General features: G+C 45.1%; 12 protein-coding genes across 27 annotated transcripts in view; 7 read left to right on the forward strand and 5 right to left on the reverse strand.

Annotated features, from left to right (window-relative positions):
• The first annotated feature begins 1648 nt into the window (after positions 1 to 1648).
• On the forward strand, positions 1649 to 14060 carry LOC144115119 (putative RNA-binding protein 18). 2 transcript variants are annotated; one of them, XM_077649285.1, is made up of 5 exons: positions 1649 to 1762; positions 2096 to 2187; positions 3043 to 3256; positions 4335 to 4405; positions 9140 to 14060. In XM_077649285.1, exons 1-5 carry the CDS (start codon positions 1760 to 1762, stop codon positions 9321 to 9323), a joined length of 564 nt encoding a protein of 187 aa, XP_077505411.1. In that variant the 5' UTR covers positions 1649 to 1759; the 3' UTR covers positions 9324 to 14060. The 2 variants fall into 2 exon arrangements, with proteins under 2 accessions (XP_077505411.1, XP_077505410.1); XM_077649284.1 differs by lacking the exon at positions 1649 to 1762 and adding an exon at positions 1898 to 1960.
• Positions 14061 to 23423: 9363 nt separating this feature from the next.
• Positions 23424 to 30794, reverse strand: LOC144115120 (uncharacterized). 3 transcript variants are annotated; one of them, XR_013311259.1, is made up of 2 exons: positions 29517 to 30081; positions 23424 to 25714 (listed from the first exon to the last, which is right to left on the reverse strand). XR_013311259.1 is itself a non-coding variant. In XM_077649286.1 (2 exons), exons 1-2 carry the CDS (start codon positions 30593 to 30595, stop codon positions 24667 to 24669), a joined length of 1056 nt encoding a protein of 351 aa, XP_077505412.1. In that variant the 5' UTR covers positions 30596 to 30794; the 3' UTR covers positions 23424 to 24666. The 3 variants fall into 3 exon arrangements, 1 of the variants encoding a protein (XP_077505412.1); XR_013311258.1 differs by having other exon boundaries at positions 29416 to 30081; XM_077649286.1 differs by lacking the exon at positions 29517 to 30081 and adding an exon at positions 30588 to 30794.
• Positions 30795 to 31619: 825 nt separating this feature from the next.
• Positions 31620 to 39670, forward strand: LOC144118085 (uncharacterized). The gene is made up of 3 exons (XM_077651261.1): positions 31620 to 31637; positions 32972 to 33548; positions 39657 to 39670. Exons 1-3 carry the CDS (start codon positions 31620 to 31622, stop codon positions 39668 to 39670), a joined length of 609 nt encoding a protein of 202 aa, XP_077507387.1.
• Positions 39671 to 45555: 5885 nt separating this feature from the next.
• On the forward strand, positions 45556 to 59408 carry LOC144115122 (uncharacterized). Its single transcript, XM_077649288.1, has 3 exons — positions 45556 to 45710; positions 47397 to 47525; positions 54273 to 59408. The coding sequence occupies exons 1-3, from the start codon at positions 45670 to 45672 to the stop codon at positions 54577 to 54579; spliced, it is 477 nt and encodes a 158-aa protein (XP_077505414.1). The 5' UTR covers positions 45556 to 45669; the 3' UTR covers positions 54580 to 59408.
• A 7047-nt stretch (positions 59409 to 66455) lies between these two features.
• On the reverse strand, positions 66456 to 77110 carry LOC144115121 (charged multivesicular body protein 1a-like). The gene is made up of 2 exons (XM_077649287.1): positions 76590 to 77110; positions 66456 to 70717 (listed from the first exon to the last, which is right to left on the reverse strand). The coding sequence occupies exons 1-2, from the start codon at positions 76839 to 76841 to the stop codon at positions 70370 to 70372; spliced, it is 600 nt and encodes a 199-aa protein (XP_077505413.1). The 5' UTR covers positions 76842 to 77110; the 3' UTR covers positions 66456 to 70369.
• Positions 77111 to 79845: 2735 nt separating this feature from the next.
• Positions 79846 to 126015, forward strand: LOC144115123 (leukotriene A-4 hydrolase). The gene is made up of 17 exons (XM_077649289.1): positions 79846 to 80117; positions 80183 to 80337; positions 81537 to 81642; positions 81699 to 81767; positions 81850 to 81951; positions 82030 to 82082; positions 82154 to 82226; positions 82709 to 82849; positions 85015 to 85109; positions 85690 to 85801; positions 88860 to 89004; positions 91144 to 91247; positions 93435 to 93505; positions 103490 to 103637; positions 120445 to 120527; positions 125261 to 125365; positions 125836 to 126015. Exons 1-17 carry the CDS (start codon positions 79950 to 79952, stop codon positions 125951 to 125953), a joined length of 1848 nt encoding a protein of 615 aa, XP_077505415.1. The 5' UTR covers positions 79846 to 79949; the 3' UTR covers positions 125954 to 126015.
• Positions 108121 to 118628, forward strand: LOC144115125 (uncharacterized). Of its 4 annotated transcripts, XM_077649290.1 has the most exons (6): positions 108434 to 108563; positions 108648 to 108735; positions 111606 to 111686; positions 111815 to 111926; positions 112064 to 112303; positions 118304 to 118628. In XM_077649290.1, exons 5-6 carry the CDS (start codon positions 112103 to 112105, stop codon positions 118484 to 118486), a joined length of 384 nt encoding a protein of 127 aa, XP_077505416.1. In that variant the 5' UTR covers positions 108434 to 108563; positions 108648 to 108735; positions 111606 to 111686; positions 111815 to 111926; positions 112064 to 112102; the 3' UTR covers positions 118487 to 118628. The 4 variants fall into 4 exon arrangements, with proteins under 4 accessions (XP_077505417.1, XP_077505416.1, XP_077505418.1 ...); XM_077649291.1 differs by lacking the exon at positions 111815 to 111926 and having other exon boundaries at positions 108121 to 108563; XM_077649292.1 differs by lacking the exons at positions 111606 to 111686; positions 111815 to 111926.
• A 3052-nt stretch (positions 126016 to 129067) lies between the features above and the next one.
• Positions 129068 to 153151, forward strand: LOC144115126 (solute carrier family 25 member 16-like). Of its 2 annotated transcripts, none has more exons than XM_077649294.1 (9): positions 129068 to 129987; positions 133099 to 133191; positions 133289 to 133422; positions 134260 to 134323; positions 134881 to 135002; positions 135915 to 135981; positions 139341 to 139503; positions 142397 to 142465; positions 149420 to 153151. In XM_077649294.1, the coding sequence occupies exons 1-9, from the start codon at positions 129927 to 129929 to the stop codon at positions 149592 to 149594; spliced, it is 948 nt and encodes a 315-aa protein (XP_077505420.1). In that variant the 5' UTR covers positions 129068 to 129926; the 3' UTR covers positions 149595 to 153151. The 2 variants fall into 2 exon arrangements, with proteins under 2 accessions (XP_077505420.1, XP_077505421.1); XM_077649295.1 differs by lacking the exon at positions 129068 to 129987 and adding an exon at positions 130776 to 130892 and having other exon boundaries at positions 149420 to 152927.
• A 4801-nt stretch (positions 153152 to 157952) lies between these two features.
• Positions 157953 to 177302, reverse strand: LOC144115127 (small ribosomal subunit protein RACK1-like). Of its 4 annotated transcripts, none has more exons than XM_077649296.1 (6): positions 177029 to 177302; positions 174182 to 174353; positions 173786 to 173933; positions 165199 to 165402; positions 160796 to 160936; positions 157953 to 158445 (listed from the first exon to the last, which is right to left on the reverse strand). In XM_077649296.1, the coding sequence occupies exons 1-6, from the start codon at positions 177243 to 177245 to the stop codon at positions 158266 to 158268; spliced, it is 1062 nt and encodes a 353-aa protein (XP_077505422.1). In that variant the 5' UTR covers positions 177246 to 177302; the 3' UTR covers positions 157953 to 158265. The 4 variants fall into 4 exon arrangements, with proteins under 4 accessions (XP_077505422.1, XP_077505424.1, XP_077505423.1 ...); XM_077649298.1 differs by lacking the exon at positions 177029 to 177302 and adding an exon at positions 174928 to 175015; XM_077649297.1 differs by lacking the exon at positions 177029 to 177302 and adding an exon at positions 174506 to 174835.
• A 1984-nt stretch (positions 177303 to 179286) lies between these two features.
• Positions 179287 to 183162, reverse strand: RpL7A (ribosomal protein L7A). Its single transcript, XM_077649302.1, has 5 exons — positions 183007 to 183162; positions 182794 to 182911; positions 180736 to 180885; positions 179690 to 180041; positions 179287 to 179501 (listed from the first exon to the last, which is right to left on the reverse strand). Exons 1-5 carry the CDS (start codon positions 183019 to 183021, stop codon positions 179327 to 179329), a joined length of 810 nt encoding a protein of 269 aa, XP_077505428.1. The 5' UTR covers positions 183022 to 183162; the 3' UTR covers positions 179287 to 179326.
• Positions 183163 to 183370: 208 nt separating this feature from the next.
• Cdc7 (Cdc7 kinase) lies at positions 183371 to 208915 on the forward strand. Of its 2 annotated transcripts, none has more exons than XM_077649301.1 (10): positions 183371 to 183459; positions 184039 to 184188; positions 184406 to 184489; positions 184553 to 184685; positions 187076 to 187169; positions 187249 to 187391; positions 193467 to 193620; positions 197986 to 198215; positions 203334 to 203566; positions 208561 to 208915. In XM_077649301.1, the coding sequence occupies exons 2-10, from the start codon at positions 184050 to 184052 to the stop codon at positions 208815 to 208817; spliced, it is 1467 nt and encodes a 488-aa protein (XP_077505427.1). In that variant the 5' UTR covers positions 183371 to 183459; positions 184039 to 184049; the 3' UTR covers positions 208818 to 208915. The 2 variants fall into 2 exon arrangements, with proteins under 2 accessions (XP_077505427.1, XP_077505426.1); XM_077649300.1 differs by having other exon boundaries at positions 183448 to 183780.
• Positions 208916 to 226921: 18006 nt separating this feature from the next.
• LOC144115132 (uncharacterized) overlaps positions 226922 to 287156 on the reverse strand; it is a 61849-nt gene continuing 1614 nt past the window's right edge. The window contains exons 2-8 of one of the 5 annotated variants that reach the window (XM_077649308.1): positions 284101 to 284286; positions 275790 to 276069; positions 271919 to 272104; positions 259737 to 259922; positions 247555 to 247740; positions 235308 to 235493; positions 226923 to 227277 (exon numbers count right to left, since the gene is read on the reverse strand). In XM_077649308.1, the coding sequence (XP_077505434.1) occupies positions 227261 to 227277; positions 235308 to 235493; positions 247555 to 247740; positions 259737 to 259922; positions 271919 to 272063 (720 nt within the window). In that variant the 5' untranslated portion in view covers positions 272064 to 272104; positions 275790 to 276069; positions 284101 to 284286 and the 3' untranslated portion in view covers positions 226923 to 227260. Of the gene's footprint in view, positions 227278 to 235307; positions 235494 to 239244; positions 239525 to 247554; positions 247741 to 259736; positions 259923 to 271918; positions 272105 to 275789; positions 276070 to 276521; positions 276613 to 284100; positions 284287 to 287156 lie in introns of those variants that run through there. The other 4 variants (XM_077649307.1, XM_077649309.1, XM_077649305.1 and 1 more) reach the window with 4 other exon arrangements.

A 287156-nucleotide genomic window follows, 5' to 3' on the forward strand; every position in this document is an offset into this window, starting at 1 on the left:
TAACTGCGTCGCACAACTGCAGGGTCAGAAAGGCACCACACCTCTCCTTGGCCTTGTTGCCCACCAAGATCGGGGCGGGCTCTTCTACCCGAGCCAGGAGCTCGTAAAACTGCTGATTGGTCTTCGGAAGCTTGTGGACTACGTGCTTCCCCATAGAAAGTATTTCACCAAACCTTTGGAGGTTTGCGTTGAAAGAACTGTGGCAGCGCTCATGGAACTCAATGTTCTCAGCTGAGGAAACACAGACAGCGACCATCACAAGGTTCTCCTGGAACTCATTGCACACAAGTTCATGAAGCCGCTGTTCACCAACTATGCCGCCAGCGCTACCGACAGGAATGCTGTTGTCAAGTTTCTTGACCGCAAGCCTAGTTCCCGCAAAGTGCTCAAATTGTAGGTGACTTAATAAGCATACGCCAAGCTCAAATGATTTGCTTTTATGTTGTCGTTGAACCTGCCCCGAGTTTACCACTAAGCAAAACTACGTGCGACTCGCATCATGCTGCGTAAGCGACATTCCAGGACGAGGCGAATCTGTCAAAATAAAATATTTCCTGAGGGCGCCTTGTTACGTTACTCGTGAACGCTAACTACATTGACTGCAACAACTGTGATACGTGCAAAAAAACAAATTTCATTGCAAGTGGCCACAACACGACGACTTCACTCAAATACAATTGAACAGGCGGGTCGCGCCGCGCTTGTCGATGGATGGATGGATGGGTGGATGGATGGAAGGTAGGAGCGTCCCCTTTGAAACGGGGCAGTGGTTGTTGCCACCGTGCTCAGTTTTTTTCCTTTATTTTTGTTTACTCTGCTGTAAGTTGTAAGTTGTCGAGCAGCTAGAGCAGCGCCGCCTATGCCCGCTACTGGCTGCTACCGCCGCGGCACCTCACCACCACGGCCGCTAAACGGAGCTAAACGGAGGTTTGAGCGGCCGTGTCACCACCCTGACCAGCCTCCCGGTGCAGATAGGGAAGTAGCTAACGCCATCTCTTAACAACCGTCCGCAACTTAGGGCACGGCGACTACAATGGGTGAGCGAGCGACGCCGCAGGCATCTTTCTAGAGGAGGAAATGTTTGAATCAAATCGGCCTCAAAGTTTTTTTTTCTGACGTGTGGTGGCGCTAGGTACATACCAAAACGTGGTTGAACCTGTGTGTTTGCCCACTGGTGGTGGTGGTAGTGGTTTATTTAAATACCATAAAAGGAAGGTAAAAGATTTTGCTAGCCCCGGCATCTGCCATCACGTGCGGCGGCACCTGAGCTGGGGCAGCGGAAAGAAGGATAGCAGGCAGGTGGGAGAAATGAAATAAAAGAGGTGAGGGGACAGAAGAAAGACATGGGGGGAGGTAAATAGTACACTACATAAAATAGATATACACTGCATAAAAACGTTAAAAGTGAACACTACGCCCACTGAGCGCCTGTAGCGGAACGGTCCGCAAACGCTCCTCTAAAAGCGTCGTTCGCGCTTTGAATTTAGAATGCGCAACAGTCTTGCGTGTTACGTATGCAATAATCGCAAACGCTATACTAAACTGTCTAATGTCACACTTCGTTGAAAGCATTAAGTTGGATTTGCAATCCTATTTGACGAGTTCATAAAGTAGTGTATTGGCAACACTGGAACACTAGTTCGCGCCAGTTCCGTTTCCGTCTGTACGACGCTGTTATTTTAGTTCCCACGAGTAGTCGCACTCGATTGCTCGTGATGTTGCGTTACGCATTTATTAGGGCTTAAAACATTTAATTGACATGGTAAGTTTGAAAGCATATCATCATTGCTCCTACCCTTATCGCTGGTCAGCCTGAGCTCGCTGCAGCTTTTCTTGTATTTCGGTTTGCACTTCGTTTCTGTATCAATGGTGTCTTGCGTTTCCGTTTGACATATGATACCAGATTGCTCGTGATGTTGCGTTACGCATTTATTAGGGCTTAAAACATTTAATTGACATGGTAAGTTTGAAAGCATATCATCATTGCTCCTACCCTTATCGCTGGTCAGCCTGAGCTCGCTGCAGCTTTTCTTGTATTTCGGTTTGCACTTCGTTTCTGTATCAATGGTATGTCTTGCGTTTCCGTTTGACATAGGATACCAGGATACCTTTGCCTGTAGAACCACTGCCTCACGAAACAGAAGACAAACGTATATGGATTGGAAACCTTGACAGCCGCCTGACTGAGTGAGTTCGAGTTAATTTTACGTCATTGCTATGTATTTTAGCTTTTGCTTGCCACAATCTTGGCTGCTGCTCGCGAATCCAGTTTACTAACCATCATTGTGGCAGCCGTAGCGTAAGCAGCTAATATTCTTGGTTTTAGGTAAGTGAATGACTGTGGCAACCTTTCACTTTCGTTTGTGTAGCCTAGCTAGCTGCTGCTTCTGTCATGTAGAAGTTTCGCAGTGGATTATAGTTTTGCGCTTAGTTTGCGTCGTGTAGATTGACAGTGCGTACCTATGCTTTTCCTGTGTAAAATGTCCAGATTTGATGTTTGTTACTGCAAAAAGTGATGAGACGCCGTGCATTATTGCGTAATGTGCTCTGGCGTCGTATGTGCTGAGGATCCCAGCGCGTCTCCTAATATCGTCACGTCAGTACCTCTTGCGCCCCCCGAACTGGGAAAGCAAGAGCATTAAGCGTGCTATTCACTCAAGTAGGCTATAACACGCATGCTGTGTACAGTGCAGAAACCAACGATCTCATTAAATGAGCTTAAGTTTTCATCGACCTTGTGAAAGTAAGGGGCAGTGAAAATTTGAAGAAACGCAGTACTTGGTGTGCATTTATAGCCATTTTATGAGGCATTTCTAAGTAGCACAATTATGTGCAACTCTGCTGCTTAAAAATTCATTAACACTTGTTTGATGCTGAGAATTTGACTTTTCATAAATAACTACAATGTGAGTGTGTTAATTGAATTACTGAAGTGTTGTAAATTCATTGTGGAGTCATTGTAAGCATGGCATTATTGTGCACTGCAGCTGAATAAAAATTCAAAGCTGATACTTCAACCCCTGCCCCTTTTTTCTCTTTCAGGTTTCAGCTTATAAAAGTACTAAAGAAGTATGGCAGTGTTAAAAAATTTGACTTCCTCTTCCACAAGGCTGGTCCCTTGAAGGGCCACCCGAGGGGCTACTGCTTTGTCACCTACGAGACCAAAGGTCAAGCTGAGCATGCTCTAAGCTGCTTGCATGGAAAACTAGTGTTCTCAAAGACACTTGTTGCAAAGTGGGCCAACAATGTCCCGAATGTAAGTGTGCATACACTTAGGAAAAAAGCATATTTTATGATGCCACAAGTCCGAACTGCTGAGTTCTTCTTAAATGGGTCCCAGAGGGAATAACTTTGTTGCAGTTACCAGAGAGTTATAGGAAACCTTCTTGCATGTGGCATGCTTGACATCAATTTTCTGTCAGTGGTATTAACCAAGGGCTCCTTACTCACCACTGTGACCACTGTTGGTGGTCCATGCAGCATTTTGTGTCCCAGAATTTCATCCTGATTGAGCCTAAACTTGGGGTGTAGGCTCAGCCTAAAACTTCTCTAACTTGTGCTGCCTTATCAGCTTAGTTGCTTAAAGGGCTGCTCCGGGGTATGTTCAAGGTTACCATATTCTAATGAAACTTACACTGTAGATTTTTTTCTTATTTGTCATTACTTCCACCAAGTTTCGCAGCCATACGACATTTTATTCCAGCACAAATTTATTTTAAAAGTTGTTTGGTCTCGGTTCAGGTGATTTCTATGGTGAGTGACACTGCAGTATTGATTCACAGACATTCCCCGCACATTCCATTCCCTGCTTCACTAACAATCTTTTTAGGGTTGTATTAGGTCATCTCAGGCATTTTATTTAAGGAGTCATCATTTTCAGTAGCTACTTTGGCCATTCAGCATGCACACGAGTGTTCCTTGTTTTTTGTAACGTTATTGATGTCATCGCTGTGTCACGTGAAGCATTGTCCCTGGCCACGAACTGAGTTCCTGTTTCATTTTGCTGCTGTCACTCTATTAAAATGGTTCCACATGGTATTTTGAAAAATGGTTTGTTGTGATGGAGAGAGGCGACTCTAGGGAACTTGCATGACTATCAACACAATGTTTGAAAAACCCCAGGAGTTACCCTTTAAAGGCTATAGAAAGGTCATTTATACCTTTACGATAGTCTCATAGAACAGTGTGACATTTTTTAGGAGGCATTCAGAAAGTGAGTCAAAAATAAATTGGATAGTTTTTTGGTTAAGGCAGGAAATTGTTTTTAGCCCATTATGCATGTGAAATGATAATGCATTGTTAGCCTCTTTATTCAGTGAGTTTTCACTCTCCAGGATGACTTGTCGGTGCGCAGGCAAGGATCGGGTTTTGGCATCATAAAGAAGGAGCAAAAGCCAGTTCTCAGGTTGGCATTTTGGCATGTTGATATTTTATTTTTTCTGTTGCTCAGTGAGACTGTTATATCCTAGCTTCTTGTCACACCTGCTAAAGCCTTTCAGATTGAAGTTGAAATAATTGGTACTGCTGCTGAAATAGGCACCAAAAATGAAACTGTTTAACCCCTTCGTGTCTATTGTCACACTTATTTGTGTGTTGTACTGTACAGCATTTCCTGCACTGCATATCTCCCTTTGACATCCTGTAAGTTTCAGTAATGTGTATCACAGTAGTAATAATAAACCTTTTGCTGTGCTTACGCTTCCTGGTGGAAACAAATGCTTTCTGCCTTACGGCCATTTTGGATTAATGTACTCCTTTCAAGATTTTTTGCGATATATTTATGTTGCCTTTTCTTCCATTCTTCCCATCACTGTTCTTGCTGTGTGGCAGGTCGAAATTGAAATCATGATTCTGTTGTTATCACTTTGAGCAGAACTCTATGTCATGAGTTCAGGAACTTTTGTTTATTATGTTGTGGTATCTCTATAACATTGTGTTGTTAGTAGTAGTCAGGCCAAATAGTCTGTAGCGTTATTGTGCACACTGCAGTTGACAGCTGCAAACATTGGGACTGTCTTCTAAGCAACAGATCTATGGTATAACTGGGCCTAACAAGTCAAAGCAGTGCCCCCAATGTATGTAATACTTGCCCAACTGCCACTTGCCAACATGGCCCCTGCATGTAGGAATTGCTAGGAGTACCCGATGTGCGTAGTTTGTTTGCTTGTCACATATTTTTTTTTGTGCATTACTAGGAAATGTAGCCGCATCACTGTTATGCCAAAAAACCTAGTTCTATTTCTTCATTATGGCTCTTGCTGCTCTGTGTTGAGTATGGACACGTGGTGCACGAACAAGCGCATGAAGGCCTGTTTGCACATTGCGGAAGTTTTCACTGTGCCCATCTGTGACCTCTGCACCATGTGCGAATGTGATTTTGTTAAAAAAATGGCAGGGTTGTCTTTCTTCTTAAACTCTGAGCAGCACCGTGGACTGCAAAAGATGGTACAATGCTGTTTCAAGAAAAGGTGTGCACCGCTGCAATGTGTACTAGATGTGCACTCTCTCCTCTTCTGAAGAACGTTGCGAGGCTGTGAAATTTGGTTCGTGTTGCACCTTTGAGGAAACCCTGAAAACAGTTACTTTCATCATAAAAGGATCGGCACTTTTGGTGCTGGAAGATTAACCCTTTGAGGGTTTTTGCCATATATATATGGTGGCGATTTTCCATCCCGCAAGCTCTTTGCCGTACGGAAACGGTTTCAACCTTCTTTTTGAAATTTCGCTCCATAATGACGGTGCATGCTCACTGGGAGGTGCTGCAACCTCCTAGGACTTACAAGAAACCTTTGAAATTTGTGCTGCCTTCTTGCGGAAATTAGCAGGACTGATATCTAGCTTCAGCCTGTCGCGCAGTCTGCTGCAACGCCGCTTCGTGGTTTCGGTTTCACCGGGTGATCGCAAAGGAGGCGCGCGCGAAACTTGATTTTTATCTTTATTGGACCTCCCTTGCAGCGGCCCACTGGGGAAGTTGATTTCCATCTTTATCGGTGCTGCTCTTAGCTTGTTTATCACTGATGCTCATGCGATATTCTCGCTCGCCTTGTTTACCAAGTTTCCTTCGTGTTCAGATGCACGGCAAAGCGGTGATATGGCCGAATGCACTGCCCGTTCTCTTGACACCGACAGTGATGACTCTTCAGCGTTTTATATGTGCAGACTGCGGTAAAGCACTGTGCTTAGACCCATTTTTCAAGGAATACCACACTCTGAAATACTATTGCACTTTTTGCAGTTCTGAGTGATGCTGACACTAAAATACTGTTTCTGATCTTTTTTTTTTTTTTTACAATTTCTTCCCGACTTTACACATTTTGTAGATTAAAAATTCGCAATGAAGTAATTTCACCATCAGGGAAATTTTTCTTGAAAAAATTTTCCCCTCAAAGGGTTAAGCATTGAGTGCTATAGACAACATTATTCACTTTTAATTTTTCACCATAGCTTGCTCTTAGGAGAAAATGCATTTGTAGATTTCTTGCAAGCCATTACATTCCTTGAATAGACAATGTTTCTCTGTTGGTAAACTCTTGGTAAACTGCTGCTCTCGCAGAGACATTTCTAACCCTTTGTGTGGTGCATGATACTGTTTGTCGCTTGTGCGCTATAAAACTAAGCGCGTCATTTTTGTATTCACGGCAGGAAATTTAAGTTCATAAAGAATCGTTTGAGTCTGTGCTGGTGGCTTAGCATTCTGCCTAACAACGTTGTTCCCCATGTATTACGCTCTATTTCCTTTCATTTTTGGAAGCCTTGCTGGGCAGCTTCCTCAAGAGTTTTTCTAATATTGTAGTGTGATGGGAGACTGTCCATCCATTAAATTTATTTTTCTGCACCTAAGGTTCTGATACTATGTGAGCTGCCCCCTCCCCTCATAGAAATTAAATAACTGTGCCTTTTCCCGAGGACACTATTCCTGGCATCACTTCCAGGCTTAGAGCTGCTGCGGTGGCTCAGTGGTTATTGCGCTTGGCTGCTGACCCGAAAGACACGGGTTCGATCCCGGCCACGGTGGTCGCATTTCGCTGGAAGTGAAATTCTAGAGGCCTATGTACTGTGCAATGTCAGTGCAAGAACCCCAGGTGGTCAAAATTTCTGGAGCCCTTCACTAGGGTGTCCCTTATAGCCTGAGTCACTTTGGGACGTTAAATTCCCATAAACCAACTTCCGAGCTTAGAGCTTTGTAATGCACCAGCCTATGCTGCCTCTAAAAGGTGGTGTCAGGCAAACGCAAGGGTAGTGATCGGATTTGCATTTGTAACACAGGAGGCTATCATTCTAAGCTGTTTTCCTGGAAATGCTGGAGGCTCCCTAAGTGCTGGTCTGGCACTTCAGTTCTTGCTTCATTTGCCAGTGGGTAAAGATTTTCGAAAGCCACTGGGCTGAAGTACTTTATTATATTGCATTAGTACTATTGAACTACATGCTACATCAGTTTGTTGCGTATGTTGGGTGTGCTCATGCATAGCTCTCAACCTTGCCACTGGTAGAGATTTACTGCTTGAATTTTGCAAACTTGCACATTTTCTTTCTTTTGCTGTGTGACAGAGAATGCATCAGATACCCAGTTGCTTGAAGCATAGTACTATTGCATACTGATTGGTATCAGTAAAGTTTACGATCTTCTTCGCCACCTCACTTCTTCAAGGCGCTCATTTATTGGCGTTGGATGTGAAGCACACTGCCAGACGGTGGACGGACGATGACACATGGATCAACAAAGGAACTGGACTATTATAAAATCACAAAACAGGACAGAAACACACACTGAAGAAACAGGAGCGTCGCACTCGGCTACCAAAGCTGACATAATGAGTAACGCTTGAGCTCAATGCTCGCTCTTCACGGCTTTCCGAAAGCCGTGGCCTGTCTACTTCTTTCGACGAAGCCTAAGAACCACATAACAGCATGCAGCACACTCTTATATAAACAACTCCGAAACTTCTAGAAGCGGACGGCGGTACTGAGAAACGGATGGGGCGCCGCAGCACGCATTAAGTTCGTATCTCCCCCCCTGTTTTCTCGAAAGGGCTCGAATCCTCTCGAAAGTCTGTCCGCGCCCACCCTGCTTCGCCAAGGTCGCGGGGTTACGGGAACATTAAAGAAACTGCTCAGCATTAGGTATAGTGGCCTTACAGTATCCTTCAAAATTAATTCCATGGTGATTCCAAAAAGTTGCTGCAGAGCTTTTGTTGTGTTCAAGCTGTTATTGAATAGCTCACATATGTCAGTTTAGAAAGGCCTTCTACGATGAAGCAAGCATACAGTGATTGTGGCATAAGACTCTGAGCTCTCCTTTTCGCCAACATGTTACCAGAACCCTTGTAAATGAAGGCAGTGCATTCAGCAGTCTCCTGTATAAAAGTACTAATCAGTGGGTGATCTGTTGTTACACCCTGCATTCTTAGGCAAAGAATCTGCAACCACATGCAGCACAGTGTGCTAGTCATGGCTCCACAAGGTGGTGCAGTACAAGAAAGTGCCATTGGGATCCTTTGAGTTTACCTCCAGTTATCACCAATAATCTTGTTTGGTAAATTGAATAATTTGCTTCATTGGAGTCATAGGTGTATTTGTCTTCGCAGTTTTGGTGAAAGCCCTGAATACCGATCTCCATATCCTCTTAAATGAAGTTTCCATCCTCTTTGTTCCTTTGCCTAATTACACTTTGTTACTTCTAAGATATCTTGGCAGTTGAATTTCGATGGAGACAAAATTCTAGAGGCTCGTGTATTGTGCGATGTCAGTGCGCGTTAAACAACTCCAGGTGGTCAAAATTTCCGGAGCCGTTCACTACGGCGTCCTTCATACCCAGAGTTGCTTTGGGACATTAAACTCCTATAAACTAAACTAAAATATCTGTAGCTTCGTATCTGCATACTGGCAATGTTCATGCTTCATGTATGCTTTGGCAGGGCTTTGGCTTTTGCATTCTGCTGCCTTTTAAGGCATTTATGACAAGACACATGGTATGTGCAATTACGCACTGATATGTTCATGCCTGTTAATGGATATCCCACTGTGGTGCAAATTTTTACTCTTGGTAAAACTCCCTCCTACAGGTTTGTTTTTTGTTGCTGCCTTGTGACATTAAATCCTGCATTGCTGAATTTACATGTGGGATCACATTCCGATGCAGTGTGAACAGCCAGATTCATGCCATTGAGGCCAAGCTGCGTGCCATGGAGAGAGACAAAGAAAGGGACCTGGGCCATTGCTTGCTCGCCACTCCTGCTGCTCCATCACGAGTTGTTGCAGTGAAGCCAACGGTGGCTCAGCATCAGGCTAAACCCTACAGGCAAACCCAGAGGATGTCTAGATGACATTATCTCACTATGCCACTCACATAGCATCACAGAACTGTACCAAGTCTCTCCCAGTTCTTACTTCACTTGGCACTTTTTCATTCCATTGCCAAAATTTATTTGTACACTAAGCCTTTGTATCCTTTTACAGTGTGGCCTGTCATAAACTCGCCCTGAACATGTGCTCATCTGCCCTAGTGCTCACTTTGCCTCTTGCTCTGAAATTATGACATGTTGAAGATGATACTGTAGAAGCTTGGGCAAGTTGGTGTGACATGGTTTTTCAGCAGTGCAGGGGACAAAGGACGTGACAAGTGCACAGACACGGCGCTGAACTTACAACTGGTTTATTGAGGTGATTATCACTGCTTAAATACAGTGGCAACCAATCTCAAATGACAAGACAGATATACGAAACAGATTGACGAAAATGATAATTCCTGAGCACAGGTCTACAGTGGCACAAGACCAGCTGCGCACGTGGCACAAAACGTGTGCAGCTGGTCTTGTGCCACTGTAGACTTGTGCTCAGGAATTGTCATTTTCGTCAATCTGTTTTGTGTATCTGTCTTTTCATTTGAGATTGGTTGCCACTGTGTTTAAGTAGTGAAAACCACCTCAATAAACCAGTTGTAAGTTCAGCGCCGTGTCTGTGCACTTGTCACGTCCTTTGTCCCCTGCGCTGCTGAAAAACCATGTTGAAGATGCATTGAAAGCAAGTGACTGAATATGAAAAGAAAGCTTTTGCATATGTCATCAGTGCAGATAACTCAAGCTGCAACCTGCCAAGTCTTATACCGGTTTCTCAATTCCTGAAAGCAGCTGTCTCTCACACACTCTTCTGTGATGAATCTGAAAAATGCAGGTATTTATTGCAACTGTCTACTAGGCAGGCTCATCTGGTGTGATGTTACTGAGAACAGAGTATGGCACGACAAGAACAAGGGCACAACAGACATACAGAAACATAAGGCTAGCACCAAATTGCAACTGGTTTATTCTTCGTACAAACACACTTGTACATGTGCACAGGCATGGCCATAATAATGTGGAGCATGTTTCGGCGATCAGACTGTTCTCGCATCTCATATACCAAAAATTAGGTGGTGCTTAATACATGTTCTTGCAAATACCACTGGTCCTGTCACAAATAAGTGGAAGAAACCTTTCTGCCTTCACTATGTAACACTCAAAAAGAGTTCGAGCACCAAAACATGCTCCATTTTATTGTGGACATCCCAGCCATATCAGAAGCATGAAACAGCAAAGTGCAAAACAGTCTGCCTTGTCACCTAGGGTAGGTGCCAGCATGAAATGCTTTGTGGGACCGGCATAGAACATTTTAGGGTAGCTCACAGATACTGCTAGCCACACTATCTGTATCAGTCTCGACCAGTTTAAGGCGACGTTTTCTGTTTTCTTCAGCCTCTTCCTGAGCCACTTGCTGCTGCCATCTGTTTGCATGCAGCCACATTATCCTGCTGTTGCCAATCGGTCAAGCGCCTGTCTGCTTCAGCATCAAAATCATAGCATTCAAAGTTTTGAATATGCTTGCTGGATGTGAAATTATTGAGTGTCATCAACCAGCTGTAGCACTGCTGCCACAGAGCACTCGGACACGCAAAACGATCGTGGAACATGTAGAATATGGAACGGGAGGAAGGATGGCCCACGATGGTGATAATGACTTATCTCCTCCCCATTGTGCTATTGCAGTAGGTCCCGTTACCCTTTCATTCATGCAGTCGCGTCCAGTGGCATTAAAACAAGCACCTGTCTTTAACGTGGCCAATCATCTCGCTAGTGCTGTTCATATTTAGACGTACTGGTTAAATCCACTGTCGTACCAAGTTGTGATGGACAAGTGGGCTAAAATGTCTCAGCCATGCTACTAGCTCCACACCAGTTTGGGATCAAATCAAGCTCGGAACAAAACTTGTTAAGGCATTGTCTCTTAGCTTGTTCCTAGGTCTCGCACCGGCAGCAGCAGCATCTGCAGCAGACATTGTAAGTTAAACAATAAAGACGTGCCAGCCGCGCTTTGTTGTCACTGATCGCCTGTACACGAGTCTCCTGCTTGAGCGGTCCACACCCATTGGTGGTTTCTGCCCAATCTGCCTTAGCTGCTCCATGTGCTTGTGGTCTCCATCATCAAAAAATCGACTATTCATATAGAATGTTGTCAATGCCTTAGCTCTTCTTAGATCACTCCTCAGATGTAGCGCTGTCACCATCGGCGCTGTCTGCAGCAAAGACCCTGTTATTGCGCCAAGGTAGTACGCACCAATAACCGCGTGGCATGTTTACATTTTGACGGGAGCTGCAGCAGTGGTGGCTCGCTCGGCGAACTTGGCAGTGTGCCAGGATGCTGCTGTGGTCCGCTGCAGCTCTGAATGTATAAGAAGCCCGGCGAGATTGCAGAAGGGGCATAGTGCACAAGACAACCGATGCATGTTGTAGTACACGCACTCGAGCATTGGAGGGAGCCTAGTAGTTCAGGCCAGAACACAATAAATATTCTTTGCTTTCACACCACAGCTAACGTTAAAACATTCATGTTACACACTTGTAATAGTCCTGTGAGATTTTTTTTTTCTTTCATATATAAAAGCTCTTCAGACAGAAATTCACATTGGTTCTGGTTCAAGTTCCAGCATCAACTTCACCTTGGTTTCAGGGCGATGTTCAACTGAGATTGCTAAGAATGGGAGCTAGAACCATTACGTGCTCAAGATAGGATGCGAGATGTCATGAAAAAGGAGCACTTTTTAAATTTTAAGCACTTGTGATAACGTGTTTCACTAGCTTTCGAATATTATTAGACATGTTGAGAATTGTCTCGCGCATAATGTTTTTTAAATTCTTTCTTTCACACCGTGCAGCAGACCAGTGGGCTTGGCCCAACGTGATCATACCAAGCTTTTGCGAATTTTCCTCTTTTTTTTGCTGAAAATTCTGTTGTTTCAAAACAAGATGTTCGAATATTGATTTTGTGATTGCTCATTTGAGCTCATACCTTTGCAAGATGTTGGATGTCTCCCTGTAGGTTTTGCTTACTGCCAGACACAAAATACCAGTGACGTACTGAACCAAGCGGTTTAGTATAGGCGCCAAAAAAAATTTTTGAAAGCGTGAAGACAATTCAGACATCTGGGATGTTGCCAATGTATGCATTAATGATCGTAATGCAGGAAGGATCTGATCGCTCAAGGGATTAGTGGTCACCCCTGGACCTCTCTGCACCATTTCCTTAATGCCTACCGTAAAATTCCGAGCAAGTGCCCCACCCCGCAAGTCGAAATTACTGGCAAAGTAGGAGGGGTCGCTATCCCGTAATGGCACCGAAATTCAAGATGGCGGCGACATTTTCCCGCCAGAAAAAAAAAACGTAGTGCACATGGATTTAAAACGTCCTGCCGTTCTTTCCCGCTCGAAGTAATAGAAGAACGCATCATCCACGCATTCATTAAACACCGGCACGCCATTACTCAACTTTCTTCGAAGTTCTGCTGTAGCCACTTCTCGAAATTCTTGTCCCATTCCTGTATCCGTTTCCGGTCAAACTTGAAATCTCGAGACGTTTGGCAAACGTTCCTTTTGTTTTTCCAATGCCATTGTATGACCTCAAGTTTCTTCGCCACTGTGTATGAATGCATTGCCGACTTGACAATGCCAAAACAAGACAAATGGCGCGTGACGAATGGGCATGTGAATGGCTTGAAAAGCAGGATTGGATTGGATTCTTGGAGTGGGTGGGGCAGGCCAGTGTTGCCTGGGAACATTCTAGCTCACTGTATCCTGGGCGCGGTGCCAGATAAGGGCGCTGAGAGGTGTGTGTGTGTAGGGGGGGGGGGGGGGGGGGGGGGCCTTTCCCGGAATAGTGCGGAAGTGTGAAATTAACAGTGAAGTTAGGGGGGGGGGGCCCCTGCATGGGTGGGGGTGCTTGTTCGGAATTTTACAATATATACGCATGATGGAATCTAATATGACTAAAACTTGTAGATTGAGCGAAACTAGCACATAAAATGCATGAAGAACAGAGTTAGAGACTATGTTTCAGCAGAAAATAAGAAGGAATAATCTTGGAATATTCTGCTGTGGTATTCACCTTCCAAAAACTTCAGACATTTCTTATCTTTTTTTTTTTCAAATTGTGCTTTTTTATGTGTTTGCTTGTACGATTGTCTCGAGAAGTATGTGCCCTTTTTCACTCAATATTTTTTTTTTGGCTGCTGGACTGATGCAGGATTGTAACTGTAGTGAATAGTTTATATAATTTTGTTTTTGTTTATTGCAAAATAAATTGTTTAAACTTGAGGATTTGACTCAATAAACACATTAAAAACTAAAGTATGTATTTGCTACTACATGCTCGTAATTCTACTTGGAAATGTTTAAGGCCAGTGTAAGTTCCTGTACTCCAAATTTTTCAGATTTGCCACCGCAGTGCCTCAGTGGTTACGGTGCTTGGCTGCTGGCCCAAAAGACTCGGGTTCGATCCTGGCCGCGGCGGTCTCTTTGCAAAAGAGGCGAAATGCTATAGGTCCGTGTACTGTGCAATGTCAGTGCACATTAAAGAACCTCGGGTGGTGGAAATTATCTGGAGCCCTCCACTACACCGTCCCTTATAGCCCGAGCCTCTTTGGGACGTTAAACCCAATTAAAATAAAATCAGATTTTTTTCAAGACGCTGTTTTTAGGAGGAGAGATGTGATTGTAAAACATTTTTCAAATAAATTTTTGAACACTCGCAAATTTTGCACATTTTTGTTGCTGTTCCCAGGCAGCATTTGCACGAACTTTCATTAGCATTGCATTGATTACACAATTGCTGCAGCATACTTTATTGCTACCACCTCCAAAGTCCCTCCCCATATTCAGAACCTGCTCAAGCTGTGAACTATCCAGGGAGCTATCAGTGCTGTAAAATCATTCAGGCATCTCAAGCACTGGTTTCAATGCACTGGTGCAAAGGTGAATAAATTTCATACCAAGCAGTGAAAACATGCTGAGGCTCTTGGCCATCCATGTTATGAAAAAATTAAATTTGTTTCAGGAAATTCAACAAGGTGCCCACTGTAGTGGCTTAGTAGTTATGGTGTTCAACTACCAAGCTTGAGGAGAGTAGTCCTAGCTGCGGCAGCCACATTTCAATGGAGGGGAAATACAAAAACACGTGGCTGTATGATGTAAGTGCATCTTTTAAAAAATCCTAGGTCATACTAATACAGAGTGCTCCAATACAACATCTCTCATAGCCCGTGTGCAGCTTTGGGACGTTAAACCCATTGGACCATAGCATACCAAACTCCACTAGACATTGTGCTTTCCCTCTTGTCCTGTATAAAATCAGCCGTGCAACTAAAGAAACGAACAAAACAGTGAATAAATCGAGCCGTCTAAATGTTAACAGTTGGAAAATGACCAAGCGAAACTTGGTGGTGGTGGCAAAACTTTGTTGGATGCACTGGGGCGGGTTTTAGAAGAGAGTGGAGGTTTTCACCGCTCTCTTGCCTGGGTGGTAGTCCTCATTCCGGGACACCATTGGCGGTAGCCGCTGCCCGCGCTCTTTGGACCAGAGCCCTCTGGGACTCCAGGTCTAAGCAGCTGGACAAGGTCGCCTCCCAGCCCTCTCTCGTTGGCTGATTTATTCTCTTTATTTGCGGATTTTTGTGGCAGGCCCATACCATATGATACGCATCTGCCCACTTCTCACAAAATTTACAGTGCCCCGAAAAAGTTGGGTCTATGTGCTTTAGAATCGCAGGGCTTAAAAACGACCCCATTTGCAGCCTTCTGAGGTGTCGTTCTTTAGTTCTATCCAGGCCCTTGGCGGGCTCTGGGAACGTCTGCCTACTGAGGCGCAGATATGTTGTAATGCCTGCATATGTGGTAAGCAGATTTGGTACAGGAGTCCCGACAGAGTCTAGGAATTCAGTGGAACTCCGGGGGAGAGACGCTCGGGCGGCTGTGTGAGCAGCCTCGTTCCCTTCTATTCCCTGGTGTCCAGGCACCTGTAGCAGTTGTTTTGTTCCCTGCATTGAGCTATGTTGCGCGTTTGCTAAAATTCTGCTGGCAATCGACGCTATTCTTCCTTTTATATAATTTCGACAGGCGTGTTGAGAATCAGAAATTATGTGCGTGTCGTCTGAGTGAGTGGCTGCCAGCGCTATCGCCACTTCCTCGGCTAACGCAACTTTACTATATAGTAGTTTTCACCGAGGGTCCATCCACCTGCTTTCCCTTGTGTATGACCGCGACGATGCAGATGCCCTCTTGCGTAGGGCCCACCGCGTCTACATAATACGTGCCATTTTTGCTGCCGTAATACTTCTCTATCGCTCTAGCTCTGGCTCCTCTCCTACCTTGATTGTGCTTGGGATGCATGTTTTTTGGTATTGATTTAACTAGTTTATCTCTCCAGTCCTTGGGAATGTTCCCTCTGTCTTCTGTTGTTGGTGGCAGCGCTATGTGCAGATCCTCAAGGACTCGTCTACCAGCTTTGGTCGTTGATAACTGCATTATTTGGCTTGTTTGGTGAGCTTCAAGCAGCTGTTCCAGCGTGTTATGCATTCCTAGGTGGAGAAGGCGATCAGTGGACGACTTGGAGGGGAGTCCAAGCGCCTTCTTGATGACCGCTCTGAATATTATGTCCAACTTGTCGCTCTGCCGCAGTTTGAGATAAGGCACAGCATATGTTATTCGGCTAATGACGAAAGCCTGCACCAGACGTAACATCTCCTTTTCCATGAGTCCACTGTGCTTGCCATATACCCTGCCAATCATCCTACTGATTTGCTCGCACGTGGACTTTAGTTAGTTAATCACTATGGCATTATTACCTTTGTTGATTTGTAACCCTAACACGCAAATGTTTTCTACCTCCGAGATCTGAGTTCCATCTATGTATACTTGAATTTTGCTTGCCAATTTTTTATCCCCTGTGATATGAAGGAGCTCCGATTTCGTGGCTGCACACCTAAGGCCACACTCTTCGGCATACTTATGTACCGCTGACGCTGCCTCCTGCAAGGCATCCTCTATCTGTCCAACGCTGCCACCCGACCACCACAGAGTGATGTCGTCTGCGTAGATGGCGTGTCTCACGCCATCTATCACATTGAGCTTCCCGGGGAGGCCCATCATGGCTATGTTGAAGAGCAGAGGCGACATTACTGCCCCTTGAGGCGTGCCTCGTGTTCCCATCTCTATGGGTCTGAATTTACTGTTGTCTATCCTGATGTAGGCCTTCCTGTCCATGAGAAAGTCCATGACGTACTGGTAAGTACGATTTCCGCAGTTTGTGGTGTTGAGATTCTCTAGTATCTTACTGTGTTTAACGTTGTCAAAGACCCCCTTCAAATCCAAAGCTAGGATAGCTCTGTCCCGTTAATTGCCGTAAAGGGGGCCTATGACTTCCCTATTAAGTTGTAAAAGCACGTCTTGTGCTGACAAGCATGCCTGGAAGCCGAACATAGTTGTAGAGAAAAGCTCCTGGTCCTCTATGTACTCAGATAATCTCTTCCTGACCGTCGTTTCCATAAGCTTGCTTGCGCACGACGTAAGGGAAATGGGTCTTAAATTGTCCGTGTTGATTTTTTTACCCCATTTGGGTATGAAAGTCACTATTGATGTTTTTCACTCTTCCGGTACTTGTTCCTCTTCCCATATCTTATTAATGAAGTCTGTCAGGTCCTCGATAGCTTTGTCGTTGAGGTTTTCCAGCAAACTGACTGTTATGCGGTCATCTCCTGGTGCCGTGCCTCTCTTCATACTGGCTAGCGCCGCTTTGACCTCCCATGTAGTGAATTTCGCATCCAGCTCCTCATTTTCTTTCCCGGTGTATATCAGTGCGTCTGCATGTTGGTCTACCGTGGTGCATATGTACTCGTCTTTTACCTCTCTAGCGAGTTGTTCATTTTTACCTTGACATTCGTGTAATACTGGTCTTAAGTTTCTACTGTTCTCCCCCCTCATTTGTCTCGATTTAATGAGGCACCTCAGTAAGCCCCAAGTGCTCTTCGAGCCAAGAGTGCCGCTCATGGAGTTACACTTGGCCATCCAATTGCTTTTTGCGAGAGACGTTATGTATGCCTCAGCCTGCTTGCTGAGATCCGTTATTGTAAGTTTCAATATCCGATTATGTTTTTGTCTATGCCATCTCTTAGTGAGAGCCCTCCTGGCCTCCAACAGATGCATGCGGTGGCTGTCCACCGCCGGTGTGTCCTCATTTGTTTGTACTGCGGTCGTGTATTGTTCTCTACTGTCTATGAGTGCCTCAGCCCAATGTCGATACCCCCCTTCCTGACTAAGCTCTGGAATTGCCGAGTCCCTGAATTTGGTCCACTCAGTGAGCCACGCTTGACCCCTCTTTTTCCTGAGTTTTTTCGCCTCACTTGCTACCTTTAGGAGACAATGATCACTCCCTAGCTTCTCGTCAGTGTTTACCCATTCGTATCTTTTTGCATTTCGCACTAGGGCATGTGTCACAAGTCACGCTGTTTTCTATTCTTGTCGATGAAGGGGATCTGTGAGAATGGTGAAACCTATGTCAGTAATAGCCTCTGTTAATTTCCTGCCTTTAAGGCTTCTTTGTGGTACCCCCATTGATAGCTGCAGGCATTAAAGTCTCCCATCACTAGTAGCGGTGCCCTACCAGCTATTCGAATGCCCCTGTGAAAGATCTCCGAGAAAATGTCCTTACGTCTTTGCGGGCTACTATATATGTTTAAAACAAAGGCTCCTCTTGCTGGAAACGCTTGTTCGGAAGGATTTGCACGAATGTGTGCTCGATTTCTTGTTCTAATTGTAAACATACACTGTTGGCCGTACATTCTTTATGTACGAGGATGCAGGTGGATGGATCTACTTGGTGGGTGTTATACGATCTAATTTTGACTTCTGTGCCAGCGTTTTGTATTGCAATGACTTCCGGCATCCTTTTTAAGGTTTCCAGATATTGATATAGTGTATCTTTTTTCTTTTTAAAACCCCTGCAATTCGATTGTATAATTTGTAGCCTGTACCTATTTCTCTGCGATTTAGTCGCCATTTCTGTTAATTTTCCTCTAGCTTGGTATTTCGCTAGCGTACCGTATACTGTACCGGTCTGTCGCTATTCTCCCCCAGCTTCCTGTTAATTTTGACCTCCCAGGCACTGAGCTGGGCCTGTATCGGCTCTATCAGAGCGTTCATCATACTTTCAATTATGTTTTGAAGAGTATTTCCTACTTTCTGAAGCAGCGTTGCTTCTAGCTCTTTCATTTCTTCTCGCACTACCTCCCTTACGTCCTGCTCCGTTAGGCGTTGATGCGCTCTGTATTGATTGCGACTCGCCTCGTTCGATGCAGACATGGGCTCCTCACCACTAATGCCACCTTCCTCGTGCAAAGAAGATTCCGACAAACTGCACAGAGTTCTTATGCCTTTAATTTCTTCCCTTAGTTGCTCAATTTCTTGTTTAAGTTTGATATTCTCTGCCTTTAGCGATTGTACAGCCAACAAAGGAGGGCGGGAACTAGCGACCTTTGCCCAACTGCTCACCTTGGGAAACTTGGGAAAAAAATGTGCTAGCATACAAAGTTAAAAACCGAAAGAACTCCCTTACATAAAATGGTGTCTGTCTCACTGAGTGTTATGAATGGTCCATTGATGCAGTTTTCTCCAGCTTTCTTGATATAATATTCCAGTACTATTTCGCACTTGGCTCTCTGTCTTGACTGTTCTTTAGGAGCCTTCAAGTTTGGCTGATTTCCACATCCTCCAAATTGGGCATTTGATGCTATTTAACTCTCAATTTTGTATTTTTCATTCACTAAAAATCTTATTCCACTGAAATCCACCTAGTATCTGCACTTTTGCAGTGCTCATTCATTCATTCATTCATTGAGAACTACGTGACAGATCCTGTGGCCAATGCATCTTACTCACCTGCAAGCATTGGCACCTGTGGCCACTTTTGTCTCAGATGTTCTCGCCTTAAGCTACTAGTACGTATGCTGTGGTCTTTTTTGTTTGTTTCCTGTTTTGTTTTTCTTTAACTTTCATCTGTCGTCACCATTTTTAGTAATTGGTACTATGTACTGTTGTTGGGTGCAATAAAGATTCAAAAAAAGAGTATTGCCCAAGGCGTGTTACGCAACAGGGAAAGTTAGCAAACCATTGCTAAATAGTGCCATATTCTTAAATTCTGCATCCATGCATTCTTATTGCTTATTTTTCCCGAGCCGTGCTGCCAGAGGCATCAGTGGAGATGCGTATTCTCAAATGATGCCAAGATATCACAAAATATAGGCTTGTTTTGAATTGAATAGTGTTAAAGGTGCACTAAAAAGGAATCTGAACTCGTCTTTTTACTGCGGGAACTCTATCTACACGTTTCGGGCATTCTTAGAAACTTGGTGTTATTGTCCTGTGCGGCCGATTGCCCTAATTAAATCGGATTAAACGTCCCGGCTCCCGCCCTCTTTTTGAACTCAACGCAGTAGGTAGGAGGAGTCAACCAACGCGTCAGCCAGTACCATAGCAGCTTGCCGCTCTGCCATCGGCAGAGTGATACGTAAATCAGAGTCCGCGTGTATTTTTATTTCCGTGGACCTAATTTGCGGCTATATTGTCTATGACTGAAAATGTTTGTTCACAGAAATGGGGGCCCATATCAAATGTTGGAGTCAAGTATAGACTGCTGTGGAATTATAACCACATAGTTATGCAGATGAAGCTCACAGTAGCCGGAGGAGCCATTCCTGGGTGCCCCTAAACCCTCTCACATCAATGCTGCATTTCTTTTTGTACTTTGTTTCCTTTCAGCTCTGCTACCATGCTGGAAGTTACAGGCCCACACTGACTGGAGCACATTTAATGCTCCTGCCGCTTGGTCGGTCATACATGATGTCATGGAGCATGTTCTGTTTTCTGGTGCAAGGAAGGCAACCAACCATGGCATGTTAACGTGTCAGTGCTGTGCTAATGACATGAAGGATGGTGAGGGCTGAAAGGGCTGACAAGGATGGTTTAGGGACTCTCGAATAGCAGCTGTCAGTAATACATGCTATCTTGTAAGTCTCTGCAATGCTTATTTGGGTGTTTCATCTGTTCCTGTTAAAAACGGCATCTCATATCACGTATAATACATCAGCTGTCCATGACCCGACAGAAAAACCAGTGGCACAAAGTTCTGTTTGGTGGATGTGTGTACGTTGGTGATTTAGCTGACTGGTTTGAAACCACCTCGACATGGCAACTGTGCCTTGAGCTAACTCTTGGCTTCTGTTTGACTTTAAATAAAGGCGGGCATTAGCTGAACATCAGACACAACAGACACTTCTCCGATTTGGGAGAAACTGGCATTAAGCCTCTATTAATAATTTGCCACTTTTAAACTGGGTTGAGCAGTGTCGTAAATACACGCAAATTTCAGGGGGGGTACACGGATCTCCAGCACCCCCACCCCCGTCCTAACATGTCCCAGATGCGGGTATAGCCCGAAGTACCGACAGAGTCGCCGCCATCAGCAGCAGGAGCAGAACTGACCTGAGGCGATACAGGGGAGCAAATAGAAGAGTCGACGAGAAAAGACTCCAAAAAATCCCCTAGCGAAAGGCCCTTACCGTCCAGCTACAAACCCTGTATAGTGCCCCATACGCAGTTAAATGTGGCACAGTGTGCCGCATTGTTTAACGGTGATGCTTTCTACTTGAGTAGAATGGTATCTTCCCCTGCGTTCCTGACCGACGAAAAGCTGACTAATTGAAAACACTTTGTATTCTCGGACAACCTTTGCATAACCCATGTGGATGTGGTCCTTCAGGGTGCGAATCCCTCTCTTGGGATCTAGAGAGTGTTTGGCCTTTTTAAAGCTACCAGCCATGCTCAAAGGGGAGCTCTCTTCTTATTTGAAAACGATGTGATTCCATATTTCTCACTGCTGTATGAAGTCCCTCGCTATATAAGTAAATTTATAGGTCTATAACGATGCGCTCGTAGTACGCTAAAATGCTAAGCGTCCTCGTGCACTTACGATGAAACGGGTCACGCTTGCACTAAAGCCAATCATTTTTAGAAATTTCCCTCTTAAACTGTTGCCTCACCAGCCACTGAAAAGGATGGAATGCAGTGCTCTTTTTATAACCCAATTTTTTCCTTTGTGCCCAGCTTGAACAAGCACTTGTCGTGGTACGAACCCAATGTTACGCTTCTTGCTTTCTGAAACTTTTTCAGCTGCTACATAGATATTTTTTACTGCTGTTGTATTGCCTTTTGTTTTTAAGAGCGAAATTTCTTCATGAAAAGCAGGCCTGCATGGGCACAACTGAATGAGCACCAGGCCTGGTTGGGCATTAAAAATTGATAGCGGGCCGCGGTCGGGTTCGGAGTCGAGGCCGAAGTAGCAGCGCTTAAGGCCGACCCCAGTCTGGATACCGGCCTGTACAGACCTCTAGCGCTGAGTGTAAAGTTATGTTTCATAGCTTTCCTTGAATCTAAAGCCTGCATTATGCCGTTTAAGCATTCGAATTCAGCGGTTGTGCTATTGCTGGAGAATTTGATCAGCATCGCTTTCTCTCTTCATAATCACAGCCTCCATGCTCCTTTATTTTTGACTCATATGAGGTGTGGGCCCGATATGGTGTAAGGAACATTCGCAAATTTTTAATTGGACCGGCACTTTTAAAAGAACTGAAAGTGGCGGCGGTAGACATTGCTCCGCGTTTTACTTATTACCTTTCATTAAAATAAAGATGGCCAGCTGATATGAAGCAGTTTTAAGCATGCCACCAAGGCACAGTTAAAACGTTTGCCAGGTTCGAAGACACAAAAGAAAGCTTCGAGGGTGTGCACGGTGCCGACCCTCGAACGCACAGGACTACCTTTTAACATCTGTCTCAATCACAGATTTACTCAATGCCAGAAAAGCACAGGCTTGAAGTAAAAGTAAAAGCAATCACACATAGTCATGGCATATCCTTTGACTGTTGGCAAATTGTAATTATGACAGCACTGTTTTTTGAACATCTGATTCTGCTGAGCCATTCTCCGGAAAGGAAGAGGCCTCCTCACTCCCATTGCTTCCCATGTTTCATGTGCTGTTCATATCATTCGATGCCAACCGAGTAGTCCCGGGATGAATCTGATGGGGGGGTGCAGCTCACATGCTGTGCCCCCACCCGAAGCGAAGGGGCCTCGTGATTTACACCACTGGGGTTGAGTGCGTAAACAGAGCTGCATCAACGCTGCCTTGAAACTAGTTTCGTACGGATGGATGGGCTTCAGTGCAAAATTAATTTAGCAGCATCATTGGGCAAAGCCACAAGTGTGTGCTGAAAAAGACATCCAGATTGCTGATATAATTATAATTTAGTTTTTAAGGACTTCATTGTGCTTTGCGTGCAAGCAAACTAAAAGCCTTACTACACTTGGTATCGGCCGCCGCAGTGGCCCAGTGGTTATAGTGTTCGGCTGCTGACCCAAAAGACGCAGGTTCAATCCCGGCCACGGCAGTAGTATTTCGATGGAGGTGAAATTCTAGATACCCGTGTACTGTGCAATGTCAGTGCACGTTAAAGAAGTGGTCGAAATTTCCGGAGCCCTTCACTGTGGAGTCCCTCATAGCCTGAGCCGCTTTGGGATGTCGTGAGCCACAGTCGCGAGCGTTTAGGAAAAGAAAGATTCGCGAGCAAGGTTGCTAGGCCGCAAAACTTTGCCCCTAGGTCAGAAAACTGTGCAATGACGTAACAAATACCTGGTGTTTTCTTCTCTGTCCCTACGTCACATTGATTCGCTAGCAATGGGTCGGACTTCCAAGAGCTAGCATTTTCACAAACTTTAAAATGAGATTAAAATACATTCTAGACCTCCCTTGAGTTTAATACTTGGCTCCTATGATGCTCACATCCCAAGGAAACGTACGACAGTCTTTGTACAACCTTAGAATTTGGTGTCTCTGCCCCTTTAAAGAATGCCGTATCAAGAATAACCTACAGTAGGAATTTTGTAGCGAATTTTGTATACATGCAAAATTTTGTATGCATGCAATATAAAAATTACAATGGCAAGCTCCAAAGGAAGTGCCATAGTCAAATTAAAAAGCCAACCTAAAAGCGATGTAAATACACTCGTGGATGCATTTTGTTTATTTATTTATAACATACAGGAGTGAATTTTTATGACAAGCAGGAGTGGAGTACAGAAAAAAAAGCAAAAATATCAAAATGCAAACAACACGAGCAACGGGAAATCACATGGAAAGCCAGAAAAGTAACAAAACAAGCAGGAAAAAACTAACAAAAAACAAAAACTAACAATATGATGAACCTTTATACAAAACCTGGCCATGCTGAAGCGTGCATGCGCCTTTCTGCGCTGCGCACTTCAGCACGCAGCATGCTTTGCTGCACTTTAGATGAACGCAAACGTCGCCATTTCCAGTGGGAACTGGACACTTCTCGCAGCTCCCACAACGGGTCCTCACCATGGGCAAAAATACCAAAATGCAAATGAGCAACGGGAAATCACATGGAAAGCCAGAAAACAACAAAACAAGCAGGAAAAAAACTAACAAAAAACAAAAACTAACAATATAATGAACCTTTATACAAAACCTGGCCATGCTGAAGCGTGCATGCGCCTTTCTGCGCTGCGCACTTCAGCACGCAGCATGCTTTGCTGCACTTTAGATGAACGCAAACGTCGCCATTTCCAGTGGGAACTGGACACTTCTCGCAGCTCCCACAATGGGTCCTCACCATGGGCAAAAAGACCAAAATGCAAATGAGCAACGGGAAATCACATGGAAAGCCAGAAAACAACAAAACAAGCAGGAAAAAAACTAACAAAAAACAAAAACTAACAATATAATGAACCTTTATACAAAACCTGGCCATGCTGAAGCGTGCATGCGCCTTTCTGCGCTGCGCACTTCAGCACGCAGCATGCTTTGCTGCACTTTAGATGAACGCAAATGTCGCCATTTCCAGTGGGAACTGGACACTTCTCGCAGCTCCCACAATGGGTCCTCACCATGGGCAATCTTTGCCTTAACAGTTTCCATGATATCTGGAAGGTAGCGATACCGCCGGAGGTTTCAAAACTTGTCACTCAACTGGACGCTCGTCCTGTCGATGAAGCCACCTTCAGCCAAGATTCAGGCCCAGCTGCCCTTTCCATATTTTATGATGCCACTGACCAGTGCCGTTTCCAGTGGCATAAAAGGCACCCACTTCTGTTTTTCTTTGCGCTCTACCTGCGCAGGAACATTCCCAGAGCTGACTGTCTCGGAATCGGAGCTCCATTTTTTTCCCCATGAGCAAGTTCTTTTGAGCAGGGTGGTTGGTTGGAGACTTCCAGTGGCTTATCCGGCTCTTCTCTAGCGGCCTGTCGGGGCTGCGATGCCATCATCGTCAGAAAGGGAGACATCCCCTTCACTAGGTTCAATTCGCTGCTGCCTCTGCCTCGAAATGGCACGCAGCTCCTTCAACGGGTTCACGCCGGCAGCTATTTTTGCGTTCACTCGCTGCTCAACACGAGGGAGGTGGTTATACTTCTCCAGGTTCCTGTATTTGTCGCGGAGCCCTGTCGGCCCGCGTCCATTGAAGAGGCTGTCGTCACGTATCTTTTTCCAGCATCCACGACCATATTTCATCACACCATAAACGATGGCATCTTCTTCCAGTGCCGTGAACCGCACCCGAGGCCGCTTCACTGACGATGCAGCTGGTTGGGACGGCTTCATCCACATCCGTGTACTTTCCGATGTGCCCTGAGAGACGACTCGCGATGTGGTCGCTTGCCCGGATGAGGAAAAACTCTGGAGGGCAGGCAAAGGCCGTGGGTGAACTTCTGGTGAAGTTGAATGCTGCGAACTCTCACAAGCTGCCACTAATTTGTCCAAGACAGCGTGGATAACTCCTTCTGGAATTTGTAGCAAGCCTGTCCGAATGAGAACTTCGCCAATGGCGGTAACTGTATGACCATCAATGCAGCTACGCTTATTTTTTGACCTGGAGACCAACTGGGCTAGAGTCGGGTTCTTGCACAGTTGTTCCATGAATGCCTGAGGTGAACCCATGCCAGCGGTGCCCTGAGAGACGACTCGCGATGTGGTCGCTTGCCCGGATGAGGAAAAACTCTGGAGGGCAGGCAAAGGCCGTGGGTGAACTTCTGGTGAAGTTGAATGCTGCGAACTCTCACAAGCTGCCACTAATTTGTCCAAGACAGCGTGGATAACTCCTTCTGGAATTTGTAGCAAGCCTGTCCGAATGAGAACTTCGCCAATGGCGGTAACTGTATGACCATCAATGCAGCTACGCTTATTTTTTGACCTGGAGACCAACTGGGCTAGAGTCGGGTTCTTGCACAGTTGTTCCATGAATGCCTGAGGTGAACCCATGCCAGCGGTGCCGGGCTGGCTTTTCCTGCAAAGCATGCAACAAGAGAAATCAGAGACAGATAGAGTGTATGCCCTGTTGCCGGAATGCTTAGTAGATGATCCCCCAAAACTTTCTTTAAGAGCGACCATTTTAATTTCGTTAGTGCGTTCCCCTCCATACCCCACGTATAGTCTACAACCAGTCAGAAAATGAAAGCTTAAATAAAACGAACACCAGGAGCAGGTGCCAATATACAGAAAAAAATTCACCATTATGGGTGGCTGCACTGAACTGTAATTGCATTCTTTATGTGATACCTTGAGGCGCAAGCACATGAACACAAATGGAAGACAGACAGAAATTACCCCCCAAGCCATCCGCGTCACGCATGAAGTTCTAGCGGGAGTGGCATGCAAGCAGGAAGTGCCGACAGACAAAGCTAGCCACCATGGAATGGCCACAGCCTCAGAATGCTGAAGTTATGCACTGATGCACTGAAGGACACATGGTTGTGTACTCTCATAAAATCATGCAACTGCACATTCTTTGTCCCACTCAAAAAATGTGCTGTCCAGCTGATACCAACAAGTGAATACTAAAAAAAAAAAAATTGGGGGGACACTTAAGCTAAGGGTGTGAGGTGGTAGCGTAGTGCGTTAATTCTGATATATGCAGAAAGTCATTCTCTACTTCGAATTCGTAGATCCCTGGGAGTCCTCGTACCCCTTCTGGCGCAGTGGTGCAGCGGATAAGCAATGCACCACTGCCACTCAATGGCAGGTGCTCCCAACGGTGGGCCTCGTGCGACCCAGGTTGCTCTTAATTCCCAAGCAACCAATCATTAACTTAACTGCCACGGTGCGTAGTTTCCTCACTGTTCGGTGGGGATGTTGTGATGACAACGCAAGGTCATGTGACCTAGGTGGCCCACCTGCCTCCTAGGCTGCAATCTGGGGACCACCTGCCAGAGCCATGCTCGTGATTTTTCACTCACAATGCCAAGATCAGATTACCTTGAGAATGGGGCCTTTAACGCTGCCTTATTAAAATTGTCGGGCAATCATGTGAATTTATGCGGTGAAGCTGCAAGAGCAGTCGCCTGAGTCACCCAACAGAAAACCAGTAAGCACCTTGCTGGAACCAGTACAACGAGCAGTAAACCAGTAAGCACCTTGCTGGAACCAGTAAGCACCCTGCAGGAACCAGTACAGAACCAGTAAAAACCAGTAGGTTCCCATCAACAAATTTTCACTTGGGGTGTTAATAGCAGGGCTAGAAGGTTAATTTCACCAGATAAGGTGAAGGACAAAAAAATTAATTCAGTGAAATTGTGTACAAATACACAGCTGCTGCCAAAATATAGCAGAAGAAAACAAAACCAAATCTTGCATATATATACTTTGAAGAGCATGCTTGTTTGTGTTCTTTTTTTTATTATTGAACTGTTACACATGGTGCCACTGAAATAGAACTTGTTGCTCTGTGCCGTGTATCATGTTTCATTCTTTTTTTTATGCTGTGTGCCTTGGATCACGCTGTGCATTGCATAATACTTCTGAAACAACTATCCCACCTTAATGCAATGTAAATTACTGCCTTTAAATTTAATAGAACTTGCTACTTTGTGCCGTGTATCATCTTTCATTCTTTTTTTTATGCTGTGTGCCTTGGATTGCGCAGTGTATTTCATGATACTTCTGAATCAACTATCTCACTTTAATGCAATGTAAAGTACTGCCTTTAAATTTAAGCTTCCTAAAAAGATTTAGTACATGGCTACCCTGGAAGCTTTCCATGTCCAGCTTGCTGGCACGAGGCTTATATTTAAATGGCCCTCTGCAACGCTTTGTACATGAGAGCATCATTATTTTCGATTCGACAGCTGTCAAACGTGTTCATGAGGTTGTAAAAAAATCTTTCTTTGCTGGAATGAATTTAGAGCTTCATGCCCGAGATCCCTGAGCAAGGTTTTTGATGTCGGGTTGTTTGCATGCTGTGCTCGCATAAAAGTGGTCCATATGCTGGCCACACTTCAATCACACACTCTGGTGGATAGCACAACCCTCTCAGATTTACGCTGAATAAGTGTGCGCGTGCCTGCTTTTGGCTACGTCATGAACAATGCTTCCAAGCATGGTCACACCGCAGCTTAGTGTTCAACCTGCCTTTGAATGCTGGTCTTGTTGATGAATATTGCAGTCTCTATATTGCATATGTTTGGGCAGCTGCCTTTGTCAACAATGCCTTCTGCTGCAGCAGTGAGGACAAAAAGAATCCTGCTGTATTTTGTTTTTGGTCTTGAATACTGTATTTATCTTCATAACAAGTTTTCGTGTGGCTGGCCATGCCAGGAATGCTTCCTCATACAGCAGCGAGGATGGGCAAATATACTAAGAAGTCTGAGTTCTTGACCTTGAATGCAAAACTTAGCATCATAACATATTCATAATGATGACTGTGCCAACAAGGACGTTTGATCCACAACTTCAAGAGCCACTCATAGACGTGACAGAAACAGAGAGGGCCGACAGTGCCTATAGTAGCAGGGCAGGGGAGGATTTATGGGGGGGATGTCATCCCTGTCCCAAAGCCTGAAATTTTACATAGGAAAACCGTGCCAAACCCCTATTTCTCAACAGCCGCCGCGGTAGCCGAGTGGTTATGGCGCTCAGCTGCCGGCCCGAAAGACGCGGGTTCGACCCCGGCCGCGGCGGTCGAATTTCGATGGGGGTTAAATTCTTGAGGCCCGTGTGCTGTGCGATGTCAGTGCACGCAAAAGAACCCCAGGTGGTCGAAATTTCCAGAGCCCTTCACTACGGCGTCCCTCATAGCCTGAGTCGCTTTGGGACGTTAAACCCCCATAAACCAAACCAAACCTATTTCTCAACAAAAAAAAATCCAAGAAATACATGTTTCAAATGAGACAGCCCCCCTCCTCCACTCTTTAAGAATGATCCATAAATCAACCCTTTTAGCATTGCCACATGGCAGGCTTTACACCCACAGGTCTATTTTAGCGCATGATAACTAATATATATGACCGTACCTTTTCAGACTGCTTCTAGAAGTTTAGGAGTACCCAGTGGCTTCAGTATAGGTTTCACAGTGTTGTGCATCATTTCAATGCTGTGTTTCATGTTTAACGTGCAGAGCTGCAGCTGTACACACAAATTTTCTCTAGTTGTTGAAATACTAGCTTGTAATGTCACTGCAGAGTAGCACACTTTACTTGTGATCCACCATACAGACAGTGAAAGTCAATGTATTGAACACATCAAATTATTTTTCTTCAGCATAACCACAGGCATCATTGAAATTGAATGCACATGTGCATTCTCATTTCACTGAGTAGTTTTTACCACAAATGACACTATCATAGGACATGGGCAAAATAAACACATGTGAGAAAAGGCGTCCAAATTCAGTTCGAGCTTCATTACACAGTGAAAGCTCAGAGCAGTAACGTTCATACTATTAATACGCGAAGGGTGGCAAACGAAATCATATGGGGAGTTGAAACATTTTCGCTGTCATGAAGTGCGAAAATGCTGCGCCTTTTCGCACTTGCCCACGAACTCGGCAAAGCAATTGCTGAACCTGCTACAGGAAACGGATCTAAAAACAGCGCGCGACCAGAAATACAGACTTGATCTCGATATGAACGAATACACATGAGCCCGGCACATCCCAAAGGCAAATAGCTCGCACGACACTTCAAACGGGCATGCAACAAAGTTTCTACATACTAAGAACAAAGCGAGAGCAGCTGGTTCTTTTACAATATCGCTCTCCGCCCATGTCATGAACCCCGCCGCTCACACAAGCGCAATCGTCGAAAAACAAATACCAGTTGTATTACAACCAACACCAGTTGCAATCGCTGGAGCGTTGCAAGAACACGCATAACTAGCAACGAGGTTTCACTGCTGATCGAAACGGGAACGCGAATAGCACACGGCACGCACAAGACACAAACGTTCGCACAATACGCCGACGACCGCTCTGTAGTGCACGAGCGCTTGACTTGCGAAGACTGGCCGCTTGGCGTCGCGTTCACTCCTCGCGCTTCCTCCTTGGTCGCCAACTTGTCAGTTGGCCGTTCAACTGGGATCCCCGATCTCAGTCGAAGTCAACTGTCGTTGAGATTTCGACTGCCTCCTTTAATATCTTGTCGAGCTGTAGTGACGGAGGCCGAATAGCACATATCTACACACCTACAACCGCGCGGTTCTGCCGCCGTCATGCGAGAACGGCTGTGGCCTATGTAGTCCGGCCGGGAAATTGGTGCTCCTCAAGCTCCACAACCTACTTAAGCAAATTTCCAAACTTCCACAACGCTCTGAAACGTTTACCGCCAACAAAATGTATGCAAGCAATCCGCAAGAAAGACCCGGAAGTCCAAATTCACGTGACAAAGCTCAGCCGTGACGCAATGTCTGATGTATTTTTGACGCCACCTATTGTAGGCCTCGGAAATAAGCCTTGAGGTCTCCTTTATATCTGGCGATGATAGCGGTCGGATAAAAAACCGCCTGACAATTTTCGCACGGCGGAATCTTGGTATACCACACTGGCATCAACGATAGAACGTAAGCACGCCAAAAATAGATGTCGGGTAGAAACTATCCGCGCGGAAAGCGAAAATTGTGAAGCGGTTTTTGCATCGGACAGCTATCATGGCCAGATATAAACACGAGACCTATTGGCTTATTTCCGAGGCCAAATACATATAGGCTTAGCGCGTCTGGTTCCCTTTGTCCCGTCTTAAGCGCTGTTATGTCATCTCAGTCAGTGTACCGACCTGCCCGCTCCAGCTCTCTTCTGCAATATAAATCACTCGTCCCGCTAGTTATGCTCGAGGTGCAAAGGTTCACAGGAACATTAAACATGAGTGAACAAAAATAGCAAATGTCATTACCGATGCATATATGGCGATCGGCCGTAGGGCGGCGGCGCTCCACTCCGTCCACGTCGTGACGGCGAGTCAGATTCGCTGATCGTCCGGAACCCGCACGCCGCGGAGTGAACGTAGGTCTAAAAATGTTCTTAACGGCTCACAACCAAAATGCAGCGTCTTGCGACGATCAAACGACGTCTGGTTTAAGTAGGTCGTCTACGGTGCTGAGCACGGCAAATTGATGTCGGAGCGATAGAAAGCGTAGAGGGCGCTGGCTGCAAGAAGAGTGAATTTGATTGGCTGTTGGGGAAAGGAAATGGCGCAATATCTCTCACGCTACGGTGGACACCTCAATCGCGCCGTAAGGGACGGGATAAGGGAGAGTGTGAAAGAAAGGAAGAGGTGCCCTTGTGGAGGGCTCCGGAATAATTTCGACCGCCTGGGGATCTTTAACGTGCACTGACATCGTACAGCACACGGGCGCCTTTGCATTTCACCTCCTGTCACAAAATTCGGCGCATATTCGAAAAAAAAAAACGGCGCTGCGCGTAAGCAATCGCGCCCGCGCGCGGTAAAATAAAACAAAAAAACAGCGGGGAAGGACTCCCGGAGAGCGCGTAAACCTTGCGTGGGCTTTCCACTCAGCTCGCCGGCGCGGAGCCGAAGTAACAGCCACGCGCGGCGTCGATTTCACTAGAATGTCTGAGCAGTTTCTACTCATCATCGACGGAGCTAGAGGGCATGACCTTGACCGCGCTAAAGTGATACCCTCTCCCCTTCGCACTCGCGCCGGCGTCTTCGCATGCGAGAAGGAACCAGAAATTTCTCGAATGTGGTCTCCGCGCTCGACCAATGGGGTCGCGCGCCCTTCGCGAGAAGGAGTTTGTGCAGTTGAAGCTGCGTGTATGTGCGCGCCTGCCTTGGCGCGAAGAAGAAACAGACGCGGTCTGCGCCTATAAATGAGGGGCTTCAACCGCTGTCGGTTAGCCCGAGCCTCCGTTTAAGCTTCCGAGAAGCGCGCCCGCTTGACTCCTACCGGTAACTCGCCCAGCCATGTACCAGCGAGGCAACGTGTGCCCGTCGGCGGATCGGCCCCGTCGTGCTCCTCAGGTCGTCAGACTGTCGCAGTGCGCGGTGAACAAATTGTTTTATTTGTGTCTCTCTCTGTGTTAGTGCACTTTTTTTGCACTTTAGGTGCAAAGATTCTGTTGAATTGTAATCTCTCTCGATTGTTACTTTGCACGAGTTGCATTGTATTTGTAAATCACTCTGTGCTCGTACGAGTGTAGTGAAGCTTTTCGCTTCAGCACAGCCGCCGCGGTCGGAAGAGTGCTGCCGCATCGCTTGCGGCACGCTGAGAACATGCGCGGCGTCTGCTTCTGCACGTCGTTTCGTGCGTTGTTTTAAGGCGAAAGCCTTTACAGGCTCATTTTCCCGCCGTCTGAGGAGGACGCTTTTTTCGGAGCTCCAGCGACTACGTCCGAAGCTAAGTGCTTTTTTTTTTGGTATTTGCGCTTGTACATGCTGTCGGGCGGTAGTTTTAAACCGAGTCAAGGGTAGGAAGGCTAGCGGACGTGTGTGTGCCTAAGGTTTTTGTGTAGGAATTTTGGCAGGCTTTTACGTTGCGTAGTGCCGAAGGTTTTGTGTAGGAATTTTGGCGGGCTTTCACGTTGCATAGTGCCGAAGGTTTTTTTCTGTAGGAATCTTGGTGGGCTTTTACGTTGCGTAGTGCCGAAGGTTTTTGTTAGGAATTTTGGTGGGGGGCTTTTACATTGCGTAGCGCCGAAGGTTTGTGTAGGAATTTTGGCGGGATTTTACTTGCATAGTCAGCCGGACGATGGGTCAGCAAGCTAGGAAAGTCAAGGTGGACGGGAAGCTAGTGCAGTGCCAGGAGTGCGACCGTTGGTGCTATTTAGACGAGACCAAGTTCAGGAGCTTAGCCGAGGCAGATGGGGCTAGCTTCGCTTGCAAGATATGTAAGCGTTTTGAGGAGGCCGTTCAGACGTTGAAAGGGGAAGGGGCAGCAATTAAGGAACTCAAAGGGGACCTGAAGGTGGAACGAGGGGAACGGATTAAGCTAGAAACTCAGGTCGCCGAGTCGCTTAAGAGGGAGGAGGCTATAATGCCGACCTGTTGGAGCGAATTGTGGGCGAGCTGAAGGAGGAGCGGGAAAAGCGGGCCCAGCTAGAAGAGCAGGTAGAAGCGCTCAGGTCGCGGCCGGCAGGGTACCTCGGTTAGGAGCAGTGTCAGGTGGTGGACGAGGCTCGTCGATCCTACAGTGCTGTAGCGCAGCAGGCTTTGAGTGGGGAAGAGAGAGAGGTAAAAAAGGGGGCACAGAGGCTCGCGACAGTAGCGTACGGCGGCGGGAGAGGTAGCTAGTGCGATCCGGAGGGCAACAGTCGCAGTTAGGAAGCGAACGGTTAGAGCGCAGGATGGTTCTGGTAGTCGGTGACTCGAACGTAGCGAGGGTTGAGGGAGTCGTTTTGGCGACAGTGAAGGCGGACAGGCGGGTGCAGGTGGAGGCCCAGTCAGGGAAGTGCATGGTAGATGCAATGGCCAAAGCCCAGGAGGTGGTGGGGGGCAACATGGGTGGCGAACACCTTGTCGTTATCCATGCTGGTCTCAACGATGTGTTGAAGGGGAGGAGCCAGAACCTCGAGAAGCAGTTAAAAGTGGGGATGCATAGGCTTAGAGAGGACTCTGAGAGAATGCATGTGACCATATGCACAATCCCAGAGGTCCAGAGGCAGGCTAGCGAAACAGAAAGGAGGGTCGTTGAGGCTAACCGTGTAATTAGGTTAATGAGTCGACGACTAAGATACGGGGCAACGGAAGTTAACAGGGAAGTGTACGAGGTCAGGCCCCACCCCTTAGCACAGGATGGCATTCACTACGGTGGTGCCACTGGCAAGAGGCTGGGTAGTAGGATAGGTCGCCAGGCAACAGCTTTTTTTTTGGGATCCAGAGCTCTGAGGGACCAGTGTAGAGAAGGAAGAACCAAGATCAAAGGGACGATGGAACCATAGCAGAAGAAATAGACACAAGCGCCAGGGCTAAGTTAATTCAGATATAGGTTTCATCAACATGTAAGGTGGCAGGAATAGACTGAAATGGGAGGAAATAGAAGAACAGAAAAGGCAGGAAGAATTAATGGTATATGGTTTAGTGATAACGCATCTTAGAAACATGGAGCAACCACCCTGTAACCCAGACTACGCATGGGAATATTGCAATAGAACAGAGGGCAGCAGAAATGGGGATGGAATTGGGGAATTCATTCATAAAAGTGAGAATTTTCAAAGGGTTAAACTGGGATGCAAGGAACATTTATGGCTAAAAGGAAAAGTGGCAGGGGAGCAAACACTCCTTGGCTTTGTATACCTGTGGACAGGAGCTAAAGCCAAAGAGGAAAACAGGAAAATGTTAGAATGTATTACAAGCGACATTGATGAGCTAGGAGGGCAGGGCGAGATAATTATATTAGGCGACATGAACGCACATATAGAATACCTGGATGGGTACACGGATTCGACAGGAAGCATGCTGCAGGACATGGGTGACAGGCATGATTTAGTTGTATGCAACAGCACCGAGAAGTGTGAAGGGCTCATAACATGGGAGGCAGGGAGTCTGCACTCGACGATAGATTATGCACTAATGTCACAGAGGATGTAGGTGGTGGTAGTGGTTTTATTAAAAATAATAGTAAAAAGGAAGGAAAAGATTTTTGCTAGCCCCGGCATCTGCCATCGATACTGAAGCACCTGAGCTGGGGCAGCGGAAATAAAGGACAGCAGGCAGAATGGAGAAATGAAATGAGAGAGGTGAGGGGACAGGAATAGAGGACAGGGGGAGAAGTAATATGTACAAACTATTTACACAATAAGTAATGTGTCCAGGTTGTGCGCGTGATTAGTTCATTTTAGAGGAATTAAATCACACACGCGCACAGCACTGTGTAGGTTAGAACTGGAGTGGGGCGTCCAGTTATTAATCGTTCAAGGTAGCACAGAGGATGTATAATAGATTAGGGGTAATGAGCATAGGTGAACATGGTTCCAGAAGTCTAGGTAGTGACCACAAGCGTATCAAGTTGTTTCAGAAGAGAAACCAATGTAGGACTGAAGCGCGATGAACAATCAGAGGGCAATTTTTACTCAGAAAAGCAATTGGAAGCAGCAGCCAAACAAATTGAAAAAGTAATTTTTGAGGATAGTGAAACAGAATGGACTTATACCAAATTAACTCGATTACTGGAGCTATAGCTAGCTTAGGTACAAGTAAAGCTAAAAGGGAGAAGGCGCAAACCCAAGAGTTGGTGGGATGAGGAGGTCAAGAGGGCGATAGAGAAACTTCATGAAGCGTCCAGGGAACACAGATATTCCAAGAAGAGAGGGGAACCAGAAGTTGAAGTAGACAGAAAATGGGATACCATCATAAAGTAGCCGCCGCGGTGGCTGAGTGGTTAGGGTGCTCGGCTGCTGGCCCGAAAGACGCAGGTTCGATCCTGGCCGCGGCGGTGGAATTTCGATGAAGGCGAAATTCTAGAGGCTCGTGTACTGTGCGATGTCAGTGCACGTTAAAGAACCTCAGGTGGTCGAAATTTCCGGAGTCCTTCACTACGGCGTCTCTCATAGCCCGAGTCGCTTTGGGACGTTAAACCCATATAAACTAAACTAAACCTTCATAAAGTGTAGAAGAGAAGCATCCTATTTGATTAATGAGAAAATTAGAAGAAAGGGTGCCCAATGGATGTCAAAAGTAAACAAAAGGATAGAAAAGCAGCACAAAAATTTTGGAAAAATCTAAATGCAATGAGTAATAAGACCAGGCTAGAGCAAATGTTTATTGTTGCAGATCAGGGTATTCGACTAGAAGGGGATTAAGCGATAAAAGACATAGGAACAAGGATGACAGAAAAATTAAAAGAAAGAAATGTTGCACATAATTCATCGAAGGAGGATAGACCGGTTACTGCAATAGCTTCACTTGAGCAAAGAGAGTGGGAAAGGGCAGAGAAGAAGGTTCCTAGCGGCACATCAACAGGACCAGATGGTATCCCGATTATGTTGATAAAGAAGCTAGGACCAAAATCCAAGCAAACATTAATACAGGTAGTGAATAAAATGATAGTGGATGGGAAAGTCCCCGATGAATGGCGATTAAGTAGAATGAACATGATATATAAGGGAAAGGGGGGCAAAGCTGACGTAAATAGCTACCATCTCATGACAGTGACATCTGTGGTTTACAGGGTGGTGATGCAGATTATAAAGGACAGACTGCAGGCTTGGGTGGAGAACGAGGGAGTGCTAGGGGAGCTACAAAATGTGTTCCGGAAACAGAGGAGGTTGGAGGACAATCTGTTTTCATTGACGCAGTGTATAGAAATTGCTGAAAAGGAACACAGGCCCCTATGGCTAGCATTTCTGGATATTAGAGGAGCCTACGACAACGTTATTCAAGAGTATCTGTATGACATACTGGGCACATTGGATGTGGAAGATGGAGTAATTAATATTTTAAAAGATATATATAAAGGTACCAGAGTGCTTATAAAATGGGAAAAAAATGTATCGGAGCCTGTAGAGATACAGCGGGGGCTTAGGAAAGGATGTCCTCTGTCTCCCTTGTTGTTCATGTTGTACCTGCAAGGGTTGGAGACCAAGCTAGAGAGGAGCGGACTAGGCTTCAACCTTTCTTTTTTCAAGCAAGGAGAATGGATTAAACTGTCATTACCGGGACTAATATACGCTGATGATATAGTGCTAATGGCTGACAACAAGGAAGATATACAGAAGTTGATAGACATGTGTGGTACAGAGGGAGATGGATTAGGTTTCAAGTTTAGTAAGGAAGAATCTGCAGTCAGGATATTTAATGATGAGGTCGGCAAGCATACAATACAGGAGTTCACACAAGAAGTAGTGGATGAGTACAAGTATCTTGGGGTGTGGATATGTAATGAATAAAGCTAGTAGGAATGCAGCTGTCGTGAAAAATGGGGCACTGTGGAATTACAATAGGTATAAAGTGTTAAGAGGGATCTGGATAGGGGTGATGGTTCCTAGCCTGACTTTCGGTAATGCAGTCCTGTGCATGAGACCAGATGTTCAAGCAAGGTTAGAAATTAAACAACGTGGCGTAGGGAGGCTAGCTTTGGGAGCACATGACAATACACCAAATCAGGGGGTACAGGGTGATATGGGATGGGTGTCGTTCGAGAGCAGAGAAGCTAGCAGTAAGATAGCATTTGAGGAGCGATTGAGAAAAATGGGGGAAAAGCAGTGGGCTAGGAAAGTTTTCAGATACCTGTATGTAAGGAATGTTGACACGAAATGGAGAAAGCGAACTAGAAAATTGACAAACAAATATCTGGACAGCAGTAGGGGGGCAAATCAGCAATTATCAGTTAAAAAAAGGTTAAAGAAACAGAGAGAGCTCTGTGGAAATCAGGGATGCTGACGAAATCAGCACTGGGAACATACAGGATTTTAAAGCAGGAAATTGCCAAAAAAAAATATCTATGATAGTTGTAGGGGAAGCTCTTTGTTGTTTGAGGCCAGGACGGGAGTTTTGCGGTCTAAGACATATAGAGTCAGGTACCGCGAGATAGACACGTTGTGCGTTGCGTGCGAAGAGGCGGAGGAAACGGCTGAACTTTTGATACTTTTCTGTAAAGGGCTACACCCTACAGTGGAGAGCAGCGGGGCTGATTTATCCAAGGAATTGGGGTTTAAGGACAGTGAAGGGAAAGTAGATTTTAAGCGGGTAGAAGTAATCAAGCGAAGGTTATCTGATTGGTGGCTAAAATTTAGAAAAGAGTAAAATTTAATAAGTCATGGCTAGCTGGCTTGAGCCACCGCCCGATTTAAAGGGTTCAGCCGTATCCACCATCCATCAGTCCATCCAATTTCGGTTTCAATGGCTGGGAGACTGTGATGCGCGGCGCCAGATCATGCTGTTTCATCCTTTTTCTGGGATTTGAGCAACAACTTTTCTTCTGTTAATGATAAAAAACATGTTTTTGAATGTCTCAGAGTGCAGCAAATGCTTAAGAAGTCTGAGCTTACTTCCACATGATACTGAAAGAGGATCATCAGTTTCGATTTAGAAATCTAAAAGCGTGATGTGCACGCCGTTCTATAATGCCATTAGGACCTTTTGTCTGCTGAATAACCAGAAACTTTTGAACGGTTTACAACAAAAGAAACGTGTTCGAAACATCCATACTGCAACAAGTGGCTAGAAATGCCGCAAAATAAGTATTTACACTACATGATGCATGGTTGTATTGTACTGTTGCCAATGGCAAGAAATAAACTACTTCGGACAAGCAAAAAGGGAAAATAATCCATGAGATAGAATAAGGACAGGAGGAAGTCCGGAATAACCTGAGCTCTCTACTGTAGCCAGGTGACCCGTGGGAAAGGAGGACTGCATGGCGCTCAATGGATGGAAGCCGGAGACGTCGCGGTGACCTGCCTGAGGAGTCGCTGGCCTGATGGGGCACATCCCTCATACCTAATGTTCTTAGAACTTTGCGAAGCGCGCTTTTGTTACAATATTGCTGCGGAGCATTGCGAGAGATGTTTCGATCGGGTGAAGGCGATCTTGGAGGGCCCAGCCTGCGCTGTTTCTGGTCATTTTTCCGACGAGCCTTCGCCGAATGGTACCTCCTTGAATAACGCTGACAAATTTCAGATAAACCCATGCTCCTCTTCTCTATTCTTTCCGCAAGAAACACAGCTCACTAGGTTCCTGTGTGATGCACACGCGCACAGCGACTTTGGGAGTAACACAGCAGGCCTGACTGACCGAATTTCTCCAAATGACAAGCACGTGTGTTGATGAAATGGCAACTGGAATAAGGGGAGTATCAGGCATAGCGAGCGACGTGTGAATATTAAAAGAACTGCGCTTGAAGGCACATACACGTGCGTACTTACAAGGAAAAATGGCATGCGTTGGTGCGATGAAGGCGGTGGAAATCGTTTCTTACTGCAGTTTCAAGAATTTTCGGGAAATAGGTTTCTTGTTGTACATCTTCACAACTGCGCTCTTGTCTTTTATGTCAAGTGCATGGTTTGTTAGCACCGGTTTGATGAACTTCTTGCAGATAATATGCAGTAGTGCTTCCCTGTGGGCGCTATCCTTGTTCTCACAGGTCAGGATAGGCAAACCTGCGATTTTATTCTCACTAGTTGTAGAGCAAGCATGTGTCTAGTGGCTTTTGAAGATGCGTTCGGTCTTTAAGCATGATATCGACAAACTTCTTGAGGCCATGTAACACTCTTCGGAGCGCTGACACTGGGTGAAAGAGTCCACCCCTGTCATAGTGGGCAGTCAAACTGTCTACAGTATATAGCATTTCCTTGGCTGGAAATGCAGGCTACAAACTGCAGAGTAATTTGATGCTGTGTTTGGCTGCCAGTTTTTTCTTCGAATTACTTTGAGCCGTCTTTCCAGGAGTTCGGCAGGAATCTCAGTCGGCAGCAATTTCATGGAACGAAAAGCCAGGCTTCTTATTGTTTCGCTGACTGGACATGCAAAACGGAACGCAACAGCAGCGCATTTTCGCTCGCTACTTCCTCCAGCAACTGCAGTCATCGACGCGTCACTTGTCAAACGATAACACTAAAGACACCACACAAATAATATAAGAAACAGCGCACCAGAAGGCATACTTTTTGCTGCAATGGCAGTCACAAGAAAATCCTGTGCTGCCTGCGTGTCGTCTGCTAGAGGGACATCTGACAGTGCCGCCATACGGCGGACGCGCACTCTACGGCGGCCAGAAAAACCCCTGACGCTTCAGGTACAGTGCTCTAGCACTGTACTTTAGGCATGTTCTTCAGGAGGCATTGCTACTGCCATGCCTCCAGCTAAAAAAAAAAGGAGGATGCAAGCTGTCTGACCTAAAACTGTCAGCAGTTTTTAAAAATAAGCTTTTTGAGTTAAAAGAGTGCTTTTTTTGGCACAGAATAGGTGGTGTACAAAGTACATCGGACATAGCGTCACGGCTGAGCCGCTGAGCTTTGTCACGTGAATTTGGACTTTTTGGTCTTTCCTGCGGTTCCGTTTGTGTAGGCTTTGCTTGCTGACGCGCGGTTTCGGCATTTCTTTCCCTAATACTAACGCTCACATCGCTGAAAAAAGGGTGTTGTGCGCTCCCTCAAACTTCAGCAACTTCAAAGCAATGGAATGCAACATGTTCCGAATGTCGTCAAGTAGTGAACCGCGAAAACAGTACGCCGTTGCGATCTGTTGGCAGACTGCCAGCTACAGAACTACAGACCTGCCCATTTGGCGGGGTCCTATGGGACTGCGTGCGCCAACTTTCGTTAACGTTTTGGCCGTTGAGCGCGCTCGGTTGACATGTTCGTAGGTCATCATCATTATCATCATCATCATCATCGTCTGCTTGCGACAAATGATTTTTCTCCTTTTACTGCCTCCCTGTGCATTTGTCCCGTCTTATTATTTTGAAACGTAGTAATGAACGATGCAAATATGACATTTCTTTAAATCCTAGCGGTGAATATTCTGTTTGCGGGCATGCATGCGTGAGACTTTCCGGCATCTTTGCTAAGGCAATGGATAAATGATAAATACTCAAAACGTAGACAAATGACAAAACTATTACATCCTTGAACTAAAACAACCGACGCCATCTTCTTCAACAGGTTAATTGTAGCGCCACGCCGCCCGTAGCTGCCATTCCCTGGCGGCAAAAAGCATGGCGTAGAAGGTGCGCGCTGGAGCAGTGCCAAATGTGCAGGTTTATAGTTCAGTAGGTCTTGGTTTTCTCTCCTTGAGGAGCACCAGTTTCTCGCTCGGACACAGCCGTTCTCGCATACTGCGGTAGCACCGCGTGGTCGTAGGTGTGAAGATATGTGCTGTTCGGCCTCCGTCACTACAGCTCGGCAAGATGTTAACGGACAGAACGATTTATTGCTCAGGAATTTGTGCTGCATGCGAGTTGCTCGAATCCAGAGCTAACACTTTAGGCCTATGCGATCGCAACAGTCAGCTGCCGAAACGGTGACCCCGGCCACGGCGGGGTCCCGTCGCCTGACATAGCTGGTCGCAGTATATGTTTACGAGCACTTTTAGGATTTATGAATTGTTTTATGAGAACATATTTCCCAACTTCATGCTTAAAGTGAAACACATGTTTTCGCCAGCAGAAAAGTCGATCGACATGAGCACACACCAAGTGTGGAGAAGCGAGCTGTTAAGTTAGTTACCCGTTTGTGTGGACCCGCATGTTCCAGTTATGTTTCTCCATTTCCTGTGTGCGGAGAGGGAGGGTGACAGACAAACTGACCACATTACAAAGTGATAAGAATTATTCACCACTACTCTTTTCATACTCTGAGGAGTAAGTTATGAGAAGCTTCACTTCAGGATAACCGAACTTAAAAAAAATACAGCAGTCAACACAGTTCAGCTGTTTTTCACCTTTCATTGTACAGCACGTGGGAGAGTTGACATATGAGACAAATGTTATAATACTGAGCTGTCGCTGTGCAGCAAAGCATCATTTGAAAATTGTCTGGGTGCTGAACATGCATGTGAAGTAGATAAATATTTGCGTCTCTAGCTTACATGTGATGAATTGCATGATTGCATATAGGAATACAGCACTGAATGGTTGACTTATTGATGGGGACGTTGGTGATTTCAAGAAGTCCGAAATGCTGCAAGGACGGCAGAGGCCAAACTGGTGGTCATTGGGTCAATTATCCGTAAGGATAAAGAGTAATGAACATGCTATAAAATTTATTTATTTATTTTATTGCTCTTTCATTACATATAATGAAGGAGATAAGGCAAAAAGCTGCGTACGCAGCTTGACTAAGGCCTTATCCCCTCAAAGGCAAAACAGTAGTGAACACAGACCGAACACCGATCAGAAACTAGTAACAAAGAATAATGAAGACAATAGTTACAAATGTACAATAGATTCAAGTATCTGCACAAAAGAAAAACAAATTTCGGTTAGGAGCAAACACAAAATGCAGTGATAGGCCAAGTCGACAATGTACACAAGAAATTATGGGTACGGAAGGAGCATGAGTAGCACAGCATATTATGACGTGAAGCAATGAAGGCACATAAAAATGTCTAGCACATCATTTGACATAGGAAAACAAAGGAAAAAACGGTTAGGTTCTTACTCGCTGAGCATTAAAAATAGCGATAAGGACACAAAAGTATGGTACAGCTGCACATTGCTTAACATATAAAACTAATAAGGACATTACAAAAATAGTGTCGTGAATTATCATGAAGGAAAAAAAAGTTGTTTTAAATGTTTGAGGTGAATGTTAAGAATGTCTATAGTTTCTTGGAGAAAATTGTTGAGAAGAGTTGGTATCAGATATTTTAGAGATTGTGTTGCATAATTAGTTCGATAATGCTATACTTTCCAGTATAAGGGATTTCGCGTATTATAACCCGATGGCTCTTTGATTTCCAACTCACCAAGGTTAATAAGATAATTATTGTGCTGTAGTTTGCCACGAATCAGACATTTACAAAGCTGGTATCTACGTATATCATTAACGCTTAGCAAATTCAGGTTATGGAGCAAGGATGCAATCGGATGATCATAGGCAGACCGGGTCATAACACGGATTGCCTTATTTTGGAGCTGGGACAGTTTTAACTTGTTGCTTAGTGTGGTAGTACCCCATACAAGAATGCAATAATTTATGTGCGACATGAACAGAGAATTGTATAGGATTAATGCTATTTTCTGAGGAAGGTAGTCTCTATGGTGATGAAAAATACCTACCATGTTTCCTAACTTGGAAGCTATGTGGTCCACATGGGCGTCCCAAGACAAGGTTTCTGTAAATAATACGCCTAGCGTTTTAAAACTAGGTACTATCTCTACTGTGCAATTATTGAGGGTAAATGTTGTGTTTTGCGGAACAGATCGAGACTTTGCGCGATAAATGATGGCTTTAGTTTTTGTTTCATTAATTACTAGACCCGCAGTCGAAAAACCCGCGCACCCGCCCTCGGGAAGAATGTGGGGACCTAAAACGCAACAGGAAAGGCGAGACATTTTCGACAAAATGGCACAGTTTACCTAATGGTGCCGTCAAAAACGAATGCCTTGAAAAGCGACACCTGTGCTCCTGGTGGACGGCACCGCAAACTTTCGCGATAACGTGCTTCTGTGCACGCGTCGATGAACGGCAGCGACCGGCGACTGTCTGTTGTCATCGGCACGTCGAGCAAACTGTGACAATTTGAGAGGTATGTTACGCTTTCGTACGCTACAGGCCGAACACAAAGGCCTGCATGATGCGTCACTTTTTGTTGTTATTCGAGGCGTGCAATTAACCATGCAGGCACAATATAGTTACATGGCCGATGCGCGATTTTCTCGTCGAGTGGCTTGTGGCGTTCAACCATGACATTAGCGAAAGGAACAGGAGCTCCTGCTCGTGCTTGGCAACTTTGCGAGGCACCACGTGTTGCCTTCTCTCATTGTGGTGGCAATGCTCTTCTCCCCACCGAATGGGAAGTGCGAGATTCAGCCACCGGACAAGGGCGTCATTCACGAGCCTAAAGATGATCGGCGCGGTACATATGCTGACAGCAGTTGACACACCAGGCGGCGACATTAATTCCAGCCCAGGCATCTTTGTTCGAAGCTTGTGGAAATGGTGAAGGCCGTGTGGATGGGACTGACGGTGGAGTACATCGGAAATTGCTTCCGTAAATCGTGGTTTATGGGCCAAGAGACGGCTGAGGATGGTGTTGAACATGCGCGTGATTAGACACTTGTGGATTCGTAACAACCCGTTGTTGATGCATATGAACAGACACGATTTCGCCTCGGATGACTTCGTGAGGTGCGGATCATGACGACGGCACTGCAAAGAGATACACTGACGAAGCCATTGTACAGGAAGTATGAACGCTCCCCCGACTGCCGAATATCTGATAACGTGTTTAACCTGCCACCTGTTGGCGTGAACACTAAGCGCGATTGGCTAAATTTTGCTTCGGCGAGACACATACGTATGACCGCCCTGCGGAGCTTGGAAAACGCCGTAATACGGTCTCCTTCGAAGATGCCGACGCGCATGACGAACTTTTCTAAGAAACAAAGGTGTTTCATCGGACTTGTTGTTTCTGGCTGTAAAATTATATGTCCACTTATTACGAACCTCGGACACAGGGAACGCAATCCGCGCGACCGTCAAGTTTGTTACAAGTGAGCTCGACTGTAGAACTTTGCAAATGCGCGCGTCATGTGTGTAGTGCTACTTTATCAGGCGTCGAGGTGGCACCGAAGCGAATTTTGTGAAACGTCGCTCGGGAGCGGAGCACTAACTGAAGTGTTATGAAGCGCCCACACCGCGGCGGAAATGTTGCGGCGTTCATGGCACGTTCACTCTACGGCGTTCGGCGTGAACACCGAGCAGTCAACTGGCGAGAGCCAAAATATTGAGGGGATGCAGACGGCCGAGGAGGTCAGCGACCGGTTTCTCTGCCGGCAGAAATCGCGCTCACGCGGTGCTTTCTGCGGGAAAGTTAACTGCGTCGGCGGATTTCGCTTGCTTCTGATGCTGAATGCCCAATTGTAAACGTACCACCCATAAATGAACAAGATGGTGTCCGCGTCACTGATCTGGCTTTGCAAACTATAAAATAATCTACTAAGGGCACAGTAAAAATAGCAGATTTATAGCCATGGTCGCCGAATCATCAGTACCTGGAGATCCAGCTTCGAAGGCTGTTGCATGCCAGCTGGTTCGCAGCACTTCCATTTTACAGAGGCGCGCTAAATCCGATATAGGTGAGAACTTCTTTTGTGCGCAACTGTTCGCAGTACTTTCATTTTGCAGGCGTGCTAAATTGGATACAGTCAGCAAACGCTTCTGTGTAAGGGTGTCTTCAAAAGTAGCCCTCGCTATAGTCTACTCAATTTGCGTGTTTATTATTTCAAGAAAGGCAGCAAGCACCTCACGAAAAGCACGTGACGACACACCATCCATGGCGAGAGCGCGAAGATCTCTACCGCGTGTTTCAAGACCGCGCCGCGACTTCGGTACCGTGGAGGCCTCATTTCGATGGACACAAAACGGAAAAACGCTTGTGAGCTGATATTTCGGCGGACGTTAAAGAATTCCCTGTAATGAAAATTAATCCGGAGCTCTAGCGCTACGAACTCTATAGAGCTATACCTCATAGCGAGGTTGAAATTTGGCGCGTAAAAATCCACAAAGGAAACAAAAAAAAAAGCGCTGACACCCCACATGAATGGCGCGGCGGAAGAAATTAACTAAAAAGGAAAAACGGCCACCGATCGATCGTATACGCGCCACAGAGAGGGACTCAGCTAGGTGTGTATGTTAGTTATCAGTTCCGGATTCTCTAATAGCTAGCAGTAGAGGAAGTTGCTACGAGTTGCGACGGTGGACGCCTATAGTTTCGGACAGCCCTCGCGGAGCCCCACTTCCCACGAGCGGCATAAGTTCGCTCGCAGGTTTCACAGGGTTTTACGAAATCAAGCGCCATCTGTTGTCGTGCCAAATTAAATACGACGATGCAAACCTGTCGCAGAAATAAGTAGTGTAAAACGGAATAAATGAAACGAACAGTTTTCTTTGTTATCGTGTAGACATTTTGCAGTCCGCATAATACAGGAAATAAGCATCGCTTCTTAGAACGTCGCTAGCGAGACTGCAGATTTATTTTTTATGTGCTTTATACGCTATTAATCAAGTAAGGGAAGAAAATGAAAAATTGATGCTTCAAAATGAGAGCTCCTGCTGGGACAAGTCAATTTAGGTGAGGCAGCAAGCGCGCAGATCCGCCACATTTCGATCCGCGAAAAGAAAACCGGCCTTGCCACCGCGGTCTCCGCGTTTGGACTCCAACACGGGCGACAGGGGTCGCTGTGGGAAGTTTCGGGAGCGCGCTGCCCGACGACGAATCCCTCCAGGGGAGAGGCTGCCGCGATCCCTCCTCAAGATGGCCGCTGCACGGTTGCCATGGCAGTCGCGGTGTGCCGCCGCTGCGCAGTCATTAGTTGTCGCGACAACGTAAACAGGGAGACGACTTCAGCGGTGGCATGATGTCATCGAGCGAGTACTCAGAAGGCGACAGCCTCAGGTACGACCTCACGAGGGAGGGGCCGCAAATAATATCGGGAGCACGGGCGAAAGGGTTCGGTGCGCTGGGGCTCGGGCGCGCCGCCCCCCCCCCCCCCCCCCCCTTTCGTCTTCTTTCTGGTCGCTCATAGCACGCCCCACAGATGAGCAGTCGCGCGGCTGGGATGGTGGCCGCGACGGGAAAGAGCACGCCCCTGCCGGGTGCTGACACGTCGCCAATTAGCGGAATATGTCGCTTTGCTTCGGCGGGCGCGGTGGTTGCCGCATTGGAGCAGCACGCAGGGCACCCGAAGGAAACGGGGCGGTCGCCGTTCCCGCGTCCGTCGCACGTTGTAACCCATCCGTCCCGCCTGACATCCTCTGTGACACCAACGAGCATGCAGCCTACAGCTTGGCGCGGTTGTATATATAGCGAGAATTCCTGACCTCCAACAAGACCGATGGTTCGTTCTGGCTGTTTATGTCAAAAGCGTTCCGTTCCTCAAACCTGCGCAGTGCTAAAGCTGCAGGTACGAGACACGAACGCGAGCACGAAATTCGGTGAACGTGTCTTGATTGCCTGCACTTTTGAGCAGTGGTGGACACGACATTTCGATTTGAACTGACTGTCTTCGACACTGCGCACTTGACTAAAGGTAAATGAACGACGTAAATCATATTCATTTCGTTTAGCGCAAAGGACAGGACAACAGAAAGAACATGAACACGTGCGCTACACACGGGATCTCTTGTTTTCTTTCTGTTGTCCTGTCCTTTGCGCTAAACGAAATGAATGTGACGTCATACCACCAACTAGCCCAACAGCTAACTTTTTTGAACGATAGAAAGTGCCCGCGTAAGGAGACAGCGAGAGGCGCCCTTTCACGTGAAACCATGTCACTGTTAGCGGCGGGGATTTCAAAGCATTGTTTAGTTATATTTATACACATAAGTAAGCAGCCGCCGCGGTGACTCAGTGGCTGTGGTGCACGGCTGCTGGCCCGAAAGACGCAGGTTCGATCCCGGCCACGGCCGTCGCATTTCGATGGCAGCGAAATGCTAGAGGCCCGTGTACTGTGCGATGTCAGTGCACGTTAAAGAACCTCAGGTGGTAGAAATTATCCGGAGCCCTCCACTACGGCGTCCCTCATAGCCCGAGTCGCTTTGGGACGTTAATCTCCATAAACCAAACATTTAAGTCAGCTGTTAAATGAACCCATCTCATTGTTATATGTAGACATGACGCGCAGGGTTAGCACCATTCTTTTCAGGCAGAACGCGTTCATACAGGTGTGACCACGCGACAAATTAAGCTTGCTTCAGTTTAACGGCATGCTAGCTTTTCGTCCGCATGAAACTTGCACGATGAGTTTTTCAAATTCCTGAAAATGAACAGAAGCTTCGCTAAGCATCAATAGTGAAGTTTAAACACTGAACTGGCCTTCACACTATCGCAACTGCGCGCCTGTCGTCGCATTTTCGTGGCGGTTTAACAACGAGAACAGAAGACAAAAGCACACGTGACATGTTTCATAACTTCTTTAAAGTTTCGGGGTTCTTGTGCTTGTGGCTGGATCTAGTCAGGCGCTCGGAATAACGCTCATTAACTGCGGCACCACAGTTTCCACAGCCAGTTCGCGGCTCTGGATGCAGGACCGCACTGCCGCGAGCAGGTTTTTCAAAACAACTTTCTCGGTGTCCCTTGCAGCCGCAGCGACGAGTCACTATCAACTGAAGAGGATGGCGAAGACATCATGTACCAGCTGTCCGTGTTTTGGCCCTACCCAAAGGGACCCGACGCGTCGCTGAGAAAAGGCCCCAGCCTCGCAAACCTCTCGTGAGTGTGTATATTGCTTAATACTCCGTTTGTTGCAATAACACGGCTTTCCTTGTTAAATTAGGTCAGGTGGCGCGGAAGTCCGTTAGAAAGAGGCAGTGGTAATATTTTTTGCTTCTCCGTCTCGGTTTTCGCAGCGTGGTCATCTGAGTTCAACTCCTTGTTTACTTTTTTTTTTTAGACAGGACAGGAAACTATTCGCGCTGAAAATCCTGAAAAGTTAAGGGACGAAGCTCAGAAGAAAACACAAGTCGAACGGTTGCAGGAACGCGGGTTATCCTTGTTGCTGCAATTTAGAGCGTCTCCAAGAGCCTGCTTGAAAAGGTTAAGGACACGCCGAATAACAATAAGCCAACTAACAAGACCGCGACTAGCTTCCTCTTTGCTGGACTTCCGTTCCAACTAGTCCAAACCTGAACACTGATACATATACGCTGTTACGTTGCAAGAATGCTGCCTCATCCAGGATATCCATAGATAGGTTCACCAGTTAGTTTTCGACGTAATTAAATTAGTTAGTAACTAGCTGCAATTTTACCCAAGTGTTAAAGCCACAACCTCGTTGTAAAGTAATAATCCATTATCATTACAGAACATTATGACGTCAGACATAAATGCATTAATAGGAAGAAAAAAATCGATGTCATTCCTTTGGCGCACAGGACGACCCACTGCTCCAAAAAACGAACGCGCGAGGCAAGGTGTGAATGACCTACACGTAATTTTACCGTGTCATAGGAAGCCAAGTAGTACCTCCTGTCTTGTGAGCACAGGGTACGTGCACGTCTAAATCTAAGCACGTGTACGAGTTTTCTAAAGATTTCATGCTTAATTTATAACCGATTCGTCCCAGTAATGAACCGTTACTTCAGAGTATGTGGAGCGCATTGCTGCAAATAGCCGGAGGTGAGGGCGTGCTTGCTTTATTTTCCTTCTTTTCTTTTTGCACAAAATTGTACCACTTTATGCTTATCCCTTCTGTGCGCACTGCTTTCGCACTCACTGCCCCGTCGTGTGCGCCATATTTTTGTTTCCTTTTCTATTTCGACGTGCTTGAAGTGTGGTGGCCAAGGCAGCGCGTCGATGATGGACTTTCGATGTCACGTCCACGAATAACTATAGAGTCTCTCAAAAAGAAAAAGCCAAGTAGCGACAGTCTTTGCGGCGCCGCCGGCGCCCTCCCCGTTCATCATGAGGCGATTTGCCGGCGCTAGTATGCGCCTAGGGAAGGCCTTATTTACATGCGTCTGGCTAGATAGAGAGGCGAACCTGACGTGGGAGAGTGCCGACGCACGGATGTTACTGGCATGGCTATAAGCACGTCCGTTGAACGGAGCAGCTTAGAAAAACTCTTTGTGCGCGATGGGATTCGAACCACCATCTTTCCGTTCCGCAGCTGAGCGTGCTAACGACTACGCTACTTCCTGCCAGCGCATATGTAGTTCCCCTTGTCTAGGACGCTGGAGAGTGTTTGCAGAAAGGCGTCAAATGAGATGGATGCCTCCCAAATGCCCTCCAGTGTCTCCAGCATTTAAGATTCACAAACAATTGTGCACTTAATTTACGTCTTAACAGCACATCAGTGACACAACCAGCAACATCGCGCTAAAGGGTTTCGCCTCACCGCACTTTAGGTCAACAAAGTACCCCCCTGAATTTTGGCGACAAGTCTTTATACGTAGCTGCGCTGTTGAGTTTAACCGTTTAGTTTTTGGAGCGTGTTCGTTGCGTAAACTGAATGCATGTTGCTGGAAAAAGAGTTCAAATCCAAGAGACAGTGGCGTAATTTAGGAATTATTTATGAATGCAGCATTTATTAAGCTGCTTTCACAGACGAGACTAAATATACCTTTATCATTCGCGTCGCGTTGCTCAAGCACTAAATTATAAAAATAAAATCAATTCATCGATGCCTATAATTAAAACCGGCTGGTACCAGTTTACATCCTTTCGTTTCGCTTCCCTTTCAATTTCACGGTGGCTTCTCCTCATCAGCGTTCATCATGCGGGAAAGTATGCTTGCGGTAAATTACGAGCGCGACCTGTGTTGTCCACTGCCGTATCATGTGTCTGCTGCAAAGACATCACCGCGCCCTTAGTAACCCATTCTTGCTCCTTCCTTATTGTCCGCTGCACAGGCGCAGCATGGGACTCGCTGAAGTGCCGCTTTTTCGCTGTAGTCATTCAGGGCTCGTCGCCATTTCTCACTGTATTGTCCCTATTTATGAGGAGATGGTCGAGCTTGTCACTGCATGTGCATATGGAAAGGCCTCAAAACTGTCAGAGATGAAACGTGCCCGATAATAAATGGTACCTAAGTTCGTCGTATTCGTTTGACCGGGTAGTTTTCATGTGGACACATTACAGCAATGACTCCTAGGTTTTTCGAAGGCGGTAGGAAACGCCATGTCCCGATATACTACCAAAGGACGAATGCCAGGATTTTCGTTACAAAAGAGCAGATTTTTTTTTCTTCTGCGTAATGACTTCACATGGTCATAATTCCGACGATGAAAGTAAAGACAGTGCGCAATCTTTGCATCCGCGCCCGAAGGCATGCCGTACTTGGCGCAGCGCATAAAGATGTGCCATCGCGAGCTTATGCTAGCTGGCGTCCCAGGATTTGCATATTGTTAACAACATGCGCTCCGACTACGTGGTAATGAACCTGTAGCGTGGGCATTCTTTGACACCAACACTGTGAAAGCACGATGCCCACCGCGATGCATACATCGATCGTCATGTGGGCAGAAAACTTTAATAAGAGAATAAATTCTAGCCGGTCTGGCACTACGTTTCAAGAACGACTTTGAAGGCTGGTTGTCAGTAGTAAAAAGGTGTAGGCGTTGGAACGAGATGTTCACTACCTCTCCCTCCTCCCCCTCTGTCCACGTGTAAATCAAGTAGCACAGGGTATCTTACTAAAGAGCTGTTAATTTAGCAGCATTTTAAAATACGTTTTTTCTTTGTTTAGTTAAAAGGGCGTTTCTCTCGGCACAGTATTCCTACCGGTGGCAGCAATCATAAAACAGCCAAGACGTGTCAACAGAGGGCTGGTTTAGCTAAAATCTAATAGTTCACTTTTTAACTCGAGATGAAAAATTGTTTCTTCAGTTCAAAACGAACAAAAATAATCTTGCATCGAAACTCAAGACGGCTCGAGATGCCTACTTTACAAATGTGCTTTGGAGCCCCACTGAACAGCGATCGGATGTTATCTGCCGAAATTTTAATTCCTTACTGCAACCAAATGTCCCTAATACCCTTGACAACTTTCAGCTTAAGGGAGAACATGTTTTCGGCACTCGCTTAGATGACAATTTTAACAACTTTTTGCTCAACAGGCTTATCAGAGTCAGGTAAACAGTAGCCAAAATTATACTGAATTCTTGCAGGGAAGCAGCAATTCATCACCACTCTCCTTTGCTCCCGCCAGCTGTGCAGAAGTTTTCTCGTGCATGAACACTATCAAAAATACCAAGCCAGTAAATGCATTTGGTCTTCAAATAGCGCATATTAAACATCTTCTTCACTCAATATGCTCGGCTACTACCCACATTTATAATTTGATAAAAATCCGTATTTCAGGAGGCATTGTTTTTGCTCGATTGATACCGGTTTTTAAAAGTGGAGACAAAAATTTTATTAATAACTACCGTCCAATCTCTACATTACTGGTATTCTCTAAAGGGTATAGAGGAATTATTGCATGGTACGCTACTATCAGTTTTTACAAACTTAGCCTTTGATTTGCTTTTTGATTTCCAGTGCGGTTTCCGAAAGAATTCATCCACATAAACAGCACTACTGACTCAAAATGAAAAAATGATCGACAATTTTCAATATAAGGAGATAGTAGCAGGCATATACATAGATTTAACAAAAGCTTTTAGTGTAATAAACCACATTATTGTGCTATGTAAACTGAAAAACTATGATGTCCGCAGAAACGTTCACGACCATGTGAAATGCTGTCTCTTACTCAGAACACAATACGTAGATTTAGAAAAAAAAATCATTATCTTCAATACAAAACCTGAGTGCTGAATTCCTCCAAGGAAGCATTTTGGGGGCATTTTTGTTTTTAATTTATTTAAATGATATTTTGCATAGTGTAGTTGGCAGTAAATTTGTATCCTATGCTGATGACACTTCATTGTTTCTATCCGGGAAATTAGAAGGTGACATCGAAGAAAAAGCAACCATGAAACTAGATGCCTGAATACTTGGGCGTACGCAAATTGTCTGAAGATTAATTCTAGAATGATTAAATATACTTCCAAAACGAAAGATAATATCTAGGCCAATCAATGTATTTTAAGACAGGATCCTGTAGAAATAGTAGATTCTATCAAAATCCTTAGTGTCATATTTTCAAAGCACTTGACTTAGAATTGAGCATGCTGATTAAATTAGATCAAAAATATCTACAGCTGTAAATGTCATGCCTGCGCGGTATACTTCAGTTATGATTACGCTCTTGATTTACAACTCTCTATCTCTTACAAAATTTCAGTAGCGTTAAGGGGCACTGCGAGTGTTACAAATTTCTCCAAGTTGCACCTTCTTCCAGAAATAGCTGCAAGATGCATCGCTGGTGAGACTTATTGTTCCACCCACATGTGACCCCTTTTTAAAGCACAAAATCCTGCCAGTGTCTGCTTTTAAAATTAGAGACTTTTAATGATCATTTAAACCTTCCTCTATTTTTTTTTTTTTGCGCTGCACCAACTAGCCCAACAACAAGCTTTATTACAGCTCTCTATAACACTCTGCCTGCTTGACTAATTAAGTTAAATAAGGAAATCTTTGATAATTTTCAGCATTCAATTGCAAATTATGTTATAGCCATTTACCTAACCAAGTTGACATATACTGCACACATTTTACAATTTTTTTTCCTCATAACGCGGCTGGTTTCTTTTGCATGATTAGCACTGTTTTTGCCTAGTGTTCCTATTTTCTTGTTTTTCAATTTTCTATTTGTGAGAAACAAATTATATTTGTTTGCCACTTACCTCCTGTACTGCCGAATTGAAAAGAGGAACAGGATGTCTAGCTGTCAAGCTTGCGAACTTTTAGTAGTTCTCCTCTATATCAGAGAAAATGAATTTTTATTTATTTATTTATTTATTTATTTATTTATTTATTTATTTATTTATTTATTTATTTATTTATTTATTTATTTATTAACTGAACTGTTGAACTATTACATTGAAGCCGCTGTGGTGGCTGAGTGGTTACGGCGCTCGGCTGCTGGCCCGAAAGACGCGGGTTCGATCCCGGCCGCGGCGGTCGCATTTCGATGGAGGCGAAATTCTGGAGGCCCGTGTACTGTGCCATGTCAGTGCACGTTAAAGAACCCCAGGTGGTCGAAATTTCCGGAGCCCTTCACTACGAAGTCCCTCATGGCCTGAGTCGCTTTGGGACGTTAAACCCCCATAAACCAAACCGAACTATTATATTAAGGCGCCTCATTGTAATAGGAGCTTTGTAGTGCGCCATTTGCAATTTTTATCAGTGCTGCAGCGCAAGGAGTTCCGGCCTTTTACGCACGCCAAACCGAAAACGTGGGGCTGAGAAACGCACGCAGCTACGCCTAAAAGCGCGTGCCACCGCGGCAGTCACCATAGTGAGCGTGCTGTAGCGCAACTCCACCAACGTTTTGAAAGCATGCAGCTCTTTGAAAATGTTGTCCTGCTGCAATATCCTCACATGGCAGTGATGTTCATAAGACAGCCAATGCCACCGTCGTGCATGCGCGTTGGCGCAGGCTAAACTGCATTATTTTCGCTTCCATGTGCGAAGCATGAAAGAAAAAAATTGGCAGTGGTTTAGCTCAGCTATTCCAGGATATACGTAGCGAGAGCTGTAGTTCCCCGCTGGTTACGCATATTGTCGAGTTTGTTGCACATTGTTTATTTATCCAATTGTTTTGACAGAGATAAACACTGCCCGATGATCGGTAAAGTAACACGCAGTTGTCTCAATGCTGCCTACACAGTATTTAGACTGGTTGCGTCCTCTCTGATACACAAGGTCAACCCTTCCGGTCCAGGATCCGGAGTACCCAGGTTCGAACACGACCGCGGCGGCAGCGTTTCGATGGAGGCGAAACGCTTAGGCGCCCGTGCACTGTCAGTGCACGTTAAAGATCCCCAGGTGGTCGAAATTATTCCGGAGCCTTCCACTACGGCACCTCTTCCTTTCTTCTCTCAGTCCCTCCTTTATCCCTTCCCTTACGGCGCGGTTCAGGTGTCCGCCGATACAGTGAGACAGATACTGCGCCATTTCCTTTCCCCAAAAATAAAATTTGAATATAACGCTGGTGCACTTTGATGCGTTCAGCGGAACGGTAGGTGTGATCCTATGCGACGCCTGCCGTGCAGAGCGACACCGCGGACTGCGGCCGTAAGGTTAAATTGATTTTTGGGGAAAGGAAATGGCGCAGTATCTGTCTCACATATCGGCGGGTACCTGAACCGCGCCATAAGGGAAGGGATAAAGGAGACACTCCGGTAGAAAGAGCGGCGACGAAGCGCGCGGCGCACCCACTCCTCCTCCCCGGTTGCCATGGTAACGGCGCATGTGCACAACTGGCCTCTCGCGTGTACCGCGAAATGTTCGACTGGTAGCCTAGTGTAGCTCCCGCTACAAAAAAAAAAAAAAACTGGCTGCGCACCCAGTGTCCTCTTCAAACCAAGAACAGGGCGTATATCTAACGTGTTCTGCCTTGGGCGCCCGCAGCAAGCGACCGGTGCTGTGCAAGGGCCCCAACCCGCAGAACCGGCGCGGGCCGGATCCCTCGCTGCGCAACGGACCGGACCCCAAAAATCACAGCGGCATCAAGTGGCGCGCCGACTGCACGGGCTGGAAGGGCCCCAAGGCGGACGCCATGCTGGTGCTCGCCAAGCCCAAAAAGCGCCGCCGGAGGGGCGCCAAGCACGCGGCCTCGTCTTGCACGCAAGAGCGCACCGAGGACGACGAATCCGACGGCGGCCGCGCCGACCACCAGTCGGCGGTCAGGATACACCGCAAGGAGTCCGAGGTGTGACTCACGCTCCCCACGGAGTGCCGCTGCTGCTTATGCTTTCGCAACTCGCACGCTTCATCCGTGCATGGTGGCACACCGAAGCGCTTGCTATTCATAGAGCATGCTTACACTAACGCGAGCTCGGACTGATGACGGCCGGGCGTGCAATAAAGCCAAGGGAGGGCTGGAAGCGTCAGTAACAACAAAGCTTGCACTGGAATTGCCACATCGCCATTCTAATCATTCTTTTAAAGAAATTGTGAAGGCATACTCATTTATACAGTAATTCAGCAAACACTTTTCAAGAATGTTCAATGAATCGGGTGGTCGTAAAAAAGTCTTTTCAGCAACCAACTGCTAAGTTACAGCAGACGCCATTAATTAAAAAAAACGTGCTAATTAGGTACACCTAATTCACCAACTTTCACAAAACAACTTTTAACCACCGCGGTGGCTCAGTGGCTGCTGAGCCTGAGGACGCGGGATCAAATCCCGGCTGGAGAGGCCGCGTTTCAATGGAGCTGAAACGAAAGACGCCTGTATTGCTGTGCGGTGTCAGTGCACGTTCAAGAACTCCAGGGGTGGGTCGAAATTAATCCAGAGCCCTCCACTATGGTCCCCTTTTCTGTCCCTGCTTGCTTTCACTCTCTTCATCCCTTCCCTCATGTAAAGCATGGTTCAGGTACTTACCGAGAGTGAAACTGGTTATTGCAACTTCCCTTCCTCATAATCAGTTATTATTTCTTAAACTTTTTAATTGGCACAGTCTGGTGGAGTGGTGAGTCCGTGGATCGCGTACAAGACAATGACATCGGTTTTTGAAATGAAGAAAAAAATATTTGCTAAACGATCGAGAACCGTTATTGGTAACAGTACCTCTTGCTGGGGTAATTGGTGTAACATTGTGTAACAAAAGTAAAAACAGCGCAAATTTTTACACAAACCACACAGAAAGAACAGACAGGACAGGCACTGCCTGTCTTTCTGTGTGGTTTGTGTAAAAATTAGCGCTGTTTTTACTTTTGTAACTGTCACTGGTTCGCAAACCTTACACGGCGGCGGCTGCTCTGCGCTGACGCTTCCTATGTCCAGTTCACGTAAACACGGCTAGAGATTAATTACATGAAAGGGTTAAGTCCTCGTCGCCATCGTCAGTTGGCCTTCAGCTTTTCGAGAGTTAGGTTGTGGCGCTATGGAGTCTTTATCATCCAAGTTGAATTTCTCACGTCTACACCATCAGGCCAATCCTCAGGCCAAGCAAAGCGTGGCCGGATAAAGTATGCGACCATCGCAACACAGCGGAACATACGAAGCGAGCTGCTGCAGCGAAACAGTGTTCACTCCCGAAGCCCCCAACAACAACCCAGCCACAAGCAGTGCTCTCGCATTTACACATAATAAGGATTGCTTAGGTGCACCCGTAATTTTTTTCTCTCTCTCCTTTCCATTTCTCCCCCCCAAGATGGTATCCCTGTTTTCTCCCCCTTCTTCTACTCTTTTCTTTTTCTCTCTTGGCTGGAATCGGTATCAAAAACTGCAGCTGGCTTCAGCCATGAGACTGCTCAGGGTGTGCTCCCAATAATGGCGCTCGCCGTAAGAGTCATTCTCTGAAGACCTGCAGCACGAGGAGAGCTGGTACTTTTTTCCACACAAATCCGAAACACAGCATGATGTGCGCAGTAAGTTCGATGCAAATGCAACATCCGCAGCTTACGTGTTGCAATGTATTCAGCGCCCAATTCAAATTGTCTGCGCTACAGAACCGTGGAACAGACAATTTGAATTGGGCGCCGTACGCATCGCACGACGTCAACCGTGGATTTTTTTGCACTGAACTTCCTGCGCACCTCATGCCGCATTTCAGTTTCGTGCGAAAAAAAGTACCAGATTTCTTCACGCTGGAAGGTGTCAGAGAATGAATTTTTCTTCGTATCAGAAACTGATGTGACATCGTCCTGTTTCCACGCCTACAAACTTGCCATTGGCCCTAGTCACCCGACTGTACTAATTAATAAATTAATTTAGTTGATTATCTTGATAATAAGCATGGTTTTCAATAATACCGACAGCCGCCACTGCTGACAGTCTTTTCCTGAAAAGATTTTCATTCTATATTGATCATCCTGTTCTAGCAATTTTTGGGTGTTCGCTGAAATGCCTGGTATAATAAGTATAATGTTCCAGGAGAGCTCGTGAACTGCTTCAGTGAATCACACCTTGTTCGCTTGGTGGGAACGTGAGGCTTAGCAAACTCCTGACTGCACCGACATTCGACAACAGGTGATCGGTATGAAGTGGTCCTGCGCACCTTGGTTAGCAACACACTGACTCAACCTGCTCCTGTCGTGTTCATGTAAACGAGCTTGGGGATGCTACTAGAGGCCATGCATGCATTCACTCCAGCCCAGTGTTCCGTCCGTGGAGAAGCTGAACAGATTTCGGTGCAACGAGCATTTGGCTAGCTTTCATACAAGTGAGTGATGGCTTTGCACTCGCACCAGTTTCCACGAAATATTTTCCTCACTTGTCTCTATTATAACCCAAATTGGTGCATCAACTGCTGTAAGCTTTGTGTGGTACGTTTGGAAAACATGGTTGGTGCACTGCAAGTAACTATATGTCAGTGCAGAATCGACCGAAATAGGAAGGACAGTATGAGTGTGATAGCCAAACATTTATAACAAAGACTTCACACATGTGCATGCATGGCTATCAAAACACGCCAGCAAAATGAAAAATCCTTCATTTGTGTCTGTGGCACCTACATTTGTTCCTGCAATGGAGGATGTTTTTGATTGGCTATCATGATACGGCAATGAAAAAAAGTGATAATTGGATAAAACTGTGCCATATTCTAAACTGCATGTGATACAAACTCAGCCGAGGCCAAATCAGGAAGAATGAAGTGTGTTTTGGGAATCCAAACAATATTAAGCTGCATTTTTTCCTGAAGATGAGGTGTGCATTAATGTGGCCTATATTTCACTATACTTGTGCTACCCTTTCCTTCTTATATTTCTTGGGTCTCTTTTTCACTGTTAAGTACACTTTCCATGTTTTTGAAAAAAACTGCAGTCCACTTGGGCACTTCTGAAATTATTGGGCATGGTGCACTGCAGGATTTTTTTCGGAGTCATAGAACATGCACTGCAGTATCAAGGGTGGAAGTCCGCAATGGTACCCAGTTACTTTGTGCAGTACGCTGCATGCTCGTTGTGCCACATGTAACAAGTAATTTTATCATCATTTTCAGAGAAGGGCCACTAGCAGTGCCCGTCTAAGAATCAGAATGCAGTACTTAGAAGGAAAGAGAGGAGAGGAGGGGACACAGTGCAAGAGATATAGAGACACATTCAAGTAAAAGTAGCCATGCAATATCAACTTCACACTAAAATTTATTTGTGACCCTAATGAGTGAACATGGCTCGATAAGACAAACACAAAAGAAAAGGTAGATACCAAGATTCATACTGCAGTCCTCCTAATAAAAATTCTCTTTCTTTCATCTGCAAACCAATCAATGGGACACTGACATAGCAACTACCAATGCAGGCCATATGGGCAGCTTCTACTATCTTGCAAACCAATTGGTCATGGCCTCTGAACATAACTATACCTCAAGGAAACTCAAGAGTACAGCTCCAGTCTGTGCAGTGAATCCCAAGATGTCCCTGGGAAGTCCAGCTCAAATTGTAGTTATGCTCATCAGTCTGCAATTTATGCAACAGCCCTTCTGTCCAGTATATGATCTACCACAGCAGTGTGGGATTCTGCACACAAAACCTTCAAAACAGGGCACATGTCATATTTATATGATATGGTCGTGAATAGATCTTAGTTGCAAGTCAGTGCTTTGTGATTTTTTTCTTTACTGTGACTGCATCTCTTCTGCATTGCGTCCTGCTCCTTTTCAAGCACGTGTTACCAACTAGCCCCCCAAGCTGGTCTTCAGCTTGACAGTGACAAGATTTGTGAATCACTTCATTACAAAATGCACAGCATCCTATAATTGGAACACAAAGCCAGTCTGAAGTATAGCTCTATGAGTGCATTTTGATCAGTAGATGTGGTGCATTAATTTGCTGTATTGAGCAACTGAACCAGCCAGCTTGCTTAGTCATGCAGTTACCAGTTCTTTCTAGAACTGCCCAAAGATATACATCTAAGATACAAACAAGCCTTGGAATGTATTCTGTCTCACAGTAACTGAACTGTAGCAGGAATGTTTTTTACTTGCAAGCTGTATAAAAGCCACACTGATGTCTCAGATAAAAAGGTACATTAACGATTTTCTGTCAGTGAGGACAATTGCCACTGTTGCAGGGCACTTCAGCAGACTGACATTAGCGACTCGTTTTGATAATACAAGCAAAAAAATATACGAGCTCCATTGTCCACAGTGTAGAAAGGTGAACAAGGCAGATGACGCTATGACAAGTGCTTTGCAGTGGTGCTCTACCCACCCCTCTTCTACCAAGTGGCTGCTGCAAAGCCAAACAGCACATATTTGCTTTGGCACTTGGATATTTTGCCACTTTGCCCACTATTCCCCCATCTTTAATTTCGCAGCTGCCGCTGTATCGTGCACTTGTGGGCTGCGACGAAGGATATACTGCAATGATCAATATTCGCATTGCTAACAAGCAGCAACGTGAGACAAGATGGAAGAGAAATAAATTGTGGACAAGTCTTTAATATGCCTGGTTAAAAGCTGCATATAGAAAGAGCACACAGTTAATACACAGCTGACTGCCTGAATCAGCCCTCCTGTATATCTTGTGCAGCAGAACTAATATTCGTTTGTGTAGTTCTTGTAGTAATTAATAAATGTAGATATGTGCAAAAATGCTAATTTTTCTCAAGCACTTGCATTCTTTTCCACACTAAATTTTTTATGAGCCTAAATTAGCTAAATTTCACTTTTCTTTTATTGTGTTACTAACAGGTAGCCAAGCCACTTGCATACAAATTACCATAAAATTGTATATGTCTTGTTATGTGTTTTCAAGACCTCAGCTGTAGTGGTGGTGCGAGTCTTTTTTTCTTCATGTGCTTGGCTTTTGCACTGAAATGATGTGTGGCTTGTGAAGTTAAACATATGTGCCAATACCATCAAGGACAGAAAAATGTGGTTAGAACTCTAGCACCTTGCTGCTCTGGCTTATTTGTTGCCGTGGAAATCTGTCTTGTGAAAGTTAAAGATCACATGGTGCACATGGCTCAATTCCCAGAATTTGCCTTGTTCAAATTTGTAACCCATCATTGCAAGCAGTTACAATGCTCTTGACGTTCCTACATAAATATACATTCAGCATATGACAGCAGCAATGTGCTCAGAAGGTTGATTTATCCTCAAGTCGAATTGAGAGCACATGGTAGAATGCTGCCTAAATAATGGCTGCTTGCCGCAGAGATTTTTCTGAGCCATTTTATTAGCTCACTCGTCAGTGGCCACTGAAATGCAAAAAGCACTATACTCTGTCCCATTAATTTCATGCAGTGTTAAAGATACTACAGGGTGTACCAAAATACCAAAAAGTGTGCAGAAAAGTGCGGATCTGTGCTTCCAACACCACTATTATTGCAGATATAATGCTTTTAAGCACTTGAGCTAGCTACACATGTTTAGACAAAATGGCCACGTATTATGTCCCACATTTATGCGAGCAAAACTCTGCATATTTTGGTGTGCTTCAGAGAATAATTTTGAATTTGTACATTTGGTTCTGTGATTAACCAGTTGATGGGAAACATTGCTTTGGATACACTGCATGAACATTTGAGACAAAGCATAGAGTAGCTTTATTCATGCTGTAAGCTTGCCCTGTAAGCAGTGCTGAGTCCAGCATGATCTCTACTACAAAAGTTATGTTCATCAGTACACATGATTGTTAAGTAACAGGTGAACAACTCTAACTGAAAGTCTACTGCTATTGGGCTCACAAACAGGCAGCTGCTGTGGCCAAATAATTTTCATGATGTGGTTCTCACTTCGAGTAAAGCATTAAATTCTGTCTTTTGGGCACAATGCTGTACTGAAACTCGAGACTCCCCTTCTTATTCATTAGTTCACGCACTAGAAATTCATCACAGAAATGCGCAATGCCACTATGACCCCCGTCTTCATGCTTGCTGGAGCATGAAGTCAATTGATGTATTAAAATGACCTGTTGGCAGTTTAAGTATGCAAAATTTAAATGAAACTGCAGTCTTTTTACTGTGTCTAAAAATGTCACCTAGTCTGTTAGTATTAAAGTAACCAGGGGTCTAACCCTGTATAGAAGTGTATAGATAAGATGAGTATGCCTGTTATATATTTCTTTTTGCTAGTTATGTCACAGTACATTTGTAAGCATATTGTTCTGGGATCTTTCAATTGTTACATCCTTTGCACTGAGGTTGTTATCAGTCCTTGTTAAAAATGTAAAGGTATTTGCAATGCCGTACGTAGATATGCGAGCATAGGATTAAGTGTAAGCAGTATATTTCTTACCGTTAACTGCATTTTTTTTTTCACCTCTGTCAAATAGACATGTGACAGACAGACATGAGGTAGCCTTAAAAAAACAGACCGTAGTAGCAAGACGTTCACTGACTGCCAAAACTGGGTGTCATATACTGTTAGTATGGTTTAACATTACCACAGTGAATATTGCAACAGCTCTGTCGTATGCAACGCACTCTTCAAGAACATAGACAAGATACTGTGCTTCAGTCAATTCCCTTGCCTCAACTGCTATGTGAAGTTGTGCATATTTGTTGTAGCTTACAAGTTTCATGTACCCTAACCCTAACCATGCAGGTTTGATTGTGCACAGCTCTTTGTAACAAAAAAATCTCATCAGGATATGGCACTAGACTAATTTAACAGCTTGTTAATTCGAATTGTGCACAATTCAGTGGAGTTTTCTTTTTTTCATGAACATGTTCTTGTTCCCCAAGGCACCTTTCATACTATCACTCAAATTTACCAACAGAAAATGCTTCATTACCATTTTGAACAGCCCCAATGCACTGGTATACTTTTCAAGTCTGCTTGTATTGCTGTCCATGACTTTCTTGAACCATGAAATTCCATCTTTACACTTGAAATTGACTAGCCACAGATATATCTTAGGTGCGCACAGATAGCCAAGGCCAATCATCTTTGCTGCTGGCACAAGCAGTTGACTACACTGCAACATTCATAGTCTCATAAAATGACCTTGCTGATCACAACGTACTAGTGTCTAACATAATACATTGTGGTAAAATGGGGAAAGTTGCCAAAAAGCAATTTACCTATGTCACTGCAAGAAATTTTTGTGCAAAAACTTAGGCAAGAATTCTTCAAATATGCTGTACTTCAATACAAGCAGGTTTACAAATGCAAAATCAGTTTGAATTATTCAAAGTTGAAATTCAAGATTAAGTTCTAAGGCTGTAACAAATTTAAAAGGGTAGCTCTAGAGGTTTTTCAATGTTACCATAATCTAATGAAACTTATACTATAGGTTTTTATCTAACTTATGATTACTTCCAACAAGTTTGGCAGCCATGCAACATTTCATTCTGGTGGGAAAAGATTTTAAAGCCTGCTGTTTCTGTGGCACCAGTTTAGATGATTTCTAAGGGCAGCAGTGCATTTTTGATGTCAATAACGTTCCCAGCACATTAATACCTGCTCCCTACCTTACTAACAAAATACTGAGACTTGTAATAGGTTGTCTCACGCATTTTACGAAAAGACTCATTGGTTTCAGTTGCTAGTTCAACTATTCAACACACATGTGAGTGTTTTTCTAGTAAACGTTTGTGACGTCGCATCTGAGTCGCTTGCATTCCCTTTTTGACACATGTAACGCCGACATCATCACGCTGACCGAAACATGGCTTCATTATAATATTCACGACAACGAAGTAATAAGTGATTTATCACACATTTCCGTTTTCCGTTGCGACTGCTCGCTATTTCTGAAACCATTAGGTCATATCCGATCCACGTTGATGCCAACCTTGAAACCATCTGGGCATGCGTTGAAATCCACCACCATAAAATAATCCTTGGCCTATGTTATTGCCTCCCGAATTTCTCATCTAACTTCTGCGAACAGTTGCATGATGCTATTAAGAGCACCTACTTCCGACATCCTAATGGTGATATTTTCTTTTTCGGTGACTTTAACTTCCCGAACATTTCCTGGTCTTCCAATTTTGCCTACTCTAAATCCATTCTCTTCTGTTACTAATGATTTTTAAAATCTTCGTTCAGTTTTTTCGTTCTCTCAGATAGTCACACAACCTACTAGGTTAACGGAAGGTACCGCTAACACCTTGGATTTAATAATAACAGGTGCCTACAAGGCAGCTAATAACGCATATGCAACCGCACTCAAGAACGCCAAAAGTAATTTTCTCAACAACACTTTACCCTCCATGCTTACTAATGATCCCTGAAAATTCTGGTGCACAGTTAACCCAAGGAAAGTCGACTCAATTCCCTTAACAGATCCCAACGGACTACCTATACCGGATGCAGAGTGCCTCGAGGTCTTAAACAAAACTTTCAGTAATAACTCTGTTCTTTGTCCTATCACATTTCCACCCTCGTAGTCATATGGGTACCCAATAATGGACCCCGTCTGCATTGATCCTAGCGGCATCATGAAATTGACAACCTTAAAACGTCATCTAGCCCCGGTACTGACCTAATTAACAGTAAATTTTTGAAAAGCACCTGAACCTACCCATCACTTATGCTTTCCAAGATTGTTCACCAATCCATCGACACCTGCACTCTTTCTGGTGACTGGAAAGTGAGGAGAGTGGTTCCGGTCCACAAATCAGGTAGCAAAAGTTCACCTCTCAACTACCGCCCTTAACCGGTATTCCCTGCAAACTACTAGAACACATCCTGTACTCCCATATGGCAAACTTTTTGGAAACTAACTCATTCTTCAACAATGCCCAGCACGGTTTCCGAAAATCTCTTTCATGTGAAACACAATTAGCATCATTCACTCACAATCTTCATATTATCACCGATAAAGGCTTAATAGCTGACTGCATATTTCTTGATTTCAAGAAAGCTTTTGAAAAAGTTTGTCATCGACTCCTCCTCTTCAAACTAGCCAAACTAAACCTTGATCTTAACATCCTACTTTGGCTTGAACAATTTCTTTTAAACCGTTCCCAGTTTGTATCATCTAACAATCGCAACTCCTCATTATGTTCCGCTAGCTCTGGTGTGCCTCAGGGCTCTGTGTTAGGTCCTTTATTGTTCCTAATATACATTAACGACCTACCTGACTGTGTATCTTTTAACATCCATTTATTCGCTGATAATTGTGTTGCCTTTCATAAAATTAACAGTTCAGATGATACTAATGCATTGCAACATGATATGGACGCTATTACTAATTGGTGTGATTTTTGGAAAATGGACCTTAATACATCTAAATGCAAAGCCTTACGTGTCTGCAGAAATTCGTCCAGTCCTAGCCTCTATTACCTAAATAACAGTGCTCTCAAATCTGTCACTTCCTATCGTTATCTCGACATCAAAATCTCTTCTGATCTTAGGCCCCTTCACATTAACACCATAACTAACAATGCTAATCGCATGCTTGGTTATCTTCGCCTTAATTTTTCTTCAGCCCCCAGCTCACTTAAAGTCCTCCTGTACAAGACACTCGTCCGTAGCAAACTAGAATATGCTGCATCCATTTGGGACCCCAGTTGTGCTAACCTAACCTATGCCCTGGAGATTGTCCAGAATAACTGCGTTCGTTTCATTTTGCATAACTACCATCGTACTGCTAGCATATCATCAATGAAATGCATGTTAAACTACCTTCATTAGCTTCTCATCGGAAATTTTCTCGCATTTGCTTATTCCATAAAATTCTTCATATTTGTCCCAAGATTTGTAATGCACTCATCCCTTCGCCTTCATACATCTCATCTCGTCTGGACCACGCACAAAAGGTTGGAATTGCTCCATTCAGGACAAAAACATGCAAAGACTCCTTCATTTCTCGAACATCCAAAGACTGGAACCACCTTCTCGGATTGATTGCCAGCATTGAATACATCCCTCATTTTAGAACCGCATTAACCAGCATTTTCTATGTAGATCATTGACTTCTCTGCTTCGCTTTTTTTTATTGTATTAATTTCAGTCATCCACTCCTTTCTGTAATGCCCCAGGCCTTGAGGGTAAAATAAATAAATAAATAAATAAAACATTGTCCCTGACCGCGGACTCAGCTTCAGCCTTAGTTTGCCGTTTTCAAAATGATTCCACTTGGCATTTTGAGTAAAAGTTTGTAGCAGCGGAGAAGGGGGACCTTAGAATGTGGTGTTAATATGAACTCAAAACGTTTGAAAAACCCTTGGAGTTGCCCTTTAACATTTACTTCGAGTATATTGCAATAGTAGCCTGTATTCATGGCCAGAAGTGGCCTATTTTAAGCTTGAATTAAGGAGCTTTTACCACCATAAAAAAGCACGGGCAGTTGTCAAAACTTTTGAGCATGGCCAAATCAAAGGAAAAGTCAAACGAACCAATGCCAAATTAAAAGCAGTCAATTGTATGATGTGTTTTTGCTTTGAGAAAAAGCACAATTCAGCAGGCACTTTCAATTCAAAAAAATGCGCCTAGCCATACTGAGAAGGCAACTGCATCTGCCTTAATTACCCCAAGAGCGCAACCATGTAGCTGAATTTTTCTTTACTGAGGATGTGAGCAGAAAACACAAGGAATTTCATATGCAGCTACATCCTTGGCTTACCAGCTGACTTGAGCACAGATGTGTGTTGCTAGTTAAGCCATGCATGTATCATTTTACTTTTGTATGATAAGACAGGGCAGTCAAAAATGAAATAGGAGGTGGCCACATTATAAAATATGCAATTACTGCAACTGAATGATGGGGCTAGTAATTCCTAATAAGAGTTATGCGAGTTAGCTTAATCCTTGGTCTATAAGCTAGGTTTGCCCACCATGGGATACCATCATGTGCTATGATGTTTTCCTGTGCCATTCATGTTCAAGTACAGCATGGCTTCTCACAGTTCAGGTTTGTTTATGATGCTACTTGAGCATGGTATTAGTGTTATGTAGTCCTTTGTGAACTGCACACCATGCTTTAAGTAGCCAGCTTGAGCAATGCTGAGCAAAGGTAGCAAACTGGCCTGTGCATCGTGCACACTTGCTAAATTCATGTTGAGAGCCTTTTCTTTCTAATCTCACCTTGTGTACACCATGGCCTCTCCAGAGCATTATTGTTGTTTAAAATACCACTGCAATCGGCTACAGCTGTGATTTGCACAGCACTGCAAGTGCAGCTGCAATTACAATGCGAAACTGGATTGTAGAAGACGCTGTTAGCTAGCCGGTGACAATTCTGGCACTGCTAAGACAAGGAAACTGGATATAGCATTAATGAGGTAGTGCTCCTGGTGATGCTACTAGCCAATCAATGAAAGCTCTTTTATACTGCATTAGTATTCGTGATGCCACTTGTTATGTCAATATAACGCATGCTATTGTAAGTCTTCTACTGGTTTGTGCTGTGGCTCTTATTATATCAATATTTTAGTGCTTTCATTGTTTTACTTGTATTTGAAGACTTCTGATGCCATTTGACAAGCACATCCTGTACTGCTATAACTGCTAGAATTTTTTTCCGCTGGAATCTGTGGCAAAATTTATTATGTCAACGACCACTCATGCTATATTAAGCAATGTATGATGTTGGTACAGAAAAATATTTGCAATATTGAAAAAAGGGAAAAAAAAGGGAACCTTGTGAGAAGCTTGAAACAATTTTTATGCAGTTATCCCATCACATAAATATAGGAGCCAAAAATCAAAGCTATGTAAGAAAGTGAATGGGCAAAACTGGCTGCAGCCACACTGAATGCTTGAAAAGGTTGGCTAGCATATTTTTATGAGTGCAGGTGGGCCCGCTGAAATAATTTTGCTAATAAAATGCGCAAAAACTGCCCAAGAAGCAGCGAGGCCGTCCATTTAGCATATGCATGCAGTAAAAAGTATAGCACTAACACAAGTCAGAGAGTAAAGGCAAGAGGTGCATTTTTTTTTTAAACAGTGCTAGTCTAGATGGTCAATTAAAAATTTTCAGTGAACCCATCTCTGCTTCTAATTGACATGAAAAGTGCTATGCACTATGCCATGTCAACAGATTACAACTAGCAAGTAGGCCAGCTACAGTTCAACGCCCATAGAGAAAAACCCAGAGAACAAACATCAGCTGCCAATTGCCACTTTTAGCATGAAACAACAGCCAAGAGATGGGCAACCTGTTTACTATTTCAGTGGCCATGTCTTGACATGATGGAACTATAAAAAATTTGTAACCTCTGCCAGAAATAATTTTTTTAATTACACTTTGTACACTACAAACATCAGTAAAAGCTTTGATAAAGACAAATTGAACAGGCACTTCAAACCTGCATGCAAAAAAAACACAACAAATGTTGTCACACTCTTAAAACTCAGTGCAAGTACTGGCCATGCTGCATTTCACTCGGACTCAACAAATGTTCTATGGTATCAGCACTTGACAGCATAGCCTCAATTTGGGTAAATATTTATCAACAAGCCTGGCATATGCTTCGAATTGTATCTGTCACTTCAATCATACATGCATGCATCTTTGCACTGACTGCTAAAGTGATCTATGTTGATTTACCTACTGTACAAAGTTGCTGCCACATGTGACTGTGCAATGAAGACCTTGCTCAAATAAACCCATATGTGGACAGAAATGTTGCCACAGCCCCTTTATGAGAACATAACTAGCACAAGTTTCCATTCCCAACATTACCGACAGACCTAGACAGAGAAAGAAGAAAACAGACTTGCAATGCCAGCTAACAGGTACTATTGAGGCAATGATATTACATAATGTTGCAGCATATTCATCAAACCACCCCGCAATTTCATTGGTATGCTGTAAAAAATGTGCAAAAGTTCCCTTTCCATCTAAGCATGCATAAGAACTGCAGGAAGAGAATATCTCATGTTCCATTTTAGCAATCAACACTATAATATACACGACATGAAAGACTTTCGTAACGTAATTTGCCATATCACACACAAAGGCATTTGCATGGTATTACTGCTCCATTTACTTTCAAATACATATCACGCTTTCAAGTCTCTATACTGAATCAAAACCTACGTTCAAAATAAGCGTCAGAGCTTCCTCACTCATCAAGCACTAGCGAAACATTGCACACCGTTCTTTTCAGGGAGCATATGCAATTGCTGCATATTTCAACTACAAGGCATGCAGCAGGAAAAGAAAAACCTTACCCTTAAGTAATGGTTCTCCAGACTTCTAGTTCAGAGAGTAACCAGCTTGTGGCTGTCAAATGCAACTGAACAATTTGCCAGCTACACAGTTTTAAGAGGACTTTATCACTGTCTTCAACTAGCTCCTATTTCTTGTTTACTGATATACCTTTTCAAGAAACAACAAAAATGTGAAGGTTAAATTGGTTAAAGGAATACATTTCATGAGAATAGGTGAGAGTGCTTATATAATCTATGCAAAGTGATGTTAATGACTAAAACACACTATGCCCCTAGATTGCATGCACCAGTGCAACACTATGGGCGCACCATGTTTTAGTCATCAGCATCATTTTGCAAACCACTAAATAACAGTACGGAAAAAACCTGCCCAGCTGAAAAAATTCACCTTCAGCTATCTCTGGTTCCAAAGTGCAGTATAGAAAAGAGGACTAGAAAAAAAGAGCTTTCAAGCAAGTGCATGCAGCTAGGAAGCAAGCTCAAAGGTAGACACCTCAGGTGACCCTGCCATCTATATTACTGCTAGGGGACAATTTATCACTGAGCCAGAGCTCATTTTGTGAAGACAGGCCATATGTCATTTAGAAGCTCGTGCTACTGTTGAATATTTTACTGGCGTTAACAGTTTGTGTATTACTTTTGCAAGGTTATCAATTTTTCTCTTCACCAGTTTTCTGTAGACCTGTTCAGCAGGTAATAAAATTAAGGCTTATGAACAGAATATCAGGAACTTGAATCTTGCACACACTTAATTTTTCAAAATACAGTCATGCCTCATTAATATGGGCACCTCAAGTTATGGACAATTTTTCTGGAGACCAAACTTTTTGAATATCTTTATCACGTGTTAACATGGAACCTCGCTGCTGAAAAGTGAATTCAGGAACATGCATTTTGCTGTGCTAATATGGACAGCGATGAGAACAAAATTGTGACTGCCTCAACCACACATTTCCTTTCCTGTCTGTGCTTTGAGTGCAGGACAACAGCTTAGAGCAGTGCAAAAGTGGAAATGCTTCTATGAAAGCCTTGCTTTTTGTTTTGGGGTTTCATGCTTTACCGTGGCAAGGTCAATGCAGCTTTCCATTAGCCGTACTACATGAATGGCTGTGAAGGAAGTTCTCCCTACAACTTCTGCTGCGTTGAAAGCCACATTCATCAGCTGTCAGCTGACTGGGTATGGATGTGCACTAGAGGTTTGAGGAATGTGAACAGTCACGGTAGATGTCATCATACCATCAAACACCATCACATGTTTCTTGGATTGCTAGGTGCTTCAAACTGCACTGCATTTATTTTAGGAAAATGGCAACCAAGATAAAGCACTCAGAGCTCCAAAGATTTTGTCTAACTTCCATTTCACACCACTACGCATCGAAGCAGATTATAATCACACAGCACTTTTGCTGAATAACCTTTTTTGTACACAGTTCATTATTACAGATGACTCGCTTTGTGGTCAGCTTTGCTTAGTAACCAAAATGTCCACATTAATGATGCTTGACTGTACATGAATATATGACAATGGGAGGAATACACTTGATGAGCATTTCTGGATATACAGTAGCTGAAATAACAACGACCAGTTTGCTAAAAAAAAAAGAATCTTGGCAGTCCAAAGTCTGAACTAATTGATTACTCAGAAAGTCCTCATTCCAAACCCAACTTTATTTCACAAAGCCATGAGGCAGATGTGATTTATGTGCTCCTCGAGCAATCATTACTTTAACCATGAAAGTTAAACCATGAAAACTGAACAAAACCTTGCAACCTTTGCCGGTACTACTGTCTACTGTATCTGAGCCCACACGACTGATTATTTTTGCCTGATTCATGACTGTGAGTTGCATCTCCCACTTTATAGCCAGCCTGTGCAAGCTTAAAAAGCTGTACTCCCTGCCTTAGCTGAGCAGCTGACCCTAGTTTCGCACAGAAACAAATAACAGTCATGAATATAGACTGCATGCAGTAAGTGTTATAAACACAATGGAAGGAACTTGAGCCACATCATGCCACATCGATGAGACCTAACAGCACTATTCACTTACTTAAAGCCGCAAGAGGTTGCTTGAAAAAACTCAAAATGTCAACTTTCTGACATTAGCAACTTTTCAATTTAGTACACACAAAGAGTCTTGAAAATCATGCATAGAATAAGGGGGTTGGCTGTCTAGTAAAGAATACAGAAGAAGTGCCTTTGCAGTGTACGCTTGACACTGCAAGATGGGAACCCAACAAATTAACAAGCAGGTTGGAGACAACAGAATCTGTGAATGTGCTACTATGCACATTTGCCTTTACATGCACGAAGCTAAGCTGCTATGGGTACTTCCCTGAGTGCCACCTATGCTCACACCAGATACAGTGCATCGCACCTGTAGCAGTAAACATCGCATATAGTCCAGAGAAGTGGCACAATATGAATATTTCTTCTTGGCCCACTGAGAGAGGCCGAGGTGACCATAGCAGCAATAGCAATGATGGCTATTATTCACGGAGAGCAGCAAGGCGCTTGGTGAGTGCATCCTCAACGGCCTGCGAGCGGCCTGTGGAAGCAGCAATGGTATCAGCTGGTGCAAGGCCTGCCTGGTTGAGCTGGTCAATCATCTCAAGACCACTCTCTTCAGCGACCTGTTGGATTAGCTGGTCCACTTGAGCTGCAGGTGCAGTTGTAGTTGTGGCTGTGCCCATGGCATCTTCCAACACTGAACTCCGCACATCCAGGTCCTCAAACTGCTGCTCAAACTTCTCCATGACAGCTGACACCTTCTGCAAGTCCATTGAATTGATGGCCTTGTCCAGTGCCTTCACCACGCCACTCATATTTTTTGTGACCTGCACAGTCACAAGATCAGAGATTGAGCATTGTTTAGCACATGTAGTGATAATATTTTTTGTAACATAGTAATCAGTACTTCTGTTCACATTAACTGCATTAACATTAATTGCATTAACACATTAACTGTTCACCTGTAACTGCACACTGTGCATAATATTCCCACTCTATACTCGGCAACAACTTTTTTCTACAACGAAGAAAAAGCTACAGGGGCATGTCTGTAACTATGTCACTCAGCCTACTGTCCGACCACAGAACCACCACCTGGCATGTTGCTTCGCTCCATCACTGGTATAGCAAGATGTGCCTAGACAATTCATTCTAATCAAAGAAACTGTTTCTGGCACGACTCTCAACATTTAAAGTGACCTGCTGCATTAGAAATATGTCTTAAATAACAAGTATTACTAATGTAGTACAGTGATGTTCAAGAAGAAACTATTAAATGCAGCTGGAGACTGTATTCCACTGCATAGAAGGAGAGGGCACGTTTTGGCTCTATAGCTTTGGCTGCAGTGTACTTTGGCAGCTTTGCCAAGAAAAGTTGTCGTGGAGTACAGTGCGCGCAAGCATGCATAAGCGAATAAATGCATGAGCAAGGAAATGAATGAATGAATCAAGAAAACATGTAAACAAGTAGTGCTTACTAACACAACTGTTATCAAAAAATGCCAAGCAAGCATGTATTATATGCACATCTCAAAATATTGAAGCCTAGACAGTTATTTAAATTTGCAGTACAGTGCATGTAAAAATTGCCAATGCATGATAAACTAAAAAATTCTTGATATCTTTAACCCTTTCAGACACACATTATGTACTACAGTCAAGAATTAAAAATTTATGAGTGTATATTTAGAACTCCCGATTTCACAAAAACAACATAAATGGCTAAAAAACCTTAGGAATTCATGCATGTCACACACTTCCATGCTTGTAGATTTGCAGCCATATCTTTCTATCAAACATATTTATGGCCAAGTAATAATTTTCCTTATCATATGAAGCTGCTTCCACAACAAAAACTCAGGTACAGTGTCCTATAGTAAAACGTTCCACTGCGTCAAAGAAAGAAGTGACAACACCAGACAAAACTTCCTAGGCACACCATAAAACTTTGCGACATCCATCCTTATTTCTTGGTTTGGAAAAGTAATTCTTTTTTCTTTATACGAAATGGCCCTGCCAGCCCGTCCAGCAGAAATTTCAAATGCAGCCGGCATCACTGACTTCATGAAAACAATGCTAGAAGCTTTGAGAAAAATTTTTGAAAAGTTCTGTGCACTAACAGACATAGCGAGTTGCTCAGAAAGTTTAAAGCTACTCTAAAATCTTTCAGTCAAGCAAAGTGAAGTACCAATAATATGTGCAAAATACAAAGTGCAAGACAAAGAAGCAACAAATATATCTATTTGACCGGGGCACAGGTGAGAACCCACCAAGTTTGAGGTAACAAAAGTAAGCTAGGCTAATTTGCTCGTTTTGCCAGGCAGCATTTATGGCTTATAAATAATCTACATTTTTTTATAATGAAAACAGAGGAAATTAAAGATAAGTGCAGTGCTGATCAAGTCAAACAGAAAATACAGAGGACTTGGATTAATTCAATCACACTTAATTTTGACTTCCTGTTTGAACTGAAGCTTTGACCCCATCAATATCATGTGTATCAGAAAGAGGTCCCTTAACTCAACTCCATATAATTCGAACAAATTTTCAGTCTTCTTTGAGTTATAATTCCCAAGAGCCATCTTGCTACTAACAAGCTATGTGGATATGCACACACTACTAGTTGACTTGCTTTTCTTCTTACTTCTCTGCACATTAAAATCTTCACCTACATAGGCACTACACAGGTAGCTGTCAACAAATTGACATCAGCTGAGCAGCCATAAAAGTTCACAACTTTTATCTCTCGCTTTTTAAGGCAGTATGCTTACCTTACCTAGTTAGTGAATTAGTCGCTGAAAGAAAGGCTGAGGTTCTGGGTTATGAAATTACTCAATCACAGCATAGTTGGTACATGTTACTTATCCTAAATGAACTACAAAGTTCAGTTCTTGAGGTCAATACTTTTTTGTTTACCTGCTTCTTTGGGCATTATACAATATACAGGCAATATCAACGAACCCTGTCTTATCTCGCTAAAAAAGTTAGAGAGCTTGCTTACGTCAGCCTTTTTGAAACAGCCCTAGAATATGTCAATGCAGTGCAGTTTCTGCATGTTAAAAGCAACATGGAAGAGTGCAATGAAAACACTGCATGGTTTAACTACAATCATTACAAGTATACTGATTAACCAACTGAACTTTGTCATGCTGGCCTCATGACTCTGGACAGAGAGAAGGTTCATAGCCTGAAGTTTTCATACTCACTTCTGCACAATACATTCTGGCTGAATCCTGCCACTTTCATCAACTACAAATGCAGTAGGCTGACACAACATAAGCATGACTTTATGCTCGATTTTTTTTTTGTAATACGTTGTTTCTCATTTCCTCTGTGAGCTGTTCAAGGATGGAACTGTTTAAAGCCATCCATTACTGGCTCTGCCTACAACAAAAAAAATTCATTAAGTATTAAGAACAATTAACAACCCAACTTAGCCCATGCCTCCAATGTATCTTTCTGAATTTCTGTGTTCTTTATGATGCAAATGCTTCAGTTGGCTGCATAGTTAACCTTTTACTTTCATTTTTTGTCCACTACATCAATAATCCCACCAGGTATGTTGAAAACATACTGAACTAAAATAGTAAATAAATAAAATATGATACGAACTATTTGTAAACTTATCGAGCGCATGCTTTACACGAGCATTTCATATTATCTCAAAACAGTTTGGCAGGGTTATCTTCCAGCTCTTACAGGCTTTTGCCCTAACCTGGACACTTATGATTGTCTCTGGCTCATGCAGAGCATCACCAGTAGCACAGTGCACATGGCCCTGCCAGACTACTTGCTGGCCGTTGATATGCGCAAAGCATTCGGTAACATTCGCCATGATGTTACCTTTGAAGAGCTTACGAATTGCTACCCTAGCCAGCCTCGATGAACCTCAAGCACCTATTACTTGGATATGGGAGTTCCCTTGGGTTCCATCTTGGGGCCCATGCTGTTTTTGGCCTTTTAATCTGGCCTTGTGCAGAGTTGCAGGGAACCACCAACGTGACATGGCGGCTTGATTTGCAATCTATGCTGATGACGTCAGCATCTGGACTGAATAGACAGACTACACTGATAAAGAAAGCATGCAGGTCGAATTACAGGCAGCTCCCCACAGTCTCGATCGAGACCACCCTTACCGAAATAGGCCTGAGACTTTTCACTCAGAAAACGGAACTTATGAGCAAGGATGGTAAGCATCGGACCAATTTCAATATGCACATCTTGCTCCATACTGGGCCACACACCATATAATCCTAGAATGGACTGATCAGAGTACTCGGTTTACCTATTGCCAGCTGTAACAGCCCCAGAAAGTGGTTGCACAATTACAACAGGCATGGCCAGCCATGCTACACACTATACATTGCCTCTCTAACAAGCTTGAGGGAGCAAGTCATGCTTGTCACACCCTAGCTATGACTTGAAAGATGTTATATGGCGCTCCCATATATGTATTCTCTCTGGCCGACATCATATATCTACTCAACGAACCATCACTGGGCTCCCTAAGCACACCAAGGTAACTGCACTTGAACGCTCTGCTGCCATGCCACCACTACACGACATCATCTGCAAGGCCAACATCTGATATCACATTCACTTGAAGAATACCCTACAAAGCCAGTGCTTTCTGGCTTGGGACTTCCAGCAACATGACAATGCTCCCCCACTCACTCAGTCTCTACCCTCATGGATGCTCCAATTGCTTCTCGACGATTTTGTTGCCCCATAGTTCATGACAACGTTCTCCACCGCAAGCTCCTTGCACTGAGTCGGCTTGTGAATGTGCACTCAGATACCCTCGACATCTACACTGATGCCGCTTTCTCTGGCAACCAAGCTCAAATAGCGTGGGTTTGCATGCAGACTTCCGTCTACTCGGGGGTCTACACGTGCCACATACCTTCCAGTACACCCCCCCCTACCCCCTCTGAAGAGTCTGAAGAGTCATTGCCGCCCTCCCACATGCTGGTATCAAAACAGTCAGAGTCTTCACTGATTCACACATGCCTTACTCAGAAATTCTTCGCCCTGCCTCAGAGGATGCCATGGCCATCCAACACATCCTCCACAGACATACACAAATAGGTAATCAGATTGAAATCATCTGGACAATGGGGCATACGGGTGTGCCCAGCGGCAGCATGGTGGCACATGCCGCTGCTGTTACCGCAAGTGGGGCGGTCAATTTTTCATTGTCCCCACCTCTGTACGGGCTTCTGAACTACACAACCTCCTCAGTAGCTACCATGAACTACGTCCATGCATCTCTCCATACTTCAAGTCGTTCCCGCATCAAAGAACTTACCCCGCCGGTCCTCTTTTCGTACAAGACCCGCCTTACATGTTCCCAAGAGGTCTTCATCAATAACATATATGCTGACTCTGCATATAGCCCATATACTTTGGTGAAATGGCGACGGGCCGACATCACCACGGTAATGTGCTCACATTGCGGGCTCCACTGTCACGCAGACCTTACCCATTTACTCTGGCTAAGTGCTGCTTTTCAAACCACGAGAATGGCCATACAGTCCCGCTAGCATACAGATTATCATACCACACTACTCACGGATACCTGCTGCTCATATGGGAGCCAAAGCGGCCTGATCAGGGTGGTGTAGGGGTGCTGATTAAAGCCCTTCCGATCGGGTCCAGCCACAGCAGAATGGACAGTATACTGAAGCAGATCTCAACATGTGACTAACGTTCTATCCCCATTTCCCTCCACAGCGGCCTTGTGCCTTCCTCTTCAAAATAAAGGACTTTCAATTAATCAACATAAGTTAGAACTAAAACCACATTTTTTAAAGCTTCCAGTGCATTTAGCTCTAGTGATAGGCTGCAATTTTTGAAAATTAATGTCAGCACCAGAAAACAAGTGTGATTGCATTGTTATACTTAAAGCAGCTGTCTATGTCTCCCATAGTTCCTACTTTTGTAGCCATGTGAACCAACACTTCTTTGCTAGCATGACAAAAAAACACTAGACCATCACAATGTCCAATGTTTGATATCTCTATCCAAGACCATAATGAAAAATGCAATGTTTAAATAAGAAGAATGCATCTGAGCACCTTTTTCAAAACTATAACAAAGAAAGGCTGAAGCTCTTAGAAGTGAACCCAAAACTTTAATTAGTTGTAAGCTGCTGGCAACAAACAAAATAACATAACCTTTCCATTAGAAATGAGAATAGAATGGCTGTGTGCAAATGTATAGGGTCTACTAGCAATTAATGCTATAACTGCCCATATTTATTAACACAAAACAAAAGCAAAAAAAACATCTACATTAAGTTTCGTCTTTCACATCCCAGGCATATCTTATCTTTACTGAATAGTGTTGCAGGGCACGTTTCAGTATCCCTTTGGTTTTATTTTCGCAGCACCTCAAAAGAGGGCTACGTAAGTGATGATGCAGCGGTAATGATCACAATTAGCTTGCACAGGATTACACTCAACAAGCTGCGATTGAAAACGTTAATATCAAAACAGCTGCACATGCACACAGTTTCAGCCGACACTGCTTTGCTGCGGCCCAATTTAAAGCCAGTGAAGGAAAACCTAATTCCGATTAACAGTGGTCAGTTGCAGCCGAGGAAAGAGGATATGTGCTCTCCCTTCGTTACATCAGACCACCGGAAAATTTTCCCAACTTCGCGGGTGAAAAGGCGGCCACTATTTTTTCACTCATTACCTGCTTCATAGCCATGGCACTTTTGATCTTGGAGCTGACAGCGTCCACCTTGGAAGCCATGCGCAAGTAGTTGAGGCTTTCGTTCTTCTTCCGGATAGCATTCTCGGCATATATGCGCGCACCTTCAACGTTGCCCTGCTGCAAGGCTTTTTTGATCTTGGCTTTCTGTAGCCGCTCGTCCTTCTCGGCCTTTTTGGAGAGTCGTTCAAGCTGCTTGCAGCTGAATCGCAATTGGAATAGCATGTCATCCATAATGATGCGCTACAGAGGGCGTGCCGCGAATGCGTCGCTATCACACAATTGTCACCTCCGTCGATTGGAGCTCGGCACGACGTGTCAGCGCTACAAAATGCTGCAACGATCCGCGGTGTACTGTTTTCCGCAGCTTAGCCACCGGCTTTCTGATTTCTCCAACGACTGGCGTTATTTCGACCCAAAGCCGCAGAATACTATATATATTCTAGGCCCTATAACGCTTCGCCAGAGCGATAGCAGTCGTTTTTCGCTTATGGATTGGCTTGGCTTCCTCTGACTAGTGTGGCGCGTTCCCGTGATCAACCCATGCTCGCTTCGTGCGGCCGTGTGGTTCTTCGGGTTTTCTTTCCTTCGTTGCCTTCGTCGTACTTACATGTCACGGCGCAAGAACAATCGCACCGTGTGTGTGGTTCGGCTGTCTAGCCTTTTGTGAGGTTGATTGCGCTGCTTTATGTGGAGAAAGGACGTCCGTGTACTCGCGTGCTTTGCGACGCTGATATCGTTTGCGTGGCGTCCGCGATTCGAACCAAATGAACCAAAGGGTGCGAAGGAGCGGCGTTCCTTGCAAAAGTGTCGCCTGTCAGGCAAGAAGTGCGGTGCGCAGGGACAAACGGTGCAAATATGAAATGCAAATAGCGCGCCGGTGTCTTTTTGCCGATTTTCGCCATGCGCCTGGTTCACTAACATATGGTGGCCAGTATGCGTCGTAACCTCGTAACCACTTTAACGTCAGCGCAAGCTAAGAAGGCTTTCACAAAAAATAATCTCCTTAATGCAAGCAAGCGAAGGAAGCGAAGAGGGTGCCTTGTAGCTACTGAAATGTACGGAGCCTACGTTGCGCTACACGTTGCTCCGTTGTTGTTGTTAGCCTGTCAAAAGATGGCACATACCCACACTGGGGGTCGGCCAAGAATCGGGTGGCTATTCACCTGAACGCAGTTAATAAAAAGGAAAAGCACGTGGGAGCGCAACACCGGTGAATTCTTCGTCATGAACAGAAAAGGGATGAGAGTTTTGATTTCAAAATTATAAGAATAATAATAAAGAGAGGGATTAAATAATAATGATTAAGTCAAAATGTAATAATTGATAGAAAAGTTTGGAACACTTAGCAAGGCAGTCGGTGAGATTCTGGCAGGAAATTTAGAACAGCGGTACAAACAGATCTGTGGCTGAACCCAAATGTGGTGACGCCAAATGATAGCAAGAGAGTATCTGACAGAGCATGAAAAATATGTAATGAATAAAGCTAGTAGGAATGCAGCTGTCATGAAAAATAGGGCACTGTGGAATTACAATAGGTATGAGGTGGTAACAGGTGGTAAGAGGGATCTGGAAAGGGGTGATGGTCCCTAGCCTGACCTTCGGTAATGCGGTCCTGTGTATGAGGCCAGATGTTCAAGCAAGACTGGAAATTAAGCAACGGGGAGTAGGGAGGTTAGCTTTGGGAGCACATGGCAATACACCAAATCAGGGGGTACAGGGTGATATATGGGATGGGCGTCTTTCGAGAGCAGAGAGGCTAGCAGTAAGATAGCATTTGAGGAACGATTGAGAAAGATGGAGGAAAAGCAGTGGGCTAGGAAAGTTTTCAGATACTTGTATATAAAGAATGTTGACACGAAATGGAGAAAGCGAACTAGAAAATTGACAAGCAAATATCTGGAAAGCAGTAAGGGGGCAAATCAGCAATTATCGGTTAAGAAAAAGGTTAAAGAAACAGAGGGAGCTCTGCGGAAAACAGGGATGCTGACGAAATCGGCACTGGAAACATACCGGACCTTTAAACAGGAAATTGTCAAAGAAAATATCTATGATAATTGTAGGGGAAGCTCTTTGTTGTTTGAGGCCAGGACTGGAGTTTTGCGGACTAATAAGACGTATAGAGTCAGGTACCAGGAGATAGGCATGTGCACTTTGTGCATTGCGTGCGGAGAGGAGGAGGAAACGGCTATCACTTGATACTTTTCTGTAAAGGGCTTCACCCTACAGTGGAAAGCAGCGGGGCTGACTTACCCAAGGCATTGGGGTTTAGGGATAGTGATTGGGAAAGTGGATTTTAAGAGGTTAGAAGTAACCAAGCGAAGGTTATCTGATTGGCGGCTAAAAGCAAGACAGGAGTAAAATTTCACAAGACATGGCTAGGTGGCTTGAGCCACCGCCCGATGTAAAGGGTTCAGCCGTATCCATCCATCCATCCATCCATCCATCAAGCGGGCTGCTCAAACTAAAAGGCCAAGATGTTGCAAGGGCTCCTCCAGCAACCTTTTTCTCAGAGAGTTGAATCGGCGACTATGCAGCCAAAAATGTTCTATAGATTCAGGCTCACGGCAAAATGCACAAAGGGGAGAGAGCGCCAAACCCGACTTGTGTAAACAGAAATTTAGAGGGGGGATGCGGCAGCGCAGCCTCGTCAGTGATACTTCAAGCTGCCGAGAGCAACAAACCTACCTGTTCCAATGATATTTAAGGTGCTCATAATCCGCCGATGTTAAAAGTTTTCTTTCTTGCGTGCTTAAAAACGCACGTCGCCGAAATCTAGATGCTGTAATATAGGCTGTAGCCGGGATGATTGCAACACGAGGCCGCTGAGGGAAGCCTTTGCGAGATTGTCAGCAATCTCATTTACTGTCCTACTGCTGTGACCGGGAACCCATTGGCAGCCGTAGTTTGTTTTGATCTAACAGTATACAATCACAGTATATAATATTATATAGTATATAATATATAATCCATGAAGGAAGGAACTCTTTACAACCTTCCTCCAACCTCACCCCTCCCGCTAGCACAAGGAATGATGATGATAGGCGCTCACAAGTAAACGTCATTTTGTTCAAAAAATATTTTTTTTCATGCTTCAGAATTGCAGGAATACTCAATTTTGTGTAATTACAAAATTAATAGACGGCAAACATGTCAGTAAATACCGAGATTGACCATATGACATGAAGCGGAGTTAAGTCGTTTCAGTGGTTTTGAGCGACTGACTGGCCAAGCCGACTGGTTGTCGTGGCTGAGCCAGTTGCTGCCGTTGCGTTGTAGTTGCGTTTAGCTCGCGCGCGAGGTTCTACGTGTGCAAGTGTTATTCTAGTTTCTTAGTACGAAATGGGTGGTCCGCGACTAACTGAAAATGACCCACACTCGTACGCAAGACCGGACAATTGCTTAGTCACTGGCATTCACCTCGATGTCCAAGTCGATTTCCAGCGCAAAATAATTGCCGGTTTTGCAGAAATAACGTGCAAAAAGCTGTCAGAGCGATGCAGCTGCCTGGTGAGTAAGCGGGTTGCGCGAATCGCTGTGTTACACGGACGTAATTGCACCCGGTCTCTACGCAGGTTTTGGACACGCAAGACCTTACAATTAAAGGCGTCACGCAAAGCCAAGGGGGCCCAAAACTTGATTTTTCCCTGGCTGAGCCTGACCCTATCTTTGGCTCCAAGCTGGAAGTGCAACTGAGGCCCAAGCACTTTGCCGGTGGCAACTGCACGAAGTGAGTCGCTCGAGTGAAGCAAAGTGTGTTGTTGGAATGACACCTGTAGTAAGCTCATTGCACATGCAGTGAAATCCTGTGCTTGGGTCTAGCAGCTAAACGCTTGACTTAAATCTGGTGTTGTTCTGTGTTAATGTAACGACTTTTTTGTTAAGGTGGGAACTGTGGCACCAACCAAGTTGCTCCAACCAGATCTTAAGCTTAACTGGTCCTACAAATGAACTATCCATAATGGCTACTTGGTGTATAGGAGAAGCAAATATAAGGGCAGTGTAGCAACTAAATGCTTGGTTCAAATTTGGTGCCATTTTGTGCTCAAGTAACTACCTTTTAGCGAAACTAGGAATAGAATTTGGTGTAACCAAACGGCTTCAACCAGCTCCACATAAGCTTCAATGGTGCAGCAGGTGAACTCTCTCAAATGACAGGTGTATTTAAAAGTATAGAAATAAAACGAAGGGTAAAGGGCATGATAGTTGATAAAATGCAGAAAATAGAGAATCACTGTCTGAATCTCAAGGGGCTATAGCTTGAGGCAACAAATGGTTCGCACATGCTAAGCCAGAAGTTTTTGAGAGGGCAGTCTACCATTACATGCCCTTTTGGCAGTAGAGTTGCAGAGTAGGGTATTTTTGCTACCCGAGAGCTGAAGGGAGTTGTTCATATTTCTTTTGTTTTAGTGTAGTATGTTTCATACCTTAAGAGGTCTTCAACATGCGTTCTGGTGGCAGTACTAATGCAGCCTTATAGTGAGACTCCTTGGTTTTTACACGAGCATTGCGTTTACCTCCTTTGCACATAATATTTCTGACTAGTTTCGTCCTGCCAGTGAGAATGCTCTTCTGAAATTTTCATATCTGGTTGCTATAGTCTGATACAACTCGAGAACAAAGTGGCAAATACCCCTCAAAGGAGGCCTTTCAGCCAATGACATAAAACCCTTCTCACGATGTGGTAGTTTATCCCCTTGAACCTGGTGGCCTGACATCACAGGGGACTGACAGGAGGAAGAGGATTAACCACGGTGTCATGAAAATCGGTCAACACTGTTGGCCGGAGGGCCTCCTTTGAGGTGCATCTTCTGCTTCATTCTTGAGTTGTATCCAACTGTGCTTGGTTTCGCAAACTTTCTGTCTGACAGCAGTGCCAAGTACTGATGCCTTCTTTTCGTGCTTTGATGCTCTGGGCTATATTTGTAGAGTTTGCGTGGAGTACGAGACATCACCTTCCTCTAGTGCTCTACAGTGGCTCAGACCTGAACAGACTGCTGGCAAACTGCACCCGTACCTGTACAGTCACTGTGAGGTATGCCGTTGGCGGTGCCATTCTGGAGTGGCGTTCACATTCCTTTCTCTTTGTAGCCCATTCACTGTAGAGCAATGCTGCCATGCCAAGACACTCCAAGTGTGAAGATGCCTTACACTGCTTCAGTGAGTGCAGAGAAAATAGCAAAGCGTGAAACATTCCACATTGCTGCTGCTGCCTCCTGACGTCGCAGCATTTCATTTTCAGGTCCGAGCACCAAAAGAATTGACTGTCCTGATGAGTGCAATTCGTGAAGGGTGTGAGGAATGTGGTGATGGTGCAACAAGGGTGACCAAGTTCATTCAGAAGGTACATTTATGCTTTGTTCAGGGTCAGCTGAACATGGATGGTAGCTAACCAGTGATGATCTAACTTGCTTGTGAGCAGGTTCCTGTGCCTGCCTATCTGATAGCCATTGCAGTTGGTGAGGTTGAAAGCAGGTGGGTGGGAATGAAATGCGCATTGTTGAGAGATTGAGCTGACAGGAATGCTGTTGTACTGCCTCTTGCAGAAAGCTGGGCCCTCGATGCACAGTCTGGGCCGAGAAGAAACAAGTGGACTTGGCAGTGATTGACTTTGAAGATGTAAGAATTACTCAACTGTTATTGCTCAATTGTTACTACTGGTTGAATTACTCCTTAGTAACTCCTCAGTGTTTTTCAGCTGTCAGTGCTTCTATTTACATAATTATTTCGTAGGCATAAGCCTCGGAGTGAAGGGACGAGATAGCTGACTCGTTTATCAGGCGGGTCAAACTGCCAGCCGTAGGTTCACGTGCCACAGCCAGGCGCCGTCTTTATTTTTTTCCTCGTGCGGGCGCGCGTTGACCGTGCTTTAGGTGCAGCCAAAGGAGGGTGCTGCTACTTAGTGCTTATCAGGCGTTAGTGTTTCCCAGAAGCGGTACAGAGCAGTGGCTGGTGTAAGCTTTGTCCAAGCGTTGTGTTGCAGCCAAGGTTTTGGATGCTCCTCTACAGGTGCCAATGCTTTCCGTGACTGAAACCATTTTCATGCGAGGTGAACAATGAAAGAACTTGAAGCTATGCCTCATGGTTTCCGCTTGTTACAGACGGAACAGATGCTCTGCTCAGCTGAGTCCCTGGTAGGCCCCTACCTGTGGGACATCTACGGCCTCCTGGTGTTGCCACCCTCATTCCCCTATGGCGGGATGGAGAACCCCTGCCTCACCTTTGCCACACCCTCACTGCTGGTTAGCATTAGTTTCCATTCATACTAATGAAGAGCTTCACAAGGTGGTGTTATAGTTAATCAGCTTATTGAAGGGTACATATGCATACCGCATCAAAATTGTGGTGGTGAAACTTGGAACCAGTTATTTAATAGTTGCTTGTGTATTTGTTCTGTAACTGCAAATTTTACCTCATACACTGCTGTTTCTTTTATACGCTCAAATCTGACATGAAGATTTTTTTCGTTATACCATATCACTCGCATCATGAACACAATGTCCCAAAAATATTTTAAAATTTGGGGGGTGAGTTCATTACGCACAATATTAGAAGCAATTTATAATTTGGCCACAAAAATAGCAGGCAAGTTGATTATGCTTTCATTATTCAAGTAAATACAGTATTTTGTACTGTAGTCATGGGGTCATTTTATTTCATAGATTTCACTTGATTACAGTATTGCTCGAACATGCAGTCCACTCGGCCAGCTGTAGCTATCGCATCACTCCAGGGTTAACCAGAGCTAAACCACCGCCAGTTTTTTTTTATGACAGCTGTCTTCCTGGATATGGAACAAGAACCAGGACTAGGCTGTACAGTAATGTATTTGTCAGCAGTGCTTGTCTGCGTTATGTACAAGAAATGGATAATGGCCATGGAACCCTGCTTTGATTAAAACAACTACAACCTGCTTAGCTGCTGTGTTGTCATTTGCCAGGAAGGGACCGAAAGATCAAAAGGAGGGTTGTCTTTTTCACCTTCCTTGTAGATGTCAACAGCACTTCAATTTGCTGGCTGAACTGCCACTGTGTATGGCCAGCTAACAGGCAGTGATGGTTTTCTATTTCTTTTGCACAAGCCTGGCAAGTGCTAATGCCAGATGCACTACTGTTCCAACTAAAAGCAATCTGTTGCAAAATTCGGACACCAATAAAACAGGGTTGCACGTAAGAATTACAAACAACCCTGGTTATTTTTACTTTTATTAAAGACATATGAACATTAAGTAAGTCTTACCTTATGTTTTATGTATACAACGACAGCATTGAGTTGAGTCGGGTGTGTCAATGAGATTATAAAGGTTACAGGGGTTGGTACAGCTGACCAAGGAGCGGGTTATATGGAGGGATATGGGAGAAGCCTTTGTCCGGCATTGGACAGTAATTTGGCTGATGGTGATGATGATGCGAATTACTTAAATCTGTTAAGTACATAGATAGCTTAATGTTTGTTATACTACATTGTGTAGCTGAGATACATGTGCTTTAATCAGGGTATGCACATTTGAAATTGAATAGTGTATGGTAGTGGTTCTCTATGATTACTGTGGGAGGCTTAGCATATGTGATCCACCACCACCTCTTCCAATGCAGTTTTCAGCGGTCAGTTTATTTCATTTTCGTTAAGTGAGCCTCCAGAATCAGTTCCTTGCTTTCATTAGTCAGATCACTCCTAACATCACGGAACAGCCATGTAGTAAGCAATGTTCACACTTGACCTCTAAACCGCTGGCTCTTTCTTTTTGTTGGCCACATGGCACCGCCCATCAAACGGTCTTTCAAAACTAATTTTCTCCATTACGTGTTTTTTTTTGTTCCTAGAAGGAAGTGAAAACTTTGCTGGTAACCTTTTCTGCTGTGGTTGTTTTTCATGTGCAGATTTTATGGAATTTGCTTTAGTGCTAAGTACAAATATGTTGCCTTCTATTTATGTACAGATACATTGCCGTTGTGTTAGTGCAGAAAGTTTATCTTATGACCACAGTGAAGCTAATAGTGTAGGGAGTGTAATGTTGTTTTACTGCAAACCATATAGCGAGCTTCCCTGCCCCCACCTGAAGGAATACTTTGAGTGCAAGCATCGACTCTTTTGACAGATCACTTGCTACAGTACTTTAGCAGTGTACCAATTGCCCTTAAATGCAGTTATTGTGCAAAATACCTGTTCAACAAACATCAGCTAGTGAGGTTACCCTTGGGTTACTCTTCACTATCTAGTGCACACTACCTTTAATACTAGAGCTGTATTATAGGGGCTGGGAGTAGTGAATTGCTCCTTTTGGCACCTACAGACATCCTCCTCCTTTTGCTTATTCAAATTGTCAAAAAGGTGCTGTGCAGTGAACGCTGGAGCATCAAGCACTTGACCTGGTGCAAATAAGGATGTTTTCTTGCTCTCAATACAGGCTGGAGACAAGTCCCTTGCTGACGTGGTTGCCCATGAGATAGCCCACAGTTGGACAGGCAACTTAGTCACAAACAAAACCTTTGAGCATTTCTGGTGGGTTCCCGCTGCTGTTTCTGCTCTTTATATGCTGTCAAGAAGCCTGTACAGTGCACGGCAGTTTTATGCACATAGTACCCGCAAGCTGATGGTAAAAATTCTAACTGGGCAATGGTTCAATTGAATGAGCGTGTTACTGTCCACCTGGCTTGTAAGCCTATGTGGCCATGCTTTTGCACATGAGTTGCTTTGCTATGTGATCAGGCGTTGCTTTGCTGCTGAGTGCCCTGCTGAATACAAGATTTGAGTGCTCTTTACATCATATGGTTACCTGGTTATGCATCAATGCTAGCTGCTACTGTATTGTTATAGGCAGAAAGCGCGAAAAGTGAGCAGAAGCACCTGCGGCTTACCTAGCATGCCTTGGCATGTGTGGGTGCCTTCTGCACAGTTTTGCAGCCAAAAGCAAGCATGTTTGCTCTGTCATAAAATTGGCCATTTGAATGTTGTGTCTTTTTAACTGTGACCAGCGGTATAGGAAACCCTTTCGTAATCTACTTGTAGCTTTTTTTTTTTTTTTCAATGTATCTGTCATACAGCATGCTGTTCTAATTGTCTGTTTGGTACTTTTTCTCAGGTTGAATGAAGGCTTCACCATGTTCTTGGAACGAAAGATCATTGGTCGCTTGTTTGGAAATGAGATGAGGGAGTTCCAAGCATTGCGTGGCATTGAAGATCTGGAATATGCTGTAAGAATTATTGTATCATTACATTCTGTGAATGTAAATAATGGCTGGCATCTTGGTTGCAATACTGGTAAGTTTAGGACACTCGGTGTAGGAGCACCGCATCAGAACCCTCCAAAGTTCAGGTTCACAATGCGGACCAGATAAGTATTGGCGAGGTTTATGCCTTTCGTTTTGAATTAATTTCAATGCTTTTATTTTCTAAACTTAAAAAACAGATTTCGATCTACTAAATACTCAGTACTACACTTGTAGTCCATGTTAAACAGTTATATCCTTCATGTAATGCATTGGAGGTATCTCCACGAACAATTAATTAAAAAGCACTTCAACTCTCTTTACCTTTACTATTGAGCATGGTTCACCGATGACCTATAGATACCGTGCTGCACTTCCTGATTTCTTAGGCTATTAGTTATATAGTATTTTGAAGTCAGCTTTATGTTTTGAAGTGATTTGTAACTTGCTGGTTTAATTAGTAACTTATTGGAGTAGTTCGTAAATTATTGACTATATGGAGCAATGTTTCTGGGCTGCTTTTTTTCTGGGCAATACAATTTCAGTCAATGCAGATAAGTTTCTGGACTCTTGTCATTAGCAAGAAACCTTAAGCTAAAGCCTCAATCACCGATAAAAAAAGTTATGAATGATTTAGTGTCGTTACGCCAAATGTGAATTAGGTGTGTTAGCACTTCGGATTTCACTGTGCTTTCGGTGTTCAGATCCATTGTACACGGATTGACGTTGATGAAGATGATGGTATCCAAACCACAGTATGAGAGGCTGGCAGTTCAGGACACGGTATGTTTGGCTGCATGATGGTGTAGTGGTCTAATGCAGTGGCCTGCAAAACTGATCTGTTCACACCACCCCAGGTTCGAAACTCACTCGCTCCTTCCCATATTAATGCCCGCGAGGCGTTTTACTGCTCTTTTGTGCATGTTGGATGTCTGTATGTGTCTTTCAAAATTAACTATCCGTTTTTGCCCACAGTGGCACGTGAGCCTTGGTCAGTGAAGGTTTCCTTTTGTAGCTCAAAACATTATCAGTTTAAATGCATAACATTTGGGCACTTTAATTTGAAATGTTTTGAGTGCCTAATAAAATTTAGGCAATTTTTTTTTATATTTGGTAATCTTTTGAAATTTGGTTTTATTTTCACTGTTCTTTTTTACAATTTTTTCATTTGTATTACACTTCCACATTTACTCTTTATATGTCTATGATTGAGGAGCACATTTATGTTAGTTGGCATGTTTGTACTCTCTAGCAGTTTTCAATGAAAATATTTGCAGAAAAAAAAAGTTCTTTCTACTACCTCCAGGAAATAGCTTTTTTTCCATGATAACAGGAAATTTTTTTTGTAGCTAAAAGTATTGGTAAATCAGAACACTGGAACTTCCAGGTTCTTTATGCAATAAAACAAACAACTTTTAATATATTTTGGAATTTTCAAAATATTTCTTCTTTTTTAATCAAAGTTTATATTGGACAAATGAAATTTCACATTAATGCCGAATGAAACGAAAGTGATAAGCAGACACAACAATCAGCTAAGTTGCAAAATTCTTGAAGCTACAAAAATTGCAAGGGTAAGGGAAGCAGCCCCTCTGTGGCAATCACAGAAAATGAACTGAGGTTTTTTGCAGCAACTAAATGATGCCGCTGTTGTTGCCATCAACAACTGTAGTATGAATCATCTGTTGTGATTGTTGATATGTTTTCTTTTGCTGGTTGAGCCCCTCATATATTTCCGCGGGCCAAGCAATAAACTTCAGCTGTAAGTCGGCACTCGTCCTCGTCTGTTATGCTTCGTCCCCGTTTCATATCTCGCTGTATTACTCAATGGATTACTATCTCGCCCAAGCTTAAGTTCTAGCTCATGTGTCAGACCATAGAGCACTCATTGTAACCCTTCCATAACTTACTAAGCAATTTTGTTGCACCGTTATACGTGGCATCATCGCTGCGTTAATAATATTTTCAACCAGTTAGCGCTCATCACTCATCGTACCCTTGGGACAAATGCTTGGTAACTTTTTGCTCATTTTTTTGTTTATAGCACCATTTCTGCACATCAGGGGCAGTGACCTGGCAGTACGTGCATTTGTGCAAGCTAAATAACTTTGTAACTTTGTATCTGCATGGTAGAGACAGAGTGCTGTGGTGTTTTCGTATGATGGTATGGTGTAACGTGTATATATAGGGTTTAATGTATCAAAGTTGCACATGAGTTATGAGAGACACCGTAGTGAAGTGCTCCAAATTAATCTGGACTGCCTGAGGTTCTTTAATGTGTACTGACATTGCACAGCACATAGGGACTTTTGCATTTTGCCTTAATTCAAATGCGGCTGATGGCGGTGAAATGAAAACACGTGTGTGCTGCATGATGTCAGTGTGGATTAAAGACTTGTTTCTTTTTAAAGGTATTCTGTTTAAAGCTTGAAAGGCGTGTTTATGGTTTTGTATAAGTTTTCTTCTTTTTATAACATATGTTCCACTAGTAGTTGCCTTTGGTCCCAAGCGAAAACATCTGAGGTATAGGATTTCTGTTGCCTACTTCTTATACAGCATTATCTTAGTTTTCGTTCTTTAACCTCATCACATACCTAGACTTGTATGTGATGAGGTTATGAGCATATGTCTCAAGAAGAAAAGATGTTTGCTTTAAAAGACACTGCAGCGTGTTTTACACAATGTCTTTGAGCAGAGGGAATTGTGCAAAATTTGGCATTCCAGCTTGCCAGGGGTGGCAGAATGACTAAGGCACTCATTGAGCTACAGAATCTTGACCTTGTGAAGTGTTTGCACTTTATTAGTGGTGATACTGTGTTCTAAAGTTTATGTGCACACTGAACAACCCAGGCTGGTATGAATTAATATGGAACCATGTTTTATGACATCTGTCACCAGCATTAATGCCCACACCACATGGGTTGCCTCTTGGTTTCTGCCCAGGGGTACTGCTCTTAGCAAGCTCCTTCATGACCGGCTATTTGTGAAGGTAGCCTATCTGCCTGTACAATGTATTTCTGTTCTGTGTCATGCACTTGAGCAGGTTGAGACGATGGGTGCAGACAACCCCCTGACATGCCTGGTTCCGTGCCTTTCTGGTGTTCACCCTGATGAAGCCTTCTCCAGTGTTCCCTATGAGAAAGGACACACTTTCTTGTACTACCTGGAAACGCTGCTTGGAGGGCCAGGTTGGAAGAGCTTTCCTCTCTGAAGTATTGTTGAGAACAAGTGGCAGTCTGGTATTGGGGCACATGGCTTTCAGTTCACTAAAAATTGTTGTAGATAAATTTTTCTGCATTTTATTCTTGTTTTTATTCATACAGTTCTGGTGTTTTTTGCTAAAAACTGAGAAGTGGTCTGGAAGGTTAGTTTTTCCAATTGAGGTGGTAAACTTTTTTTTGTAATGTCCGAAATATATTACTTGAACTGCTGTGTGCTCGCTAAGTGACGGTGTGCTTCTTACCTCCGCTTTGTGTATATCGTGTTTGCTGTATCACTGCAGCACTGCACCTTGCCACCACTTGGTCATGGTGGAAATCTAATTCTCTAAAAACTTTTGGCTTGAGCCGATTTGACTTCTATGAGCAAATCCACTTGTGAAGTCAAAAGTTCCTAATTTTTGGAGGCATTAAAGGGCTGCTCTGGTTGGCTCCTCTTGTAATGTGACTGTGGAATTTTCACATCTGTCAGTATTGCACTCAACAGGATAGATAAGCGGGCGAGTTGGTGATACATAATGCAAAAAAACAGCGCGAACAACTGTTCCTGTGTATTCTTCGTCTAGTCCCCGTTTGTTCACGCTGTTTTTTTGCATTAAGTATTGCACTGCTTGATGATTTAAATGCCACTGTTTAACATTAACAAACTAAGTAAGAAAACAACTTGCAGTCTTGTCTTTGTAATGCTGGACTGCAGTTCAGTGGTCTCTTATTAATTCAAACAAGCTTAGCTGCCAGTTCATTCATATTGGTGTTCTGGTCCCGTCAACACCTAATGTATTAATCAGTGTTTTCTTCATTCAAACTCAATGCAATGAAAGAAAATTTTTGGTCCTTTTCAATTTCGAATCATCGAGAGTTGAGAATACTGTAGGAATGCATTTATTGTTATGAGATGCTCGCTACGTTGACAGTCGGTGGCAGCAACAATGTGTGCATGTTTTTGACCTATGTGCAGACATAGGGGCTCTGTATTGTAGGTGAGCTTGGGTCTGCTATTAATGTTGTGCTTGGACAAAAACTGCTGATGCTGAAAACTGTGATTGTCGACATAAAATGCACTCCTGCTTTAAAGAGAAAAAGGCACTAATTGTCCTCAACCAGGGTCTGAGCTACAGGTTGCAACAATTTTTCCTTCAACTAATAGAGGGGCTGAGAGAGAAGAAAGGAAATCCAGGGAGCTTAGCTAGGCAATGCTGTGTTGGCTACTGTGCTCATGGGGTGGGAATAAAGGGAACAAAAGAGAAAAAAAGAGGGAAAGTTTAGTTCAATTTGCTTTGTGAATGGAACGTCAATGTAGTTCTTTGTGGTCTGTAAAAACAGAATGTTCACATTTAGCCTGTCAAATGGTGCTAAAGCTTGCGGCTCATATTTAAACAGCAGATCAATGACATTCTTAGGTGAAGAACATTCAGATCACGGTTCCAGCATTTTGGCTTCTGTTAGAGGACCTGAATTATAACAGTAAAGTGCTACGTCGAGAGACGCTTGTCTATTTGAAATTGGGGCAGTGGCAAAGTAGGTGCGTAGTCGTTTTCTCGCACATACAGTAATGACACTCTAGATATTTGGCCATTCCAATTAAATAGTAATAAGCATTGGTAAACACCATTCCCAACCACAGACTGCACAGCAAGGTTTGGTGGTTATCTGAGCTGCAGTAAAGGGTCAAGGTTGTACAGGTGGTGTCCCAAGTTTCTCGGAGCATTCCATGAAGCCACAGTCATATTGTGGAGAAGCACATCAAGCTCTATTGCATCACTGGCTCTTGCCAGAAAAATAGACATTTTGCATGCTCCCATGGGCCAATCTAGCAGCTGTGTTAACATTGTCATTGTTTCATCTGTAAAGATTCCAGAAAGCTGTATGGCCTTCCCTTGTAGTAGTAACAGTGTGCTCAAGTGGATGCTATTTTTTTTCTTTGTGTTTTGCTTTTTTTTTTGCTTTCTTCAAGATTGCTGCTTCATACTTTTTTATCTTTGGAAATGTTCAGCATAGGCACTGGAACCAGTGCACTGATTTTCTACATTCGGTCGGGTTGGCCAGTGTCACATAATTTCGTTCACATTGTGACTCGTTTTCAGCCAGTTTTTATGTTTTGCATCACAGATGTGTTTGACAAGTTCCTCCTGTCCTATATTGAGAAGTACAAGTTCCAGTCCGTGGACACATGGCAGTGGAAGACGTACTTGTACGACTACTTCAAGGACAAGGTGCCCTTAGCCACAGATTTCTGATGTGCCCCGATTTAAGGGAGGACACGGGTTTCGGTGGTGAAACTTTTTGTTTCTTGGCGTAGTGTGATGAAATTTGGCACACTTATTGGGAAGTTCACTGAATGACTAAAAACTAATTTCTACTCATATACATTCTGTACTTTTGACATTATAAATTTTGTGTGCTTCATTGATGAACCAAACTTGCAGAAAGCCTGGCGTGACAAAAAAAAAACATGGAGCCTAGAGTCGCTTTCAAGTTTTAGCCAAAAAATGGTTCATGCAGTGACATTCTCCAGACATTCTCCAGTCGCATAGCACGCTCATTACTATCATGTCAAATTAGTGACATACTGAAAAAATGATAAACTAATTCATCACTGCAAAAACAAAGGAACATAACTGCAAAAAGAATTTATCAAGGAACACAATCCAACAAACTGCATAAAAATTAATGAAGTCATTGTCATGCTATGCTTTCTGCAAGTAGGACTGTTGGGTCAAAAAACACTTTTGAGAAAACTGGCATTTTCATAGCCAGTTTTTTGCTACCTACGGTCATAAAAAAACATTCTTTAAAGCCACTTCTGGCCTGCTTTCAGGGAAAGTCTTTCAGGATATAATTATAAACATCTTATAGATGTGAAATCTGTGTTTGCTAAAATGAATGTTTTTTTTTTAGATTTTTCATGATTTGAAAGCCGTGTCCCCCCTTAACAGATTGATCCTTTTCCATGCTTAGAGTATGATCATTTATGCTGTCTTTGATCCTCGCGAGGATTGTTGCTTGGCAGCATTCTCTCATTGCCTGGTTTAGCTGAAGTGTTTGTGGCAGTTTGGTCATGCAAGAAGGTGTCAGTGTACCGACTCTCCATAGAGCAATGTGTGCATTGCTGCCAAGGCATACTGAGCACAGTGATGTATTGTTTGCCATTGGACCTCTGTGACAGGCTTCAATACTAGCTTCACAGTCTATTAAAAATCATTTGCACTTTTTGACTCATTCGGCAGCAGATGTATATGAGTTAAGGCAATAAGCAGAAGACGCAAGATAGATTGCTTGTTTTTAATGCTTCGCTTTATGTTTGCGGGGCCAACCCTTTCCACCTTCCCGATATATGTTTGATGCAGCCTGAGAAGTATGCTTACAGGAAGTGCCTGTATCTTGCGTTTTAGTAAATGTACCTTTACAACCAGTGTACCATATTTGGCATTTAATACAACTCTGTATATTATTATACCAAGTGGCATTGCATTATGTACAATTGTTTCATAACTAACTGTTTCAAAATGTAAGGAAAAGCCACAATTGCTGATGCCTGGGGTTCTAAGGGGGCAGTGTGCTCGCAAAAACCAGCCATTGCTCTCACTTTAGTGCACATCTCTTTAAAAGAAGTATACTGTGTTCGTCTTCCGAGATAGCTGCGCACCCGAGCCAAGTGTCATGTCTCTGTTATTACAAACTTTACAGTGCAGTTGTAAAGATGGTTGGGCATTCTGGTTTGCTCTTCACTTTCAGCAGTGGCCGCAGTGGTGGCAATAAATAGACGCAAAGGAGGCAGATAAACATTGCAGGCGCCATTGCATTAGATAGTGCTAGTGTGACGAAGCGCATACAAAGCAGAGGCCATTGAGGAAGGGAAGTGAGCTTCATGCAAGGGTGCGTCGGACGGCTTGTGCGCTGTTGCTTTATGGCTGCATCATTTCAGGTTGTGGCCTCTTGCACAGCATATGCTCAGCAGCAAGGAGCAGCAAGTTTGAAATAGCTGTGCCTCCTGGAGCCTATAAATGCTAAGCATTTAGAATGTCTTTGGAACATGCCAATGAGATGGCCAGTTTCTTGCATGTAATCATTTTCTTAGACAGATTTCCTGAGCCTAATGCAGTGCTTTGTGTCCGCAGTTTGAGAAATGGTGATCTGCACAAATGACGCACACTGTGACTTCCTACTACCTGGGCAATCAAGCACAGACATTGTGCCTGCCCTGCCTATGTTTGTTCAGATTGAACTGCCCCACTTCCATTGCCCTAGTTAATCAGTGAATGCTGTTTTAAAGCGCTTTCTTGAGGAATGGCATCTTCTTGAGGGATGATGATGGGCCTCTGCATGGCACCCTTCATGTGACATGTTAACGTCTGGAACACTGGTGGTAGTAATGATGTACTCTTTTTTTCCCTCTGTAGACGGACATTCTCAACAAGGTAGACTGGAACGCATGGTTCCACTCTCCTGGGATGCCACCAGTGCTGCCAAGGTGAGCAGGCTTCTGCATTCAGCATGTAGGACAATAGTAGGGCTGCTAGACTAAAGGGCTTTATTACCAAGCAGTTGTATTAAAATTTAAAATTCCTGCTAATTACACCGAATAATTTTTCAGTTCCCTCGTGCTGAGGTTTCGTCATTGGGTACATTTGATCAAATTCCAGCAAGGCCCCTACTTCACTAAAGAAACCTCTCCGTAAAACTTTTGTGAAGCTAGGTTACGGTGCATCTGTTTGTGGCCTCATGTGATTGTCCTATTAAGACTTCTGAACTGGCCCAGAATAATACTACTCACTTCAATCTTTCTAGTTATTATATTCTGTACCCACTATAATGCCCCTGTCACACGGGCACTTTCGATCCTCATTGAGTCAATGTTCATCGAACTCAGTGCAGATCGAAGGTTGTCGCAAGGCTACTTCTAAGCGTAATCGAGCTCGATCCTGCTTGACTCAATGCCGACTCCTGAATAGTGCTTGAGGTTCCAAGCACAATCGAAAGCACTCTCGCTCTCACTAAGCTATAAAAATAAACACTGGTTAACAAAACAGAACCGCAAGTGCTATTGTTGTAATTGAATAAAATGCAAGACAACATTTTTAGGCACTATGCCTGCTTATGTGAAAACTTATTTATAAATAATCTCAAGACCATGCTCCAAGCTTCGCCGTCAGTGTAAACAAAAATGGTGTCGTCCTGCTTGTCTACGCGCAAACTGTGGAGCGAGCGTGAGACAGCCACTCTCATCAACTGCTGGCAAGAGTGCCTAGATGATTTGCGGTGCCAGAAAAGAAACGCTGCAGTGTATGCGGAAATCGCGGAGGAATTGCAGACGGATTTGGCTGCCACTGCCCCGACTGCAGAGTGTTGCTGGACATCGCCATGTTATGGCTGTCGGCGGAACATTTGGCGCCACCTGACATACATGAGGGGAACTTCTCAATGAGCATTGAAAATTCCCGTGTAGCACCGGATGCTTCGAGTGTGCTCGAAATTCTCGATGCAGATAGAGTTCAATGAGGATCGAATGTGCCCGTGTGGCAGGGGTATAACATCAGTGGTATCCAGCCTGTCATTGCCACATCCAAGCATGTGTTGAAGGGTTTTTCATTATTGTCATTTTAAGGTGGAGGACCACTCCGGCTGAACGAATGCTCCATTTTAGGCTACATTCGCGTGAACATTCTGCGCATGTTTCTTGTTCAAAGTACAATGTAGCCATCATTCGAAAGCTTAATGCACGGTCGGGGACAAAAGTCTTTGGACCACGCCTTCTGTAAACGAAGCCCATCGCTTGGTTATTGAACAGCCGGCCAGAGAGCACACTTGTAGAGGCGAAAGAACAAAATTTTGACTTTCACCTCCACAAGCGTGGTCTCCAGCCGCTGGCTAATTAGAGGTATTGGCTTCGTTTGTTAAACACATGTTCCAGAGACTTTTGTTTCTGACTGTACACTCGGTCAATCGATGCGCACCACTATAGTGTCGCTGCATTATCACCTGCACAAGAGGTAGTATTGCAAATGATGAAGTCGGTAGTTTCATCGATATGACCTACTTCAGAGAACAATTCTCAAGAAACTACTTCATTTAGGACAATTTGGTTTGGCCTACATATATTTCTCTAGTACAGTTAAACCTCGATGTAACGAACTTCAGTGTAACGAAATCCTCGATGTAACGAAGTATTTCAGTTTCTATAACTTCGCTTCCATAGAACACAATGTATTTTCAACCTCTGTATAACGAAGTAGTTGTGGCGCACTTTCAACGTAACGAAATTTTGTTGCTGGCTCGAGATGAACCAAAATAATTTAATAAAAGTATACTGCGAAGTTTAGTGGTTGAAAAGTGTGCGCGCACTAACCTGCGCCCCTAAAAACGGCCGCGGCGCAGCTGTACATGGCTGGCAATCGTGATGATGATGACAAGGTGCCGTTTGCCGCGCCATCTGGGGTAGCACGGGTGACACTGCCGAACGTTGTGTCGAGTAAGTCCGCTAGAGGACACTAGCATCGACACATTCAGTCGCGCTGTTTTCTCGCCCACGCAGTCTAGGCCTTGCCACCGAAGCGTGCACGGCAAGTTTTCTGACGGTTTTGTGCTGCTGAAGTGTACGCGTCGATGTGTCTCGCGCTGTGTTTTTGTGCGCGCGCCTGACATCTCGGAAAGAATGAGTGGGAAACGCAAAGTCCTAGCTCTTGAAGAAAAGGCGAATGTGCTCAAAGCCGTGGAAAATGGTGAAAAGAAGAAGGATGTCGCCGTCCGGTTCGGCATACCGCAGAGCACCCTTTCGACGATTTTGAAAGCGAAAGACTCTATCCTCGAATCCCTGAAGAACGGAACAAACGCTCAACGAAAAAGGTTGAAGGTTCCCACTTTCGAAGATGTGGATAAGGCGGTCTTTGCATGGTTTGTGTCGGTTAGGGAACAGAACATTCCCATATGCGGCGCATTACTGCAAGAAAAGGCGAGGAATTTTGCCTGTCTGTTCGGCCACGACGATTTTCAGGCCAGCAGCGGGTGGCTGCACCGCTTCAAAGCCCGTCATGCTATCGTGGGCAAAATCTTAAGTGGTGAATCAACATCAGCTGACACGACAGGATCGGCTTCTTGGGTCGACACAGAAGTGCCGAAGATCTTGGCGCACTATGATCCAGCCGACGTCTACAACGCCGACGAAACGGCGTTGTTCTATCAGATGCTGCCGTGTCGTACGTTGGCATTAAAAGGTGAAAAGTGTCACGGTGGGAAACATAGCAAACTGCGCATCTCGGTCTTGCTTTGTGCCAACATGGATGGCAGCGATAAGCGTGTGCCGCTCGTGATAGGGCGCAGCAAGAAGCCGCGGTGCTTCAGCAATTCGCGCCAGCTGGAAATACAGTACGCATCCAACCAAAAAGCATGGATGACGCGTGATATTTTTCGTGGCTGGCTGCAAGCCTTCGACGCGGACATGAAAACCGCTGGACGCAAAGTGTGCGTCATCTTGGATAACTGCTCCGCACACCACATTGAAGATTTAGAACTGTCGCAAGTTGAGGTGAAGTTTCTGCCGCCGAACTGCACGTCACTAATTCAGCCCCTGGACCAGGGCATAATAAACAGCGTAAAGTGTGCATATCGCCGGCGGCTAATTGACAAGCTGCTGCTTGACCTCCGACTAGAACGCCCCACTAAAGTGGACTTGTTTCAGGCCCTTGAGATGTTGTCCGCGTCCTGGAACTCCACCTCAAAGGAGATTTTTGAGAATTGCTTCCGCAAAGCGGGCTTCAAGACAGCTGAAGCAGCTAGTTCTGAAGCGGACTTGCCCGCGCTGGAAGAAGAGGCGCTTGATGAGAGGTGGCAGCGTCTTCGCAGCGACGGTGCCATCCCGGAAGGAGTCGAGCTGGATGACTATCTTTTTGGAGACTCCTGTGTCCTCGCGACGGAGGAGGTGACGGTGGAAACGATCGTGAACGACGTGTTGGGAAACTCTCAAGACGACAGCGAAGGCGAAGCCGACGATGAGTGCGACATCCCAACCACTCGCGAAGTGGCCGACGCGATCGACGTGCTCAGGCGGTTTGCTAGCGCAGAAGAAGACCAAGATGCCATCCAGTCACTCTGGGCCTACGAACGACGTGTGACGCCTTTGTTGATGAAGAAAAAAGCGCAGAAAAAGATAACAGACTTTTTTCACCTTTAATAAAGCGTTTTGCCGTGCGTGCACCGCACTCACAACACGTTTTGGAAGTTCCTTTGCATGCTGGGAGGCGAATTTCGGCGTAACGAAATTTCAATTTAACGAAGTAAAGTGCCGATTTTTCCGACTTCGTTATATCGAGGTTTAACTGTATCATATGGTGTCAGAATGTCTGTTTGTTGAATTGTATTTGATCGGCAGCCTTAAATATAGCAAAATTTATATGTTTTAGGCATGAATATCTTCTTTGTATCGGGGTGCTTGTGGCGGCCAGTATACTAGTGCAGTGTGGGAAGTTTAATCAACTTATCTTCGTTAGTTATTTTTTAATTGCCTTTTCAATTTGAAGATTTCCATAATACTGCCTCGCATTCTTCAAACTAGATAGAAAATTAAAAACGAACTAATGCAGATAAGTTGGTTAAACTTCGCACACTGCACTAGTTATTGTCCACCGCAAGTGACAAAAATGTCAATCCTGTGCACCCCATACACAGCGCATACATATTCATGCCCAAGATAGCCAAATTTTGCTATATTTAAAAGGCTGCCGATCAAATACAATTCAACGAACACATATCCTAAGACCATATGATACTAGATAAACATCTATTCTATATGCAGGCCCAATGAAACTGCCCTAAATGAAGTAGTTTCTTCAGAATTCTTCTGTGAAGTAGGTCATATCAATGAAACTACTGACTTCGTCATCTGCGATACCACCCCTTGTGCAGTTGATAATGCAGCTACACTATAGTGGTATGCATCAATTGACAGAGTGTACATTAAGCCTTCAAATTATGCCTACAGTGTGTTATTTGAACAAGAGAAACATGCAGAATGCTCATGCAAATGTAGTCTAAATTGGAGCATTCGCCCAGCGGGAGTTGGACCCCTGCCTCAAAAAGGGTACCTTTATCCTTCCTCACACAGTGAAGTTATTTCAGAGCCTGTGTATTATTGTTGACGAGTTGGTCGTCAGAACAAAGTTGGGTATATATTATGCTGCACAGACATGTTCTTGTGTGTCACGAGGCCAGACCACCTTTTTGCTAATATTACTTGCACAAAAGGTGACCACTTTTTTTATCAGTCTTCGTTTATGTCTTGTCCTGTGGTTTTTCCACGTGATTACATCACTCTTCCTTAAGACGCTTGTCTTATTGCAATCTTTTGTGGTTATTTCTGTTGTATGATGTGTTATGTGTGTTTTGTAACCTTTGTAACCTCGTCAACGCTCTTCAGCAGGAGATAGCGCAGCTGTGCACAGAAATTTAGTCCCTAAAGTCCCAGTCAACCAGGCAAAGTGATCGATCGCTCTCATCGTTACGGAGCTCTGTCACAAGACCGAGCCGCTCTAGAAGCATGCATAGAAACATCAACCAAAAAAACGCGGCATGCAAGGTACCATTGGATACTGCGACTCAGCTCTCACAAACAGCAGTGCAAATCAAATACGTGGCCACACGTGCGGTTCAGAAAGAAATCAAGGTCCTCCAACAAGACTTCAAGCCTCAGTTTGCCACACTCGAGCAAACCATGAAGTTTTTGGCATCACACGTTGAAATTCTCTTCAATAAGGAGCAGTGTGAAACTCCACGCAAAAAGAAGGCCCAATCTCACCGACCGGCCCAAGCTCAACAACCCTCTTCATAATGGGGCTTGGGGAGAATACTGCTCTACAGTAGAATTGCCAGAGCTTTTGCCAAAACGGCCCTATCCTAAAATCTAGGATTAAAATGTGCAAGCCGTTAGCCATCCTGCTTCAAGAAACTCGAGGACCATGTACCCTTCCAGGATACAGGGTTTTCACAATCCTGCTATAGAACATAAGGCAAAGGACACGAGTGAAGTTATAGGAACAAGTCAGACTGCAGTCCTCATGTGCACAGATTGCGAGGCGACGCAGATCCGTCTTTCTGGAGCCAGTAACGAATATCGAGAGGTCGTCATTGTGAAGATGAGGTCTCCGGGCCGTAAACTCATAACTTTGGTGTCTGTTTACTACAGGCCTCTTACCACACAGCTCAGGGTGGACAAATATGAATGGCTTCAACAACTGATTGCAACCGATCACCACAGTCCAGTTACTGTCGGCGGTGACTTCAGTGCAAAAAAGTTCTTCGGGGTTACTCCACGACCGACTGTAGGGGGCGTCATCTTGAAGAAGCCATGGAGTTTTCTAACTTGCGCCTTGCAACGAGTCACGTGCCCACGCGTGTCGGCCTCCACGCTAGGCAAACTGACACTACACCGGACCTTACTCTTGCAACCCCTGGCACAGTAAAACACTGGAAAATTTTAGATACTACTTGGAACAGTGATCACTTCCCCATTGTCATCCGTGCCAACAACAAACAGCTTCGAGCCAGGAAGACGTTGCCCTCACTTGACTGGGAGCGCCTTCGTGAATTGTCGCAACATTTTAAATCCATAGCTTCCAACAATTTGTTCATGAGGTTACCACAGCTAAAGGGATGGCGACAGAAGAAATAGATTGTAATGACGCAACCACTCATCTCGACAACCGCTTAGTCAACCTGTGTAAACGTGCCTCTGTCCTCACGAACCACTACCGTACACGCGGCAAGCGCCACAAGGATCTTCTAAAACTTCGTTGCCACTACAATACCATACGCGACTACACACTTCGCCTAGACGGAGAAAACTAGCACCACGTCTGCGCTGAGATGGGGCAAGGAAAAGGGCTCCGTAAGCTATGGGCCCTTTACAGAAGCATGGCTGGAAAAAGGAAAAAGCGGACTGCCATTTTCGCAGAGCTCTCCTTACAACAACTGATGTCCTCGGTAGAAGAGCAACTTATCTGGACCTTCTTTCCGCATGCTGCAGACCAACCTCCTGATAATCTTCTTCCCGTTACTATGTCTGTGCTAGATCCCGAACTTGAAAAGCCGTTCACAATAGGAGAACCGTCGGTAGCGCTCGCTCAAGGAAAGAGCCACTCGGCCCCTTGGCACGACGGCGTCACCTGGCAGATGCTTAGAAATCTTAGTGATGCCACCAAAGCGCAGCTCCTAGAAACAGTAAATAGCTCATGAGAGACAGGGAAAGTGCCAGAGCAGCTCAAGCTAACACTGGTTAACCCCAAAGCAAAGCCTGGAAAATATCCTATCATTTCCAGCCTCAGACCAATTGCTCTCACTTCCACCATCTGCAAATTGATTGAGCGACTAATCAACAATAGGATTCAATATTGCCTGGAATACGGCACAACTTGGTACCACCCTGCGCAAACCGGCTTTCGCCCCAATTTGAGTACACAAGGTTGCTTATGGCTGCTTCGGCGAGTCATTAATCGAACTTCCCGACACCTCGTGCCTGATTACGTCCTCGCGCTCGACATGAGAAAAGCTTTTGACAAAGTCAGATCAAAACATCATTCTTGTGGAGCCTGCGCAGGCCTACCCCAGTCAACAGGCACTGAACTGGATACGGAACTTTCTCCAGAGCAGACCCATACGCCTCAACTGTGGTACCCAAGAATGGACCCCTCGCGCATACTACCTCGACAGAGGATTTCTTCAGGGCTCAATCCTCGGCCCTTTACTGTTTAACTTGGCGATTGCGAAGGCATCAAGACGCCTAGAACAAGACAGTGCAGCAAGATTCACGATCTACGCGCACAACGTAACAGCGTGGGTCGAGGCCAGTGATTTTTAGTCCGTCGATCACACGCAAGCCGAGCTGCAGGCAGCGGTGCATAGCCTGGAGACCTCACTAACAGAGCTGGGCCTTGAACTGGCACCTGACAAGACTGAATTTCTCAGCATTGATGGCAGGACTCGTACTAACCCGTCCCAACAGCTGCATCTTCTCATGGCAGGCCAGGTGCTCACATCTCATAACGGATCACTCAAGCTTCTCGGTGTGCCCGTCAGCAGCTGTAACACTCCTCGTACTTGGATCAAACGCCTCAAGAGCACTTGGAAGAGTGCCCTACATCTCATTGCTAGTATGTCAAACAAGTACGGTGGTGCAAGGCAGGCGGCTTGTCGGACGCTGGCTCGAGCGGTAGCAGTTGGCAAGATTCTCTATGGCGCCCCCTCGTACGAACTGACCATGAAAATCCACGAAGACCTAGTTCGTCTGCACAGGACCACGTTACGTATCATAACAGGTCTACCATGACATACACGCATCACGGCTCTAGAGGAAGCGGTGGCCCTTCCTCCTATACACAAAATCATTGAGGAAGCTGTAACTCGGCACGAAACACGCAGCACTTGCACGAAACAGGGACGCGCTTTGGAACGCTGGGACCGCCAACTCTCAGCACCGGTCGATTATGAAGGCCGGCCGGCTCCGCACTGGCTTCGTCCCCACCTTTGCCGCTACAGACGTACGGCTCCACCCAGAGTACATACGACGGCACGGCTCCACCTAGCTCGACACACGGCCGCTGATAGAGAACAAGATGAGGAGGACATATACGTAGATGCATCCCTGAAAGACGGAGCCGTATCAATGGCATGGCGCAGCCGCGAGAATCTCGATTTCAACGGCTGCCGTACTATTCGTGCGCCCGATGGGTGCATAAAGGAAGGGGAGCTGCTTGCTTTACACGGCGCTCTACTGCAGGTGGAAAACGTTTTGGTCAGCAATCATTTGCTACAAACTGACATGACCCGCCAAATCTGATACTATCTGATTCAAATGAAGCTGTGCGCGAGCTCCACAAACCATTATCGACCCACCAAATTGCACAGCAGATTACTTCTATAATCAGAACCCTCTCAACACGCAACGTGCGCATCCGCCTCGTGAGGATCCCTGGACACACGGGCGATGACGACGGGAACCAGTCCGCTCACAACGCGGCTCTGGAGATTGTCTCGTTCCTTCCTCCGCTGGGATACCGCGCCGTTACCTACGACCCTGCTGATATATCCAACAACTTGGCTGTCCTAACGTGCAGACTAGAGCATGCCAAACAGAGGAGCCGTGCACAACCTATGGCCGTTACACCACCGGGCTACCTTGGTACCGCAGGTGCTCTCACATCACACGGCATGAGCAGATCTTCATTAATAAGATCATCGCCGATGCCGCCTACACGCCAAACATCATCTGTAAAGGGCTTACCGGCACTCGCTGGCATCAAGGGGGCAATATTGACGTTATAGAGTGCCCGTACTGTGGCTGTTGGTGTCGTGCTGACCTGTACCACCTAGTTTGGCATTGTTCAGAGGTCCACAAGGGACACAACGATCTCGTCGCCAAGCATGGTTTTCCCACCGATGGCCAAGACTTTCGTGCATTTACCAGAGCCGGAGCGAACGAACGGCATCTGGGAAGATATGGGCAAATATGCTAAGATAAGTGGCCTCTACAAAGCAGTGTAGGGCGTGGCTAGACCACCCATGCTGTCCCTTCATGTATCAATAGACCCCTACTTTTCGTGGTGCTTGGCTTTACCACTTAACTATCTTTATTCATTTGTTTACGATTTCAAATGTGCCCCTTCACAGTGGCTTGTAAATTTGAGGTTTTTGAAACTCATACGCAGTAGCATTGGAAAAAAGTGCAGTTTCATGTGGTTCTAGTAAACTTTTCTATTCCTCAGCTACAAATTATGCTGCTGGCTGTAGAAGAGCATATCAGTATGTTGTTAAAGGACCTCGCCTTTTAATGTATAAATTGAAAAGAAGGTGCCCAATAAATACAGAAGAAAAAATTCTCATATGTGAAATTAAGTGCAGTCATCACAATATAGGGTAATTCTAAAAATAGTCACCATATCACCATAATGGTCAGTAATGACTATGAGACGTTTGCAATATACTACCTCGATGGAAAGAAATGCGAACAACTTGGCGGCAACACGCTCCGCTGTTCCAATTTCTTTTCACCGCGCTTTTACTTCGGTGATAGCAAAAAGACCCTAGACTCGTCCATGATACATTCTAGGACGACTCTAACGTCTTTTTCGTGCCACCCAGGCAAAAGCGCGATGAAAATAAATTCTAACAGCGGGGCGTGTTGGCGCCGAGTTGTTCACGTTTCTTTCCATCGAGGTAGTACATTTCGTAGCTCACTGGCCTAGAAAATATATTAGTAGCTGCCTAATCCTGCAACTGCTTTCTTTTTGCATGAGCCAGTTTTGTTTTTCCGCTACAGTTTGCAGCTGCTAGTATTGCAGCTTGCAGCAAAATCCCAAGCTGTCACATAAATAGTAAGGAGTGCTTACACGTCTACTTTTTGTGCTGTGATTTACAGTGTTTTTTCAGCACACTGACTGGGAATGCCACTTTGGGCTTTGTCTGCTTGCAGCTACAGCAGAGCGCTAGTTGTGCCGTGCGAGCAGCTGTGTGCCAAGTGGGCCAACCCAGCGACTGCTCCAGAGCACTTCTCATCCAATGACTTGGCCTCATTTAAGCCCAGCCAAATCTGCCTGTTGCTGTCGCTGCTGCTAAAGGAGGTTTGCACAGTACAGCTTTGAAATTTTCAGCATGCTTGAAAATGGACTCTCTTTATAATTATTACGCCTGTTTCTTGATGTTGCATGCTTAACGAACTGCAAAACAGGAAATTTTTAAAGCAGAATATTATAGTTGTAGCCCGTGTGTTTTATGGAGTGAAGCATGCCAAGGTGGCTTTCATGACAGCACCACATGCACCTGTCAAGCACTAGCATGCTTGTTCAGCTCTTTACCCTTGTCTTACCAGTGGAAGTCACAGTGAATAACCACTTTTTGTTCGGCACATTATGGCTAGGGGTTGGACTTGTCATTTTTATTTTTGAAAATTCCGTGGACTTTTTCGGTGTTTATTTCAGAGTGCAGTTTTTTGTTTCAATGAATATTATTGCTCATGGAAGAATTACCAGTTTTTTTTTTTTTTTGATAAATCTGGTGCCCCTGTGCGCTCAAAATTCATGTACAATTTATATTGGCTTATCAAGTTAAGGACAACATAGCGAGCCATGGAAAGGAAAATGATAGATGTAATGTTAAGAGGCTGGAAGCGGGCAGAGTGGGTGAGGGAACAAACACATGTTAATGACATCCTAGTTGAAATCAAGAGGAAGAAATGGGCTTGGGAGGGTGTAATGCAAAGGCAAGATTACCGCTGGTCCTTAAGGGTGATGGATTCCAAGAGAAGGCAAGCATAGCAGGGGGTGGCAGAAGGTTCGGTGGGCGGATCAGATTAGGAAGTTTGCAGGCGTAGGGTGGGCGCAGCTGGCAAAGGACAGGGTTAATTAGAGAGACATGGGAGAGGCCTTTGCCCTGCAGTGGGTGTAGTTAGGCTGATGATGATGATGATGATTTGTTAGCAAGAGCAGTTTATGTACCATTAATTGTGCATATATGGTCACGTTTCAAGCAGTGGTTGCAACGTAAAATGGTATATTTGTTAAAAAAGCTTCAGTGTTGAAGTTAAATAATCAGGCCATAAATCAAAAACGTAAATAGAAATTTAAATTCTATAAATTAGGTTAGGCAAAAACCAAACTAATAAACAAGCAAAAGCAGAACACAGACGAGGAACACATATATACACTTGCTTACTTATGCAAGTAGAAACAGACTTTTTTATCTAATTGCCTTCATTTCGGAATAACTTTTTCTGCGTGTGATAAGTGCCAGCGTATTTGTTGCTTGCGCCACACTGCTGATTCCTTTATTCACGGACGGAACTGTGAAAGCAGCAAACACTTCTTAGAAACAAATTTTCAGATTGGAAATAAGAAAAAAGTGACTGCAGCAGGAGTCCAGAAGGAGGCAGAGGGCCTCCATTCAAATAATCTGCATGATGACATACATTTGCCCCGTGAACCAGCCAACCAGCCAGTTGGTCGAAACCACTTGGTTTGACATGAATGTAAGGTGCAGCGCAGCTGAGACAGGGAGGGGCAGGAGACAACAGATGCACTGACTTCCAACTCCAATGCAGGAAAAGACATTTCCAAGCACCTTTTATTCACCAAAACTTGTTCCTGGGCGAGGTGGTGACACATACTTGAAAAAAGATGTAGCGAAAAACAGACGCGCACGGGAGGGAGGCGCGACAAAGACGAACGCTTCGTTTTTGTCGTGTCTCCCTCCTGTGCTCGTCTCTTTTGCACTACGTCTTTTTTCAAGTACTTTTATTCACCGTTGAGCACAGTCGTGACGCCAAAGCACTTCCGCAGTAAAGGCCTTGTGGTAAACTTCAGTGCTCCCAAGGGCAGCAAAATCACCAATGACATGAGCAAAGAAGGCATTCTTCTGCAAGAACAATGCATAATAGTGTAATAAAATAAAAAAGGAAACAAAATACATTAGTAAATATATCAAAAAATATTAAAATTATGGTTATATTTGTTTCTTTTGTTAAATTCTTTTATATTTCACCTACTTCGTTGTGTACTTCAGTCTCTGCCTTACACATGGGGCATGGTGTAGGTCAAATGTTTAGAGGAAACCCCCAAGGTGGAGTAGATTTCTAATAAGAGAGTAATTACTCAATGACATCCACCCAAGCGGAGCCATACGGCTACAGAGGAAAGCAATACAGATTTCTCGGAAACTTCGTAGTTAAATAAAAATTCGTCCTTGTCCGAGGTTCGAACCCGGGACAACCGCTTCACCGGAGCAGTCACTCTACCAACTGAGCTAACCGGGATGGCAAGCTTATGGTAGGGCGAGAGCGAATTGATCAATAACTCGAAGTGCAGGGGTTCTTTGGGTTCTGTGGTCTGCTTTTGTGAGGTTGGCTAGCACCCACACTGGCCCGATCCCCTCTTTTTTTCTGGTACACTTCTTGTGGGTTCATCGGACTAGGTACAGTATTTGGTTTGCTAAAACTCATTTCAGAACCTAAGAGATTAATTTCACGTCATTAGCATTGGCACCATTTGCAGCACTGACTTTAGCAGTGCGCCAGGATGCTGCGCACCAACAGTGGTAAGGCGTGTTTAATATTTTGATGGGAGCACTTAACAGCGTGCCAGGACGCTGCTACGCCAGTGTACGCATGTTTAGAACTCTGGTGAGACAGTGTTGAAGAGGCATGGTGCACAAGGTGACACATTTTGGAGCACATGCACTTGAGCATCACACGCGGCAGCTAATGCTCTAATATTCATGTTACACACTCGTAACTGCTCTCTCTTCTTTTTTTTTTACTGTTCCTCTACCTTGAAACTCAATTATCTCGTATACTGTGCCAGCAGGGTAGGGCCAAGTGTCGGCAGTGGGCGCGTTACACCTGACGTCGTTTCGCAATCAAGCGTACACGCGAGTGGCTACTGGAGGCATAGGTCATAAAGTCGAGCTAGCTGAGCCAGTTAAATAACAAAAAAAAAGTTTGTGCATCTCAAGGGGTGTTCTTTCAGGTGATTCAACAGCTGGGGAGAAATTTTTCCGCCAGCTATCCCATCTGTGCCAAAAAGCCAGTATCTGCTGAAAGACAAAGAAAATGCCGACACTGCGCTGCTGCCCTAGAGGGGAGCGGCAGATAGCCACTGAAAGTCGGGCAAGCCGTGATGTGAATCTGTGTGCAGCCCAGTCGGCCATGCGTGCAAATGCAATGGAACGTTTGTCTTGTGACTGCTGAAAGCAAGAAAACCAACTGATGCTTACAAAAGTAAATGAAGCAGTAAAAAAAAGACAAGCATTTCCTCACAAGCAACACCGACAGATTGTGAAGACCAACCAAATGATGTGGGGGGCAGGGGAGAGGGGAGTTCCGTAGCACAGATTAAAGGCGATTAGGGTTCCTTGAGGCAAAAAAGTTTGAGAACCCCTCGTGTAGTGAACAGTCGGCTCAGCATTTACTGTGGCTTTTTTTGCCAAATGTACTGAGTATATTTCAGAAACTGAATACTAAAGATTTAGTTCGTGAATTTCTTTTTTATGCACTTCAGTATGGGCACACCTCTAGTAACAACTAATTTTATATGCAGATATCATACAGATGGTGGAGTCAAGAATAATTGTTTCATCCCTTTTGTTCTTGCTCTAGCAAAAGGCAAGACCAGCGGCTTGAATTGGATGGGGATGTTCTTAGGGTTAGGGTGACTTTTTGAATCTTGATGAATACATCTCTGTCTTCTTCTCCTCCAACCATAACATAAAAGGAATGTCTGGCTGTGTCTCTGGTATTTGCAAGTAGCTTTGCAGTGCTGCTCAAAATGTAGTATGTAGAACAGATTCTGGTTCTGCTTTTTTTACAGGTTCACAGAATGCTATATGCATGTTATATTTGAAACAAATTGTGCTTGCTGTGAAAATGTTCTCTGTGTGCCATGCAATGTTGGTAAATGCCTTATCATTCTTTTTATTATCACAGCGTTTCAAAAAGCCCTGGCTGAGACTTTTAAATAAATATGCGAGGAAAGGAAAGGTGCGATAAATATGCTGACATGTATTGACATCACACCACAAATGCCTGTGCATTGTATGTTGTCGGTGCATGTTAAAGAATCAAAAGTGGTCAAAATTAATCCGAAGCCCTCCTGCACAGTGACCCTTTTTGTCCCTCATTTCGCCCCCTCCATGACCCCTTCCATCTCTGCACATTTCAGGCGAAAATCATAAATGAGACAGTTATTGTACCTTTCCTTTCCTTTCCTCGTAACTATATTATTATTATTTATTTAAAGGGGTAGAGACACCAAATTCCAAGGTTGTACAAAGACTGTTATATGTTTCCTTGGTATGTGAGCACCATAGGAGCCAAGTATTAAGCTCAAAGGAAGTCTAGAATATATTTTAATCTCATTTTAAAGTTTGTGAAAATGCTCACTCTTGGAAGTCCGACCCATCGCTAGTGCATCAACGTGACGTTGGGACTGAGAAGAAAACAGGGCTTCTGTTTGTTACGTCATTGCACAGTTTTCTGACGTAGGGCACAGTTTTGCGGTTTTGCGGCCTAGCAACCTTGCTCGCGAATCTTTTCCTAAACGCACACGACTGCAGCTCACGACCAACGAGTCAACGCATGCTGTTGTAGCGAGCCCGCCAGTCACACAGTCCTGCTTGTTTACGCGCACAGTGAGCTTCTAGGCACACCAATCGCCATGCCTCCGGTTTCGTGCGTTGTTGACTTTTGCGTCAGCAAGTCCGGCACCGAAGCGGCGTTGCATAAATTTCCTCGGGATGCCGCGCAGAAACAAGCCTGGATAGATTTTGTGCGTGCAGCTGGGCGCCACTATTGGACTCCGAGCAAGTGTTATATGCTCGCTACACTTTGGCAACAGCAGCTGCGAGTGCAACCCGGCATACCTCGCTGGCTTCGGCATTCGAGCAAAACGTTTCCCGAGCCCTGGCGCCATGCCAACGTTGTATACTACCTCGCAGCAGCGAAGTGTCTTCTCGCTGCGGAGAGCTGACAGAGCGGACCAACAGTGCTAAAGCGTCAGGTGTGTATCGCATGCTTTCTCAATGATGTCTGTTGGCGTGCATGTTCGTGCTGCAGTGTCAGCTTGTGCAAAATTTTTGTGCAGTGCGTCATCGATGGTGTCAGCGGGCTTCCTGACTCCTCTGACTATGTGGGCATAGACGAGACTCCAGACTTCTCGTCTTCGAGCACAGGTTGGCATTTTTCGATGATCTGGTTTGCTTGGGTTTTCTCATGGTGCCGGAGATTGATGTTTTGGTTGGCTGCTTATCTAAAGATCACAGTAGCCCTGAAAAAGTTCAAAAAGGACGCGAAATAAATAGTACTGAAACCTGGTGTGAACGCCGCGACTTTACTAGAGCTTCGTATGAAGATGGCCTCGCTGTTTCTACCTCTGTCCAACCACCGGCTTCCACTATTGTGCTGTGCGCGAAACGCCGCTGCAAGCACTGCGGTTAAATAAAATGGACCACCCTCGAGCCCAAAAATCAAAATTTTGCCTCTCTCCCTCTATCTCCCAAGCGTATTTTGGTAATGTAGGTAGGAGGTGATAATAAGGAGCTTAGCACTGCAGTGCATTCATGCAGCAGAAATTGCGCCTGACATTGTAACCATTTTTACCGAGCTACTGTATGGTTAGTCTCCAGCACTTCTGAGTGGGTGCAATAGGCATGCACGACTGAGAGGAATTTTGATAGAAAGAGTGGTGCCAGAGCTTAGTTTTGAAAGTGCAGTGCCTAAGGGCAAAAGAAATAAGCCAGAAACTCGGGCTGCCTCTTCCTTCTCAGTCTCGCACAGCACAACACAGGGACGCCTTGGAGCATTGCTGGGAGTGGCTTGGCGTACTAGGAAGCCTGTTAGTCGTGTAGCGCTACTTTCATTTTGTGCACTTCATAGACTAATTCTTCGCTACCAAAGTGCAGAGTTGGACATTATGTCTGTGCGATGCACTCCAGTACGGAGCTAGGAGGTTTGTTCTCATTGTATTTGAAGCACACCAATTGCCGTGCCTGCAGCTTCCTTCCTCGTTGACTTCTAACTTAGCAAGACAGGCATTTAAGCAGCTTTGTACAAGTTTCCAGAAATGAACCACAGTATTGTTGGAATACCAGCATTAGGTGCTCAGTGTGAAACTTAAAATGATGCTGTACAAGACGAGAAATGCAGAGTAAAATTTGGTATGAGGAATGGTGTTAGAAATCGGGTGAAAACATTATGTCACTTAAGGCATTCAGGTATCAATAAAAACAGCCTTGACTCAAAATGGAAGGAAAGGAATACAGAACTAGTTTGGGGTCAGCTGAAACAAAAGTAAAGAACTTTAAACAGAGGCAAAAAGGAAGGCTATGGGCTTGCGTAGGAAATAGAAAAAGGAAGATTGGGAAAGAATCATTTCATGATAATTCAGGATGCTGAGCCCTACTGTTTCAAATGGCAATCGCGGCTACAGAAAGATAACTAATTAAGGAAATTGAGGGTAATTTAAGGAAACAAATGGTCTATCTTCCTAGGATGTGGCAGTAGTCATCCAGAATTGATACATGTACAGGCTTCAGAAGTAATGAAAGTAATGTGAAGCGTCCATCATTGACATTATCCAGAGACAGTTGCAAGATTGTCGGCTTAAAAGCAGTGCAGTGACCTAGTGTAGTGATACAAGATCAGGATTCAGATTTGGGATAGCTTAAACAATAGCGAGATTTCTACTTGAAATAAAAGTTCCACAGATTGATTGGCTAAGAATAAAAAAAATACAAAGCATAGTGGCATCCACTACCACCCTGTTTCAGTGAAGGTCCTCGGAAACCATTGATTCATCCACTGTTTCCTTGTACATATCAAATCTTGTGATACACGGGTTTTGGGGGCAAGCACTTGACAAACAGCCTGTATGATTGTCTAGCATAAGTTTGTCATGGCCTATCTGTATAAATGCCCATTTATATACTCTGAAGCCTTGCCATTAGTTTCCATGCACAATTTTGTTCATTTAATTTCGATTTTAGCACTTACCCATAGCGAAGCAGCACCGCTTCTCACAGTGCCAGAAAAACCTGCTCCTACTAAGTCTGACGCACAGGTTCAGTGCACAGCCCCAGTGGCATGGAAATCTACACAGGTGGCATTCATGCCTAAAACAAAAAGTGTTGGTGTGCAAACAGGGCATGCAATGCAGGAAGCTGGTATGTGTGCAAAGGAGTACTTGTCTCCTTTTTCAAAAATAAACATATTGTAATGCATGCATTGCAATTTTGAGAGTAGTTGGTACTGTGAATCTCTGTAACAGCAGCAATAATTATACATTATTGTGCCGTGCCACTACATGTGATTTTCTAATGTAGCATTCTTTGTGTTCTTGGAAAGAGTACTAATCATACAATCATTAGTACCCTAATGATATAGTCATTAGCTTGGCTACTGACCCGAAGTACGCAGGTTTGATCCGGGTCTCAGCAGTCGCATTTCGATGTAGGCGAAATGCTAGAGGCTCATGTACTGTGCACATTAAACAACCCCAGATGGTCGAAATTTTCTGGAGTCCTCCACTACGCCGTCCCTTTTAGCCTGAGTCGTTTTGGGACATTAAACTCCATAAACCAAACCAGCAAGCACACAAGCGTGAGCTTTTCTTTGGAATCCTTTAATAATTATGTGAATTGTTTGTTGAGCAGCGCTCTTCTCTGACAGAAGCGTCAAGGTGGTTTACTGTTGGCAAGCCAGACATAAGTTTCTTTTAAAGTAGCTGTAAACGAGCTAGTTATTCAGTTGATCATTACCAAGGAGCAGCTTCAGCAATAAAAGCTCAATTTTTTGCCCAGCAGTTGGAAACCATTGTACTATTCCTCAAGAAAGAGAAATCATATGCTTCTGTGGTGTAAACCTACAAGTGTGCACACAATAGGCTGGTTTCTTTGCACTGAACAGTCGAGGTACACCAATGTAATGCATCTCTGATACTAGACATACGCACTGCTCATCCACAGTACAGCTCTGCCTTTTGTGGCCGATTACTTTCACAATGTTTGCAACTGCACATTGCTCTTAATTCTCCTCCCAATTGCAGAATCTCAGACAAACTACACAGTTGCCGATATTATGCTGCAAGAGGACACAGCTTTGAGGTGTTCGTGTTCATCGCCAAACTGTGCGTAACATCAGCATGCAAATATTTTTGTAGTAGCACCTGATGGTGGTCGTTCTTTAGTGTTTATAGTAGTTGTACATTGAGCATATTGTTTCATTATTTACGTGACAATACTAAACTGCCTGCAGGTCTTCCTCGGAACGATCACCACCTCGGAGGTTCATTGTTTATGAGGACTGCTTGCTGCAACTTGCCAATCTCTGCAGGAAGTGCCATTACCCAGCACAATCTTCACTGAAGGTGTAACTTAGTCTCACTTATCCATTACAGCGGTTGCAGTAATCTTTTCTCAGTTGATCACAATAATATGCTAAATATGCTGTTTTATATCTTCTGCCATCATTAATTGTTTAATCTTGCCCTGTGTGTTTTTCCAGTTCATCGGCTCTCTTGTTGTGGTGACAACATGTCCAAATATGCACAGCACAAAGTGGTATAGCCAGCCAACAAAGAGGCGGATTGGACATGGCAACGTGCTTCTGGCCGCTGCCATTTTGTTCACAGGATGCAGCCCAACGCAGTCCCTGCGACTTGTGGAGAATGCCGGCATCTGCTCCTTTTCAAAGCGCACATACGACAGAATCCCAAAGGACATCTTGTTCCCAGCTGTGTATCAGGTGTGCATGTTTAATTGATAAATGCCTGGATCTCTGCTATTGTAAATGTGGACATTATATATTCTTTCTTTAAATAGGTTTTCAAGCACTGTGTGCTGAAAACTTAGTATGTCTGTGTGACCTTTTTTTTTTATTCTGCTAATTTTCTTGCTGCTATGAATGTATTATTCACACCGCTGTACCATTCTTTTTGTTTTGGAGTTAAGTGTTTTAGCTTGAGTAGTGTAATGTGTACAGTCAATGACCACAGCATGCTTTGATGATTTAACTCTTATTACTACGTAAAAATTGTATGGCACCTAATAGATATGCATGAGGATGCCTTTTGGCCTACGAAATGCAGCGCAAACTTTCCAGTATTTCATTGACGTCATTCTTCGAGGTTTTCCGTTCATATTCATACACATCGATGATGTCCTTGTCGTTAGTTCCTCTCCCGCTGAGCGTCTCCGTCATCTGCGCCTCGTCTTTGAATTTTTTGCCGACCGCGGACTCAGTCTTAACACTGACAAATGTGTGTTTGGCATTTCATCCTTGGCATTCCTCAGACATCTCGTCGACGCCCACAGTGTCCAACCTCGTCCTGACAAAGGCAGTCGCCGACTTCCCCCATCCGGACTCACTATGTCACCTCCAGCGTTTCCTTGGCCTCGTCAGCTACTACAGATGTTTCATTCCTGGATGTGCTGCCATTCTGCAACCACTCAAAAGTTTACTTTAAAAGTTTACTTTAGTTAGCCAACCCAAAGGCGCCCGCTTTCACCTGGATCGAGGCTGCCAATGCTGCTTTCATTGCTGTCAAGGAGCATCTCGCCTTTACCACCCTTCTAGTTCACCTGCCGCACAACGCACCCACGAGCATCACAGTCAGTTTCAGGTTCCACTCTTGGCGGTGTCCCGCAGCAATTTCTTAACAGTGAGTGGTGTCCTCTCGGTTTTTTCTCGAAGAAGCTCTCATCTTCAGAGTAGCAGTACAGTGCTCTCGGCCGTGAGCTGCTCGTGGCATACATCACCGCAAAACACTTCAGTTTCTTCGTGTAAAGCCGAAATTTTGTGATCTTCACGGACCACAGACCACACACAAGCACTTTTTCTTCATCCGAGACCACCTACTCACCCATGGAAACTCGACATTTGCCCTTCCTGTTGGAATTTTCACCGACATCCGGCACATCAGGGGTGCCCATAACATTTCCGCCGATACCCTCAGCCATGTATCTTTCTTGCAAACACCTTCTTTTACCCCGCAAGTCCTGCCCCATTATCAACAGTAGGATGAAGACCTTCAAGCAGTTTGTTCGTCATCCTTTGCACCTGCGCCCTGTACATTGTACTGATCCTGGAGTCGACATTATTTATGACATGAACCCTGTCTCTGGACACACATGCCCTTGTATAGGTACCTGTGCCTCTACGCCGCACCCTTTTCAGCGATGTTCACCGCCTTTCTCATCTTGGTATCTGTGCCTCTCAGCGTCTTGTTGCGGAGCATTTCGTCTCACCTGGCCTTAACGCCGACGTTCGCATCTGGGCTCTGGCGTGCCTTGTTGCCTGTCGGCAGTGCAAAATTTATCATTACACTATGACCCCTCTAGGAAGTGTCTAGCCTCCGGACTCCCGTTCTGCAGTTGTTCACATCTACCTGGTCAGGCCGTTACCATCATCACACGGTTACCGTTGTATACTCACCATAATTCACTGTTTTACGCGCTGGCTGGAAGCCAGCCTTATACCGGACATCACTGTGGAAACGGAGGCAACGCTCATTTCCACGTGGATTGCCCGTTTCGGCGGGCCAGTGGAGGTCATCACCGACCAAGGCCGCCATTTCGAGTCCGCACTTATCGGCAGTTTGACCCAGCTTCTCGGCATCACCCTCCTCAAAACTACAGGTTACCGTCCGCAAGCCAACAGTTTGGTCAAGAGGTTACATGCAGCCGAAGGCCCGCCACTTCCTTGCCAACTGTAGTTGTCCTTTTAGATATTAGTACGGCCATCAAGGGAGATCTCGGATGTGCCCCTTCTCATCTCATCTATGGCGCATCGTTGCGTCTACCAGCTGATTTCGTGTGCCCGCCTGCCCAAAGCGTTGTCTGTCCTGGCATACTTTATGTTGAACGTCTAACCACTCTCCTGTCCCGTATCTCCACCCGTCCGACACGTGCTCACCAGTGCAAGCTGACCTTTATTCACCGTGATTTGAGAGACAGCGCCTATGTTTTCTTGTGCATGGATTGTGCTCGCCGTCTGCTTCAGGCACCTATACTGGACCCCATCTCGTCGTCGCACGGGGCGACAAAATGCCGTGTGTCATCAGTTGTGACACAGTCATCTCCCTCAACCACACAAAGCTTGCCCACGTCGACAACACCGTGCTTCCTTCATCAGCTGCCCTCTCACTTCTCTTTCCACTTTTTCTCAACAAGGCATCTCCCTGCCCTCTTTCACCTAGCCGGAAGACTTCGCTGGGACGACTCTGTCTCCTGAGAGAGAGGCGTACGCTGTGAGGTGTCGTACGCTGTGAGGTGAAGAAGTAAAAGAAGAGACGCGCAGCGGCTGGAATAAACCAGTTTGGCTGCAGCTGTTGTGGAAGCAATATCTTCTAGTGTAGCATAGCAGCCAGCCACGCTGGATCAGTGCTGTGAAGAAAACAACTGTGAAGTACAAGGGACGCTTGCAGACCTCACATTTGGCTTGCTTGAACTGTTGTTGGACGTTGCGGACTATGTAGTTTGAACTTGGCCGGAACTCCCTCTTACTCATTGAGTGTAAGACAGCAGAATGTTGTGCTATGCTTTTGCACATTCTATAGAGGCAGTAAAACTGCTCAGTGAGGCATGTATGTAACTTGATCCTTTAGCTGTTAGCTGCTCAGCCTCAGCACTCGGAAGGATGAGGTGTGAATATTTGCACAGGATGGTAGATGCAGGGCCCAAGTACATGCAAGCACAAGTACAGCACAAATACTTTCTGCAGCTGAAGCTTCAGAAACATTTTCTAAAAATCAAAGACCTAAGAGACAAGAAAAATTGTAGCAGTAAAAAGTAGGAGGTCCACAGAAAATAGCTTGCGCACATCATAAAGTAGGTCCAAGTAGTGCCAACAGAAGACTGGACGTGTTGGGGTCAGGATGAAGTAGCATTTATAAACCATAATTTGTCCAAGCTGCATGATAGCTGCCCTCTACATAAAAGCTGTCTTTTGCTTTCTTCTCATTGTAAACTTGATTCCACAGTCGCGGGCTTAGTGACATTTTGCCCTGTTTTCTTTGTGCAAATTGTTCTGTCCAATCAGTATTCCCGAAGTCTGTCATCCTTTTGGTGTGTGTTCATGTCCTTGCTTGGTATAGCCTCTGAAAGTCCCACAGGTGTATGCTTTCCAAAGTAATGTCCTGCATGTGTGCTCATTGTACTACTGCATCAGCAGGTTCTTTTAGATCTTAGGGTGTTGGGTAAAAAGTATGTTTTTTTAACCGTTTGTAATGCAGCTCAGCCCTCCAAGTACGGGCCTGCTTCCTGTGTTATGTTTTTTGTATTGTGACACGTTGAATAAGTGGTACGCATCTGCTAGCCAAGGCATTTTTTACACAGACGCAAAGGTGACTGGTGCTATGGAGCACGTGTCTTTCTGTGAAAGTTGTTTATATTTGTGCAGTGCAGAAAGTTGATGACAAAAGACGAGAGGTAACACAAGTAGTTTCAGGTGTAAATGTTTAGGAAAAAGCAGTAAATCGTGGAAAAATATTAAATGAAGTAAATGGCCAAAATAAGAATAAAATGAGACAAAAAAGGACAACTAAAACCAGGTGTGGAACTCTAGGCTGCAGTGTTTGCAAATGGTTAGGGAAGCCTATCTTTTTTCATCTCTCCATGCAAGGTCGGCGAACACTTAGATCTTATTTTTTATTTATATGGTCAGTTTGCCCCTAAAGGCTCTCAAGGGTATCACGTTGAGGGGAAGGGGGGGGGGGGGGGGGGGGTAGTGTAGTGGAGTGTACAGGGCGTATAAGGATCAAGAAAAGCAACAAAAAATTGTTTACCTTCTGAAACGCTTCTGCTCTGCAAGTGTGATGATCAGTTTGCATTATGAAAGTCAAATCGATAGCGCCACAAGAGCAGCAATGGAGAAATTAATGAGAGTTTGGCACACCTTTAAAAAATTGAAACGTTCTTCCAAATATCACACAGTGCCCTTCATGTCTGGCAGTTAGGTATATATTCTTGCACAAGGAGGCAGGAACTCTGCAGACAACACCCATGCAGCACTTAGTAAAATGGGCTATGCATTTGACCTGACATATTGTCATATGGCCCCAACTGCTCGCAGCTGATTTTTGTTTTATCTAGGCTAGGCGATATAGGCTGGGCTATCTTAAACAGGTATAGACAGCGCAGTGCTTGGTTTTCTAGTAGCTTGAAGGTTGGCTTTTTTTTACTCATACAGTGCTGGCCAGTGGTTGAATATCTCTGATCATGCCCCAGTGCATAATCGTGCACTTGTTGTAGCGAGCCTGCAATGGGATACAGCCCTGCAAAAGTCTTAACACTTACCTGCTGCTCACTTTTATTGCTGGAAGGCCTGGTACTGCCACAAGAGGAAGCCCCAGAATGGATGCTTAGCGTTATTTGAAATTAGTAACACTTTTTGTTACTCAGTATTGTTTTCATAACTCGCCTCTTACTGTGAAACAGTATGAATGGGTTGCTACCACACCTACCGCACTTGATGTGCTAGCTTGCTTGAGCAGATATCTGGCCATGTGCAGGTTCTTATTTACCAGGGTAGAGCTTTTGCGAGAGTTCAGATTAAATTGACAGCATTCCTATCGATTTGCCGTGCTCACTGATGTGCATAACACCTGCATAAAGGAAATGTAGCTGCCTGCTCAGAATTCTCCGTATAAAGCTCAAATTTGAAACCTTTCACGGAACTACGAGAAACTGGGGCTCCTAGTGATACTACACCCTGGCTTTCTCGAGTTTGGAAGTTCCTTTCGCTGTGAAAGGTCCTTGATACACACAAACAGTTTCTGCTTAATTGTTCATAATTGCTGCCAACTATTACCAGTCCTTTTTCATTTTGTTCCTCCATCTGCATAATTTAATTTAGCTGTAATTTGTTGCTTCTTCCAGATTACCTTCATTCGATTAGCACAAGTGTCACCTTTTTTCTGTCCTTGTCCTTCAAAAATGAGCCCACTGCAGCTTGTCCAACTCTCAAGTCTTCATTACATGCACGTATTTGCTTTGTGTGAAGTGCACTCAGGTTGTTGTGCTGTATTGCTTGTACAAAACTTCATTAGTGTACTGCTGATCAGGGTAACATTTGTTTGCTTTTTCTTTCAAACAGAGGTGAGCAAATGGGAGAAAAAAAAGATAATGGGAGAGGGTTTGATTCGATGAAACTGGTCGTCTGGATAACATGGATATTGAGGAAATTCTGACATAATAATAATCAGTGCTTTGCAGAAGGCAAGGCGTGCACCGTGACGCAGTATGTGGGCTTCGTGCACTTCTCAGGAATTTGCAAAAAGTGCATACAACTGAGGAAGTCCATTGTATACCGATGTCTGTCATTGTACCCACATATGCTTGGCACAAACTGGCTCGGCCGGGGTCACTCTTTATGCATGGGAGCTAATGCAGATATAGCTGTTCTGCCATTTTACTTCATTCATAGCGATTACAGAGCAATTGATATTTTATCACAGGTACAAACCATGTTATGTGGTGTGAATTTCAGCAGTTGTATGTTGAAGGCAGCATTTCATGCATATGTTGTATGTGTAGCTAGGCCAGCCCAAAGTATGTATATATGTATATCTATACAAAGTACACATTTGTCCGAAATATCACTTATAATAATTCAGACTAATGTGCACTTTCTTTTTTGTTTTACCTGGAGTTCATTTTCTGCTTTGCATTTTGATGTGAAATAAATAAATGTACACCTTGTTACCTTCAGTGGGCACAGTTCATTTCTGACACTTATTTATTCCAGGTGGCGAAACCCACGGTATCTCTCTGCTGGGAAAGCATTTCTCATTTCTCCCACGACACAGCTTGGCAGAACTCTGCGATTCCTCCTTCCAAGGCAACGCCAAATCCAGCGCACAAACTGTTGGTACGCCGTGTACCTGTAACGACTGCAAAAAATAGTCGCTGCGTTATGATGGTGATGTGAAAAACACAAAAAAACTGTTAGTTACAGAACCCTGAATCAGTTTTTCCATTACTTCAATATCAGTGGAAAGTGCCAGCAACTGAGGTGCCAGGCTAGATGTATAGACAGAATGAGAGAGTATGTAGCGATATTATGTAGGAAGCTATATTTTCACTGCTTTCAGCTTTGCTGTCAGGATTGCCAAAATTTCAACCACTGTGCTGAAACTTTAAAACTTAGTTCATACGAAGGTGGCTGCATTCAAACTGTATAGCTGCAAGCGAAATGGTGGCGAAGCTAGGTTTGAAGATCAAGACAAATGTGGAGTTTAATGCAAGAGACACAAATGTCATCATTGAAACTGATACAGAAGTTGAGAATGACAATATCGCAAGTGCCTCTCATATATGATTGAACATGCAACATCCAGTTACCTGTGGATCTCTGGTGCATTGACGAGGGCCGGTCTGTCTTCCAGTAGTGCCAAATATGCAAGTTGTAGGGCGTAGATATTAAGGCACCCCTGTACAAACGAGTTGTTGCTGGTGATGCACTGCGCACACTCGGGAATGTGAGCAGCTACTTCAGTGATTTCACGGCAGCACACAGACTCGAGCACAGTGTCCATAGCGCGGCAACGGCCGCATTCACACCCAGGATAAACGTCGTCGTTATTATTATTATTACTACTACTAATATTCCAGCATAGAAAACTGCACTTGCAAGCCGTCACGCCCGCAGCCAAAGGCAATTTCGGAAAGACTGCTTTGTGCATGCATCGGGCATGTTTTTGCGAGTTCTCGAATTAGCACACGCTTGCCACAAAGCATGCGACAAGTGCAAGATCGTGTGTTTCATGGAGCACAAACAAAAAAAAATAAAAAACAAATAGAGGTGTGTGAATGGCTTGCAGGAGCGGCAAAACTATGCCCCTTAATCACTCAGTCTACGGCACTATACATGTACATGGGAGAACACATGCAAACAGTTCAGGGAGAAATTGCATCCAAACGGCGTAATGGGTGTTCACGACAAAATATATACGCATTGTTTACGCAAGCAGCAAAGACCAAGCTACAACATGCGAGGTTGCACGTGTTAGTGGCCTCGTTTTTTTTGTCCGCGATATGTTTGGCAGTGACTGACATAATGGCAAAGAGGTCGGGCACTGCAGTTGGGACGAAAACAAACAAAAATCTCTTAGACGAGCAGCAAAATAACATGACAACAAGACTGCTTACCAGTTGACATTGCTTATACGCTCGGCGTCCGCTGGCTGGCACAACCTGAACTGCGTCGGGCCTGACGCCTGCCTCCTCTTCGGTATCGCTGGCCAGCGGGTCAAAAATAAAGTTGTTGTTGTTGCCTCAAATACGATGGCACATACCCACGGTGGGGGATTGGCCAGGGTGTGGTGCGGATCCAAACAGGAAAAAACTCCAGGTTTTTCTCAAGCAGTGTAAAAATAAAGTGGTTGTCCGTGTTCGCAAACGCAGCGTCGTCTTCATCGTCTGTGTCGTCCCCCGATGCCTTATAATCAGTGTCGTTGCCAAAATAAAATTGTTCGCCTTCTGACTCGGAGCTATTCGCCATTAATTTGCGACTTGCCCTGCTCCCGTATCTCCGTCGTGTATGTGTTTACGCCCGTGCGTGTCAAGCAGACAACGTGCCCCCTCGACGTCACGGTTTTCCGGGACCACGTGACAGCGCATTGTCTGGTTTTTGACGTCGTGTAGAAACTGGCAACTACGAACCGAAACTGGAACTGGTGGGCACAAATAGTATGATTATTAATTATATAATACGAGTTCGTGGTTCTAACATCGTGTACCATGCTTACAGAATCGCTACGCATTATTTGCAACCGAGAGGTGCAACACAAAAATGTAGTGTCTCTACCCCTTTAAAGTCTTGCAAGGGCTTCACAACCTTGATTATGGTGTCACAGTGTCCAAATTTGGCTTACACCACTCTTGCAGAAGCCTCTTCCTGCCGACCGGCTTCTATTGCTGACATCCTTGTACAAGATGGAGGAAGTTGGCAATGCAGAGATCAAGTTCAGGTAATAACCTGCCAAAAACTACCACGTTAATAGATAACTGTTTTCTGACTGCAAGTTTCTTTGCTAGGGAAGAGCAAATGGCAATTTCTTGCGAGTTGCCTGGCAGTCTGTAAGTGCACCTGCATTGACACTTGCAGCAAGTATGGCATTGCTGTCACCAATGTGAGCCATTTGAAATGTCGAAACTTTTTCTGTACTGGCAAAAAAACAGATCGAATAAAAAAATAAAAAGTGAGAAAAAGCCCATGCCATCCCAGCTATGACCAAAGATGTTCAAAGAGAATGTAGTAGCAAAAAATTGCAAAGTTCTGAGGATAGTAATACTCATGACTGTTCACATTTAATCTATCAAATGCCCCAAGTTCAAGGGCATGAGAGGCAGGCATCAGTATTAAGGTTTCGAGTCGCTTCTTGGAAATGAACAGCTCAGGTGCGGTGCATGGCTTCAAAATGCAAATCATTGCATTCATTGAATGTACTGGAGGGGGAAGGCAGTGAAGGGAATGCATGTGAAGAAGGCAGAGGGGAGGTATACTGATGGGCTCAGGTTGGTACACAACTGCAGAGGGGCCAAGGAGCAGGGCACATGATGGTGGGATGGTAATTATGGCAGGATAGTGACGAGATTACAGCTGACTGCAGATGACAGAAAAAAAAAAAACAAATGTTTCATCAAGAGATCTTATTTGCATATGATGTGCAGAATTACATGGAAAATACTTGAAACTCAACAGCAGCATAATGAACTACAGAAAAATTTCTGGTGCTTGGTAGAGAAAGGTTGCTTTGCAGGCAGCTCTGTGACGTGCCAAAAAAAGGAAGCTTTGAATGTGCAAAAAAAAAGTTTTGCATATGTTTTTTTGGCATGACAGCAGGAGGGCAGAAATGTGTTGGACTCATAATTTGCTGGTAATGTGTGCTTTCAAAGCTTTGTTGCAGCAGAGTAGCCAAAAATTGAAGGTTGCTTTTGAGTGCTTGAGATTTTTTAATATTCACTGCCTTAGATGATGCAACTATTGCTCCTCCCCGAGCTGCGTCCTAGCTGTGCCAACATTAGGCTTTGAAATTAGGCAGAGTACTCAACTGCCTGGATATTCTTGTGAAATGAATGGCCTGATGATAACTGCAGACAGTCAGGTAGATGCATGAAAAGAAGGCATACTGCCTTAACCCCTTCGCTTCTGTGGTCTGCCAGCCAGCGCACAGCATGACCTGGGCTGCTAGAGAGAATTCGCAATAACTCATGCTAAAAAAGTTGCATGCGAGACATTTTGATTTTGTTTGGCTCTAAAGATAATTTCAAATCTAGAGCAAGTAACATTTTTCTTGTTTGTGAAAAATCTTGAAGCAGTCTGGTGTGTAACTGCTCAGTGGCATTTGTCGCACTGCCTACAGCTTTCGCTCTTTTTTCTTGGGCTTTGTACACTAAACATTTCCATTATGCTTTCTGCTATACCACGCGATTCGGAGATATTTGGCAATCAGAATGGTTCCATTGACAAAGGGGGTGTGCCCCCCCCCCCCCCCCCCCCCCCAAATCATCTAAGGGGGTCGCCAAGTCTGCCCCATATCTTTTACTTTGCCGGACCTGTCCCGTCATTGTTGACAGTTCAGCGTTATTGCCATGCAGGTTTTTTTACAATACTGGTTGCCAATACTAGTCGCCGAAGGCCCATGATGTTGCATTCCAAGAACTGTTTACTTGCCGGGTCACTTTGAGGCAGTCTTGTCAGGTTCTTTTTTGCAGTTAACAAAAGACAGATGTGTCATATTTTCTGTGGTTTAGAGAGAATGTAAATTCCTTCGTAAGTGCATTGTTACATTGATGCCTCAGTGGCGCAGGGACTCAGAGACTGCCTTCCTCTGCTGACGTTGCAGAGGAAGGCAGTCTTTGAAGGGGGCGCTGCAGTGAAAATTTGCTCCCCCTAATGGAGAACCCTACACGCACCTATGGCCATTCACAAGCCTTTACACCCATTCTGGATGGAACTACAGCTGGTTTGCAGCGCTTTTGTATCAGGGCAACACAGCCACGTGAAACAATCTTTTTGACAAGATAAACTTTCCTCTTGGTATATACCACATTCTTTTTTATTCACATTTTGGTAGAATATGTAGGTGATGTACACAGCTAAATAGATCACATTGACGAATGTTTCCTCGCAAGCTGTCAGATTTCCAAGCTGGGGCTCAAGCTATGTCTGAAGTGCCAGGCTCTGAGTCCGAGCCTTAATCCTCACCTTGTGGATCAAGTCACACTCACTGCTTTTAATATCATCTAAAGTTTTTGCTATTTGCAGTCTGTGTACCCTTCACTGACAAAAGCAGCATATTGGAGCCCCTGAAACTTCAGTCTACCTGCGACACCATGGTCGTATTCAAAAGAAGCAGCGAGAAAATAATTTTTTTCCTGCAATCTATTTTGAAACTACTGAGCAGCTAGTGTCATGGGGCGTGAAAGCTACTATATTCAAAAATTAGCACTTTGTTAATTTTTTGCTTTGTAAATTGTGCTATGTAAATGCGTATTCAAAGTGAGGACGGCGAATCACCGTCTTTGGAAGCGAATCGGTTGAGAGCAGGGTTTGTAGTTGGGATACCAAATTTCATGCATGTAAAGCACTTGTGAGTTCTCTAGCTTCTATGCGCCCGTGTGCTGTGCGATGTCAGTGCACATTGAAGCACCCCAGGGGGTTGAAATTTCCAGAGCCCTTCACTGCGGCGTCCCTCATAGCCTGAGGCGCTTTAGGACGTTAAACCCCAATAAATCAATAAATTAATCTAGCTCCTATGCAGTGCAAGTCATTTGCTGCCTTGCTGTTGCTACCTGCAAGTAACCCATAGTGAAATCTTGTTGAGGCTGTGTGCATGTGGGCATTGTTTTTTGTTTTCAGTCATTTGCTGCTCAGTCTGATGATGAATTTTAATGGCACAAAGGCAGCTTTACCAAGGTGTTTTCGTTTACAGAAGGTGGGGTCAAAGACCTATTTTCCAAGAATTCCACCCAAGTGGAACTGAGCATGAGGCCATAAAGAAACCTAGTGCCCATTGGAAAACCACTCTCAGTGTCCCAGAAAATAGTTGAAAGGCATGTTCTTAAAAAGAATGGCCCGATATTTGAGTACTTTCTCAGTTTTCTTTCCTTGTGGCATTACTCATTAGGATGACATTCAGTTCTAAGACAATTTGAGGCAGACAAAAAATAATACTGTTTTACTCCATTTGTGTGTTTTGTGTTGACTGAATTGTGTTAAATGTATGCTGACTTCTACATCTCTGCTTCTTTTTCCTGGAAAGAATTCTTTTTTAGCAAGTTTTAACATTGCTTGCTGATTTCGTTGTTTCTATATTGCACTTGTTTCATTTGCCTTCATGTCTTGTCCCAGGTCTGTAGCATGTATACACACTCTTGAGCAAAAGTGAGAGGCTCAATCCTAACTCACAACATTCTGTTTTTAATTGCATTTGCAGCTGCCATATGGTGACACTATATACAATGGGCTCTCTTTTAGACAAGCTGTAAATCTAAATTCCCTAATAAGCCGAACAATGCAGGGACCTTTGGTTAGTTCTATGTGAGCACAGAGCAAAAAGAATCTTATTAACAAAAACTCTAGCAGTGCCACGCTGACGAGTAGTTCTCAGCAGCAAGTGACCAGTAGGCTTCTATGACTGTGTTGCACTGTGTAAGCAAAGAGAATGCAACAGAGGAAACAACACTAACGGAAAGCTAAGAGTAGCTTTGTATATGCAAGCATTCTAGTCTGGGAAAAACAATGTTGATTTGCACCTAGCCTTACAGGCGCTTTGCAGCTAACGCACTCATCTCTTAAACCCCAAAGAAACAATTTTCGGGAGCATGACAAGTGTATAGCAGGATAAAACTTGGAAAAACAGCAGTTGAGAACAAGGGGTCATGGTCCGCAACGTCCAGTATTACTCCGCTGACCAGTCGCAGCAGTAACCAAAATCAGCTTTTTATTTTTAGGCTATATCAAACATGACAGAGACATCAGAATTCTTGAGCTTGTAATTTCATCTTGTGGTTAGCTTCTTTTTCAGCTAACAAAAAAACCGTTAACAGTGAACTACTTTTTTGTCACGGAAGAATTCTGTCTAGCAGTCCTGAATGTAAGCGGAGCTTCACTGCAGAGTTAAGTTGCATCCAACTATAGGCACCATTAGCAAACATTGAGCAGATGTTCTCCTGCACGATAAAATAGCAGCTGTTGTAGAAAGGGCTAAAACCAACAGGAATTTGATTGAGGGTGTTGTGTTCAACGTTTCAGAAAATAATCTCGCGAATGCTTAATAAGTGTTTTGTTATAAACTCATTCCCATCAGTGCATGTTTCACTACTAGTTTACTCTTGCCACCTATTTATCATTTCAAAACAAAGCATTTCTACTACATATTTTTTTCATGCTGGACAGATTTTCATGCTGGACAGATTTACAAGCAACATTAAAAAAAGCTTGTCACTCGTTCAAATGTTAAGTTGGAAGCATGCAGCGAACAGTATTAACAGCATTGTTAGCCATGATGCAGAAGTAAATATGGTTTTACACTCTTAAGCCTCAACAAATGCTGCTCTTAAGTGATTGTTAAAAGTGTATTATTATACATAAGACACATTAGGTTCATATGCCATAGCCTTCTCTTTGTTTAGGCTATTGTTTTAAGTTTGTCACGGTAACTAGATTTGGAAATGACCACCACCATTTCTTGCACAGGTGGCTGCGCCTGGGACTGCGGGCCAAGTGGGAGCCAATTGTGCCTCACGTGTGCCGCTTCCTGCAGACCTATGGGCGGATGAAGTTTGTCTGTCCACTCTTCAGGTATCCCTTCTACTCCTTTTTGTAAATTGCAGGTGAAATCTCTGTGTAGCCATCGAGAACTGTACCTGTCAGTTCCTCTCCTGTAACCTCTCCTCACACCCAGTGAAAGGCATTGGCACACTAAGAAAAATGTTGAAGGCAAAAAGCAGCTGGCACAGGACAGAACTGCAAGCTCTTTAGGGGCATAGGAAGTCCATTACATGCTCCTGGACTTGAGGCCAGCTTGTGCATGCCTGCATTGTTTGAAGCATGCAGCGAAAAAAAAAAAATGGCTTTGGTTTAGCTTTGGTTAAACCTGGAGTGACGAGATAGCTACAGCTGTCCGAGTAAACTTGGTCACGTGATCAACCACGTGGCAGCGCAGCCACGGCGTGGCGGCGCCGCCACAGCCATGGCACCGCCACACTGAAGGCTCGAAATGCTGCCGTAATCGCTTCAAAACAATACCCCGCTTACTTTTTTTGTTGCAGGGACCTGCATGCTTGGGAGGAGAAGCGGCAGCTGACTCAAGAGCTTTTTGATGAGCTGAAGCCTCAAATGATGCACGTTGTCACTCTCAAGTTGAGCAAAGACCTGGGCTTGTCTTGAGCAAACTTTGCGCAGCGTAGTCGTGTTTGAGAAACTGAATAAAGTTGGGTGACTTTCGATGACCTGTGATTGGTCTTGCACTCACTGCTGGTAATTAAATGTGACACTGAAGTATCGGCCCCAGGTTTTAACAGGCTTCAAGCAGTGAATGGATTCCGCTTCACTGTTACATCAAACTAAATTGCCCTTATCTCATTGTGGTGCCTGTGCAGATATTTTTTACCTGCACATGACCCTGTTGTGTATTCAGCACGATGACGTTTTCTTGCCACTGTCCTTCCTTGCACTGCGTAGGTACCCAGCTGGAAAGGAATATTTCTCCTGCAGTTGTCAAAATAGCCCCCATGAAGACCAGATTTTTTTTTTTTGGTTCCCTGTCAAGAAATGTCACCCAGCTGGTTTGAACTAATTGATTGGTATATTTAGTGCGCTGTTGCCGTACTTCCCTTGTTTTTAAGATGGTAGTTGCTTTGAGGAAGATTATGTACTTGGGATTTCTCCAAGGTAGGATGGCTAACATATCTGGGTATGGCAGAATCAAGTAGAGTAATGATGACCTTAGCACGGACAGGGCGTCAGTGGCCGGTGGAGGGGATAAATCCCACCGGAGATTACCAAACGAACACTTTGTCCTTGCAGTACTGGACCCAATTCTAGTGTATGTCTAAATGAAGTATGCACTACTCTGCTTCTGTGCATCCATTTTATTTTGTTTTGACATGCACGAACCAAAGTCGTTGAACTTGGCAGAAATTTGTGAAAATTGTCTGTGCTTGTTAAAACAGTGAAGGCATCTTCAAATAAGCTGATCATGGCCCCCCCCTCAAACCTCTCGCGCACTCGTATCGCAGCTTTAAAGATAAAACACCGCTCCTCACATAGGCACCAGGTGGTGCCACCAGTATCAATTACAACATCTAAATTCTGGAAATATCTAAATGCAATGAGTAATAAGACTAGGCTAGAACAAAGGTTTATTGTTACAGGTCAGGGTATTCGACTAGAAGGGGATGAAGCGATAAAACACATAGGAACAAGGATGACGGAAAAATTTACAGCAAAGCACGTGGTACATAATTTATCGAAGGAGGATAGACCAGTTACAGCAATAGCTTCACTTGAGCAAGGAGATTGGGAAAGGGCAGAGAAGAAGGTTCCTAGTGGCACATCAACAGGACCAGATGGTATCCCGATTATGTTGATAAAGAAGTTAGGACCAAAATCCAAGCAAACATTAATACAGGTAGTGAACAAAATGATAGTGGATGAGAAAGTCCCCGATGAATGGCGATTAAGTAGAATGAACATGATATATAAGGGAAAGGGGGACAAAGGAGACGTAAGAAACTATCGTTCCATAACAGTGACATCTGTGGTTTACAGGGTGGTGATGCAGATTATAAAGGATAGACTGCAGGCTTGGGTGGAGAACGAGGGAGTGTTAGGGGAACTACAGAATGGGTTCCGGAAACAAAGGAGGTTGGAGGACAATCTATTTTCATTGACACAGTGTATAGAAATTGCGGAAAAGGAACACAGGCCCTTATGGCTAGCATTTCTGGATATTAGGGGAGCCTATGACAACGTTACTCAGGAGCATTTGTGGGACATACTGGGCACAATGGATGTAGAAAATGGAGTAATTAATCTTTTAAAAGATATATATAGAGGTAACAGAGTGCTCATAAAATGGCAAAAAAATGTATCAGGGCCTGTAGAGATACAGCGGGGGCTTAGGCAAGGATGTCCTCTGTCCCCTTTGTTGTTCATGTTGTACCTGCAAGGGTTGGATACCAAGCTAGAGAGGAGCGGACTAGGCTTCAACCTTTCTTTTTTCAAGCAAGGAGAATGGATTAAACTGTCATTACCGGGACTAATATATGCCGATGATATAGTGCTAATGGCTGACAACAAGGAAGATATACAGAAGTTGATAGACATGTGTGGTACAGAGGGAGATGGATTAGGTTTCAAGTTTAGTAAGGAAGAATCTGCAGTCAGGATATTTAATGATGAGGTCGGCAAGCATACAATACAGGAGTTCACACAAGAAGTAGTGGATGAGTACAAGTATCTTGGGGTGTGGATATGTAATGAATAAAGCTAGTAGGAATGCAGCTGTCGTGAAAAATGGGGCACTGTGGAATTACAATAGGTATAAAGTGTTAAGAGGGATCTGGATAGGGGTGATGGTTCCTAGCCTGACTTTCGGTAATGCAGTCCTGTGCATGAGACCAGATGTTCAAGCAAGGTTAGAAATTAAACAACGTGGCGTAGGGAGGCTAGCTTTGGGAGCACATGACAATACACCAAATCAGGGGGTACAGGGTGATATCGGATGGGTGTCGTTCGAGAGCAGAGAAGCTAGCAGTAAGATAGCATTTGAGGAGCGATTGAGAAAATGGGGAAAAAGCAGTGGGCTAGGAAAGTTTTCAGATACCTGTATGTAAGGAATGTTGACACAAAATGGAGAAAGCGAACTAGAAAATTGACAAATATCTGGACAGCAGTAGGGGGGCAAATCAGCAATTATCAGTTAAGAAAAAGGTTAAAGAAACAGAGAGAGGTCTGTGGAAATCAGCACTGGGAACATACAGGATTTTAAAGCAGGAAATTGCCAAAGAAAATATCTATGACAGTTGTAGGGGAAGCTCTTTGTTGTTTGAAGCCAGGACGCGAGTTTTGCGAACTAAGACATATAGAGTCAGGCACCACGAGATAAACACGTTGTGCGTTGCGTGCGGAGAGGAGGAGGAAACAGTTGAACACTTGATACTTCTCTGTAAAGGGCTTCACCCTACAGTGGAAAGCAGCGGGGCTGATTTATCCAAGGCATTAGGGTTTAAGGACAGTGAAGGGAAAGTAGATTTTAAGCGGGTAGAAGTAACCAAGCGAAGGTTATCTGATTGGTGGCTAAAATCAAGAGAAGAGTAAGTCATGGCTAGGTGGCTTGAGCCACCGCCCGATTTAAAGGGTTCAGCCGTATCCATCCATCCATACAAAGAGTACGGTCTCAAGTATCTATCTATGCGAAAGCTCCTTGTTTTGTATCGTCGATGCTGCAGACGACGCTGATTTCTAATTAGTCGAGTAAGATTATTGATTGCCTTTCGCGGAACCTTTTTAACTTCCTTCCCTTAACGCCTGCCGTGTGACACGGCGCATCTCCCTGTACCTGGCTCATCTACATTCGGGATCATAGAGTTTCTTAATATCGCAGAGTTTCTAAATGTTATATTAAGGAACTCTATGCTTAAAATAAGTATGTTCGGGACTGACGAACAGAATTCCCCCGTGACAAGAAGTAGACCGTTGTTAAAGCTCTTCTTGTTACCTGAACAAGAAGATAATCGCTAGACGAAATTATAAGCTCAAAAATTTTAATGCCTCTGGCTTGTTGAATACAGTCAAACATTGAAAACCTGGGTTTATTCACTGTTGTGATTGGTCAGCGAAAGAACACTGGACGCCGGCATAGGGCTTGGGACGCCGCAGACTGACCGTGCCGCGTTATTACCAACTGCTGTTTTCTTTCTTTAGGCTGTATGGTTACATTTCAACGCGCACGCATTTCATTTGTCCGGACTGAGCGTAAAAATAACACTTACGCACTTGCGCTATTTTGCTAAGTCTCAGCACAAAAACAAAAGTACTGCGGCACCACAGTGCGGCACTGCGTGAATTTTAGAAGTTAAATTTACTTTTATCTAAAATCAAAGCAAAAAATATCTTACACTTTCTGGTTTTTGTTTAGCACATTGTATTTTTTAGTACATTCATCAAAATATTTTGCGTTTGAACACAAGAGAGTTGCTATAGATGGCGCACGAGCAGCTAGAGGAAGTAGCAGACGCACCGAGTGGCCTGGCCTACAGCACTTAACAGCCTCTCTCATTCGGTCAAAGATGCATTTTATCCTTCTTTCCTGAGTATTTGCTTTGTGTATCACTTCAGGTTCACAACTCAGCCAGAGATGTCGGACAAAACGGAGCTTCGTTCTCCAAACTTTTTGCTCAAGTCCTTCTTTGCTGGTGGTGAGTAGCAGATTTAGTTTCGTAAAGTCCACCCATTGTACTACTTGCTGGACGTTTCATAGCAACCGACAGCGGCCTTTGGAGTCAAGTTCATGGCCTTACCCAAAGAGAAACATTGACCCCGTTCGGTCAGCCGAAATTCCTGCCGGCGCTCAGTGGGCCGGGCAGGTAGAATGCAAGAATGCGTGCCGGTGCCTCTTGGGGGGAAATGCAGACGACCCCACGAGCTCGATTACTAGCTGCTCTGCCGTGCGTCGCTGCGCGAAGTTGTACGAACTAGACGTGAAGCGTTACTGTTGGCTTGCCGGCAGGCTGCCATGCCTCAATGAATTTTTTGGCGGCACTACGGAAATCGAAATGATGCGTCAAACGTGTGCGCATGCATACACCATTGTGTGCGTGCCCTGTATCGGCTGCTTACCACAAACATCCATTTTCCCGTCTGACACGAATAAATAGAACATGTCGTTGACCTCCCCAATTTCTGTGGACTCTCGATGCTTTGGTCATATGGGCGTACTACCTTATAGCTGTAGTAGCTATTTTCGCCGTAGTTCGCGCTGTTTTTCATGGGGAGGCGGTTACCCGCACACGACGTTTGCGCTAGCTCAAAATGCTTCGCGGAGTGCTTGCGAAGTCAGTGAATACAATTTCTGCGATTGCAGGAAACAACGCACATAAATAAGAGGCGTTTAGGCCGTGTATGCTGTATAAGTTAATTTGTGTTGCCATGTGAAACACATAGCGTGTGCTTCCGATATGAACATGTACGCGTCTGTCAACCGCATCGCTGTTTTGTGACTGCATAATGCTCGTGCCATGCAGGCTATGCTCGCGCACGGCAGTAACAAATTGCCTGTCTCGGGGACAACACGGGTGGCGCGTTCATCCTTGTCTGTAGCACTGTATGTAATTAATCAATTGAGCATACTGCATGGTCAAATATGCGTACGTCTATCTGCTGACATCTCGTGCCATCCATCATTCATAAATGTGATTGATGGTTGTAACTTTATATTTTCATGAAGATTAAAATACGTAATCTAAACAACATATGTATACAAGGTGAAGTTTTGAATTCTGTTTTTGCAAATTGCATATAATGCCGTACGTTTTACGCACCTGACGTAACCTGCATGCAGTCATACAATGCCGGACGTACTACGCCTGATCTCAAGCTGAATTTGTTAATGTTGTCCTGCAGCTATGTATAATCAGTTGAATATGTAATGAATTTCTGAATGTTGTTTCCTCGTGGTAGTGGATCATATTTGCCGTGATTTCACTTGCCGCTTAAACACGAAGGATAGGCGAAAATCCTAATTAAACTGGCGCGCTTATGTAACAGTTGCCAGTTGGTTCTGGAAGCTGCCGTTCTGACAGTTGTCATAAACCATTTTGCCCAGTTAGGAATTTTCGTCAGGGACACATATTTTCAAAATCTTCACATATGGCTTTCAATCAGCATTATGCAGTATACTATAGACAGTAGGTTGAAATGATCTTTTTGTTCCAATCTCCAGCGAGCACAGAGCCATAGTTTGCACAGCTGAACCAGACATCAGTATACAGCCATTTTAAATGTTAATGCACTCAGAAGGAAGATGCATGAAGTGCAAGGCTGGCTTGCATCTACCTGGGAGTTCGCAAGACCTCTGTCACTAAGCAATTGCACGCAAAACTTTTCATTGAGTATAATTATGATCTGTGTTTTCTAGCATTTGCACATACTTCCATGCTGTACAAAGGCAGACAGACCTGCCATACAGATACTCGCATGCAAATGCTGAAAAAAAAATTGCTGGAATTACTTGTAGTTTTGACAGTCAGCTAAGTTATCTAGTGTTCGCATGCAGGTGTATTTCTGCCCAGTCAACAAACTTTACACATATTCAAGGGCATTTTTTATGTCTTCGCTATGAATGGCACATTATAGCATAATTGTATTTTATATAATAATTAAACACCAGCGGGTTCTTCTAAAGAAACATTATTATTGAAGTTTGTGTTTTAACTATAAGATTCAGCAATAAGGTGCTCCAGTTGGTGAAGGGGCCGCAACTAGCTTCTTTCATTAGTAGTAACCGTCCCCACCGCCATTTGCACTACCAATGTCTACAAAGGTGCTAGCTAGTAACCAAACACAAGCTGGTGCCAGCAGAGCTGAGAGTTTTACTGCAAATGAGCTTAGCTGGGCCCCACTCAAAATCAACAGTATGTTTACATCTGGGGTGCCCAGCTGTCGCTTTGGCTTGGTACCAAGCATTTGGCTTCTGAATACAAGTCCGTGGGTTTAGCTAGGCTGGAGTAGCCACACAGTGGTGTAGGCAAAATGAGTTAAGAAACACTTGTGTACTGAATTTCTTGTGCATATGTCAAGGAACCCCAAGTGTTCAAACATATTCTAGTGCCCACCACTCTTATAACCCTCAGTTTTGGTTTGGCATGTAAAAACCCTTACCCAATTAACCATGCAAATTGGCCTGCTTCTTTTGTCCACTACAGACATTTTTAAATGTGTAGTGTACCAAATAGCAGGGTATAGGAACGGCATGCACTGTTCTACGTACTAGTTGTTTATTAAGCCATTTAAGGTTGGAAAGTCCTTCACAAAAACAACTCATTTTTTGAAGCAGCTGCTTACAAAGCGTACTGAATGCACCTGGGCTCTTCTGCTAATCTTGGTCAGTCTCTTCCTCATGGCAATCGTGAACAACAGATAGGATACTAGAGTTCATTTCATGCAAGCTATACATATGTTGGCTGCAGTGGGGAAGAACAATTGTGCCATATCGCAAGCATCCTTTTGAAAGGCATGTGTACAGAGGTTTGCGATGAGCATCAACTGCTCATGCCGAAAAGTTGTACATCACCTATGAATACGTAAAATGGCCCAATCATGCAGTATTGATACATTGTTGGAGCTTCTATTTCATTTTGTTTGAAAGGCTCTATGCAAAGTTAGTGCTCATCCTGCCCTCTCACTTCGTGTATGTCCTTAATTTGTGCTTCTCTATTCTCCTCAAGCATGAACCAACAAGCCCAACAACAAGTAGTGCTCTGTGCAATGTACTTCATTTCTTTTACTTCTTATTTTATGCAATGTTTCAGGTGTGGCTGGCATGTGTGCCAAGACAACAGTGGCTCCCCTGGATAGAATCAAGATACTCCTTCAGGGCCATCACTGCCACTACAAACATTATGGTACCTCTTTTTGGTGCATTCAGTCACAAGGCATACTGTAAAAAAAAAAAAAAAATTTGACTTGCTTACTTTCTTTTTCCTTATTATGCAACTCTAGGTGTGTTCTCAGGATTGAGGGGGATAGTGCAAAAAGAGCAGTTCCTTGGGTTGTACAAGGGAAATGGAGCACAGATGGTCCGTATTTTCCCCTATGCTGCAGTACAGTTTCTTTCATTTGAAGCCTACAAACGTGTAAGTTGCTATGTAATTTTTTTTTTCTTTTGTATTGTGAGTGCCTCAACTTTTAGTGCGAAAGCATTATTTCACGGAGTCAAACCCAACCAAGAATCTTGTTGCGTCCCTGACCTTGAGAGTGCAGAAATAAAATAAATATTACTCCGACTGAGTTTCGAGCCCGTGGTGGCGCGAACAGATCAGCCTGACCGCGATCAGAGCCTAGCCTGAGTCTAATATCGTTGCCAGACGTGCCGACAACCCAGCAAAGCGAAACCATAAGGCAACCAGGCTAAACACATGCTTTCGCACGTCTTCTTGGTTTAACTACGTTAAAACCCTATCACTTTTTTCTAAATTTTGCCGTCCTGGTGACCTTATATATGTGTGCGTGAAGATACTTCCTTGTCGCATTTTTCCCATGACAAACTTCTCTTGTAAAGTGCTCAGGTCCCTTTTTGCCATGATGCTAAGAACTACAGAATATATACTGATTATGCCCTAAGCAAGATGCCTTTTATCAGCACAAGACCAACACAAGTATATTTTTTAATATGCCGCCTCTTTTTTTTAACTTTAAAAGCAGTAACATTTTTGTTAACTTGGAAAGGCTTTTTTTTTTTAACTGGCCGTGCTGTCACATATCTGAGCAATATATGAAAAAAATGTGTTGTACAGAATCTATTGCATTTCTTCTTCTGTATGACTGCAGTACTAAGGCTGTATCATATTGCTGCAGTAGCAACGATACAAAACTGTGTGGTGAACAAATATATTTTGGAGCACACATCTTCTTCAGGCAAATAATTGTTACGTCCACATGATCATACCTTAACATGCCTTTTTTGTTGACAGGTTATACGTAACACCTTTGAAAATACTTCCCATGCAAGCAAGTTTGTGGCAGGTTCATGTGCAGGTATGTTTTGTGTTAATCAAAAAGAGTAAGTGTGGTATATAATTTTAACCTTATTGCGCTTTGTGCAGCCTATTCTAGTTGTGTGCAGCATGTGGTGCCCTTTAAAAAATATAGGTGCCAGGTAGACGCTGCCTCCTGCAGTCCTGATGGAGCATATAATGGAACTCTCAAGGTTATTGCATAAGGAGTGGGGCTCAATCATTTCCACAGCAGGGTGCAGCATCATTGCACAAGGACGAATGCAATCTTGCATTTCTACAAGAGCTTTGCTTGTCTTGTCAGCTTGTCACAAGGTGTTGGCACAGTGCCAATTCAGGTGCCAATTGAAACAGACCAACAGCTACAAGTTATTTGTCAAAGTTTTTACTGCCTGGCTCTTATTGCAGTTGAAATTGCTGCTCTAGCCTTTTGAAGGAAAAAGGTGTCCTGGTGTATTATGATGGGTTACACCAAAACCACAGCTTTCCAGCCATGGTTTTGTACTTACTTGTGACTTGTTCTTGTGTGAGTTTGTACTTGTACAATTGTCATTGAGGAACTGTTAATTACATATGCAGGAGTAACAGCTGCAGTGACTACTTACCCACTGGATATGGTCAGGGCAAGACTGGCATTTCAGGTCAATGGCCACCATATCTACACTGGGATTGTTCATGTTGTGACCTCCATTGTTAAGACGGTAGGACCTTATTCTAGTTCTTTTATTCTTTCGTTGTGCCATTTTCTAACATAGAGTTAGATCTTTATTCTCTGAACATTGCTACAACTAAATTAATGCACCTAGTATTAAAGAATTTAGTCAGTTCTTTGTCTTTAGTTGTGCAGATAATAGTTTCTTTCCTTTCCACGTGTTATGTGATGATATGCCTTTAGTAATTTGTTTCATAAGCTATGAGGGTCAAGTGAAAAATTTTTTTGTGGCTTAACCATTTTAATTTGCCCCTTACTCTGGTACCCTCTTTGCTTGCCATCTGTTACAACATTGAAAGCATTTATATAATTCTTTATGTAGTTGGATCATGTTTTCTAACATTTTTGTGTGCGTATTTGTGAACAAATAATTTTCCAAAATATTTATACTGCCAAAAAACTTGCTCTCTGCTATGTTATAAGAATAATCAGAGAATTATCCAGATGATCTGGCAGAAAAGAACGAGTTCTAAAGAAAGTTACTGTTCATGCATTAAGAGGCACTATATTGCAGCATGGATCTAATAGTGAGGGTTATATTATTGGCGTACATGAAAGCACTGTAAGGCCAGAAATCAAACCTGGAGCACTGCCAGATATTTGAAAAACCTTGCAACATTTTTGTTGTGGCAAAGCAAGTGAGAATGAAGTTTCATGTGTTAAAAAGTTGTAAATTATATTTATTTATTTATTAGCCCTACCCAATTTATCATTAAATATAAACAATAAATTGGTACAGCTGGCACAGGACAGGGTTAATTTGAGAGATATGGGAGAGGCTTTTGGCCCGCAGTGGACATAATTAGGCTGATGATGATCTTTAAAGAAAATTAATTGACAGCCAAGCGACTCTGCCTGTTGCATAACGTCTAGGCTTGTAAAACGCAATCAACTTTTGCAGGAAGGCGGCATCAGAGGCCTGTACAAGGGTCTTTCCCCAACAGTTCTTGGAATGGTGCCTTATGCAGGCAAGTATGCTACTAACCATGGCTTTTGTTCTGTACCCGCTACTCAAGGCAAAGCAGACAAATAAGTTGTCTACATCGCAGCGTTCTACTGTGGAACTCATTGGCAGGATGGCATATATGCCACGAAATACCAAACAATGTTCATAATTTAAACACACAATTAAAGCAAGAAGACTGTGATATACTATTACCAACTTAGGTGTGTGCCAGACTTGAACAGTCGCAGAGTGATGCACAAGCAGTGTACGCCCAGTTCATTGCATATTTTGAAAACCAGGAAGAGTGAACATAGATTATATGGGTTGCGTATATTTTGCACTGATTAAAGTAATCATTGTGCTACTGAGACTTACTTGTCATGGAGTTAGTTATTGTAGCTCTTGGTAAGCTCAGGTCTTATTGAGTTTGCATCTGTCTCGCAGGGAGCTGGTGATGAGATAGGCTCGTCATTTTGTTTCTCATTGTACCTGTCAAATCTCGATATATCAAACATTGATATTACAGATTATCGGCAGTATCGAACTGTTCCTACACATTTTTAGCAAATGTGTGCAGTTCTTCCCAGTCAAAAAAAAAATAAAAAACACTGGAACCAATTCCAACTGGTTTCAATTGGATCTTCCAATTGGTTCCAGTTGTGTTTTTAGCCACGTGACCAATTGGACCCAACTGGACCAAGAAATTGGACCCATTAAGCCAGACATTTACTGCACCCAAGTAATATTCACAAAATATAACTCACAATTAAGTTTCGCAAGATACGCAGTGTGAGAAATATTTTTACAATTTAACATATTATTAATATGCAAAAGGAAAACTGATTTGTGAAGACTGCAGGGAGACAATGTGTCTGGTGCCAATCAACATTTTTACTGCAGAATTTAAATTAGCATACTTTTATGGAAATCAAGGCCAACAGACACGCATACATCACACACAAAAAACACTACAAATTCAGACTCTAGTAGCATATATTGGCTCAATATGTACATCCAGAGAACACACTTCTGCTCCAACTTATGTACCCCATTCATGAGGCTATCATGCTGGGGCCAGTGGTGCTTGCCCACTGAGCGCAGTTATTTAATTTAATTTTGACCACAGTGGTGGCGGAGATGATGAATGCAGTTTAGTAGGTTAAGCTGCTGATAGCTCTACCAGATTAGTTCTGCAATTGTATATCAAATATGCAAACATTCATTTAGATACAGTGGGTGGAGCTGGGCAGACCTATTGAATGCAATGGGTAAGACCAATTGGGCTCACCAACTGGAATCCCATTTGGTCAAATTGGTTAGTCCATTTGGACTGTCCAATTGGAACCAATCGGAAACTGAACTGGCCCAGTTGGAACCAATTTGAAACTGAACTGGCCAATGGGAACCAGTTGGAAATCCAATTTGTTCCAATTATGTTTTTTTTTTTTTACTAGGTTACTTTATATCGAACGTGGTTTCCCGATAAAACTGCTATATCGATCTGCCGGGCGTCAAGTTGTGCCCGCTCAAATGGCAGGCAGCAGGCTTTGCCTCACCGCGCAGGTGACTGGTGGTGATGTTGCAAGCGCTCGCCTCGCGGTTCACGCTTTATCTCGCCCTTCCAACTGGTAGCCAGCAGGCAGCAAGGCACCCGTTTGCGCCGCTCGAACCAGTCAGTAATGCCCTGCAGCCAGCAGCGTGGTCGAATTTGTAGCCAGTAGCCCACTCGTGCTCACGTCGACTGTCACGGAGATGGTAAAAACGCAGCTAGCTTTCGTACTGGCGTCCCATTTTCCACTCGACATCGCTGTAATGCGGAAAAGCCATCCTAGCTGGCCTTTGGCCTGTCGCCATCGCGTGCTGGTGGTGCTGTGCGGCTTGCTGTTTCCTTGGGGTGCACCATGACCCTTCAGCAATTCATCCCCTCCCTATGCCTTCTCAAGGTGCTGAGAGTTAGTGCCAAGAGGCTTGCGCTTACGCTTTGCATGCGATGTTCAAAGCTTGCTGAACAACCCTAACGCCATGCCAGATGATCCTCCCATGACCGACGTTTCTTTGGTTTCCAATTAAGTAATACAGGTCTTTATTCTTTAGAGATACTGCTTATGGATGTCAGTAGTGCTAGCCACGATCCCTTTAAGGAGGGATGCAGGGTGAAAAAGTGATTTTGGTAAAAAAAAAAATACTAATTTCTAGATCTTGGTTAAAAAATCTTCATAAAACAATAAGCAACATATTTTCTAAGTTTGTTTATGATCAGTGCTGTATAAATGTGGAAAATGAAGTTTTGCCCATGAAGGTGGTGCCCGAGTTGTCGTAGGCAGAGCGCGAAAATATTATTTTCAATGCACAGCACAGCGGCAAGAAGGCATATGCAGTTTATTTTGCTCCTTCTGGCTTGTCGAGGCATTCTGTCAAGACTGCAGCTGAAGCACAATAAAAATGCAAGCACAAGCAGTGTAATCCTAGCCTTGCGAGCTGTAACTGGCAGGAAAAACGGAACTAGGGCTGTAATTAGCAGAAACACATCATGTGACCATTGAAGACTAAATTGTAGCCTTTATTCTTCACAAGACATTGGTTCTCTTGCAGTCTACGCCACTTATCTTTACTGTTTAGCTTATTTCTGAGAACTTTTGAGCATGGACAAAGCCACTTCACAGTACAAAAGCAAAAAAAAAAATAAAGACAAAAAGTGCAAATAATTGTCACTGAGCAGCACTAGGAACTCCTACCTACACAGCAACAGCTTTTATGGAAAATAAAAGGCCTATGAATTAAAATTACCACTCTTTAAGCCTTTGAATTCGTTTTGCTCAACGTGCATTTCGGGGCCAGAATGCACATTTAGGAAAGCGATCATTGTCATACAGAACAGCCCAAAATTAATTTACTTTGAAAGTGCTTTCTGGACCAAATTTTGTGGAGAACAAGATAATGTACATATCATACTTGTTTGGTAGATTTTCATGGCAAAAAAAAAAAAAAATCAACTTTTAAACAGCAGTGACAGCAAGAAAAGGGCCATTGCTTCTAAGTGGAGTGCTTTTTGGAAAAAGTTGTCATAAAATGGCAATCTTTTCTCTGTATGATGGGCTTACCTCCAGTCACCTGTGCCAAAAAAAAAAAAATTCTTTTCCTTCAAGAGTGACCCACAAAATCTGCCCCTGGTTGTTCATCAGTTCACAAATGGTGTTTATGTGATGCTTAAATCATTTGATCAAGCCTCATTTGAATAGTAGCTCATGTAGGTGCCTTTTGAATGGCATATTTCACGAAAATTTGCAGATAACCAATCTTCAAGGCTTATGAGTTGCTGACAAAGCTTGCATTGCACTGGCTATGTCTTTGACTCATGCATGCCTTTTGATACCCATGCAGGGCTGTCCTTCTATGTGTTTGAGCGCCTGAAGGCTTTCTGCCTGGAAGTATTTCCCAATACCTGTGGCCGTCCCTACCCTGGAAACACTGGCGGCATTGTGCTTGTGATTCCTGCCAAGCTCCTATGCGGGGGATTTGCTGGTGCTATTGCACAGACTTTCTCGTGAGTTTTCTGCTGAGCACTTCTCTTTACACTTTGTACTGCCTTTTCAAATGTTTTTGAATTATTTATGCACTGTGTTTGAATACTCCCTCTCATAAGGACACTTTCACATCTTTTCTTGACTCTTATGTGTTAAATTGGAGGCTTATTTAACAGTAAGAAGTATTTTCTACTTTGCCATCTTTGTTACTTGCTACCTTGCTCCTCCTTGCTGTTTGTGCATTATGTACCTTGAACTGATGCAATTATTCTGCCTTGACTTTGGCACTATACTTTTTTTTTTTGCCTTGCGTTTTATGTTCTTTTTGTATTTATTTCTTCTGTAATACTATTATTATTTCTGACCCCATGGTTAGTAACATTTAGAACCTGTACAATAGTATGAATTAATAAATGAATAGGCAATAAAAATTTGTGATGTTAGAAAGTACATATTGCATAGCCAAGCAAAGGCATATCCTTCAGCTTGCCTAACAATGATTGCACTGATCCAGGCGCACTTGTCTCTATTATCATGCAGGTGTTTGTCTCGTCATTGATTCAAGTTCTCAATAGCTGCTTGGTACCACTGGTACCATGCAGCTTGTCATTTTAGCTTGTCCATGACTGTACATGCATCAGCAATGATCATTGCCACTGCTGCTAAGCTGCAGAACTTATTTGCATAATTTCTTTCCTTTTACATCTAAACACTGCCACTTTTCAGAATCTCTGTGTCCAATCTGATTTAATATATGGGAACTACATGATGAGACAGATGTATTGGGCAGAAATTTTGTATAGCTAGTTGTGAAATTGCCTGTTCTCAGAACTCAGACATGGGTAAAAACTTTGAATGAATCAGCATTCTGCTGTATTCAGAACTGTGCATCTGTACATGCAGTATAATTTACCAGTTGTTCTAGGTTTCTCATAATTGCTGCAATTTCCATGCTGATGCATCAGTGAGATATCACTGCTCAGCACCCGCAGTGTACTGTGACTGTGCAGTGTTGGCAGTGTGTGGGCTACATGCCACTGCTTATTGGAACTTGTTGTGCGTACTGCGCGAGGTAATTGGTGGCATTTGTAATACAGTAGACTCCCTTTAAGACGAACAGTGTGAGACCATTTGGTTGGTTTGCCATGGACTCAATGTGAAAACATAAATAACTAAATAAATAAATAATTAAATAAATAAAGAAAAATAAGGAAAGAAAGAAATAAAACATGCGCTTACGATGAACTGTTTCTCATGTGCTTCAGTTAAGGCCAACTTTTGCATTGACTGCGAACCACGGCAACTCAGCGCAACAGTACGCGTGGGGCGTCCTCGTGTCTCTGTCGAGGAAAGAAAACTATAAAACTCTTCCACGCAAGAAAGCGCACCCTCATTAGATGGCTTCCACGCACCTTCGCGTCAGTGTGGGAGCACACCTTCTTGGGGGGAAAGCTTTCCTGCTGATGCGGAAAGGGCAGTGCACCTTCGCGCCGGCTCTGGTAAGATCTTGGCCTCGGCACCTCGCGCACGTCACGTGCCGCACATTGCCTCCAGTAGACTAAAAGGCGCCTATGAGCTTAGTGCATCCACTCGTTAACTTGAGGCTTCAAGACTCCGAGATAGCATTTTGAACTGACGCAGCATTGCAACACGCGCTGTCGCTGCACTTCGCGTCGCGTGCGTCGCCTGCGGCGGACGGAAAGGCACATGGTATGCCTGCTCGTGGAGTTGGATAACTACTATGCTGCAAAAGGAGCGAGATGAGAGAGAGAGAGACATGGCTACATGGCTACCCTACTGGGCACCATTGGAGCACAGCCAGCTGGAGAGCAAAAATAATTTTAAAAAACACAAATAGCAGCCACTGTGGGATACAGTGAGAAAAAAGACTGAAAAAAAGTAATATGGATTAGCCCAGCTAATCCAGGAGATACAAAGCGAAAAGCGAGATTGAGGTTTCCACTGACCCACGGAGCCGGTTTTGCGCCTTTCATTTCGTGAAAATGAACGGAGTTTGCAAGGTTGTCAACGCCAATGAACTCTATGAACGCCGCCGGCTCACTTGTTTTGTTTGGTTTTTGATCCTTTTGCCGCTGTTTAGCAAGGCGTGCCTATCCTGATTCGGGCGTTTCAGCCGCTTGTCTGGCCTTGCACTTTTCATATCTTCGCTGCTTTTGAGCCAACTGCCACACTACCACTTCTGGGTCTTCTTCTCCTCCTTCCATGGCGAAAGGTCAGACGACGGAGGCAGCGCGCAGCGGTGACGATGGCTGCGGTAGCAGCGGCCACCTGCGTTCCGCGTGACGTCACTCGGTTTCACGGTCAGACGACGGAGTCGGCGCGCGGTGACTACGACGGCTGCGGCAGCAGCGACCACCTGCGCTCCGCGTGACGTCACTCGGTTTCGCGCATGCGCAGCTGTGGCAAATCTGTAGTGTGGCTCACGCGAAGCCCGGTGTTGACGAGTCTAGTGAAGCTTTTCGCTTCAAAACAAAACTTGACAAATGTCATTTTCAAGTAGATGACATGAGCTTGTTTCGAGCAAGCTGTGCTTTCAGCTCGCATCATGCAGAGTACAAATAAATGTTCTATTTGCCATTGTCCTCACTGCAAGGCCATCGTAAGTATTTTTTTAATGTAATATATATTTAGACACATCAGCATGCTCACATACTTTTGGCGGTGGGAGAGAGGGGGCATTTTTGTTTAGATGAACTTCTGAAAAAACGAAATTTTCTGGTCCTTCAAGTTCGTCTCGAAGGGAGTCTGCTGTATAGGAATCCTCTTATTTAGGTATGCTGTTGCTACTGAAGACACAGTAAAGTTTGAACAGGTTATATTTTTAATGTACCATTGTCTGGCATCTCGGTGCATGTAAAGTTAAATATTTGCATGCTTTTCTTCTATTTACAGCTACCCTTTGGATGTTGCCCGTCGACAAATGCAGCTCAGTATGATGCATCCAGAAATGAACAAGTACAGGTAAACGCCTTATCAATTTATTCAACTAACAAGGCTTACATTTTAGTTGCTGACTATGTTTTTCTTTATGCAACGACTGTTATTTCGTTTTTAAAGCATTTGTAATCTATATTGTTAAGCTAAACTAGACCCCAGTCACTCATCTGTGGGATGCTTAGTTAGTCACACAGAATGAATTTGGAGCAGGAGAAACCAGAAATAATTTCATAGTATCAGCTTCATCGCATTGTTTGCGGTAACTTTAAGATGGGTTGAACCTGAGCCAGTTTGGTGTGGGTCTTGCATGGTGTTGGCTCGAGAGTAACACGAAAATACATGCAAGTAAGTAAGCTATACTGATACTAACAACCGCTCTATCGATCAGGTTAACATTTTTGGAGGCAGCGGTAAAAAAAAGCCTAAAAAGGCTGATGAAGCCCAGCTGCTACATTTGTACTCTCTGCAAGGAATATTTATTCTTGTCTATAAAGTTCAAGGAAGGGGCACTGATGCATGCCTGCCCACAATCCTCGATCGCCAGTGCTTAAATCTCCCGCACCGGTTTGTTGGTGCTTTTTTTCTACAGTAATTGCTTTAACTTGTGCTTTACATCTGTGGTTCCTATGATGGAGAGCAAGATTGCTAGTTAGCTTTCCTTTTGAGCAATGCAGCGTGTGCCCAGGGTCTATCACTTATACAGCGGCCGATGTAACATCTGCCATACGAAAACAGAATTCTGTAGATCACACTTTGTTGACACACAGTGAATAATTTCTGGTGATTCTTCGAACATGTACAACGGCTATTGCTTTCAATCACTTAGCAGCATATCGAGTAACCCCGTCAAGGGCGGAGCACAGGTCGACTCCAGCTCTTGAGCCTATCTTCCAAGTAATAATGTGATGCTGTGGACGTACAGCACCACTGCGTAACATCTCCTTTGGTTCATGTTGCTCGCATCAGTTAGCATGTTCTCGCACTTGTGCGGACTCAATCTTTTGTAGGACCATTTTGCTCATGGCTGTTATCAAGATGGTTGAGTAGCCAGCATCTTTGGTTTACTTGTTTGCTGTAACTCAGTGATACCTTGTGCATGCTCTTCCAGACGAAGAGAGATTTATTACATAGGACATAGGTGCAGCAGTTGTGCTTCCTCAGTCTTTTTTTTTTTTTGTCACATTGCCCATATATCTATTGTTGATCTGGTCAGTAGAGCGGTCGACAGTGTCAGCAATGTCCTGTTTCATTTACAAGTGTCTCTGTGTCACTCTCGAGCTAACATCAAGCAGGGTGCTAACTTTCATTTCATTTCTAGTCTTAACTGAGTTATAAAGTTTAACAGATATTGTCGGTTTCAAGATTGGTCTTCAGCTTTGAACATGCTAAGCCTAGTGACACTACATGAGCCAGTTCTGACGTCTTGCTACCAGCATGTTAGCAGTTCTGCTTTTAATCTTTTCTGTCCACTGTTTTATTTAAGTATATTTGACACACTCAGAATGGGCACTTTGCTGTGTGACTAAAATTGTAAATGGAAAACCAGGGTTTCCAATACAGACTGTTCAACAAGTTTACCAATCCCTAGTTTTGGGCCTTCTATGTGGTAGGTGCCTGAATGCAGCATATTTTCCCACCACAAAGCATTCACTTCTGTGTCTGGAATTTGTCCCAACATTTGCACTCACCTGCACCAGACTACTGACAAGTGCACAGGCAACAAGGTGCAGCCTGTGCCCACAGAACCGACACTCCTGTTCAGATTGATGGCTTCGTATGTTGAAGAGTTCAGATTTAAGGGGTTTTCACCCGTTCAGATTCACACAACACTGACAGGATGTGTGTTGTGTCCATCTGAGATTAGTTTGAATTATCAAGATTCCACTGCAGTAATGTTGCGTTCAACGTGCACAGAAGATAAAAAGAATTCTCTAGGGGCTGTTTCTCATGCTGTATCAATGTCGAACCCAACATTAATTTTAGAAAAGGTATTTTACGAGGCTCTTTATCAAGCAAGTTGCATTTCCACCTGGTGTACCTTTTGTTTTTACTGCAATTTGACAAGTGTGCAAAGCTATGTGCAAGTGCTGCAGGTAGAATGAATTGCAAGAGCCTTGTAACCTTGTAGAAGGCCATGATCTGTGAACTTGAGCTTCAACACTAATCATTAAGTGGTTGATTACTGCTCAATAATCATAAATGTACATGGAGCCAACATGCCCATGGAGAACATAGATGCAGCTGCAAGTTCTGCGAGTGCATAGACTTGGGCATGTGCACAAGTATGTGAAAGTTGACACACAGAAAATGTACAAGGAAGAGATAATGCTGCATTCTTTCTCTCTGGAAATGACAAGTATGCTGTGGTTCTTCTTTATCCCCTGTACCACTAAATATGCTGTGGTTCTTCTTTATCCCCTGTACCACTAAATATGCTTGGAACCTTATGTGAATATGTTCTCTTGTCTTGGCCGACCTGGATCAGTGCACTAGTGTACGGAAATACGACTGCCCTTCAAGAAGGGCAGCCGATGTCGCCTTTGAGAGTGCCGATAACTGAAAAATTGCACTATGGCGTTCAGCAAAAACTGAAATATAAATGGCATCATGGCTATTGCAATTCCACATTTTTGTCAGCCATGCAACTCTGCTTATACTTCCCTACATGAATGCTTTGAGCATTTTGAAGATTACAGCTGCACATAGCCAGGAAGGATACATAGTAAGGTCCACAACCCATTACAAGGATGCAAGCCATATGCTGAACAGACCAATTTAATGCTGGTGCTTCTAAGCAGACGACACGAGACAAGAGCTAAAAGTTCTCGGGAATGTAGTGTCTTGCCTCAGTAAGCCATGGTATACTGTAGCACTTCTAGGTGGTGCCTTCAGTGTCTAGCCTACAGGGTACGGTCACTGTTGAAGGCTGTATTTTTTCGCATTTTGTGTTTTAGTGAAGTTGTTTGGTTTATTGTTTATGGGGGTTTAACGTCCCAAAGCGACTCAGGCTATGAGGGACTACGTAGTGAAGGGCTCCGGAAATTTCGACCACCTGGGGTTCTTTAACGTGCACTGAAATCGCACAGCACACAAGCCTCTAGAATTTCGCCTCCATCGAAGTTCGACCGCCGTAGCCGGGATTGAACTTGCATCTTTCGGGTCAGCAGCCGAGCGCCATAACCACTGAGCCACCGCGGCGGCTAGTGAAGTTGTGCTTAAGCTGTCTTAGTCAGCATTATGGCTAGTTGAAGTGCAAATGAATCAGTTTGAAATTTTAATGTAGTGGAAGCTCATGGAAAAAAATATTGCCTAAATTCCTGTCTAATAGTTAGCTTTCATGCGGCCCTTGGGTTGCAGTTCTGAACTTTTTATTTTTTCTTTATCCAGTGAACTGGAAATGCACCAGATATCAGTGAAATACTGACTTTCTCCTGATGAGATCAGGTGTGCATGGCACTCTAACAGTGATGAGGATCGATTGACAATTTTTATGGAGCTGATCCACTGATGTAGGAAAAGTACAGTGATTATTGCAAATCATGAAATCGACAAGAACAACAGCATGTTGAACCTAGGACAATATGAATGAAATATTCATCTTCCCTTTCTGACATCGAGTATAACCACAAGGAGTTAGTTACATGGCAGAAAGCACTAAAATGGTTCTAATGAATGCATGATTTAGACAGGTTCAGCAGAAATATCATGAGTTGTGGAATAAATCTTGGATGCTGCATCATGACACAGCGCGCCAGCAGGAGTAGGGTGCTTCTTAGCAAAATATGGCACAGAAAGTAGGATTGTTCACATTGTTCAGCAATCTGGGTTCTACAGTCAAGAGAATCAACCATGAGCAGTTGTTTTGTGGAAGGATACGGGACAATTTATTCGTACAACCAAGGTGCAAAAACTAAATCTCACGAGCAAAACATTCATCAGCTCACATTTGTCCGTTTTTTTTTTTTTTAGCTTGCAACTTTTCTCCACCTCCATTGCAATTTGAATTCGTAGCATTTCATGCCCACATAGTATGGGCACATTCTATAAGCTAGCCAAGACATGCATGAGCTATGAAATATCCTTTCAGTGTCACAGCTGCCATCTATTATGCCAACAGCTTAAGAGCATCATTGGCGATATTAATTGAATGAACTTGTGTTCTTGCAGTTCCCTTTTAACACAAGCAGTGTTCAATTTCATCCTCGAGTAACAAGGAAAAGTGTTTGCTTAAGGAGGGTAGCAATGGTTAATTCACCATTAAACTGCATAGACCTTTCTCATGTGTGTTTGGGCAGCAGCTGCTTTCCGTACAATGCTTTGGTTTATCTGTTTGGTGAGTACAATTCATTTTTGAAAGAGCCCGCCGCGGTGGCTCAGTGGTTACGGCGCTCGGCTACTGACCCGAAAGACGCAGGTTCAGTCCCGGCCGCGGCGGTTGAATTTCGATGGAGGCGAAATTCTAGAGGCTCGTGTGCTGTGCGATGTCAGTGCATGTTAAAGAACCCCAGGTGGTCGAAATTTCCGGAGCCCTTCACTACGGCGTCTCTCATAGCCTGAGTCGCTTTGGGACGTTAAACCCCCATAAACCAAAACCAACCATTTTTGAAAGGCAGTTTTAGACATCGTAAATGGAATACAACGGCGCAAGAAAACGGGGACAGGAGCACTCAAAACACAGGACAGGCGCCAACTACCAACTGATTTTATTATCTAGAAAGAGCCGCTTATAACCACACAAAAATATACAAAACACAGACGGCATGGGATGATTTTTTTGCGGTGATTTTTTTAACTCTTCTAGAATTCTATCTTTCTTCGACTGCCATTTTGTATGACCGCTGCTTTTACGTTCAACGTGAAGGCATCTGCGTTGGATCATCCTTAGCCCCCTTTTTGAGTGACAATTTTTTGCCGTATGTTGACAAACGTGTCAGTGATCGGCTTCTGACCTCTTACGTGATTAGGGTATTTCGCTACATGGACAATTACCTAATTGTACTGACTGATCACCTAGGTGTGGTATTGTTGATGTCATAATCACCGTTTTCACCAATACATCCAGCGGGCTTTGTTTCACCTGGGAAGGGCCTAGCGAAGATAGCCTCCAGTTCCTAGATTTAAGACTGGTTTTCAAAGAGATTGACCATATTTGCTGGATTTACAATCCCCACACGTCCAAAGAGCTGCTTACGTTTGATAGTGCCCATTCTAAACTTGTCAAACGTGGAATAATTTTTACCTCCCTAACTGCAGCTCTGAATAAAACATGTGAGCATGAACTAGTGCGCAGTTTCAACGCGCAGATGAAAAGATTGCAAAGAGCGGGTAACCCGGGTCATTTAGCCACGAATGTCTGTGAGAAACTTTTGAAAAAGCTCAAACCTGCTTCAAAGAATATTCAGACTGAAAAGAACAAAGAAAAGAGACCAGTCGTCGTAATTCCGTATATCCATTCTCTATCACGTAATATGAAGAGGATGGCCAACCGCTGCAAGGACAATGTAGTTCTGTCTGCACCCTGTAAGTTATCACGGTGCCGCAAAAAACATGAAACTATGTTCACAGAGTGCCCTGCTGATGTCATTTATGTCATCCCTCTTAGCTGTGGCCTGGAATATATAGGACAAACTGGGCAATGCTTCAATGATAGGGTGAGACAGCACAGAACGCAGGTGAAGGCTGGATATGGGAGCCACACGGTGATACACTGCAGTATGTGCAAATGTTATCCTGCTTTCATTAGAACCAGATTTATCGCTCAGTCGAAAGATAGGGTGAAAAGAGAAATAATAGAGGCATACCTGATTAAGCAGTGGGGCCCGGTGTGCGAGAGTAAGCCATCTCATCTGTGTCCTTAACAGACGAAGAGATTGCCTTCTTGCGTGGTTCTATGCCAGTTTTTTTATCCGCTTCTCCTTTCTCACGCCGTCTGTGTTTTGCACCTCTCCTGTGGTTATAAGCGGCTCTTTCTGGACAGTAAAATCAGCTGGTAGTTGGCACCTGTCCTGTGTTTTGTGTGTTCCTGTCCCAGTTTTCTTGCACCGTTGTATTCCATTTACGATGTCTATTCACCAACTAGCTCAAACTGAAGTCTTGCTGCAGTTTTAGAGTACAGATCAGACTATCCCAATTCTAGTAAATCTGATTCGTCAGGTTCAATCTGAAAATGAGGGACCATAGATGTGGTGAAGGAAACTGAAGATGACTTCAGGTCTAGCTGCATAGGAACTGGTGCATTCATGGAACAGGAGACTTCAGGAGCACTGAAGACCATGAACTCCTGGCTTGCGCCTTACACTTCAGAAAATACTAAGATGCCCCCAAATTTCGAATGAACTCCACTTTAAAGGTAATGGAGAAGAAGGGATGAAAGAAATTTGATGTCGCATTTAACAACTGTAGTTTGCTTTTTGTCGTTGCTCGTGCATTAGTTTTACATCTGTAAAGCTTTTAAGAGAAGCCTGTCAATGATGGCTACAGGAATCTCGCAAATGAGCACCGGAAGTAGAGGGAGCAAATGTCAGCTGTAGTAACACTGCAATATGTTCCAAAATTTCCGACAAAGCTGGTATAACTTCAGGTACAGAACTACCTATACCAGGCATTTGCAATCTTCAGTCCAACATGCAAAGACTATGTGCCTACTGAGGAAAATAAATATGAATACAGAACTTCATGTTTCATTCAACCTTTTTGTTCCATGTGTCACAGGATGTCGCCTTCTCAGCACACTTCTCTCCCCTTAACGTTTAGTAGCGGTGAACATATGCATTCATCTGTACGGCAATCATTCTTCAGTTCTGCAACACTGTCGTGATGTTTAAAAGTACACAATCAGCCAGTGGCACTCATTCCCTCACCATTTGCCAGTGTGGCTAATTTAACATCCAACTGAATACAGCTTCCTTGTTTCATGTGTTTTGTTATGCATCACTCATTTTGGAGGGAATAATTAACATGGTGCACCTATTTCTGCAGCAAGAGCCTGTTCAGCACATTGACACTGACCTTCCGTGAGCATGGCATCTCCAGGGGCCTCTACCGCGGCATGAGCGTCAACTACCTACGTGCAATTCCCATGGTGGCCGTGTCCTTCTCCACGTATGAGGTTGCTAAACAGCTGCTGGGTCTAGACACTGGTCTCGACTCCTGATCATGCTGCTTGCCCGTTTAAGAGCGGTGCACTTCATTGTAGCAACCAGTCATAAGCATCAAAGTTAAGTCAGCATGCCCGTACCATTGCAGTAACCAACTCCCACTGCTCATTACAAGAAAATGCAAATGCCAAGGAGTTTTCAAATTGGCCTTTTTAGCTAAAGACTGTTAGTGCAAAGAGCTGGGAGTACTGGTACGTTTGCTTTTATGCGAGAATACTTTGCATGGCTACAAAAACAAGAAAAGTGCAAGTAAGCTTGACACATTAATTGCAGTCGCAGAATTTGATATGCCGTAACGTAGGGAAATTGATGGCTACAAACCTTCTTCTAATTCCATTTGGAGCAGTGTAGGTATTTGGTGCTGTGATTTTATACGCACAAAGTGGGAGCCAGTTTACTTGAGCTCCAAAAACACTGCACATTAACTCACATGCCTATATATCTATCAAATACTCCCTACTGCTTTGGCTTAATGCACTTGAAGGAATTTAGGCATTGTAAACTAGGCACTGTGTAAAACAGTAGTTTTACTTTATCAATCAGAATTTTTGGATCAGTGTAGTACAAGGCAACTCTGCCAATGACAAGCAGAATATTTGCATGAGAAAACAAATAATAGTACTTGCTCTAATGCTACTTTACTACAGCTCAACATGCAGAACCATAACTAGAACTAACCTAGCAGCATGGTTTTTAATCTGCAATGCTTCATTTGCAGAAGTCTTGCTTGTAAACTGTTCTTAACAATTTTAAAGCGAAAGGTTTACTACTCCCCTCCGTAGCTTCTTCGCCGTGTGCGCACGTTTGACCTTGAACCAACCTTGAGCCACGCGACAGCTATGACGTATGACGTCACTCAGCAGCCTCCACCGCCGCCCCCAAAACCAAGCGCTCGCCTCTGTTTCTATAGGTGGTCGGCGTTCATTGTGCTCACTGGCGTTGTTATTGACAATGTTCTAGACCGCAATAATTTTGAGAAAAGGAAGGGCACATAACCAGCTCCCTTGGGTAAGTGGTGGGGGTGGTGAGAGAGATGTGGGGGAAAAAATTCTTGAGGAAAGGAAATGGCCCAGTAACTGTCATGCACCGCGTATTCGGCACACAAGCTATATGTGCTGGAGAATAATTGAGAATCAAACGCAGGAAGGGATAAAGTGAAAGAAGAAAAAGGTGGCCATAGTGGAGGGCTCCAGATTAATTTCGACCTCCTGGAGATCTTTAATGTGCAGCGACATCACACAGCACACGGGCGCCTTTTGCGTTTCGCCTCCATTGAAACGCAGCCACAGTTGGGTTCGAACCAGGGTACTCCAACTCAGTAGATGAGCGCCTTAACCACTGAGCCACCGCGGCGGGTAGATGTGGGCTGCATACATTAGCACTGACAACATTGTGGCAGACACGTGGCACTGCAGCAATAGGCCGCAGCGTTCATTGGGTGACCAACTTCTCGCAGTCAACCATTAATTTAACTGCCAGGGTGGCAGGGTGAGCGCGCTGCCTATCCAGCGTGCGGAACGCACTCAATATTAAGACACCAAGCCGTGTCTACTTGCCCGATGCACCACAGCTTTCACTCTCTAACCAGGTGCAGCAGTTGTTAAACCGCATCTAATTTTTATTTGCTTCCTTATGTTGCTCTGCCCAAACCCAAGCTTTAATTTAACTGTGACGTGCAAAGTGCCACGCATGTGGTGTAAAGCAGAGAGAATAAGTGTATGCCAACTGCGTGCCCATGTAAGCAATATAACTCATAATGCAAATCCCAAACTTTTCTGTGCAAGGCTGCCTCCACCATCAGCTCATGCTATGCAGCACTCATGCATGTGGTTTGTGCACAACAACCAAACAGCATATCCAAGAATTGTGCTCTTCAGTCTTAGTATTGTTGGACCTTTGTGTGAAATGTTTCTAGCCAGCAAATACACAGAGTGTGTGGACTCTACAAACATGGTCAGAACACTTTCTCCACAAGGAGGAATTGTCTACGATTTCTATGACAGCTGAGAAGTAAAAAAAATGCAATATTGGTCTTGGAACTTCAGAAGTGGCAGAATTTTTTTTCCCTTGGTGCACGTATAGCAGACATTGTTTCTTAATAGTTCTCAGGGCACCTTGCAAGTGACTGGGATACTTAAGCCAAGCGAAAGAGCTCCTGCTATACTCATGGTACATACTCGAGAAGCTGCAGACTGCGAGGACTGTTGTCCTCACTGGCTAAGACATCCAGAACAGCAGGCAAATAAGGTGGCCTGGGAACCTTTGAAAAGTTCTAAACAAGCAGCAGTCTTTCAGAGACGTGAACCATGAAATGAAAATTTTCTGTGGTGATGTTTTTCCACTAAGTGTGTTCTCGGGCAGCATGTAGCGATTAACACTGTGACAAGAAACAAACTAGGGTTATGTTGTGCTTGAAGGGCAACTGAAGAAGTTTTAGAATAATGTGTGAAACTTGGAGGTAAACCATGCGAAGTCTTGTTGTGCGAGCATTAGAAATGGTAACTTAATCGCCTAGTAAAGCTGCGACGGCAATCACAACTGCGCCAGATAGAAGAAGTAGCATAGTCAACGGTGGCGGTACATTTCCAGCACAGAAACATTTGTTCAAACGAAGCAAACTAACATCACAAAAGGTAAAGCTCGCGAAGCATTGTTTAATGGCATCGGACAATGCATGGCAGAATGTGGACCAAGGCACCGGAAATACGAAATCTCTGCAATAATGCCGTCACCGCCAAGCTTGTCCGCATTTCTCCAATGCAGTGAAGAGAAGCCTGAAGATCGTCGCAGCTTTAAGTGGTGATTACGACACAATTTTAAATGCTAACACAAAAAACTTTGCATGCTTTACCCTCAAGTGTCATAAATTTGAATCCTTGGAGCTCGACGATTCTTGAAAAATGTTTCATCTTCCCTTTACAACACAACCTAGCAGACATCTGCTTTCTGTTCGCACCCACGCTGCAGATTCTCTATGGAATACTCAGTTAAAAAATGATTTGTGCAAGAATGGTGTTATAAACATTTTACTGCTACCTTCCATTAAGAGTGCATGCAATTCTGACGTTTTGATCTGCTTCCATACCATTTGGGAGAAAGCTTCCAGTAAGGTTCTGTTTGAAAGTGTGTTTTAACATGCCAAAAGTAAGTGGCGCCAGGTTACATGGACAATGATAGCCTGTGCATGACTTATACAGTTGAACTTTTTTCCTACTGTATTGAGTAATAAAGACTCTGTACATGTATGTATGTATAGTTTGTTCTGTGCTTTACTTTTCTGACTCGACTTGCTGGTCCTTGTAAATTCATTAAAAAAATCTTGGGTTTTCTTTCTCTGTGAACTGGAAACTATAATTACGTGGCAGACTTAGACTTTGAAAAATATAAATATACACTCCCATGAAGAACAAGCCTGCACATTTCTGCTGGTAATTTGATAGTGCCCCACTATGCACTACCTGCCTGAGAATCTAGGAGTTGCACTGCTGCTCAGTGGCAATAAAGATGCAAGAGCATGTGGTACACATGGCAAAAAAATCATTTTCTGCAAATGAAACTTGTGCTTCTTCTAAATGCTCCTTTTCACACAATGACCATCACAACCATTCTTTGCAATTGCACCATACAGAAAAGCAGGGCTCACTAGCGAGAACAACACTGTACGGTACACACTTGTCTCAAGGCGTCACAACGTGCAATGTACTATTGGGGACCAAGTCTCCAGGACACGCGAAAAGTGATTTTTTAGCACAGCTGTCGCATTTTTTTCAGCAATCTCCTGATTTCACTATTGCATACTAAAGCTCGCTGGTCCTACTTACCCATTGTGCCAGACAGCGGTGCGGACAGGGCACTTCTTTTTCTCGCCCTTTCTATTATACGTCATCCCTACAAATATGATCCAGCTCTACTGATTAATAACAAAGTTATAGGCTTCGGTTGATGCTCTTGAGTCGTGGAGAATTCTGGAGAATGGTGATGCCACAAGCGACACCATGCATCAGGATGGCACAAATCTTAAAGCCGCGAACTACTTTTTTTGGGGTGACCCAGGGCAAATTTAGAGGTCGCCATCGTGTTGGGCATGGTCAATTATGGTTGGACATCGACTTTGGTTCAAATCAGCCAAGGTCAAATTTCGGGGGAGACCTGGGCCAAATTTTGGCAATGGCCCAGGCCAAATTTGGAGGTCGCCGTCGTGTCAGGCACGCTCAACTACTGAACAAACGTGAATGGAAAAGAGGGGCTTGTTATGAAACGTGACTGAAGCCAAAAGTTACCCAAACCAAGGTGCACAGGGGATGTGTTATTAATGCGAATGCATTAATAGGCTATGTTGGCAGCTGACATATCCGCAAAATGTGGAAGCAAAATCTGGCACACGATACAAGGTCATAAGCTAGTGTGTAGTAGTCATGACTGAACGTGTATGACAATTGGTATACAAATAGTCAGATCATTGTCATGTGAGTCACTTTAATTCAGTCATGAGTCCGAAGTCATGAATGATCACCAGAATCGTGATCAATGTGGTCATGACCAGAGTTGTTGTCTGAGGAAGGAATTGAATTGTGGTCATCAAAGTCATGGACACAAAATGGATCACAAAAAGTGCTGAGTCATTGGTCACAAAAGTTTAAGGCGGGGTTGAGGTGTCCACAGAGATGTCAAGATCTGAGAGCCGCTGTGCCGTTTTCTTTCCTCAAAAATGTTTCCTTTCCTCAAAACCCATGCTTTTGCATTCCTCCAAGTGCCCTCAGAATTTTTTTTTAATTTGAGATGTTCATCAGCGGGACATTAATAGGGTGATTATTTTTAAAGATAACTGATTAGAAAGCAGAAGAAAAAGCAACCACATTCCACCGGATGGGGCCAAACTGGTAGAATTCGGTGATCGTGGGTTTGGATCCCACCGGTGGCATGTGGTTGTTTTTCTTCTGCTTTCTGACCATCTTTAAATATAATAACCCTATTAATCTCACATTGATTTTCACCACAAATTAAAAAGAAAACATATGCTCTTTGGTTTCGGTGACTGTTGGCTTCCATCATGTATACTTAATTATGGTTGGGCATCGATTTTGGGCCAAATCGTACAAGGTCAAATTTCGGGGGTGGCCCAGGCCAAATTCTTGCCAAGCGTCACAGTTGCTATGGCAACGAGTGATGCACAAGCAAGCTTCTTCTCTTCTGACGAACGTATGAGTGCTTGTGCACTAATAGTACAATGGACGCTAATCAAACAGCTGAACTCGTTTGCATTTAAGCAGCATTTGCTTGTTCATCGGTGTGCTCACTGTCACTCTCAGAGTTGATGTACAAGCTTTACTGTTGGCTACAAGAGAAGCCAGCACCAAATACAAAATTTCTGTGCGTGCACCACTTCAGAGTTCCTCTTTCCCTACCATGTCCATTCAGCATGGGCCACTGGTGACCCATAGAAATTGCAGGCTATATCAAAGCTCCCAACACATTTTTAAGAATTGTTACAGTTTTACAGTCAAGAGGTCCCAAAGCAACTCTGGCTATGAGGGACACCGTTGTGGAGGGCTCCGGATAATTTTGTCTACCTGGGATTTTTTAACATGCACCGACACTGCACAATATACGGGCCTATAGCATTTTGCCTCCATCGAAATGCGACTGCCGCGGCCAGGATTGAACCCGCGTCCTTCAGGTCAGCAGCTGAGCGCCATAACCACTGAGCCACTGCGGCGGCAGTTTATAAGAATTGTTAGGAGCTAAACTTGGTCAATGGAGAAAACAAGGTACAGAAGCCAGGGTTGTGGCAAGACGTTGGCACTGTTTGATTAGCACAGTTATGCACTAGACGCATTGTCTGTTACAATACACTCCTCTGCAGACCAGCAGGCTCCACCTCTTTGCCGCCTGTAAATAAAGCGCTTTTTTACTCATTACAGACTTGGAACAATACGTTGAGTATGTTTCTACACCACACGCAAGGACACTGATGCGAAACTATCACTAGTGTTGCGAAAAAAGGTCATGTTCCAGCTACCGTAACGGTTCAGCAACAGTTCTGTTGCTCACATAAAATGCAGACCATGCCCTCTACCGTTAGACTAGATGTAAACTTACACATAATAAGTGCATTATGCAATTGTAGATAAAACATCGTGTAGAAAAAATTCAGGGTACTAAAAATATTTGGAGAACTTTATTGCATCAACTATTTATTCCTTTGGGTAAAACTGAAGTGTGACCAGGGAGCCTGGAACAGGGGGGTAGGGGGTCGGTCGACCCCCCCAACATTTTTCCAGAGGGGGCAGCCCTCTCCCCGAGTTTCCAACTGCTTGCACTTGGACCAGATTTCAGACAATTGCAACACTTCAGTTCTAGGACTCTTTTAATGCAAATCACAATGGGGCTGAGCTACTTGGCTTCGTAGCCGGATGTAAAGTATTTCATATATGAGTAACCTAAACCAGTCATGTCCCAACAGAAGTTGACTGTCTGACCTGTGTACATGATCATGATTAGCAGAATTTAAAAAACTGCACAAACTTTTTTATGCAATTGACCACTCCTTGTGCGTAAAGCTTCCCATCTATAAAGCTTCCCATTTCAATTCGTTGCCATGAACATTTGCACCGTTTGTTCGTTCGCACTCAAAACCGCCGGCACAAGGCAGCACATTTTGTTTTGTAATGCAAGATGCGACCAGACCTATCTCTAATAATCGTGGCCACGTGCAAATGCTTGCACATTTTTCCAGATTGCTGTAGTTGCTTTTGGTTCTTTACCTAGAAGGCTCCTTGCCAGCTTTAAATTGAGCGCGGCCAAGAACTGCAGGCATTCATTTCAATGACCTCCGAGCACGCTTGTGGCTATCGCCGCCGCCGAGTCATTCAGTTCTTATTGGGCGCGAGTCAGCCCCTTAAACAGTTTCTTTTGGAAGCCTTTTTGTTGTCTTCCCGACTGCTGGGGTGTCATCACCACAACGTGACAGTTTGCATCAATCTTTGAACATTGAAAAATAAAAGCAAACAAAAAATAAAATTTATTGCGTAAATAAGCATTAAATAAATAATAAAATAAGCTCTAGGTCACCACCCCCCCCCCCCACTCAGAAAGAAGTTCCAGAGTCCCTGAGTGTGACTGCAGACTCCTACCATGTTCGGTATAGCAATATAGATGGCAAGTCTGGTATAGCAATGAAGAAAATAAAAATCTATGTAAAAACTACTTAGATATTGCAGTGAAATTTTTGTATTTAAGCATTCAGTGGACATCCCAATAAGTACGCCGAATTTCATTCCTCAATGCCGAAAAAAAAATTTAGCTCTGGTTCAACCCGGCTGAACCCAGTAAGACGAGCGAAGGTCTTTTAAGCATGGCTATATAATCTGACGCCTTTCCATATCGTAAAGATCATCAGATTCCGCTTGACGGCGACAATAAATCCTCGAAGCACTAGTTCCGGCACGTTGCTCTTCCATGGCTTTGTGTGAAGGTAAGCACACACCTCAGGATTTTATATGCCGAACGGCGCATCGCACAATTTCCGGCAATAGCGAAAGTGCCGTCGGATCCGCATAGGCAGCTGCAGCGAGTCGTGTGGCATGGCATCAGAGCCAAGCCTCCACTCCTCCTGGTTTAGAGGTCGAATTTCATAGCCACATGACCTTCAGCTTTGTACGGGAGGAGTAGAGCTTTCGCTCTAATAAAAAAATTTAATCTTTTATCCCCACACTTTTCACTACCATGCCCTCACCAAGCCAGTTTCTCGCAGGCTAGCCAGCTAGTTTTCACAAGCAAAAATTTCCTCTCTCCTCGACTTTTAGGGGAAGGCACACAGTACGTTGGAAGCCATCATAGCCGCCCCCTCACCAGTTATTTCTCTTGCCTTCCGCAACCTGGGGTATTTCAGGAGGTGCTTCCCTGAGCTCGTCAGTTTGTACGTGCATCTAGAGGCAGCCCATCGTAGTGCCTTGTGCTACGCATCAAACATTATTATGAAAACTGCGGGGCAGAGGAACATGGCCACATATGAGCAGTGTAGCACTCTCAATGTTGCTACACTCAGGTGGGACATAGCTTGTCTACCAAGCTATAAAAATTGATTTAAGCACAGGATTACAGAAAGCACTGTTTTTATTTTAGAGTTGCCCGAAAAAGTGCACCCTTTGAAAATTATTACTAATGTCACACTTGCTTCAGCAAACTGCTTTTGTTTCAATAAACAACTTGTTTCTGATGAGAAGCTGGCACTATGTTCATAAAACAGCCCTTTTTTTTTGCACACACAAAAAAAAACAGCTACTACACTGCACTCAAAACCACTGCACTTTCATAAACTGCAGAATTCCCAAAGAATGAAACGCTCACAAAAATGAAGTTATGCAGATTTATTTGAAACACTGCATACTAATATACCAAACAGGAATTTTGAAAAATCAGGGCACACTAACACACAGAAAGAGTCAAGTGTAAGGAGCAGAATGGCACATCAGAATTTAAATCTACTAGGATTCAGTCAGCTAAACCATTTGCCTTCAATAAAAACAGGCTGCAGAAGATAAATAGCATAAAATTTTTTTCAGACTTATCTTTGTCACAACGAGAATCAAGAATTTGTTCATAGCCAGTCTTCTCAAATCAAAGTCCTTCTGAATTCACAGAACACACAATACAGCAAGCAAATGCTCAATGAGCAACACCTATCGAGACTTGCCAGACTCTTATGAGACTGTCAGTATAGCCAGCAAAGAGCGTTTGACCATCAGCTGACCATGCTAACGAGATGCACTGTGGCAGTTCTGTCTTGGCATTTGGTGTCATCACTTCAGGACATAGTTCATCCACCTGGCTGTTGTCTTCCAAGTTCTATAGGGGAGACACCAAGTATGCCATAGTTACTTAACCACAGTTTCAAATGGAGTACAAACAGAAGTCCCCTACACTTACATGATTATCCTCTCTTAAAAGGGATCACTTCCAAGCTTAATTATCAATTAAACATTCTCCCTATCTTTGCCTCAGCAGCCATGCCCAAGTTGGCATATATCTCAAAAAGTGGCGCAAGTCACAAAAAAGACACTTGCATCGAACTCGTATTGCTTTCTGTCAAATGCACAACGCTGGGCCTAAGAAAAGGAAAGTGGTAACTCGGGCCTTATTCCTAGCAGACATTACGCTTCAATAAATTAGCAAAAACACCACACCTATCACGTGGCAGACATAAGACCTCCCTATTGCATACCATATCTGCACTTATATAATGGAAGCTTTTTCCTCAAACCATCTTGAGAACAGAGCTCATGTTATATCTGGGACCAAGATATGAATGTAGTGGATTTTTTGTTGCACTCCAAGAATGCTGCAGCAACCTCAACCACATGACTGGTGAGCTTGAAAAGAAGCCAACTTCAACGGAAGGGGGGGGGGGGGGGGGGGTCAATGAAGATGGAAAGGAAAGAGGTAAGAGTGAAACACGCTGTAGAATGTGGCACACGGGATGTTGAGAAAGGGAAGGCAATGCCAGAGCTGCACGGGGTCATAATCATCATCATCAGCCTGACTATGCCCACTGCAGGGCAAAGGCTTCTCCCATGTCTCTCCAATTAACCCTGTCCTTTGCCAGCTGTGCCCACCATATGGCGCAAACTTCTTAATCTCATCCGCCCACCTAACTTTCTGCCGCCTCCTGCTACGCTTGCCTTCTATTGGAATGCACTCTGTTACCCTTAAGGACCAGCGGTTATCTTGCCTTCGCATTACATGCCCTGCCCAAGCCCATCGCTTCCTCTCAATTTCGACTAGGATATCGTTAACCCGCATTTGTTCCCTCACCCACTCTGCCCACTTCCGGTGTCTTAACATTACACCTATCATTTTTCTTTCCATAGCTCGTAGCATTGTCCTTAACTTAAGCTGAACCCTTTTCATTAGCCTCCACGTTTCTGCCCCTTAGGCGAGTACCGGTAAGATACAGCTGTTGTATACTTTTCTCTTGATGGACATTGGTAAACTGCCATTCATGATCTGAAAGAGCCTGCCATATTCGCTCCACCCCATTGTTATTCTTCCTAGTTAATTCCCTCTCATGATCCGGATCAGTGGTCACTACCTGCCCTAAGTATTCCTTTAACACTTCCAGCACCTCACTAGCAATTGTGAACTGCTGTTCCCATGCTAGACTGCTGAACATTACTTTGGTTTTCTGCATGTTAATTTTTAAACCGAGCACTCTGCTCTGTCCGTCTAACTCATTGATCATGATTTGCAGTTCATCTCCTGAGTGACTCAGCAAGGCAATTTCATCAGCAAATCGCAGATTATTTAGGTATTCTTCATTAACTCTTATCCCCAGCTGTTCCCTATTCAGGCCTCGGAATACCTCCTGTAAACAGGCGGTAAATAGCATTGGCAAGATCATGTCTCCCTGCCTGACACCCTTCCTTATTGGAATTTTATTGCTGACTTTATGGAGGACTAAGGTAGCTGTGCAGTTGCTATAGATATCTTGGGTAAGGCAGCAAAAAAAAAGAGAGAGGCAAACTGATACAGGACTAGGTACGAAAACACGAAGCAGTGGTGGTACTGGCAGTAGTGACATGGCAGCCTGAGCATGCATTAACGTGTGGGAGGTTTTGCCATGTGCAATTCTGTTACATGCTTTCTCTCGTTGATCCAAACGACTCCAGATTGATGCAAATCAAAAGTATGACCATCATTCTGCTCTTGGTCTTTGTGTGCCCTACTCATAGTCCTGTGCAGGCTTCCTCTGCAGTGCAGTACAGAGTGATAAAGTCAATATTCCAGATAGTGCACAAAAACGCCACCAACTCTGTTACCGCCAACAAGTACATCACACATATGCTTGCTTTCATAGCACGTCAGTACAAGTCAGTACAGAACATCTACAAATACAGTTTCTTTTGAAAGAAGCATCATGTGCAACTAAAGTACTCACTGATGCATGTACAAAACAGCAAAAAAAAGGCGTGGCCGGGGGGGGGGGCAAGCAGTTTAATGTTACTGCAGTGCTGCTATGCATATGAGGCCCAATGTATCCACAATGATTTTAACCAGGGTTGTTTACAACAGGCAACACAAAAAATTCAAAGCTAAACTTTGTCTCATTAACTGATGATGGCAAAGTAACAGGCTCCACAGTTTGATCTCTTAGAGCACGTCTTGTGATTGATCCTGCACAAGCAAACAGAATGCTTACCCAAATCTTTATGGCAGGCCCCGTGGCTACACAAAGCCAATATCTGCTTGGACTATAGCACAATGCATTAATTATGTCCTGGTTGTCACGAACACACTTGAGCTCACTCTTCTCCAAGTCCCACAGGTTGGCTTTGCAGTCCTGGACAGTCATGGGTGAGCAAGTGATTTTTCATACTCCAGGCAAACTTACAACAAACCAAGCTGACAATGAGCACTCAGCATTGCAGGACACATTGGTCAGTCGACATAAAATGCTCCGTTACATGCTGTCATCACTGGGCAGGCCTCTTTAAGCAAGTAATAGCAATATCACCTGTCAATAACAAGGCTGAAACTTTTTACTTTCCTTATGATACTGTTCCCTCCATCTCAAACCTGGTGACATAATATAGCTACTTTCAAATGTGAATTTAAAAGTTCCCCCCACCTCCAAACGAAAAATGTTCCTTGAAAAAACCACACTGACCCCCCACACACACATCTCAAGGAAGAGAATTCAAGGAATACATGGGGCAAGTTGCACTCCTCCAACCGGGTTCCAAGAAATGATCCCCTTTAAGATTTGCCTGTAAATCCACCCCTGCTATCTTCAATAAAAAAAAATGCAACTGCAATTAGGCATAATTGAAGCAACAAGTGACAAATAAAATGTATCAGTGTGCTAAGCGAAGCTGCACAAAAGAAAATTTAATTCGGCGTCGCCATGAAACCCTATCGCCTGAAGTGCCTGTAAGCATGAGGGGAAGTATATGCCTCATTCACCGGTCATCACCTGCTGCTACAGAACTGGTTGCTCTGCAAGCAGCTTTTGCCTGTATTCCAAAGAGACGATGTACAACGTGAGTTACCTTCCCTAATTCTCAAACTGCACTGCAGTAAGTGAAGTCATCATGCACCTGTGTGCATGATGACTTCACTTACTGTTGACATTAACAGACTACACACTGATGCCTGTGGACTACACCACAGCGTTGTGCTACACTGGTTGCCTGCAGATCCCTAAGAAGAACCCTGTCCTTTTCTCTCGAAGTGATTGAGTGAGAGTTGTGCAGCACTCACAACGCACTCTGTGGTGAGACCCGGACTGTCAATACGGTCCCCTTCAGTGCACTGACCCAAGCAGCAACTTCAACATAGGCACGTAATCTGGATAGGCATGACCACACTCGCCTCCACCAGGTTTACCTTGATGTAGCATACATTAAATACTTCCTGTACAAAATCTAACGTTCCAGCAACCCACTGTGCTAAGCATATGAGAAAACTTTGTGAACACTTAATCTGCAGCTTCAGCTGTTTTACCAAGTCACGCATAATGAAATCTAAAGTATGGCAAAATCTCTTCTGGTCAGGGAATGAGTTCATTTTGCACAGTGAAAGGTTAACACCGACCAAAGGTTTCGGTCAGTAGATGACTACGTTTCAGCTTCCATACGAAAGCCTTGTTCACTGTGTAATAAGCTTAAGAAGCGCAGTTTAAAGGGACACTGAGGAGAAATTGAAGTTGGCTTGTATCGATAGAATACCAGCTCCTGATCACAAAAACGCCGCTCTTACTAAAAACAAAGCTCTTGTAAGGTAGAAAATAAACCAAAATACAGGTATCGCCACCACAGGCCAATCTCGCAAGTGGTGACGTCATAGGACAAGAGACGCCACCTTGGAGGAATTTTCCTTCCTACATGGGGATGCGAATCTCTGAGGCTGACAAAGGAAGGTTGCGCGGTTCAATAATGAAGTAAGTTTTGTTTTAAAACCGATAGTGCACTTTTATCAGACAAAGAAGGCAGACAAAAGACAACGTGAATTTCGGAAGCAAAGAAAACCATTGCTTGGCGGCACCACAGGCGGCCAGGAGAGTTTCGATTTACTATGGCACTTCACGTCTATGAGCTTTGCGTGCCCCATGGTTTTGTTTTTGACGCGCCTCGATTTACAAGCGTCAAACAGCAGAGGAACTCCAAGTGCCCCTTCAAGTGCTGGTTAACCTTTGAAGGAGCCTGTTAAGGCTTGTCAGGTGATCGCCACGGTCGACGAAAAACTATGATGGCACGATGGTCGGTGATCGTACAAGGCAGTTCGCAGTATAAAGAGCACTTGTGTCTTCGCACGCTCGCCCGGCGAAACATTCCCGGCTGTGCCAGTCAACTTCAAACTACTTAACGGAAATTGTTTATTAGGGACGGGAGACAAGGTACATGGCAGTTAAGAAAAATTGCTGATGGCCTAGCTCTGTTAGGTGAAGATATACGTAGCGAAAGCGCGGAGGTTTCTGCATCGGAGGAGTGCATTCACTAGATGCGCCTTTATTGATGGTAATACCTTGAGCCGTTGTGGCGGGGTGTAGCGTCTCCGCCTCAAATGCCAAAGGTCCTGGTTCGATTCCGAGCCTCGGCACAGGATTTTTTTTTTTATTCAGTGAGTGGGCGGGGTTTCAGTGGCTCCCATTGATGCCACCACCGAATACGTTAGTTAGCGGTTAAGCGCAGGCTCTGTTAAGGCGCGTTTATGCTCCGGCGTAACGCGCGGGCGCGCGCTGCTTGGCGACGTCACGTCAGCCAAAGCGAGGCCCTCTATACTCCACCTGCGCTTGACCGTCGACGCGTTCGGCGGCTTCGGCGCACTCTGACCGCACTGACGGAAACTTGGAGCATGTCTCTACTTCGCTCCGAGTGCGCCAGCCGCCGCTGGCCCGGCCAGACTGATTCGGCTCCGCGGCGAGGTGCGCATTGTGACGTAATTCAATAGCTTCGGCAGTTGGGCGGAGCCGTTCTTTTCGAGCTCTCGCTAATTTAATCCATTCACAGTAAACATCTGACGGTACATGCAAGTGGGCGAGAGAGCCCAATCCAGTGGACCCCGTACCTCCGGAAACGCGCGGAAGCCATTAAAGCGTTGTGCGTCGACTTTACTTTCAAGCCGCCAACTTTAAACGCGAGCGCCCTTGAGCACCCATCCGTTTTTCGTGGCAAAAAAACAAATAAATCACCTGGCCCTTGCAACCGTGAGAGACCTCAACGCCGCCTGCTGCACTGTGCAACCGCGCCGTTCAAGGAATCACAATCCGTTGGCCCCAAAGCCCCGGCCAGCCTCCGATGGGTGCGACGTGTCAACCTTGTCCTGGCCCCTCACGACTCCCCGCACTGGGGTTATGATATTTAGCTTGCAACGGCTGCTCACAGCGGAAGGGGGAAACGACTCGCCGGCGCCTAACCTAACCGTGCTCCCTCAAAAGCATCGCATTCTTTGTGGGGCTGAGGTCGCTGAAATGCAGGCCGGAGTTTTTGCTAGAACTACGTCGTAGGGTTCGGGATCCATCGTAACGCTGGCAAGACACCGGTGCAAATGTAAACGAAGCGACAGTAGCGACCCCCGATAGATGCCTTCAACGTGCGGCGGCGGTAGCCTTCATTTCGGCAGCTGCTAGACTGCACCACTAGCCACCAGAAATCACGGAGTCTGCGTTTATGTCGCGTTTCACGTCACCCCGTCCTATGATGTCATAGGAGTTCTCCGTGACGTCATAACAGTTCTCGAGTTTGAATCGGAGCGACGGGAAAAACTTTTTCAACTTCAAATCCAAATTTCCTTGAAATAAATGCATCTTTCGCTCTCGGACAAGCGGCAACAAAGCCATGAAATGCTGAACTATCAGATTTTGCTAACAAAAAAAATCTGATAGAGTTCTCCTCAGTGTCCCTTTAAATATGTTTCAATAGTCATTCAAGACATCTTGCATACGTTGATGGTAGATTACATCCATTGCAATTAAGTGCTTTCTTTGTATACCAAATCACCAGTGACTTAAGGTATTGCCATGAAAGGCCACTTCTTGGCGATGACGAAAGCCTCTTCCCAGCAGATTTGATGTTCTGCCGATACGGCATGCTCAGCAAGCATGCTAGAAACAACTTTGTTTTTCAGATCCTTCACGTGCTCTTTTAATTGCCTTTCAAAATTCCTGCTCTCGTCTAAGTAAAAAAAAATCGCACCCAGCGCGGGATATCTTGTGCACGACACCTGGAAATCTTTCTTTTCTTAGTTTGTCTTTGACTTTCACTAGTTCGCGCCGCAACTTGTTGCGGGCGGGAATGTGGGCAACGTGCACATCGTATGCACTCAGGACATGTCCCACCGCTTAACTTATGCCAGGTACATAAGGTATAGTGGCACATGATCACCATCCGGCTTCACCGGCTGCAACGAGCAGCGCTCCATGGAATCCACCAAATTCTAGGGGTAGCCACTACTACTTAATTTTGTGGATTCCGTGGAGCGCCGCTCGGGTCACGGCTCCTGTGCACACATGAACACTGCACACAGACCACAACGTTCTATACTAAATAAACTGCTCATGGCTTGACAGTAAACTTACACAAGGCAGCAGCTACAGGCACTCACCTTGCCACCTGAAGCGCAAAGTGTACCATCAGGAGACACAGTGACAGTATTGAGGTAGCCACAATGGCTGTACTCAGCACGCATCCTGCAGTTTGCTAGATTCCACACCTTCACTTTCCAGTCCCAGCCACAGGAGACAACCGTGGGGTCCCCAGGTGTAGGTGAGAAGCGTACACAAGACACCCAATCTTCATGCTGACTATCCTGAAAAAACACACACACAACTCTGTGTAGGCTAGCTACAACTGGCTATACATCTTATTAAAGGCATGCTGTGTGAGGCTTTTCAAAAGCTACACTAGGGTACTGGCCAAGTATGAAGCAAGTTATTACGAACTGAAACAGGCATAACAAAGGAACACAGCCACACATAACTGGCTACTATCATCTTTCACCAATTTTCTCAGCAAGCATTATCAGGAACCCATGAAAGAAAGGAATGTTTTTCAAGTGAAGGCTGGCATACAGCAACCACATTCATTTATTGGTACGGTAATCACTCTCATGAAAATCAACAGATATCTTAACACTCGTACCAGCACCAAAAAAAGGCAAGCACCCGGGAAGAGCTTGGTTGCTTTTTCACTTTCTTTGGCACCATTTTTAATAAAACATTAAAAAGAAAATAACTAGTTAAATTATTTATAAAGTATATATTGCTATCATGCCAACCATATAACATATAATCGTATATACACGTTAAGGTCGTTGAAATGCAAGCATAACTTAACCTTAACCCAACTTAACTGCAACGTTTAATGCGCATTTCTTCTCCACGATTATTAGATAACAATAAAGGCTTCTTGTAACTGTCGTTTCAAAAATGCCAGATTGCCTCAGTAATGCAATTCTACACATCTCTCATGGTTAGTTCTAACTGGTCATGTAGGACTGCATCTTGCTACTTTTGTGCTTTGCGTTTCTGTTCCCTGTTAGTCTGCCCTAGCAGTCAACTGTACTGTTGGCAGTTCACAATAAATAAAATAATGGTGTTGTATGTGGGGTTTAACATCCCAAAGCTGCATGTGGAATTCGAGAGACACCGTAGTGAAGGGCTGCAGATAAAAATCAATCAACTAGAGGTTCCTTAAGATGCATTGACACTGCATGGCACACGGTCATTTATGCATTTTGCTTCGATCAAAATGTGGCCACGGTGGCTGGGATATGATTTGCTGACCTTGGGATCAGCAACCAAGTACCACAGCCACTGAGCCAACATGAATAAAATAAGTACTGCATACTATTCATATAATATGCTATAAAAGGTGTAAAAGGTGCTCTGTACTTGTTCTCAAAAGGTACAGTCGGGGACAAAAGTCTCTAGACCACATGATACACAAATGAAGCCGATAGCTCTAATATTAGCCACAGGTTGGAGACCACACTTGCAGAGGTAAAAGACAAGTCTTTTCTTTCACCTTCACAAGTATGAACTCCAGCTGGAGGCTAATAGTAGAGCTACCTGTTTCATTTACAGATCAAGCAGTCTAGACTTTTGCCCCTGACTCTACTTTTTCCCCCGGCTATATACGTGTGAACAGAATAAAAAAAAATTAACTCAAATGTTACCCCGTACTCTATTAGAGCCCAAAAATGCTGTTCTTCAACAACTACAGAAATAAAAAAAGGTATTCCTTTACAAGAAAGGTTTCTAAGCTTTGGTTGTGCAAGTTACTTTTGTATTGTCCACACTATTACTGTTAGTGTTAAAGAAGTCTACTCTCAATGCACTACAGTAAAATGGCAGGATGGTGGTCCTCACAACATTAAACAGGCAGGGCATATGCATAACAGAAAAAAATGAAATATTAATTGTGGGATTAACATCCTGAAGCAACACTTAGGCTATTAGAGATGCGTAGTGGAGGGGTTCAGATTAATTTAGATCATCTGGGGTTTTTTAGACACCACCTGCTGGCATCGCACAGCATGCAGGCATTTTTGTATTTTGCTTCCATCGAAATATGGTTGCCACAGCCGGGATCGAACTTGTGACCTTGGGATCAGCAGCCGAATGCCAAAACCACTCTGCCACCACGGCGAGTAAAAGGAATGAAAAATTTAACACATGGCTTCCTACTAATAAATTGTGACATATGAAAGCTTTTTTGCTGTAGTGAACGCCTCTTTTCTGTGAGCTTCATAAGGCTTTAATTCATTACCAAGTTAATCCCAAAAAGGTAACATAAAACACATACAAATGTATTCACTACAGCAAAAAGGGCACAGAGAACAAGTAGAACTAGAGAAGAAACTTCCTCACATGCACTAACGGAGTATAAGCACCAGAAAGAAAGAAAGAAAGCATCAACAAAGCCTAAACAGAAATGCTTAAAAGCCTCTGAGCTCACTCATAATTTGCTACATATCAGGTCACCATTACTAGAGACGCATAGATATCCATTAAGATTTCCAAATTACGAATGAAATAGCAGCCTATTAATATTAAATACACTGTAATCACAGGACGGCTTAAATATTCTTCAGTAGAGTTAGTTCTTGGGCTAGTTGGTATTGTTGATTGAAGTTCATAGTTCTTCAGCGCAACGGCACGTTTTTAGCCAAGGAAAAGAAGACAGAAGACAGAAAAGAAGAAGGACGAACAAGGACGAACACAGCGCTGACTTACAACTGTTTATTCAGAGTCACACACACAGCTTAAATACTTCAGCCCCTCGGAAGCTAGGCCAGTTGGCCCGACGCATCACAGGTGATGACAAGAAACCTGGGTGTAAAAAGAGGCACGGGAACCGCTTTGCGGAATGCGCCACAGGCGTTGTGTACGAAATTCCCTTGACGTGTGGCAAGTCCTACATAGGGCAAACGGGGCGCTGCGTCAACGACCGTCTCAGGGAACATGAAAGAGATTTAAGGAATAGGGAAGGTGCTAACCTTGTTGAGCACTGCGCAACTTGCAAAGATTGCACACCGATGTTTTCGGCAGTGAGGATTCTAAGCAGAAGCAAATTAAAAACAACCCGTGAAACGATAGAGGCATACTATATTAAAAAAGCTGGGTCAGAGTGTGTCAGCGATACCTCAGTCATTCTGTATAATACAGAAAAGGCGTTCCTGTCAAAGTTTCTGCGATAAAGATATGATGAGATTGTTTTTCCTATTTTTCCCCTTTTTTGGTTCTTTTACGGTGTGCGCCTGCGCTGGTCTGAGAGTATTTAAGCTGTGTGTGTGACTCTGAATAAACAGTTGTAAGTCAGCGCTGTGTTCGTCCTTGTTCGTCCTTCTTCTTTTCTGTCTTCTGTCTTCTTTTCCTTGGCTAAAAACGTGCCGTTGCGCTGAAGAACTATGAACTTCAATCTTCAAACAGCCAAAATGGCACAGGTGGGGCATATGCCTTTATTGGTGTTTAAATGTCCCAGAAAAGTGCTTTTGCTGGTTATAAGAAATGCCTTATGAGCAAAGCACCGTAAATGTGCCAATTCCAAAAGAATATTACTTGAGCGCAGAACAAAAGCAGAAAAATTATGAGTGCCATATTCAGCCTTTGCCATTTCTTTTGAATCGAATAATCTCTTTTCCCTTCGCCCTCAAAAGAATGCAAGCTGCATTTCCACTTTGTGCAACAAACCATAAAAGCTAAAGTGCAGTAGAAGCACAGAAATTCCCTGCTTGTTGTGTTTGGTTGGCTCATAAATATTTTTAAGGGGTCCTGAAATTAACTTGACATTCATATTATAATGCATGTGATCAGTAAAGGAGGTTGTGGTGAGCATTCAAATCAAGTTTAACTCTTTCCTTACTATGAGAAAAATGGAAGTCTTCCGAAGGTTCTTTTTAGTATCATTTTTTGTTGAAAATAATACGAAGTTACAATAACATCCAACATAAAAAATGAGGCTATATAACTACCTATTCCTATAATATGCACTTGATATGAAAACATTACACTGTAATTTACAATTTTGTAAAAAACAAAACTTGATGAAAATAAAGTAAATCGTTATGCTGATAATTGGAAAATAAATTAACCTTAAAATTACCAAATATTTAAAATGTGTGTTTTTGTATATTCTGATCTACCAGAGAGTTTCAATCTTTCTGTTCATAGCAGTCATAGGACTACTATGCAGACTCTTCACCAAGGCGGTGCTGATGCCCGTGCGCACATTGTCTCTCATCCGCATGCGCTGCTTTCGCTAGAGTGCTGGCTATATCTGGTCACACGTTTTTAAAGCAAAAACCTTATATGGCTCATTAGCAATGGAACCTGTCGTCATTGTCAGCATCCAGGAAAAAGAGGTCCACAAAAACCCCAATGACGTCATCAGCAAAAAAAAAAAAAAAGTTTCTACCAAAGGTGCGGAGAATTGAAACAAGGACCTGCAGGTTGCAAAGCGAGCACAGAACCCATGGGCCACAAAACCACAAACCAAGTTGCTTCTTTGCGAATAAAGGTGAATTTAGTGTATACATTTCCTATGCTAATGAGTAGGTGCGTCATTCGAAAAGACGGAAAAAGTATAAATTAAAAAATGAATGTAAAAATGAATGTTTTTGCCTTCAAAGCATGGAAGCGATCTTAAGTGCTTTCCGTAATTTATTCTTGCTTTGTAGACGCGAGGCGAAAGCATGGCAAATACAAGGAGCACAGACTCATTAGTCATGAAAAGTAAATTCACTAGTAATTAATTACTGCTCCAAAGTAATTTTATTACATTACTAAATTACGAGCCAAGAAAAGCAATGAATTAGGTTAAAATTACCGAGAAAAGTAATTTTGTCACATTAAATTACTGCCACATCTGGTCCTCATACCCGTTCTGGTGCAGTGGTGCAGCAGTTAAGCGATGTGCCACTGCCCTGCTATGGCAGGTGCTCCCAGTGGTGGGCCTTGTGCAACCCAGGTTTTTCTTCCCGAGCGACCATTAATTAATTTAACTGCTACCTGCCACGGTGGGCAGTTTGCTCACTATTCCATGGGCAGGTTGTGATGACGACGCAAGGTCATGCGACCTAGGTGGCCCACCTGTCTCGTAGGTTGCTCTCTGAGGACCACCTGCAAGAGCCACGCCCGTGATTTTTCGCTCACAACGCCGACGCCGATGCTAACAACGGATTTTGTGGTAACGGGGCCTTTAAACTACTGGGGTAAAATCACAAAACTGCTTATAACTCAAACTCTAATTGTGCCACTCAGACTAACTGCATATTTGGACTCTCCATAAAAAAACACCCTTAGAGTGATTTTATTAAGAATCCTACTTCAAATAAAAAATTGTTCTGAGACCCGCATCCCCACTTAAGCGACATCATTTCATTTTGCCTTCACTATGAACAAGGCTCCTCCGTCGAAACTGAAACGTCAGCTCTTTTTACCTTTCTGTCAGCATTGTTTTGATTTCTTTAAATAAGCTTCACTTGTGCCTCCTTGGCATCACTAACAGCCTGTCCTATTCACTATCAGACAAGGACAACATCACATCCCTCTCATCTGGGAAGCCACCATCTTACTGAAGTAGAGGTACCTAGAGTCTAGCCTGGCCTCAGCCACTGTGGGGAAATGTTCACTCATGGACATAACTGTCTGCTGTGTTTGGATAGTTGTCACTTAGATAGTTCAATGGTTTGACAGTCTGGTATTGTATCGACAAAACATTTATTAAATATGGCCATTTTAGCCAATAATAGGCCCTATATGGTGATGCTGTTTCCAGCATGGATGCAATACTACAATTGTCATAGGGTGAAGTATTACGTGTTACCATATTTTCCAGAGTATAAGTCGTGTTTTTTTTCTGAATTTTTCGTTGGTGCGTCTTACACAACAGTGCACCTTCTACAACGATGTGGTATATGGCAAAAAAATGACACGCCACAGTGCACCATCTTTTGCCATGCCCAGTAACTATGTTTGAAAAGAAAATCAATGCGTAAAAGAGAAAAAAAGAGGTCGATACGTAGCATAATCCGTGTTCTGCTACCATGATCCACTTCCTGGAGACGCAGCTGCACCTTCGCAATGGCAGGTGTGCGCTCCTCGAGGCCAACTGTGCATACACAGCTAGCGCCCCGCCAAAGCGGGTCAACGTATGCAACACGGGTTACAGTAGCACAACATGGGTCACAGTAGCAGAATATCTCTTTTTTTTTTTTGATGTTACCCGATGGGTAAAACCACATAATCTCATCCCAATCGGACTGGATGTGGCAGTGGCACATGCTTACAGAGGGCTGCTTAACAAAATTCATATTTGCACACGGGAAAATGGGAAATGCAAATACAATTCAGTACACACTTCCTCACTCTCAGATTTTCTTCCACATGATGCATGTCATGTCCGTAAAACATGTTCTGCATTCTTACCACGGCTCCCAAGTGAAATTTTAGTCTACTACTAGTCAATTAGTCATACTCTGTTAGCTTGCAGAGTGGTTAAGTGCTTTCAGCATCATTTTTATTGAATATAACATAATAACTCAAGTGGCAGGTAAACCATTCTCTTCAGTTGGCTTGCAGAGTGATTAAGTGCTTTCTGCACAACTTTTATCGACTAACCATCGCAACTCAAGTGGTAGATAAATCATTCTCTTTGGAGTAATTACGTATTATCTACATCAAAGTCCGGGCAAGGAGCTAAAAGGAAAGCTATATAGCTTGCATAAAGCTCCACAGTGAAGAGTCACTGACCAATTTAACCTTACAGAACTGCTAGCCATCGTGGCAGCTTAATTATTACAGTGACTACGACAGAGAAGCAATGGTCACGAATGCAGCCTCTTTTTTTTTTCACTTTTCTTTTACTTTTTTTTTAGCAACAAAGATATAAGAAATACTAGAGCTTTGCTCTATATCAACATAATCATGCTTGAGTGAACTTTAATGAGACATTACTCCCTTGATTGAAATCTACTCTCCCTTCTGGAATTTCCTCACCATATCAGACTTATATAGTTGCCACTTTGAACTGTTGATCCATTCAGCAACACCCTGCCAAATGCTATTTGTTCTGATTAACTTGGTCAGTAGAATGACTCTCTTGAAGGGGCAGCGGTTTCAAGTTCAAGAGGATTCACATTTTTTTTTCAAATCAGAGGATATGAGATAGTTTTACATATTTCCTCTGTAGCTGTATAACTGCGCTCTGGTGAACGTTAACCGTTCTCTTTAATTGAAAGCTACTTCATACTAGGGAACTCCCCTAGGATTATTAAACTAAAATGGTTCTCTGCTGGTGAATGGTTAAATAAAATTTAAAAGCATAGTGTTTATCTCTCATGCTTCCATTCACCACATTTGTGCCAGGAATTTACTGCCTTTAAACAAAATCAACTACTGCTGGACTAACACATGTTCTGACTAGAAGTGCTATGACAACTGCCCAACAGTTACACTGTACACTGGACACAGAGGAACAAAGCCTAATGTTTATCCAGGCTTGGTATGGGCATTTATGACGACATCGCCTGAAGAAAATAACTGCAGCACGCTTATACATGCAGGTTGCAGGTTATGGAAATATGAACCGAGCAGCAAATCAGAAACCTGAAAGGCAGCTACTTCATTAGATTTTTTTTTCTTTGGAGGGGGGGGGGGGGGGGGGTCTTAGTGAGTGGCATACAAATGCAGTACAGCTCAAGGCTCATGTGTGGTCATAGAATCAACCTCAATTAGAAGATGATGAAAGCACAAACTTTAGTTGATTTCTGACTCCAGCATAGGATGAGCAGAGCCCACTGCTCTTCTTTCACACACACCAGCAACAAAACAATGGTGACATGCCAGCCTTTTCACCCACACTGCGACCACTTCCCTCCCTACTAAAGCAGTTTATACACACAGCTTGCGCGGACGTCACAGCAACTGCCATGGTGAACCAGGAGAACTGCAAGAAGGTGCTCATTTCCACTCATCGAAACCGTTATCCACTCAACGAAACCTGCTCTGACCTGCCCTGTCGAAGTTCTGCGTGGTTCACCATCATGGTGCCTATGACATCAGGTGCAAGCTATCTATTCTATAGACACAATACAGCTTTTCAGCTAGGGCTCTCTGATCCTTTTGGAGAAATGCTAAAACCAGCAGGCATGTTCACATCAAGGAACTTCATGCATCATAGCATTAGAGGGAATGCAAGTGCACTCACTTGTTAAAGTGTATTGCAGGGGAAGGCACAACAGCAATAGGATGCAGCAGCCAGGTCATTAGAAAACCAGATGGGGAAGCAACTGTGAAACAGGATGTAGTAACAAATTCATGCCAGGAAGGGCACTGCAGCAACTTTTTATGAAACAGGCTAACATGATATCGTCACTAAAAATACCTGCTCTCCAAAACGCCACAATTCACAAAGCATACATGCAACCAGCTGAGCTACAAACACAAGTGATGGTCAAAACCTGACAAATTTATGCAGATAAGAATGCCGATGTATAGTCCTTCATAATATTTGAGCATCCTCATGTATTAATAAGGATTATACATCTGGTTATACATAACACTACAACGGAATGTGCTTCACCATGCAACTAAATGCAATGCAAATAAATAAAGAATTTAGCTGTAATCCTCAGCGTGAATCTGCTGCTAATGCAATGAATAAGGCAGAATGGTGGCACTCAATTTTACCTTGATGGTATACTTGCACTCTGCCAAGGTGTTCCAAAGTTTGATTGTTTTGTCCCTTGATCCTGACACAATCTGTCGATTGTCTGCTGAAAACGCTGTGCTGAGGACATCTTTTTCGTGACCTTCGAAGCGACGGGTAGCAGACCCCCTGCAAGAGCATACGCAGGCGTTCACGGTGGCTAGTGGATTAATGATTTAGTAAAAAGTTATAGAGCACAGACAACTGCAGGGAGTCGGCACACAAACACGAGCGCTTCTGTATTGTGTGCGTCTTCATGTGGTTGTCTACGTTTGCGCTATAACTTTTTACTAAATCTTTATGCACCAACTCGCCCAAAAAGAAGTTTTAGCAGGCAAAGAATGCGATAGAAAACATTAGTCACGTGGCTCACTTACACGGCGAGATCCCAAAGGCGCAGAGTTTTATCCCACGAGCTGGAGAGTGCGTACTGACCATCACAGGACATTACAACGTCGGTGACAAAATGGCCGTGCCCTTTCAACCGCTTTCTTGGGATACCGTAATTGATATCGTCACGGGTAAGTTTCCAGAGGATCAATGTTTTATCTGCAAACAGCAATAAAACTGTAGCAGCTACCTACACGCATCAAGTACTTCCATGAGGTCCACACATGCCGATAAAACTGCTGAAGACCTCCATCGTATCAGGACTATCTGTGTTAATTAGATCACATTCCAAAGCAAATAAGTTACCACACCTCGAGATGATGAAAGGAGCGTATCGGGGAACTTTGGATTGGAAGCGATTTGCGTCACCCATCCATTATGGCCCCGCAGGGTGCCTCGTAAATGTAGTTGCTCAGTCATAACGTTAGACAAGACCGAGATTCAAAGGGATGTGCAGGCTGAACTATAGGCGCGAAAGCCGCACCAGCACTTTCTAAACTATTCCGCAGCTCTCGGCCGCCGAGACTACCGCCATGTTAAGACATATGACGCAGGTGACGACGGTGGAGGAAGATGGTTGCCAGGTGGGCGGTTGGGCCAGTTGTACGAGTAGTGCGAACAGCATGGGCCAGTGGTTCGCCACCGCCATGGCCTAGGCATATGGTTGATATGGCCTAGAATAATGTGTTCCTATATATGATCCCGCATAATACAAGAACACTAGAGCGCCTACCTAGCCTGCGGTGCTAGCGGCCGCACCAAACTCCGCGGGAAATTTTGATTTGCTAGTAGTGGTCGGAGGAATGTTACCCAAGATACGATTTTCTACATCAAGCGTGCGTATCTCTTCTCGCATAGATCAACTGCAGTGATCGCTGCCACTGCACTGATCTGAAGACAGCTGTCGATAAAGTTCCGAATTAAATGATTTTTCAAGAACCCAACAATAATTGACCTAGCTGCTTTGACCCCCACAACCAGAGAGCTCAGAAATCCCTTCTGAAGGAAATTTATACTGCCCGTCCAAGGGAGTTTTGCTCATCGGGATGTGGTCACGTACTCAGGACGTCTATGCGTTGTGTTTCAGTGTACCTCTTATTGTTCACTGTACTTGTGCGGTGAGGGGACTACTCTCGCGGTGGTTGCGGAGAGCGTCCGATTAATTAGGAGGTTAATTTCGGAAAGGGCGTCTCTACATAATGTAGAGCTGCCGTGTTTCGATGGAAAACGCAAAGGCGCTCCCGTGTGCTGTGCGATGTCAGCGCGCGTTAAATATCCCCAGGCGATCGAAATTATTCCGGAACCCTTCACTATTCGGCGCCTCATGTTAGCACAATATATGGCACAAAATTTGTGCCCTTTGTGAATCCGTCATTTTTTACTTTTGCACGTCACCCTAACCATCTGCGGCTACCCTCTCATGTTTCCCTTCCCTTGGTAACAGTGGCGTAGCCAGAAATATTTTTCAAGGGGTGTTATACGTCGCCGGTAAAGAAAAAAAAGAAAGGGCATGCGCTCAAACAATATCTTTGCATTGGCGTTTTGCGGGAATTTGCAGTTACAGTCGCACTTTTAGTCTAGCGCATGCAAACGGAAGCGCAACGATAACTTCACCTTAATGGTTTTTAGAACAGGACCCATTTTCTTCAACAAACCGACATTTATTTTCGGTTCTAATATATCGATGCGGTGTGTAAATAGCATGGGCGAAAAAGAGGCCGAAAGGAGGGGCCATGCAGAGTTCAAAAAATTTGTGTGTGTGTGGGGGGGGGGGGTCTATAGCTACGCCCCTGCTTGATAATCACAAAATCAAAGCAATGCGTGGCCGTTAATTAAAATATACCGCGTGTTCTGCACGTATTCATCAGTACGGGTTGAAAAAATTCTCCTGCGCGGCTCAATTACAATTGTAGCTTATGATAGTCTGTGTTTTTCGATAACTAATTTAACTATCGTTACTACGCCATTTGCATCGGAACCATCGGATTCGAAACGCGATTTCAGTGCTAAAAGGGCCCCCGATCGGTGCTGCGGTTGTTTAGGCAGTCCACTTTAGTTTCTTGCGTAGTTTGTGTTTTTTTACCATACGACAACAATTTTTGAAACGCGCTTGAAGTCGAGGTTCAGGCTCGCGGGGCGCCGTCAGCCGCAGGGACGGCACGCGCTCGGAAAAATCCCGCTTCGCCACATTCGATCTGCTACATCTGCAGCAGATTTTTTCGATGCATCAAGCAGCAGCGGCTCTGACGATTGGTTTGGCTTTATGGGGTTTAACGCGCCGTAGTGGAAGGCTCCAGATAATTTCGTCCAGCTGGGGCTCTTTATCACGCACTTACATCGGACAGCAGGGCCTCTAGCATTTCGCCGCCATTGAAATACGACCGCCATGGCAGGGATCGAATCCACGTCTTTCGGGCCAGCAGCCGAGCACTGAGCCACCGCAGCGGCTTCCTTTGACGATAATATTGCGTCGTCGGATTTTGATTCCGACGAAGAAACTACACAATATAAGCATATATGTACGAACGTGGGCACCTGTCCGCCCGTATAGCTTCATTTTGCGCTTCTTGACGTCTTCTTGTTCGTTCCTGCAGCCGGTTTACGCATTGCACCGATGTCATGAACGATATTTCTGGTTTCTGTAGTGTCTTGATCAATACGTGGGCTCCCTCAATGGTCGCGCAGCGGTGGCGCGAAAGGACGAACGCGTTATATCCACCGTGCAGCGAGGAACACGAATGCCAAATGAACAGCAGTGACGCGGATAAAGGTTCGCGCGAAGAACGCTGCAGGACGAGTACCGGATGACGATGGGAGGTCCACAGGCTACTTACGCATAGCGGTGGCCCGAAGGGCGAGCGCAGGAAGGCACAAGCCGCCCCGCAGCGGAGAAGCCGGAGAAGCGACGTACAGAGTCGACCACACTTGTCTAGAGCGCTCGAGAGGTGCCGTCCGGGGGGAATAAAGCGACATTCTAAAGCAGGTATTGACTTTCTCTGAAAATGCTTGCGCTGGAGAGCAGCCGAATAGACACGTGAACCGCACAGGCATCAGCACCTTAACGCTAGCAAACAGCAGTTGCGAAAAGATTTCACTTCATTTGCTCCGCAGCACACCGCCCGAGCGCTCTATACAAGTGTGATCAACTCTGTACGTGGGATCCCCTGGTGAAACGCGGCAGAGTTGCGGTAAGGGTTTCGTGCGAACACAGATGCCCCCAAAGTTAGCATCATGATGAGGAACCTTCACATCATATAAATCAGGCTTGGTGCAGGAATTCTGAAGAGGACAGGCGTACACCGTGGAGGTCGCAAAGATGGCGGGGCCGCCGCCGCCTGCCAGCGTCGAGACAAGCAGCTGCATGCCCACTGAGAAAAACACAGAGCCGAAACAGTCCGCCAGAATTTGATGCGCCTTTCTGCAGAAACTCTGTCGTCTATTATCTGTCTTAAAGAGGGCAGTTATAGAACCCGTCTTCAACCCCGTACACCACAAGCCCGAAAAGCCCACCAAAATGGAGTGCTTTGCCATCAAAACTTCTGTAGTCTAGAGCGTGTTCCGCAATTAAACGCGCGCCGTAGAATGAACCTCAGAGCTAAACCGGCGAATTGTTCTAGTTCAAATTTCGCACAGAAATATCATAATTTCTTTGCCGCATTTGTTCAGGGTATTTGTAATCAATAAGATAAAGTCGGGTATTTGCAACGTCTGCGGCGACGACGAAACGAATCGGTTCGTTCTCAGCGACTGCACCAGTGGCGCCCATCTCCTTTGTCGGCCGTGGGGATTCGGCAAAGAAGGCGGGGGAGTTTTGCCGGAGGAAAAACTTTATTAGACCGAAGGGTGTTTAGGGAGGTTTGATGATGCTGTACCATGAAAGCCTTCAAACTTAGTGCAGTTTTGGCCGAAGTAAGCTTTCGAATCCCGGCGGTAAAAGATCTCTTGAGAGCGTTTATTCCGGTATGAAATCCCTTTTATCTCTAAAATAAACGTTTTGAAGATCTTGCGTGCTACCTGGGTAGTGGCGTAGTCTAATGTTCAGCAGCCGTGCAGTGGAGCACGCCAGGCCTCCCGAGAAAATGGTGAGAAATAAGTACAGTAGAACCTCACTGTTCCGTTGTTTATCAGGTCTGCGGAAAGAAAAAAAAAATGGTTGCAGTTTAGCTCAGCTAAGCGTGGTTATGCAAGCGAAAGGCTGTTATGCTTGATTGTGCTGTGGCTTAAGCCAGGTTAGGCTCATAAAGACGAACACGTTTCGTATTATTCCCGATTGTTTAGCCTAACAGACGCCGCATCGCAAGTGGGTTCTGCATAGAACGCAGGTGCAGTGTGATGCGTTCAACGGAACCCTGGTTGTGTTTTAGATGCAACGCCCGCCGTGAAGAGCTCCGGCAGATGCGCGCTCCGTCGAGACACTGCGGAGTAAAGGAGGCAGTGCTGCCTACTACTTCCGTGATGTCACACACCGTGACCGATTGGAGCTGGAAATTACAGCGTCTGCCGACGTCGCAGGACGATGAAATTAGGCTGTGGATTTGCTCAGCTAATCCAGGATATACGAAGCGGAACATGACGTTCATTGTGGTCAAAATTAATGCAAAGGTATTGTCTTGTCACCGAATTTTGTCCGCACGATTTTCGTTCTGTGGAGAGCAATGTGCAAGTGTTAGGAAGTGCGTGAGTAGATCTTGAAATGGAGAGGTTTGAACTGCAATTAGGCAATTTAGTGAAAAATTGCTTGAAGCAGGTTTTGTGCAACTGATCAGTGAAAACCGACTCACTAGTAATCGAAAAGTTACGGATCTGTAATCATGTCTGTGCCTTCGATAAGTGGCAGCACTGCATTCATCTTTTAAATCCCCATTCATCTGTGTTCAATCCACTCCCTCAATTTCAGACCATGGTGTGAAAAGGCTTTAGTGTTAAATGGTCAACTTCTTGCCAACAACCTTGCAGTATTCAACAAACCCATTCAGCACCTGCACAAAACACATGGTGCTTGCATAAGACACTGGACCATGGGTATGCCATACAGCATGTACTGCCTGAAGGAACTGCCCCCAGTCAAGTGAACAGAAAATGAAAGCGGAAACACTGGCAAGGTGGTTTTATTTGACGCAGCAAGATGGTCTTTAAGCCACCTTCTGGGCCAACTCCTTAGCACGTGCCCTCTCAAGCTTGGCAACACGAGCAGCAGACTTGTTGCCCATGATGCCTCCGCCCCAGTGTTTGCGGATCTCCTCGTAGCGCTCATTGAAGTTTGTTCTGATGGCTTCAACAAGCTTGGAGAGATTAGAACGGTCTTCCCTGCAAAGCCAAATGCATACAAGAGTAAATAAAATGAAAGCAGTCCACAATGTCAGTTCCATCTGTAACTGAAGTGATGGCTCAGAGTTAAAAAGCTCGTAAATGAAATACCCTCATTAGTTATCAGGTATTGTAAGAACTCATCATAGCAGGCACTGAGAGGACAAACACCACTCAAGGACACTCACGGATTGGTCTGAGCCAAAGCCAGGCAACTGCAAGTCTTGCGTCGCACAACCCGTCCCAACCGAGACTTGTTTTTCACGATGCAGTAGGGCACACCCATTTTGCGGCAGAGAGCTGGCAGGAACAACACCAGCTCAACTGGATCAACATCATTGGCAATGACCACAAGTTGGGCTTTCTTCTGCTCCACTAGTGAGGTGACAGTGTTGGCACCCTGGCGAACGACAGGGAAACGCTTGGTGGGAACATCCTCTCGGGTCCTCGCTTTTTGCTCAGCACGCTGGAGCAGCCGCTGCTTCTTGGCTGCCTTGGATTCGGGCTTGTACTTGTCCAAAAGCTTGAACAAGTTTGTTGCTGTAATAAAGGTACAATGAGCATACTCAACTTATGCAAGAATTGCAATTAAGGATGCCTGGTATAGAATAATCCCAGTTACACTCAGTTAAAAGCTCCTGAACTGAAAAGTGGTCATATGTTTATACAACAGTTCTCACAAAACCTTTAAATACCCTTTCTTAACCCACTGCACTGAATTACGACATATGACTGTACAGATAACTGAACACCTTGTTGCACATTTACATGCATTTGTTTAGTAGAAGTCATGTCTGTACTGGCTACGACAGACACTAGTCATGCAACTGGAGAACAGAAGGCAACAGGAAAGATTGCAAAGTCATGTTAAGGCTAGTTTGCTGCTTTAACAAAGACCACTGGTTCCAGTTCCTACTGCTACGCAATGGGAATAAATGGCTTTCACCAACATCACAGTGGTGGCCATGCTGGTGGACCATAGTTGCTATGAAAAGTCTGCATGCATATTAATTTGCTTATAGCCACCTACTCGGACGCATGAAAACTTTGTTGGTCCACCATCATGGCACCAGTGACACCACATGCAGGCCACTTCTAAGCTATGTGGAGTTGTGCTAGCTCAGAGCAAGGATGATTTTTCCACACAAATAATTCAGGTGAAGAAATTCAAAAGGGCATCATTGCCAAGCACAAACTTCCACAGAAATAGCTGCACAAAAATGAAGCCACAAACCTGTTTGCCTGTCCAGGCACTGAGTGAACTGGTTGATTGGAGGGGGCACCTTGATACGCTGGTACAAAATTGCCCTTTGACGCTGGATACGCACATACTTTGGCCATTTCACGAAGCGGCTGAGATCACGCTTTGGTTGGATATCCTGACCTGCAATAAGAAAGTGACGTGAGCAAAACCAAATCCTATATAAAGGGCAGGTTTGTACAGTCGGGGTCAAATGTCTCTGGACCACGGGTTTTTCAAACAAAGCAGATAGCTCTGCTATTAGCCTCATGCTGGAGGACGCCATACTTGTTCAGGTGAAATTCAAAATTTTGTTCTTCCATCTCAACAAATCTGCTTCGTTGGAGTAACACGCGGTCCAGACTTTTGACGACTGTAAAGTGTCAACAACCACAGGCAAACCGGACACTACCACACACGCAATTTGGCCACAGCAGCAGTGCCACCGAGAACCACCTTTAATGCCCGTTGTGCTTAGACAAGCATACAATATTTCACAAGCAGCATGGAACTGTTTACTAATGACTAGCAAAGCACGATCATACAGTCCAAATAAAATTATACGCACGATGAGACAGCATTGCCAATTACTGCATCAATACTACAGTGCATTATGCATTTAACACTTGGAGAAGGCCGGTTCAAACCCTGTGTGGCATGAAGTTTTTGCTTTCAAATTAAGTTTACAAAAATCTTTCTAGGGTATAACTACATTCCAGGTATTGTAAGCATGAGCACCAGTTGCAAAGACAGCCAGCTGCAGTTAGCCAGTGCCTCCCATGTTAGACTGCTCTTAAACGCTGAAGTAACTAGGTGTGCCATACCCTGCCTGTCTCGCTATTTTTGGTTAGCAACAGGATCAAATGCTGTAGTAAAAGTTGCCTGGCTTTCAAGCACGATTCTGGGCTGCACTGACAGAAATGAAAAATGGCTGCTATTCACTGACTAGCAGCAACTGCATTTTCGATACAAATTGATAACAGCACCATGGATGGTGCCAATGGTACGATTAAATAGAATTTCACGACACTAGTTCAGCAAAATATGGGGCAGAATTCTAGCTAGCATGTAGCCAAATGGCAGTGCATTATACTGCAGCTGGTGGAACCAATGGGAACACCTACATTTTATTTTCGTTTACTCGCGACATTCTACCAGCTGGTGTACTAGAACTATCCAGGCACTGTTCATTTAACTGCAGGTGGGATAATACAGTAACCAAGCGACCGCCAATGACAGCAATTCAGTTTTGTGAGATCTCACCGCTTGTAGATCAACAGCCCAAGGCAGAAACAAAGCAGTCATTTGTACCAAGCGCAACACAAAGTTGCGCTCCATAGTGGTTTACAGGCCCGTCCATTGTTTCCCCATCCTAGTTTTATCCTTGGTAGCTCAATTTGACGGGTAGTCTCAGGGGATTGCATTGCATGGCGAATTATTTTAGTCTTACAAAATGTAAAGCTGGGTGTCAGCGGGAAAAAGATCCCCTCGATATGCCCCCGATTGCAGCCACTTGGACCCGAGAGGATTTCTAACGTTGCGACGCAACACGAAACGGCCGGAGCGCTTTTTCTGCAAGGCCGTCAGAACACCAAAAATGTAAGCATCGCTACGGCAACACGTCGTGTAGCAACATCCGATGCAAGCTGCGGGAAAATTGCAGCCAGGTGGATCAACCTCTCCGGCCCCGATCGCCGAAACATGGACACTCGTCTACACGTTTGTGACAATCGGGCCGGAGAGAACGTTCACGCCGACCACTTTACCACTCCCAACTAAAATGCAAGAACTTGAAAGCGGGCCCCAAAGGTTGGGCTTAACTTCCACACGTGGCAAACAACGAACACAATTCCGTACCTCCGTTTACAAAAAACAGTTTCAAAAAACAAAGAATGAGCACCTTTTCGTTAAAATTTCCTTTCTCCAGATAACGCAGCAATTTAAAGCGTACAAGGCTGAAGATGCGTCCATACCTGATACGTCGGCTAGGGCCTAGCCTCTCCACGAGGCATCATAGGCCGTATGCCACAGGCATTCTAGCATGTCACTCACCAATGCTAAAATTTCTAGGCCGCTTTTCGAAAAGTGGATTCGTCACTTTCTTCTGTTCAGTCTTCCTCACAGACAGCGGAGCTGCTGCGATCTTCTTCTTCCCCTTCTTCCCTTTGATCTGGAAGCAATAGGCTGCATTAAGCTTCATTGCCCTCCATTGCGCGCAGCTAAGATCTGAAAACACAACAGGCGTAAAAATTTGAACGGATTTACCTTCCTTTGCACCATGTTGAGCTAGCCGAAGTGAACCGCACACAGAAAACGAATTAACTGTTACGATGAATGCAGATTGCCGCACACACGAACCGTGCCGTGCGAGTGAAAGGCCGATTTCCACCCAAACGTCGTTTATAAAGAGTTCTTGTTGCCAGACGTATGTGATCTTCGGCTATAAAAACATTCTTAAGGATTTATAAGTGCTTTATATAAATTTGTAAGTGTGCAACACCATTATTCTACAATTACGTTTCATACAATTACTTACTTGTATGGAAAAATGTTTTTTTCTGCTACAGTGCCTAGAATATACTGGGCACTGTATTTCTGCTGTCTGCTGCCCTGGCCAACGTGGCCAACGGTCTTGGTGGTCTTGGTCTTGGCTGGTCTTGGCTCCACGGCTGCGGCAGTGACTGGCGTCGGCGGCGGCGGCATCGCGTCTTTGGCAAGGTATTGGCGGCATCACGTATCGTCGCCGGTGTTGCATTGCAAAAGTGCGCAACTAGAATAGGGACTGTATTGTCCGGTGGTGCTTTTACTGCTTTGGGATGCGGCAGTTCGTATGGAAATTTAGCAGGGTATAGCAATAGTAGGATTTAGTGGTAAACGGGACATTCAAGGCGAGGTTTAAAGACTTCACCCGTGTGCCGGTGAACGGCAACTGAAGGGGTTTGGCGGGACGTTTATTGGCCTTGGAATGTGGCAGTTCTGAACGGAAGTTTGTGAAGTGTACCTGTAGCCGTAGTGATTGACAGCCAGGGATTACTCGAGGTACGTACGTGCATATTACGTTGATTTGTGTGCTCCTGTTATGGACTACTTGTGTTGGAATTCTTGTGAGCCGGAGTATTGTCAGCCATGAAAACAGTTTTGTGAAAGCTGACCGTTCTGTTGGGAATCTTGTAGTTCCGAAATAATTGTCGATTTTCTCACAAATTTTTAGTGAATTTTGGACGTTCAGCGTTGCTGACTAGACCGCGCGGACTGAACAATTGTTGCATAATTGTTCCTCCCACTTTTCGGTACCAGGCTGAAAAGATATGGCTGTGCAAGTGCTCAAACCTTTCGACAAATTCTCTACTGGACAGGAAACCTGTAGACCACTAGGAGATCTGGTGAAGGCACAGCAGTCGTCGAAAGCATCTTCGAGCAGCGTTAAGCGCAAATCTAGCGCTTCAAGTAAGCCCTTTACGGAATTCGGTGACTTTCACGAACCCCTCTCTTAGCTTAAGTTTTGTGTGGTCATGATGAAGTTTTACAGGGGCCATTTTGTGTCCAACTAATGCAGTGAACTGGTACTGCGAAGTACTGACAAGCTACAGGAAATTAGATTCGCTATTCACTGAGGTGAGATTCTGGGTGCTCATGGAAGCTAAACCTACCATTATTTCTGCAGGTCTCAGTGATGATAATCTCCATTTGTACACCTATATTCCACAAATTGAAAAGTCTTTCATTCTGGATGGCAAAATTGGTGAAGGTATGTATAGTGTCTGCATTTTTGGTGCAACATAACAATTGAGATGCTTACCATTATTTGCAGGTACATTCAGCCATGTCTACAAAGCCAGGCTGAAGTCGGATCCAATGCAAACAGAGTTTGCTATCAAGTTCTTAATCCCCACAAGTCACCCTTCACGGATTGCGAATGAGTTGAGGTGCCTTAGAGACATGGGGTAAGAAAGAAAAGTTCCAGCAACATCTGACTAAGCATTTTTAAAAAGCCATCAGCCACTTATATGATAAGTAATGTAGGTAATTTAGGGTTGTCTTCTTGTTTTGTTGTGTGTGTTTGGGTTTGGAATGAGCAGTCTTGCATATTCAAACTGGGTACGTACTGCAGTGGGCCACATTCTGTCAGCTCTAATCTCATACGCAATGCTTCCATTGTATTCAGGCTTGTTCGTAGTTCATGCTGAATTGTTTTTGCTGTTAATTATGTAATAAATATGACATGTGCTTAAATTGGGGGAAGGTGAACAGGTTATTGAGTAAAAGGAGCCAGTGATCATTGCAAGTAAGGAAAACATAGGGATATGTCACTGCGTGACTAGTGCTCCCATGAAAGTTCAACATTTGGTTTAACGTCTCAAAGTGGCTCAGTCTATTAGTGACGCTGTAATGGAGGGCTCTGGATAATGTCAACCACCTGGGGTTCTTTAACATGTATTGACATCACACAGTATGCAGGCCTCTAGCATTTTGCCTGCACCGAAGTGCCACTGCCATGGCCAGGATCGAACCTGCATGGCGCCAATTTAACATTTGTATTCAACAGAACAATCCATGGAAGCAGATGCAGACTGAGAGAAAAGCGGTATTACAGTTGTGCAATTACTGTTGTGTAGTCATGCCTTCTCAGTGAGCACACTACTCTATGTGACATGCGGTCATTACTGTGAGCCATTCAAAGGCAGTTTTTCCAGAAGTTTTGTGTCGACCTTCTTCATGTTAGTAAACAAGTGTGTGTTTGATGTCAGCGAAAGCAAAAGCTGGCAAGCCAAATACATATTTGGGCATTGCGCTTCACACTCATTCAATGTACCGGTTGCGTTTGCTCTGCTTTCAGTATTGTCGAAAACTGCACGGATGTGCTGATTAGTAGGCTGCATCACCACCACCACGTTTTTGTGACGTCGGGGTGTCAAGGAGGTCTAGACTTTATGGTTACACTGTTGAGCTCTATTGGAACAGTTTGTCCTGCTTTGGCACTATATCGAAAATAACATTGTGAATTTAGCGAATTTGGAATTTATAGCAAATTATTATTTGCACTTTCAAGCAGCTTTGAAGAGAATGTTATGTTTTAATAGGTACTAAGGTCTCAATGTAATCAGGTCGTGAAAGAATGTTTCAAGCTAAATATCATTCTTTTTGGGGAAGTCTCATTTGTGACTTTGCTCATGTGTTTGTCTGCCATGGACTAACTCGATTTTTAAGACAGTGCTGTACATTGTTTCGTGCCATTTTTTATTACAGCTAAGTGCTGCTCATGTCAAATTTTAATGCCGCTTGTGTCGGATGTGATAATGCGCTATACTCACAAGGTTACATAGCAACGCATAGAAGTTAGCATTGTGTTCTTGCATAGCATGCTTGAATATTCAGATATGCTAAGGGTAATCCTGGAAGGTTCAAGGAGGCTTCTACACATTCACCTGTGTGCAGACAGTGTCTGCAGGCATGGCATGCGACGCGGAAGCGGCGGCATGCAATGCCTGTTATGTGCATTATGGTGACATAGCATGCCTAGCTCGTTAGCCTTTCGCTTGCCAACAGAAACAGCTCCTGTGGCAGTAAATTGGGGACAAGATGCTGGTCCTCTGCTTATTTGGGGTGGAATGTTTGTGAAATGGGTCTTTGACCCCACCTTGTGTACACGAAAATACCTTGTGCCATGACGTACTTTGGCCAAAGCTGCCCTTGCGCCATAAAAAATCATAATCAGTAAACTGAGCATACAGCAAAAGGCAGCTGCTCGGATGCAAAACTTATAACACAGCGCACACCATGCATGCTCTGAGGTGAGCTACCAGGGAACCCAGAAGCCAACGATGGGTGTTGCTGCTGCATCGCGGAGCACATTGCTCGAGCACTCTTTGACAACTGTGTGGATGTCTGTGCTTGCATTGCCTTCTGCTATGATTTTCCACTGTGCACATAGTCTTTTCTGTCTGTCAGCTCATGATGAGGTAGCATACACTGCCCCTCGCATACATTTTCTCTGAACTTGCCAAGGTCAGCCATCGGATTAGCAACATATCTGGAAACGCTTGCCCCGGCTCTCCCATTTTTGTTACTTGTTGCTGAAGTTTTCATCTGCAAGAGGCAGTCAATTTTTTTTATTGTGAAGATGTTGAGCCAACCACTTAACATAGATCACCTTGCTAGATTTTCATACTTCTCTTGGCTGAGTAACGTTGTTTTTGATCAAAACTAAAATAAAATAAATTTGTGATCCTTTTCTTTCTTCTTTTTACTTTAACTGAAAGCACGGATACCTGACTTTGTATCAAACAGCCATGTAGCATCTCAAAAGGTGCACCTTTTGTTTTCTCCTGTTCAGAGGCAGCGGCAATGTCATGGATGTCAAAATGTGCTTTTTGCACAAAGGCCATGTGGCCATAGTCATGCCATATTTTCCTCATGAGAAGTTTCCTGTAAGTACCATCACACATCAGTTTCTAGCCACGATTCGTGTGACTTGTGTTGTGTTTACTGTTGCCATGTTTTCTGCAGGACTTTGTGTGCAAACTGAGTGTTGCTGAAGTCCAAGAGTACATGAGACAGCTATGCATTGCCCTAAAAAGGGTTCATTCTTTCAACATCATTCACAGGGATATCAAACCAAGCAACTTCCTGTATAGCCGCGAATGTAAAAGGTGAGTGCATCTTGCCGCTTGCTTTCTGGTATTGTGTTAGAGGCTTGCTTATTGTGAAACCTTTAAAGGAAAGCTGAAATGGTTTTTTGAGAACTTGTGGTGGCTTAAGGATTCAAATGCATGAAGTTTCTAGGTGAAGCATGCCAATTAGCTTTGCGCTATCATTTAAAATGGTGACATAATCACTGATTAAAACAGTGATGATACTCAGGCTTCTATCACTGCGTCACAAAAGTGCTGCAAAACTCGTGATGTCATTTTTGCCGAAATTTCAAATTTCTGCTGCCTTCACCCACATGCCAATGCAGATTAGAGTGGTAGGTAGCATAGCTTGCATAGAAACCCCTACTTTAAAAACATGATGGCTAATGGAGCCAGTGTCTTCTTCGAAATGAGTGGACAACTAAACAGTGACGTCATAATTAAAACAAAAACTTGACGTCGTAGCCACATGTTGTTTGGCGGGAAAAATAAATCCTCGAACGTCGCGAAGTTCAGCACAGCACACGAGACGAGCACGATGAGTACTTGCTACCAAAGCTATTTTTAGATAGTCAGTGCTCGTCTCTTCCTTTGTCCTCACCTCGCGTGTCTTGCTCATTTTTAAGATGTCAATGTACCAACAGGCCCAGTTATTCCTCTTAATGCCCGAGAGGTACAGTTACAGGTATAGTTATAGCTCCTTGTTTAGGAGTTGTTTCTGAGCATCCAAGTTTGTGAGCAACAGGTTGTGACAGAATTGTTGCTCTAGTTTTGCTCACGTAAAAAGAGACAGTAGCACAGATTTTTTTAGTAAAGTTCGTAATTTATTATGAGCTTTCCTCGTTCATGCAGTGCTTCCGCTCCTGGGCCAACTGCGCTATTCAGATAAAAATGACAAAAACTTTCCCAAAGTGCACCAAAATGACTGTCTTGGATAGTGATAATTCCAGTAGTCCGGTTAGGGCAATTTCAGCATCTGGATGACGTGTTCATGCATTCAAATGTGAAGCGGTTGTAGTGAATCGAGCGCAAATTTATTTGAGCCTTGGCACATGAAAAAATGGTACATTGTTGCTTGCTCTTTTTTGTTTTGTTTCCTGCAAGAACAGCAATGCTTCTTTAGAATTTGCAAGACTTCTCGCGATCATTCTGCATGCGCAGAAGGTCCTGTAGTGGCTCTCCATCTGCCGTAACAGCTGTCGGTAGAAGGGAGACTACGGCAAGGAGGGAATACACAGGGAGCAGGGGAAGCTGCAGCACGCGTATGCTCTTGACTGTTATTGCAGTGGCCACTTAAATTGTTCTTGTCTATTAGAATCCATTAACTCTTCCTCTACTGTGGGAAAAATAGCTGTATTTATTTTTTGGGTTTTGTTAAATTTTCTTGGTCTAAAGTTCAGAACTTAATGCAATACATCAAAATAAAGCTTTAATTATGAATGCTTTTTAACAATATCAGCTTTGCTAAAGTGTTTCTTGTCTCATTACCAAATTTATTTGGAAGTCAACTGTCGGGCGTGCGGCCTTATCGCATCCAAACGTAGCCAGAAGAAATGGCCTGCACATTGTGTTTCTATGTGTGTGCTTGCCGCTCAGCGGCGACGGACGAGAGACGCCTCCCCAGTAGAATTTCAAAGGTCGCCTGTTTCTTCGAAGAAGGTTTACGAACCCTTCCTCTAGTGTCGTTCGGCTTGGAAGATGGACAGGAGGCGAGCTTGTAGATGATGACAGCAGAGCATATATTTACAGCATACATATACAGAGAGTTAAACTGGAAAAAGCAGAACTGAATTTACAAAAGAACAAACTTTGCGCTACTTTACTCATCGACCGGACAGGTTAGAGCCTAAGTAGCATCACGTTACATGCTAAGCATGGAGCCCCGAGCCTAAGTAGCATCACGTTACATGCTAAGCATGGAGCCCCAGCTCAGAGTGGACTGGACTGCAGCCGTTCACAAGCGCTTTTAAGCGCTTAATTAACAAAGGACTAAGGGCGGTCATTTTCAGTGGCCCGCCCTAAGCATCAATTCTCCAATCAAAAATAACATGAGAGATGGGGACAACCCATTGGGTTGGGCTTAGCCTCGAACCCAGGGTCTTGTTAACAACACAAACTAAATCAAAAACAAATACGCCACCACTCTCTCTCAAGTGAGAGTGAGGCATACCGCCACCCATCATCGGTCCGCGTCGCTCGTCAGCAACAGAGGAGGGGCCGAAAGGGCCCACGATGCTGCCGCGCTACCAACGGCGGGACACAGCTAATAAGCATGAAGGGGTTTGTCTGCCGCTCCGGGAAATCACATTAAGGATCGCCCCTGTCTTCCCACATTCTTGGTGGGTACTGCCTGTCCGCCATGACAGGTGTCCGTCACGGCCCTCCTGGGAATACGGTTTTGTTCACGAGGCACGGCGGGACGCTTCGGGTGCCTCCCCGACGATAGCCCACGTCGTTAGGGGGGGGGGGTCCGTGCGTCAAACGACCATTTTCGTTCCCCGTATGTACTCGGGCGCTCTCGCTTATACTGGGGAGCGGTTTCCGTGTGTGCCGGCGTCCTGCTTCCTGCAAAGGTACGCAGCTGGAAAAGATCAGCGGCCTTACACCCCCCGAACAGCAGTTACGGGGGCATTATCCGATAAGACCAAGGTCTGCGCCTGGGAGAGGCGGCGCCTCTGTAACGGCCGTCGGACTCCGGGAACCAGACAAGATGCCTTCACAAGGAGCAGACCGAAGGGAACGACGGGGAAGCAAGGACCAGAGAGCAAGCTGGAAAGGAGGACCGGGAAGAGAGAGAGAAGAATGGACAGACGGGTGGTGGATGCCGAGGCGAGAGGCCGCATCTTGACGGCAGCAAAGTTGGCTCAAATGTGTAAATAATGTAAATGAATTCTCCTGTATTTTTCATTTCGTGGTGGTCCGGCTTCGTTGGGAGGAGCGTGGAAGGGTTAGCATGAACCTGTCTGACTTCAACGTTTTTAAATAAAATGTGAATAAAACTTGCAAGATGTGCTTGTATTAGAAAGGAAAGACTACGAAAATTTAAACTACTGCTTGTGAATTAGTTCTGATTTTTTTTTTCTTTGTGACGTACCTAAAAAAGAAAACCTGTCCCCATTCCTGCAACAGCCTCGAAAGAGGCTAGCAGCATGCTCCAAATAAATTTAAAAAAAATACAGCTAGAAAACAATTGCTGTAGGCAGGCTGTGAAGCTGGGCCCACCATTAGGCGAAACAGTCAGGTGAACCCTTCACATTGCAGACAGTATCAGATCCTGCCGAAGTGATGTGGAAATCCTACAAATGAGACAAACATCGGTGTACCCTTTTCAAAATGTCCACTGAGTTAGTGAAACGGGCCGGAATAAGAAACTAACTGAAGCGCTGCCACGGATGTTCTGGGCTAGTTGATTTGGTTTTCTTTGCCCTGTGAACTAAAGTCGTATGATGAGAGTGCATCCTCCCTAGATTCTCAAGAAAACCAGCCGTGGACACAGCTGAATCATGAGATTTGCCGCATTTAAGGGTGCATGCCACGCTGACGATGGAGGGGTCCATGCTGAACATCTACGCTCCGCTGTTTTCACAGGAGATTTTGCAGCATGTTCAAAAATGGTGCGGAAGCGTTTGAAATTTGCATTTGCATCCATTTTTAGTGGGCGAACGATGGTCAGTGGGTGCAGTAGGGAATGTTGGAAGCCATAGGGGACAAGAAAAAAGCAAGCTAACAAAAGCCCTGGAGACAGCCTGCTAACTGCACATTGCTCAGCGCTGCCTGTGCATGCTCTATCTCGTGGCGTAGTTTCGCTTTCGAGCTTTCGTTTGCGTGCACTTGTCTTACTGCAGTTGTGGAACTACGTCATCAACAGCTGCAATGAAATTCGCGCCACCCGCAAGCGCCAGATGTGTTGCCATAGTCAGAGTGCAGTGGAAGCTGCTGAACATGGTGGTAGTCATGCGATGGTGGGCATTTGCAGTGTCCTGCTATGGCCAGCATGCAGTCCTGCTCTTATGATCACTTTGTGATAATTGTTTATATCATGGTCCCACGTTTTCGATTTCGTTTGTCTTGTGGAAGTGTTGAATTTACATGAATGCAACGTGGCTACGAATATAGCGCGGGTTTGATTCTATATCCAAATCAAAGCTTTGCGTGAACACGGCAAGGTTTTAGACAGCCTCGTTGGCATCTATAAGGCAATAGTTAAGAAACGCACTCGACACAGTCAAGCGTGGCAAAACCACCCAAGCATTGTCACTGCGCCTACGCTTCTTGACGCCGCTGCCTCATATTTCGCATTGTAAATCTAAAGGCTGGTTCACATGCAAGCTAGTCGGAAAATTGAGCGAACAGCAGCGCGGCACTGCGAAGCATTTCGCTAGCTTTCGTTTCACATGCATCACCGCTGCGCATTTTCCGCCGCTGCAAAAACCAATGTTGCTGCAAAAGATGTGCGCTTGCAAACGGTTTTAGTCGTCTGCAAACACCAAAATGCCTAATACAAAAGCATTATTTTGGAATTTGTTCTCATATTTTATTTAAATAAGTATAAATCTTGCGTTTTGAGCATTCAGCACCACTTATAATTTTTATAAAACAAATGTTTTTATTAAACAAAGGCCTGCGGCGCTCTGATACTACTGGTCACATTGCAACGCTGGGCCGTCATTGGTTCAGTAGCGTTGTTACCGCGCTGCTGCTGTGCTGCCGCCACGCTACTCCGCCGCCGCTCAGATAGGGTTTATGCGCCGGGGCGGCAGGATTCGCGAGTGTTTTGCTTGCATGTGAACCAGCCTTGACACCGCTGTAACTATGTAACGTGCTAGCTCCTGCTAGTGTAGGTTGTGGGCTTCTCAGTGGGTACAGGCCACCAACCACCGCTTCGCCCGAGCCATGGGCCCCGATCAGCCCTCACCACACGCACCCTGGGGTACTGCTGTGGCGCACTTATCCTCCGCAGAGAGGAGAGTCATTTGCCGCGAAGAAACAGGCCTCCAAGTTCACAAAGGAACAAGGCTCCACTGTGTGCACGAAGCGACTAGAGTAATGCGCGCCGCTAGCACGCTGCTGCAGGAGAATGTCCCTCGTGGCAGTGCTGTGATCTCTCTCTCGTGTCAACCGTTGGGCCGTTTGCGAGAGAGAGTGCGCAGTCAATGCAAGGTACGCCTGTCGGAGGTCGCTGGACCCCACTGGACAGGCTCGAGCCGCTGTAGGTCAGAAGACCCGTGCTGGCGAGCTCAAGTATGCACTGGTCCGAATGGCAAAGGCCAACGCAGACAAACAGTAGCGTATACACCTTACGCTGTCTCTGAGCAGTCTCCCCCTGGGCTCCGCTCGAACAGTCGCTCGGACAGTCGCGCGGCGCGCGGCCACCCAAGCGGGTCCCTAATTCCGCCCAAAAGGCACCAATGGCACAGGCCACTGGGAAGTCGGGGTGGAGCTGTGGCTGAATGACAGTGATTAGTCACCCAGTCACCTCTCCGTCCCCAGAGGTGGGAGAAAGGGAAAGTGAAGAATGCGGGACGCCGGCAACAGCTGCACAAAGGCAGTGGCGGGAAGCCCGGATTCTCACAAGGTTTAAGAGGCTCTACACTTTTCCTCTGCAAGTGTTGCGTCATGTGCATTCAGAAGTAGACTCAAGTCTTCTCTGGTGCAGTGAGCAGATTTGACCACATCAACTACATTTGAATTCTGCAAGAAAAGCAATAAAGGTTTGCACACTGTTATGAGAAAATCACTATGCATGATGAGAAATTTGACAAAGAGTTGTGGTCGAATGTTTCAAGCTTTAACACATGCTTTAGGCAGTGCATTTGCCTAGTTTCCTACATTGGAGGATGGTTCAAAAGTCGGTGTTAAAATATTTCCATCAATGAATTGATTACTCAGAATTCTCATGATATAGAGATTTTATAAAAAATATTTAATTTTTTTAATTTCCTGAGGTATGGGTTAAAACATACAGCCATCATTTAAAGTATGTCTATGTGCTTTGTTAGCTGTTCACAAAGGTTTTAAAATGTCGATGTGCTTATATGTGCAGAAATGTTGCTGTTGTTTATGCGCTGTCTGTGCTGCGGACATTGTTCACAGATTCTCTCTGGTTGACTTTGGCCTTGCCCAAAGGCTAAGTGACGAATCCAGTGGTTTGACATCCAAGACTCCTGGACCACCTTCGAATTCTTTGCCACCACCACAAACAGCTCCAACTAGAAAGAGAACCAGGACACCTGACCAGGAAAATCAGGTAACCAAGGTGTTTCTTTTCTATTTGTCGCAGTGATAGTTTGGTTTGCTTTTGATCTGTTCACTCCTTGTAAATTGTGCTTGCTACAAAACACGGTAGTAGTTTAGTATTTTGTTTGCAGGAAATACCCAGCTGTCAGTGTGTTTTGAAATTTACTGAAAAACAAATATTACAGGGAAGAGATACAGGTTATTTCTATTTACCGAAAAATATTCTGGGAAAGGGTGTGGAGAAAGGTGCACAGAGCTGCGTGATGTGCCCAGGGTTCGCACTGACCATTGAAATCCTTGAACACCCTTAATTTTGGAAAAATTGTTGTTTCAGGGGAACTTGAAACTCTTCAATTTTTAATGCACTCCTCAAATTCCCTGAAAAATTCAGATTGATCTGGTTTTACTCTAAAAAACAAGACTACATGCAGCTACGAGTACCCCTCAGAGGGAACAATGGAAGACGTGGAGAGGAGTAACAATGTGGTACCTGGCTAGACTACGGTTACAAGTGGCCCCCTTTCTCTGTGTCTCTAACAAGCCATAAAGCCTTCAGGCCACGCTTCCTTCCCCACTTTCCTCTTTTTCCTGAATGTGTTTTCTTGTTTCCATAGTCTGTCCTCTCCTTGTACAAACTGTTGTGAATGAATCGTTCACAAAGCGGAACCCATCGAGAGCGCATTAAATATTATTATTATTTATTTATTTTTTTTTTCAGAATATTTCAGGTGGGGGAGGGGGGTGCTTGTTTTTTTGGTCCTCTCCCTGTCTTCCGCTGTTCCCTCTGAGCAGCGCTCACCTATTTGCAACACCAGTGGCGCTCCCCTGTAGTCATTGAAAACGGTTGCCGTCACGACACCATTTCGCCTTTGTGCTGTTTGGTCGAAATTAGAACGCCCTGCCAGGTAGAAAATGCAGGTTTCAGTCTGCCTGGCTTGAACATGTGGATTACAGTGGGTGGGTGAGAGCGGGCATGAACGATCTTCATAGAGCTAAGTGCATGTTGTGCCAGAAGATGATTGATATGGCAGCTGTGGGTGAATCAGCGCTGAAAAGTCTCTTGAAAGACTTGAAGCATATCTTCAGGTCAGTGGCATGCAGAAGCCGCTATTCTATTGGAAATTTCATGCACGCTGACAAATTGCCCGGAATGCCTGCACGCCATTGGGGGATGCCGCAGAAAGTCAGCACGCAAGTCAAAAAAAGGAGGAGCTGGAGCTTAAGAACTTGTCAGAAAAAAGACAGAAGTGCAAAAAATGCTCAAATTTTTGTGGGAGTCGGCAGGTAGTCTCTCCAGGGGTGCCAAGATTAAGAATGGCATAACTGTCCTAGTCAAGGCTTAAGTTCCCGCTGAAAGGCCTGGGAAAAAAAAGCAAAGATTGCTGCCGTGGAGAGGGAAGTCGGTGCTAAGCAAGATACAAGGGATTCCTAATCTTTATGATCCAGACAAGATTTCTTGCCCATGGTTATTGCCCCTTTGTATCCTTGAAATCCTGGAATTCACCCGGAATTTCAGGTCAAATATTCTGTATGAACCCCTGGATGTACCCAACACCCCCAATTGCACGTGGCAGCATTGGCAATTATACATGGATGCATTGCGGGGGCAGAATAATAAAAAAAATTGGGGCCCAATTAATGGTTAATGCAGCAATAATACGACAAACACTACACAGGTACCGCACCATTAAACACACGTCTAGACTTGGTAAGGAATGAACCTCGTCCATGAGTACAGAGCATGTAACAAGTTCAGACTTGCTGAGGAGCGACCACTGCCAACGACTAGGGAGCGCTCAACACACGTCCGGACTCGTTGCGGAATGAGGTGCATCTGTGGGCACTGCTGCCCACCAAGAGGAGGCTCTGGCCCCACTCCTCTGTGATTGGCTGAGCCCCAGGCGCGCTACGTACTGCATCACACATCACGTCATGCTCTTCTCCAGTTCCGCAGTCCTCCTCTTCACTCACCCTCTTTGCTTGCCTTCCACACTGCATGAAATCACACCCTTCTCTCCTCCTCTTCTGCTAAAGTTACCCTCTTCATGCTCTGTGTGGCAAACACCGGGTGCCGCTGAGTTTTCGTTGACATAGCTGTTTTAATGCTGTTGCAATAATAAGATTTGTTCTTTAAAGGCTGAAATTTTCGTTGTATATTTCGTGGTATATTTCTGGCTACTTGCTTCGTCTGGTATTAAGAGGCCAACATTTTTTGAAGAACTTTTACTTTGCTGAAGGTTACTTTTTCCGAAAGTGCATGTGCTCTTCTGTTTGCAGTTTTTTCTTCTTGATCACATAATGAAACCATGTACAGCTACATTATCTGCAATCATGTGCTGCAGCTTAGTCAGTGTACACTTTGAGCATACCCATATGTTTCTGACAGAGGAGTAAATGCATCATAATCTTTCTTGCTTCATAGATACTCTCTGCTGGTTCTGTGGGTAGCGTTTGAACTTTATTTTTAGAGCGAAAACAATAGAGAGTTTTAGCATAGCATACACAGACATACGCAAAGGCATGGCGTACGCTATAAAATAGCGTGCTTCGTACTGCGCATGCGCCAAACGCTATTCCAAACCAAGGTTTACCGTACGTGCTCATTACGTACGCTATTTCTCGAATTTAGCGTGCGTGCTCTTGCGTACGCTAGGAAAAATAGCGTTGTCAAGATGGCGGCGCCCACGTCACTCGCTTCGGAAAGAATTTGTCAATGTTATTGGGTTTTTAGGCATATTCATTGCCTTTAAATGGCCCACGTGATATTCGCTTTGCCTTCCCTCGCCGACAGCAGAAAGAATGACAGATAAACTTGCCTTATTTTATATTCTGTGTGACAAGACGCCGCCGACTGTAGATTGGCTTGATTTGGATTTTTACGACAAGGTAGTCATAGCCTTGCCAAACGCGATCGTTTCGGTGGTAGGCAGAAGGGTCTGAAAAACCTCAACATGACGTTTTTAAAAGCTTGCTTGGTTCAGTTACCTAAAAGAAATTAGGCCCTGACTCGACTGAACTAGTGATGAACTGGCTATCTACGCGCTACGACTTGGATAACCTTGGCTAAGTGCAAAAAATGCATCACAAAATATTTTCACATTTTAACACGAGATGGTGCCACTGCGACCAGCGCTGTTATCGCGTTCGGTTTGGCATACGATGAACTAAAAGTGCTCATGCGATTTCCAGTGTAACCTCCCGCTAAATGCTTGCTTATAGCGTACGTAAGCGCTCCTACGCTATACTAAAAGTCTACTATTTTTAGAGCGAAAGCACGGATAGAGTGAGTGCAAGAGCGAGGAGGGGTGCATGGGTTGCAGTGATAGCATAAACATTGTGTGATGGATGGAGTGAAGCATGAGGGTGAGGGGGTAATGTATATTCTCTTGGTGCCGTGTTCATGTTGTGAAGTCTTTGCTGGAGGGGGTGAGAGGGTGTTGATAGCATATGTGCTAGTGCTGTGTACCAATGAGTGTGCAAACAGGGCTTAACATGATGCTGATGTCAGTCCCTTTAGGGGGGAGCCTGGTCTTGAAAAAAAAAATTATTAAAGAAGTCACAGTTAAGAAATCTTCAGGGAACATGTATTTTTGTGTGCAGATTCTAAATATGTCATTTAATTTCATGTAAAACAATTCCTTGTGCACTTGTGTAATTTTTATGCATGTATATTGTGAAGAGCTTTGAAAAATTTGCTTGCTGGAAACTTGCTGATATGTATGCCATTGGGTTCTCTTGGTACCAAGGAATGCAATAAGGGTAAAATTGTCTTCCTGCCTATCATAGAACTTAAGTTATAGGGTTTTGAAGTTGTCGCTTAAGAAATGCGAACAAAAGTGTGTATTCCTGTTTCTGAAGTGACAGCTTCAATACCCTATAACTCAAAATCTATGATAGCCAGGATGATAATTTTACTCTTACTGCATTCCTTGGTATCAAGAGAACCCAATAGCAAACATTCCAGCGAGCTTCCCACAGCAAATTTTCTTCAAAGCTTTTCGCAAAATACTTGCATAAAAGTTACATAAGTGCTCAAGAAATTGAATGACATATTTAGAATCAGCGTGCAAAAATACCTGTTCCCTGAAGATTTCGTAATTATTACTGCATTAATAAAATTTTCATTTCAAGACCAGGCTCCCCCCTTAAATGGAATGTGTGAACAAGGTTCCATAAGTGCACGTACAGGCACCAGTGTACGCTGCATGGACCAAATGGTGTAGATATGACAGAGTAGTGATGTCACGATGTGGATATAAGGAATGGTGTGAGGCATCGTAGACACCCGGGGACACTGGATGCTAGCATTTGTTGAGTTTAGTGATTTGCTCAGCATAGCATAAAAATGCATAATTTTTCTTTGTCAACCTTTCAGACAGCTCAAGTAAAGCGCCAGTGCCTGCTCACACACATGGGGCCGCCACTCCACACACTCAACATGCACAATGTTACTGAAGCAGATGCTGCAACAAAAAAACCGCAGTCAGTTGCAGCAGCTTCAGCCAAACCTGTACCCAAAGGGACAGCTGCTCCGGCACGTCGTGGAAGGCAAAAGCTCTGTGGTTGCTTTGGAAAGAATGAAGTCTGCAGTATCTGTCTAAGCAGGTACACCTTTTTTTGCAAAAAATGTTTGCCATAAGCAAGGATTGGGTGCAAATTACAATGGCAGTCAAATTATTTCTGCACCAATATGCTCTTAGAGGCTAACCTTGCAAGGTGCTTCTGCAATTTATTAAGGTGGGTGTATTCTTAACCAAAAATAATAGTGGTCATTCATTTAATCATTCAGAGAGAATGCATTGTACAATTGGCTTCTGTTAACTGTGCTGTATCGGGACATGCAGAGTGTGCCGCCGTGGTGGCTCGGTGGTTATGGCGCTCGGCTGCTGAGCCGAAAGACTCTGGTTCGATCCCGGCCGTGGCGGTCGAATTTTGATGGAGGCGAAATTCTAGAAGTCATGTAGTGTGCCATGCCAGCATGTCAGTGCACGTTAAAGAACCCCAGGTGGTAGAAATTGCCGGAGCCCTCCACTACGGCACCCCTTATAGCCTGAGTTGCTTTGGAACATTAAACCCCCAACATGCGGCGTCTGTTCAAATTACTGAAGCATGATTGAATGTATGCATCTTGAAAGCATTGCTAGTACAAGCAATCTTGCAATGCCAATATGCTCTAAAGCCTAGTTGGTACCATTTTTGGGCACAAACAACTGTGTTTGTCGCAGTGCTGTCAGTTGTAGTTCCTGGACATCTGAGTCATCACTGGTACGGTCACACTAAAACAAACCCAGCATAGGGCACCAGAGCTTGCATGAGGTAATTAGGGGTCAAGCTTGCAAAGCTGTTTTGCATGCACGAATGGTGCATAATAGGTCATGGTTCATGTGCGTACCAGTTGTGGTAATGTATCCGTCTCAGATGGTGTGCACACAGTTTTGCAGACAGCAAACTTGCCAACTTTCTCTGAGAATATGCAACAGCTAGCAGTGACCCTTTTCAGATGAATTCAGCACACTTCATAATGCAACTGGTGTAGTGAATGCTTTAAATATTTCTCAGTGAACTGGGCAGCATGCCCATTGGTGTAACCACATGGGCTAATTTCTTCACTTGTAATATTTTACTGTGGGTTCCTGTAGTTGGATACAGCTCAACAACAGAGCGGCAGCTGCTCTTCAAAAGAGGCCCTCCATTCGATGGCGTCGACTGATTTTCATGACTCTGTGGTTTATCCCCTTTCCTCTGCTGCAGTGTCACCCTAGCTGGTCCAGTGGGATTAACCATGGTGTCACGAGAATCAGTGGACACCACTGCTGGGAGGGCCTCTTTTTAGGAGCATTTGCCATTTCGTTCTTGATTTGTACCAGACTTGCATTGTGCGTGTCTTAAAAAAAAAAGAAAAGGTTATCCGGCAATCCCTCTAGTGCTTGTGACAAATCCTGGTGTATTGATTCTACATTTTGTTACCATTGTGACTCATTGTGTAAAATTTTCTACATGTCTGCAGAAAATTAACAGTTGGTGTTTTGCATTGCAATAGTAATTTGCTTTTTTGAGGTTTACATAAACTCTTTATGTGGGGAAGTATTTTTCCTTGAATGGAAGTGGGGAGTGAAATCTGAAAGGGATACATGACAGGTAGAACATTGGTAGGTCACACGCTCTTATTATATAAAGCAGCTTAGTGAAGTTGTCCTTGATTAGTTAGCATAAAGTGTTGCTTTCATAGTGTGGCATACATTGAGACATTTTACATCCACGTTTTTCTCTGTAGTCTTTGGTGAGCTATATATTGCAAACTGCTTTGCACATTATTGAAACTTTATTAAGGGGGTCATGACATCATTTTTCAGATCAAGTTTTTTATTGCATATTGTTCGCTATCCATCTCGGAACAACTGGACAAAATATGAGCTTATTTGATGCAGCAAATAATTCTTAAAAGTTCTCCTGAACTGTGTGAAAGTCAGGCAACACTGGCACGCTCACAGTTCGTGACAACATACATAAACTGACAGTTACTTGCTTGCTCGCGACTGAGAGACTGAACTAACTGAACTACGGGTATTCAGCATAGGGGAATGAGTTGTTCGTTGTTCAGGCTTGGGGTGCGGTTGGGCGAAGGGAGCAAGTAGGAGAGGGGACAAAGGCAACAAAGGCCTGTGTCACTCCTTTTCAGTGTAGCTTCTTCCAGGTCTGGGTGACTTCACGACGAGCCATGGCCGGACTTGAGTAGGCGTGCGCTCTGTTTTGTAGCAGACGACGCTGCCAGGCTATGATGTCAATCAGACTGCTTCAAAATGGCCATCGCTGCCAAGAGGAGGGGCTTGGAGGCTATAACTTCAAATGACAATTTCTAGCTCAAATGCGCGCATAGAGCTCTACTTCTTTTTTAAGTACGCATAATAATGTCGGGGCTAGTAGCTTCAACGGAAAAGCGAGATTTTGTGGTAGACCATGCCATGACCCCTTTTAGTACCCCGTGCTAAGAAGTAATGTGAAATCTTCATCCTGCTTTGCCTGCTGAAATTCTCGTAATGATGTAGATAACGGTAGAGGCTTGCTGAATAGCCATACTAAGCAAATGATTCTATTGTCACTCATTTTGGAGCAGGTTTGCTCTGTTGCTAATTGCATTCAGAGGCACATCTAAAAGGGGATGTCCAGGTTCCTGACCTTCTCTGATTTTTAATTTTGCATTTACTATATCAAGCACCAGACCATCCAGCCAAGTGCTTCACATAGGTGGACTTTTTTTCCCCTTTTTGGGCAAAAGTCTGTTTTTCTGCTGATTGTAGTCATACATGGTTTATGCAGGGCTGTTGTAGGTAGAAACATTGTCATATGCATTTTGCAGACATATAATAGTATTTAAACGGAGATAAGCTAATGTCCTTTAATTTACTACAAAGTGCCAGTTGCTTAACATTGATATTGCACATCAGCTCTGCAAGTTTTGATGCATATACAGTGAAAGCTCGTTAATTTGATCCCCATTAATTCGGAAGTATGGATAATTCCAGCTGCCAGTTTAGTCCCAGCCAATGTCCATGTAAGTCTATGGCGTCAGACGCTCCCTTATTCGGACTCTACGGCTCTCGCACCAGTTGATTTGAACAGCTTCCCGAAGCAAGGACGCATCCAGCGACGACTGGCATGGCAAGCGATAGTCAAAATAGCTCTACTCAAACCTGAATTGCATGCTGCAGAGTTGCCTGTGCACCGGTGATGTGCGTGCAGTGGCGGGCATGATGAAAAGCTCTCGGCCCCATCTCTGGGAGCATAATCTAACTGCGTAGATTCGGTTTTGCTTTTCTGAGCTTCTCACCAGCCCGCAGCGACGGCGGCTATTGGCTGCACATAAGCCAGCCAACGGAGCCCTTGCTCCCATCCTCGTTGTTCTTACATTCCATTGTGCCAAAACTGTGCGCTTGTCACGTGCAGTTCGCTGTTACTGTGGTGACGCCTTCTCACACGCGACGCAGCCGCTTGTGAGGGGCCTCCACTGCTACTGTGTAGCACTGTGAAGGATGTCGTGGGGGTGGCCTTTATCATTTTACAGCTGTTCTGCTTTGATGCTCCCAACAGCATGCACGCAATAAAGCATTGATGGAAATGTGGAAAATAGTCGCTGTCGTGCTGTTCCCATCACTAAAGTAGGCGACCATTGCACAGTCTTTCACCAAATAAATTCACTTCAATGCAAGTGATCCTTGTCAGTTTTTAATGCAAGAATGCATTCACTGGCTCCATTGGCACCTCTTTGTTCACAAAATATTTCAGTCCTGTTTCCGTCCATCTGCTCTGGCCCCACCGCTAGGACCCGCATAAGTGCATAAGGTGCTACTTGAACGAAATTCTAAAATTCTCTTGGTGTGTTTTTTTGTAAATGTTAGTCCACAACAGCATCCAGTTGAGCTGTGCAAATGTGTGGGGTTTTAAGTTGTCACCTACAGTAACGACATTGTGAAGGCTGATATGAATGGCATTAGAAGGGGAAATGTTGTACTGAAAAGACTAGGGAGCGGCAGCCAGCTACCTTTCAAGTCCACCATGAGGACACCAGATGACACCACGTGCCAGCGAACTGGGTTCAGCTTGCTAGTGGTACGCAGTATGTCAAGTCTCATTAAGCTTGAGCCAAAGCTAGTGTCTGTTTATTTCACTACCTAGTTCTTCCTTTGCCTCACAGGCCCCCCCCCCCTGCCTCCACTTGTTCGCGTTCCGTGTCACTGTTTTAACACTTGCCCTGCAACTGTCCAGAAGGGATACACTCTTTGCAAACATGCGCTCGTTGCCTACACTCCTGCTGTTTGCTTCTGCTCGATTTCGAGATGAAAGGGCCATTTTGACTCTCCTCAGAAAATTTTGCGTGCAAACTGTGTTGCTATGACTTAAGAACACTGGTTGACCAGTGCACATGCATTCCTACAATGGGGTAGTCTAAGCATAGCAGGGATTACACTGCTACTTTTTTTCGGGGTCATTGGGTACAAACTTGGATAATTCGAACATTTTTTCCCAGTCTCTTGAAGCTCAAATTAATTAGCTTTACCGTATTTTCTCCAAAATGTTGTCTCACTGTTTGATGAAAAGGCATGGAGTGCACTCACTTTTTGACTCAGTTTTCAGCTGACGCGGTGTCGCGACACTTGTTAGCGCAGCGCACATATGGACAGAATTCGGCGCTGCGTGCGAGTCGACAGCTATGCTGCGGACGGTGTGAGACACGCATCTGCTAAACTGAGCACCTTTTAATGTGTTTGTAGCTAGAGTGAGAGCAAAAATCGGAAGAACAAATATTGGCATCTGCAGAAGAGAGAAAAAAAGAACAGGAAGAAAAAAAAGACCAATGCAGTTTTCAAGCACAAAAATATGAGCTTGTTTCATGCCCCCACTCTTCAGCTCACTTCATGCATAGTGCAATAAATGCTCTGGTTGCAATAATCCTCTTGCTGAAAGGCCATTTGATTGATTGTTGTCATTTAACATATATTAGGACATGCCCAGCATGCTCACATATCTTGTTTTGGGGGCGCTGGTGCTAAGATAAACTTCACACAGTGCACTTTAGCGAGGGAATTTTGTGAATTCATGTTTTGCCAAAATTAATATTAGCCATATCGAGATTCTACTGTGGCGAAATGGCTGTTATGGTGGTGCTTGGCTTGCAACCTTACAGTGTTACCTATCTCACAGTGTTTCCAATTTTTCAATCTGCAGGCCAGGAGAAATTGCTCCTCGTGCTGGCACTCCTGGTTTTCGAGCCCCAGAGGTTCTCTTGAAACAACGCAACCAGACCACAGCTGTGGATATGTGGTCAGCAGGTGTCATTTTTCTCTCCCTGCTATCAGGCCGCTATCCCTTCTTCCGTGCCCAAGATGATCTCACTGCATTAGCAGAAATCATTGCAGTAATTGGAAGTGCCCCTGTACGGATGGCAGCTGAAAAGATGGGTAAGTTTGTCTTTTTGCTTGGAGAAAGGAGGAGGAGGAGAGAGACTAAGGCAACAGGAGAGGTCTGCCTGGTTGTTGGCCTGGCATGCTACTCCCGGCTTGGAGAAAGGTTACCAGTACAATTATAAGGGAGACTACGCTTAGTGAACCATGAAACTAAAACATTTGACCAACAAATATACAGTGTCTAGCAGACAAGGAAGCGGAAAGAGGTGCTCGTTATGATTATATGATGGAAGCCAACAGTTACCGAAACCAAGGAGCATAGGGGATGTCTTTTTTTTTTTTTTAACTTGTGGTTTTCATCAATGGAAGAATGTACATGCCGCCGGTGGGATCCAGACCCACGACTTTCGAATTTCATGTACGGCGCTCTACCAACTGAGCTATGGCGATGGCTGTTCAGTCTTCTGCTTTTGGGAATATTTATGTGTAGTGTAACCGAACCTTGAGTGTGTTCACGAGTGCCACCCTCATCCATAGCGGACGTAGAAATGTACGTCCTGTGCTACCGCGAGTGCCACGTAGGAACGGTGAGGTCGGAAGCCGTGAGAGAACTCTCTTATGCTATCTATGGCATCAAGACTGCCAGAATCTGTTCTTATTAATCTCCCATTGATGAAAACCGCTAACCACATCCCCTATGCTCCTTGGTTTCGGTGTCTGTTGGCTTCTGTCATGTAAAAATAGTGTTCAATACTCTGCAATAGTCTACTTGCTTGCCTGCTGTTTATTTGTGCTTGTCAGGCAATCATTAAAGGCGACAGGGCAAGCACTGTGAAATGCGCTTTCACTGTGCGACTGGCACAGTCATTTTATTTCAGTACAGTTCTCAGTTTTCCTATGCCATAGGAAAGTTGAAGGGGGTAAGACTGAAGGTATTCCGACGCGCTGGTCCTCATAAAGGCACTTGCCTAAGGCACTGGTAATGTGCACTCGATGCCACTGGTGGCCAGCAGAAAGATGTGCATAACATAAAGGGTTCATCAATGCTATTTGTGGTGCTTTTATTTTGTGAAAAAAACATTTGCAGTGATATCTTAAAAACAAAAAAAGCAGTAAACTACAATAGACACTCATTACTTCAAACCGCAAGGGACCAGGCATTTTTGTTTGAATTATCAGAAGTGCACCTTAATATGATCCAAGAAAAACGTGATTTGCTTTATGGCTGTCTGTACATACAGATAGTATTTTGGAACTTTTTGTATGCAAATGTAGAAAAAAACGTGAGCACAGTCTATAATATTGGTGAAAGGCAGTGATGTTACTCAACCAGGATTCTCCAACTGGTTGGGTGGTTGAAAAAAAAAAAAGCTATCAGTAATGCGCTGGTTTCCCAATAGAGTAAAACCGTGATAATTGGGACCTCATGGGACAGGAAGAAATGCCTGAATTACCCGAAGGTTGAATCGTTAAATGGTTACAAAACAAAACAAAAATAAGAGTTTCGCATCGCAGCAAATCTAATTAATGAAAAAATAAGCAATGGTCTGCTTTTGAGTGAAAACTGCGCGGCAGTGACGATTTTTGTAATTCTGTCATTGCCCACTGTTGGGAATTTTAAGCGAGAACTGTTCCAAAATATTAAGCCCTTCTGCGGTGTTTCATGCGTGCGACGCTGTAACGGTGGAGCCTCCTCACAAGCGACGGAGCCTCCTCACAAGCAGTGGATTCTATGTAATTAGGCGCTTCGCCATACAAACCACAAGCAGGTCCTGATGAGAGCACATTTTCGGTGCACAGAATTACGGGGATTGAATGAAGTAAGGGGAACACACATTTCAGCCGGAATGACGAGATGCCTGTGACGCCTGCAACAGCGACATGCTAATCAGTGTCCAAATGGCACGCAGCTTGGCTTGGCTCGCTGATGCGCAGCTGATAGCCGCTATCGCCGGAGATTGGTAGTGAAACTCAGAAAATGAAACTAATGCGGCTACGAGGTGCCTCTGATTGCTTGGAATGGCGATCGGACCTTGACATGGTCCCACTCCGGACTGTATCCGAGTTGACCACTGGGAGAGGCCGAATTTTTAGCTGACATGGCGCCGTGAATTTGAAGTATCTGACTTTGGCTGCCGTTCATTAGTGCCGGGAGTGCTGGAGCAAGATAAAAGGTTTGATTAAGCGATTTTAGCGAAACTGCACTACGAATTAAGCACTTTCAAAGTGGATTCAAAATTTACTACTCAGCCAACCACAATTCCTTGGGGTTGAATTATCACGAGTCTACCATAGTTTGAAAGAGCCCTCTTGGAACTCATTGCTTCACCAGTTGCCTTTAAATTGGTGAGCATAAACATCAGTGAGCATCAGTTAGGGATGGTTGGCTGACTTGTTTCAAGTTGCTCATTTTTTGTTACACTGGAGCAGTAAATATAGTAAAACCCTGTTAAAATGTTCAAAATAAATGTAGAAATATCAGGGGTACCAAAGGAAGAACAACAAAGTCTCACGTCAATGTATCCTTATTTTTGTAAACATTTCTGATTGTTGATTGCTTTGTGTGAGAAATTTGAATTGCGGCAGCTATTAAAATATCAAATCAGACGAACCAACAGACAAGTTCCCTGGGTCACTGAGTGCATCAACAGCCTCTCCACGTGCATAGCCTGCAAAAAGAAAACATACCCTGCGTACATGTACATGATGTAATCCGAAATGAAAGTTGCCGCGTTTTCCTGTTAAAACTAATGTTTTCAAATACTACTCGTTCTTTCCCCATACCATTGCTAAGTGGAATGGTTTACCCGCAAACATTGTCAATTGCGAATCAGTGAATTTATTTGCACAAGCTCCTAATGAAGCATAGGGCTCATGTGTATGCCTATTTTTGGCCAAGTTCGATGTCATTGACAGTTCTCTGCCTTTGTAATCGATTTTGTGTTGTATGTTCTGGTTTTGACTCTGTTCGCTAGCTACTTCTGTTGCAATGTACTTCTCGTTTGTATCATTATGTCTGTGCACCCCACTCCTGCCTAAGGCTTGTAATACAAGCTGGCAGTATTTGCTACATAAATAAATAGATACATGCTCCGTGCTAAGATAAACACTGACAGCACGATCTGTCATAGAAGACAACAAAAAGAAGAAAATGGTGGGACACAAGGGACACTCAAGGGACCATGGTGTGAGTGTAGCGCGAAACGGGACAAAGGAAGATGCACACAACACAGCGCCTGTGTTGTGTGCGTCTTTCTTTGTCCTTTGTCTCGTTCTACGCTACACTCGCATACCATGGATCACCGTTACCGACTCGCCCAAGTTTCTACCCTTTTGAACTCAAGGGACCCTTGCGGGTGTCCCTTGTGTGTTGTCTTAGACTTAGTATCTGTTTAAAATAAAGCCAAGAAAATGAATCTAGTAAAAAAGTATCTGGTTGTACCTTCTCAACTGATGGTCATAGTGATGAGTACGGCACCTTAACATTTCGACTTGTCACCAGTGCCACTTGTGTTATTGTGGCCAGCTTCGGAGTCACTCACTCACTATCATTACCATCAAATCTCAGGATCTTGTGTGCATGCAAGTTTTGCCAGCTGTCTGAATTAACCGAAGTGCGGCCAAATTACTTTGAATCATCTCCTAGAATAGTACACAAGTTTAATGGAACTGGACAGGGTGTCCGAATTAACGAAGTTTTACTGTGTACCAGTGCTTTCTCCCAGCACATTTCAGGTGAGCTGCAGGCCATCCTTTGCAGTGTTACTGAACAAAAGTATGTGATAAAAACGTCTGTTCAGTGCTACTTATCTCCAGTAGCCTCAGAATATTGGCAAAGATAGTTCCAAGTTAAAAGCTGAAAGGGGATTGGAAGCGCTATATATTTGTGTAGATATGCACTTTTGCAGAATCTATGCCATTCAGAAAAACATGACCAAATCAAAATAAAAATTGCCTCAAACTACAAATGGCTGAGAGTTGTGTGGTCATGATTTAAACATGGGTAACTGGCACCACCTGCATCACATCCTGGTTTTTCGACATTTCTGTCGTGGTCACTCCCCTTCACGTAGTGTGGGACATAATGATGGCTGCTTGTACACTTAGTGCTGACCAATTGTTGCGTCAGTCAGAGAAAATCGAAAGAAAATTCCCTCGGCCTAACTGCCCACTTGTTTGGACTGAAATTTCACTCAAAGGTGGCATTTGGCGGTCAGTTTTATATTACACGTATTAATTTTGGATGGAGTACTTGCCTGATTCAGTCAATTAATAAAAGATCTCCACCGTCTGCGGTGACGGTGTGCCAAAACAGCAAGCTTTCACAGCAGTGGTACCAGTAGTGCCATTTGCGCCCACAAGAGGAACGAGTGCTCTGCTGTTAGCTACCGTTAAAGCTGCGGCAGAATGTAAGAGGGAGAAAGCGGTTGTGCGTTTGTTTTTGAAGTGCTTTTTCGACTACTGTATTGGGTGCAGAAAACATTGTTTGCACGCGACTGCCCCTCCTGTCTCCCTGTGCTCTGTGTTTCTCCCATGCGTAGCCTACCTGCATGGTAGAGTGCTCATTCGTCTGGAGGGTGCGTGATGGTGCTACCGACGTCATTGCCACGAAAGCTTGCTGTTTTGGTTCTTCGTTGCCGCAGACAATGGAGATTTCCGATTATTTTTGACTGAATCAGGCAAGTATTTCACCCAAACGCAATATAAAGCTAAACTGACCATAAAATGCCACCTCGGAGCGAAATTTGAGCCTTAAGAAGCGGGCGGTTAGGCCTAAAGAATTAAAAAAATTTTCTCTGATCGACAAAGAAGTCGGTATGTTATGTCAAAGTATATCTTAACTACATTTTGTGAAGTTCCGTGAACACACTAAATGACAACGGAAATAGGTGATGCAGTGCATTTGTCTTGCACCACAAAATGGGTTGTGCCAGAAGAAAGGGGTAACTCGTTATTCACTTATCCAGTTCAAACATCTTTTAGACTCATTGATTTCTTCCAAAACTTTTTGTCATGGTAACTGATTTGTACTCTTTTTGGTCACCTAGGAAAATGGCTCACTCTCAGCCCTGAAAAGCCTGCACTGGATCTCAGAACTTTGTGTGAGAGGCTGCGAGGGCGTGCCGAAGCGAAAGTTCGGAAGACAGCTGGTGGAAAGGACAAACAAATCTTCAGATATCATGAATCATGGCTGCATGTGCCAGACTCTGCATATGACCTGCTGTCTAAGCTGCTTGACCCGGACCCTATGACTCGCCTCACAGCTGAGGATGCCCTAATGCATGATTTTTTAAAAGAGCCCTAACATTAGTGCAAAATGTAAAGTGTTCGGGATGATCTAAAGAACTCTGTTCGTAGCTTGATCTCTGCGTAACGAATTGGAAAATAAAGCTTTTGAGTTTGCTTGTTGTTTCATTTTTTGTGGTTAATATTATATATCAACTGTATCTTGAAGATCCGGGTATAGTTTGCACTCAGCTGTGATATAATGGGCAGTGTGGCAGCTCAGTTTTCAATATTCTTGTTTTCATAGAGCATTTGTGGTGTGCAAAGGCTAGCTAGCCATCACTGAAACATGGCGCCTGACAAGACAGCAGTGAAAAGACCAGACGACAGTGAGTGTAATAACAAGTGAATCGAAAAACTCGATTTCCGATGAGCAAACGTGCCATTTCTTATAAAAATACAAGCTCGTATATTCTAATCTACTGAGCGAAAAAAGGCAGAGCTAGTGGCTTTCTGTACAACAGCTACCGCAGCGTGCCTTTCCTCTGCTTTTCTCACGGGAGCATTGAATAAACCCATGTATGTTACCAAGGCTATCTTCATCTACTGCTGTTTATATTCCTATTTTTGTTCTAAGCCCACCTGGATAACGTATCCTCCATATTCCAATGTGCTCAGAAAGCTGCTTACGTGACTGGTATAAAGTGGCATTTCCTTCGTTATATCCATTATTTCGCTATAAGCCCTTATTCTAGAACGATGTTTTACTTTATATGCACTGGGGACAGCCCGGGAGAGTCCATGAATGCAGAAATAAATGCATTCCTGCATTAAATACCATTAGCCTTGTCACGACCGACAGGTCTGATGTGCCTTCTTGGTAGGGCACGTGCACCCTCTAGCTTTGAACAGAACACATAATCGTCAGTTATTTTATCTCTTTTAATCTTGTTTTTCCGACTGCTGATCCCGAGTACACGGGTCTGACCCCGGCCACAGCCGCTGCGTTTCAATTCAGATGAAATGCAAGGCGCCCATGTACTCGGTCATGTCTGCGCACATTAAAAGGCCTGCGAAACACTGCTTGAACGGATGCCGGCTATACTTAGATGGATTCTTTACATCACACAGATGCTGACTCAGAATTGCAGGAATCGATGCATAGGAACGGGAGTTATTCAATGAAGAAATTTAACAATGCTGCCCTCAACTCGATTTTCGTGTGGCTTTCCATTCCCATTTCACTCTCCCAATGATGGCATGGGGCGGGATCAATCGGAACAACCTATCTGAGCACGTCTCAGAAATTAGCACACCATGGTTGCATAATTGCTGTAACTCGTTCTTGCGAAGGCTGGCAGCGCCATTTTCATGGTTACAACGACCGCGTGAATGCCCAGCTGACCCAGCGATTCTTCATCATCGCGTCGACGGCGCATAAGGGAACACTCATCAGTGATTTATGGATCCGAATGCAATCCGAACTGGATCCAAACTCGAGTGTGAGATACTGCGACGGAGTGACGGCTGTGCAAGATACTAGATACATTTAGCATGGTGCGTACTGCTACTGCTTACTGCCTACCATGGCCAGCCGCTAGGAACGCGCTGATAGGTCACGGCGAACAAGGCGCGTGCACTGTTGACGGGAACATGGCACCAACTGGCACCGCTGCTTGGTGATCTTCCACAAGCTGACGATGCGCACTGCTAAATGTGATACTAATGGCTTTTTTCTTTGCATCCTTCCTTTGGTCCGAAACCAATGCTTGTAGAGTGCAATGGCTCGATCCGATCGATTCTGCGAAGCCGTTATCAGATACATAGAGAGTAGCCCTAAGTGTTGTGTGCTAGGTCATAGAATGTGTACAGAGAGGCGCAAAGTCCTTCAATGCAAAAAGTAGCCAGAGTCTCTCGTGTATTTTTGTTTTACTTCCTTTACAGCGCTTTTATCTAAGGCGAACAAGTTGGTTTTGTTGATGTAATATAAGACGCAAAACTTGACAAAATGTATCTATATTTATTAACACAATTTGCAGCATATATACTGTTTGTCCAATCATCAAGCTCCCGCCCAGTGATGTCATATCCACTGCTAAAAACCGCCACTGTACAGTGACACCGTCAGCACCATGAATTTGTTTTTGCGAGCTAATTAAAATATTGAAAACAGGAGTATACGCAGTACAACCAATGCTAATAGTGTCACTATAACTCATTCTATGCAACCAGCAAGCAAAACAATGCACTGATTATGTGTTTCGGGGCCCCTTTAAAGCTGGTCGAAATGATTCCGGCGCCCTCCATTACGGTGTCCCTCATAGCCCTTGTCACTTTTGCACGTTAAAACCCCATATACCATACTGAAACGAGACTCGTGAAAGCATCTGCACACTACTGTTTACCTCTTTTCAGTAGTCTTTGTAGGCTTTTGATAAAGATGCATGTCAACTCATGTGTTCAATAGAATGTGTTCGATAGAGAAAAGGACCTACAAAACCCCGATTTGTTGACCTAGGAACCAACTGGCATAAAACTTGGCAACTAAGTAAAAGCACTTTGCTTATTTTGCCAAGATGGCTTGATCTTATATTTGCTTTCTTATGCAATTGAGAACTAAATATGCATTAGTATATATAACTCGAGTCTTTCATATTAGAATATGTTTAGATCATGAATTCACTAATCTTGAACCAGTAATGCAGCATTTTCTGCAACTGGTACAATATCTCGACAGGTTTTTTGTATTTATGGTTCTCCTAATTAAGATGTTTTGTAGTCCTTTCCTTTACCATTTACTAATGGTGGCTGCCAGCAGCAAGCATGCATTACTAATATCAAAGCACAACAAAGCTTGCTCAGAAAACATGCATTTCACCAGCGGTCTAATTCTTAGGTACTGAGGCTTAGCAGTATTTTCTGCTTGAACATTAAACCTGAACCCAGCGGTAGAAGTGGTAATCCACAACTTAAAATTTACTCCATAACTTTGCTGCATTTAGAACTGCAAATCATATCAGTAGATTTTTACACCATGCACAGGGCATATCCAAGAACTTTTTAACCTTTTGTAAGACACTATAACTTTTGCACATTTCGGTATAAATTGTGGCCTCATGAATTAAGAAGAGCAAAAGAATACTTTTAGAACAATTGCTAACCTTACGTGTAAATTGGCAGTGCTAAAAAATGTGAGTCAATTATGTCACGTGACAGCCACGGCTAACTGAAAATGTGGGACAAAAGTGACCCCGTGCACCGTTCAGGAGAACACGAAAATTTTTTTTAATGAAGTACCATCTTGGATCTCCTTGAACATTGAAGTTTGAAGTGTCTGTGGATTGTAAATGTTATTTTCTTTTGTGAAAAGGTGCAAAGCACTGGATGCGGAGTGGGATGTGGTACGCGTCACACTAGTAGATGGTGCATCTTTCCAAGTAGTGGAGCACAGTGGTTTTCTTGACGAACTGATCTGAGGGTGGTGTTTAGCGCCTAGGTAGCACTCCATTTTGTTCTTCCTGAATGCTTCAACATTTTTTTCATTGCCTGGATGTGTTCCCATTGATTTGGCCCAACAGCACTCAAAACCACATGTGGGTTTTCTACTGGTACGCATTGACTCATGTGTAAGAGTAAGTCAATACTGATACACATATAGTGCTCACTTTTTTTTTTCTAAAACCTAGAACTGTTGATTTCAAAAATGGGAAATGGAGAAACCTACCAGACATATCGAGAACAAGCAGAGCAGATGACACCCGAGCAAAAACTCGGATGTGTTAACTTTCTAACATAGTTATTCAAACTGCTTGTGATCTTGCCAGCTCTGTAAGGTGACAATGCTAGAAACTGTAAGAAAAACTTTTCTTTTCATCCACAAGGTGGCAGCGCCATACAAGCTGGGTTAAAATGTACCCTGTGCTTTTTTTGCAGGCAGTGAAGTGCAACTCGGAAAATAGATTAAAAATTTGACCCCTTGCGCCAAAAAGGGTTAAGCAATCCTTTTGGGCCCTTAATGCGCGCCGATTTCCTGATTTACTTAGCTTGAAATCTTAGGCTCAGCTAATTAGCCATATTTGCACTTGATAATTTAAACCTTCTGGAACATAATTCTCGCAATATTCTGTCAATAAATCAGTGCAAAATCTGGTCTCATGCAAGGCATTTCCAGGAGTTCATTCTGCAGAATGCTTGACACAACTTCAGGATGACTGTTTATCACCTAGTGTGCTCGAGTAAACAAATGAAGTTGGAAAACTGTGTCTGTCTACACTACACTGCTTTTACAGCTGCATGCTGACAGTTGTGCTGTGCTCTGGCTATATACTTACCAGTTTAACTTTGCGTAACACAACCTAATCTTCAGGGTGAAGCTCTCATATAGCACTGAAGTGTAAAACACAGAAAAGAGAAAGGAGGAACCACATGGTGACGAGCAAGAATCATGTTTCACATGAAAGATATGTACAGTGCACATGAATTTCAGAAACCCACATGCAATTTTCTTGGGTTAAATTCGGATGGTATTGTAACACACCACTTAGCCACACAAAATGCCTACAATGCAAGTGCTCCAGTGCAGGCAAAAAAGGTAGTATTGTGCGTGCGGTGCACGAAATTTCACCTCTTTCATCTATACACACTCATCATTATCGCTCATCTTTGTTGTCAGAAGTGTGTGCTGTGTCTCGGGCTGCTCGCGGAATACAGACGTCTGTTCGAGCAGTGGCTGACAGTATGTAATATGTGCTGTATTTTGAAGCACTTTGGTTCAGTTTAAACAGGTTTTTATAAATGCTGCATATTAAAGCTATCTCTTTCAAAAACATTGTGAACTTGTCTGAAATGTGTTTATCAGTCACGAGCCTCATAAATAAGCTTGATATCGTGATACCACAACATGCTCAATATTTCAAGGTTAAAATTTTTATAACTGCAAGAGAGCAGGTGCCACATAATTGTGCCAGAAACAATTCAAACTTGCCCTTACAGCTACAATAGTAGTGAGCACTATTGTTTCAACAATTTGGCCAACAAGCCAAAGCATAGTGCTGCATCATAAACCACCACAGATCTTAGTTATTTAAATATATATAGCAAAATAGCTGAAACATCCAGTCTTGTTCCTAAAAAATAGATATCGTTCATTTAGTATATGTGATGAAGATATATTTCTATGTATTTTCAGTGATTATTTGTACTCCATGTTACACCATGAAAGAGGATGTGGCTACACAAACATGAATAAATGAATTAAGTCAAAGTATGAAGTTGTACAACGCATACCAACTCAACTCCACACTGAATTTCACCAACCATGCATAAAAAACAAGCTGTAGCAAATCTTTCAACTCATTAAATTTTAAACATACACAATATTGCTGCCTGCGTTTACTGATTAGTGCCCTAAAAAGTACTAATATCAACACACATGCATGAATATTAATAAGCTATACACCTTATAGCATCAAGCTTAGCTGGCTTCAGGCTCCAGCTATGCATATTGAGCCAAATAAGATTTGGCATGCTTCACTGCAGTTGGTCATAGACAAGAACTTGTCATAGACTTGTTGCAGACAACAAACAATGAACAGAGCATGCAAATCATGAAGATATTACAACAGTACATTTAAAGGTGGAAAAAAGAAAATGCCACAAGAAAAAAAAAACCCGAGTAAGCATTGATTGAAAAGATGGTAGACTTAAATAATACTGTCCGGTTTTCTATACCCCCAGAACAACATTGAAAAAGAAAGATTTTTTTATCCATATGCTATATTCACATATACTGCCTGCACAGCCAGCCTATAAAGTTAACTTTTGTTAGCTGCTTGCGAGCACAAGAAATACTGTCAGCTTCCAAAATAATACTGTGCTGTCTCCATCAATGTTTCCTACCTCATGTTCATTAAGTTCATAAATGAATCTGATACCCAGGTTGCTACTGTGTATTCTAATTCAAATGCCAAGACGGGCCTTAACAGTCACTTCAGTGCATGCAAGAAAACTGCCAGAACAGAAGTGCACCTGAACCCGCAGGAGGTAAAGTGCACACTTACTAGAACCTCCAATCTTTGAAGCTGACTAATGAAAAAAAAAACCCCACATGTCAGTGTTTGGTTCCACCGATTTAGTTTGACAGAAGGATGGTCCAAGACAATGAGATTGAACCACTGGCTCGTAGTATCTTGAAATAAAATAATAAGAATGGTGCTGTCTACTGGTAAGTGACCAAAAACAGAGGCTAAAAATCAAAACTGGTTGCTGGAAGTCATCTTTCTTTCTTCTCGCCCGCCTCAGTGGTTGGGGCGCTCGGCTACTGAACCGAAGTCCTCGGCTACTGAACCGAAGTCCCCCCCCCCATGACAAAACGCTCGTATTAAAAGTCGCGGCTATTTGCAATATTTTCACATAATATACAACACAAAATCTTTACAACAAAGTCAGCAACTGCGAACGAATGGGATTCGTCAAAACTTGTACCCCATGCATGCGAACCCGCACCCGGCCGCAGAGGCGCTTAGAAAAAAAAATTGCTGGTGGTTTAGCTCTGGTTAACCCTGGTCGGAAGCAAAAGGCTGCATCTCCCTAACTATGTTTGTGGTCGAGCGACTGGCGGTTTCCATAGATATATCCATACTGACACACACACACAGTAGTAGGCATTTTTTTTTATTGGTTAAACATCTTGCTTTCTTCGAGACACTAAAGGTGCTCACACAAGAGAGCTTATATTTAAGATAGCTTCGGTGATATTTACAACTGTGCTATTGTTTGTTGTATGCGGAGATATGGAACCAAATCCGTTTCCAAACGACCTGCAAACCTTGCAGATAATGTCAGAAAGTCAAATTAAAAAAAATTTTTTTAGGAAAGGAAATGGCACAATGTGAGACAGACGTTATTTCCTTTTCATAAAACCAATTTTCATTTTCCTTCGCTTATGGTGTGGCTGCCGCGGTGGCTGAGTGATTATGGCGCTCGGCTGCTGGCCCGAAAGACGCGGGTTCGATCCCGGCCGCGGCGGTCGAATTTCGATGGAGGCGAAATTCTAGAGGCCCGTGTACTGTGCGATGTCAGTGCACGTTAAAGAACCCCAGGGGGTCAAAATTTCCGGAGCCCTTCACTACGGCGTCTCTCATAGCCTGAGTTGCTTTGGGAGGTTAAACCTTCACAAACAAACCTTCGCTTACAGCGGGATTCGGGTGTCCACCGATATATGTGAGAGAGGCGTCATTTCCTTTTCGTAAAACCAACTTTATTTCACTTTCCTTCCCTTACAGCGCGATTCGGGTGTCCACTGATATATGTGAGACAGGCGAAATTTTCTTTCTTTAAAACAAATTGTCATTTCATTTTCCTTCCCTTACCTGCTGCGGTGGCTCAGCAGCTAGTGGTTAGCGCACTTGGCTACTGATCCGGATTACCCGGGTTCAAACCCGACCGCAGCAGCCGCGTTTTGATGGAGGCGAAACGCTAACGCGCCCGTGTGCTGTGAGATGTCATTGCTTGTTAAAGATCCCCAAGTGGTCGAAATTATTCCGGAGCCCTCCACTACAGCACCTTTCTTTCTCTATTCTTTCACTCCCTCCTTTATCCCTTCCTTTACACGGTTTAGGTGACCACCAAGATGTGACAGATACTGCACCATTTCCTTTCCCCTAAAACCAATTTTTATTCTTCCGGAGCCCTCCACTATGGCACCACTTTCTTGCTTTCTTCTCTTAATCCCTCCTTTATCCCTTCCCTTACCGCAGGTGTCCCCGATATGTGAGACAGATACTGTGCCATTTCCTTTCCCCAAAACGAATTTTCTGAGAGGAAAAAAGTCTGCTTTCCCCCCAAAAAACTTCTGTACTGAACGATGAGCGCCCCGCCGCGGTGGCTCAGTGGTTAGGGCGCTCGACTACTGATCCGAAGTTCCCGGGTTCGAACCCAACCGCGGCGGCTGCGTTTTTATGGAGGAAAAACGCTAAGGTGCCTGTGTGCTGTGCGATGTCAGTGCACGTTAAGGATCCTCAGGTGGTCGAAATTATTCTGGAGCCCTCCACTACGGCACCTCTTCTTCCTTTCTTCTTTCACTCCCTCTCTTATCCCTTCCCTTACGGCCGGGTTCAGGTGTCCAACGATATATGAGACAGATACTGCGCCATTTCCTTTCCCCAAAAAACCAATTATTATTATTACGGGCGCGGTTCAGGCGTTCACCGAGATATGTGAGACAGGCGTAATTTCTGGGTCATTTCACGCCAAACGTCCCAGACATTGCGCTCGACCCTCTCCAATTTGTTAAAAAAATACATGGAAACTTATCCTAACGTGCGTAATCAAAACCTTAAATATTTTTGCCGAAAAAAATTTATTCGTGAGGTGAGCGCAGTTTGAAAATTTAGAAAAGGCGAGAAACCAGGCACTGCTCAATGATTAATAGAAAATTAATATTTTTAGAAAACATTTAACAATTTCTTCATTGGCATTTACACAGATGCTGGCTTTTGATATAATGCAGAGTATGCAGCTTTGTACGGTATAAGTATTTTTTAAAAATTGAAGAAAAGTACAAAAACGTACCATTTTTGTCGTTTTTTGTATTAAATATCAGCTTGCTCTCGGAAATTCGGAAATAGCCGTTTTGTTTCTCTAGATGTCTAGGTTCTATAACAAATGTTACAGGTGATGAAACTGCTTACATGGAAATAAAAAATAATACTAAAGTTGCAAAAAGGGCATTTTGAGCCAGAAACACTCATTAATTTCACCCTGAGGTGGTCCAAGTAAAATACAAACAATATATGGGTTACGTAGAAAAATTTATTGCCTTTCATTTCTGAAATTTTATAGAGGTAATTTTTGCTAAAAGCGAGAAAAGAATTTTTTAAGTTGAACTCTCGCTCCCAAAGTTGCGTTTTCTTTCAACGCCTCTTCACCGCTCAACACAGCAATTGGCATGGCTGGAGTTCCTTGACACGTGTTTTAAAACGTGTTAGGCAAATGTGCATTTCTTCTGCCGCAAAAATATTTTTCTTTCAACTGCACACGTCTACGCTGCCTGTGAAGGCATGGCTTCATGCTAAGGAGATGCCTGCGCCATAGTCGCTGAACTGCCGCCTGTGGAGTACACCAGAGACAATTGACCATAGTTTTATTCTGTGCATGCATTGATGCTGTGTTCTTATGAAATATATTACAACGAACAATTAAGAAGGACATTGACATCACACCCTAGAGTATCCGTTTTTTTCCTGTGGAGAAAAACTGTGCTGTGCCATAGGATCTATTTATGTTGCTGACACTAGTTAGTCTCTGGAAGAGCCGCATGATGATGGACCACCACGCCGAATCACCACGCTCGTCGAAATCTTTGTTTCGTGAACAATGCGCTTGGGTGCGGAGAGTGTATGCTGCCCTCCAAGAGCCGCCTAGCTGGCTCCCCTATCTGGGTGCATGTGTGTGCCCCCCAGACTTTTGTTGCTTTGGATGGAGGGCTCATGCAGGGGTATGGTAGCCTGGTGTTTTATGGCGTAAGAATGCTTAGACTTTTCTTTTCGGTACTATTTCGATGCAATAAAGAAAAAAAAAGTTGCGGCCATAGCATAGTGGTCTCGCTGAGCGGCCCTTAAAGGAGATCTGGATGCATTGCCACGTGCTCGACTCCCAGCCATGGTTGATTCATTTTTTTCTCTTTTTCATGCTTTGACCTAGAACTCAGCTGAAGGTCAAATTTGCACGGTCCGCAATTTGTAGGGCCCACTTCAGTGAAATTTGTAATTGAATAAGGCAACATAGCAACAACAAATTTCAGTTGCTAAGTATACAAAAACGTTAGTTTTTCCTTCTGTTCAAAGCATGAAGGAAAAACAATAAAAGCGACCGATTCACAAAGAAACCTGAAAAATTAAACTCTAGATTACGGCTTCATTTCAATGCCACTATTCACGCCAAACTCAACTATAAAAATAATGTGTCAATTTTGTGCTACCATTAAACAGTGAGACTCCTACACAGTTCACTGGTCTGTTTCAACAGCACCCCAAACACGAGGTGAGCAGTGTATGTGAAAATCTTCTGACAGTTGTTACGCTTTCATATATTTATCTCTTATATACTGCCACTGCTTTGTCGCAGTCGCAACAGAGGAGCAAGTTAATGCCCAAACATCCTCGAAACTGTCGTTGACAGAAAAGCTTGATACTGTATATATTCTCATTAGAACTGCCCGAGTGGCAGTGTTTGGCGATTATGAAACTCCAACTCTAACTAAGCAATTCTGATTGTTGGAAAAGCAATCGAGATGTAGAGTATCCGGGTGTACAGATAGCGCTGGAAATGTTACAACCGCTGTGAGAATGTAACGAATGTTCGCAAGGCGCCGAATTTCTCAGCAGATGAGCTGTGAAACATGACATATTTTAGCTTAACTAACTCCGATTAACTGTTTGAAACATCTCTGGTACCACGCTTTCTTGTTAGCACACCAGGTTTGCGGATTTTCACGTGGTAGTGGCAGTTTTGTCTTCCGAACGGCCCGCCACCGCATTGCGCTCTATGCAACCGAACGGGAGAGTGACCCAATATGTTGCCATCGCGGGCAGTGTCCTCACCCTGAAAGCGGAGACGAGCGAGCATCGAGTCACCCTAACCACGCTTATCACCTTGCGCCCTCTCTGAGTGATCTCGACTAGGCGAAAATTGATGTTGCCACGGTAGTGGCTGAACTTCAAGTGCAAAGCAAAAAATGACGTGTGACGACTTACCAGTATCGCAAGTCAACTGAAAGTTTGATGCAGTATGAAGAGCGCAGCGTAAATATCAGCAGCAAAAGCGCTTTGTTTAGCTTTTATAAATGCAGATTCTATATGCCTACAACTTCGCCTTTACAACTTTGAGCGTTCAATAGGAAGGCGTTCACTTGTGGCTTAAGGGATTTCACGATGGGCAGCCAGCTCGTCGGGCGTCCCCGGCACGGTTCGTCGGTCGTTTCCGACGAGCTGTGCCGGCGGACGACCGACGAGCTGCCTGTCCATTGCTCAATATGCCAGCAGCCAAATGAATGGCGGCCAGGTAGGCAGTTGTGGACGACCGCCGAGCTGGCCGCCATTCATTTGGCTGCTGACGTCTTGAGCGAGTGCCCTGGGGTCATGGAGGCAGCCCTACAGCTCCTCCAGAAGACCCCCCCCATCGTCCGCAGACTGTCTTGGCGGCTTGACGTAATTTGCTCCAGGGGAACCCGCAAACCCGCATCCGGCTGACCTGGGTGCCGGCCCATGTCGGAGTCCAGGGCAACGAGGATGCTGACTCCCTGGCCAAAGCGGAACACTCCCCTGGAACTCCTGTCTCCAAGGGCTTTTGCCCCCTTCAACCTGGCCAGGAGCATAGTGGATCGACACCTCCTTTTTGACCACCCAGATCGCAGGGTGGCTAATGGCCAACCGCCACACCCACTTCCATCTGTTGGCCTGGACTGCAAGGAGCGCAGCCTCCTCCTGAGAGACAGCGTGGGCTGCACCAACACCAGCTCCCGCCTCTTTCGCCTTGGCCTCACCGCCTCCCTTGAGTGCACACTCTGCAATGACCCAGCGGAGACAACCCAGCATCTCTTATGTGAGTGCCCTGCCTTCGTGCCTGCCAGGACCATCATGGAGGCGGGTTATCACTCCTTGGGCCTCCCCAGCTGTTCAGTAGAACACCTTCTGTTCCCCAGCGGCCACCATCCTGCCAAGGCCTTCCGGCAGCTCCTCTCCTTCCTGGAGGCCACTGGCCTCTCTGGCCGCCTCTAGGTCTGAGAGGGAAGCACATGCCAACTGGCATGATCATTGCGGCTGCGTGCCTACCCTCTCCTTTCAATTTTCTCCCCTCCCCCACCTCCTTCTATGACACGCTGGCAGTGGGCGTAGAGGCTAGCCCTCCAGTAGACAAGCCCGTGTCCACCCACTTTTCATCCTTCCATCATCCACAGAAGAAGAAGAAGGGATTGAACGTACCAACACTGGAGCTGTATGTCGCCATTGTATCGAATAACTGTGCCCACGATGCTTCTTGCAACTGCAGCAGTTTCCCATGAATTAGAACAAGACGAAGTGAGGCCATTTGGTTGGTTTCCATATTCCCGCTGGAGATGACCTAGCTGTTTTGCGCGGCCGTCTATCAAGGCAACCTAGTTTTGAGCAGTTGCTGCGGTGACCCCAAGTAACGGCACTCACGGGGCGTCTGCGTGGCACCAAGGAAAGAAAATTTATAAAAAAAATTGTGGCTACAATCTACGCTGTGAAGGTGGTTGGACTGCGAAGCTATGCTGTTTCCATTCAATTTTTAGCCTGGCGTTTTTTGCTTACGACCACCACATGAAAACGCAACCATAATCCTATCCGGGAAACACATGCGGGGAGAAGGAACGTGCTTCGCATGGTTTGCAAGAGCCGCTATGGTACATTATGCGGTCTGCACTTCATACGAGGGCTTCGAATGATGTCAACCCCTTTCGAAGCAGCTGCAAACCTAATGTTTACCGGAATGCGTAGTTGTAAATGTCGGCACCGCCCATTGGAAATATTCCTTCAATTCCGGCACCGTTTGGGTGCCCACTGAGATATGTGAGTCAGGCGTGACTTCCTTTCCTTACAACAAATTTTCATTCAAGATCCCCAGGTGGTCGAAATTATTCCCGGAGCCCTCCACTACAGCACCTCCCTTCTTTTCTTCTTTCACTCCCTCCTTTATCCCTTCCCTTACGGCGCTGCGGTTGTCTAATGATATATGAGACAGATATTGCAAAAACCAGTTATTATTATTATTATTGTTATTATTTTTCTTGTCCCGATAGAGTGGCACTTCTGCACAAGCGATAGGAATAAAGTACATAACATGTAAAAAATGTTATATGCCAGACAGTTTTAGTGTTCAAATGTGCCTTAAAATTTTAAATTCACCTCCAAAATATTTTGGTTGTAACCCTTCAATATTACCACAAACCTGTGTTTGCCCTATGACAAAAATTGATTCTCACTAGCACAGGGACAATGAGCAGAAAGGGCAGCTAAAAAGAACTAAAAGGAAAATTGCAATGAGAAGAAGGAAAAATTGAAAAAAATGTTGTAATTACTGCTTGTTAAATAATTTTAAATGGGCACCGCGACTTTTTTTTTCACTGCCGATTATTCAAACGATTCCCATTGCATTCCCGAAACCAGTGCAAAAAGAATTACAGAAATTAGAGCTTGCAAATGAAAGTTAATCCATTTACCAAATTAAAAATAAAACGATCCAGTGAAATCACATTTCACTCATCCATTTCAGTTGCCCAGAGAAATAACTGGCCGCGACCAATCAGAGTTGTGCCTCAAGTCCACGATGTGCAAGCTTGTATGCCATTATTGGCTGGCCAGGACAGCCCACAGATACGCATTTTTGACAGTGTCATTGTTTCGCACATGCATGCCTTTGACAATGCAAGTGTGATCGAATGGTAGGACGACAGCAGGGCTCCCTATGCCTGCTCGTAATCCCTATGGCTTTGAGGTTGGAATGCTACTACCAGTCTGCCCTCCTTCCCCCTCCTTCCTCCACATTTTTTTAGGATGGTGCCTGTCAACAGGTTTCTTTTTTCTTCTTTGTTTATTCTCTTCTCAGTATTAGCAGCCTGGACAGCAGTGCTCTCCTCCATGACAATTTGAAGCGAAATGGAAAATGTCCCCCGTAGCATTACAGTTAGTAGTTTTCATTTGCTTAAGATGCTTCTTTTTTTTTTAGTTCATTTACTTGAAAATCTTACAATAATCAGATGCATTACACTTTAGATTCATTTCCTGAGTATAAAAGAATCAAGCTCAAACTCCACCCTCAACCAATCAAAAAGGCAATGCCCAGTTTGAGTGCCACATCACATTTGCTGCCAAATCCACTGCTACGTTTTGACACCATTGGCCTGAATTGAGACTTCCTTAAAAAGCAAAGTTCGCCTTAAAGCACCACGATGCACCATGCATGCGTGCAAAGAATAAAGCCACTTGATGCATGTCACAAGACCCTTTAAGCTTTCTTCATCTTTTGTTGCTACTGGCCATAAAAGAAATGAAGGTGAGATATAAAAAAAATAAATTAGTTCTCAAGCACACCTTTGGTAAGCATCTCACAATAATGTGTGGCTAATAAAATTGTTGATTTCTACCTTGGCACTAATTTTGCACTTTAATTATGCAAAAATAAAATGAGAATATTAAGTAAACATCACGTCATCAGTAACTTGCCAAGTTAGAATTTTCAGACACAGCTAGCAATGAAGACACAACTAGCACCCTTTAAAACCTCATTTCGATGTCTAAAGTGGAACATTATTTTAAAGGCTGCACAAAAAAAAAGACAGCACTTTCAGGTCAAGAAAAGTAAAGTGGCTTAATAGGTTACAAGAACTGTTTCAGTTCCATTAAAAGTGTAAGAATAAACAAATTTTGACAGTTTTTCTTGAAAATGTTATCCTCATGGACTGGTTTTGACATCTGATGTATTAACAAACAGTTAATTTTTTTAGAGGAAGAGAATAATTCAATACAATTTCTCAACTCGGGCTTGCAATTATTTGCAAACTTGTTTTTCAAAAGAAAGCCATGTGCCAATCTTTGGAGACTCTTGTTAAACTTGACAAAAACTGTTTCTTGACAAATTACGGTAAAGTAAAACCATGCAGTAAAATAAAACTAAGGAGACTAGCAAGAGTTTTACTACAATGATTATCTAACAACAAATAATTGCACAGCTTTCAACAAGTAAAAACAATGTTTCTATACATTCCAGTGCACCTTACCATGTCACAGTGAGGTTTACTGCACAATGGTTATTTTAACACAGGCTGAAGCTTGCATGTATACTGCCTCTACATACTAATCTGAAGATATATAAGCGAAACAGGATTAGATGAAGTCACAAGTAGAATGTTCCATCACAGAATGTCTTTTGAAATAACACTGGGATGAAGGCCACTGATCCCAAGAATGTGGGTTCGATCCCAGCTGCACCAGCCATATTTTGATGGAAACAAAATACAAAAAACTTCCGTTTGCTGAGTGATATCAGTGCTCGTTAAAGAACCCCACGTGGTCTAAATCAGTCCACAGCTCTCCACTACGGTGTCCCTCAGCCCACGAGTCGCTTCGACACGTTAATACCCACAACTCACTAGTCCCTAGCATAGCAATTAACACTGTAGTCATTTAGATAATTTTATAACCTGAATAATTACTTGCGGACAACTACTGGGTGACTTTTAAAAATTTTACGAATTTTTATTTTAAAAAACTTAGAAACATCATTGCAGTCACTGCAGGTGGAAAGCTCTAAAATTAAAAAATTAACTAAATCTAACTAATCAGCTTCCTTATTTATGATTTTAGGGAGTGAGATTATATATAAAGCCAATAAGCCATGTGGTGGGTGCTTCCACATTTTCATCTAGCTGCTTTTTCTATGGACTGCTTTCATGTCGCACTAAAGAATACAATACTTGCTTTAACTATTCGCTTAATAATTCTTTAGGCATGCTGTTTTGTCTTTGCTGAGAACGAATAAACAACTGAGGCTCCTGAACCTTCACGCTGTCAGCAAGCAAAGGACACCTGCAGCTGCATTCCTTTAATACAAGCACATGCATCAGTTTTTGTGCTTATACGCAGGTTGGAGTGGAACGTCAATTCTTATAAATGTCCGACATGAGTATGACGACATCCATACAGACACAAGACAGCAACGGCAAGCTGCAATACGGGCACTGCCTTTGACAAAAACAACTTACTTGTGTGGTGCATTCTTTTCAGCCATCTCCTGCTTTTCGATACAGCTAACTCATTGTTAGAAGCATACAGAAGCAGTGAGCCACTCACAACTTGGCTCCGGGCCCTCCGGCTCTGCTTCTCGCATCGATTCTTTTGACTTTAAAAGCGCACTTACAACGAAAGGTGGGCGACCTGTCACATTTGCAAACAGCGCGCCTGTTTTGCACCTTGCTAGCCATGACGAAGCAAGTACGCATCGAAACGACCACTGAATGTGGGGGAAGACAGAAATACAAGAAAAGCATTTAAAGCTCTAGCGCACAAATTCAATACGACGCAAATTTTTATTTTTATCTTCGAGCAGCCACGATCTACCGCTGACGCTAATACTCTAAGCTTGGGCAAGTTGGTGTGACATGGTTTTTTCAGCAGCGCAGGGGACAAAGGACGTGACAAGTGCACAGACACGGCGCTGAACTTACAACTGGTTTATTCAGGTGATTTTCACTACTCAAGTACAGTGGCAACCAATCTCAAATGAAAAGACAGATACACAAAACAGATTGACGAAAATGACAATTCCTGAGCACAGGTCTACAGTGGCACAAGACCAGCTGCGCACGTTTTTCTATTCTCATCAAGGAAACGTAGTTTTTTATCAGACAGAGCTATTGAGGCAACGCTTACGCATTCATCTTTGAATTTATGGATTTCATGAGCTTCAATGATTTCACGAGTGATTTTTGTTCTATTATCTGACAGCACTCGACACTGAGTGAAAACAGGATAACACGGCGGTTTTTTGTTCTTTTTCCTTTCGACTGTGCAGTCTCTGCAATGAATGCCAAGGTGACGGGAAGCGGTGCCGCTCACGTTGTTGTTGTTGTGTTCCCGCAGCCGGTCGTTGAGGCAACGACCAGTTTGCCACGTGTAGTACTTGCGACATGTAAGCAGAAACCTGTACACAACATTGCTGCTACATGGTACAAAACCTTTTTGGTGTTTCTTATCGCAGCCAACCATCCTTTCATTGCTGCTGTTTACAATATGGCAGAGTTTGGAGAGCTTATCGGGCGCGGAAAAAACAACGTTTACATCGGCACGCGCTCCCACCCTTTTCAGATTATGTGAAATGCGGTGTAGATAAGGAATAACCACACACTTTCTTTTTTCTTCCTTGGGCCTTTCAGTGGAATCTCTGCGGCCTGAATTAATGATTTCTCTTAGCAGGCTCTCTGATATTGCAATCAGAAGGTCGGAAGGGTATCCTGCTGCTTGTATGCGTACCACCTGATTTTGATAGCTGTCTTGCATCGCATGATGGCATGATTTTTCTAGGGCATTTCTTAAAACACAACTTTGCGATGCCGCGCTTTACAAGCTTAGAATGTGCAGAAGCGAAAGGCGTGAGAGGCTACTGGCATCGTGGCTCGTAACGCCAGCACACATGGCTATTTTTGAGGAACATGGCAAGATCTAAAAAACGTAACTTTCCTTCAGAAGGTGTTTCATGCGTCAAAACAAGAGGGTCAAGACAGGTGTGAAAAATTGATAAAACTTTCGAGACCGAGGCCTCTGCGTCAGTAACTGCACATGTCATCAAAACTAAAAAATCATCTACAAACCTAAAAACACGAGCCACGCTTTCGTCTAGTTGACTATCAAGGAGCCTGTCATGGTGCGCGAGATAAATGTCGCTCAGTATCGGAGCTATGCATGAACCAATGCAGACGCCATTGCTCTGGAGGTAAACAGATTCATTCCAGGTGGAAAATGTCGAGTTAAGGTAAAAAGTAAGGAGTTCCAAGAAGTTGCTATTGCTGATGCCTGCAGAATTCTGGAAAGCTACCACACCAAAGGAATCAATGCATTCTTCAACACTTGCCAGCAGTTTCTTTTGCGGAAGGGAATAATATAAATCTTTTATATCGATAGAGCAGGCCGAAAAGCCTTTCTTTGGGTATTGTTGCAAGAAAGCGATTACTTGGTTAGAACTCTTCACCTGAAAAGGGTCGTCAATGGTTAAGAGGTTCAGCTTGTCTTGCAAAAATTAACGCGACAGACTTTTGCCATGTGCCATCCTCGGTGACTATTGCTCAAAGTGGGCAGTCCAGCTTGTGAGTTTTGGCTGTGAAGAATATCTTTAAGCAGGACCCCTTGCTTTTCTCTATACACTTGGCTAGGGATTCCAAATTCATTTGTGCACACATTTTCCGTGCTCGGGCTTTCACTTTACTTAGAGCGACATCGCTTCTCTGCCGGAAAGTTGAACTGATAGCATTTTCTGCTTTCGATAAGTAGAGCGCTTTTGGCATCACAGTAAAACCTCCCTCTTTATCAGCGTCTAATAGGGTCAGTGAATTGTTCTTTAAAAACGAAACGGTGAATTTGATTGGAATTCTACACCCAGTAGGTTTACACTTTGCCAAAATGTCCACTCCATCTGAAACACATCGGTCCACTTCAGGAGCCGCTGCTAGGCTGGAAACTTGTCTCACCATCGCAAGACGTTCCGGTGCCGATCGCCTGGGTTCGACGGCGAACTATGGTCCTCGTCTAAGGACGTCTTGTACTTGTTCCGGCAAGGACACTTCACCATAGGTGTGGACTGGACTGAAGCTTTCCTGATGCGTCTTCTTAGTGATGGCTCGAAGCTGCGGCAGCCCGCACTGCCATAAGAATTCGGTAGTCTTGTCTGCCGTCTGAGACCACCGCCGCCATTCAAGTGCGCCATGAGCTGAAGATGTGCCGCTGTGTGCTCTCAGGAAGGGCCATTCTCTGTAGAGGCAAAATCACTCGTGAAATCATTGAAGCTCATGAAATCCATAAATTCAAAGATGAATGCGTAAGCGTTGCCTCAATAGCTCTGTCTGATAAAGAACTACGTTTCCTTGATGAGAATAGAAAAACGTGCGCAGCTGGTCTTGTGCCACTGTAGACCTGTGCTCAGGAATTGTCATTTTCGTCAATCTGTTTTGTGTATCTGTCTTTTCATTTGAGATTGGTTGCCACTGTACTTAAGTAGTGAAAATCACCTCAATAAACCAGTTGTAAGTTCAGCGCCGTGTCTGTGCACTTGTCACGTCCTTTGTCCCCTGCGCTGCTGAAAAAACCGCTGACGAGCGAAGGCACGCAGGGGACCTAAGGACGCGTTCCTGGAAAATTTTTTGTAAAGTTTTCGAGCAGCCAGCTGCGCAGAAGTACGACCCTTTACGTCACTGAAGACTTACATGAAACTATATTCGTGACTAATCAATACTCCACACAATGTAATATCAAAGCACAAGCGCATCGCAAAAGCGCGCTGAAATGGACAGGGAGAGCAGCAGACACGACCTGCTCACGCTTCGTGTCCTGGCCAACAGGCGGCGAAGCCAATGCCATGAGCATTGCCTATAGTTTTAATGCGTCTGTGTCAAAGTATGTGCTATGCAAAATGCTGTTTATCTTTCATCATAGTTCCCAGCATGGTGTGACATTCTTCCTTGTTCAACACGTCTGCTGTACACCTAAGGCACTTGACTAAGAAGCAAACAAGTGGAGTTTTTTTTTCTCGTAATTCAATGAGAAAAAATTTTTAATTGCTACATCTACAGCAAGATAGAGACTTGGGACATACTGTGAATGGAACATGTGCATTTGCCAGCAAAATGCTTGGTGTCAGTGCATGGACAGCGTTTAATGGAAAGAAGGAGAGGCAAGAATAAGCAGGTGGAAGTGGTCGACACCCAGCACAGAATGGCCAGGAAGTGGAGATTAGTGGCGCAGCACCCTGTATGACAACTTCCCAGAGCTGGCATTGAGGTCATGCATGCACAAATTTTCCCACCACAATGTAAGATGCTAACCACATGGCATATGCTTTAAAGGGTTCCAGGCACAAAGTTTCTCGGTGTCAGTTTATTTGCCTTCAAAGAGGCCTACGGGCCTAGCAATCATGAAAATAAGCGCAAAACACCAGTGCATAGTGTGAATAATTAATTACAAGCCATTTTGTACACAAAGCCTTTGGTCTCAGTCAGCGCCAGCGCTGAAGTGAACAACACCTGAGTTTAGCGACGTCACAATAATTAAAGCAAGTGCACCATGACATCACTCGATGTTGGTGGAAATGGTTTCGTTTATGGGGGTTAAACGTCCGAAAGCGACTCAGGCTATGAGGGACGCTGTAGTGAAGGGCTCCGCAAAATTTCCACCACCTGGGGTTCTTTAATGTGCACCGACATTGCGCGGTACACGGGCCTCTAGAATTTCACCTCCATCGAAATTCGACCAACGCCGCCGGGATCGAACCCACGTCTTTCGGGTCAGCAGCCAAGCGCCATAACCACTGAGCCGCGGCGGCTGCCCGATGTGGGTGGAAATGGCAACAGGCTCATCGGACAGCATTAAAAACGGGGAGGAGGAAGAGGAAGACGACGCTGCTCGATCTGTTGTCACCTCAGCTCAGTAATTTTGCCTTGTTTTCTAGTTATTAACTAGGTTATTTCCACCCTTGGAAGACGGCCGCGTCTTTAAGGCGGTACTGTCCCTACGGGAAGGGTACAGCAGCTCCGGCGCCGGTATCCTTAAAGGGACAGCGCCATCCGAAGGAGCCCAGTGGGGCGGAGGCGGCCATGGCATCACATGGCGGGGATATGCCAGTCATCAGGGACGTCCAGCAGTGCAGTGCGTCATCATCGCTCAGTGGGGATGACTCAACTATCGTCGCCACTGACGAGGAAGTGGCTGACATGGCGGAAATGGTCAACGATGGCTTCAAAGTGGTGAGTCATCGGAAGCACCGGACAGTCGGCATCCCAGTGATAGTTCAGCCAAAAGAGAAAGGTGTTGACTTCAGAGAGTGGAACCCTATCAGGCTGTTCGATGATATTAAAGTACTACTGGGATCTGCTCCGATTCGCAGTCGCTTCACAACGCAAGGGGCTCTTCATCTAGATATCTCAACGGAAGAGCAAGTAGACATTCTTCTGCGGTGCTCTCAGATCGGTGGCATACGAGTTCCAAGCCCGGTTGCCACACTCCTACATGACTAACACATGTGTTATAAGGGGAAGTACCAGTGTGGTATTCGGAAAGTGCCCTTCTTGACTACTTGAAACCGCAAGGAGTTCTGCACGTGCGACGGTTAATGCGCCGGGTGGAGCCTGGAGAACAACAATGGGCAGCGGAGCCTACAAACTCTATTGTGCTAACGTTTGCTCCCGACACCGAGCGCCCTGGATTAATTGACCTTGGTTTCACCAAACATGCAGTCCACGAGTTCGTTGAAACTCCTCCCCGGTGCTTCAGGTGCCAACGCTTTGGACATGTAGCGAGAGTTTGCAACAAAGATCAACGTTGCAAGCGGTGTGGTGGTGGCCATGATTACAAAGAGTGCAAGGCAGATTTTGCTTGCGCTAATTGTGGAGGTGACCATCCAGCGAGTTTCAGTGGCTGCACATTCCGTGTAAGCGCCTTACACCGTCGCAAGTCCTTCATTAGTGGCCCCAAACCACAACCTACTGAGAAGCCGATACATGGAAGTGAAGGGTTCCCTGCGCTCGAGTCGGAAGCTCGGGACGTGGTAGCAAGCGACGTCGCTGCACGACCTGATCCGAGCAAGTCGGCAACGGCCTCCGAGGGCGAGCTGGCTGTTCGATCTGCTTCTGCAAAAAGTGTCCATGTTCCTCAGCGACCAGATCACAGCAAGACTCGACAACAAGGAGGACATCCCCTTGCCTTAAAAGAGATGCAGACACCAGCTACCGTGGCCAAGAGTGGGTCCCAGTCCACGTCTTTTGTCGAAGTGGTGCGCCAGTGCGTGCAGCAAAATAAGGAGCTCAAAAGCCGGAATCTTTCCGACCTTCTACGCGTTTTGTTTGATGTCCTGCATTCATATAGCCAAGCGATGCAGCCTAGCACTTTGAAGAACTTTATACAGCTGGTGCTTTCCTTTGAGACCTTGATCGCCGGCTTCGCAGAGAACTTCAACTCCTAGATGGCTAGTTTACTTCAACCTGTTGCAACTAAAAACCCTAGAAAAGTGCCGTTTACCATGCAATGGAACTGCGCTGGGATTATAAGTCGATTAGCAGAACTAAAATTGTTCTTGAAAGAGACCTGTGTTCCAGTACTGGCCCTCTCGGAGGCTGGCTTGCCAAGCGGGAGGTCTTTGCCGGGATACGTCGCCCACAAGAATTGCCGCATAAAGTCTTTTCCCGCAGGAAGTGCCACCCTTTACATACGAAGGGAGATTCCTCATGTGGCTTTGAACGTCACCGATCTTTGCACTGACAGTATTGAGGTAGTGGCTGTGAGGATTCGGCTCGCCTTCCGATCTCTGTCCATTGCATCAGTATACGTGTCCCCGCGGAAGAAGGTCGATATGGCTTTGTTCCTCCAGCAACTTTGTGACCGCTGCCCAGCACCCAGAATCATCTGCGCTGACTTCAACGCCCACCACCCTGCCTGGGGTGACAGGAACACAGATCCTCGCGGACGCCAACTTGTAAAAGTCATCGACAGTTTGGACCTGTGCGTGGCCAATGACGGAAGTCCCACTTTCTTTCGGCCTCCAACCTCACCCACATCTATAGACCTAACCTTACATTCACCTGACGTCCGTGTGCAGTGGTCAACTAGAGCTGACCGAATGGGAAGTGATCACTACCCGATATTTGTGTTTACTGCCGACTTCCATCTGCGTGGTCCTAAAATTTGCCATGTAGTTAATTGGGACAAATACAGGGAGCACTTAGCCTGCGTTTCCGGTGATGTGACAGACAAAATGATTTATGCTAAGATGGCTGCTACCACGGCGCTCAAGCTACCTGATCATTTTCAGACTCCGGATTTAATACTCAGGAACCTCTGCGCAGCGCGCAGAAGGGAGGAGCGACAACTGTTGCGGAAGAAGGACGACAGAGCCTTGAAGACAACTTTCAACAGGCTCAACTCTGCCATTAGACGTCATGCGAACAAGCTCTGTAGGTCCCAGTGGGCATCCTTTTGCGCTAGTTTGACTGTTTTCTCACCGATAACGAGAATTTGGCGTGTCGTTGGCAGTCCTGCTGGTGGCTCTCGTCCGAGTAAACCTTTCGAGGCGCTGGCATTGCGAACGCAGAAACATCCTGTGTGCTTGGCAGAGGAATTTGCGGATGCATTTGTAAATTCCAGACCAGGCATTCATCCCTGCGCTCTGCCTGCTACGTCTCCGTCTGTTATGGACGCCCCGTTCACACTTCGAGAACTACAGACAGCGCTCCGCAGCCTGCGGCGTCGCTGTGCACCAGGTCCTGACGGCATTACCAATCAAATGTTACAGAACCTGCCTCTGGAACACCGGAAGATGCTCCTAACCTATCTCAATCGACTATGGGAGTCTGGTGACGTTCCCCCTTCATGGAAGGTGGCTTGTGTAGTCCCACTGCTGAAGGCCAGCAAAGAGATGACAGACGCGGCCTCGTATCGTCCTGTATCGCTGACGTCGTGTGTGGCTAAGCTCATGGAGAAGATGGCAAGTAAGCGTTTGTCTTGGTGGCTTGAGGATAGAAGGGCACTACCAACATGCATGACTGGATTCCGCACAGGTTTATGCGCGCAAGATAGCGTCCTGGACTTGATAAGCCACATTGAACATCAGAGTGCTTTTGGACTTTCAACACTAGCTATTTTCCTAGACGTATCAAAGGCTTATGATAGCGTACTCCAGAGCTCAATACTGAATAGTCTGCAGGTCGTAGGCGTCCAGGGCTATCTTCTGCGATTCATTCACTCATTTCTCAGTGATCGTAAATTTCGAGTGCGGTTAGGCAGTACAATGAGCTCCGAAAGGGCGGTATTGCGAGGGGTACCTCAGGGTAGTGTACTGTCCCCAACGCTCTTTAATGTTGTCATGGCCGGTCTTGCCGCAAAAGTACAAATACATTGTAGGCATGTCCATATGTCGATATATGCAGACGACATTTGTCTTTGGTTAACCGGATATCAACACAAACGCTTAGCTCTATTAGCGCGACAGGCCGTGCTTTCAGTTAAAAGTTACCTTCAAGGTGTTGGGTTGACTCTCTCGGTGAAAAAATCTGGCTTCGTCCTGTTTCCAGGTAGGGGACGACGGTATGCGCGGCTGAGCATAGACCTTGATCAGTCTTGCCTTCGTCCGGTTAAACACATACGTTTTTTGGGCGTCACTATTGACTCACGTCTACAGTGGCGACGAGCTGTTGGACTCGATTGTGGCTTCACTATCTTCGCCGCGTCTCAATGTGCTTCGTAGAGTTGCTAGTGAGCAATGGGGAAACCATCCTGCTTCAATGATCAGGCTTCACGATGCCCTGGTGACAAGTCGCATAATGTACCAGCTCCCTTTAATTTCCCCCTCGGTATCGCAGCTGGAACGCCTTGAGGTTTTGCACAGAATGGGACTAAGGAGAGCTCTCGGCGTTCCGCGGGCTGCTCCAAACAATGCAGTACTGTATGAGTCTCAATCGAAACCTCTTCGGCTAGCCGCTTCACAAAGTCTTTTGCTGCAAACTGGCCGCCTCAGAGAGACTGTTGCCGGGAGAGCGCTTCTACAGCGCCTTCGAAAGAGATCTGAGTCCCGGGCGTACTTGGCTTTAAATACTCTTCGTTCTCTGGGTCTCGACCTTCGAGATCGACCTAAGACGTTGAAGCCACCTTGGTCCTTTCCGAGCCTCGATTGTTCCTTGACAATTCCCCACGTTCGCGCTAAGCGGAATTCTCCTTTAGCGGCAATGCGTTCGCTCGTACTGGAACATCTTGAGACCGAATATGCCAGTCATCTTCAAATTTTACAGACGGCTCTGTGGACAAGGTCAGAGGATCTAGTGCAGCTGCTTTTCATATTCCGTCTTTGAAGTATGATTGGTCTGTTCGTTTTACTAAAGTCGTGTCCTCCACAATGGCCGAAAGCGTTTCCATTGAGGCAGCTCTAAAGAAGCTACGGTGTTGTACGCCTCAACCTACTGTCATAATTATGGATTCAAAATCTGCCCTTCAAAGGTTAGAGTACGGGTTCCCCACTGATGCCTTGAGTCTTAGATCCCTACGTCTGGTGCAGAATCTACATAACAAAGGCTTCTCTATACGTTTTCAATGGGTGCCCTCCCACATAGGTGTCTTAGGCAACGAGATAGCAGACAACCTCGCCCATACAGCGCTCTCCGGGATTCCAGTACATGGACTCCCTCATGAAGTCAAGCAAATGTTCAGAGATGTGGTGTTGTGACACTTCCGTTCTTTGTGGAGCTCTCCTCATCAGCCATGTGTGACCAAGGGTCTCGAAAGGTACCAAGCCACTTTGCTGCACCGCGTTCGCACGGATTCTGCTCGTACGCCGGCGTGGATGTATAAGACTGGCCTAGCGTTGTCACCATTGCGTTCAACGTGTGGTGTGTGTGGTGACATAGAACATTACCTCTTGTGCGGTACTTTGTACAACGCGGAACGGGCTGTGTTATTCGGATCCCTCAGGAAGGCAGGAGTTCCTCACAGTTCTCTTCAGGACATTGTTTTACTGCGCGGGAGCCAGTCGAGTAGAAGGGATGCTTTTCGCCTTCTTCTACTTTACCTGCAGGACACGGATTTGGCCTCCACATGGTGACCTCAGGAGTGTCTATTTAGGTTTTTGCGGACAGTGTTTCTGTGATTTCTATGTAAGTGTCGCTACGGTGGAGCAATTGCTGGCAGCAACTGCAAGGCTAATCCCACCAGTAGTTTACAACCACTCAACTCAACTCAACTCAGCATTAAAAACAGCAATAATTTATGTTCCACTCAAAGAATGTGCCAGACACTTGCGAGATGCCAACTTCTTACGCCCATGAAAGAAATCGTACCGTAACTACCCCCTCTCTCCTCTCCACACTACCGACCCACCCCACCTTCCTGCCCTCTGTACAATGCACAAAAGGCAAACCTGACTGATATCCCCGGGGTCTGTCCGGCTCCCCCTCCACCCGGCAGGCCGGAGCCACTCCCAACATGGGAGGACTGGGAGACCTCACTACGCTCCACAGATCAGGCACGACAGAAGATCGTCGCCACCTGTGCGGGCAGCGTCATGGACCTTTTAGCCATGAACGTTTGAGTGCGGTGTGGTCGTGCGTGGACCCAGGGGTCCTGGGAGGCCCGAATTCCTCTGCACAATAAAGTCTTTCTCTCTCTCACTCTCATGCCGTTCAATGTGTTTAAAATTTTGTGTCTGCACCCCTTTAAAGGACTATAGACACCAAATTTTTTCTTGCGTGTTTTTTTCTTTCAAACGATATCTTAGACATTCGTATGCATGAAGCCCCCTGTGGTATTTGTGTACGAACGCTAAATAATTTATAATTGAATTTTTTCTTCACGGTGTTTCGGTTTCATCGACCGAAGGACGACTGTGACGTCAAGTTGATGTTTTGGCCACGTGATGAACTGGAAAAACTTTAATATAATCACTAACAGGCTCGTCATTCCATGTCTTGGAAGATGCTGGATTAAATGTCATAGTGAATTAAATCTACATATCAGCGATTATATTACAGTTTTTCTAGTAGATCACGCGAACAAAACATCAACTTGACGTCACAGTCGTCGTTCAGTCAATGAAACCGAAACAGCACGAGAGAAAAAATTCAATCAAATTATTTAGCGGTTGTAGGAAAATATCATCCGGTAACTCATGTATTCTAATGCCTAACGCATCGCTTGACAGAAGAAAACGCGCAATAAAATTACACTAACTGCCCACTGAAAGAGAAGACACTTTCGCAAGGCAGGAAAGCTACCTAAGGTACAAGATGGTAGGTTCCCAGATTATTTACCTGGATGAGATATGTGCAACGGCAGCAAGCGCAGTGTTGGTGGAAGGACAGAACAGTGAGCGTGTGCTGCTTGTGCCAAGATCAGGACAACCATGGCCTGGAGCAGGCTGCCAGGGAAGGGCCACCGCATCATTGTGATGCACATCAGCAATGAGAAAGGCCCATCAACGGCTCCCTGTATGTTTCCTGCATAAAACCAGAAAGGGTGAAGACTGCTATGAAGGAATGGATGGCAATCATTTTGAGATGTTTTCACTCATGTGAAGCAGCCAAAAGAAACATCCTGGCGAAACACAAGCAGTTGTGTCATTCACACCTGGACGAAGCAATGCCGACAACAGTTTTACACAAAGAAGCAGTTCAGCAGTAGCTGACAGAGACAACACTAATGGAACGCTATGATGCCAACAATGTGGCTCCTATAAATCATGAAGCTGCCCAAACTGTGCGTTGTCAAATACCATGTAGGTGTCGCTGTGGCGAGGGCTGGCAACGTCAAGCTCTGGCTCCCACCTTAGCTTTAACCTATGGAGTTTCTCTGGGTACAAGTTAATAATGATACCAAGAATGAGCATAAAGATTTATGGCTTCCTTTGGTTGAAGCTCCGCTCAGAGACAAGACACCAACGGTGACAGCAGAAAAGTGGAGGAATTGTGCACACCACACCATGAATAATGAAGAAAAATTCAGAGCAAACTCTGCCAGCGGCCCTCATATTCATTAACACATACGTGTTTCACAACACATAACTATGTAGCACATTGGCTCTGGGATGCATCACAATAGTAAACCAGCGCCGACATTTCTTGCACTGCAAATTAAGACTTTACATCACCAAGGTACCAGGCTTCCAAACTGTGGAAGTGGTATGCCAGGTTTAACATCCTCAAGCAACACATGGTCTATGAAGAACACCACAGTGGACGGCTCCGGATTAATTTATACCACATGGGGTTCTTCAACGTGCATTCACGTCGCACAGCGCACCATTGTTTTTATGTTTTGCCACCGTCGAAATACTGCCACTGCAGCAGGATCGGGATCGAACCCGCGACCCTGAGATCAGCAGCCGAACGCCAAAGCCACTAAGCCATGTGGTGGGTGCTTCCAAATTTTCATCTAACTGCTATTTCTATGGACTGCTTTCCTGTCGCACTAAACAATGCAATACTTGCTTTAACTATTCGCTTAATAATTCTTTAGGCATGCTGTTTTGTCTTCGCTGAGAACGAATAAACAACTGAGGCTCCTGAACCTTCACGCTGTCAGCAGGCAAAGGACACCTGCAGCTGCATTCCTTTAATACAAGCACATGCATCAGTTTTTGTGCTTATACGCAGGTTGGAGTGGAACGTCAATTCTTATAAATGTCCGACATGAGTATGACGACATCCATACAGACACAAGACAGCAACGGCAAGCTGCAATACGGGCACTGCCTTTGACAAAAACAACTTACTTGTGTGGTGCATTCTTTTCAGCCATCTCCTGCTTTTCGATACAGCTAACTCATTGTTAGAAGCATACAGAAGCAGTGAGCCACTCACAACTTGGCTCCGGGCCCTCCGGCTCTGCTTCTCGCATCGATTCTTTTGACTTTAAAAGCGCACTTACAACGAAAGGTGGGCGACCTGTCACATTTGCAAACAGCGCGCCTGTTTTGCACCTTGCTAGCCATGACGAAGCAAGTACGCATCGAAACGACCACTGAATGTGGGGGAAGACAGAAATACAAGAAAAGCATTTAAAGCTCTAGCGCACAAATTCAATACGACGCAAATTTTTATTTTTATCTTCGAGCAGCCACGATCTACCGCTGACGCTAATACTGTAGAAGCTTGGGCAAGTTGGTGTGACATGGTTTTTTCAGCAGCGCAGGGGACAAAGGACGTGACAAGTGCACAGACACGGCGCTGAACTTACAACTGGTTTATTCAGGTGATTTTCACTACTCAAGTACAGTGGCAACCAATCTCAAATGAAAAGACAGATACACAAAACAGATTGACGAAAATGACAATTCCTGAGCACAGGTCTACAGTGGCACAAGACCAGTTGCGCACGTTTTTCTATTCTCATCAAGGAAACGTAGTTCTTTATCAGACAGAGCTATTGAGGCAACGCTTACGCATTCATCCTTAAATTTATGGATTTCATGAGCTTCAATGATTTCACGAGTGATTTTTGTTCCATTATCTGACAGCACTCGACACTGAGTGAAAACAGGATAACACGGCGGTTTTTTGTTCTTTTTTCTTTCCTCTGTGCAGTCTCTGCAATGAATGCCAAGGTGACGGGAAGCGGTGCCACTCACGTTGTTGTTGTGTTCCCGCAGCCGGTCGTTGAGGCAACGACCAGTTCGCCACGTGTAGTGCTTGCCACATGTAAGCGGAAACCTGTACACAACATTGCTGCTACATGGTACAAAACCTTTTTGGTGTTTCTTATCGCAGCCAACCATCCTTTCATTGCTGCTGTTTACAATATGGCAGAGTTTGGAGAGCTTATCGGGCGCGGAAAAAACAACGTTTACATCGGCACGCGCTCCCACCCTTTTGAGATTATGTGAAATGCGGTGTAGATAAGGAATAACCACATACTTTCTTTTTTCTTCCTTGGGCCTTTCAGTGGAATCTCTGCGGCCTGAATTAATGATTTCTCTTAGCAGGCTCTCTGATATTGCAATCAGAAGGTCGGAAGGGTATCCTGCTGCTTGTATGCGTAATACTTGATTTTGATAGCTGTCTTGCATCGCATGATGGCATGATTTTTCTAGGGCATTTCTTAAAACACAACTTTGCGATGCCGCGCTTTACAAGCTTAGAATGTGCAGAAGCGAAAGGCGTGAGGGGCTTCTGGCATCGTGGCTCGTAACGCCAGCACACATGGCTATTTTTGAGGAACATGGCAAGATCTAAAAAACGTAACTTTCCTTCACAAGGCGTTTCATGCGTCAAAACAAGAGGGTCAAGACAGGTGTGAAAAATTGATAAAACTTTCGAGACCGAGGCCTCTGCGTCAGTAACTGCACATGTCATAAAAACTAAAAAATCATCTACAAACCTAAAAACACGAGCCACGCTTTCGTCTAGTTGACTATCAAGGAGCCTGTCATGGTGCGCGAGATAAATGTCGCTCAGTATCGGAGCTATGCATGAACCAATGCAGACGCCATTGCTCTGGAGGTAAACAGATTCATTCCAGGTGGAAAATGTCGAGTTAAGGTAAAAAGTAAGGAGTTCCAAGAAGTTGCTATTGCTGATGCCTGCAGAATTCTGGAAAGCTACCACACCAAAGGAATCAATGCATTCTTCAACACTTGCCAGCAGTTTCTTTTGCGGAAGGGAATAATATAAATCTTTTATATCGATAGAGCAGGCCGAAAAGCCTTTCTTTGGGTATTGTTGCAAGAAAGCGATTACTTGCTTAGAACTCTTCACCTGAAAAGGGTCGTCAATGGTTAAGAGGTTCAGCTTGTCTTGCAAAAATTAACGCGACAGACTTTTGCCATGTGCCATCCTCGGTGACTATTGCTCAAAGTGGGCAGTCCAGCTTGTGAGTTTTGGCTGTGAAGAATATCTTTAAGCAGGACCCCTTGCTTTTCTCTATACACTTGGCTAGGGATTCCAAATTCATTTGTGCACACATTTTCCGTGCTCGGGCTTTCACTTTACTTAGAGCGACATCGCTTCTCTGCCGGAAAGTTGAACTGATAGCATTTTCTGCTTTCGATAAGTAGAGCGCTTTTGGCATCACAGTAAAACCTCCCTCTTTATCAGCGTCTAATAGGGTCAGTGAATTGTTCTTTAAAAACGAAACGGTGAATTTGATTGGAATTCTACACCCGGTAGGTTTACACTTTGCCAAAATGTCCACTCCATCTGAAACACAACGGTCCACTTCAGGAGCCGCTGCTAGGCTGGAAACTTGTCTCACCATCGCAAGAAGTTCCGGTGCCGATCGCCTGGGTTCGACGGCGAACTATGGTCCTCGTCTAAGGACGTCTTGTACTTGTTCCGGCAAGGACACTTCACCATAGGTGTGGACTGGACTGAAGCTTTCCTGATGCGTCTTCTTAGTGATGGCTCGAAGCTGGGGCAGCCCGCACTGCCATAAGAATTCGGTAGTCTTGTCTGCCGTCTGAGACCACCGCCGCCATTCAAGTGCGCCATGAGCTGAAGATGTGCCGCTGTGTGCTCTCAGGAAGGGCCATTCTCTGTAGAGGAAAAATCACTCGTGAAATCATTGAAGCTCATGAAATCCATAAATTCAAAGATGAATGCGTAAGCGTTGCCTCAATAGCTCTGTCTGATAAAGAACTACGTTTCCTTGATGAGAATAGAAAAACGTGCGCAGCTGGTCTTGTGCCACTGTAGACCTGTGCTCAGGAATTGTCATTTTCGTCAATCTGTTTTGTGTATCTCTCTTTTCATTTGAGATTGGTTGCCACTGTACTTAAGTAGTGAAAATCACCTCAATAAACCAGTTGAAAGTTCAGCGCCGTGTCTGTGCACTTGTCACGTCCTTTGTCCCCTGCGCTGCTGAAGAAACCGCTGACGAGCGAAGGCACGCAGGGGACCTAAGGACGCGTTCCTGGAAAATTTTTTGTAAAGTTTTCGAGCAGCCAGCTGCGCAGAAGTACGACCCTTTACGTCACTGAAGACTTACATGAAACTATATTCGTGACTAATCAATACTCCACACAATGTAATATCAAAGCACAAGCGCATCGCAAAAGCGCGCTGAAATGGACAGGGAGAGCAGCAGACACGACCTGCTCACGCTTCGTGTCCTGGCCAACAGGCGGCGAAGCCAATGCCATGAGCATTGCCTATAGTTTTAATGCGTCTGTGTCAAAGTATGTGCTATGCAAAATGCTGTTTATCTTTCATCATAGTTCCCAGCATGGTGTGACATTCTTCCTTGTTCAACACGTCTGCTGTACACCTAAGGCACTTGACTAAGAAGCAAACAAGTGGAGTTTTTTTTTCTCGTAATTCAATGAGAAAAAATTTTTAATTGCTACATCTACAGCAAGATAGAGACTTGGGACATACTGTGAATGGAACATGTGCATTTGCCAGCAAAATGCTTGGTGTCAGTGCATGGACAGCGTTTAATGGAAAGAAGGAGAGGCAAGAATAAGCAGGTGGAAGTGGTCGACACCCAGCACAGAATGGCCAGGAAGTGGAGATTAGTGGCGCAGCACCCTGTATGACAACTTCCCAGAGCTGGCATTGAGGTCATGCATGCACAAATTTTCCCACCACAATGTAAGATGCTAACCACATGGCATATGCTTTAAAGGGTTCCAGGCACAAAGTTTCTCGGTGTCAGTTTATTTGCCTTCAAAGAGGCCTACGGGCCTAGCAATCATGAAAATAAGCGCAAAACACCAGTGCATAGTGTGAATAATTAATTACAAGCCATTTTGTACACAAAGCCTTTGGTCTCAGTCAGCGCCAGCGCTGAAGTGAACAACACCTGAGTTTAGCGACGTCACAATAATTAAAGCAAGTGCACCATGACATCACTCGATGTTGGTGGAAATGGTTTCGTTTATGGGGGTTAAACGTCCGAAAGCGACTCAGGCTATGAGGGACGCTGTGGTGAAGGGCTCCGCAAAATTTCCACCACCTGGGGTTCTTTAATGTGCACCGACATTGCGCGGTACACGGGCCTCTAGAATTTCACCTCCATCGAAATTCGACCAACGCCGCCGGGATCGAACCCACGTCTTTCGGGTCAGCAGCCAAGCGCCATAACCACTGAGCCGCGGCGGCTGCCCGATGTGGGTGGAAATGGCAACAGGCTCATCGGACAGCATTAAAAACGGGGAGGAGGAAGAGGAAGACGACGCTGCTCGATCTGTTGTCACCTCAGCTCAGTAATTTTGCCTTGTTTTCTAGTTATTAACTAGGTTATTTCCACCCTTGGAAGACAGCCGCGTCTTTAAGGCGGTACTGTCCCTACGGGAAGGGTACAGCAGCTCCGGCGCCGGTATCCTTAAAGGGACAGCGCCATCCGAAGGAGCCCAGTGGGGCGGAGGCGGCCATGGCATCACATGGCGGGGATATGCCAGTCATCAGGGACGTCCAGCAGTGCAGTGCGTCATCATCGCTCAGTGGGGACGACTCAACTATCGTCGCCTCTGACGACGAAGTGGCTGACATGGCAGAAATGGACAACGATGGCTTCAAAGTGGTGAGTCATCGGAAGCACCGGACAGTCGGCATCCCAGTGATAGTTCAGCCAAAAGAGAAAGGTGTTGACTTCAGAGAGTGGAACCCTATCAGGCTGTTCGATGATATTAAAGTACTACTGGGATCTGCTCCGATTCGCAGTCGCTTCACAACGCAAGGGGCTCTTCATCTAGATATCTCAACGGAAGAGCAAGTAGACATTCTTCTGCGGTGCTCTCCGATCGGTGGCATACGAGTTCCAAGCCCGGTTGCCACACTCCTACATGACTAACACATGTGTTATAAGGGGAAGTACCAGTGTGGTATTTGGAAAGTGCCCTTCTTGACTAGTTGAAACCGCAAGGAGTTCTGCACATGCGACGGTTAATCCGCCGGGTGGAGCCTGGAGAACAACGATGGGCAGCGAAGCCTACAAACTCTATTGTGCTAACGTTTGCTCCCGACACCGAGCGCCCTGGATTAATTGACCTTGGTTTCACCAAACATGCAGTCCACGAGTTCGTTGAAACTCCTCCCCGGTGCTTCAGGTGCCAACGCTTTGGACATGTAGCGAGAGTTTGCAACAAAGATCAACGTTGCAAGCGGTGTGGTGGTGGCCATGATTACAAAGAGTGCAAGGCAGATTTTGCTTGCGCTAATTGTGGAGGTGACCATCCAGCGAGTTTCAGTGGCTGCACATTCCGTGTAAGCGCCTTACACTGTCGCAAGTCCTTCATTAGTGGCCCCAAACCACAACCTACTGAGAAGCCGATACATGGAAGTGAAGGGTTCCCTGCGCTCGAGTCGGAAGCTCGGGACGTGGTAGCAAGCGACGTCGCTGCACGACCTGATCCGAGCAAGTCGGCAACGGCCTCCGAGGGCGAGCTGGCTGTTCAATCTGCTTCTGCAAAAAGTGTCCATGTTCCTCAGCGACCAGATCACAGCAAGACTCGACAACAAGGAGGACATCCCCTTGCCTTAAAAGAGATGCAGACACCAGCTACCGTGGCCAAGAGTGGGTCCCAGTCCCCGTCTTTTGTCGAAGTGGTGCGCCAGTGCGTGAAGCAAAATAAGGAGCTCAAGAGCCGGAATCTCTCCGACCTTCTACGCGTTTTGTTTGATGTCCTGCGTTCATATAGCCAAGCGATGCAGCCTGGCACTTTGAAGAACTTTATACAGCTGGTGCTTTCCTTAGAGACCTTGATCACCGCCTTCGCAGAGAACTTCAACTCCTAGATGGCTAGTTTTCTTCAACCTGTTGCAACTAAAAACCATAGAAAAGTGCCATTTATCATGCAATGGAACTGCGCTGGGATTATAAGTCGATTAGCAGAACTAAAATTGTTCTTGAAAGAGACCCGTGTTCCAGTACTGGCCCTCTCGGAGGCTGGCTTGCCAAGCGGGAGGTCTTTGCCGGGATACGTCGCCCACAAGAATTGCAGCATAAAGTCTTTTCCCGCAGGAGGTGCCGCCCTTTACATACGAAAGGAGATTCCTCATGTGGCTTTGAACGTCACCGATCTTTGCACCGACAGTATTGAGGTAGGGGATGTGAGGATTCGGCTCGCCTTCCGAACTCTGTCCATTGCATCAGTATACGTGTCCCCGCGGAAGAAGGTCGATATGGCTTTGTTCCTCCAGCAACTTTTTGACCGCTGCCCAGCACCCAGAATCATCTGCGGTGACTTCAACGCCCACCACCCTGCCTGGGGTGACAGGAACACAGATCCTCGCGGACGCCAACTTGTAGAAGTCATCGACAGTTTGGACCTGTGCGTGGCCAATGACGGAAGTCCCACTTTCTTTCGGCCTCCAACCTCACCCACATCTATAGACCTAACCTTACATTCACCTGACGTCCGTGTGCAGTGGTCAACTAGAGCTGACCGAATGGGAAGTGATCACTACCCGATATTTGTGTTTACTGCCGACTTCCATCTGCGTGGTCCTAAAATTTGCCATGTTGTTAATTGGGACAAATACAGGGAGCACTTAGCCAGTGTTTCCGGTGATGTGACAGACAAAATGATTTATGCTCAGATGGCTGCTACCACGGCTCTCAAGCTACCTGATCATTTTCCGACTCCGGATTTAAAACTCAGGAACCTCTGCGCAGCGCGCAGAAGGGCGGAGCGACAACTGTTGCGGAAGAAGGACGGCATAGACTTGAAGACAACTTTCAACAGGCTCAACTCTGCCATTGGACATCATGCGAACAAGCTCTGTAGGTCCCAGTGGGCATCCTTTTGCGCTAGTTTGACTGTTTTCTCACCGATAACGAGAATTTGGCGTGTCGTTGGCAGTCTTGCTGGTGGCTTTCGTCCGAGTAAACCTATCGAGGCGCTTGCATTGCGCACGCAGAAATATCTCGTGTGCTTGGCAGAGGAATTTGCGGATGCATTTGTAAATTCCAGACCAGGCATTCATCCCTGCGCTCTGCATGCTACGTCTCCGTCTGTTATGGACGACCCGTTCACACTTCGAGAACTACAGACAGCGCTCCGCAGCCTGCGGCGTCGCTGTGCACCAGGTCCTGACGGCATTACCAATCAAATGTTACAGAACCTGCCTCTGGAACACCGGAAGATGCTTCTAACCTATCTCAATCGAGTGTGGGAGTCTGGTGACGTTCCCCCTTCATGGAAGGTGGCTTGTGTAGTCCCACTGCTGAAGGCCAGCAAAGAGATGACAGACGCGGCCTCGTATCGTCCTGTATCGCTGACGTCGTGTGTGGCTAAGCTCATGGAGAAGATGGCAAGTAAGCGTTTGTCTTGGTGGCTTGAGGATAGAAGGGCACTACCAACATGCATGACTGGATTCCGCACAGGTTTATGCGCGCAAGATAGCGTCCTGGACTTGATAAGCCACATTGAACATCAGAGTGCTTTTGGACTTTCAACACTAGCTATTTTCCTAGACGTATCAAAGGCTTATGATAGCGTACTCCAGAGCTCAATACTGAATAGTCTGCAGGTCGTAGGCGTCCAGGGCTATCTTCTGCGATTCATTCACTCATTTCTCAGTGATCGTAAATTTCGAGTGCGGTTAGGCAGTACAATGAGCTCCGAAAGGGCGGTATTGCGAGGGGTACCTCAGGGTAGTGTACTGTCCCCAACGCTCTTTAATGTTGTCATGGCCGGTCTTGCCGCAAAAGTACAAATACATTGTAGGCATGTCCATATGTCGATATATGCAGACGACATTTGTCTTTGGTTAACCGGATATCAACACAAACGCTTAGCTCTATTAGCGCGACAGGCCGTGCTTTCAGTTAAAAGTTACCTTCAAGGTGTTGGGTTGACTCTCTCGGTGAAAAAATCTGGCTTCGTCCTGTTTCCAGGTAGGGGACGACGGTATGCGCGGCTGAGCATAGACCTTGATCAGTCTTGCCTTCGTCCGGTTAAACACATACGTTTTTTGGGCGTCACTATTGACTCACGTCTACAGTGGCGACGAGCTGTTGGACTCGATTGTGGCTTCACTATCTTCGCCGCGTCTCAATGTGCTTCGTAGAGTTGCTAGTGAGCAATGGGGAAACCATCCTGCTTCAATGATCAGGCTTCACGATGCCCTGGTGACAAGTCGCATAATGTACCAGCTCCCTTTAATTTCCCCCTCGGTATCGCAGCTGGAACGCCTTGAGGTTTTGCACAGAATGGGACTAAGGAGAGCTCTCGGCGTTCCGCGGGCTGCTCCAAACAATGCAGTACTGTATGAGTCTCAATCGAAACCTCTTCGGCTAGCCGCTTCACAAAGTCTTTTGCTGCAAACTGGCCGCCTCAGAGAGACTGTTGCCGGGAGAGCGCTTCTACAGCGCCTTCGAAAGAGATCTGAGTCCCGGGCGTACTTGGCTTTAAATACTCTTCGTTCTCTGGGTCTCGACCTTCGAGATCGACCTAAGACGTTGAAGCCACCTTGGTCCTTTCCGAGCCTCGATTGTTCCTTGACAATTCCCCACGTTCGCGCTAAGCGGAATTCTCCTTTAGCGGCAATGCGTTCGCTCGTACTGGAACATCTTGAGACCGAATATGCCAGTCATCTTCAAATTTTACAGACGGCTCTGTGGACAAGGTCAGAGGATCTAGTGCAGCTGCTTTTCATATTCCGTCTTTGAAGTATGATTGGTCTGTTCGTTTTACTAAAGTCGTGTCCTCCACAATGGCCGAAAGCGTTTCCATTGAGGCAGCTCTAAAGAAGCTACGGTGTTGTACGCCTCAACCTACTGTCATAATTATGGATTCAAAATCTGCCCTTCAAAGGTTAGAGTACGGGTTCCCCACTGATGCCTTGAGTCTTAGATCCCTACGTCTGGTGCAGAATCTACATAGCAAAGGCTTCTCTATACGTTTTCAATGGGTGCCCTCCCACATAGGTGTCTTAGGCAACGAGATAGCAGACAACCTCGCCCATACAGCGCTCTCCGGGATTCCAGTACATGGACTCCCTCATGAAGTCAAGCAAATGTTCAGAGATGTGGTGTTGTGACACTTCCGTTCTTTGTGGAGCTCTCCTCATCAGCCATGTGTGACCAAGGGTCTCGAAAGGTACCAAGCCACTTTGCTGCACCGCGTTCGCACGGATTCTGCTCGTACGCCGGCGTGGATGTATAAGACTGGCCTAGCGTTGTCACCATTGCGTTCAACGTGTGGTGTGTGTGGTGACATAGAACATTACCTCTTGTGCGGTACTTTGTACAACGCGGAACGGGCTGTGTTATTCGGATCCCTCAGGAAGGCAGGAGTTCCTCACAGTTCTCTTCAGGACATTGTTTTACTGCGCGGGAGCCAGTCGAGTAGAAGGGATGCTTTTCGCCTTCTTCTACTTTACCTGCAGGACACGGATTTGGCCTCCACATGGTGACCTCAGGAGTGTCTATTTAGGTTTTTGCGGACAGTGTTTCTGTGATTTCTATGTAAGTGTCGCTACGGTGGAGCAATTGCTGGCAGCAACTGCAAGGCTAATCCCACCAGTAGTTTACAACCACTCAACTCAACTCAACTCAGCATTAAAAACAGCAATAATTTATGTTCCACTCAAAGAATGTGCCAGACACTTGCGAGATGCCAACTTCTTACGCCCATGAAAGAAATCGTACCGTAACTACCCCCTCTCTCCTCTCCACACTACCGACCCACCCCACCTTCCTGCCCTCTGTACAATGCACAAAAGGCAAACCTGACTGATATCCCCGGGGTCTGTCCGGCTCCCCCTCCACCCGGCAGGCCGGAGCCACTCCCAACATGGGAGGACTGGGAGACCTCACTACGCTCCACAGATCAGGCACGACAGAAGATCGTCGCCACCTGTGCGGGCAGCGTCATGGACCTTTTAGCCATGAACGTTTGAGTGCGGTGTGGTCGTGCGTGGACCCAGGGGTCCTGGGAGGCCCGAATTCCTCTGCACAATAAAGTCTTTCTCTCTCTCACTCTCATGCCGTTCAATGTGTTTAAAATTTTGTGTCTGCACCCCTTTAAAGGACTATAGACACCAAATTTTTTCTTGCGTGTTTTTTTCTTTCAAACGATATCTTAGACATTCGTATGCATGAAGCCCCCTGTGGTATTTGTGTACGAACGCTAAATAATTTATAATTGAATTTTTTCTTCACGGTGTTTCGGTTTCATCGACCGAAGGACGACTGTGACGTCAAGTTGATGTTTTGGCCACGTGATGAACTGGAAAAACTTTAATATAATCACTAACAGGCTCGTCATTCCATGTCTTGGAAGATGCTGGATTAAATGTCATAGTGAATTAAATCTACATATCAGCGATTATATTACAGTTTTTCTAGTAGATCACGCGAACAAAACATCAACTTGACGTCACAGTCGTCGTTCAGTCAATGAAACCGAAACAGCACGAGAAAAAAAATTCAATCAAATTATTTAGCGGTTGTAGGAAAATATCATCCGGTAACTCATGTATTCTAATGCCTAACGCATCGCTTGACAGAAGAAAACGCGCAATAAAATTACACTAACTGCCCACTGAAAGAGAAGACACTTTCGCAAGGCAGGAAAGCTACCTAAGGTACAAGATGGTAGGTTCCCAGATTATTTACCTGGATGAGATATGTGCAACGGCAGCAAGCGCAGTGTTGGTGGAAGGACAGAACAGTGAGCGTGTGCTGCTTGTGCCAAGATCAGGACAACCATGGCCTGGAGCAGGCTGCCAGGGAAGGGCCACCGCATCATTGTGATGCACATCAGCAATGAGAAAGGCCCATCAACGGCTCCCTGTATGTTTCCTGCATAAAACCAGAAAGGGTGAAGACTGCTATGAAGGAATGGATGGCAATCATTTTGAGATGTTTTCACTCATGTGAAGCAGCCAAAAGAAACATCCTGGCGAAACACAAGCAGTTGTGTCATTCACACCTGGACGAAGCAATGCCGACAACAGTTTTACACAAAGAAGCAGTTCAGCAGTAGCTGACAGAGACAACACTAATGGAACGCTATGATGCCAACAATGTGGCTCCTATAAATCATGAAGCTGCCCAAACTGTGCGTTGTCAAATAACATGTAGGAGTCGCTGTGGCGAGGGCTGGCAACGTCAAGCTCTGGCTCCCACCTTAGCTTTAACCTATGGAGTTTCTCTGGGTACAAGTTAATAATGATACCAAGAATGAGCATAAAGATTTATGGCTTCCTTTGGTTGAAGCTCCGCTCAGAGACAAGACACCAACGGTGACAGCAGAAAAGTGGAGGAATTGTGCACACCACGCCATGAATAATGAAGAAAAATTCAGAGCAAACTCTGCCAGCGGCCCTCATATTCATTAACACATACGTGTTTCACAACACATAACTATGTAGCACATTGGCTCTGGGATGCATCACAATAGTAAACCAGCGCCGACATTTCTTGCACTGCAAATTAAGACTTTACATCACCAAGGTACCAGGCTTCCAAAATGTGGAAGTGGTATGCCAGGTTTAACATCCTCAAGCAACACATGGTCTATGAAGAACACCACAGTGGACGGCTCCGGATTAATTTATACCACATGGGGTTCTTCAACGTGCATTCACGTCGCACAGCGCACCATTGTTTTTATGTTTTGCCACCGTCGAAATACTGCCACTGCAGCAGGATCGGGATCGAACCAGCGACCCTGAGATCAGCAGCCGAACGCCAAAGCCACTAAGCCATGTGGTGGGTGCTTCCAAATTTTCATCTAACTGCTATTTCTATGGACTGCTTTCCTGTCGCACTAAACAATGATATACTTGCTTTAACTATTCGCTTAATAATTCTTAATGCATGCTGTTTTGTCTTCGCTGAGAACGAATAAACAACTGAGGCTCCTGAACCTTCACGCTGTCAGCAGGCAAAGGACACCTGCAGCTGCATTCCTTTAATACAAGCACATGCATCAGTTTTTGTGCTTATACGCAGGTTGGAGTGGAACGTCAATTCTTATAAATGTCCGACATGAGTATGACGACATCCATACAGACACAAGACAGCAACGGCAAGCTGCAATACGGGCACTGCCTTTGATAAAAACAACTTACTTGTGTGGTGCATTCTTTTCAGCCATCTCCTGCTTTTCGATACAGCTAACTCATTGTTAGAAGCATACAGAAGCAGTGAGCCACTCACAACTTGGCTCCGGGCCCTCCGGCTCTGCTTCTCGCATCGATTCTTTTGACTTTAAAAGCGCACTTACAACGAAAGGTGGGCGACCTGTCACATTTGCAAACAGCGCGCCTGTTTTGCACCTTGCTAGCCATGACGAAGCAAGTACGCATCGAAACGACCACTGAATGTGGGGGAAGACAGAAATACAAGAAAAGCATTTAAAGCCCTAGCGCACAAATTCAATACGACGCAAATTTTTATTTTTATCTTCGAGCAGCCACGATCTACCGCTGACGCTAATACTGTAGAAGCTGGGGCAAGTTGGTGTGACATGGTTTTTTCAGCAGCGCAGGGGACAAAGGACGTGACAAGTGCACAGACACGGCGCTGAACTTACAACTGGTTTATTGAGGTGATTTTCACTACTTAAACACAGTGGCAACCAATCTCAAATGAAAAGACAGGTACACAAAACAGATTGACGAAAATGACAATTCCTGAGCACAGGTCTACAGTGGCACAAGACCAGCTGCGCACGCATTCATCTTTGAATTTATGGATTTCATGAGCTTCAATGATTTCACGAGTGATTTTTGTTCTATTATCTGACAGCACTCGACACTGAGTGAAAACAGGATAACACGGCGGTTTTTTGTTCTTTTTTCTTTCCTCTGTGCAGTCTCTGCAATGAATGCCAAGGTGACGGGAAGCGGTGCCACTCACGTTGTTGTTGTGTTCCCGCAGCCGGTCGTTGAGGCAACGACCAGTTTGCCACGTGTAGTGCTTGCCACATGTAAGCGGAAACCTGTACACAACATTGCTGCTACATGGTACAAAACCTTTTTGGTGTTTCTTATCGCAGCCAACCATCCTTTCATTGCTGCTGTTTACAATATGGCAGAGTTTGGAGAGCTTATCGGGCGCGGAAAAAACAACGTTTACATCGGCACGCGCTCCCACCCTTTTCAGATTATGTGAAATGCGGTGTAGATAAGGAATAACCACATACTTTCTTTTTTCTTCCTTGGGCCTTTCAGTGGAATCTCTGCGGCCTGAATTAATGATTTCTCTTAGCAGGCTCTCTGATATTGCAATCAGAAGGTCGGAAGGGTATCCTGCTGCTTGTATGCGTAATACCTGATTTTGATAGCTGTCTTGCATCGCATGATGGCATGATTTTTCTAGGGCATTTCTTAAAACACAACTTTGCGATGCCGCGCTTTACAAGCTTAGAATGTGCAGAAGCGAAAGGCGTGAGGGGCTTCTGGCATCGTGGCTCGTAACGCCAGCACACATGGCTATTTTTGAGGAACATGGCAAGATCTAAAAAACGTAACTTTCCTTCACAAGGCGTTTCATGCGTCAAAACAAGAGGGTCAAGACAGGTGTGAAAATTGATAAAACTTTCGAGACCGAGGCCTCTGCGTCAGTAACTGCACATGTCATAAAAACTAAAAAATCATCTACAAACCTAAAAACACGAGCCACGCTTTCGTCTAGTTGACTATCAAGGAGCCTGTCATGGTGCGCGAGATAAATGTCGCTCAGTATCGGAGCTATGCATGAACCAATGCAGACGCCATTGCTCTGGAGGTAAACAGATTCATTCCAGGTGGAAAATGTCGAGTTAAGGTAAAAAGTAAGGAGTTCCAAGAAGTTGCTATTGCTGATGCCTGCAGAATTCTGGAAAGCTACCACACCAAAGGAATCAATGCATTCTTCAACACTTGCCAGCAGTTTCTTTTGCGGAAGGGAATAATATAAAACTTTTATATCGATAGAGCAGGCCGAAAAGCCTTTCTTTGGGTATTGTTGCAAGAAAGCGATTACTTGGTTAGAACTCTTCACCTGAAAAGGGTCGTCAATGGTTAAGAGGTTCAGCTTGTCTTGCAAAAATTAACGCGACAGATTTTTGCCATGTGCCATCCTCGGTGACTATTGCTCAAAGTGGGCAGTCCAGCTTGTGAGTTTTGGCTGTGAAGAATATCTTTAAGCAGGACCCCTTGCTTTTCTCTATACACTTGGCTAGGGATTCCAAATTCATTTGTGCACACATTTTCTGTGCTCGGGCTTTCACTTTACTTAGAGCGACATCGCTTCTCTGCCGGAAAGTTGAACTGATAGCATTTTCTGCTTTCGATAAGTAGAGCGCTTTTGGCATCACAGTAAAACCTCCCTCTTTATCAGCGTCTAATAGGGTCAGCGAATTGTTCTTTAAAAACGAAACGGTGAATTTGATTGGAATTCTACACCCGGTAGGTTTACACTTTGCCAAAATGTCCACTCCATCTGAAACACATCGGTCCACTTTAGGAGCCGCTGCTAGGCTGGAAACTTGTCTCACCATCGCAAGAAGTTCCGGTGCCGATCGCCTGGGTTCGACGGCGAACTATGGTCCTCGTCTAAGGACGTCTTGTACTTGTTCCGGCAAGGACACTTCACCATAGGTGTGGACTGGACTGAAGCTTTCCTGATGCGTCTTCTTAGTGATGGCTCGAAGCTGCGGCAGCCCGCACTGCCATAAGAATTCGGTAGTCTTGTCTGCCGTCTGAGACCACCGCCGCCATTCAAGTGCGCCATGAGCTGAAGATGTGCCGCTGTGTGCTCTCAGGAAGGGCCATTCTCTGTAGAGGCAAAATCACTCGTGAAATCATTGAAGCTCATGAAATCCATAAATTCAAAGATGAATGCGTAAGCGTTGCCTCAATAGCTCTGTCTGATAAAGAACTACGTTTCCTTGATGAGAATAGAAAAACGTGCGCAGCTGGTCTTGTGCCACTGTAGACCTGTGCTCAGGAATTGTCATTTTCGTCAATCTGTTTTGTGTATCTGTCTTTTCATTTGAGATTGGTTGCCACTGTACTTAAGTAGTGAAAATCACCTCAATAAACCAGTTGTAAGTTCAGCGCCGTGTCTGTGCACTTGTCACGTCCTTTGTCCCCTGCGCTGCTGAAAAAACCGCTGACGAGCGAAGGCACGCAGGGGACCTAAGGACGCGTTCCTGGAAAATTTTTTGTAAAGTTTTCGAGCAGCCAGCTGCGCAGAAGTACGACCCTTTACGTCACTGAAGACTTACATGAAAATATATTCGTGACTAATCAATACTCCACACAATGTAATATCAAAGCACAAGCGCATCGCAAAAGCGCGCTGAAATGGACAGGGAGAGCAGCAGACACGACCTGCTCACGCTTTGTGTCCTGGCCAACAGGCGGCGAAGCCAATGCCGTGAGCATTGCCTATAGTTTTAATGCGTCTGTGTGAAAGTATGTGCTATGCAAAATGCTGTTTATCTTTCATCATAGTTCCCAGCATGGTGTGACATTCTTCCTTGTTCAACACGTCTGCTGTACACCTAAGGCACTTGACTAAGAAGCAAACAAGTGGAGTTTTTTTTTCTCGTAATTCAATGAGAAAAAATTTTTAATTGCTACATCTACAGCAAGATAGAGACTTGGGACATACTGTGAATGGAACATGTGCATTTGCCAGCAAAATGCTTGGTGTCAGTGCATGGACAGCGTTTAACGAAAAGAAGGAGAGGCAAGAATAAGCAGGTGGAAGTGGTCGACACCCAGCACAGAATGGCCAGGAAGTGGAGATTAGTGGCGCAGCACCCTGTATGACAACTTCCCAGAGCTGGCATTGAGGTCATGCATGCACAAATTTTCCCACCACAATGTAAGATGCTAAGTACATGGCATATGCTTTAAAGGGTTCCAGGCACAAAGTTTTTCGGTGTCAGTTTATTTGCCTTCAAAGAGGCCCACGGGCCTAGCAATCATGAAAATAAGCGCAAAACACCAGTGCATAGTGTGAATAATAATTTACAAGCCATTTTGTACACAAAGCCTTTGGTCTCAGTCAGCGCCAGCGCTGAAGTGAACAACACCTGAGTTTAGCGACGTCACAATAATTAAAGCAAGTGCACCATGACATCACGCGATGTTGGTGGAAATGGTTTCGTTTATGGGGGTTAAACGTCCGAAAGCGACTCAGGCTATGAGGGACGCTGTAGTGAAGGGCTCCGCAAAATTTCCACCACCTGGGGTTCTTTAATGTGCACCGACATTGCGCGGTACACGGGCCTCTAGAATTTCACCTCCATCGAAATTCGACCAACGCGGCCGGGATCGAACCCACGTCTTTCGGGTCAGCAGCCAAGCGCCATAACCACTGAGCCGCGGCGGCTGCCCGATGTGGGTGGAAATGGCAACAGGCTCATCGGACAGTATTAAAAACGGGGAGGCGGAAGAGGAAGACGACGCTGCTCGATCTGTTGTCACCTCAGCTCAGTAATTTTGCCTTGTTTTCTAGTTATTACCTAGGTTATTTCCACCCTTGGAAGACGGCCGCGTCTTTAAGGCGGTACTGTCCCTACGGGAAGGGTACAGCAGCTCCAGCGCCGGTATCCTTAAAGGGACAGCGCCATCCGAAGGAGCCCAGTGGGGCGGAGGCGGCCATGGCATCACATGGCGGGGATATGCCAGTCATCAGGGACGTCCAGCAGAGCAGTGCGTCATCATCGCTCAGTGGGGACGACTCAACTATCGTCGCCTCTGACGAGGAAGTGGCTGACATGGCAGAAATGGACAACAATGGCTTCAAAGTGGTGAGTCATCGGAAGCACCGGACAGTCGGCATCCCAGTGATAGTTCAGCCAAAAGAGAAAGGTGTTGACTTCAGAGAGTGGAACCCTATCAGGCTGTTCGATGATATTAAAGTACTACTGGGATCTGCTCCGATTCGCAGTCGCTTCACAACGCAAGGGGCTCTTCATCTAGATATCTCAACGGAAGAGCAAGTAGACATTCTTCTGCGGTGCTCTCCGATCGGTGGCATACGAGTTCCAAGCCCGGTTGCCACACTCCTACATGACTAACACATGTGTTATAAGGGGAAGTACCAGTGTGGTATTCGGAAAGTGCCCTTCTTGACTACTTGAAACCGCAAGGAGTTCTGCACGTGCGACGGTTAATGCGCCGGGTGGAGCCTGGAGAACAACAATGGGCAGCGAAGCCTACAAACTCTATTGTGCTAACGTTTGCTCCCGACACCGAGCGCCCTGGATTAATTGACCTTGGTTTCACCAAACATGCAGTCCACGAGTTCGTTGAAACTCCTCCCCGGTGCTTCAGGTGCCACCGCTTTGGACATGTAGCGAGAGTTTGCAACAAAGATCAACGTTGCAAGCGGTGTGGTGGTGGCCATGATTACAAAGAGTGCAAGGCAGATTTTGCTTGCGCTAATTGTGGAGGTGACCATCCAGCGAGTTTCAGTGGCTGCACATTCCGTGTAAGCGCCTTACACCGTCGCAAGTCCTTCATTAGTGGCCCCAAACCACAACCTACTGAGAAGCCGATACATGGAAGTGAAGGGTTCCCTGCGCTCGAGTCGGAAGCTCGGGACGTGGTAGCAAGCGACGTCGCTGCACGACCTGATCTGAGCAAGTCGGCAACGGCCTCCGAGGGCAAGCTGGCTGTTTGATCTGCTTCTGCAAAAAGTGTCCATGTTCCTCAGCGACCAGATCACAGCAAGACTCGACAACAAGGAGGACATCCCCTTGCCTTAAAAGAGATGCAGACACCAGCTACCGTGGCCAAGAGTGGGTCCCAGTCCACGTCTTTTGTCGAAGTGGTGTGCCAGTGCGTGCAGCAAAATAAGGAGCTCAAAAGCCGGAATCTTTCCGACCTTCTACGCGTTTTGTTTGATGTCCTGCGTTCTTATAGCCAAGCGATGCAGCCTGGCACTTTGAAGAACTTTATACAGCTGGTGCTTTCCTTTGAGACCTTGATCGCCGCCTTCGCAGAGAACTTCAACTCCTAGATGGCTAGTTTACTTCAACCTGTTGCAACTAAAAACCCTAGAAAAGTGCCGTTTATCATGCAATGGAACTGCGCTGGGATTATAAGTCGATTAGCAGAACTAAAATTGTTCTTGAAAGAGACCTGTGTTCCAGTACTGGCCCTCTCGGAGGCTGGCTTGCCAAGCGGGAGGTCTTTGCCGGGATACGTCGCCCACAAGAATTGCAGCATAAAGTCTTTTCCCGCAGGAAGTGCCGCCCTTTACATACGAAGGGAGATTCCTCATGTGGCTTTGAACGTCACCGATCTTTGCACTGACAGTATTGAGGTAGTGGCTGTGAGGATTCGGCTCGCCTTCCGATCTCTGTCCATTGCATCAGTATACGTGTCCCCGCGGAAGAAGGTCGATATGGCTTTGTTCCTCCAGCAACTTTGTGACCGCTGCCCAGCACCCATAATCATCTGCGCTGACTTCAACGCCCACCACCCTGCCTGGGGTGACAGGAACACAGATCCTCGCGGACGCCAACTTGTAAAAGTCATCGACAGTTTGGACCTGTGCGTGGCCAATGACGGAAGTCCCACTTTCTTTCGGCCTCCAACCTCACCCACATCTATACCCCTAACCTTACATTCACCTGATGTCCGTGTGCAGTGGTCAACTAGAGCTGACCGAATGGGAAGTGATCACTACCCGATATTTGTGTTTACTGCCGACTTCCATCTGCGTGGTCCTAAAATTTGCCACGTTGTTAATTGGGACAAATACAGGGAGCACTTAGCCTGTGTTTCCGGTGATGTGACAGACAAAATGATTTATGCTAAGATGGCTGCTACCACGGCGCTCAAGCTACCTGATCATTTTCCGACTCCGGATGTAAAACTCAGGAACCTCTGCGCAGCGCGCAGAAGGGCGGAGCGACAACTGTTGCGGAAGAAGGACGACAGAGCCTTGAAGACAACTTTCAACAGGCTCAACTCTGCCATTAGACGTCATGCGAACAAGCTCTGTAGGTCCCAGTGGGCATCCTTTTGCGCTAGTTTGACTGTTTTCTCACCGATAACGAGAATTTGGCGTGTCGTTGGCAGTCCTGCTGGTGGCTCTCGTCCGAGTAAACCTTTCGAGGCGCTTGCATTGCGTACGCAGAAACATCTCGTGTGCTTGGCAGAGGAATTTGCGGATGCATTTGTAAATTCCAGACCAGGCATTCATCCCTGCGCTCTGCCTGCTACGTCTCCGTCTGTTATGGACGCCCCGTTCACACTTCGAGAACTACAGACAGCGCTCCGCAGCCTGCGGCGTCGCTGTGCACCAGGTCCTGACGGCATTACCAATCAAATGTTACAGAACCTGCCTCTGGAACACCGGAAGATGCTCCTAACCTATCTCAATCGACTGTGGGAGTCTGGTGACGTTCCCCCTTCATGGAAGGTGGCTTGTGTAGTCCCACTGCTGAAGGCCAGCAAAGAGATGACAGACGCGGCCTCGTATCGTCCTGTATCGCTGACGTCGTGTGTGGCTAAGCTCATGGAGAAGATGGCAAGTAAGCGTTTGTCTTGGTGGCTTGAGGATAGAAGGGCACTACCAACATGCATGACTGGATTCCGCACAGGTTTATGCGCGCAAGATAGCGTCCTGGACTTGATAAGCCACATTGAACATCAGAGTGCTTTTGGACTTTCAACACTAGCTATTTTCCTAGACGTATCAAAGGCTTATGATAGCGTCCTCCAGAGCTCAATACTGAATAGTCTGAGGGTCGTAGGCGTCCAGGGCTATCTTCTGCGATTCATTCACTCATTTCTCAGTGATCGTAAATTTCGAGTGCGGTTAGGCAGTACAATGAGCTCCGAAAGGGCGGTATTGCGAGGGGTACCTCAGGGTAGTGTACTGTCCCCAACGCTCTTTAATGTTGTCATGGCCGGTCTTGCCGCAAAAGTACAAAAACATTGTAGGCATGTCCATATGTCGATATATGCAGACGACATTTGTCTTTGGTTAACCGGATATCAACACAAACGCTTAGCTCTATTAGCGCGACAGGCCGTGCTTTCAGTTAAAAGTTACCTTCAAGGTGTTGGGTTGACTCTCTCGGTGGAAAAATCTGGCTTTGTCCTGTTTCCAGGTAGGGGACGATGGTATGCGCGGCTGAGCATAGACCTTGATCAGTCTTGCCTTCGTCAGGTTAACCACATACGTTTTTTGGGCGTCACTATTGACTCACGTCTACAGTGGCGACGAGCTGTTGGACTCGATTGTGGCTTCACTATCTTCGCCGCGTCTCAATGTGCTTCGTAGAGTTGCTAGTGAGCAATGGGGAAACCATCCTGCTTCAATGATCAGGCTTCACGATGCCCTGGTGACAAGTCGCATAATGTACCAGCTCCCTTTAATTTCCCCCTCGGTATCGCAGCTGGAACGCCTTGAGGTTTTGCACAGAATGGGACTAAGGAGAGCTCTCGGCGTTCCGCGGGCTGCTCCAAACAATGCAGTACTGTATGAGTCTCAATCGAAACCTCTTCGGCTAGCCGCTTCACAAAGTCTTTTGCTGCAAACTGGCCGCCTCAGAGAGACTGTTGCCGGGAGAGCGCTTCTACACCGCCTTCGAAAGAGATCTGAGTCCCGGGCGTACTTGGCTTTAAATACTCTTCGTTCTCTGGGTCTCGACCTTCGAGATCGACCGAAGACGTTGAAGCCACCTTGGTCCTTTCCGAGCCTCGATTGTTCCTTGACAATTCCCCACGTTCGCGCTAAGCGGAATTCTCCTTTAGCGGCAATGGGTTCGCTCGTACTGGAACATCTTGAGACCGAATATGCCAGTCATCTTCAAATTTTTACAGACGGCTCTGTGGACAAGGTGAGAGGATCTAGTGCAGCTGCTTTTCATATTCCGTCTTTGAAGTATGATTGGTCTGTTCGTTTTACTAAAGTCGTGTCCTCCACAATGGCCGAAAGCGTTGCCATTGAGGCAGCTCTAAAGAAGCTATGGTGTTGTACGCCTCAACCTACTGTCATAATTACGGATTCAAAATCTGCCCTTCAAAGGTTAGAGTACGGGTTCCCCACTGATGCCTTGAGTCTTAGATCCCTACGTCTGGTGCAGAATCTACATAGCAAAGGCTTCTCTATACGTTTTCAATGGGTGCCCTCCCACATAGGTGTCTTAGGCAACGAGATAGCAGACAACCTCGCCCATACAGCGCTCTCCGGGATTCCAGTACATGGAGTCCCTCATGAAGTCAAGCAAATGTTCAGAGATGTGGTGTTGTGCCACTTCCGTTCTTTGTGGAGCTCTCCTCATCAGCCATGTGTGACCAAGGGTCTCAAAAGGTACCAAGCCACTTTGCTGCACCGCGTTCGCACGGATTCTGCTCGTACGCCGGCGTGGATGTATAAGACTGGCCTAGCGTTGTCACCATTGCGTTCAACGTGTGGTGTGTGTGGTGACATAGAACATTACCTCTTGTGCGGTACTTTGTACAACGCGGAACGAGCTGTGTTATTCGGATCCCTCAGGAAGGCAGGAGTTCCTCACAGTTCTCTTCAGGACATTGTTTTACCGCGCGGGAGCCAGTCGAGTAGAAGGGATGCTTTTCGCCTTCTACTACTTTACCTGCAGGACACGGATTTGGCCTCCACATGGTGACCTCAGGAGTGTCTATTTAGGTTTTTGCGGACAGTGTTTCTGCGATTTCTATTTAAGTGTCGCTACGGTGGAGCAATTGCCGGCAGCAACTGCAAGGCTAATCCCACCAGTAGTTTACAACCACTCAACTCAACTCAACTCAGCATTAAAAACAGCAATAATTTATGTTCCACTCAATGAATGTGCCAGACACTTGCGAGACGGCAACTTCTTACGCCCATGAAAGAAATCGTACCGTAACTACCCCCTCTCTCCTCTCCACACTACCGACCCATCCCACCTTCCTGCCCTCTGTACAACGCACAAAAGGCAAACCTGACTGATATCCTCGGGGTCTGTCCGGCTTCCCCTCCACCCGGCAGGCCGGAGCCACTCCCAACATGGGAGGACTGGGAGACCTCACTACGCTCCACAGATCAGGCACGACAGAAGATCGTCGCCACCTGTGCGGGCAGCGTCATGGACCTTTTAGCCATGAACGTTTGAGTGCGGTGTGGTCGTGCGTGGACCCAGGGGTCCTGGGAGGCCCGAATTCCTCTACACAAAAAAGTCTTTCTCTCTCTCACTCTCATGCCGTTCAATGTGTTTAAAATTTTGTGTCTGCACCCCTTTAAAGGACTATAGACACCAAATTTTTTCTTGCGTGTTTTTTTCTTTCAAACGATATCTTAGACATTCGTATGCATGAAGCACCCTGTGGTATTTGTGTACGAACGCTAAATAATTTATAATTGAATTTTTTCTTCACGGTGTTTCGGTTTCATCGACCGCAGGACGACTGTGACGTCAAGTTGATGTTTTGGCCACGTGATGAACTGGAAAAACTTTAATATAATCACTAACAGGCTCGTCATTCCATGTCTTGGAAGATGCTGGATTAAATGTCATAGTGAATTAAATTTACATATCAGCGATTATATTACAGTTTTTCTAGTAGATCACGCGAACAAAACATCAACTTGACGCCACGGTCGTCGTTCAGTCAATGAAACCGAAACAGCACGAGAGAAGAAATTCAATCAAATTATTTAGCGGTTGTAGGAAAATACCACACGGTAATTCATGTATTCTAATGTCTAACGCATCGTTTGACAGAAGGAAACGCGCAATAAAATTACACTAACTGCCCACTGAAAGAGAAGACACTTTCGCAAGGCAGGAAAGCTACCTAAGGTACAAGATGGTAGGTTCCCAGATTATTTACCTGGATGAGATATGTGCAACGGCAGCAAGCGCAGTGTTGGTGGAAGGACAGAACAGTGAGCGTGTGCTGCTTGTGCCAAGATCAGGACAACCATGGCCTGGAGCAGGCTGCCAGGGAAGGGCCACCGCATCATTGTGATGCACATCAGCAATGAGAAAGGCCCATCAACGGCTCCCTGTATGTTTCCTGCATAAAACCAGAAAGGGTGAAGACTGCTATGAAGGAATGGATGGCAATCATTTTGAGATGTTTTCACTCATGTGAAGCAGCCAAAAGAAACATCCTGGCGAAACACAAGCAGTTGTGTCATTCACACCTGGACGAAGCAATGCCGACAACAGTTTTACACAAAGAAGCAGTTCAGCAGTAGCTGACAGAGACAACACTAATGGAACGCTATGATGCCAACAATGTGGCTCCTATAAATCATGAAGCTGCCCAAACTGTGCGTTGTCAAATAACATGTAGGAGTCGCTGTGGCGAGGGCTGGCAACGTCAAGCTCTGGCTCCCACCTTAGCTTTAACCTATGGAGTTTCTCTGGGTACAAGTTAATAATGATACCAAGAATGAGCATAAAGATTTATGGCTTCCTTTGGTTGAAGCTCCGCTCAGAGACAAGACACCAACGGTGACAGCAGAAAAGTGGAGGAATTGTGCACACCACACCATGAATAATGAAGAAAAATTCAGAGCAATCTCTGCCAGCGGCCCTCATATTCATTAACACATACGTGTTTCACAACACATAACTATGTAGCACATTGGCTCTGGGATGCATCACAATAGTAAACCAGCGCCGACATTTCTTGCACTGCAAATTAAGACTTTACATCACCAAGGTACCAGGCTTCCAAACTGTGGAAGTGGTATGCCAGGTTTAACATCCTGCAGCAACACATGGGCTATGAAGAACACCACAGTGGACGGCTCCGGATTAATTTATACCACATGGGGTTCTTCAACGTGCATTCACGTCGCACAGCGCACCATTGTTTTTATGTTTTGCCACCGTCGAAATACTGCCACTGCAGCAGGATCGGGATCGAACCAGCGACCCTGAGATCAGCAGCCGAACGCCAAAGCCACTAAGCCATGTGGTGGGTGCTTCCAAATTTTCATCTAACTGCTATTTCTATGGACTGCTTTCCTGTCGCACTAAACAATGATATACTTGCTTTAACTATTCGCTTAATAATTCTTAATGCATGCTGTTTTGTCTTCGCTGAGAACGAATAAACAACTGAGGCTCCTGAACCTTCACGCTGTCAGCAGGCAAAGGACACCTGCAGCTGCATTCCTTTAATACAAGCACATGCATCAGTTTTTGTGCTTATACGCAGGTTGGAGTGGAACGTCAATTCTTATAAATGTCCGACATGAGTATGACGACATCCATACAGACACAAGACAGCAACGGCAAGCTGCAATACGGGCACTGCCTTTGATAAAAACAACTTACTTGTGTGGTGCATTCTTTTCAGCCATCTCCTGCTTTTCGATACAGCTAACTCATTGTTAGAAGCATACAGAAGCAGTGAGCCACTCACAACTTGGCTCCGGGCCCTCCGGCTCTGCTTCTCGCATCGATTCTTTTGACTTTAAAAGCGCACTTACAACGAAAGGTGGGCGACCTGTCACATTTGCAAACAGCGCGCCTGTTTTGCACCTTGCTAGCCATGACGAAGCAAGTACGCATCGAAACGACCACTGAATGTGGGGGAAGACAGAAATACAAGAAAAGCATTTAAAGCTCTAGCGCACAAATTCAATACGACGCAAATTTTTATTTTTATCTTCGAGCAGCCACGATCTACCGCTGACGCTAATACTGTAGAAGCTTGGGCAAGTTGGTGTGACATGGTTTTTTCAGCAGCGCAGGGGACAAAGGACGTGACAAGTGCACAGACACGGCGCTGAACTTACAACTGGTTTATTGAGGTGATTTTCACTACTTAAACACAGTGGCAACCAATCTCAAATGAAAAGACAGGTACACAAAACAGATTGACGAAAATGACAATTCCTGAGCACAGGTCTACAGTGGCACAAGACCAGCTGCGCACGCATTCATCTTTGAATTTATGGATTTCATGAGCTTCAATGATTTCACGAGTGATTTTTGTTCTATTATCTGACAGCACTCGACACTGAGTGAAAACAGGATAACACGGCGGTTTTTTGTTCTTTTTTCTTTCCTCTGTGCAGTCTCTGCAATGAATGCCAAGGTGACGGGAAGCGGTGCCACTCACGTTGTTGTTGTGTTCCCGCAGCCGGTCGTTGAGGCAACGACCAGTTTGCCACGTGTAGTGCTTGCCACATGTAAGCGGAAACCTGTACACAACATTGCTGCTACATGGTACAAAACCTTTTTGGTGTTTCTTATCGCAGCCAACCATCCTTTCATTGCTGCTGTTTACAATATGGCAGAGTTTGGAGAGCTTATCGGGCGCGGAAAAAACAACGTTTACATCGGCACGCGCTCCCACCCTTTTCAGATTATGTGAAATGCGGTGTAGATAAGGAATAACCACATACTTTCTTTTTTCTTCCTTGGGCCTTTCAGTGGAATCTCTGCGGCCTGAATTAATGATTTCTCTTAGCAGGCTCTCTGATATTGCAATCAGAAGGTCGGAAGGGTATCCTGCTGCTTGTATGCGTAATACCTGATTTTGATAGCTGTCTTGCATCGCATGATGGCATGATTTTTCTAGGGCATTTCTTAAAACACAACTTTGCGATGCCGCGCTTTACAAGCTTAGAATGTGCAGAAGCGAAAGGCGTGAGGGGCTTCTGGCATCGTGGCTCGTAACGCCAGCACACATGGCTATTTTTGAGGAACATGGCAAGATCTAAAAAACGTAACTTTCCTTCACAAGGCGTTTCATGCGTCAAAACAAGAGGGTCAAGACAGGTGTGAAAATTGATAAAACTTTCGAGACCGAGGCCTCTGCGTCAGTAACTGCACATGTCATAAAAACTAAAAAATCATCTACAAACCTAAAAACACGAGCCACGCTTTCGTCTAGTTGACTATCAAGGAGCCTGTCATGGTGCGCGAGATAAATGTCGCTCAGTATCGGAGCTATGCATGAACCAATGCAGACGCCATTGCTCTGGAGGTAAACAGATTCATTCCAGGTGGAAAATGTCGAGTTAAGGTAAAAAGTAAGGAGTTCCAAGAAGTTGCTATTGCTGATGCCTGCAGAATTCTGGAAAGCTACCACACCAAAGGAATCAATGCATTCTTCAACACTTGCCAGCAGTTTCTTTTGCGGAAGGGAATAATATAAAACTTTTATATCGATAGAGCAGGCCGAAAAGCCTTTCTTTGGGTATTGTTGCAAGAAAGCGATTACTTGGTTAGAACTCTTCACCTGAAAAGGGTCGTCAATGGTTAAGAGGTTCAGCTTGTCTTGCAAAAATTAACGCGACAGATTTTTGCCATGTGCCATCCTCGGTGACTATTGCTCAAAGTGGGCAGTCCAGCTTGTGAGTTTTGGCTGTGAAGAATATCTTTAAGCAGGACCCCTTGCTTTTCTCTATACACTTGGCTAGGGATTCCAAATTCATTTGTGCACACATTTTCCGTGCTCGGGCTTTCACTTTACTTAGAGCGACATCGCTTCTCTGCCGGAAAGTTGAACTGATAGCATTTTCTGCTTTCGATAAGTAGAGCGCTTTTGGCATCACAGTAAAACCTCCCTCTTTATCAGCGTCTAATAGGGTCAGCGAATTGTTCTTTAAAAACGAAACGGTGAATTTGATTGGAATTCTACACCCGGTAGGTTTACACTTTGCCAAAATGTCCACTCCATCTGAAACACATCGGTCCACTTTAGGAGCCGCTGCTAGGCTGGAAACTTGTCTCACCATCGCAAGAAGTTCCGGTGCCGATCGCCTGGGTTCGACGGCGAACTATGGTCCTCGTCTAAGGACGTCTTGTACTTGTTCCGGCAAGGACACTTCACCATAGGTGTGGACTGGACTGAAGCTTTCCTGATGCGTCTTCTTAGTGATGGCTCGAAGCTGCGGCAGCCCGCACTGCCATAAGAATTCGGTAGTCTTGTCTGCCGTCTGAGACCACCGCCGCCATTCAAGTGCGCCATGAGCTGAAGATGTGCCGCTGTGTGCTCTCAGGAAGGGCCATTCTCTGTAGAGGCAAAATCACTCGTGAAATCATTGAAGCTCATGAAATCCATAAATTCAAAGATGAATGCGTAAGCGTTGCCTCAATAGCTCTGTCTGATAAAGAACTACGTTTCCTTGATGAGAATAGAAAAACGTGCGCAGCTGGTCTTGTGCCACTGTAGACCTGTGCTCAGGAATTGTCATTTTCGTCAATCTGTTTTGTGTATCTGTCTTTTCATTTGAGATTGGTTGCCACTGTACTTAAGTAGTGAAAATCACCTCAATAAACCAGTTGTAAGTTCAGCGCCGTGTCTGTGCACTTGTCACGTCCTTTGTTCCCTGCGCTGCTGAAAAAACCGCTGACGAGCGAAGGCACGCAGGGGACCTAAGGACGCGTTCCTGGAAAATTTTTTGTAAAGTTTTCGAGCAGCCAGCTGCGCAGAAGTACGATCCTTTACGTCACTGAAGACTTACATGAAAATATATTCGTGACTAATCAATACTCCACACAATGTAATATCAAAGCACAAGCGCATCGCAAAAGCGCGCTGAAATGGACAGGGAGAGCAGCAGACACGACCTGCTCACGCTTTGTGTCCTGGCCAACAGGCGGCGAAGCCAATGCCGTGAGCATTGCCTATAGTTTTAATGCGTCTGTGTGAAAGTATGTGCTATGCAAAATGCTGTTTATCTTTCATCATAGTTCCCAGCATGGTGTGACATTCTTCCTTGTTCAACACGTCTGCTGTACACCTAAGGCACTTGACTAAGAAGCAAACAAGTGGAGTTTTTTTTTCTCGTAATTCAATGAGAAAAAATTTTTAATTGCTACATCTACAGCAAGATAGAGACTTGGGACATACTGTGAATGGAACATGTGCATTTGCCAGCAAAATGCTTGGTGTCAGTGCATGGACAGCGTTTAATGGAAAGAAGGAGAGGCAAGAATAAGCAGGTGGAAGTGGTCGACACCCAGCACAGAATGGCCAGGAAGTGGAGATTAGTGGCGCAGCACCCTGTATGACAACTTCCCAGAGCTGGCATTGAGGTCATGCATGCACAAATTTTCCCACCACAATGTAAGATGCTAAGTACATGGCATATGCTTTAAAGGGTTCCAGGCACAAAGTTTTTCGGTGTCAGTTTATTTGCCTTCAAAGAGGCCCACGGGCCTAGCAATCATGAAAATAAGCGCAAAACACCAGTGCATAGTGTGAATAATTAATTACAAGCCATTTTGTACACAAAGCCTTTGGTCTCAGTCAGCGCCAGCGCTGAAGTGAACAACACCTGAGTTTAGCGACGTCACAATAATTAAAGCAAGTGCACCATGACATCACTCGATGTTGGTGGAAATGGTTTCGTTTATGGGGGTTAAACGTCCGAAAGCGACTCAGGCTATGAGGGACGCTGTAGTGAAGGGCTCCGCAAAATTTCCACCACCTGGGGTTCTTTAATGTGCACCGACATTGCGCGGTACACGGGCCTCTAGAATTTCACCTCCATCGAAATTCCACCAACGCGGCCGGGATCGAACCCACGTCTTTCGGGTCAGCAGCCAAACGCCATAACCACTGAGCCGCGGCGGCTGCCCGATGTGGGTGGAAATGGCAACAGGCTCATCGGACAGTATTAAAAACGGGGAGGCGGAAGAGGAAGACGACGCTGCTCGATCTGTTGTCACCTCAGCTCAGTAATTTTGCCTTGTTTTCTAGTTATTAACTAGGTTATTTCCACCCTTGGAAGACGGCCGCGTCTTTAAGGCGGTACTGTCCCTACGGGAAGGGTACAGCAGCTCCGGCGCCGGTATCCTTAAAGGGACAGCGCCATCCGAAGGAGCCCAGTGGGGCGGAGGCGGCCATGGCATCACATGGCGGGGATATGCCAGTCATCAGGGACGTCCAGCAGAGCAGTGCGTCATCATCGCTCAGTGGGGACGACTCAACTATCGTCGCCTCTGACGAGGAAGTGGCTGACATGGCAGAAATGGACAACGATGGCTTCAAAGTGGTGAGTCATCGGAAGCACCGGACAGTCGGCATCCCAGTGATAGTTCAGCCAAAAGAGAAAGGTGTTGACTTCAGAGAGTGGAACCCTATCAGGCTGTTCGATGATATTAAAGTACTACTGGGATCTGCTCCGATTCGCAGTCGCTTCACAACGCAAGGGGCTCTTCATCTAGATATCTCAACGGAAGAGCAAGTAGACATTCTTCTGCGGTGCTCTCCGATCGGTGGCATACGAGTTCCAAGCCCGGTTGCCACACTCCTACATGACTAACACATGTGTTATAAGGGGAAGTACCAGTGTGGTATTCGGAAAGTGCCCTTCTTGACTACTTGAAACCGCAAGGAGTTCTGCACGTGCGACGGTTAATGCGCCGGGTGGAGCCTGGAGAACAACAATGGGCAGCGAAGCCTACAAACTCTATTGTGCTAACGTTTGCTCCCGACACCGAGCGCCCTGGATTAATTGACCTTGGTTTCACCAAACATGCAGTCCACGAGTTCGTTGAAACTCCTCCCCGGTGCTTCAGGTGCCACCGCTTTGGACATGTAGCGAGAGTTTGCAACAAAGATCAACGTTGCAAGCGGTGTGGTGGTGGCCATGATTACAAAGAGTGCAAGGCAGATTTTGCTTGCGCTAATTGTGGAGGTGACCATCCAGCGAGTTTCAGTGGCTGCACATTCCGTGTAAGCGCCTTACACCGTCGCAAGTCCTTCATTAGTGGCCCCAAACCACAACCTACTGAGAAGCCGATACATGGAAGTGAAGGGTTCCCTGCGCTCGAGTCGGAAGCTCGGGACGTGGTAGCAAGCGACGTCGCTGCACGACCTGATCCGAGCAAGTCGGCAACGGCCTCCGAGGGCGAGCTGGCTGTTCGATCTGCTTCTGCAAAAAGTGTCCATGTTCCTCAGCGACCAGATCACAGCAAGACTCGACAACAAGGAGGACATCCCCTTGCCTTAAAAGAGATGCAGACACCAGCTACCGTGGCCAAGAGTGGGTCCCAGTCCACGTCTTTTGTCGAAGTGGTGTGCCAGTGCGTGCAGCAAAATAAGGAGCTCAAAAGCCGGAATCTTTCCGACCTTCTACGCGTTTTGTTTGATGTCCTGCGTTCTTATAGCCAAGCGATGCAGCCTGGCACTTTGAAGAACTTTATACAGCTGGTGCTTTCCTTTGAGACCTTGATCGCCGCCTTCGCAGAGAACTTCAACTCCTAGATGGCTAGTTTACTTCAACCTGTTGCAACTAAAAACCCTAGAAAAGTGCCGTTTATCATGCAATGGAACTGCGCTGGGATTATAAGTCGATTAGCAGAACTAAAATTGTTCTTGAAAGAGACCTGTGTTCCAGTACTGGCCCTCTCGGAGGCTGGCTTGCCAAGCGGGAGGTCTTTGCCGGGATACGTCGCCCACAAGAATTGCAGCATAAAGTCTTTTCCCGCAGGAAGTGCCGCCCTTTACATACGAAGGGAGATTCCTCATGTGGCTTTGAACGTCACCGATCTTTGCACTGACAGTATTGAGGTAGTGGCTGTGAGGATTCGGCTCGCCTTCCGATCTCTGTCCATTGCATCAGTATACGTGTCCCCGCGGAAGAAGGTCGATATGGCTTTGTTCCTCCAGCAACTTTGTGACCGCTGCCCAGCACCCAGAATCATCTGCGCTGACTTCAACGCCCACCACCCTGCCTGGGGTGACAGGAACACAGATCCTCGCGGACGCCAACTTGTAAAAGTCATCGACAGTTTGGACCTGTGCGTGGCCAATGACGGAAGTCCCACTTTCTTTCGGCCTCCAACCTCACCCACATCTATACCCCTAACCTTACATTCACCTGACGTCCGTGTGCAGTGGTCAACTAGAGCTGACCGAATGGGAAGTGATCACTACCCGATATTTGTGTTTACTGCCGACTTCCATCTGCGTGGTCCTAAAATTTGCCACGTTGTTAATTGGGACAAATACAGGGAGCACTTAGCCTGTGTTTCCGGTGATGTGACAGACAAAATGATTTATGCTAAGATGGCTGCTACCACGGCGCTCAAGCTACCTGATCATTTTCCGACTCCGGATGTAAAACTCAGGAACCTCTGCGCAGCGCGCAGAAGGGCGGAGCGACAACTGTTGCGGAAGAAGGACGACAGAGCCTTGAAGACAACTTTCAACAGGCTCAACTCTGCCATTAGACGTCATGCGAACAAGCTCTGTAGGTCCCAGTGGGCATCCTTTTGCGCTAGTTTGACTGTTTTCTCACCGATAACGAGAATTTGGCGTGTCGTTGGCAGTCCTGCTGGTGGCTCTCGTCCGAGTAAACCTTTCGAGGCGCTTGCATTGCGTACGCAGAAACATCTCGTGTGCTTGGCAGAGGAATTTGCGGATGCATTTGTAAATTCCAGACCAGGCATTCATCCCTGCGCTCTGCCTGCTACGTCTCCGTCTGTTATGGACGCCCCGTTCACACTTCGAGAACTACAGACAGCGCTCCGCAGCCTGCGGCGTCGCTGTGCACCAGGTCCTGACGGCATTACCAATCAAATGTTACAGAACCTGCCTCTGGAACACCGGAAGATGCTCCTAACCTATCTCAATCGACTGTGGGAGTCTGGTGACGTTCCCCCTTCATGGAAGGTGGCTTGTGTAGTCCCACTGCTGAAGGCCAGCAAAGAGATGACAGACGCGGCCTCGTATCGTCCTGTATCGCTGACGTCGTGTGTGGCTAAGCTCATGGAGAAGATGGCAAGTAAGCGTTTGTCTTGGTGGCTTGAGGATAGAAGGGCACTACCAACATGCATGACTGGATTCCGCACAGGTTTATGCGCGCAAGATAGCGTCCTGGACTTGATAAGCCACGTTGAACATCAGAGTGCTTTTGGACTTTCAACACTAGCTATTTTCCTAGACGTATCAAAGGCTTATGATAGCGTCCTCCAGAGCTCAATACTGAATAGTCTGAGGGTCGTAGGCGTCCAGGGCTATCTTCTGCGATTCATTCACTCATTTCTCAGTGATCGTAAATTTCGAGTGCGGTTAGGCAGTACAATGAGCTCCGAAAGGGCGGTATCGCCAGGGGTACCTCAGGGTAGTGTCCTGTCCCCAACGCTCTTTAATGTTGTCATGGCCGGTCTTGCCGCAAAAGTACAAAAACATTGTAGGCATGTCCATATGTCGATATATGCAGACGACATTTGTCTTTGGTTAACCGGATATCAACACAAACGCTTAGCTCTATTAGCGCGACAGGCCGTGCTTTCAGTTAAAAGTTACCTTCAAGGTGTTGGGTTGACTCTCTCGGTGGAAAAATCTGGCTTTGTCCTGTTTCCAGGTAGGGGACGATGGTATGCGCGGCTGAGCATAGACCTTGATCAGTCTTGCCTTCGTCAGGTTAACCACATACGTTTTTTGGGCGTCACTATTGACTCACGTCTACAGTGGCGACGAGCTGTTGGACTCGATTGTGGCTTCACTATCTTCGCCGCGTCTCAATGTGCTTCGTAGAGTTGCTAGTGAGCAATGGGGAAACCATCCTGCTTCAATGATCAGGCTTCACGATGCCCTGGTGACAAGTCGCATAATGTACCAGCTCCCTTTAATTTCCCCCTCGGTATCGCAGCTGGAACGCCTTGAGGTTTTGCACAGAATGGGACTAAGGAGAGCTCTCGGCGTTCCGCGGGCTGCTCCAAACAATGCAGTACTGTATGAGTCTCAATCGAAACCTCTTCGGCTAGCCGCTTCACAAAGTCTTTTGCTGCAAACTGGCCGCCTCAGAGAGACTGTTGCCGGGAGAGCGCTTCTACACCGCCTTCGAAAGAGATCTGAGTCCCGGGCGTACTTGGCTTTAAATACTCTTCGTTCTCTGGGTCTCGACCTTCGAGATCGACCGAAGACGTTGAAGCCACCTTGGTCCTTTCCGAGCCTCGATTGTTCCTTGACAATTCCCCACGTTCGCGCTAAGCGGAATTCTCCTTTAGCGGCAATGGGTTCGCTCGTACTGGAACATCTTGAGACCGAATATGCCAGTCATCTTCAAATTTTTACAGACGGCTCTGTGGACAAGGTGAGAGGATCTAGTGCAGCTGCTTTTCATATTCCGTCTTTGAAGTATGATTGGTCTGTTCGTTTTACTAAAGTCGTGTCCTCCACAATGGCCGAAAGCGTTGCCATTGAGGCAGCTCTAAAGAAGCTATGGTGTTGTACGCCTCAACCTACTGTCATAATTACGGATTCAAAATCTGCCCTTCAAAGGTTAGAGTACGGGTTCCCCACTGATGCCTTGAGTCTTAGATCCCTACGTCTGGTGCAGAATCTACATAGCAAAGGCTTCTCTATACGTTTTCAATGGGTGCCCTCCCACATAGGTGTCTTAGGCAACGAGATAGCAGACAACCTCGCCCATACAGCGCTCTCCGGGATTCCAGTACATGGAGTCCCTCATGAAGTCAAGCAAATGTTCAGAGATGTGGTGTTGTGCCACTTCCGTTCTTTGTGGAGCTCTCCTCATCAGCCATGTGTGACCAAGGGTCTCAAAAGGTACCAAGCCACTTTGCTGCACCGCGTTCGCACGGATTCTGCTCGTACGCCGGCGTGGATGTATAAGACTGGCCTAGCGTTGTCACCATTGCGTTCAACGTGTGGTGTGTGTGGTGACATAGAACATTACCTCTTGTGCGGTACTTTGTACAACGCGGAACGAGCTGTGTTATTCGGATCCCTCAGGAAGGCAGGAGTTCCTCACAGTTCTCTTCAGGACATTGTTTTACCGCGCGGGAGCCAGTCGAGTAGAAGGGATGCTTTTCGCCTTCTACTACTTTACCTGCAGGACACGGATTTGGCCTCCACATGGTGACCTCAGGAGTGTCTATTTAGGTTTTTGCGGACAGTGTTTCTGCGATTTCTATTTAAGTGTCGCTACGGTGGAGCAATTGCCGGCAGCAACTGCAAGGCTAATCCCACCAGTAGTTTACAACCACTCAACTCAACTCAACTCAGCATTAAAAACAGCAATAATTTATGTTCCACTCAATGAATGTGCCAGACACTTGCGAGACGGCAACTTCTTACGCCCATGAAAGAAATCGTACCGTAACTACCCCCTCTCTCCTCTCCACACTACCGACCCATCCCACCTTCCTGCCCTCTGTACAACGCACAAAAGGCAAACCTGACTGATATCCTCGGGGTCTGTCCGGCTTCCCCTCCACCCGGCAGGCCGGAGCCACTCCCAACATGGGAGGACTGGGAGACCTCACTACGCTCCACAGATCAGGCACGACAGAAGATCGTCGCCACCTGTGCGGGCAGCGTCATGGACCTTTTAGCCATGAACGTTTGAGTGCGGTGTGGTCGTGCGTGGACCCAGGGGTCCTGGGAGGCCCGAATTCCTCTACACAAAAAAGTCTTTCTCTCTCTCACTCTCATGCCGTTCAATGTGTTTAAAATTTTGTGTCTGCACCCCTTTAAAGGACTATAGACACCAAATTTTTTCTTGCGTGTTTTTTTCTTTCAAACGATATCTTAGACATTCGTATGCATGAAGCACCCTGTGGTATTTGTGTACGAACGCTAAATAATTTATAATTGAATTTTTTCTTCACGGTGTTTCGGTTTCATCGACCGCAGGACGACTGTGACGTCAAGTTGATGTTTTGGCCACGTGATGAACTGGAAAAACTTTAATATAATCACTAACAGGCTCGTCATTCCATGTCTTGGAAGATGCTGGATTAAATGTCATAGTGAATTAAATTTACATATCAGCGATTATATTACAGTTTTTCTAGTAGATCACGCGAACAAAACATCAACTTGACGCCACGGTCGTCGTTCAGTCAATGAAACCGAAACAGCACGAGAGAAGAAATTCAATCAAATTATTTAGCGGTTGTAGGAAAATACCACACGGTAATTCATGTATTCTAATGTCTAACGCATCGTTTGACAGAAGGAAACGCGCAATAAAATTACACTAACTGCCCACTGAAAGAGAAGACACTTTCGCAAGGCAGGAAAGCTACCTAAGGTACAAGATGGTAGGTTCCCAGATTATTTACCTGGATGAGATATGTGCAACGGCAGCAAGCGCAGTGTTGGTGGAAGGACAGAACAGTGAGCGTGTGCTGCTTGTGCCAAGATCAGGACAACCATGGCCTGGAGCAGGCTGCCAGGGAAGGGCCACCGCATCATTGTGATGCACATCAGCAATGAGAAAGGCCCATCAACGGCTCCCTGTATGTTTCCTGCATAAAACCAGAAAGGGTGAAGACTGCTATGAAGGAATGGATGGCAATCATTTTGAGATGTTTTCACTCATGTGAAGCAGCCAAAAGAAACATCCTGGCGAAACACAAGCAGTTGTGTCATTCACACCTGGACGAAGCAATGCCGACAACAGTTTTACACAAAGAAGCAGTTCAGCAGTAGCTGACAGAGACAACACTAATGGAACGCTATGATGCCAACAATGTGGCTCCTATAAATCATGAAGCTGCCCAAACTGTGCGTTGTCAAATAACATGTAGGAGTCGCTGTGGCGAGGGCTGGCAACGTCAAGCTCTGGCTCCCACCTTAGCTTTAACCTATGGAGTTTCTCTGGGTACAAGTTAATAATGATACCAAGAATGAGCATAAAGATTTATGGCTTCCTTTGGTTGAAGCTCCGCTCAGAGACAAGACACCAACGGTGACAGCAGAAAAGTGGAGGAATTGTGCACACCACACCATGAATAATGAAGAAAAATTCAGAGCAATCTCTGCCAGCGGCCCTCATATTCATTAACACATACGTGTTTCACAACACATAACTATGTAGCACATTGGCTCTGGGATGCATCACAATAGTAAACCAGCGCCGACATTTCTTGCACTGCAAATTAAGACTTTACATCACCAAGGTACCAGGCTTCCAAACTGTGGAAGTGGTATGCCAGGTTTAACATCCTCAAGCAACACATGGTCTATGAAGAACACCACAGTGGACGGCTCCGGATTAATTTATACCACATGGGGTTCTTCAACGTGCATTCACGTCGCACAGCGCACCATTGTTTTTATGTTTTGCCACCGTCGAAATACTGCCACTGCAGCAGGATCGGGATCGAACCAGCGACCCTGAGATCAGCAGCCGAACGCCAAAGCCACTAAGCCATGTGGTGGGTGCTTCCAAATTTTCATCTAACTGCTATTTCTATGGACTGCTTTCCTGTCGCACTAAACAATGATATACTTGCTTTAACTATTCGCTTAATAATTCTTAATGCATGCTGTTTTGTCTTCGCTGAGAACGAATAAACAACTGAGGCTCCTGAACCTTCACGCTGTCAGCAGGCAAAGGACACCTGCAGCTGCATTCCTTTAATACAAGCACATGCATCAGTTTTTGTGCTTATACGCAGGTTGGAGTGGAACGTCAATTCTTATAAATGTCCGACATGAGTATGACGACATCCATACAGACACAAGACAGCAACGGCAAGCTGCAATACGGGCACTGCCTTTGATAAAAACAACTTACTTGTGTGGTGCATTCTTTTCAGCCATCTCCTGCTTTTCGATACAGCTAACTCATTGTTAGAAGCATACAGAAGCAGTGAGCCACTCACAACTTGGCTCCGGGCCCTCCGGCTCTGCTTCTCGCATCGATTCTTTTGACTTTAAAAGCGCACTTACAACGAAAGGTGGGCGACCTGTCACATTTGCAAACAGCGCGCCTGTTTTGCACCTTGCTAGCCATGACGAAGCAAGTACGCATCGAAACGACCACTGAATGTGGGGGAAGACAGAAATACAAGAAAAGCATTTAAAGCTCTAGCGCACAAATTCAATACGACGCAAATTTTTATTTTTATCTTCGAGCAGCCACGATCTACCGCTGACGCTAATACTGTAGAAGCTTGGGCAAGTTGGTGTGACATGGTTTTTTCAGCAGCGCAGGGGACAAAGGACGTGACAAGTGCACAGACACGGCGCTGAACTTACAACTGGTTTATTGAGGTGATTTTCACTACTTAAACACAGTGGCAACCAATCTCAAATGAAAAGACAGGTACACAAAACAGATTGACGAAAATGACAATTCCTGAGCACAGGTCTACAGTGGCACAAGACCAGCTGCGCACGCATTCATCTTTGAATTTATGGATTTCATGAGCTTCAATGATTTCACGAGTGATTTTTGTTCTATTATCTGACAGCACTCGACACTGAGTGAAAACAGGATAACACGGCGGTTTTTTGTTCTTTTTTCTTTCCTCTGTGCAGTCTCTGCAATGAATGCCAAGGTGACGGGAAGCGGTGCCACTCACGTTGTTGTTGTGTTCCCGCAGCCGGTCGTTGAGGCAACGACCAGTTTGCCACGTGTAGTGCTTGCCACATGTAAGCGGAAACCTGTACACAACATTGCTGCTACATGGTACAAAACCTTTTTGGTGTTTCTTATCGCAGCCAACCATCCTTTCATTGCTGCTGTTTACAATATGGCAGAGTTTGGAGAGCTTATCGGGCGCGGAAAAAACAACGTTTACATCGGCACGCGCTCCCACCCTTTTCAGATTATGTGAAATGCGGTGTAGATAAGGAATAACCACATACTTTCTTTTTTCTTCCTTGGGCCTTTCAGTGGAATCTCTGCGGCCTGAATTAATGATTTCTCTTAGCAGGCTCTCTGATATTGCAATCAGAAGGTCGGAAGGGTATCCTGCTGCTTGTATGCGTAATACCTGATTTTGATAGCTGTCTTGCATCGCATGATGGCATGATTTTTCTAGGGCATTTCTTAAAACACAACTTTGCGATGCCGCGCTTTACAAGCTTAGAATGTGCAGAAGCGAAAGGCGTGAGGGGCTTCTGGCATCGTGGCTCGTAACGCCAGCACACATGGCTATTTTTGAGGAACATGGCAAGATCTAAAAAACGTAACTTTCCTTCACAAGGCGTTTCATGCGTCAAAACAAGAGGGTCAAGACAGGTGTGAAAATTGATAAAACTTTCGAGACCGAGGCCTCTGCGTCAGTAACTGCACATGTCATAAAAACTAAAAAATCATCTACAAACCTAAAAACACGAGCCACGCTTTCGTCTAGTTGACTATCAAGGAGCCTGTCATGGTGCGCGAGATAAATGTCGCTCAGTATCGGAGCTATGCATGAACCAATGCAGACGCCATTGCTCTGGAGGTAAACAGATTCATTCCAGGTGGAAAATGTCGAGTTAAGGTAAAAAGTAAGGAGTTCCAAGAAGTTGCTATTGCTGATGCCTGCAGAATTCTGGAAAGCTACCACACCAAAGGAATCAATGCATTCTTCAACACTTGCCAGCAGTTTCTTTTGCGGAAGGGAATAATATAAAACTTTTATATCGATAGAGCAGGCCGAAAAGCCTTTCTTTGGGTATTGTTGCAAGAAAGCGATTACTTGGTTAGAACTCTTCACCTGAAAAGGGTCGTCAATGGTTAAGAGGTTCAGCTTGTCTTGCAAAAATTAACGCGACAGATTTTTGCCATGTGCCATCCTCGGTGACTATTGCTCAAAGTGGGCAGTCCAGCTTGTGAGTTTTGGCTGTGAAGAATATCTTTAAGCAGGACCCCTTGCTTTTCTCTATACACTTGGCTAGGGATTCCAAATTCATTTGTGCACACATTTTCCGTGCTCGGGCTTTCACTTTACTTAGAGCGACATCGCTTCTCTGCCGGAAAGTTGAACTGATAGCATTTTCTGCTTTCGATAAGTAGAGCGCTTTTGGCATCACAGTAAAACCTCCCTCTTTATCAGCGTCTAATAGGGTCAGCGAATTGTTCTTTAAAAACGAAACGGTGAATTTGATTGGAATTCTACACCCGGTAGGTTTACACTTTGCCAAAATGTCCACTCCATCTGAAACACATCGGTCCACTTTAGGAGCCGCTGCTAGGCTGGAAACTTGTCTCACCATCGCAAGAAGTTCCGGTGCCGATCGCCTGGGTTCGACGGCGAACTATGGTCCTCGTCTAAGGACGTCTTGTACTTGTTCCGGCAAGGACACTTCACCATAGGTGTGGACTGGACTGAAGCTTTCCTGATGCGTCTTCTTAGTGATGGCTCGAAGCTGCGGCAGCCCGCACTGCCATAAGAATTCGGTAGTCTTGTCTGCCGTCTGAGACCACCGCCGCCATTCAAGTGCGCCATGAGCTGAAGATGTGCCGCTGTGTGCTCTCAGGAAGGGCCATTCTCTGTAGAGGCAAAATCACTCGTGAAATCATTGAAGCTCATGAAATCCATAAATTCAAAGATGAATGCGTAAGCATTGCCTCAATAGCTCTGTCTGATAAAGAACTACGTTTCCTTGATGAGAATAGAAAAACGTGCGCAGCTGGTCTTGTGCCACTGTAGACCTGTGCTCAGGAATTGTCATTTTCGTCAATCTGTTTTGTGTATCTGTCTTTTCATTTGAGATTGGTTGCCACTGTACTTAAGTAGTGAAAATCACCTCAATAAACCAGTTGTAAGTTCAGCGCCGTGTCTGTGCACTTGTCACGTCCTTTGTTCCCTGCGCTGCTGAAAAAACCGCTGACGAGCGAAGGCACGCAGGGGACCTAAGGACGCGTTCCTGGAAAATTTTTTGTAAAGTTTTCGAGCAGCCAGCTGCGCAGAAGTACGATCCTTTACGTCACTGAAGACTTACATGAAAATATATTCGTGACTAATCAATACTCCACACAATGTAATATCAAAGCACAAGCGCATCGCAAAAGCGCGCTGAAATGGACAGGGAGAGCAGCAGACACGACCTGCTCACGCTTTGTGTCCTGGCCAACAGGCGGCGAAGCCAATGCCGTGAGCATTGCCTATAGTTTTAATGCGTCTGTGTGAAAGTATGTGCTATGCAAAATGCTGTTTATCTTTCATCATAGTTCCCAGCATGGTGTGACATTCTTCCTTGTTCAACACGTCTGCTGTACACCTAAGGCACTTGACTAAGAAGCAAACAAGTGGAGTTTTTTTTTCTCGTAATTCAATGAGAAAAAATTTTTAATTGCTACATCTACAGCAAGATAGAGACTTGGGACATACTGTGAATGGAACATGTGCATTTGCCAGCAAAATGCTTGGTGTCAGTGCATGGACAGCGTTTAATGGAAAGAAGGAGAGGCAAGAATAAGCAGGTGGAAGTGGTCGACACCCAGCACAGAATGGCCAGGAAGTGGAGATTAGTGGCGCAGCACCCTGTATGACAACTTCCCAGAGCTGGCATTGAGGTCATGCATGCACAAATTTTCCCACCACAATGTAAGATGCTAAGTACATGGCATATGCTTTAAAGGGTTCCAGGCACAAAGTTTTTCGGTGTCAGTTTATTTGCCTTCAAAGAGGCCCACGGGCCTAGCAATCATGAAAATAAGCGCAAAACACCAGTGCATAGTGTGAATAATTAATTACAAGCCATTTTGTACACAAAGCCTTTGGTCTCAGTCAGCGCCAGCGCTGAAGTGAACAACACCTGAGTTTAGCGACATCACAATAATTAAAGCAAGTGCACCATGACATCACTCGATGTTGGTGGAAATGGTTTCGTTTATGGGGGTTAAACGTCCGAAAGCGACTCAGGCTATGAGGGACGCTGTAGTGAAGGGCTCCGCAAAATTTCCACCACCTGGGGTTCTTTAATGTGCACCGACATTGCGCGGTACACGGGCCTCTAGAATTTCACCTCCATCGAAATTCCACCAACGCGGCCGGGATCGAACCCACGTCTTTCGGGTCAGCAGCCAAACGCCATAACCACTGAGCCGCGGCGGCTGCCCGATGTGGGTGGAAATGGCAACAGGCTCATCGGACAGTATTAAAAACGGGGAGGCGGAAGAGGAAGACGACGCTGCTCGATCTGTTGTCACCTCAGCTCAGTAATTTTGCCTTGTTTTCTAGTTATTAACTAGGTTATTTCCACCCTTGGAAGACGGCCGCGTCTTTAAGGCGGTACTGTCCCTACGGGAAGGGTACAGCAGCTCCGGCGCCGGTATCCTTAAAGGGACAGCGCCATCCGAAGGAGCCCAGTGGGGCGGAGGCGGCCATGGCATCACATGGCGGGGATATGCCAGTCATCAGGGACGTCCAGCAGAGCAGTGCGTCATCATCGCTCAGTGGGGACGACTCAACTATCGTCGCCTCTGACGAGGAAGTGGCTGACATGGCAGAAATGGACAACGATGGCTTCAAAGTGGTGAGTCATCGGAAGCACCGGACAGTCGGCATCCCAGTGATAGTTCAGCCAAAAGAGAAAGGTGTTGACTTCAGAGAGTGGAACCCTATCAGGCTGTTCGATGATATTAAAGTACTACTGGGATCTGCTCCGATTCGCAGTCGCTTCACAACGCAAGGGGCTCTTCATCTAGATATCTCAACGGAAGAGCAAGTAGACATTCTTCTGCGGTGCTCTCCGATCGGTGGCATACGAGTTCCAAGCCCGGTTGCCACACTCCTACATGACTAACACATGTGTTATAAGGGGAAGTACCAGTGTGGTATTCGGAAAGTGCCCTTCTTGACTACTTGAAACCGCAAGGAGTTCTGCACGTGCGACGGTTAATGCGCCGGGTGGAGCCTGGAGAACAACAATGGGCAGCGAAGCCTACAAACTCTATTGTGCTAACGTTTGCTCCCGACACCGAGCGCCCTGGATTAATTGACCTTGGTTTCACCAAACATGCAGTCCACGAGTTCGTTGAAACTCCTCCCCGGTGCTTCAGGTGCCACCGCTTTGGACATGTAGCGAGAGTTTGCAACAAAGATCAACGTTGCAAGCGGTGTGGTGGTGGCCATGATTACAAAGAGTGCAAGGCAGATTTTGCTTGCGCTAATTGTGGAGGTGACCATCCAGCGAGTTTCAGTGGCTGCACATTCCGTGTAAGCGCCTTACACCGTCGCAAGTCCTTCATTAGTGGCCCCAAACCACAACCTACTGAGAAGCCGATACATGGAAGTGAAGGGTTCCCTGCGCTCGAGTCGGAAGCTCGGGACGTGGTAGCAAGCGACGTCGCTGCACGACCTGATCCGAGCAAGTCGGCAACGGCCTCCGAGGGCGAGCTGGCTGTTCGATCTGCTTCTGCAAAAAGTGTCCATGTTCCTCAGCGACCAGATCACAGCAAGACTCGACAACAAGGAGGACATCCCCTTGCCTTAAAAGAGATGCAGACACCAGCTACCGTGGCCAAGAGTGGGTCCCAGTCCACGTCTTTTGTCGAAGTGGTGTGCCAGTGCGTGCAGCAAAATAAGGAGCTCAAAAGCCGGAATCTTTCCGACCTTCTACGCGTTTTGTTTGATGTCCTGCGTTCTTATAGCCAAGCGATGCAGCCTGGCACTTTGAAGAACTTTATACAGCTGGTGCTTTCCTTTGAGACCTTGATCGCCGCCTTCGCAGAGAACTTCAACTCCTAGATGGCTAGTTTACTTCAACCTGTTGCAACTAAAAACCCTAGAAAAGTGCCGTTTATCATGCAATGGAACTGCGCTGGGATTATAAGTCGATTAGCAGAACTAAAATTGTTCTTGAAAGAGACCTGTGTTCCAGTACTGGCCCTCTCGGAGGCTGGCTTGCCAAGCGGGAGGTCTTTGCCGGGATACGTCGCCCACAAGAATTGCAGCATAAAGTCTTTTCCCGCAGGAAGTGCCGCCCTTTACATACGAAGGGAGATTCCTCATGTGGCTTTGAACGTCACCGATCTTTGCACTGACAGTATTGAGGTAGTGGCTGTGAGGATTCGGCTCGCCTTCCGATCTCTGTCCATTGCATCAGTATACGTGTCCCCGCGGAAGAAGGTCGATATGGCTTTGTTCCTCCAGCAACTTTGTGACCGCTGCCCAGCACCCAGAATCATCTGCGCTGACTTCAACGCCCACCACCCTGCCTGGGGTGACAGGAACACAGATCCTCGCGGACGCCAACTTGTAAAAGTCATCGACAGTTTGGACCTGTGCGTGGCCAATGACGGAAGTCCCACTTTCTTTCGGCCTCCAACCTCACCCACATCTATACCCCTAACCTTACATTCACCTGACGTCCGTGTGCAGTGGTCAACTAGAGCTGACCGAATGGGAAGTGATCACTACCCGATATTTGTGTTTACTGCCGACTTCCATCTGCGTGGTCCTAAAATTTGCCACGTTGTTAATTGGGACAAATACAGGGAGCACTTAGCCTGTGTTTCCGGTGATGTGACAGACAAAATGATTTATGCTAAGATGGCTGCTACCACGGCGCTCAAGCTACCTGATCATTTTCCGACTCCGGATGTAAAACTCAGGAACCTCTGCGCAGCGCGCAGAAGGGCGGAGCGACAACTGTTGCGGAAGAAGGACGACAGAGCCTTGAAGACAACTTTCAACAGGCTCAACTCTGCCATTAGACGTCATGCGAACAAGCTCTGTAGGTCCCAGTGGGCATCCTTTTGCGCTAGTTTGACTGTTTTCTCACCGATAACGAGAATTTGGCGTGTCGTTGGCAGTCCTGCTGGTGGCTCTCGTCCGAGTAAACCTTTCGAGGCGCTTGCATTGCGTACGCAGAAACATCTCGTGTGCTTGGCAGAGGAATTTGCGGATGCATTTGTAAATTCCAGACCAGGCATTCATCCCTGCGCTCTGCCTGCTACGTCTCCGTCTGTTATGGACGCCCCGTTCACACTTCGAGAACTACAGACAGCGCTCCGCAGCCTGCGGCGTCGCTGTGCACCAGGTCCTGACGGCATTACCAATCAAATGTTACAGAACCTGCCTCTGGAACACCGGAAGATGCTCCTAACCTATCTCAATCGACTGTGGGAGTCTGGTGACGTTCCCCCTTCATGGAAGGTGGCTTGTGTAGTCCCACTGCTGAAGGCCAGCAAAGAGATGACAGACGCGGCCTCGTATCGTCCTGTATCGCTGACGTCGTGTGTGGCTAAGCTCATGGAGAAGATGGCAAGTAAGCGTTTGTCTTGGTGGCTTGAGGATAGAAGGGCACTACCAACATGCATGACTGGATTCCGCACAGGTTTATGCGCGCAAGATAGCGTCCTGGACTTGATAAGCCACGTTGAACATCAGAGTGCTTTTGGACTTTCAACACTAGCTATTTTCCTAGACGTATCAAAGGCTTATGATAGCGTCCTCCAGAGCTCAATACTGAATAGTCTGAGGGTCGTAGGCGTCCAGGGCTATCTTCTGCGATTCATTCACTCATTTCTCAGTGATCGTAAATTTCGAGTGCGGTTAGGCAGTACAATGAGCTCCGAAAGGGCGGTATCGCCAGGGGTACCTCAGGGTAGTGTCCTGTCCCCAACGCTCTTTAATGTTGTCATGGCCGGTCTTGCCGCAAAAGTACAAAAACATTGTAGGCATGTCCATATGTCGATATATGCAGACGACATTTGTCTTTGGTTAACCGGATATCAACACAAACGCTTAGCTCTATTAGCGCGACAGGCCGTGCTTTCAGTTAAAAGTTACCTTCAAGGTGTTGGGTTGACTCTCTCGGTGGAAAAATCTGGCTTTGTCCTGTTTCCAGGTAGGGGACGATGGTATGCGCGGCTGAGCATAGACCTTGATCAGTCTTGCCTTCGTCAGGTTAACCACATACGTTTTTTGGGCGTCACTATTGACTCACGTCTACAGTGGCGACGAGCTGTTGGACTCGATTGTGGCTTCACTATCTTCGCCGCGTCTCAATGTGCTTCGTAGAGTTGCTAGTGAGCAATGGGGAAACCATCCTGCTTCAATGATCAGGCTTCACGATGCCCTGGTGACAAGTCGCATAATGTACCAGCTCCCTTTAATTTCCCCCTCGGTATCGCAGCTGGAACGCCTTGAGGTTTTGCACAGAATGGGACTAAGGAGAGCTCTCGGCGTTCCGCGGGCTGCTCCAAACAATGCAGTACTGTATGAGTCTCAATCGAAACCTCTTCGGCTAGCCGCTTCACAAAGTCTTTTGCTGCAAACTGGCCGCCTCAGAGAGACTGTTGCCGGGAGAGCGCTTCTACAGCGCCTTCGAAAGAGATCTGAGTCCCGGGCGTACTTGGCTTTAAATACTCTTCGTTCTCTGGGTCTCGACCTTCGAGATCGACCGAAGACGTTGAAGCCACCTTGGTCCTTTCCGAGCCTCGATTGTTCCTTGACAATTCCCCACGTTCGCGCTAAGCGGAATTCTCCTTTAGCGGCAATGGGTTCGCTCGTACTGGAACATCTTGAGACCGAATATGCCAGTCATCTTCAAATTTTTACAGACGGCTCTGTGGACAAGGTGAGAGGATCTAGTGCAGCTGCTTTTCATATTCCGTCTTTGAAGTATGATTGGTCTGTTCGTTTTACTAAAGTCGTGTCCTCCACAATGGCCGAAAGCGTTGCCATTGAGGCAGCTCTAAAGAAGCTACGGTGTTGTACGCCTCAACCTACTGTCATAATTACAGATTCAAAATCTGCCCTTCAAAGGTTAGAGTACGGGTTCCCCACTGATGCCTTGAGTCTTAGATCCCTACGTCTGGTGCAGAATCTACATAGCAAAGGCTTCTCTATACGTTTTCAATGGGTGCCCTCCCACATAGGTGTCTTAGGCAACGAGATAGCAGACAACCTCGCCCATACAGCGCTCTCCGGGATTCCAGTACATGGAGTCCCTCATGAAGTCAAGCAAATGTTCAGAGATGTGGTGTTGTGCCACTTCCGTTCTTTGTGGAGCTCTCCTCATCAGCCATGTGTGACCAAGGGTCTCAAAAGGTACCAAGCCACTTTGCTGCACCGCGTTCGCACGGATTCTGCTCGTACGCCGGCGTGGATGTATAAGACTGGCCTAGCGTTGTCACCATTGCGTTCAACGTGTGGTGTGTGTGGTGACATAGAACATTACCTCTTGTGCGGTACTTTGTACAACGCGGAACGAGCTGTGTTATTCGGATCCCTCAGGAAGGCAGGAGTTCCTCACAGTTCTCTTCAGGACATTGTTTTACCGCGCGGGAGCCAGTCGAGTAGAAGGGATGCTTTTCGCCTTCTACTACTTTACCTGCAGGACACGGATTTGGCCTCCACATGGTGACCTCAGGAGTGTCTATTTAGGTTTTTGCGGACAGTGTTTCTGCGATTTCTATTTAAGTGTCGCTACGGTGGAGCAATTGCCGGCAGCAACTGCAAGGCTAATCCCACCAGTAGTTTACAACCATTCAACTCAACTCAACTCAGCATTAAAAACAGCAATAATTTATGTTCCACTCAAAGAATGTGCCAGACACTTGCGAGACGGCAACTTCTTACGCCCATGAAAGAAATCGTACCGTAACTACCCCCTCTCTCCTCTCCACACTACCGACCCATCCCACCTTCCTGCCCTCTGTACAACGCACAAAAGGCAAACCTGACTGATATCCTCGGGGTCTGTCCGGCTTCCCCTCCACCCGGCAGGCCGGAGCCACTCCCAACATGGGAGGACTGGGAGACCTCACTACGCTCCACAGATCAGGCACGACAGAAGATCGTCGCCACCTGTGCGGGCAGCGTCATGGACCTTTTAGCCATGAACGTTTGAGTGCGGTGTGGTCGTGCGTGGACCCAGGGGTCCTGGGAGGCCCGAATTCCTCTACACAAAAAAGTCTTTCTCTCTCTCACTCTCATGCCGTTCAATGTGTTTAAAATTTTGTGTCTGCACCCCTTTAAAGGACTATAGACACCAAATTTTTTCTTGCGTGTTTTTTTCTTTCAAACGATATCTTAGACATTCGTATGCATGAAGCACCCTGTGGTATTTGTGTACGAACGCTAAATAATTTATAATTGAATTTTTTCTTCACGGTGTTTCGGTTTCATCGACCGCAGGACGACTGTGACGTCAAGTTGATGTTTTGGCCACGTGATGAACTGGAAAAACTTTAATATAATCACTAACAGGCTCGTCATTCCATGTCTTGGAAGATGCTGGATTAAATGTCATAGTGAATTAAATTTACATATCAGCGATTATATTACAGTTTTTCTAGTAGATCACGCGAACAAAACATCAACTTGACGCCACGGTCGTCGTTCAGTCAATGAAACCGAAACAGCACGAGAGAAGAAATTCAATCAAATTATTTAGCGGTTGTAGGAAAATACCACACGGTAATTCATGTATTCTAATGTCTAACGCATCGTTTGACAGAAGGAAACGCGCAATAAAATTACACTAACTGCCCACTGAAAGAGAAGACACTTTCGCAAGGCAGGAAAGCTACCTAAGGTACAAGATGGTAGGTTCCCAGATTATTTACCTGGATGAGATATGTGCAACGGCAGCAAGCGCAGTGTTGGTGGAAGGACAGAACAGTGAGCGTGTGCTGCTTGTGCCAAGATCAGGACAACCATGGCCTGGAGCAGGCTGCCAGGGAAGGGCCACCGCATCATTGTGATGCACATCAGCAATGAGAAAGGCCCATCAACGGCTCCCTGTATGTTTCCTGCATAAAACCAGAAAGGGTGAAGACTGCTATGAAGGAATGGATGGCAATCATTTTGAGATGTTTTCACTCATGCGAAGCAGCCAAAAGAAACATCCTGGCGAAACACAAGCAGTTGTGTCATTCACACCTGGACGAAGCAATGCCGACAACAGTTTTACACAAAGAAGCAGTTCAGCAGTAGCTGACAGAGACAACACTAATGGAACGCTATGATGCCAACAATGTGGCTCCTATAAATCATGAAGCTGCCCAAACTGTGCGTTGTCAAATAACATGTAGGAGTCGCTGTGGCGAGGGCTGGCAACGTCAAGCTCTGGCTCCCACCTTAGCTTTAACCTATGGAGTTTCTCTGGGTACAAGTTAATAATGATACCAAGAATGAGCATAAAGATTTATGGCTTCCTTTGGTTGAAGCTCCGCTCAGAGACAAGACACCAACGGTGACAGCAGAAAAGTGGAGGAATTGTGCACACCACACCATGAATAATGAAGAAAAATTCAGAGCAATCTCTGCCAGCGGCCCTCATATTCATTAACACATACGTGTTTCACAACACATAACTATGTAGCACATTGGCTCTGGGATGCATCACAATAGTAAACCAGCGCCGACATTTCTTGCACTGCAAATTAAGACTTTACATCACCAAGGTACCAGGCTTCCAAACTGTGGAAGTGGTATGCCAGGTTTAACATCCTCAAGCAACACATGGTCTATGAAGAACACCACAGTGGACGGCTCCGGATTAATTTATACCACATGGGGTTCTTCAACGTGCATTCACGTCGCACAGCGCACCATTGTTTTTATGTTTTGCCACCGTCGAAATACTGCCACTGCAGCAGGATCGGGATCGAACCAGCGACCCTGAGATCAGCAGCCGAACGCCAAAGCCACTAAGCCATGTGGTGGGTGCTTCCAAATTTTCATCTAACTGCTATTTCTATGGACTGCTTTCCTGTCGCACTAAACAATGATATACTTGCTTTAACTATTCGCTTAATAATTCTTAATGCATGCTGTTTTGTCTTCGCTGAGAACGAATAAACAACTGAGGCTCCTGAACCTTCACGCTGTCAGCAGGCAAAGGACACCTGCAGCTGCATTCCTTTAATACAAGCACATGCATCAGTTTTTGTGCTTATACGCAGGTTGGAGTGGAACGTCAATTCTTATAAATGTCCGACATGAGTATGACGACATCCATACAGACACAAGACAGCAACGGCAAGCTGCAATACGGGCACTGCCTTTGATAAAAACAACTTACTTGTGTGGTGCATTCTTTTCAGCCATCTCCTGCTTTTCGATACAGCTAACTCATTGTTAGAAGCATACAGAAGCAGTGAGCCACTCACAACTTGGCTCCGGGCCCTCCGGCTCTGCTTCTCGCATCGATTCTTTTGACTTTAAAAGCGCACTTACAACGAAAGGTGGGCGACCTGTCACATTTGCAAACAGCGCGCCTGTTTTGCACCTTGCTAGCCATGACGAAGCAAGTACGCATCGAAACGACCACTGAATGTGGGGGAAGACAGAAATACAAGAAAAGCATTTAAAGCTCTAGCGCACAAATTCAATACGACGCAAATTTTTATTTTTATCTTCGAGCAGCCACGATCTACCGCTGACGCTAATACTGTAGAAGCTTGGGCAAGTTGGTGTGACATGGTTTTTTCAGCAGCGCAGGGGACAAAGGACGTGACAAGTGCACAGACACGGCGCTGAACTTACAACTGGTTTATTGAGGTGATTTTCACTACTTAAACACAGTGGCAACCAATCTCAAATGAAAAGACAGGTACACAAAACAGATTGACGAAAATGACAATTCCTGAGCACAGGTCTACAGTGGCACAAGACCAGCTGCGCACGCATTCATCTTTGAATTTATGGATTTCATGAGCTTCAATGATTTCACGAGTGATTTTTGTTCTATTATCTGACAGCACTCGACACTGAGTGAAAACAGGATAACACGGCGGTTTTTTGTTCTTTTTTCTTTCCTCTGTGCAGTCTCTGCAATGAATGCCAAGGTGACGGGAAGCGGTGCCACTCACGTTGTTGTTGTGTTCCCGCAGCCGGTCGTTGAGGCAACGACCAGTTTGCCACGTGTAGTGCTTGCCACATGTAAGCGGAAACCTGTACACAACATTGCTGCTACATGGTACAAAACCTTTTTGGTGTTTCTTATCGCAGCCAACCATCCTTTCATTGCTGCTGTTTACAATATGGCAGAGTTTGGAGAGCTTATCGGGCGCGGAAAAAACAACGTTTACATCGGCACGCGCTCCCACCCTTTTCAGATTATGTGAAATGCGGTGTAGATAAGGAATAACCACATACTTTCTTTTTTCTTCCTTGGGCCTTTCAGTGGAATCTCTGCGGCCTGAATTAATGATTTCTCTTAGCAGGCTCTCTGATATTGCAATCAGAAGGTCGGAAGGGTATCCTGCTGCTTGTATGCGTAATACCTGATTTTGATAGCTGTCTTGCATCGCATGATGGCATGATTTTTCTAGGGCATTTCTTAAAACACAACTTTGCGATGCCGCGCTTTACAAGCTTAGAATGTGCAGAAGCGAAAGGCGTGAGGGGCTTCTGGCATCGTGGCTCGTAACGCCAGCACACATGGCTATTTTTGAGGAACATGGCAAGATCTAAAAAACGTAACTTTCCTTCACAAGGCGTTTCATGCGTCAAAACAAGAGGGTCAAGACAGGTGTGAAAATTGATAAAACTTTCGAGACCGAGGCCTCTGCGTCAGTAACTGCACATGTCATAAAAACTAAAAAATCATCTACAAACCTAAAAACACGAGCCACGCTTTCGTCTAGTTGACTATCAAGGAGCCTGTCATGGTGCG

The sequence above is a fragment of the Amblyomma americanum genome, chromosome 1 (assembly GCF_052857255.1).
Source record: "Amblyomma americanum isolate KBUSLIRL-KWMA chromosome 1, ASM5285725v1, whole genome shotgun sequence".
Classification (NCBI taxonomy): domain Eukaryota; kingdom Metazoa; phylum Arthropoda; class Arachnida; order Ixodida; family Ixodidae; genus Amblyomma; species Amblyomma americanum.

Coding starts and splice junctions, on each gene's coding strand:
- LOC144115121 (XM_077649287.1), bottom strand. CDS start 76,841: ATGGATGACATGCTATTCCAATTGCGATTCAGCTGCAAGCAGCTTGAA. Junction 70,718..76,589: donor GTGCCATGGCTATGAAGCAG/GTAATGAGTGAA, acceptor GTGACTGTGCAG/GTCACAAAAAATATGAGTGG.
- RpL7A (XM_077649302.1), bottom strand. Junction 180,886..182,793: donor GCCTAGAAATTTTAGCATTG/GTGAGTGACATG, acceptor TTCTTATTGCAG/GTCAGGATATCCAACCAAAG. Junction 180,042..180,735: donor GTGCCTGGACAGGCAAACAG/GTTTGTGGCTTC, acceptor CCTTTATTACAG/CAACAAACTTGTTCAAGCTT.
- LOC144115122 (XM_077649288.1), top strand. CDS start 45,670: ATGATGTCATCGAGCGAGTACTCAGAAGGCGACAGCCTCAG. Junction 45,711..47,396: donor TCAGAAGGCGACAGCCTCAG/GTACGACCTCAC, acceptor TGTCCCTTGCAG/CCGCAGCGACGAGTCACTAT. Junction 47,526..54,272: donor CCCAGCCTCGCAAACCTCTC/GTGAGTGTGTAT, acceptor GGGCGCCCGCAG/CAAGCGACCGGTGCTGTGCA.
- LOC144115119 (XM_077649285.1), top strand. Junction 3,257..4,334: donor GGGCCAACAATGTCCCGAAT/GTAAGTGTGCAT, acceptor TTCACTCTCCAG/GATGACTTGTCGGTGCGCAG. Junction 4,406..9,139: donor GAGCAAAAGCCAGTTCTCAG/GTTGGCATTTTG, acceptor ATTCCGATGCAG/TGTGAACAGCCAGATTCATG.
- LOC144115127 (XM_077649296.1), bottom strand. CDS start 177,245: ATGCCTGTGCGGTTCACGTGTCTATTCGGCTGCTCTCCAGCGCAAGCA. Junction 165,403..173,785: donor AGTGCAAGTATACCATCAAG/GTAAAATTGAGT, acceptor GTGTTTTTTCAG/GATAGTCAGCATGAAGATTG. Junction 158,446..160,795: donor GGCCTGCCATAAAGATTTGG/GTAAGCATTCTG, acceptor TCTCCCCTATAG/AACTTGGAAGACAACAGCCA.
- LOC144115123 (XM_077649289.1), top strand. CDS start 79,950: ATGGGTGGTCCGCGACTAACTGAAAATGACCCACACTCGTACGCAAGA. Junction 81,643..81,698: donor ACCTGTACAGTCACTGTGAG/GTATGCCGTTGG, acceptor TTCTCTTTGTAG/CCCATTCACTGTAGAGCAAT. Junction 82,850..85,014: donor TTGCCACACCCTCACTGCTG/GTTAGCATTAGT, acceptor CTCTCAATACAG/GCTGGAGACAAGTCCCTTGC.
- LOC144115126 (XM_077649294.1), top strand. CDS start 129,927: ATGTCGGACAAAACGGAGCTTCGTTCTCCAAACTTTTTGCTCAAGTCC. Junction 133,423..134,259: donor CATTTGAAGCCTACAAACGT/GTAAGTTGCTAT, acceptor TTTTGTTGACAG/GTTATACGTAACACCTTTGA. Junction 135,003..135,914: donor TGACCTCCATTGTTAAGACG/GTAGGACCTTAT, acceptor CAACTTTTGCAG/GAAGGCGGCATCAGAGGCCT.
- LOC144115125 (XM_077649291.1), top strand. CDS start 112,103: ATGCACAGCACAAAGTGGTATAGCCAGCCAACAAAGAGGCGGATTGGA. Junction 112,304..118,303: donor TGTTCCCAGCTGTGTATCAG/GTGTGCATGTTT, acceptor TATTTATTCCAG/GTGGCGAAACCCACGGTATC.
- Cdc7 (XM_077649301.1), top strand. CDS start 184,050: ATGGCTGTGCAAGTGCTCAAACCTTTCGACAAATTCTCTACTGGACAG. Junction 184,686..187,075: donor AGGTGCCTTAGAGACATGGG/GTAAGAAAGAAA, acceptor TCTCCTGTTCAG/AGGCAGCGGCAATGTCATGG. Junction 198,216..203,333: donor TGCAGTATCTGTCTAAGCAG/GTACACCTTTTT, acceptor TTCAATCTGCAG/GCCAGGAGAAATTGCTCCTC.